Here is a 288,358-nt window from a genome sequence, read left to right as displayed (position 1 = left end):
ACACAACATAAGTGGTTATTTTAGTCAGCTCACCTGTGGATTTGGAAAGATGGAAATTATTCAATTTCGTTATGACACCTGGGGAACGTGCATGTGGCATTTATAGAGCACAGACACACCCACCACCGCCTTATTCCCTCATGCCACACACATGGAACATGGGCCTAAACACACACACACACACACACACACACACACACACACACACACACACACACACACACACACACGTTTGTTTTACAATTGATTCCCATTCAAAATCCTATTTTTCCTTACCTTAACCCTTAACCTAACCATAACGGTAACCCAAAATCCCTAACTCTAATAGCAACCCTATCCCTAATTGTAAACCTAACCCCTTAACCAAAAACAGTAATTTTACTTGTGCTGTCTGGTTTGCTTAATATAAGGAATTTTGAAAGATTTATACTTTTATATTTTAACAATTAAATGCACTTTTAAAACTTAAGTATATTTAAAACCAAATACTTTTAGAATTTTACTCAAGTAGTATTTTACTGGGTGACTTTCACTTTTACTTGAGTCATTTTCTATTAAGTTATCTTTACTTTTACTCAAGTTTTTCCACCGCTGGTATATGCACCCATGAACTGTTCCAGTAAAAGTGCAGTGAGCAACGAATTGAAAAAAATATATATTTAAAGAAGTTGATACAACAGCGTCACTTACTGGGGGAAAAAGAGACACAGCACCTCTAAAAGGGTTGTATTTCAGACAAAGAAAAACATTGTAGTCAAAAACGTTTTGCCTGCTGGTATTTAAAAAATAGTGAGAGAAAGGCTTTGAACCTAAAGCAAGGCATTAAGGAACACAGACACACTAAAAATAATTAAGAACACACATTTATTTATTACATACACATGTCGACATTCATTGATTGATTGTGACCTTTCAGTCCAATGAACCAGTGGTAGAGCTGAATATGCCAGTCTAAATGTGAATGACACAACCTTATGCATTTCAATACATGGTTTATGGTGATACAAACGTACACATAAACAAACATACAAAAAAGGCAAAACCAATGGCGTATCTGCCTTAGGAGAGACCATTATAGGGTATCATAGGTTTGTCTGAAAAAACAAACTGTAAAAAAACTGTCACCAACAGTAAAAACCGTCACCAAAATGAGTACCATGTGCAAGACGATGGATTTAATGATCTGTCCATACCCGATCCACACATTCAGATATGGATGCTTTTAGTTGTCATTGTGACCCTTGGAATTATGTTTTTGGTATTGGTCTCGATGGAACTTAATATTAAGTAACTGGTGTCACAGCTTTTTTTTGTTTATAAAATGTTTCGGTCAAAGTGTTACCTGAAATTAACATTTTTAGTTGGCACAAACTTAGCTCCAAAAATTAATCAATTTAAGATTGTGTTGCTCAAATTGTCTCATATGTTAATTCAACTAGAAATTATTATTTGAGTATCTTAACTAAAAAAGGCGGTGGAACTAATTGCAACAACTTAGATATTTGACACACATGATTACATTGTGCATGTATACATTCATTCATATTCAACATGTGGGATTTGAACAAGCTCTTGGTTCACAGCATGCCAATCTTCCTGCTATGCCACCATGCCTGTCAATGACTGTTTCACCTGTATTGGAACACTTTGCACTTCAGTAAGTAAATATCAGATCTGTTAAAAGTACATTAGAGAACAAATATTTTATTTATCATAGTGATTAAGGAGTAACTTGCTCCCGAGTGGCGCAGCGGTCTTAGGCACTGCATCTCAGTGCTAGAGGCGTCACTACAGACACCCGGGTTTGAATTCAGGCTGTATCACAACCAGCCGTGATTGAGAGCCCCATAGGGCGGAGCACAATTGGCCCAGCGTCGTCCAGGTTTGGCCAGTGTCTGTTGCCATTGTAAATAAGAATTTGTTCTTAACTGACTTGCCGAGTTAAATAAAGGTTAAATAAATAAAAACATCAGACAACTATACAGAAAAACATCAAATTGCTGAAATAACTAAGTTAAATCAATGGTGAGAGAGAAGCCAGATTAACTGATAATTGACACCAACATGGTGGCATAGCAGGAAGATAGGAATGCCATGAACCAAGAGGTTGTGAGTGCAAAGCCCAGGAGATGACATGTTGAATAATAATGACTGTATAAATGAACAATGTAATGATGTATGTCAACGTGTAAGATATGTAAGTTGAAAACATTGTATGTTAAAACCACTGTGTGTAACCAGTTGCACACCTGTATTAGTTAAGATTCACAAATCATTTATAGTTGAATGAACATATGAGACAAGTTTTCTAGAGTTGGAGCTAAGTTTGGACCAACTATTTTTTTTGTTTCTCGAGGTAACACTTGGACTGAAAAGTTCAGTAAACTAAAAAAGACTATGTAACTAGTTACTTAATAATAATTTGTTGAAACAAGTAGATTTTTGTATTACAGTGCACAAATCATGGTGAAATGGCAGGCTGGAAAGTTGTTTGATTGACAGCAGTGTCAGCATGATCATTTCCGCAAAGAGGGTGTTAGAACTCTCTTCTACCATTTATCAAAGTCATTTTCTGGAAAACCACTCTGAGCACCTCTTTAGACAGACTTTTGAAGTAATCTTCAAAAGAAATCTACATCTGGGAAAGAGGGAGCAAAAAGTAAATATAGTGAATAGGTTGACGTTTTCTACACTCAGTAAAATACTCAACACACTTTTTACAGACCTGAGTTAATTTCAGGTATTTGATCGACAGACATACTTTTTCATACAAATGATCATCATGATAATATACAATGCTATGACTACAATTAAGAAAATATCAACAGCCAACTTTTTAAACTCACCTTCATTATTAGTTCTGAAACCAATCAATGACATAGGAACAGATGCCTTGGAGTGACCGCCAACAATACTCTTGTGCCAGCTGTTTGGCATTGCTCTTGACAGTGGGCTTGGTTGGTTTCAGAGCGGTTGGTTTGGGGGTCAGAAGCTTTTTTAGAACAGCTGTCTTGTTCACTGCTGGCTTGACTGGTTTTGAGCCTGCTGGTTTTGAGCCTGCTGGTTTTGAAGCTGCTGGTTTTGCTGCTGCTGGTTTTGCTGCTGCTGGTTTTGCGGCTGCTGGTTTTGCCTGCTCAGGTCTGGATTGCAGTGACTTTGTAGGTGCTGGTCTTGCTTCTGTTCGGGCTTTTTCAGGTTTTGTAGGTGCTGGTCTTGCTTCTGGTTTTGCTGGCTCTGGCCTGGCTTTCTCTGGTTTAGTTTGCTCCGGCCTTGCCTGCTCTGGTCTTGCTGATTTAGCTTCAGGCTTGGTTGCGGCTGGCTTAGCCTGCTTGGTGAATGGTACCTTGGGGGTCTCTGGTTTTGCCTGGTTTGGCTCTTGGGCTTTCTCTGGCTTTTCAGGGATTGCTGCTGGTGCGGCCTCGGGCGTGGAGGAAGCAGAGAACACCATCTGTGCGTCTTCCGGTGCCCTCTTGCACATTTGAGGCTTGATAGCTTTGGGTGCCTGGCAGGCGTTTTGTAGTTTCCTCAGGTCCCACATGATCTGGGTGAAATAGTGGTGAGGGTTGTTGTTGTAGGGACGGCACATCTGGGGCTTACCCGTGTACTCGCACCAGTATGTTCTCTCGGCACCCTGGCACAATATCCTCAGCCTGGTGACATTTCCCTGGCCGGTGACACTCATGGTGCAGAAGTCCTTTGCCTTGTTGTTGAACTGGATGGGGTCCTCCCAGACACTCTTCCTGTTCTCTGCAGCAGCAGTAGCAGCACCACCATTGCCTGCCCTCGTGTTGCCATTCTCATTCTGTCCCTCCACTGCCCAGAGACAGCAGGCGAGGAGCAGCAGTGCACCGGCCCGAGTCCACATGGTTATACCAGATGCTTGAGTGCGAGAGAGGGAGTGAGATTGGGACTGTAGAAGCTGAGGGTCCCTCTTGCTATTTATGGGCTTTGCACACAAAGAGGGCATTCAGGTGAAAAAAAGTCTGGGCTACAAGAGCCCTCCTGAAGAGGGGAGGAGAGTAGTGCCCCCCTCTGCAATGTGACTATAATTTATGCTTGTCTAGCGACTGTCAATGAAAGCCAGGGCCACATGCAAAACCAATTGGGATGAAGCAAAATAGGCTGGGAACATTGATGCCCACACGTTTAACCAGGTTTTATGTAATCGACCATATTATAAGCAATTTAGAAATACAAATGTTTAATTGAGAAATATGTCAAGCAAGACTTTGTGGACTTTATCGTTTGAGAACAATTCCCCAGACTGTCATTAATTTTGAGAAGCTTGGCGCACTGATGCCAACATAATATTTATCTAATCGTCCACCACGCCACTTTAATCATTCACCACGCCAATTTTTTCCCCTCAGTTTTAGATACTGTTCAACTCAATACTACAACGTGTTTTAAAATGCTATCCTGCAAGGACATGTTGAATTGTTCAAGGTTCATTGCTGTTTTAAAGGTAGTTGAGGTTTACAACCATACAGCACAGCCTATAATTTCCTTCCAAAAATAAACACAATAAAATCTGAAACTGGAGACTGGGGAGAAACTTGAGGGAAAAAATCCAAGAAGTTCCAAACAAATATGCATGTGGGTGGCGGTAGGTCAATCTAGCGTGTCACACAGGAAGTAATTACTGTGCCAGTTAAGAAAGAACAAGAATAACCCATAATAGAGTTGCTGACGCGAGACAACAGTATGTATGTAACATGGCTGTTCAGCGAGTGTGTGTGTCTGTGACATAGCAAGGGGGTAGCAGCACATGCCTCTTGCAGCTTTATTTTCCTAACGGGGAAGAAAGGGCTCCTTGTGAGTGACGCGGAATCTGTCATGTAAACATCCGGTGCAGGTTCGCTTCACTTTGTGGAATCAAAGGGCCAGGCATTTATCCATCCCACTCTCTCCCTCAGCATGTTAATAGCTACAGCTGGGGCGGCAGGTAGCCTCGTGGTTAGAATGTTGGACTAATAACCGGAAGGTTGCAAGGTTGAATCCCTGAGCTGACAAGGTAAAAATCTGTCGTTCTGCCCCTGAACAAGGCAGTTAACCCACTGTTCCTAGGCTGTTATTGAAAATAAGAATTTGTTCTTAACTGACTTGCCTAGTTAAAATCAAATAAATTAAAATATGCTTTGCAGAGTGGAAAGAATTGCAAAGGTGGTGAACCAAAATCACTGCAGACAGCCTGAGGAATGATGAACTACAGTTAGGGTTGCAAAGGGAGGGTATATTACTGGGAACTGTTGAAGTTGACCAGTAAACCACCAGAATTTTGGTATCTTTCAAAGATTTTATGTAATCTATCACAATACATCTAGTAGCCCTTTTGGGTACTTCAGATTATAACAGGTGTTTGTCATTATCTCTGGCCCTGTGTGGCCTTATCACATCTAAAATATATGAAATAAGATGATTTAAAAAAAATTATTACGACAAAGCTGTGAAACATTATCCTAAATATAAACCATAAACTAAGGGAATACCATTGCAGTTTAATATGAGGGTTTCAGCATTAAATATCCTTTACTTAATTTTTTACACTTTTATTTATTTTACTATTTGTATTTGTTGTCAATGTTTTGTTGTCAAACTGGTGGCAGTTGTGAAGAAAAGTGGCTACTGTAGTTGAAAGAGTTGCAGAGTTAATTGAAAATTGTGCCATTGTTGATTAGATGCTTTTTAATTTATTAGGCTATTTTCTTCTGCTATGCTTTATCTTGGCCAGGTCGCAGTTGCAAATGAGAACTTGTTCTCAACTAGCCTACCTGGTTAAATAAAGGTGTTCTCAACTAGCCTACCTGGTTAAATAAAGGTGTTCTCAACTAGCCTACCTGGTTAAATAAAGGTGTTCTCAACTAGCCTACCTGGTTAAATAAAGGTGTTCTCAACTGGCCTACCTGGTTAAATAAAGGTGTTCTCAACTAGCCTACCTGGTTAAATAAAGGTGTTCTCAACTAGCCTACCTGGTTAAATAAAGGTGAAATAAATAAATACAATTAAATAAAAGGCTATTTTCTTTTGAACAATATGGTCTCTCTACTAGAAACTCATGGACAATATAGACACAGATATAAAAAATGAATACTATATATGATTTAAAAAAGTTATTCAAGTATAAATTACCATTGTTACCATAGATTTTCTGTTAATAACAAAATTATAGATGATTCCAGTAACTTTCGTAAATTACCAGTAGCTTTGCAACCCTAGCTATGGTTAATAATCAAAATACAATTCCCTAAGATTTTAAATAGAACCAGCTTGAATGTATCCAATGACTCCCTCTAAAGTATAAAGGCATTACCCAATCTTCTTTAACCAGTTGCACATTTAGGGTGAGGGAGAAGTGGTCATGTGGTATGTGCGGACTAGATGCCAAATGACTGTGAAAAACGCCAAGTCCTCCTAGCCCATTGGAAAAGATGATAATCTCCTTTTCAAAATAGCGGGTACGTAATGGAGTACACCATGTTCTATATCCGACAGTGGAAATATAAGACTGGTCTTTTTTTTTTTTTTTTGGTAATATCTCAAATATGCCAGTCCACTGTCTCATGTCAAATGTTCCTGATCATATGTAGATAATGCTTTACACAAGACAAAGGACATGGTGTCCAAAATAGGAGACCCCTTGCCCTTAACCTGTGTTTTTTCAATTCGAGAATGTTTGGTTTCTCCAGCAGTCACTTGGTGAGACACATGAAATAAAAAAAAAATTTGTATACAAGAATGAAATTGAATGTTTTATTCACAATTTATACACTTTCAGATCACCATCATGGGCACTCATTTCCAATGGGCACCAGCAGTGCCAACATTACAGTTTTACCCTTAAAACAACCAGTAAACATTGCACCCACTATCTAACCAGATGGTGCATACAAAATGTCTGTCTTAAGCACTCAGTAAAATAGCGTGTGATGTAATAAGCATACACAGGTAAGCAGTCTGCAGGCATGTACTTAAGTAATAGTTATTGGGAAGTGAAGCTTCTGTCCGAGACGCAATGGGCAAGATCAGTTCAAACCATTAAGAAGTCCTCACTCCTCTCATCAACAAACCTCTACTGGCTTAATGCCATTTGATTGACAGCACATGGTAGTTAAGTAGGCTAATGACCCCCATCTTTAAGAAGCAGACAGTGGTGGAGAAGGAACATAACCTGTAAACAAGTGAGAACAGATGGGTCATATTATCGGGGTGGCATGTACAGCACGTTAATGTTTTTCAGCATAATCCATCCGGGTGTCATCATTCACTTTAAGCAATACATCTCTTATATACAATCAACTCTTCAATACATTTACCCTTCTGTAGTTCCATAGGTACCAATAGCTATTGTGGGATAAAACATTATAATATTGAAACAATATACTATGTATAACTGTTAAACAACTAAAGACCTGAGACCTACAGTAAGAATAGCATTTGGCTTCAAATAGCAGTTCTCCACTTTAAGGTTTGACCACTACAATAGCCAAAAATATATCTTGATTAACATGCCGTGTTAGTTTACTCAACATGATACTTTGCATTATTGTTAATAAATTAACGAACTAAGGAATGTTATAGTCTCCTGACATTTCTGTTCAGGTTCATGTGATATTCCACCTGTTATGCACTGATATGAGACATTTCCTCATATCTTACAAATATGGTGGTCATCAGTCAAAATTCTATTTTTAAACAGGTCTAACAGTCATCTGTCAGTATGCCTCAGCAAGGATAACAACCTCTGTCTGTCTTCTAATGTTGCAAACATACAAAAGTCATGCTATTTTGTAATTGTCCTTATATTATTCAAGCACAAACATATAGGCCTACGATCCACGACCTTCAAGTCTTTTTCCACACCGAGGTTGTGTTTCAAACATCTCTCCCAATCAGTTAGTAAAACATCATTCAACTAGGACAAGAAATGGAAATGTTCTTGTAACAGCTCTACATGACCTTCAAAATACCTTTTCAGTTGCTTTTTACAAAACACAGAAGAGGTACAAAAGGTTTGAGAGTACACAGCCCTCTGAATTGTTGTTGTGTCTGCAGTTTGAACTCAGCCTCGGCTCAGACTAATGTAAACACAGGCACAACAGACATCTGTGTGTGGTGAAGGATGAAGGTCAACCGACACTGTCTCAGATGTACACCTTCCTTATTGTTCCCCAGGGAAAATCAAAGGAAGAGTTGATGACAACACCTTGTGTAGTGTCTGAGGGGTCCTATTGGACACTGGATATCCAGAAGAGGTTGTGACTGGGCAGGAGGATGTTGTCAGTAAATAGATCCATGGAGATAGAGGAAGAGAGGGCCAGGTGAACACATACAAAAGACATCAGCTTCTTGTTAGGGGCTTCTTCTGCCAGTAAGGACATATTTTCTGAGCTTTGTCTTGTTCAAGGGGTGGGAAGTGGATGGGGTCCTAAAAATAGATTAAATATAATTCAACACTGAGTAATAATGCACTGATGTAAAATTATTTACACGGATAGCCAATAACGTGGTATGTTTCTACACGGATAGCCAATAACGTGGTATGTTTCTACACGGATAGCCAATAACGTGGTATGTTTCTATACGGATAGCCAACAACGTGGTATGTTTCTACACGGATAGCCAATAACGTGGTATGTTTCTACACGGATAGCCAATAATGTGGTATATTTCTACACGGATAGCCAATAACGTGGTATGTTTCTACACGGATAGCCAATAACGTGGTATATTTCTACACGGATATCCAATAACGTGGTATATTTCTACACGGATATCCAATAACGTGATATATTTCTACACGGATAGCCAATAACGTGGTATGTTTCTACACGGATAGCCAATAACGTGGTATGTTTCTATACGGATAGCCAATAACGTGGTATGTTTCTACAGGGATAGCCAATAACGTGGTATATTTCTACACGGATAGCCAATAACGTGGTATATTTCTACACGGATAGCCAATAACGTGATATATTTCTACACGGATAGCCAATAACGTGGTATGTTTCTACACGGATAGCCAATAACGTGGTATATTTCTACACGGATAGCCAATAACGTGGTACATTTCTACACGGATAGCCAATAACGTGGTACGTTTCTACACGGATAGCCAATAACGTGGTATGTTTCTACACGGATAGCCAATAACGTGGTATGTTTCTACACGGATAGCCAATAACGTGGTATATTTCTACACGGATAGCCAATAACGTTGGTATGTTTCTACACGGATAGCCAATAACGTGGTATGTTTCTACACGGATAGCCAATAACGTGGTATGTTTCTACATGGATAGCCAATAACGTGGAATATTTCTATGCTAAAAGTGATCGTAGAAAATACTAACAGTATATAAATCATATAGTGGAAACGTACAATCTAGTGTTTCAGTTCCAGTTTCCGATGGCCCTGTAGAAGAGAAGATACTGTATCAGAAAATATTTACATTTATATGCATCAGATTTAATTGGATAATTCAGAAGCTTATTGCTTTTGCCATTGCGAGACTCGAGGGAGAAATGAAAGCAATGAAATGTGAGTTTTGAAATGAGAGAAGTGAGACTTTAGTTTTAAACTGTATAAGTCAATAGGAATAGCAAACACACACACAGCGGGTCTGGTCTACAGTAAGTTTACAAGTGGTTAGACACAAATACCATCAAACCATATGCAGTTTAAGGTTTATAAGTGATTCCAAAAACAGCAATCCTCACCGTGAAGACTTTCTGAAAAGTCAGTGAAGCAGACATAAAAGCGCTAAAACAAGCTGTGAAGAGGGGGTAGCATAAGAAAAATAAAGACAATTATAGTGTCAAGCAAAGGATGAGACAAGAGAGAAGAGACTGTGGAAGCTCTGGAAGTTTTTCGGAGTGGCAATGCTATGCAGACAACCAGCAGATTATGGCATGAAGAGAGAACAAGGCAGGGAGGATAATGCTGAGGAGGTGGATGGAGAGACGTCGTCCCAGTGATCAGTGGTTCTCAGTACCTTTCTGGAGCCGGTCAAAAAGCCCGGCCTTCTCTCACCAGTCGATATGCCTAGGGGGAGCTGAGGCCCTTGGGAACCTAGTCATAGTGTCATAGGCAGGGATGCTAGAGGCACAGGGGTACAGAGATGGGGGACAACATCAATGGCAGGAACAGGGAACATTCGAGGGTCGACCATTTTGTAAGACCATGCCTCTCGCTTCCAGGTCCTTCACTTGACGAGAGCAACGGGGCAGGCATTTCCCAAGACACAGAAAGCAGAACCACTCCATTGACACTTGCTGAGGGCTTGAGGCAAACCAGGGATGGCATGATGCATGCAGTCACCATACACATGCTACATATGCACTGAACTGGAGGAATAATAACCACTCTATCCAAAATTATTTTCTATTGACTTTGAGACAAGACAACCATGGTGAATTGGTGATTATTGAGTTGGTTGTAATAAGACAAGCCAACCATGGTGAACTGCTGATTATTGGGTTGGTTGTAATATGACAAACCAACCATGGTGAACTGCTGATTATTGGGTTGGTTGAAATATGACAAGCAAACCATGGTGAACTGCTGATTATTGGGTTGGTTGTAATATGACAAGTGGTGGCAGGTTGGTTATTGTTCTTTTCCCTTTTCAGTCATTCTGTGGAGATGCTCTCTGTGTCTGGACACTGTTATAGTTTAAACATGTTGGCTGTCCAGAGATGTCTTTTGTACATTTCAATGAAAACCATGCCGTTAGAGGTTGTTAGAAGAAGTTAGTCACATGAGCAGTTGTCTCAGTACCACACCAAAGCAGACATGCTTGCCTCTCTTTTAGCCTCTCTTTGAGCAAAAGGATCACGTGTACATTCACAGCAGTTTACCCAATTCTAAAGAAGACAAGACATGCAGGGAATTTTATGTCACTTGATCAAGTGCACAGAGCATGCAGTGGGTAAGTTAGTAATGCTCCAAAGGTCATGCCGAACCCAAAACACACAAGCCGTAAACAGTGGCCTAGCTACCTTGCTCACAAGCTCCCAATGCTGGAGCCGCAACAAAGCAGAGAGTCCAGCTGACCTCCAGATGTGTCTGAGGGGCTAGCCAAACCCCTAGGGCATGCAGTGTCCCATCCACCTTATTTAACCATCTCACTGAGTAACTGACTGCCCCCAGGCCAACATGCCGCCCCTGCCCCCATCCCTCCCTGAAACATGCCATGCAAATTGATTATTTCCGTAGGCCTGCTTTATATTTAGTTTACCTTGTCATTACAGGGTTTTGGATACCTTGTAAACACTCATTATGATAACCATTATTACCAATTTCCATACTGAAACAAAACATTGCATAAAAACAACATGAGGTAAGAGACATGGCATGCCATCAACCCTCGGCAATAAAAGGCTTTTCTCTAAATAGGAATAGGATTCTAGACGTAAATGTTTCCATATAGAAAGTTGTGAACGTATAAACCACAGCATTTTATCTTACATCTTAACTTACAAAAACAGAGGTGGAATTTTTGCTTTTGTAAGATAATGGTTGTAAGAGCCCTTAATGATCAACGAGGGTAATTTCTTCAAGATAGCACACAAAGGAAATCCAAAATGATCCACCAAGAGATGCATTTCATAGCTAAAAATGTAAAGCCAGCACCATGAGATCTATGTACAAAATCCACAGAAAAGCACAGATGTACCAATGAGATATACTGGAAGGAGAAAGGAGAGGTAAAATGGGTAAAATGAATCTTACGTTTTCATGGGAATTGTCTCAATGCTACAAAGATACAAAAAAGCAAAAATGTTAATGAAATGCACTAGAAGGTTTTGGGCACAATAGTACTGATCAGGTGACATCGATACACGTCATTGATCAAGACACTTGGTGACTTGTCTATGGCATTAATTCACTACTGTAAGTGCCTGGGCGAGGCGAGGGCGACTGAAGGATGCATAAAACAACATGAATAGCATTCCACAACTCTTAATACGCTGTTTGTTTTCTTACAGTGCAAAGTGCTTGACAGAGAGAAATTAAATGAAAAATAAGGATGAAGAATATGGAAATAGTAGGAATGGTTATCACAAAGTAAAATGCCAAGTTCCAGAAACAGATGAACTGCAAGGGAAAAGAGAGCAAGACAAAGAGAGAGAATGAAGCAGTAGAAAGTGTTAGGTTACTGTAACTTGCTACTCCTATTAATACTACTTACTACTAAGTTACTACTATGTGCTACTAAGTTACTACTATGTACAACTACTTTAAAGCTATAGAAATAAGAGGGGTAAAAGATAGTAAACAAGAAAGAAAGGAGTAGCTAGCACCACAGCACAGAAGCAACTCTATAACCTCGTATTTAACTTGTCGGTTGTGGGACTGAATCAAATTGTGTTAATTACCACTTTGTAATCCTGACTCCGCCCCATTTCAGTCTCTTTAATGCGTATAAGGGTCTAAAAAGTCAGTGTTTGCCCTAGATTCTTTTCGAGGCGGGGCGCAAAGGCCTCAAATCAACTGTATGGTCTCTTTAACCAAATAGGCAGGGGGAAAGTGCTAGGTGTTGTGGGCCATTGGCAGGGAAGAAGGCTGTAATAAGGATCCCCATACATCAAACTAATCACTGGGTTGCACTACAAATTAACAGCAGGGAACTTCCAAACCTCAGCTATAGTTGAATTAAGAGGATGATCCAATGGTTCTTTCCAGATATGACAAACTGTTTGTGACAGCATAATATTAACGGTGGAGTAGAGATACTCACTCATCGTAAACATCCTCTGTGTCCATTCTACGGTAAAACTTTGCCAGTTTTACTGACAGGATGATGCTAGGAAGGAGGAACAGGGCACAGCAGCCTAGGCCAAACCAGAATGTGTTCTGAGAAACAGAGAAAACAGAGATAGTGCCGTGTCAGTGGATCCGATGTCCAGGCATAAAGCAGCCCTGTGTTCGTGTTCTCTTTAGATTTACCACCACCAAAACGTTGAGTAAATGATCAAGACATATGGTATACTGGTTTATGAAATAAAGTATAGCAATGGTTAGTTAGAACAAAATGTTAAACATATGAATCATTTATTATTTCATTACTGGGTGACTTTTCAACACTGGAGCTTTAGGTGTGAAGTATAACACCATACACTGTCTACACTTCTCAGCCCTGTAGATTCATAAAGGACTTTCCATCATTTTGGACATCAATGTCTGCAGAGTGTGTATCTGTTTGTGTCTGTGCATGTTTGTGTAGAGGGGGCAGTTTAGCCAGCTCTAAATGAGAAAACCACTGAGTCATAAAGTCATCATAGCTATGACATAACAGTGCGTAACAGCCTCATAGTCTGTTTTAGAGAATGAACACTCTCATGATACATTTGGCTCCCCTCCAATCCCACTGATAGTCAAAGCGTCACAGCTTTGCTCTGTTTCCATGTTAGGTAACCAGCTCCATTCCTCCATCCTTACCAGATACACTGTGCTGTTGTCTCTTCTCTACTCTATAGACTCAGTGTGGAAACTATTGTGGTGTGTAGCTATTGTGGAATGACTAGAAGCACTAACTCTTTCCTGTGTTCCTGTACCTTTGTTCCGGGACACTAGTAAAATTACCCATTGAGCTTTAACAAGCGCTTTGGTCGGTGCTGAGTGTCCAGAAACATCCTGTTCCCAGTCCAAGTCAATTAGCTGGCGCTGGAACCTATGGAGTCCCTAAGTGGCTATTTGTTCCACTTCATTAGGGGAGGCAGAGATGCTTCCTGCCATTGGGAGTGTGTTAGTAACAAGGCCCCATGCCGACAGGACAGATGTCGGGATTATGTAAGGCTGGTTTTATTTCCTTCTCCTCTCTTTCTCTGGCTCTGTCTCTCGCTCCCCATCTCTGCAGCACTCTGTAGGGTGCCCCACTGCGCGCTGCCAAGTAGCTCTCACTGATCATGTGCTGGATTTCGGGGCCTGTACGTTCTAAATCAGGCGAGGTTGGGGGCAATGGTGTGTAGGTGTGATTTGAAGGGGTGAGGTGCGTAGGTGTGTGTGATTGGAGGGGGGTGACTAGCCAAAGTACTGTAGCCATCTTTTTCCTTAAAGTAGCCATCTTTTGCCAGCTTTGCACACTCTTGGCATTCTCTCAACCAGCTTCATGAGGTAATTACCTGGAATGCATTTAAATTAACAGGTGTGCCTTGTTAAAATTAAATTTGTGGAATTTCTTTCCTTCTTAATGAGTTTGTGCCAAACAGTTGTGTTGTGACTAGGTAGGGGTGGTATACAGAAGATAGCCCTATTTGGTAAAAGACCAATCCATTGTGACTACTTTGAAGAATCTAAAGTCCATTTTGATTTAACACTTTTTTGGTTACTACATGATTCCATATGTGTTATTTCATAGTTCTGATGCCTTCACTACTATTCTACAAAAAAACTTATTCCGGTATAGTAACATGTGATCCTTCTCCGGAGACCAACCTCCCCCCGTATACCAACCACCCAACTGACGTTTCAGGCATGTTTTCAAAGGACCCCTTATATTGCTTTTTTAGTTACCAACGAGTCGACCAAGAAGCTGCAGGCTACGATCTCCACTGTGTCCACAATGTTGCTGAAGGGTTTGCAGGCTGCTACCTCCATGGTCAGCTGGGTAAACCATGCAGACAAAGGGCATCTGTTACAGTTATACTATTGGCGAACAATTATGAAAGATGTCGGTTGGAATTTCTGGAAAATGAATGGATGTTATAGCTTTACACATGGACGATTGATGACTAAGTTGATTGCAAACAAGTCAGCAGAGCTGTTACTTTTGGCACAATTCAATAAAGTTGTGAGAAGCAGTCTTTTCAAACAGTACAACAGTAATTTACCAGCACTCAGTACTGCTCAGTACTACTTCATCTAATTTCCTCCTTATGCTACAGGGTTCAAGGCTCAACAGGGGAAAACAAGGTTCAAGGCTCACAGGGGAAAACAAGGTTCAAGGGTCACAGGGGAAAACAAGGTTCAAGGGTCACAGGGGAAAACAAGGTTTAAGGGTCACAGGGGATACTAGGTTTAAGGCTCACAGGGGAAACAAGGTTCACAGGGAAAACAAGGTTCAAGGCCCAGAGGGGAAAAAACAAGGTTCAAAGCTCACAGAGGAAATTCCAAAGTTGGTTTCCATTTGTGTTCTTTCTATTTTTAGACCCCAAAGTCTTAACATTCTCTGGGAATGAGCAGTTGATAAGCTGTATGTCAACATAGTTTGGGAGCTAACACTAGTTTATCTTCTACGTCATAATTCTAATATAAGAACTGTAATAGGCATTCAAAAACTGTTGGGACACAAATACTTACAGAGGTCCTGACCCACTCTATGTATTGCCTGAAGTAACCAACAATGGTTTGCTTGTACTTTTCTGTTTCCTAATGGAGAAAGGGATAATATGTTACCTACTGTGTTTTATCCTAGCACTGAAATGTAAACAATGACTGGGAAGCCATCTTAGTCACCTGGATGGCGACATGTGTTGCATTCTGGGAGATGAGATACTGGGCCGCTTCGATGGTCTTCAGCACATCAGTGATTTTGTTCTGGACAGGACACAGCATTAGAATGCTCAAGATGCTTTCATAACAGTCTATGGAGCTGTTACGTAGTCTTTATTCAGTGTTTATGGATGCATTACGAATGCTTAATGTTGATTGAGACAGTGTGAACTGTTAGGGTAGATGATTTGTAGGAGGCCCACTTACCGGCAGATCTGAGGCAGTCCTTTCGAGTAGTCTGATGCTCTGATTCAGCGTACTCTTATAAGGGGAAATGCACAACACAAGTTAACACCCCAGAGATACAAGGTCAGGGATTAGAGACAGTAATAACTCCTAAAACACACAACAGGAGACAAGACAGGCACAAGCATCACCATGATGCTTGAAGACACGGTTCTAGTTTTATCACACAATGGGAAAGAAGAGCAGCATGGTTCCCACTGGGAGGAAAATGCTTCATATGAAACTACAACAACAGCAACAATGGCTATTTCATGTGGATTTTGGTCATGAGGAATGTGTTGCAAAATACAGTACTAGATCAAAAGTATGTGGACACCTGCTCGTCGATCATCTCATTCCAAAATCATGGGCATTCATGTGGAGTTGCTGCTATAAATGTCTCCACTCTTCTGGGAAGGCTTTCCAATAGATGTTGGAACATTTCTGGGGGGGACTTGCTTCCATTCAGCCACAAGAGCATTAGTGAGGTGGGGCACTGATGTTGGGCGATTAGGTCTGGCTCGCAGTCAGCGTTCCAATTCATCCCAAAGGTGTTAGATGTTGTTGAGGTCAGGACTCTGAGCAGGCCAGTCAAGTTCTTCCACACCGATCTCGATAAACCATTTCTGTATAGACCTTCCCCAAACCGTTGCCACAAAGTTGGAAGCACAGAATCGTCTAGAATGTAATTGTATGCTGTAGCATTAAGATTTCCCTTCACTGGAACTAAGGGGCCTGAACCATGAAAAACAGCCCCAGAACATTATTCCTCCTCCACCAAACTTGACAGTTGGCACTATGTATTCGGGCAGGTAGTGTCATCCTGGCATCCGCCAAACCCGGATTCGTCTGTCGGACTGCCAGATGGTGAAGCGTGTTTCATCACTCCAGAGAAGGCTTTTCCACTGCTCCAATGGCGGCGAGCTTTACACCCCTCCAGCTGATGTTTGGTATTGCGCATGGTGATCTTAGTCTTGTGTGGCTGCTCGACCATGGAAAGCCATTTCATGAAGCTCCCGACAAACAGTTGTTGTGCTGATGTTGCTTCCAGAGGCAGTTTGAAACTCGGTAGTGAGTGTTCCAATCGAGGACAGGCTATTTTTACACGCTACGCGCTTCAGCTCTCGGCGGTCCTGTTCTGTGAGCTTGTGTGGCCTACCACTTCGCGGCTGAGCCATTGTTGCTCCTAGACATTTCAACTTCACAATAACAGCACTTACAGTTGACTGAGGCAGCTCTAGCAGGGCAGAAATTTGACGAACTGACTTGTTGGAAGGGGTGTCCACATACTTTTCCCCATATATTGTATGTAGAAACCACAAATAAATGTTTTCAATATTTGAACAAGTGTAGACAAGTGATAACCGATATGTGGAAAACATGACAAAGGATTAAATCCATGCTGGTATACGTACATGGTAATTAGTCAGCACATGCACCAGATTTGAAGTATAATTGCAGGATTAACAAAATACACACAGACTAATCTACAAATCCTAAAGACTGATTTATTTTTATATAGCCTGTAAAGGACCTAATCTTGCACTTTTTACAATCATGTCATTCGGGTCTGACTCAGCGTGGTGTACTAACAAATGTCATTCATGAATCTCTACCATGGTCTGAAAGAGAATCGAAGTTCATGGTAATGGTCAGGGCATGCCAGGGAAGCCCCTTGGATTCGAGGTACAAGGAACATGTATAACTAATTGTGGGCACCAATACTGTAATTTGATATGATATCGATATTGTTTGATATCGATATTAGCAAAGCATAGGCTTTCATTTGTTTGAAAATAAAAAGTCAATATGAGCTTTAAATGATGGGAGAATGAAGCAGAGCCCTCGACAGTACAGACGGACAAAGATACACTTTGGAGACACATGCTTACCCTCGCTCTAACATATTTCTTGGCAGCCATTAATTGAAGTAGGAAGAGTTAAAGGAGAAATATAGAAAGAAAAGATAAGACAGATCTCTAAAACGCATTTCTACATGATATGAATGCAGTACTAGGAATGACTTATGGGGATATTATGGTATTTTGGGAGAAACATATGTGCGCTACTGTGATCATGTACTGTATATATACTGTATGTACAGTCGTGGCCAAAAGTTTTGAGAATGACACAAATATACATTTTCACAAAGTCTGCTGCCTCAGTTTATATGATGGCAATTTGCATATACTCCATAATGTTATGAAGAGTGATCAGATGAATTGCAATTAATTGCAAAGTCCCTCTTTGCCATGCAAATGAACTGAATCCCCCAAAAACATTTCCACTGCATTTCAGCCCTGCCACAAAAGGACCAGCTGACATCATGTCAGTGATTCTCTCATTAACACATGTGTGTTAATGAGATCACTCTGTTATGCTGATTGAGTTCAAATAACAGACTGGAAGCTTAAAAAGGAGGGTGGTGCTTGGAATCATTGTTCTTCCTCATTCCATGGTTGCCTGCAAGGAAACACGTGCCGCCATCATTGCTTTGCACAAAAAGGGCTTCACAGGCAAGGATATTGCTGCCAGTAAGATTGCACCTAAATCAACCATTTATCGGATCATCAATAACTTCAAGGAGAGCAGTTCAATTGTTGTGAAGAAGGCTTCAAGGCGCCCAAGAAAGTCCAGCAAGCGCCAGGACCGTCTCCTAAAGTTGATTCAGCTGTGGGATCGGGGCACCACCAGTACAGAGCTTGGAATGACAGCAGGCTCAGGAATGACAGCAGGCAAGTGTGAGTGCATCTGCACGCACAGTGAGGCGAAGACTTTTGCAGGATGGCCTGGTGTCAAGAAGGGCAGCAAAGAAGCCACTTCTCTCAAGGAAAAACAACAGGGACAGACTGATATTCTGCAAAAGGTACAGGGATTGGACTGCTGAGGACTGGGGTAAAGTCATTTTCTCTGATGAATCCCCTTTCCGATTGTTTGGGGCATCCCGAAAAAATCTTGTCCAGAGAAGACAAGGTGAGCACTACCATCAGTCCTGTGTCATGCCAACAGTAAAGTATCCTGAGATCATTCATGTGTGGGGTTTCTTCTCAGCCAAGGGAGTGGGCTCACTGACAATTTTGCCTAAGAACACAGCCATGAATAAAGAATGGTACCAACACATCCTCCGAGAGCAACTTCTCCCAACCATCCAGGAACAATTTGGTGACGAACAATGCCTTTTCCAGCATGATGGAGCACCTTGCCATAAGGCAAAAGTGCTAACTAAGTGGCTCGGGGAACAAAACATCGATATTTTGTGTCCATGGCCAGGAAACTCCCCAGACTTTAATCCCATTGAGAACTTGTGGTCAATCCTTAAGAGGCGGGTGGACAAACAAAAACCCACAAATTCTGACAAACTCCAAGCATTGATTATGCAACAATAGGCTGCCATCAGTCAGGATGTGGCCCAGAAGTTAATTGACAGCATGCCAGGGCAGATTGCAGAGGTCTTGAAAAAGAAGGGTCAACACTGAAAAAATGGACTCATGTAATTTTCAATGAAAGCCTTTGACACTTATGAAATGCTTGTAATTATACTTAAGTATTCCATAGTAACATCTGACAAAAATATCTAAAGACACTGAAGCAGCAAACTTTGTGAAAATGTATATTTGTGTCATTCTCAAAACTTTTGGCCACGACTGTACACTACCGGTCAAAAGTTTAAGAACTCCTACTCATTCAAGGGGTTTTCTTTATTTTTACTACAATCATGTAGAAACCAAAAAAGTGTTAAATCAAAATATATTCAAATAGTCACCCTTTGCCTTGATGGCAGCTTTGCACACTCTTGGCCATTCTCTCAACCAGCTTCATGACGAATGCTTTTCCAACAGTCTTGATGTCACAATCGTCGTAATCACATTCGGACCAAGGCGCAGCGTGAAATCAGTTCGACATATTTTATTTGAAGTGAACTGCACAAAAAAACAATTAAGAGCAAACAATACTATGGAGCTATGGAGTGCTCACAGGCAACTACACATAAACAAGATCCCACAAAACACAGTGGGGAAATGGCTGCCTAAATATGATCCCCAATCAGAGACAACAATAAACAGCTGCCTCTGATTGGGAACCATACCAGGCCAACATAGAAATAAAACAACCTAGATTATCCACCATAGTCACACCCCGACCTAACCAAAATAGAGAATAAAAAGGCTCTCTGTGGTCAGGGCGTGACACTTGAAGGAGTTTCCACATATGCTTGTTGGCTGCTTTTCCTTCACTCTGCGGTCCGACTCATCCCAAACCATCTAAATTGTGTTGAGGTCGGGGGATTGTGGAGGTCAGGTCATCTGATGCAGCACTCCATCACTCTCCTTCTTGGTCAAATAGCCCTTACACTGCCTGGAGGTGTGTTGGGTCATTGTCCTATCAAAAAACAAATGATACCCCACTAAGCCCAAACCAGATGGGATGGCATATCGTTGCAGAATGCTGTGCTAGCCATGCTGGTTAAATGTGCCCTGAATTCTAAATAAATCACAGACAGTGTAAGCATCCCCACACCATCACACCTCCTCCTCCATGCTTTACGGTGGGAAATACACATGCGGAGACCATCCGTTCACCTACTTTTCGTCTCACAAAGAAAGACACGGGGCTCGACCAAAATTCTCCAATTTGGACTCTAGACCTAAGACCAAAGACAAATTTCCACCGGTCTAATATCCATTGCTCGTGTTTCTTGGCCCAAGCAAGTCTCTTCTTATTATCAGTGTCCTTTAGTAGTGGTTTCTTTGCAGCAAATCAACCATGAAGACCTCATTTCACACAGTCTCCTCTGAACAGTTGATGTTGAGATCTGTTACTTCTGTTACTTGAACTCTGTGAAGCATTGATTTGGGTTGCAATTTCTGAGGCTGGGAATTCTAATTAACTTATTCTCTGCAGCAGAGGTAACTCTGGGTCTTCCATTCCTGTGTCGGTCCTCACGACAGCCAGTTTCACCATAGCACTTGATGTTTTTGCGATTGCACTTGAAGAAACTTTCAAATATCTTGAAATGTTCCATATTGACTGACCTTCATGTCTTAATGTAATGATGTACTGTTGTTTTTCTTTGTTTATTTGAGCTGTTCTTGACATTATATGGACTTGGTCTTTAAATAGGGCTATCTTCTGTATACTCCCCCTACCTTGTCACAACACAACTGATTGGCTCAAATGCATTAAGAAGAAAATAAATTCCACAAATTAACTTTTAACAAGGCACACCTGTTAATTGAAATGCATTACACCTTATGAAGCTGGTTGAGAGAATGCCAAGAGTGTGCAAAGCTGTCATCAAGGCAAAGGATGGATATTTCAAGAAACTCAAATATAAAATATATTTTGATTTGTTGAACACTTTTTTGGTTACTACATGATTCCATGTGTCATTTCATAGTTTTGAAAAACCCTTGAATGAGTAGGTGTTCTAAAACTTTTGACCGGTAGTGTATGTATACAGTATGTCTTTTAAGGAGCCAAATATAGGTGTGAGGTATAGCTAAAGATATGATTGATTTGTCCTGGTGAATGTATACATATGCATAGTGCCTTCGGGAAGTATTGAGACACCATGACTTTTTCAACATTTTGTTAAGTTACAGCCTTGTTCTAAAATGTATTAAATAAAAAGCTACAAACAATTCCCCTATATAATGACAAAGTGAAAATAGGTTTTTAGAAATGTTTGCAAATGTATTAAAAATGTAAAACAGAAATAGCTTATTTACTTAAGTATTCAGACCCTTTGCTATGAGAGTCGAAATTGAGCTCAGGTGCATTTCCATTGATCATCCTTGAGTTGTTTCTACAACTTAATTGGAGTCCACCTGTGGTAAATTAAATTGATTGGACATGATACACACACTTGTCTATATAAGGTCCCACAGTTGACAGTACATGTGAGAGAAAAAAAACCAAGGCATGAGGTCGAAGGAATTGTCAGTAGAGCGCCGAGACAGTATTGTGTCGAGGCACAGATCTGGGAAGGGTACCAAAAAATGTCTGCAGCATTGAAGGTCTCCAAGAACACTGGCCTCCATCATTCTTAATTGGAAAAAGTTTGGAACCACCAAGACTCTTTGTTGAGCTGGCCACCCTGCCAAACTGAGAGCAATCGAGGGAGAAGGGCCTTGGTCAGGGAGGTGACCAAGAACTCAATGGTCACTCTGACAGGGCACTAGAGTTCCGCTGTGGAGATGGGAGAACCTTCCAGAAGGACAACCATCTTTACAGCACTCCATCAATCAGGCATTTATGGTAGAGTGGCCAGACGGAAGCCACTCCTCTGTAAAAGGCACATGACCGCCCACTTGGAGTTTGCCAAAAGGCCCCTAAAGGACTCTCAGACCATGAGAAATAAGATTCTCTCGTCTGATGAAACCAAGATTGAACTCTTTGTCCTGAATGCCAAGCGTCACATCCGGAGGAAACCTGGCACCATGTCTACTACGGTGAAGCATGATGGTTTCAGCATCATGCTGTGGGGATGTTTTTCAGAGTCAGGATCCAGGGAAAGATGAAAGGAGCAAAGTACAGTGAGATCCTTGATTGAAACCTGCTCCAGAGCACTCAGGACCTCACACTGGGGGAGAAGGTTCACCTTTCAACAAGACAACGACCCTAAGCACACAGTCAAGACAACGCAGGACTGGCTTCAGGACAAGTCTCTGAATGTCCTTGTGTGGCCCAGCCAGAGCCCAACTTGAACCCAACCGAACATCTCTGGGAAAGACCTGAAAATAGCTGTGCACCGACGCTCCCCATCCAACTTGACAGAGCTTGAGAGGATCTACAGAGAATGGGAGAAACTCCCCAAATATAGGTGCCAAGCTTGTAGCGTCATACTGAGTACTGAGTAAATGGTCTGAATAGTTACGTAAATTTGATATTAAAGTTTGTGCAAACATTTCTAAAAACCTGTTTTTGCTTTGTCATTATGTGGCATTGTGTTTAGATTGATGAGATGTTTTATTTTTTTAAGCCATTTTAGAATAAGGCTGTAACATAACAAAATGTGGAAAAAATCAAGAGGTCTGAATATTTTCTGAATGCACTGTATGTCAGATATGCTGCACTTGGTTTGGTTTGCAAGGCACAATGCAACCAATGGAGTTAACCTACAGGAGAGTATCTCTCCAGGAACGTGGTTGGAGTTAGAACCTACAGGAGAGTATCTCTCCAGGAATAAGGTTGGAGAGCCCTGGTCTAGCTCTGTATTCTAGAGGCTTTGAGTGAGAGATGAAAGCTTCACTGAGGTTGCATCGATGTCTGGCAATGACGTGTTCCTCTCGCATGTAAAGTTCAGAGAACATACACACACACAAGCATGTATGTACACATTTGTACACACACACACACACACACACACACACACACACACACACACACACACACACACACACACACACACACACACACACACACACACACACACACACACACACACGTTATCTTATGAGGTCAGCTGAAGAGCCCTTTTAGGTTCTAGATATAGCACCTTTTCTTCTAAGAGGGTAGCGCATGGCCGTGGCCATTTCTGCCAGTCAGGTGAAGCTGAACACTGATGGGCCCAGGCATGGATGTTAACCTAAAAAATAATGATTGAAGATAGTTGATTACCATGGCCTGCTCCATAGGGATGACCAGCTGACTGTGGATCTGACGGAGACTGTTGGCGTGGCCCTTCAGAGAGGTCTGGAGGGGCCCTTTGGGCTAAGGACACACACATAGACAGAGGTTCAGACACACATACAAAGAGGTAATAATCATTATTAATTTGGGGGGTGCTAATATTTGTCCTGTTACACACTTGTGGGTGTTCCTTGTACAAATGTGTCACAGAAATGTGTTTATTGCATATCCAAACTGCCCCTGAGACACCTGCAGAGAGTGGGGTCACTACCAGGGTCACCATTGTCCAGAGTCCCTAGACATACATTCATGTACAGAATGTATACATTTACAAATATTTAGAGCAATGTGCAATCTGTGTAAAACTCTATAGTACACAGGCCTACACACAGCAAACCACTTAGTATAAGAGACTGCCTTAATCAATGAATGTAATTCAGCATAAAAACTACATATTGAACCCATAGAATTACATGTAGAATCAAGTCATTTAAATTATCTATATACGGGTGAACCATTCTCAGTGTCCACCGTGTGTGTGCTCTCAATGCCAACAGAACATGGGGCACCAGGACAGATGGGCACCAGATGAATACTAGGGGGGGACAGGGAGGGGCACATATCACCCCACAGAAGACCACTTTAAACTGGCTCCACTGCCTCCGAGCCCATGGCAAGTGGTGGAGGACCCAGAGTTGGCCCAACATTTTGGGCCATGAATGGGGAGCTTGTGTGAGCTTCCAACCCTTAAAGGCAAGGCAGAACATTAAAAAGTGATTTCAGAGACTGCTTAAGTGTGTGTGTGTGTGTGTGTGTGTGTGTGTCGATAGCAAACCGCCGCAAGGTTATGCAGTTGATGAAGACACGCGGAGCTTTCACATAGTTTTAGATCTGAACTCCCATTCCATTGTCTCCCTGTCTTGGATCGTGGTGTAAATAAAGCCTCAATCTACTAGTACACTGAGAAAACATTGTGTGGTTGGTTGGAGCCGTGTTGTTTTTTCAGTATGAGGTTTTTATTGGACGGTTGGTCATATGTTGTTCTCACCATAAGGTCCGTCTGTGCCTCAAGCTCATTGGCGTATGACAATAAGTCCACCAGAGTCACCCCTTTGTTGACCTGCAAATGAACATAAATAGGATTATAATGTATTATGATGGTGCTATAATGCATTATAAGACTTGTCATAAGACTTGTCATCTTATAATAACAGTTGTGCAACTGTGCACATAGAGACATAACAACAGTAACCTTTATAAGCCTTATAATATCACACTATAAAGTCTCATAGAGGCTTATAACAAGTCATAAAACATTATAGTTGTCGGTTTTAAGTAAAGAGTTATACAAGCTGCAATAAGAGGCCATAAGACGATCATGTTCCATAGAAAACTTCATGTTCTCCCACATTCAACAGATTCTGATAGAGAAGACGTACAGTTGAAGTCAGAAGTTTACATACACTTAGGTTGGAGTCATTCAAACTCGTTTTTCAACCAATCCACAAATTTCTTGTTAACAAACTATAGTTTTGGCAAGTCGGTTAGGACATCTACTTTGTTCATGACACAAGTAATTTTTCCAACAATTGTTTACAGACAGATTATTTCACTTATAATTCACTGTATTACAATTCCAGTGGGTCAAAAGTTTACATACACTGAGTTGACTGTGCCTTTAAACAGCTTGGAAAATGCCAGAAAATTATGTCATGGCTTTAGAAGCTTCTGATAGGCTAATTTACATCATTTGAGTCAATTGGAGGTGTACCTGTGGATGTATTTCAAGGACTACCTTTAAACTCAGTGCCTCTTTGCTTGACATCATGGGAAAATCAAAAGAAATCAACAAAGACCTCTGGAAAAAAAATTGTAGACCTCCACAAGTCTGGTTCATCCTTGGGAGCAATTTCCAAACGCCTGAAGGTACCACGTTCATCTGTACAAACAATAGTACGCAAGTATAAACACCATGGGATCACTCAGCCGTCATACTACTCAGGAAGGAGAAGCGTTCTGTCTCCTAGAGATGAAGTACTTTGGTGTGAAAAGTGCAAATCAATCCCAGAACAAAAGCAAAGGACCTTGTGAAGATGCTGGAGGAAACAGGTACAAAAGTATCTATATCCACAGTAAAACGAGTCCTATATCGACATAACCTGAAAGGCCGCTCAGCAAGGAAGAAGCCACTGCTCCAAAACCGCCATAAAAAAAGCCAGACCAAGGTTTGCAACTGCACATGGGGACAAAGATCGTACGTTTTGGAGAAATGTCCTCTGGTCTGATGAAACAAAAATAGAACTGTTTGTCCATAATGACCATCGTTATTTTTGGAGGAAAAAAGGGGGAGGCTTGCAAGCCGAAGAACACCATCCCAACCGTGAAGCACGGGGGTGTCAGCATCATGTTGTGGGGGTGCTTTGTTGCAGGAGGGACTGGTGCACTTCACAAAATAGATGGCATCAGGAGGATGGAAAATTATGTGGATTATATTGAAGCAATATCTCAAGACATCAGTCAGGAAGTTGGGTCCTCCATATGGACAATGACCCCAAGCATACTTCCAAAGTTGTGACAAAATGGCTTAAGGACAACAAAGTCAAGGTATTGGAGTGGCCATCACAAAGCCCTGGCCTCAAACTTATAGAAATTTGAGGCAGAACTGAAAAAGCGTATGCGAGCAAGGAGGGCTACAAACCTGACTCAGTTACACCAGCTCTGTCAGGAGGAATGGGCCAAAATTCACCCAACTTATTGTGTGAAGATTATGGAAGGCTACCCAAAACGTTTGAGCCAAAGTCAAACAATTTAAAGGCAATGCTACCAAATACTAATTGAGTGTAGGTACACTTCTGAGCCACTGGGAATGTGATGAAAGAAATCTTCCGTATTGACTGACCTTTTCATTTCAAAGTAATGATTGACTGTCTTTTCTCTTGGGTGATTTGAGATGTTCTTGCCATAATATGGTCTTGGGCTTTTACCAAATAGGGCTATCTTCTGTATACCCACTACCTTGTCACAAGACAACTGATTGGCTCAAACGCATTAAGAATAAAATAATTTCCACAAATTAACTTTTAACAAGGCACACCTGTTTAATTGAAATGCATTCCAAGTGACTACCTATTGAAGTGGGTTGAGAGAATGCCAAGAGTGTGCAAATCTGTTATCAAGGCAAAAGGTGGCTATTTGAAGAATCTCAAATATATTTTGATTTGTTTAACACTTTTCTGGTTACTATATGATTCCATATGTGTTATTTCATATATTATTCTAAAATAATAATAAAATAGTAAAAATAAAGAAAAACCCTTGAATGAGTAGGTGTTCCAAAACTTTTGACCGGTAGTGTATACCCTAGGAAAACCCTTGGAAGACTTCATAAAGACCTCAGGAAGACCCCAGGAAGACCCCGGGAAGACCTCGGTAGGACCCCGGAAAGAAATCAGGAAAACCCCAGGAAGTACTCAGGAAGACTCTGGTTAGCCATAACAGAAGCATATCCTAAATCCATCGTGGTATCTCATCTTTGAAATTAAACTATCTTTAGTGATGTGTCATACAAGTATACTAGTGTGTCTTTTGAAGGTATATCTGAAAAGTCTACAGTGGCTTGAGATGAGGGAGAGGAAGCCAAAGTAGGCTATTAAGACGAAAGAGAGAAGAGGAGAGAGACAAGGACACTTTGGACTATTGAGATAAGGAGAGGAGGACACTTTAAACTATTGAGATAAGGAGAGGAGGACACTTTAAACTATTGAGATAAGGAGAGGAGTGGAGTAGAGGAAGTCACTTTAAACTATAGAAATTAACGATAGGTGACCAGGGGAGAAAGTATTTTTAGATTGAGATTTCCCCTCAATGCCAGTACTCTACCTCCGCCAGATATGCTGCATAGTTGATCTCCGCGATGCCAGTCTCAGAGAAGTCAATGAGGCTCTGTTTCCCCTCAGACTCCAGCAGGACGATACCTCTCAGGTCAATCTTCACACTGTCAAACATCTTCGCCACTTCCTTGGTGTACTGGAAACACAAGGAGAATTGTCAGCTACATCGATAAAGATAAGCAATAGCTATGAATGTGGTATATATTGGTAACAAATGTGGGTTTATGAAGCCCGTATGTCAATTTTACACATTCAAACATCCTCACCACCACCTTGTTGTACTGGAAACAGAAAGGGAGCCTAGTTACATTTCATATGTAATGGATGGGTTACGAATGTGTTATGAATTCCTTATGTAGGTACCCTTCAAGTTACAGGCGCAAATCTGTTTGTTTACACCAATCTTCATTGCACATGGTTGTTACAAGAGACAAAATGTGTGTTTGCATTTGTGCAAATGGTTTGTTTTCCAACACTATTTTAGTAGCCTCGACTTTAGTAGCCTCTACTTTAGTAGACTCGACTTTAGTAGCCTCTACTTTAGTAGCCTTGACTTTAGTAGCCTCTACTTTAGTAGCCTCTACTTTAGTAGCCTTGACTTTAGTAGCCTCTACTTTAGTAGCCTCTACTTTAGTAGCCTCGACTTTAGTAGCCTCTACTTTAGTAGCCTCGACTTTAGTAGCCTCGACTTTAGTAGCCTCTACTTTAGTAGCCTCTACTTTAGTAGTCTCGACTTTAGTAGCCTCGACTTTAGTAGCCTCGACTTTAGTAGCCTCGACTTTAGTAGACTCGACTTTAGTAGCCTTGACTTTAGTAGCCTCTACTTTAGTAGCCTCGACTTTAGTAGCCTCGACTTTAGTAGCCTCTACTTTAGTAGCCTCGACTTTAGTAGGCTCGACTTTAGTAGCCTCTACTTTAGTAGCCTTGACTTTAGTAGCCTCTACTTTAGTAGCCTCGACTTTAGTACCCTCGACTTTAGTAGCCTCTACTTTAGTAGCCTCGACTTTAGTAGCCTCGACTTTAGTAGCCTCGACTTTAGTAGCCTCGACTTTAGTAGCCTCGACTTTAGTAGCCTCTACTTTAGTAGCCTCTACTTTAGTCCTCGACTTTAGTAGCCTCGACTTTAGTAGCCTCTACTTTAGTAGCCTCTACTTTAGTAGCCTCTACTTTAGTAGCCTCTACTTTAGTAGCCTCGACTTTAGTAGCCTCTACTTTAGTACCCTCGACTTTAGTAGCCTCGACTTTAGTAGCCTCTACTTTAGTAGGCTCTACTTTAGTAGCCTCTACTTTAGTAGCCTCTACTTTAGTAGCCTCGACTTTAGTAGTCTCGACTTTAGTAGCCTCTACTTTAGTAGCCTCTACTTTAGTAGGCTCGACTTTAGTAGCCTCGACTTTAGTAGCCTCGACTTTAGTAGGCTCGACTTTAGTAGCCTCGACCTCGGTGTTGAGGTCTGGTACCGCGAGAGTCCAGAACATAGAAATAGAATTCTATGGTCAAGACTATTTTAGTAGCCTCTACTTTAGTAGCCTCTACTTTAGTAGCCTCGACCTCGGTGTTGAGGTCTGGTACCGCGAGAGTCCAGAACATAGAAATAGAATTCTATGGTCAAGACTATTTTAGAGAGCCTAGAACAAAATGGTGATCAAAACAAAGTTGTTTACTTGGTCATTCAGCGTTAAGTAAACAGATGGGTTTGTTACTTATTTCCTTAGTGGTGGTGTGGGGTGGAGCGGTACGATAGACCAGGGACAGGGTAGGCCCCTCTTAATTCAAAGAGGGTCTTCCTGCTTCCTAGGTAACCCCATTCATTGATACAAAGTACAGATTAAGATGGCCTGTTTTCTTTCCATTGTCTTCTACACACTCATATAGCTCGAGCTAAAACAACAAATCCTCACTAGCTAAGAGCCACATTGAAAAACAATAGATAAACTGTAGAACAAAATAAATAACACATGTCAATAACATAAACCTTTTTGTATTTATTCTATATAAAAAAACTCCTAATTTGTGTAACCTAGCTAAATTTATGCTAGCCAGCTCTATCCATCCCTAACCCTAACCTAGCCTAATTTATGCTAGACAGCTCTATCCATCCCTAACCCTAACCTAGCCTAATTTATGCTAGCCAGCTCTATCCATCCCTAACCTAGCCTAATTTATGCTAGCCAGCTCTATCCATCCCTAACCCTAACCTAGCCTAATTTATGCTAGCCAGCTCTATCCATCCCTAACCCTAACCTAGCCTAATTTATGCTAGCCAGCTCTATCCATCCTTTTTTACTATTCAATAAAAGAGGCGAGCTAATCTTGCCAGGAGGCTGGCTAATGCTAAAGTTCACTGGCCTGCTTTTTGTTTTGGCAAGAACGCCTTTTGTTAGCTAATGCTCATGAATCTGAGTGTGGAAATGCAGTGTTAGCTAAACACTTGATTTAACTTGACCGGTGTGAAGTATAGGCATAGTTGACACTTTTGGGACTATTCCACTGGTTACATTGTTTTAGGCAAGTAAAATCAAACACATCTCAATTACTTGAAAAAAATGGTCTGATTCGGTGTGGGTGTGATTACAGTAACTACAGCGTATTATATCCATGTGCTACCATGTGCAGGTATGCAGAACACAGTAAGTATCCTACAGTGAGTGAGTGCACACCGCACAATGCATGTGAATACTGACCAGGCTGGAGTTTAGCAAGGTTGTGACATTGAAGACTTTGTCCAGGCGCATGGCAGAGTAGAGACTTCTGTTATTTTTGCAATTACTGAGAGAGAGAGAAATGTCAATATTATCACTTCCATTCCTTTCAATTCCTTGGTTAGTTAGCTCTCTCTGCTGCCACCCAGTGAATAAAGTTGTAACTCTATTCAGCTCTGTATCGCTGCCTTCCGGTCATTTTATAAGCAGTGTTCTCTCAAATCACTTTTAGAAAGCTTATCCAACACAAAGTATTAAGTCAGCATGCATGACTCATATTTCCCATTTAGGTCCATTGTTTGTAGTTACATAACTGAACACATTCAATGGTCACGTGGGAGAGTGAAGTAAGGGTAAAGGAATGGTCATGTCTGTACACACTATGTCATGGCTAACTCCCTGACTAGGCAGTGGCTGAGGCGACAAGTGGTTATAAGGAAACACGTGGTTTTAGGAAATAAGGAAACATAACGTGATGGTCTTAGAACAAAGCTTTGCTGCCTGTTCTAATCGAGAGATGATGAAAGTTGATGAAATCTGAGGCATAAAAGATCACTAAGCAATTCACGTATCCCTCTCCCTAGTTTCAATCCTTTACATCATGTATTATAAGCAATGTCGGATGGAATGTGAGGAGGTAGAATATTGACACAGACATTAGCCTGTGACATTTATTTAAATCAAACGCTGCCACAAAACAGGAATATCTAGAGTTATGACATAGTTCTATCCATAAGTAATCAAGTTCAATTCTAAACTCAGCAAAAAAAGAAACGTTCCTTTTTCAGGACCCTGTCTTTCAAAGATAATTCATAAAAATTCAAATAACTTCACAGATCTTCATTGTAAAGGGTTAAAACACTGTTTCCCATGCTTGTTCAATGAACGATAAAACAATTATGAACATGCACCTGTGGAATGGACACTAACAGCTTAGGCAATTAAGGTCACAGTTATGGTCACAGTTCTGAAAACTTAGGACACTAAAGAGGCCTTTCTACTGACTCCGAAAAACACCAAAAGAAAGATGCCCAGGGTCCCTGCTCATCTGCGTGAATGTGCCTTAGGCATGCTGCAAGGAGGCATGAGGACTGCAGATGTGGCCAGGGCAATACATTGCAATGTCCGTACTGTGAGATGCCTAAGACAGCGCTACAGGGAGACAGGGCGGACAGCTAATTGTTATCGCAGTGGCAGACCACGTGTAACAACACCTGCACAGGATCGGTACATCCGAACATCACACCTGCGGGACAGGTACAGGATGGCAACAACAACTGCCCGAATTACACCAGGAACCACAATCCCTCGATCAGTGCTCAGACTGTCCGCAATAAGCTGAGAGAGGCTAGACTGAGGGCTTGTAGGCCTGTTGTAAGGCAGGTCCTCACCAGACATCACCGGCAACAACGGCGCTTATGGGCACAAACCCACCGTCGCTGGACCAGACAGGACTGGCAAAAAGTGCTCGTCACTGACGAGTCGCGGTTTTGTCTTACTAAGGGTGATGGTCGGATTCGCATTTATTGGAATGATCGTTACACAGAGGCCTGTACTCTGGAGCGGGATCGATTTGGAGGTGGAGGGTCTGTCATGGTCTGGGGCGGTGTGTCATAGCATCATTGGACTGAGCTTGTTGTCATTGCAGGCAATCTCAACGCTGTGTACCCTTCCAGCAGGGTCATCCTGACATCCCTCCAGCATGACAATGCCACGAGCCATGCTCGTTCATTGCTTGATTTCCTGCAAGACAGGAATGTCAGTGTTCTGTCAAGAGCCTGGATCTCAATCCCATTGAGCACGTCTAGGACCTGTTGGATCGGAGGGTGAGGGCTAGGGCCATTCCCCCCAAAATGTCCAGGAACTTGCAGGTGCCTTGGTGGAAGAGTGGGGTGACCTCTCACAGCAAGAAATTGTAAATCTGGTGCAGTCCATGAGGAGGAGATGCACTGCAGTATTTAATGCAGCTGGTGGCCACACCAGATTTACCACACCAGATCCCCCTTTGTTCAGGGACACATTATTCCATATCTGTTAGTCACATGTCTGTGGAACTTGTTCAGCTTATGTCTCAGTTGTTGAATCTTGTTATGTTCATACAAATATTTACACATGTTAAGTTTGCTGAAAATAAACGCAGTTTACAGTGAGAGGACGTTTCTTTTTTTGCTGAGTTTATATAGACGAGCCAGTCTATGTAAAACATAGGCCATCATTAAAATACACAGAAATGAATCCCCAGTAGTAAGTGCTACATCCATACAGTATTACCTGTAGAAATTCTCCACTGTTAGATCCAGGTCTGAGTCGTTGTACATATACCCTGGGATGAAGTTCCTCCACTCAGGGTTCACCAGGTGAGGAGTGTCCAAAACCTTCGACACAAATGACCAGTAAGACCATCATATAGTTCTAGACCACGATTATACAGTAAGACCATCATACAGTTCTAGACCATGATTATACAGTAAGACCATCATATAGTTCTAGACCATGATTATACAGTAAGACCATCATATAGTTCTAGACCATGATTGTACAGTAAGACCATCATATAGTTCTAGACCATGATTGTACAGTAAGACCATCATAGTGTTCTAGACCATGATTATACAGTAAGACCATCATACATTTCTAGACCATGATTATACAGTAAGACCATCATACAGTTCTAGACCATGATTATACAGTAAGGCCATCATACAGTTCTAGACCATGATTATACAGTAAGACCATCATACAGTTCTAGACCATGATTGTACAGTAAGACCATCACACAGTTCTAGACCATGATTATACAGTAAGACCATCATACAGTTCTAGACCATGATTATAGAGAAGGACCACATACAATACCTAAACATTGTCACCTTAAGAGTTATCACATCATAACTTGCCTTGAAGAGCTCCTTGGTGTGGAAGGGTTCACAGACCAGCTTCTCCACGTTGCCTCCGACCAGGAAGGTGGCGGTCACCACTCCCATCAGTATCCAAGAAAAGAGGAAGCTGAAACCCACACCGCTGTGGAGACACACATAGATAGAGCATTCAATCAATCAATCTACAGACTCACACTCTTAGTGCTCTATATACTGCAGAAAGTGTAGGCAGACAGAGAGACAGAATAGATAGATAGACAGACATAGTAGATAGATAGACAGAGACACAACCAGACAAACAGATACCCAGCCAGCCAGCCAGAGAGACAGCCGGCCAGTTGGCCAGAAATACTTACGCCATGAGAAGGGTGCCGCCGGTGTTGGAGACACAGCCCCGTGTGGTGGGGGAGGCGTGCTTGTCATATCCCATGGTGCCACACAGTATGGCCAGGAAGTTGAAGGCCAGGATGAGAACCACCATGCAGCAGAGGCCAGTACAGCAAATCCACCTGTAGAGGAACCCTGGAGTCAGTACACCAGTACACCATAACAAGTAACAACCAACCACTACGTTAGGATAAGATGCCATAACAAGCAACAACCAACCATTATGTCAGGATAAGATGCCATAACAAGTAACAACCAACCACCTCATTAGGATAAGGTGCCATAACAAGTAACAACAAATCACTACATTAGGATAAGGTGCTGTAACAAGTAGCAACCAACCAGGAGTTCTTCCGGCGCCGACAGAGATGGCCGTCTCGCTTCGCGTTCCTAGGAAACTATGCAGTACGTGTTATTTATTACATTGGTTACCCCCAGGTTATCTTAGGTTTTATTACATACAGTCGGGAGGAACTACTGGATATAAGAGCAACGTCAACTCACCATCATTACGACCAGGAATGCTAATTTCCCGAAGCGGATCCTGTGTTTTGCCCACCACTCGGGACAATGGATCGGATCTCAGCCGGCGAACCAATACAACGACACCGAAAAAGTGGCAGACGAAGCGGTCTTCTGGTCAGGCTCCGGAGACGGGCACATCGCGCACCGCTTCCGAGCATACTACTCGCCAATGTCCAGTCTCTTGACAACAAGGTTGATGAAATCCGAGCAAGGGTAGCATTCCAGAGACATCAGAGACTGTAACGTTCTTTGCTTCACGGAAACATGGCTCACTCGAGACACGCTATCGGAGTCGGTACAGCCAGCTGGTTTCTTCACGCATCGCGCCGACAGAAACAAACATCTTTCTGGTAAGAAGAGGGGCGGGGGGGTATGCCTTATGATTAACGAGACGTGGTGTGATCATAACAACATACAGGAACTCAAGTCCTTCTGTTCACCTGACGTAGAATTCCTCACTTAGATTCTAATCACAGCCGCATATATTCCCCCCCAAGCAGACACATCGATGGCCCTGAACAAACTTTATTTGACTCTATGTAAACTGGAAACCACATATCCTGAGGCTGCATAAATTGTAGCTGGGGATTTTAACAAGGCTAATCTGAAAACAAGACTCCCTAAATTCTATCAGCATATCGATTGTGCTACCAGGGCTGGAAAAACCCTGGATCATTGTTATTCTAACTTCCGCGACACATATAAGGCCCTCCCCCGCCCTCCTTTCGGAAAAGCTGACCACGACTCCATTTTGTTGCTCCCTGCCTATAGACAGAGACTAAAAAAGGAAGCTCCCGCTTTCAGGTCTGTTCAACGCTGGTCCGACCAATCTGATTCCACGCTTCAAGATTGCTTCGATCACGTGTATTGGGATATGTTCCGTATTGCGTCAAACAACAACATTGACGAATGCGCTGATTAGGTGAGTGAGTTCATTAGCAAGTGCATTGGCGATGTTGTACGCACAGCAACTATTAAAACATTCCCCAACCAGAAACCGTGGATTGATGGCAGCATTCGTGCGAAACTGAAAGCGCGAACCACTGCTTTTAACCAGGGCAAGGTGACCGGAAACATGAACATGACCGAATACAAACAGTGTAGCTATTCCCTTCGCAAGGCAATCAAACAAGCTAAACGTCAGTATAGAGACAAAGTAGAGTTGCAATTCAACGGCTCAGACACAAGAGGAATGTGGCAGGGTCTACAGTCAAGCACGGATTACAAAAAGAAAACCAGCCCCGTCGCGGACCAGGATGTCTTGCTCCCAGACAGACTAAACAACCTGCTCGCTTTGAGGACAATAGAGTGCCACTGACATGGCCCGCTACCCAAAACCTGCGGACTTTCCTTCACTGAAGCCGACGTGAGTAAAACATTTAAACGTGTTAACCCTCGCAAGGCTGCAGGCCCAGACGGTATCCCCAGCCGCGTCCTCAGAGCATGCGCTGGTGTGTTAATGGACATATTCAATCAATCCTTATCCCAGTCTGCTGTTCCCACATGCTTCAAGAGGGCCACCATTGTTCCTGTTCTCAAGAAAGCTAAGGTAACTGAGCTAAACGACTACTGCCCCGTAGCACTCACTTCCGTCATCATGAAGTGCTTTGAGAGACTAGTCAAAGACCATATCACCTCCACCCTACCTGACACCCTAGACCCACTCCAATTTGCTTACCGCCCCAATAGGTCCACAGACGACGCAATCGCAACCACACTGCCCTAACCCATCTGGACAAGAGGAATACCTATGTGAGAATGCTGTTCATCGACTACAGCTCAGCATTTAACACCATAGTACCCTCCAAACTCGTCATCAAGCTCGAGACCCTGGGACTGGACCCCGCCCTGTGCAACTGGGTACTGGACTTCCTGACGGGCCGCCTCCAGGTGGTGAGGGTAGGAAACAACATCTCCACCTCGCTGATCCCCACAAGGGTGCGTTCTGAGCCCTCTCATGTACTCCCTGTTCACCCACGACTGCGTGGCCATGCACGCCTCCAAGTTTGCAGACAACACTAGTCGTAGGCTTGATTACCAAAAACGACGAGACGGCCTACAGGGAGGAGGTGAGGGCCCTCGGAGTGTGGTGTCAGGAGAATAACCTCACACTTAACTTCAACAAAACGAAGGAGATGATCGTGGACTTCAGGAAACAGCAGAGGGTGCACCCCCCTATCCACATCGACAGGACAATAGTGGAGAGGGTAGAAAGTTTTAAGTTCCTCGGCGTACACATCACGGACAAACTGAATTGGTCCACTCACACAGACAGCGTGGTGAAGAAGGCGCAGCAGCGCATCTTCAACCTTAGGAGGCTGAAGAAATTCGGCTTGTCACCAAAAGCACTCACAAACTATTACAGATGCACAATCGAGAGCATCCTGTTGGACTGTATCACCGCCTGGTACGGCAACTGCTCCACCCACAACCGTAAGGCTCTCCAGAGGGTAGTGAGGTCTGCACAACGCATCACCTGGGGCAAACTACCTGCCCTCCAGGACACCTACACCAGACGATGTCACAGGAAGGCCATAAAGATCATCAAGGACAACAACCACCCGAGCCACTGCCTGTTCACCCCACTATCATTCAGAAGGCGAGGTCAGTACAGGTGCATCAAAGCAGGGACCGAGAGACTGAAAAACAGCTTCTATCTCAAGGCCATCAGACTGTTAAACAGCCACCACTAACATTGAGTGGCTGCTGCCATACATGTAAAAAATGTATCACTAGCCACTTTAAACAATGACACTTAATATAATGTTTACATACCCTACATGACTCATCTCATATGTACTGTATGTACTGTACTCGATACCATCTACTGCATCTTGCCTATGCCGTTCTGTACCATCACTCATCCATATATCTTTATGTACATATTCTTCATCCCTTTACACTTGTGTGTATAAGGTAGCTGTTGTGAAATTGTTAGGTTAGATTACTCGTTGGTTATTACTAGAGGTCGACCGATTAATCGGAATGGCCGATTAATTAGGACCGATTTCAAGTTTTCATAACAATAGGAAATCGGTGTTTTTGGGTGCCGATTTGCCGATTTAAAAAAATAATTTAACTAGGCAAGTCAGTTAAGAACACATTCTTATTTTCAATGACTGCCTTGGAACGGTGGGTTAACTGCCTTGTTCAGGGGCAAAATGGCAGATGTTCACCATGTCAGCTCAGGGGATCCAAACTTGCAACCTTACAGTTAACTAGTCCAACGCAATCACGACCTGCCTCTCTCTCGTTGCACTCCACAAGGAGTTACGCAAATGCAGTAAACCAAAGTAAGTTGCTAGCTAGCATTAAACTTATCTTATAAAAAACAATCAATCATAATCACAAGTTAACTACACATGGTTGATGATATTACTAGATATTATCTAGCGTGTCCTGAGTTGCATATAAATTTGAATGAGCATACAAGCATACAAGTATCTGACTGAGCGGTGGTAGGCAGAAGCAGGCGTGTAAACATTAATTCAAACAGCACTTTTGTGCGTTTTGCCAGCAGCTCTTCGTTGTGCATCAAGATTGCGCTGTTTATGACTTCAAGCCTATCAACTCCCGAGATGAGGCTGGTGTAACCGAAGTGAAATGGCTAACTAGTTAGCGCGCGCTAATAGCGTTTCAAACGTCACTCGCTCTGAGCCTTCTAGTAGTTGTTCCCCTTGCTCTGCATGGGTAACGTTGCTTCGATGGTGGCTGTTGTTGATGTGTTCCTGGTTCGAGCCCAGGGAGGAGCGAGGAGAGGGACGGAAGCTATACTGTTACACCTGGCAATACTAAAGTGCCTATAAGAACATTCAATAGTCAAAGGTTAATGAAATACAAATGGTATAGAGGGAAATAGTCCTATAATTCCTATAACAACGACAACCTAAAACTTCTTACCTGGGAATATTGAAGACTCATGTTAAAAGGAACCACCAGCTTTCATAGGTTCTCATGTTCTGAGCAAGGAACTGAAATGTTAGCTTTCTTACATAGCACATATTGCACTTTTACTTTCTTCTCCAACACTTTGTTTTTGCATTATTTAAACCAAATTGAACATGTTTCATTATTTACTTGAGGCTAAATTGATTTTATTGATGTATTATATTAAGTTAAAATAAGTGTTCATTCAGTATTGTTGTAATTGTCATTATCACAAATATATGTTTTTTTTTAAATCGGCCGATTAATCGGTATCGGGGTTTTTGGGCCTCCAATAATCGGTATCGGCATTGAAAAATCATAATCGGTCGACCTCCAGTTGTTAAGGCATTGTCGGAACTAGAAGCACAAGCATTTCGCTACACTCGCATTAACATCTGCTAACCATGTGTATGGGACAAATCAAATTGGATTTGATAACAAGTAACAACCAACCACTACATTTGGATAAGACGCCATAACAAGTAACAACCAACCACTACATTAGGATAAGATGCCATAACAACTAACAACAAACACTACATTAGGATAAGATGCCATAACAACTAACAACCAACACTACATTTGGATAAGACACCATAACAACCAACCACTACATTAGGATAAGATGCCATAACAAGTAACAACCAAACACTACATTAGGATAAGATGCCATGACAAGTAACAACCAAACACTACATTAGGATAAGATGCCATGACAAGTAACAACCAAACACTACATTAGGGTAAGATGCCATGACAAGTAACAACCAACCACTACATTAGGATAAGGTATACTGTATACTGTACACTTCTGGCCCCTCTTTGCACACTGTGTTAACTAACCTCCAGATGAGCTTCAATGCCATACAACTCTCCTTCCGTGGCCTCCAACTGCTCTTAAACGCAGGTAAAACTAAATGCATGCTATTCAACCGATCCCTTCCCGCACCTGCTCGCCCGTCCAGCATCACTACTCTGGACGGAATACGTGGACAACTACAAATACCTAGGTGTCTGGTTAGACTGTAAACTCGCCTTCCAGACTCACATTAAGCATCTCCAATCCAAAATTAAATCTAGAATTGGCTTCCTATATCGCAACTAAGCATCCTTCAAACATGCTGCCAAACATACCCTCGTAAAACTGACCATCCTACCGATCCTCGACTTCGGTGATGTCATCTATAAAATAGCCTCCAACACTCTACTCAACAAACTGGATGCAGTCTATCACAGTGCCATCCTTTTTGTCACCAAAGCACCATACACTACCCTCCATTGCGACCTGTACGCTCTCGTTGGTTGGCCCTCGCTTCATACTCGTCGCCAAACCCACTGGCTACAGGTTATCTACAAGTCTCTGCTAGGTAAAGCCCCGCCTTATCTCAGCTCACTGGTCACCATAGCAGCACCCACTGGTAGCACGCGCTCCAGCAGGTATATCTCACTGGTCACCCCCAAAGCCAATTCCTCCTTTAGTCATCTTTCCTTACCGTTCTCTGCTGCCAATGACTGGAACAAACTGCAAAAATCTCTGAAGCTGGAGACTCATATCTCCCTCACTAGCTTTAAGCACCAGCTGTCAGAGCAGCTCACAGATCACTGCACCTGTACATAGCCCATCTGTAAACAGCCCATCTATCTACCTATCTCATCCCCACACAGTATTTATTTATTTATCTTGCTCCTTTGCACCCCAGTATCTCTACTTGCATTCATCTTCTGCACATCTACCATTCCAGTGTGTAATTGCTTTATTGTAATTACTTCGCCATCATGGCCTATTTATTGCCTTAACTCCCATATCTTACCTCATTTGCACTCACTGTACATAGATTTTTTGTTTTCTTTTGTTCTACTGTATTATTGACTGTATGTTTTGTTTATTCCATGTGTAACTCTTTGTTGTTGTATGTGTCGAATTGCTATGCTTTATCTTGGCCAGGTCGCAGTTGCAAATGAGAACTTGTTCTCAACTAGTCTACCTGGTTAAATAATGGTGAAATAAAAAAATAAAATAAAAGGTGCTATAACAAGTAACAACCAACCACTACATTAGGCTAAAACGCCATAATGATGGAGACTAGAGCAGGTCTGTCTCAGGGCTCAATCAAATGTACTGTGTAATAATCACAGCTGGAGGGCAATACAGGGGGCCATGTATGCAGGGTCAGGTCCAGGGTACACCTAAAGGCTTACTGACTGAATATACTCTTTATTATTTATTACATTATGTCACAGTGACCTGTGCTGATGAAATAACTCCAGATGATATTCATTAACAGATTGTACTATTTACGTCAATCTACCACAGACCAGGCAGGTGAAGACATTTATTTATTCTAAACCCTGAGCACATCATGGGCCTTGGTCAAAAGTAGTACACTATATAGGGAATAGGGTGCCATTTAATACACACAGTTTGTGAATAGGGCCCCAGTTCCTGATTGTACCTGTAGAAGTCTATCTGATCGATCTCAGGGTAAGAGTCTTCTATCTTGGACTGTGTGTGAATGATGAAGTTGGTGAAGTTGGCCAGAGAGCTGTGTACAGGGAACACCTTGGAGAAGCTGCTGATGTTGGTGCTGATGACGTCCAACATGCCCCGGGCTCCTGGGAGGGAGAGAGTGGATATATTCAAGGGCATTAGTGAAATAATGGAGTAATACAACGTTATATTTTGGGGTACAACAGTTCAGGTGTAGGTCAATATTTGGAATATGGCCATTGATCTTATTTGGGTGTATAAGACATTACCTTCAATGAGTATTCATACCATATTGAACATGACTGACTTGGCAATGCAAAGTTGAACACTCAAAATTATATAACCCTTCATTTAGTGTCTTTTGAAACTTTTTGGGGAGCATTAAGTGAGGTTAAAGAGATGCCACTCACCCTCGACTACGTCCCTCATCTGGTCACTCACCATGCCTGGAGTGTCATTGAATGAGGAGAAGCCCTGTTTGGAGAAGGAAATACAAAGGCAACATTGATGATACAGTATCACAAATAACAAAGAAAACCTCACAACTTATACAGTACATCAAGTTTATACAACATTTCTAGACTCACCTTTTGAATGATATCGCTGAGGTCCGTTTTCAGCACCTGATTCACACTTTCCAGCTGATTGTTCACATCAGGTAACTGCAACACATCACATACAACATATACTTATATTGTGCTATATAAATCTAATTATTACAGTATGACTATTATTATCATCTTTAATGAAGTGTGACAGCATACCCGGGTGAAGTTGGCGCTGACGTGGAGCTGTGCCAGGGAGCTGTGGATGGAGCGGCAGAGCTGGGTGGTGGTGGCATCCGAGTCCTCGCCGCTGCAACCCGGATCATTGAGGGTTCTGTTCAGGCTAGAGCGCACCAGGCTCAGGTTGAAGTGGAGCTTCCCTGTCGCCTCCTGGAGTACCTCCAGAGACACACTCACGTTCTCCAGGGCCTCCTTGGTCTCCCGCATGGCTGGGGATGGGGACGGGGTAGGATGGACAGGTGGTGAGTATTTGGTATTTTATTAGGATCCCCATTAGCTGTTGTGAAAAAAGCAGCTACTCTTCCTGGGGTCCACACAGCGCAAGGACAGAACTACATACATTTACAGTGTGTATGAGAGTGCACATAGTAAAGACACACATGTATGCACACGGTAGATTCACAAAAACACTCAATGTTTGCACACACAAACCAAATACACACACATGCAAATCCATACCCTGGCATTGATTACACACAAAATAACACACACATATTCACATGGGGGAAGCTTTTAGAATTGAACAGGTGAACAATAGTTGCAGGTTCAATCCACTGTGGGAGCAAGGTTGGAACTTGGGAGGCCATATACTTAATATATCCATATCGATTCATAATTAAGATGGCACACAAGGTAGGTTTGGACAGTTCCAAATAGAGGCAGGTACTGTATTGTACACACACAGGGATGTCTAGCGATTTAGCCTGGTCCCAGAACTGTTTTTGCTGCCTTGCCATCTCCTATAGTCATTGTCACGCCAATGGCACAAACAAATCTTGGACCAGGCTCCATACAATTGGCTCAAGAGCCAGGAGAACCACAAGAGGACCAATCACAAGAGTGACACGAGGGTGAAGTCTCAAGGTCAAGGGGTCACCGGTCAAGGTTAATTTACTGTTACCTTTAATGGCCCTCTGAACTTTGACTTTATGACAACAAGTAAAAAGGAAAGAGAAGGATGTCTACTTCAGCCATTAAAGTACACCTTGTTATGAGCTAATTAACAAGATATTTCTGTAAGAACTACAATGCTACTGTACTATATACAGTATATTCTTAAAATATCCTTATAACTTGTGTCCAATTTGAGGACAGTATTGTCAGTGTGGAAGAGAGTAAAAACAATTAAAGCATCTGCCTGAAAGAGGAAATGACATCATAAGGACTGGACTTACCTCCAGCCATACGGAGCACCCCGTCCAGTGCAGGATGCACCTCTGTGCCCAATTCCACATGAATATTCCCTCCAAGCAGAGGACCCACATCTGAGGATGGGGACATTGCATTATTATGTATCAGGGTTGGGGTCAATTACATTTAAATTCAGTTAATTCAGGAAGTAAACAGATGTTCAAATTCAAATTCCTCTCATAGAAAAGCAATAGAGAAAAATTTGAATTTCAGTTGACTTCCTCAATTAATTGAATTGAACTGAAATTGACTCCAACTCTGTTATGTACAGTGCCTTGCGAAAGTATTCGGCCCCCTTGAACTTTGCGACCTTTTGCCACATTTCAGGCTTCAAACATAAAGATATAAAACTGTAACACAATCATGAAGTGGAACGACATTTATTGGATATTTCAAACTTTTTTAACAAATCAAAAACTGAAAAATTGGGCGTGCAAAATTATTCAGCCCCCTTAAGTTAATACTTTGTAGCGCCACCTTTTGCTGCGATTACAGCTGTAAGTCGCTTGGGGTATGTCTCTATCAGTTTTGCACATTGAGAGACTGAAATGTTTTCCCATTCCTCCTTGCAAAACAGCTCGAGCTCAGTGAGGTTGGATGGAGAGCATTTGTGAACAGCAGTTTTCAGTTCTTTCCACAGATTCTCGATTGGATTCAGGTCTGGACTTTGACTTGGCCATTCTAACACCTGGATATGTTTATTTTTGAACCATTCCATTGTAGATTTTGCTTTATGTTTTGGATCATTGTCTTGTTGGAAGACAAATCTCCGTCCCAGTCTCAGGTCTTTTGCAGACTCCATCAGGTTTTCTGTATTTGGCTCCATCCATCTTCCCATCAATTTTAACCATCTTCCCTGTCCCTGCTGAAGAAAAGCAGGCCCAAACCATGATGCTGCCACCACCATGTTTGACAGTGGGGATGGTGTGTTCAGCTGTGTTGCTTTTACGCCAAACATAACGTTTTGCATTGTTGCCAAAAAGTTCAATTTTGGTTTCATCTGACCAGAGCACCTTCTTCAACATGTTTGGTGTGTCTCCCAGGTGGCTTGTGGCAAACTTTAAACAACACTTTTTATGGATATCTTTAAGAAATGGCTTTCTTCTTGCCACTCTTCCATAAAGGCCAGATTTGTGCAATATACGACTGATTGTTGTCCTATGGACAGAGTCTCCCACCTCAGCTGTAGATCTCTGCAGTTCATCCAGAGTGATCATGGGCCTCTTGGCTGCATCTCTGATCAGTCTTCTCCTTGTATGAGCTGAAAGTTTAGAGGGACGGCCAGGTCTTGGTAGATTTGCAGTGGTCTGATTTCAATATTATCGCTTGCACAGTGCTCCTTGGGATGTTTAAAGCTTGGGAAATCTTTTTGTATCCAAATCCGGCTTTAAACTTCTTCACAGTATCTCGGACCTGCCTGGTGTGTTCCTTGTTCTTCATGATGCACTCTGCGCTTTTAACGGACCTCTGAGACTATCACATTGCAGGTGCATTTATACGGAGACTTGATTACACACAGGTGGATTGTATTTATCATCATTAGTCATTTAGGTCAACATTGGATCATTCAGAGATCCTCACTGAACTTCTGGAGAGAGTTTGCTGCACTGAAAGTAAAGGGGCTGAATAATTTTGCACGCCCAATTTTTCAGTTTTTGATTTGTTAAAAAAGTTTGAAATATCCAATAAATGTCGTTCCACTTCATGATTGTGTCCCACTTGTTGTTGATTCTTCACAAAAAAATACAGTTTTATATCTTTATGTTTGAAGCCTGAAATGTGGCAAAAGGTCGCAAAGTTCAAGGGGGCCGAATACTTTCGCAAGGCACTGTATCTAGGGGACCTGATATGGCCATAGATTCATAGTTTTCTGCAACAGACAATAGACTGAACAGAGACAATATGGACTTACTATCTAGGTCAGAAATGACTGTGTACTTGGCAGTGGCGTATTGTGCTATTAGGTAATCAATTTGCTGTGAAAAGAAGAGCAGAATAAAGTTACAGAAACGCAGGACTCTTTTTTAGTCAGAGATTGTGTTACCCTGTCAGCCTCTATCTCTCGCGCACACACACACACACACACACACACAAACACACACACACACACACACACACACACACACACACACACACACACACACACACACACACACAAGGACGTTTAATCTATCCATCTATTACATTCTCTACTTAGCCTTGTGTGCACACCTACAGTTAACTGTCATTGAAGCTACCGTAAAAAGGCTGTACCGTTGGCGTCTCATTGGCAAAGGTCTGCAGGTCCTTCAGGTTGCTGCTAACCAGTCTTTTCATGCCTTCCAGCTGGGAGCTCAGGTTCTGGTTAGCTGCATACGCACACAGTACACCAGCCCTGCAGACAGACAACAAACACAACCACACAGAACATTAAAAGAGTTATAGGCTATAGACACACTAAGCTAAGAGCGTTTTAAATATTCTAATCCAGATATTTGAAGCTTTATGGCTACATTTATACAAATCAAATTGTATTGGTCACATACACATATTTAGCAGATGTTATTGCAGGTGTAGCGAAATGCTTGTGGCAGACCAATTCTGATATTTTTCCACTAATTGGTCTTTGGAACAATCAGATCAGCTCTTTTGCCAATGATTGGGCAAAATATCAGAATTGGGCTGCCTGTGTAAACACATCCTTATGATTTTATTGAAAGAGAATTCATGTCAATTCACATCTTCTGTCAGTTGTGAATACTACACAGACCTCTAATCAGTTTACAAATACCACAAATAATCACTGGCGTTCAGTTATTATTGGGTGGCAGGGTAGCCTAGTGGTTAGAGCATTGGACTAGTAAACAAAAGGTTGCAAGTTCAAATCCCTGAGCTGACAAGGTACAAAATCTGTTGTTCTGCCCCTGAACAGGCAGTTAACCCACTGTTCCTAGGCCGTCATTGAAAATAAGAATTTGTTCTTATTTGGTTGGAACACCCTAGTTAAATAAAGGTAAAATAATAATACTTTGTCCATTTAGCCAGCCAATGACTGTGGCATTCCACTCAAGACCCACACAGCTTCAGAAACACTGTGAGTGCTGCTTTTTCTTGTCCTGTCATCTCATCGCCTTAATTGCTTGCAATATTTGTATTATTTGTATGTGTTTCATTGTGTTGTTTGGATTTCAATGTCCATCTCTCCTTGGCCACATAGCCAGAAGTCTGGTTCGCCAAACCAATCTTTGTTTGCCATAGAAACCATCAATTACATTGTAAAACCCACAACATTCTAGAAACAGAATCAACATTCCCCCCACAAACACCTTAACCTTCTGAGAAGACAGGTAGTATTAAGACACTCAATGCATCTGTATGACAATGGCTACTAGTCTGACTCCAACTATCAGTCTGACAAGGAAGGGTCTGATCCTGACTTGGGCTACGACTCAGGCTTTGAGTCTGACTTTGACTTGGATTCAGATGACTAGTTAGAACAGTCCAGAGAGGTGAAGTCCCAATGGTCAGGACTGATGCCCTGAGGGTTGAGGAGGACCAGGCAGTGGCTACGACCCCTGTGGAACTAAAGAGCATGGTGGGCGAGCACCAGGGCTGGAGCACTCAAAGCTCCAGCCCTGAGAACACCAGAGGGCCTGTCTATGTCCTCCTTGCCCCTCAGGTGGTTCCATCATGGGTCACCTGATTGAGAAGCAGGGAGGCAGAACCAGAAGGACTCACCCAGCCAGTTCCCCGAGTGATGTTGAGCATCAAATTCCAAGTTTATCAACAAAATATCATCCCATACAATATTTGTGAAGACATATGGTGTCTTTTAGTGAGTCTGGTTGTGTGTATTCTCTTTCATTCTGTAGGTTAGAGAGGTTTGTATGTGAAGTGTTTAGAGTCTCCCATAAGAGAGGAACAGATGGTTCTACCCTCCAAGAGAAAGGGAGGACCATGGGTCACCTGTAAGAGGACCAGGGTGTCCAGCCCTTCTAGTAGCCCAGGCTGTTCCAACCAGAGGTATCATCCTGGAAGAAACGGAAGAGTTAGTCTATTTAAAAAAAATCTCTTTTCAATCTTGTGTTGTTTTTTTAATCTTGTGTTTTACATTTTTGTGTCCTAGGGTGACTTGAAAGGCTCTTAAAATCAAATGTATTGTTATGATTATTAGGTCCATTGAGGACAGTGACAGTGCCATCGTCCCAAGGCTCAACTGTAAGAGGACATGGGAATCAGACCTTTGCCCAGGAAGTTCTGAGTCCGAGGGAACTAATTGGAAGAAACAGAGGGTCTGAATAGGGCACTAACTTAACCGATGTGCACCAATCTCAACTGAACTTTCAAGTCAAAGGTCATGTCAGAGGTCAATATCAATAATCTGAGGGCCCATGCCAAACTTCTCAACCTCCTGATGGGGAAGAGGTACTGTCGCTCCTTCTTCACGAACGGTCGCGCGTGTGGAACATTTTAAGTACTTGTAAGATTAGGACACTCTCATCCCGCTCCACTGCAGCACCATCGACTTGTTCCGAAATGGACCTGAGGACTAGACCCATTCTGTATAAACCTGGTCAGATCCATACCCGGTTCGATCTGAGTGAGGGAAGCATCAGATTTCCTTTATTAACCAGAGCTGATAAAGTGCAAGAGGGAGAGAGAGGTTCAGGTGCCACTCTAGGAGGCGGGGGAGGGGCCGTAGCCTACTGGGAGTAGTGACATGGGGAGCAGGGAGGGAGAGACGAGGGACAGCAACTAACCAAGCGGACTTGCGCTGTAGTAGACTAATAGCTGCCATAGCTAGATTATTTATCATCAAATATGATTACGTAGTACCTGTCTTGACTGCAGCAAACCAGGAGACGCTAGCTATGATAGCTAACATTAGCTAGCTAGGCTAATTGAGGCTCCAGTGCATTCTCATCCAACGTTTATAAATAACAACAACTCCATCCAGAATATTTATTAGCAACCTACCTGTTGACTCTTGTTCGTTGTAGCCTATCCTTCTCCTTTAACTTTTAATTCAGTCAGTTTAATTTCATCTTCCATTGATTAGATATCTCCTAACTTTTGCCACACAAGGAGGCTCTATGACTGAAGGGGATTACTAATAACACAGTACAGCAGAAATGTCCAGTATTTGCAACACCCTTTTGATTCCATTTGTCACTAATGAACTCTACCTCAACTCTGCCTATTTCTACAGATGGAGAGGACTGTAGTTGCTTTTGCTAGAAGCCAGCCTCGTCGTTTGATGGGGAGACCATGAATGGTTAGGATTGACCTGTTCTGGCCTGTTCAAACTCTGTTTTTTTGTGAGATATTATCTATCCTAACTGCAATTGGTAATAGAACAGTGACTGTGTGTGTATGTGTATGTGTTCACAGAAACATGTATGGAGCCAGCACATAGAGAATTGCAAGATGATGTGACGAAGTCCAGACTGACAGACGGGCTTGATACTGATGTCTCTAAATGGAGGGAGACCTGGCACTCAGCATTAACATTTTACTAGACACAACTTTTACTTGTATTGTATTTTTAAATTATTGAATTGAATGGTATTAGTCAATATGTGGAGGGATAAACCCTGTCTATTCTGCAACAGGATCAGGGAACTCCTGTTGTATACGGGACACCACTCAGGAAGGTATGACCACTCTGACATGATTGCCAATGTAGCCCCATTACGACCAGACAAAATGCAGATAGGCACAGTATCTGTATCAGCTGGGAATGACAATGGAAGGTGAACATTGTTATATTAGCAGAACACTGCTTCTATGGTATTATGTAAAAGGTTATGTAAAAAAAGGTACATGGACCTGTTACTACGTTTGAAATATATCAAAATGCTTAGTTTAGAATATCTACATAAATTCAGCAATTGCATTCTTTTCGTATTCCTCTGCAGCCTACTGACCTATTCAAAGCTTCCTCCGGCATCTCACCAAACATCTGCCTGTACTTATTGAACTCAACCCGCAGGAGGTTTGCTTGTTGTGATTGAGTTTGGGGAAACCGCTGCAGGCAAGGTTCTGGCAGATGGGTGTGTCTTGGTGGTGGCAAGGACACACCCAAGAAACGCCCACCACACCCCCAAGCCAACTCACGTTTGGCTTCTGTCATGGCCGCCAGCATTTCTTGAGGAGCAAGCCAAAAAATTAGGCCAAATCAGTGGGGTGCAGTTCCCCTTTAATGGAAGCCTTGTATGATAGCATATAGCATGAATACCAGCAGGTGGCAGTACAAGTGTTCCACAAGCATCATAGGAATAGCGTATAGGGCCTTCAACTGAATACAGTCTAACTGACCAACAGAGCCTGCTTATGTTCCCCCTTTCTCTGGGAAAGTTAACTAACTTAATATGAAAAATGACGACTGAAATGGTTGAATGTGATATGCTGTGGCTCACAACTTGTATATCATATATATATGATATATCGAATATCATAGTCAGAGTTGCTGAATACTAACACTAGTTTCTAAAATAGTCAGAGTTGCTGAATACTAACAGTAGTTTCTAAAATAGTCAGAGTTGTTGAATACTAACACTAGTTTCTAAAATAGTCAGAGTTGTTGAATACTAACAGTAGTTTCTAAAATAGTCAGAGTTGTTGAATACTAACACTAGTTTCTAAAATAGTCAGAGTTGTTGAATACTAACAGTAGTTTCTAAAATAGTCAGAGTTGTTGAATACTAACAGTCGTTTCTAAAATAGTCAGAGTTGTTGAATACTAACACTAGTTTCTAAAATAGTCAGAGTTGCTGAATACTAACACTAGTTTCTAAAATAGTCAGAGTTGTTGAATACTAACACTAGTTTCTAAAATAGTCAGAGTTGTTGAATACTAACAGTAGTTTCTAAAATAGTCAGAGTTGTTGAATACTAACACTAGTTTCTAAAATAGTCAGAGTTGTTGAATACTAACAGTAGTTTCTAAAATAGTCAGAGTTGTTGAATACTAACAGTCGTTTCTAAAATAGTCAGAGTTGTTGAATACTAACAGTAGTTTCTAAAATAGTCAGAGTTGTTGAATACTAACAGTAGTTTCTAAAATAGTCAGAGTTGTTGAATACTAACACTAGTTTCTAAAATAGTCAGAGTTGTTGAATACTAACACTAGTTTCTAAAATAGTCAGAGTTGTTGAATACTAACAGTAGTTTCTAAAATAGTCAGAGTTGTTGAATACTAACACTAGTTTCTAAAATAGTCAGAGTTGTTGAATACTAACACTAGTTTCTAAAATAGTCAGAGTTGTTGAATACTAACACTAGTTTCTAAAATAGTCAGAGTTGTTGAATACTAACACTAGTTTCTAAAATAGTCAGAGTTGTTGAATACTAACACTAGTTTCTAAAATAGTCAGAGTTGTTGAATACTAACACTAGTTTCTAAAATAGTCAGAGTTGTTGAATACTAACACTAGTTTCTAAAATAGTCAGAGTTGTTGAATACTAACACTAGTTTCTAAAATAGTCAGAGTTGCTGAATACTAACAATAGTTTCTAAAATAGTCAGAGTTGTTGAATACTAACACTAGTTTCTAAAATAAATCAGAGTTGCTGAATACTAACACTAGTTTCTAAAATAAATCAGAGTTGCTAGGTACTGTAGTGAGAGGGGGGCTAATAAGTAAAGGACTTGAGAAAAGATAATGGAAGTCTCTCTCTATGCAGGGTGCTTTTGCTTTTTCTTCTTCCAAAAGGCATTCTATTCCCTATATAGCCTAGTGCAAAGTAGAGCATATGGTGCCATTGCGGATGCATGATCAAAGTGCATTACACAAACAATATTGTACTGTATCTCATCTGTAGAAATTGCAAAATGTTTTCTAATAAATAGCAAACAGTTAAATAAACAGACATTCTGACACATTTCTATGTGAGTCTGTTTTCCTATGGGTTTTGAATGTTTGATCTATTGAGAAGAATCAGTGCATATTGTAAAATTTGGAGTGTGAGCTTCATGTCTGTGTTAGGACATTGAGATATTTTGAGTCACTCATAGGTGTGTACTGTATAGTGTGTTTGTGTGTGAGTGTTTTGTGTGTGTGTGTGTGTGTGTGTGTGTGTGTGTGTGTGTGTGTGTGAACATTGTGCACTGAACAAAAATATAAACGCAACATGTAAAGTGTTGGTCCCATGTTTCATGAGCTGAAATAAAAGATCCCACACATTTTCCATGTGCACAAAAAGCGTATTTCTCTCAAATGTTGTGCACATCCCTGTTAGTGAGCATTTCTCCTTTGCCAAAATAATCCATCCAACAGGAGTGGTATATCAGAAAGCTGATTAAACAGCATGATCATTACACAGGTGCACCTTGTGCTGGGGACAATAAAAGGCCAGTTTTGTCACAAAACACAATTCCACAGATGTCTCAAGTTTTGAGGGAGCGCGCAACTGGCATGCTGACTGCAGGGATGTCCACCAGAGCTGTTGAAAGAGAATTGATTGTTAATTTCTCTACCATAAGCCGCCTCCAAAGTCATTTTATAGAATTTGGCAGCACGTCCAAGTGACTATTGGCTAACGTAAGTTGTATGGACATTATGCTAATGTACTAGGGCAAGGCAGTAGGCATGCGGATCAACAGAGAATCAAAATGGCTACCAGATGACAAAAGCCTCTTGTGCAACTCTCTCTCGTTCCTTCCCTCATTCTCTCACTGTAATTTCCCCTCTCACGTTATTTTCTCTCTCTTTCCGTCTGTCTCCCCAATTCATTCTAACTCTCTCGCTCTCTTTCTCTCTCCAGCTCTCTGTCAGCGTTGTCCAGTAAGGTCAGCGGAATCTCTACCGATGAACAAAGGGGCTTTGAAGATGGCAGCAAGTGAATTCCCAACTCCTTGTGAGTGAGTGTGGAAGAGAATGGACCCTGATCTAGTGCCTAGATTATACTCTGAAACTGTAGCTCTCACCAGAGCAGGGAAACTGACAATAGACTACAGAGTGTGCTACCCCATTCAACGAGTAAACAAAACAAATATTTCAGTCGGAATGAGAAAAACGGAAACTCATCTTGAGATAGTTAGCTATATGCTAACTAAAAATATGCTGTGTGAAATGAATGCCTACAAGAGGAACAAAGTCAATGAGACATAAAAATATGACCACAGGAAACAAGTTATGATAACTGTGAAAACAAACAGTGTTAGCCTATAGAAATTAATATAGGCCAGTACTCTGAGCAGTGTAGCATTACACGGTCTAGTGGCTCCATGGCTTTGCATGGCCTAACAATGGCCTGTATTCAGCTGTGTTGTGCTAGGACAGGACAGTGCTTTCTCAGTCCTCTCTTTATCTCTCTCCAGTCTCTAGAGACCCCATTCCCTATTCTCTGTGAATGACAGGAGTGGTCAAAACTAAGGATATGAAGCCCTATCCTCCAGTTAATTGATCCAAACAAGATACTGACGAATAGCTGATCAACTGAATCAGGTGTAATAAAATGCAGCACGGAGTAAGATCTAGCACGGAGTAAGATCTAGCACGGAGTAAGATCTAGCACGGAGTAAGAAGCAGCACGGAGTAAGATGTAGCACGGAGTAAGCTGTAGCACGGAGTAAGATGTAGCACGGAGTAAGAAGCAGCATGCAGTAAGATGTAGCACGGAGTAAGATGCAGCACGGAGTAAGATGTAGCACGGAGTAAGATGTAGCACAGAGTAAGAAGCAGCACGGAGTAAGATGTAGCACGGAGTAAGATGCAGCACGGAGTAAGAAGCAGCATGCAGTAAGATGTAGCACGGCGTAAGATGCAGCACGGAGTAAGATGTAGCACGGAGTAAGATGTAGCACAGAGTAAGAAGCAGCACGGAGTAAGATGTATGCACGGAGTAAGATGTAGCACGAGTAAGATGCAGCACGGAGTAAGATGTAGCACAGAGTAAGATGTAGCACAGAGTAAGATGTAGCACGGCGTAAGATGCAGCACGGAGTAAGATGTAGCACGGAGTAAGATGTAGCACAGAGTAAGATGTAGCACAGAGTAAGATGTAGCACGGAGTAAGCTGCAGCACGGAGTAAGATGTAGCACGGAGTAAGAAGCAGCATGCAGTAAGATGTAGCACGGAGTAAGATGCAGCACGGAGTAAGATGTAGCACGGAGTAAGATGTAGCACAGAGTAAGAAGCAGCACGGAGTAAGATGTATGCACGGAGTAAGATGTAGCACGGAGTAAGATGCAGCACGGAGTAAGGTGTAGCACGGAGTAAGATGTAGCACGGAGTAAGAAGCAGCACGGAGTAAGATGTAGCACGGAGTAAGATGTAGCACGGAGTAAGATGCAGCACGGAGTAAGATGTAGCACAGAGTAAGATGTAGCACGGAGTAAGATGTAGCACAGAGTAAGAAGCAGCACGGAGTAAGATGTAGCACGGAGTAAGATGTAGCACGGAGTAAGATGTAGCACAGAGTAAGAAGCAGCACGGAGTAAGATGTATGCACGGAGTAAGATGTAGCACGGAGTAAGATGCAGCACGGAGTAAGATGCAGCACGGAATAAAATGTAGCACGGAGTAAGAAGCAGCACGGAGTAAGATGTAGCACGGAGTAAGATGCAGCACGGAATAAGTTGCAGCACGGAGTAAGATGCAGCATGGAGTAAGATGCAGCACGGAGTAAGATGTAGCACGGAGTAAGATGCAGCACGGAGTAAGATGTAGCACGGAGTAAGATGCAGCACGGAGTAAGATGTAGCACGGAGTAAGATGCAGCACGGAGTAAGATGCAGCACGGAGTAAGATGCAGCACGGAGTAAGATGCAGCACGGAATAAGATGCAGCACGGAGTAAGATGCAGCACGGAGTAAGATGTAGCACGGAGTAAGATGTAGCACAGAGTAAGAAGCAGCACGGAGTAAGATGTATGCACGGAGTAAGATGTAGCACGGAGTAAGATGCAGCACGGAGTAAGATGTAGCACGGAGTAAGATGCAGCATGGAGTAAGATGTAGCACGGCGTAAGATGCAGCACGGAGTAAGATGCAGCACGGAGTAAGATGCAGCACGGAGTAAGATGCAGCACGGAATAAGATGCAGCACGGAGTAAGATGTAGCACAGAGTAAGATGCAGCACGGAGTAAGAAGCAGCACGGAGTAAGAAGCAGCACGGAGTAAGAAGCAGCACGGAGTAAGATGTAGCACGGAGTAAGATGTAGCACGGAGTAAGATGTAGCACGGAGTAAGATGTAGCACGGAGTAAGATGTAGCACGGAGTAAGATGCAGCACGAAGTAAGATGTAGCACGGAGTAAGATGTAGAACGGAGTAAGGTGTAGCACGGAGTAAGGTGTAGCACGGAGTAAGATGCAGCACGGAGTAAGATGTAGCACGAAGTAAGATGTAGCACGGAGTAAGATGTAGCACAGAGTAAGATGTAGCCTTTTCATATTGTGCTCACAGGTTAGAGTACCCACTAATTATAGGCCATAAAATAACAGCTGTGTAACGCAATTACAAGTTAGATTGAAATCAATAGGTCTTGGTTTTGTTGCGGATGTGATGTCTGGTATTTTGAAGCCGGATCAGATGTATAATAAATAGCCAATAAAGTATTCTTCTTCTTTAATGTCACATTTACTGATATGACCTTTAGTCGAAAGGGTCAAACAAACAGCAAAACAGTGTAGCACCATGCTTTGTGTGAATACTGAACAATTCCATGAGTGTTTGGTCTAAAATGATGTGTAATATGAATGGATACTACTGGTTTAGAGAGACACACAGCCTGCCCTACATACCACAGAACTGGGCTGAGCACTTAGGCTAAGGAAAGGAAGTGACTGCTATCATCTTTCAAAATGATTTAATCTTTAATATCATTATCCATTTTGTTTTCATTAAAATACACTTTACTGTATGAAGGACCTGTATAAAGCGGTGCTATACTTCATGAGCTAGTAAACTATCTACTAGGCAAGAGGTTTTATGATTAATGGAGATGAATAAAATTACATCGTGAATGGCACAGTATGTCATTATTATCACTACAGACAGCTATATATAAAGGCAACAAGCACACCAACACTACAAATTATATCAGGGGCCGGCAACAGGCGGCCCGCGGACTATAACAGTCCCGCATGTTTTTAGCAACAAAAAAAAAACTATTTTGATCACCAGGAATTCAGTTAAAAATGTGTTAATTCAGGAAATCTGTTCCCAAGTATTTCCACAAATGAAAAAAAGAGATATGTGATCATGTCTCAATGTAATTGTAACAGTACAAATTTAGACCGTCCCCTCGCCCATACCCGGGCGCGAACTAGGGACCTTCTGCACACATCAACAGTCACCCTCGAAGCATCGTTACCCATCGCTCCACAAAAGCCGCGGCCCTTGCAGAGCAAGGGGAACTACTACTTCAAGGTCTCAGAGCAAGTGACGTCACTGATTGAAACGCTATTTAGCGCCCACGCTAACTAAGCTAGCCGTTTCACATCCGTTACATAATCAAGGTGTGAAATGATGGTTATTTTCAAATACATTCTCTTTTTGGGCTTAATTGTGGTCAATTTGTAGTGTACACCCACCCGTACATGTTACGGCTCTCGGCGAAAGGAGTGGACCAAAGTGTTCATGATTTTTATTTTTTATTTTTTTTTAAACACTCAAACAAAATAACCAAAGTGAAAACGAAAGCGCACAGTTCTGTCAGGTACAGACACTAAACAGAAAACAAGATCCCACAAAACCCAATCAGAGACAGATAGACAGCTGCCTCTGATTGGGAACCACACACACACACACACACACGGCCAAAAAACAAAGAAATAGAAAACAGACTTTCCCACCCGAGTCACACCCTGACTTAACCACACATAGAGAATAATGAGGATCTCTAAGGTCCGGTGCGTGACAGAACATCCGTTACGATATAAATCGGTCCGTAGCTGTATCTAGTTGCCTACCCCTGAATTATATCAACTATTTTCATTTACAAAACATTTATTCTTTACTTTTGAGCACATTACTTTGGAATTCCATTTTCGAAAATAACAAAAGGTCACACTCAAAACCTGAGCGCAGCTCAGCAACATCTCCTATAAAGAATTAATCAGCTAGTGAATACATAATTCAGTGTTATGGTAGCTAAAAAGCTTTCACACTGCAACATGCAATTTAGCCTCCTAGTGTCGTGTCATGTAAGGACACATTGTCAGTTCAGAGCACCTAACATAAAGTAAAGTACACAGTAACATAGGTGTGTGTGTGTGTGTGTGTGCAGTGCATCTACAGGAGGCATCACATTCCTTACCCTACAAGGACCCTGGGTAGTCATACTGTATAATGGAAGACAATGGGTGTTTCAGGCCTTGATATATAGTCTTAGACTGCAAGACTGACAGCAATGTTAGCATCCATGACTCCATACCAAGTATCCTTGGTGGTTGGTTGCTCAAGGTTGTATAAGAGTTGAATCAACTCCTGTCCTAATTACAAATCCACTATTGCATATTGGTACCATCATAATGCATTACTTACCAGACTTGTCATAAGCACCTATGGTTCCCTAATAGTGTCTTACTATCATAGTGAAAAGGGGCTTTAGTGTGGACATGGGGTGACCAGACTATTTACTTAGTCCTTATTAGGTTATTATCCCCAGCTTAACAAAGCTAATTTTGTGCAGACATACAATAGCAGCTGCTGGTTTAGCTTGGTCATGTGTCTTCTCTATCGGTAAGTCTAATGGACAGCACACAAGCAAAAGTAATGTAAAGACTTCTTGAAACAATGGTGTTAACACCGCCGACACCACATATTACAATAGGGTTAACACTACCAATACCACATGTTACAATGGGGCTACTTAACACAACCGAAACCACACGTTACAATAAGGTTAACACTGCTGACACCACATGTTACAATAGGGTTAACATACATGTTACAATGGTGTTACTTAACACTACCAACAGCACATGTTAAATTAGGGTTGCACATCTATCACTCCAGTGTTAATGCTAAATTGTAATTATTTCGTCCCCATGGCCTATTTATTTCCTGCCTCCCCACTCTTCTACATTTGCACACACTGTACATAGATTTTTCTATTGTGTTATTGACCGTGAGGTTTGTTTATGTGTAACTCAGTGTTGTTGTTTTTTTTAACTCTACCTACACCACATGTTACAATGGGATTAACACTACTGACACCGCATGGTATAATGGGGTTAACACTGCCGACACCACATCTTTACAATGACGTTAACACGAATGACACCACGTTACAATGGTGTTAACACTACTGACACCACATGTTACAATGGGGTTACATAATACTACTGACAACATACCTTACAATAAGGTTAACACTACTGACACCACATGCTACAATGGGAGTAACACTACTGACACCACATGTTACAATGGGGTTATTCAACACCACACGTTACAATAAGGTTAACATTACTAACACAACATGTTACAATGGGGTTAACACTAGAGGTCTACCGATTAATCGGAATGGCCGATTAATTAAGGCCGATTTCAAGTTTTCATAGCAATCGGAAATCTGTATTTTTGAGCGCCAATTTTTTTAATTTTTTTACACCATTATTTAGCTAGGCAAGTCAGTTAAGAACACATACTTATTTTCAATGACGGCCTAGGAACGTTCTGCCTTCAGGGGCAGAACGACAGTTTAACCTTGTCAGCTCGGGGGATTCAATCTTGCAACCTTACAGTTAACTAGTCCAACGCTCTAACCACCTGATTACATTGCACTCCATGAGGAGCCTGTCTGTTACGCGAATGCAGTAAGCCAAGGTAAGTTGCTAGCTAGCATTAAACTTATCTTATAAAAAACAATCAATCAACGACTGTCGTTGCTCCAATGTGTACTTAACCATAAACATCAATGCCTTTCTTAAAATCAATACACAAGTATATAATTTTAAACCTGCATATTTAGCTAAAAGAAATCCAGGTTAGCAGGCAATATTAACCAGGTGAAATTGTGTCACTTCTCTTGCGTTCATTGCACACAGAGTCAGGGTATATGCAACAGTTTGGGCCGCCTAATTTGCCAGAATTTTACGTAATTATGACATAACATTGAAGGTTGTATGTAACAGGAATATTTAGACTAATGGATGACACCCGTTAGATAAAATACGGAACGGTTCCCTATTTCACTGAAAGAATAAACATCTTGTTTTCGAGATTACAGTTTCCGGATTCGGCCACATTAATGACCTAAGGCTCATATTTCTGTGTGTTATTTATGTTATAACTAAGTCTATGATTTGATAGAGCAGTCTGACTGAGCGATGGTAGGCACCAGCAGGCTCATAAAAATTCATTCAAACAGCACTTTTGTGCGTTTTGCCAAGAGCTCTGCTGTTTATGACTTCAAGCCTATCAACTCCCGAGATTAGGCTGGTGTAACGATGTGATGTGAAATGGCTAGCTAGTTAGCGGGGTGCGCGCTAATAGCGTTTCAAACGTCACTCGCTCTGAGACTTGGAGTAGTTGTTCCCCTTGCTCTGCATGGGTAACGCTGCTTCGAGGGTGGCTGTTGTCGTTGTGTTCCTGGTTCGAGCCCAGGTAGGAGCGAGGAGAGGTACGGAAGCTATACTGTTACACTGGCAATACTAAAGTGCCTATAAGAACATCCAATAGTCAAAGGTATATGAAATACAAATGGTATAGAGATAAATAGTCCTTACCTGGGAATATTGAACACTATATTGAACAGACGCTTCACAAGTACTCAACTGGCAGCTTCATAAAATAGTACCTGCAAAACACCAGTCTCAACGTCAACAGTGAAGAGGCGACTCCGGGATGCTGGCCTTCTAGGCAGAGTTGCAAATAAAAAGCCATATCTCAGACTGGCCAATAAAAATAAAAGATTAAGATGTGCAAAAGAACACAGACAGTGGACAGAGGAACTCTGTCTAGAAGGCCAGCATCCCGTGGTCACCTCTTCACTGTTGACGTTCAATTTAATGAAGCTGCCAGTTGAGGACATCTGAGACGTCTGTGTCTCAAACTAGACACTCTAATGTACTTGTCCTCTTGCTCACTTGTGCACCTGGACCTCCCACTCCTCTTTATATTCTGGTTAGAGCCAGTTTGCGTTGTTCGGTGAAGGGAGAAGTATACAGCGTTGTACGAGATCTTCAGTTTCTTGGCAATTTCTCTGACAAGTTTCAGAAGAAAGGTCTTCATTTCTGGCCCTTTTGAGCCTGTAATCGAACCCACAAATGCTGATGCTCCAGATACTCAACTAGTCTAAAGGACAGTTTTATTGCTTCTATAATCAGAACAGTTTTCAGAACATTTTTCAGCTGTGCTAATATAATTGCAAAAGGGTGTTCTAATGATCAACTAGCCTTTTAAAATGATAAACTTAGATTAGCTAACACAACATGTCATTGGAACACAGGAGTGATGGTTGCTAATAATGGGCTTCTGTACGTCTATGTAGATAATCCATAAAAAATCTGCTGTTTCCAGCTGCAATAGTCGTTTACAACATTAACAATGTCTACACTGTATTTCTGATCAATTTGATGTTATTTTAATGGACAAAACATTTCTTTCAAAAACAAGAACATTTCTAAGTGACCCCAAACTTTTGAACGGTAGTGTATGTTTGTGTGAATATGTATGCATGCACATGTGTGGATTCACATGTGTGAGTATAGTATAGGTGCGTAATAACTTCACATCAGGACATTTCTCCCACATATGTGTTTGCATGCATACATAAGTGTGCATTCACATGTGTGAGTGTGTGTGCGTCTGTGTGTCTGTGACATAGCTTTCGATCCCCTAAACACATAGATAAGGCCATTCACCCTGGGAACATAAAGGGTATGTTCCAAACTGTAACATGTGGGGATCAGAAGCAGAGCTGCAATCGGACCACAAAGACAAAAAGTTACACAAAGGAATGAAAGACTTCTTTTATCAACTATACAAATGCTGCTCTTTCAAGACCACAAGTGCAACTACCCATCCACCAAGAGCTACTGTCACAGTCTTGGGTGCAAAACACAGGAAACAAATCATATCTGTATTTTCTTAATAACATGACAAAATCTCTATCATCCATAATGTTCATGCATTTTTCTCCATTCCCTCAACTTGAAAGTGTAAACAAGGGAACTTTAAGCAACAATGCTTTTAAAACCAGAATAACTTGTCAGGGCATGACTGCCTCGTTATTTTTTTTATTTCACCTTTATTTAACCAGGTAGGCCAGTTGAGAAAAGGTTCTCATTTACAACTGCGACCTGGCCAAGATAGAGCAACGCAGTGCGACACAAACAACACAGTTACACATGGGATAAACAAACATACAGTCAATAACACAATAGAAAAGTCTATACAGTGTGCGCAAATGTAGTAAGATTAGGGAGGTAAGGAAATAAATAGGCCACAGTGGTGAATTAATTACAATTTAGCAATTAAACACTGACGTGATAGATGTGCAGAAGATGAATGTGCAAGTAGAGATACTGGGGTGCAAAGAAGCAAATAATAAATAACAATATGGGGATGAGGTAGTTGGGTGGGCTATTTACAGATGGGCTATGTACAGGTGCAATTATCGGTAAGCTGCTCTGACAGCTGATGTGAAAGCTGTGTGAAAGTTCAATAGTTCAAAAGCTAGTGATGTTATAATAATCATTATCATACCATAATACACTATCATTTAATAGCAGTAACAATATCTCTCCTCAGTCTCCTGTGATGACCTGTCTGGGGCTTATCATTTTGGGCCCTGATATTATTAGCTTGGGTTTTGAAGACAATTTGCACTAAGATGTAAATATTAGGTCCAATGTTTATTTTTAGGCTTTACTGGATCTGAAGTTACTTTAAATATGGTTCTTATTTTGTTAAATTAATTCAGGGACGTCTCCACTCCATACATCGGTCTCATTGTGTAAATGTTGTTTCAATAGTCTGAGCACTTTCCCAGGTTCATTTCAGGTCTGTAGAGCAGTGTCCCAAAGATGGCAGGTCACAGCCAACTCTCAGTTCAAGATAAGCCTGATATCAGGCAGATATATTCTGTGCTTCAATATTTGTCTGGTCTCAGTTTTGTTCTTGATTGGGATAAGGCTAGAATGAGCCTCTCTAACTCCTCTCCTGGAGAGCTGCTGGGTGAGTACAGGCTTTTGTTCCAGTCCAGTGGTAACACATCGGTATTCCAACACATACAGTGGTCCTGTTCAACCCTTTATGTGACCAGGGTGTTAGCCTTATTAGCTTGGGCTTTAATGACAATCTGCGCTAAGATGTAAGTTGGGCCCTCTCCTGTCTGTCTGTCTGTCTCCCGTCGGTCTTGTCTGTCTGTGTGCCTGCTTGCCTGTCTGTACTGTCTGTCCCGTCTGTCTGTATCTTGTTAAAGCAGGTGCTTGGCTTTTAGCGCTACAGTACAGTGGTGCCACTCTTTCATATCACTCCCCCATGACAACAAGGCCTAACGGCAGGAGTTTAGTGCCTTGGCAACGGCTTCTGGGGAGCTCTGTTGCCGAGGTGCGGTGTAGTAGAATCTCCATGTTGGCTGAGAGAGGTGGCTGTGGAGGAAAATAACCATCTGACAAAAAAGCAGGCAGAGGTAGTGTGTGTCACAGCCATACTGTTCTCTGTACATATCATGTGAACGATCCATATGTTATATTTCATAAGTGAAACTCTATCAAATATGTGAATGGGCGCACATAATGATTCAAATATGTGTGTACTTGCGCGCATCTATGTGTGAGTGTGCGTGTCTGTCTGCCTGCGTCTGTGTGTTCAGCTCACCATGGCGTGCACTGACAGTGTTCTGTGCACCCGGAGAAAGCAGGGCAGTGATGGTAAGTTGTTTCCACATATTAATTGGGCCACTACGTCAATGATTCATCATCAGCACACACAAGGTAGAACGAGGCACCCCATACTGTACAAAGCAGATAACATCAGTCTATGTTAATACTTCTAGACAGGGAGAGATGGATACTTGGGTCAAATACATGATCAAATACTAGAGGCTTTTGGGACTATTCTATTGTTCCCATAGTACGGGGGAAAAGGTCTATTAATAGATTAGTGGATCGCATCATTGGTCCATTATGAGACAGGGTATCTCTCTTACTGCAGTACGGATAATCATCTTTACACTGAAAGGTTACTAAAACCATAGTTTGTAGTAATACTTTTCTTTTGTAGTCCTAACTTTAATCTGTAATCTACATCTGTTGCTTTCTGAACAATAGATTAATTTAAAATATAAGGCAAAAGGCTTGCTGTTGTGTTCTACACAGTAGCCTATGAACTGTCATATGGCATGACTTCCAACGACATAACAGAACTCATTTGAAAGTTGTGGAGGTTGGAACTGATATTGGAAACGACATAATTCAAACATTTACAAAGTTATTAAGAACGTATGGTGAAGGCTTGGCAGTGCTGCTCTATTTCAAGCCTGAGATAAATATGGAATGAATAGGACAGTACACAGAGGACAGTACACAGAGGACAATACACAGATGATAATACATAGATGATAATACACAGAGGACAGTACAGAGAGAATAATACACAGAGAACAAGCTTTCTTATCCTCTTCATCCTCTAGCATCTTTCCCTCGAATGCAGTCAGTGCACCTGTCTGTCTGGTCAGATGTGTGGCTTTAGATGAGACATTGAGCTCACTGTCCCTTCAAATCTTTTATATCTGAACCAGTCAAACCTCATAATAGTGACACAACTAAAGACAAATAGGAGTATTGTACCAAAAACATTCACTACATGACCAAAAATCATGGGTATTAAAATGGAGTTGGTCCCACCTTTACTGCTATAACAGCCTCCACTCTTCTGGGAAGGCTTTCCACTAGATGTTGGAACATTGCTGCAGGGACTTGGTTCTATTCAGCAAAATTATTATTTGTGAGGTCAGGCACTGATGTTGGGTGATTAGGACTGGCTCGCAGTCGGCGTTCCAATTCATCCCAAAGGTGTTTGATGGAAGTTCTTCCACACTAATCTCGACAAACCATTTCTGTATGGACCTCGCTTTGTTCACGGGGGCATTGTCATTTGTCATGCTGAAACAGGAAAGGGCCTTCCCCAAACTTTTTCCACAAAGTTGGAAGCACAGAATCGTCTAGAATGTTATTGCATGCTGTAAGATTTCCCTTCACTGGAATTAAGGGGCCTAGCCCAAACCATGAAAAACAGCCTCAGACCATTAGTCTTCCTCCACCAAAGTTTAGTTCGCGCTAGGCATCCGTTCTCCTGGTATCCGAGATTCGTCCATCGGACTGCCAGATGGTGAAGCGTGACTCATCACTCCAGAAAACGTGTTTCTACTTCTCCAGAGTCCAATGGCGGCGAAGTTTACACCACTCCAGCCGACACTTGGCATTGCACATGGTGATTTTAGGCTTGTATGCGGCTGCTCGGCCGTGGAAATCCATTTCATGAAGCTCCCGACAAACAGTGGAATTCAAATCAAATGTTATTTGTCACATGCGCCGAATACAACAGTCCTTAACCAAGAATGCAGTTTTAAGAAAAAAGTGTTAAGAAAGTATTTACTAAAATAAACAGAAGTATATATATTTTTTAAAAATAAATAAATAAATAAAATAAAAGAGCAACAATAAAATAACAGTAGCTGACGTTGCTTCCAGAGGAAGTTTGGAACTCGGTAGTGAGTATTGCCGAGGACAGACGATTTTTACGCGCTACACTCGGCAGTCCCGTTCCGTGAGCTTCTGAGCCGCTGAGCCGTTGTTGCTCCTAGACGTTTCCACAATAACAGCACTTACAGTTAACTGGGGCAGCTCTATCAGGGCAGACATTTTACAAACTCACTTGTCGGAAAGGTCGCATCCTATGACGGTGCCATGTTGAAAGTCACTGAGCTCTTCAGTAAGGCCATTCTACTGCCAATGTTTGGATATGGAGATTGCATGGCTGTGTGCTCGATTTTATACACCTGTCAGCAACGGGTGAGGCTGAAATATCCCTTATATACTCATTTGAAGGGGTGTCCACATAGGTTTGTATATAGAGTGTACCTTACAAACCACAATGTGATGCTACACCTAAGTTTCGAAGACATCTTTGGCATACCAACCTATAATCCATTCCAGAAAGCTTTATAGGCCTACACCTTAAAAATACACTTTCACATTCAATCAAACAGAAATAGTGTAATACACCACCCATGTCAATTTTATGTCTCACCCTCTCTCTTCCTCTCTAATAATGTGCCTGCAAGCCTTACATATTCAAATTAAAAAGTTTCTGGGATACCACCCCCTGTCCTCGCTGTAAAACGTCTCATCCTCGCCCCATAGCTGTCAGCGATTGCGCTCTTTTGGTAATACCCTGTGTGTGTGTGTTTGTGTGTGTGAGTACTATGTGTATGCGCTGTACGCGTGCATGTGCCCTATGGGTAACACACTCCCTGTCCCTCAGCTCGAGAGGTGGTCTCCTCACCCCTGTGCCCAGTGTAATTGCTTCATTAGAATCGTTGTGGCGTCTTCGCCTGGTGGCCGGGGAGATTTAATAAGAGCTCTGGGTTGTTTCTCTCTCTCAGACACTTGTCTCCGTGGAGCTAGGATTCCCCTCTGGAATTTGTAATAATGCAGCACTCTCCAATAAAGCCGTAAAAGACAGGAACATCAAACAAAGAACAGAAGCTTGGTGAATCCTCTCTCCTCCACCGTAGAGCCAAAGGCACAGACACGGTCTATATTGTGTCTGTATATGGCTATTTCTACTGCCTAGCCAATAATGTGCTGTAAGTACATTTGACCATTTGTTTCTCACAATCACCACTGGATATCTAAAGTGATGCAAGTCAGTAGGTGATGTACTGTGTTCGGAAAAGATGCTGAGGGAGAACACTGAAGCAGGAACAGCATTAATTGAGTCAAAAGACTATTGAATAGAGACACTATAAAAACGCATATTATGTAAAGTATTAATACCCCTTGACTTATTCCCCATTTTGTTGTGTTACAGCCTGAATTCAAAATGTATGAAATATATCTCACCCAACTACACACAATACTCCATAACAACAAAGTGAAAACATGTTTTTAGAAATTTTTCCAAATTTATTGAAAATTAAATACAGAAATATATCCACACCCTTGAGTCAACACATTAGAATCAACTTTGGCAGCTATTACAGCTGTGAGTCTTTCTGGGTAAGTATTTAAGAGCTTTGCACACCTGGGCCCAGACTCACAAAACCTTCTTAAGAATAAATGTATTCTTAACTACCATTTTCCCCTTAACTATAGACTTAAGAAGAAAGTTAAGCAAAGTTGCCATTACTCAAAAAGGTTATTGAACATTTTTTTGTGTAATTTCTTATGTTTCTCCTTAAGCAAAAAGTTAAGATGAAATTAGATTATTGAAAATAATTCTTAATTCCAAGATAGATAAACTATTGTCTTAAACTCAGGGCAGTGAGAGAAAAAGTTCATAAAAGAAATTGACCATGTTTAATTCACTCACAAACTTCATCTGAAAGTTTCAGTATTGATTATTTTAAACCCAAGAACATGTTTTAGAACATTGAAATATGCTAACACGATTGCCATTGCTAGTTAAACGGTTGCCTAGCAACACACCTCTTAAGAAGATTTGTAAGAAGATATTTGAGAAGTTCGTAAGAAAATCATTATATCTTAAGATATTGTTGAGGAATTGCACTTACGAACTATCTTATGAACTTCTTTTTTTTCTTAAGAAGCTTGTTACGTTTTTGCGTAAGAAGTGTTTTGTGAATCTGGGCCCTGGATTGTACAATATTTGCACATTATTATTTTTACAATTCTTCATGCTCTGTTAAGTTGGTTGATGATCATTGTTGGACAGCCAATTTCAAGTCTTGCCATAGCTTTTCAAGATGATTTAAGTCAAAATCGTAACTAGGCCACTCAGGAACATTCAATGTCGTCTTGGTAAGCAACGCCAGTGCAGCCTTTTGTTTTAGGTTATTGTCCTACTGAAAGGTGAATTTGTCTCCCCGTGTCTTTTGGAAAGCAGACTAAACCAGATTTTCCTCTAGGATTTTGCCTGTGCTTAGCTCTATATCCTAAAAAACTACCTAGTCCTTGCCGATGGCAAGCATACCCATAACATGATGCAGCCACCACCATGCTTGAAAATGTGAAGAGTGGAACATTTTCCACATGTATTCAGGACATAAAGTTAATTCCTTAGCCACATTTTTGGCAGTTTTACTTCAGTGCCTTTTGGCAAACCGGAAGCATGTCTTGTAATATATTTTTTTCTGTACTGGCTTCCTTCTCATGCAAAGTGTAATTAATAACTTCACAATGGTCAAAGGGATATTAAGCACTATTATTGCACACAGAGTGAGTCCATTAAACTTTCTATGACTTGTTAAGCACATTTTTTATCCTGAACTTATTTAGACTTTCCAATAACAAAGGTGTTACTTATTGACTCAAGACATTACAGTCTTTTAGTTTTAATTAATTCATAAAAATCTCTAAATTCAGTATTCCACTTCAAAATTATGGGGTATTGTGTGTAGGCCGGTGACACAAAATGTCAATTTAATACATTTTAAATTCAGACTGTAGCACAACAAACTGTGGAAAAAGTACAGGGGTGTGAATACTTTCTGAAGGCACTGTGTCTATGTAAAATGTCCATTCCACATTGTTTATAAATTATCATTAAAAACATAGTAGTTGGCCTTTTGAAGAAGATTCCAGGGGGGTCTCTTGATATAAGCTGTGATTAATGTGTGGTTGTATTGTGTTACATTTATAGTAGGAGGACTGAGGTAGCCAAGGCGGGCTCAAATCTTCTAGTGTAGCCTTAATATTTACCCAGTGTTTTCCCTAGATTATAATCCGGACGGAGCACAAAGACACCCTAAAATGACATCCAAGGCCTGTTTGAACAACATTTTAAATTGAAAACCTTTTAGGTCCAATGCTTTTAGGCAGAAGGGGACCAGAACTAAGTGAACTCTTCCTGCAGATTTAGTTGACTTCCACCACTGAGTATGGTTACATCCAAACATTAAAAGGATTCTTGTGAATAGTCAGATTAATATAATAGCTTGAATTAAATGTTTACATGCTTTGCAAAAATAACAATTTCCCTAATAATCTTGTTTACATTGACACATCTGAAACCAGGCTACCTGATGATTGGACACAGATACACGCAGAAAATCGCAAATCAAAATAAACTTTTTACCACATGTTATTTTTGGGAAGCCTATTTGATTCTGAGTTCGGACAATTTGTATGTGAAAACAATTTCTAAGATACATACTTTCCAAACTCACTTCACTCGCGCTAAAGATGGAGGCTTGTGCTGCTGGTGAGGGTAGATGCAGATCAAATACACAGCTGAAACTCTGATTGAGCTGTTTACATGTAGAAAGATTGGTCAGAAAACCAGGTGTTTTAAACGGCGTATGCTTACTTCGATTATGACCTTACACTGATTAAAATAAGCAGAGTTAGGTGTTTTCGTGACTATTGCAATACCCGCCTACTTCCATTATCAGTTTAATATCAAATTATTAGTGTGCATGTAACCGTACCAAGTGATACATGAAAGTAAGATATTACTGGATGTGGACTCACGTGATGATGAGCGAGGTGGCGAAGAGCAGTGTGGTGAGCAGGCCCCGCTGGCAGTCAGCGTTCTTCCGCTGGCGCTGGTGCATCTCGCCACCACAGTTTTCGCAGCAGCGGCACAGGCAGAAGAAGAGGCCAACCAGGGGCAGTAGGACAATGAAGAGCAGGCCGAGCACGGCACACACCATGAAGCCTGTCTCATAGTAGATGGCCTGGAGAGAAGAGGAGTAGATGGGAGGAGGGAGACGGTGAAGAAGAGAGAGGGAGTGAGGAGAGGGGGAGAAGTAGAGAGGGAGGAGTAGACGATTCCAGAATGATGATGAGAGCCCACAGTTGGCATTGACACTTTCCTTAAATGTAATTTCATACAGTACATAGTAGGCTACTCCATGGCCATGTTTGATAGCTTTTGCAATTTGGCAATTTTTTCCCCCCACCTTTATTTAACCAGGTAGGCCAGTTGATAACAAGTTCTCATTTACAACCTGGCATTGATGGCTGTGGAGATATTATCCTCAAAATCAATGCCAAATGTGTGACACTTTAAGCCTAGGCATGGCACAGTGATACCGTTTGACATCATTTCTGAATCAGTGTGATTTTGATACTATTTGCATACTTTGCTGCAAAAATGCAAACGATAACAGGAATAACACCATAAAACAGGGTTTCCCAACCGACGGCCGACGGGTGGTTTTATTTCACCCGCAAGTTTTCTGAGCAAAATAAAATAAAAACAAATACATTTTCATTGTTGGACATAAAAGACTGTAAAAACACCTGGAAATCAGCTCCAAATTACTTAAATTGTTTAAATCTCGTCCCAAGTATTCTCAAGCATTACAGAGACACATGTATACAAATGAAAGCAAGGTTCGAAATGATTATGTTTTAGTCAAATATTATATCTGTTTTGGAATCTTGTGGTCAATTTGCAGTATACAAATTATTTGTAATTGTGTTCTGGCCCCCCGACATTCAGCCCCAGAAAAATATTGGTTGAATCTATACTACCGTTCAAAAGTTTGGGTCACTTTTTCCTTGTCACAATTTCCTTGTTTTTGAAAGAAAAGCACTTTTTTTTGGTCCATTAAAATAAAATAAATAAAATAGATCAGAAATACAGTGTAGACATTGTTAATACTGTAAATGACTATTGTAGCTGGAAACGGGTGATTTTTTTTATGGAATATCTACATAGGCGTACAGAGGCCCATTATCAGCAACCATCACTCCTGTGTTCCAATGGCACGTTCACGTTGTGTTAGCTAATCCAAGTTAATCATTTTAAAAGTACCCGCAAAACACCAGTCCCAATGTCAACAGTGAAGAGGCGACTCCGGGATGCTGGCCTTTTAGGCAGAGCAGCAAAGAAAAAAACACATCTCAGACTGGCCAAAAAAAAGAAAAGAACACAGACACTGGACAGAGGAACTCTGCCTAGAGTCGCCTCTTCACTGTTGACGTTGAGACTGGTGTTTTGCGGGTACTATTTAATGAAGCTGCCAGTTGAGGACTTGTGAGGCGTCTGCTCTCAAACTAGACACTCTAATGTACTTGTCCTCTCGCTCAGTTGTGCACCGGGGCCTCCCACTCCTCTTTCTATTCAGGTTAGGGCCAGTTTGCGCTGTTCTGTGAAGGGAGTAGTACACAGCGTTGTACGAGATCTTCAGTTTCTTGGCAATATCTCGCATGGATTAGCCTTCATTTCTCAGAACAAGAATAGACTGAAGAGTTTCAGAAGAAATATCTTTGTTTCTGGCCATTTTGAGCCTGTAATTGAACCCATTGAATCTGATGCTCCAGATACTCAACTAGTCTAATGAAGGCCAGTTTTATTGCTTCTTTAAACAGAACAACAGTTTTCAGCTGTGCTAACATAATTGCAAAAGGGTTTTCTAATGATCAATTAGCCTTTTAAAATTATAAACTCTGATTAGCTAACAAAACGTGTCATTGGAACACAGGTGGTTGCTGATAATGGGCCTCTTTACGCCTACTTAGATATTCCGTAAAAAAAATCTGCCGTTTCCAGCTACAATAGTAATTTACAACATTAACTATGTCTACACTGTATTTCTGATCAATTTGATGTTATTTTAAATGGACAAAACAATTGATTTTCTTTCAAAAACAAAGACATTTCTAAGTGACCTCAAACTTTTGAACGGTAGTGTATATAGTTTATGATCCCTGCCATTAACAATGTCAAATCAATAGAAACATACATTGCATGACATTTTGCATCAACAATTGCTTTAAATGTGGGAACATCAACACAAAGGACATGCATGCAATCAACAACAACAAAAAACAAGACAAATGTTTAATTCAATAGGTGCAATTAGTTTAACGAATGAGACTAATTCTAGTGAAGGGTAAAGAAAGATTTAGTGCTTTAGTGTTGCTTCAGAAATAGCAATGCTACTTCAGTTAGCTATACTCTTAGAAAAAAGGGTTTTGGTTTGATTTGATTTATTAGGATCCCCATTAGCCGACGCCAATGGCGACAGCCAGTCTTACTGTGGTCCGACACATAACGAAAAATACATTACAGACAAAAAAACGTACTTTACAATTTACAAAAGGGTTCTTCGGCTGTCCCCATTGGAGAACCCTATTTGGTTCCCAGGTAGAACCCTATTTGGTTTCAGGTAGAACCCTTTTGGGTTCCATGTAGAACCCTCTGCAGAAACGGTTCTACATGAAACCAGAAATAGTTATTCAAAGGGTTCTCCTATGGGGACAGCCAAATAACTGTTTTAGGTTCCAGATAGCCCCTTTTTTCTAACAGTGTAAGCTACAGTGGGGGTAGCTAGGTGAGATGGAGTAGAGGTCATGACCATAGAGGATTAAGTACATGGGCCAAACTTTAGAGCACTCAATAGGCTGAACTTTAGAGCGCTCAATGGACCAAACTTTAGAGCACTCAATGGACCTAACGTTGGAGCATTCAATGGACCAAACTTGAGAGCACTCAATGGGGCCTAACGTTAGAGCACTCAGTGGACCAAACTTGAGAGCACCCAATGGACCAAACTTTCAAGCACTCAATGGACCAAACTTTCGAGCACTCAATGGACCTAACGTTAGAGCACTCAATGGACCAAACTTGAGAGCACCCAATGGACAAAACTTTCGAACACTCAATGGACCAAACTTTAGAGCACTCAAGTTATCATGTCAGTTATCATGAACACTGTCTCCCACCTCCCCTTATTATATAAGGTCCCTGTCCCGCTTATCTCCTCCTATCTCAACTGAACTAAGCGAGGGTGTTAAAAATGTAGACATTTTATAGGAATCAGTAATTCCCGCTCTGTATGTAACTTGTCACAATGACATTATGCTGCTTCATAATATGAAAAGGGTGAAAGGGGCAGCTATCAAAACGTCTGAATGACTCCTCTCATGGCTGCCCCTACTGATTCACAGTAATCTTAATCTTCATAACCCAGCGACCTTCCTGCACTAGAGATCTGCTGCCTTGCCATTTAGCACTCTCCAGGACCCTCTTGAAAAAGAGATTTCAAATCTCAAAGAGCCCTTCCTGGTTAAATAAAAGTTTAATAAACATTTTTAAAAACCTCGGACTCAAATCTATTCTGAACCTAACTTTTTTTCCACCTCTTCTCCTTTTCTCTTCTGCTCGTTTTGAAAACTTCGGGCAAAGTTTCTAAATCTCTGGCGGCTCAGTTAATCCAACTTCTAAAGCCACTCTTTGGCTGAGTAAGGCTCACTGGGTGTCAGTCAGGTAGTTCCTGGAGGATATGGATAAAGAGAAATCCTGTCTTAGCTAAAGCCCCCTCGCCCTGGCTTCATTCTCTCCACATTATCAGAGGTGGTAAATCTCAGAGCCGGAGGGAATGTGTGACTTTTACTATAATGAACAAAGCATCCATCCATGTCTGACCAGCTCTTTGATGGTTTGGCCTTGTCTTTTGCCTTTACACGGTTCTGTTTGTCTTTGTTAAGAGTTCTGCACATCCACCACAATTGCTGTTAGATAAATGTTTCCATCAAAAGCTGTTTGGCAACTTGCAAGGGCACTTTGTGTACCTCAATGCTACGTGATCAGATTCATTCTCAAGGTTAAGATTCCAGGTGGGCTGTGCGCTACTCACTTTCTACTGGCATTTGTCCAATTAGGAGTGAAAACACACACACAGCCATTCTCTCAGTGCATAACAAGGATAGAAAAAGTGACTTTTCTCTCCAGAATGAATAACTGTCAGATTGCGAGAGGTTGTATGATGGGATGGTATTGGTAGCAGCAAACTATCATCTCTGTCCAATCGTTACCACCAGGCATATAATCCCTTTACATGGTTAAAACATCCTTCTAAAGACTGTCCTTGCCCGCTCCTATTTCACTCCAGTAGCACTCACTTCACGAGGTCAGGGCATGCCCAGTCCAGCATGCATTTGTAGTCTACTTGTGTGCTACTATAGCCCCTTGCTTTAGCTACAGTCATGGAGTTCACTAAATATTTCCATTAAGAAACTGATAGAACACACAGGTGCTAAAACAAGGTGACTTACAAAGATAGGGACCAAGAGCAAGAGTGGGAGTGTGTTGAAGTAGTGTCCACATCTAAAGAATCATTGTGAAATCTGAAAAAAAACTTATCCCAAAAACATGATTGTGTACTTACTACGTGCACATGCTAAAAGTAAGGAACGAGGTAGGTAGAAACTAAGTGTGTCATTGTAGCAAAGTATTTATGCAAAAAAAACAGATTTCTTAAACATTTTGTTCATGTTTGTTTTATTATCTATACAATAGGCCATCATTAATTTTGGCCCAATAGGCCTGGCATATTCCCACGTTCAAGGACCTTTCCATTTTGAATGGGTTATTTTGCCTAAAAAAATCCTTCAGGCCAACCTAAAGAAAATGTTTAAAAACAACTCTGCATCTCTGCCCAGCCTGGCACGAGTGACCTTATTCTAAAATGGATTAAACAGTTTCCCCCCCTCATCAATCAACGCACAATAGCCCATAATGACAAAGCAAAAACAGTTTACAAATAAAACACTTTAATATCACAGTTACATAAGTATACAGACCCTTTACTCAGGACTGTTGAAGCACCTTTGGCAGCGATTATAGCCTCAAGTCTTCTTGGGTATGACGCTACAAGTTTGCACACTTGTATTTAGGGAGTTTCTCCCATTCCTCTCAGCAGATCCTCTCAAGTCCTGTCAGGTTGGATGGGGAGCATCGCTAAACAGCTATTTTCAGGTCTCTCCAGAGATGTTTGATCGGGTTCAAGTCTGGGCTCTGGCTGGGCCACTCAAGGACATTCAGAGACTTCTCCCAAAGTCACTCCTTCATTGTCTTGGCAGTGTGCTTAGGGTCGTTGTCCTGTTGGAAGGTGAACCTTCGCCCCAGTCTGAGGTCCTGAGTGCTCTGGAGCAGGTTTTCATCAAGGATCTCTCTGTACTTTACTCTGTTCATTTTTCCCTCAAGCCTGACTAGTCTCCCAGTCCCTGACGCTGAAGAATACCTCCACAGCATAATGCTGCCACCACCATGCTTCACCATAGGGATACTGCCAGGTTTCCTCCAGACGTGACGCTTTCCACTCAGGCCAAATAGTTCAATCTTGGTTTCATCTGACCAGAGAATCTTGTTTCTCATGTGCTAAGAGTACTTCACGTGCCTTCAGGAAAACTCCAAGCGGGCTATTAGGTGCCTTTTACTGAGGAGTGGCTTCCATCAGGCCACCTTCTGGAAGGTTCTCCCATCTCCACAGAGGAACTCTGGAGCTCTGTCAGAGTGACCATCGGGTTCTTGGTCATCTCCCTGACCAAGGCCCTTCTCCCACGATTGCTCAGTTTGGCCAGGCGGCCAGCTCTAGGAAGAGTCTTGGTGGTTCCAAACCTCTTCCAGAAGCCACTGTGGTTTTGGGGACCTTCAACGCTGCAGAAATGTTTTGGTACCCTTCCCCAGATCTGTGCCTCGACACAATCCTGTCTCGGAGCTCTACCGACAATTCCTTCGAACTCATGGCTTGGTTTTTGCTCTAACATGCACTGTCAACTGTGGGACCTTATATAGACAGGTGCGTGCCTTTCCAAATCATGTCCAATCAATTTAATTTGCCACAGGTGCACTCCAATCAAGTTTAAAAAAACATTTCAAGGATGATCAATGGAAATAGGATGCACCTGAGTTAAATTTTTCGAGTTCCATAGCAAAGGGTCTGAATGTTATATTTTTAATACATTTTCAAAATGTTCAATAAATATATTTTCGCTTTGTCATTATGGGTTAGTAATAATTTAATCAATTTTAGAATAAGGCTGTTGTAACGGTTTTCTTCGTGAGAAGGAGAGTCGGACCAAAATGCAGCGTGTGGTTTACGATCCATGTTTTAATGAACAAACGTAAAACACGAATCAATGCAAACACTACAAAACTAAAGAACGTGATGAACGTAACGAAAACCTAAAACAGCCTATCTAGTGAAAAACACATAGACAGGAACAATCACCCACAAACACACAGTGAAACCCAGGCTACCTAAATATGGTTCCCAATCAGAGACAATGACAAACACCTGCCTCTGATTGAGAACCATATCAGGCCGAACATAGAACTAGACAAACTAGACATGTAACATAGAATGCCCACTCAGATCACACCCTGACCAAATCAAAACATAGAAAATACAAAGTAAACTATGGTCAGGGCGTGACAGTACCCCCCCCCCAAGGTGCGGACTCCGGCCGCAAAACCTGAACCTATAGGGGAGGGTCTGGGTGGGCATCTGTCCGCGGTGGCGGCTCTGGCGCTGGACGTGGACCCCACTCCATGACAGTTTTAATCCCCCTCCTAAACGTCCCTAAATAGGTTACCCACCACAATGATAACATGGGACAGAGGGACAGCTCGGGACAGAGGTAACTCGGGACAGATGGGTAGCTCAGCCCTGAGAGGAAGCTCAGCACTGAGAAGAAGCTCAGCACTGAGAGGAAGCTCAGGCAGGTGGTTGGATCCGGCAGATCCTGGCTGGCTGGCGGTTCTGGAAGATCCTGGCTGACTGGCGGATCCAGGAGAATCTGGCCGACTGGCAGATCTGGAAGAGTCTGGTCGACTGGCAGATCTGGAAGAGTCTGGTCGACTGGCAGATCTGGAAGAGTCTGGTCGACTGGCAGATCTGGAAGAGTCTGGTCGACTGGCAGATCTGGAAGAGTCTGGTCGACTGGCAGATCTGGAAGAGTCTGGTCGACTGGCAGATCTGGAAGAGTCTGGACGACTGGCAGATCTGGAAGAGTCTGGACGACTGGCAGATCTGGAAGAGACTGGTCGACACAGACTGGCTGCTCTGGCTGCTCCATGCTGACTGACAGCTCTGGCTGCTCCATGCTGGCAGACTGCTCTGGCTGCTCCATGATGACTGGTAGCTCTGGCTGCTCCATGCTGACTGGCTGCTCCATGCTGACTGGCAACTCTGGCTGCTCCATGCTGACTGGCTGCTCCATGCTGACTGGCAGCTCTGGCTGCTCCATGCTGACTGGCTGCTCTGGCTGCTCCATGCTGACTGGCTGCTCCATGCTGACTGGCTGCTCCATGCTGACTGGCGGCCCTGGCTGCTCCATGCTGACTGGCGGCCCTGGCTGCTCCATGCTGACTGGCGGCCCTGGCTGCTCCATGCTGACTGGCGGCCCTGGCTGCTCCATGCTAACTGGCAGCTCTGGCGGCTCCTTGCAGACTGGCAGCTCTGGCGGCTCCTTGCAGACTGGCAGCTTTGGCGGCATCCTGCAGACTGGCAGCTCTGGCGGCTCCTTGCAGACTGGCAGCTCCATGCAGACTGGCAGCTCTATGCAGACTGGCAGCTCCTTGCAGACTGGCAGCTCCTTGCAGACTGGCAGCTCTAAGCTAACTGGCAGCTCTATGCTAACTGGCAGCTCTATGCTAACTGGCAGCTCTATGCTAACTGGCAGCTCTATGCTAACTGGCAGTTCTGAACAGGCGGGAGACTCCGACAGCGCTGAAGAGAAGGGAGGCTCTGACAGCGCTGGACAGGCGAGGCGCACTGTAGGCCTGATGCGTGGTGCTGGCACTGGTGGTACTGGGCCGAGGACACGCACAGGAAGCCTGGTGCGGGGAGCTGCTACCGGAGGGCTGGGGTGTGGAGGTGGTACTGGAAAAACCGGACCGTGCAGGCGCACTGGAGCTCTTGAGCACCGAGCCTGCCCAACCTTACCTGGTTGAATGCTCACGGTCACCCTGCCAGTGCGGCGAGGTGGAATAGCCCGCACTGGACTATGCAGGCGAACCGGAGACACCGAGCGCAAGGCTGGTGCCATGTAAACCGGCCCAAGGAGACGCACTGGGGACCAGCTGCGTAGAGCCGGCTTCATGGCATTAGGCTCGACGCTCAATCTAGCCCGGCAGACACGCGGAGCTGGAATATACCGCACCGGGCTATGCACCCGCACTGGAGACACCGTGCGCACCACTGCATAACACGGTGCCTGTCCGGTCTCTCTAGCCCCCCGGTAAGCACAGGGAGTCTGCCCAGGTCTCCTACCTGGCATAGCCATACTCCCTGTTAGCCCCCCCCCAAGAAATTTTTGGGGCTGCCTCTCAGGCTTCCATCCGCTACGTCGTGCTGCCTCCTCATATCTGCGCCTCTCAGCTTTCGCCGCCTCCAGTTCCTCCTTGGGGCGGCGATATTCTCCAGGCTGAGCCCAGGGTCCTTTACCGTCCAGTTCTTCCTCCCATGTCCATTTCTCCAGGTGGTGCAGCCTCTCCCACTGCAGCTGCTCCTGCTTCTCCTGCTGCACCTTTGGGCGGTTACACTCCCCTGGTTTAGCCCAGGGTCCTCTCCCGTCGAGGATTTCCTCCCATGTCCAGAAGTCCTTATTGCGCGTCTCCTCGCGCTGCTCCTGCCTGTTGACACGCTGCTTGGTCCGTTGGTGGTGGGTGATTCTGTAACGGTTTTCTTCGTGAGAAGGAGAGTCGGACCAAAATGCAGCGTGTGGTTTACGATCCATGTTTTAATGAACAAACGTAAAACACGAATCAATGCAAACACTACAAAAATAAAGAACGTGATGAACGTAACGAAAACCTAAAACAGCCTATCTAGTGAAAAACACATAGACAGGAACAATCACCCACAAACACACAGTGAAACCCAGGCTACCTAAATATGGTTCCCAATCAGAGACAATGACAAACACCTGCCTCTGATTGAGAACCATATCAGGCCGAACATAGAACTAGACAAACTAGACATGTAACATAGAATGCCCACTCAGATCACACCCTGACCAAATCAAAACATAGAAAATACAAAGTAAACTATGGTCAGGGCGTGACAGCTGTAAAGTAACAAAATGTGGAAAAGGGGAAGGGGTCTGACTACCCTCCGAATGCACTGTATGAAAATCAGTATGACACAATCTCTCCAGTCATATGGGAATGTGATATATGAGGTTCTTTATGGACTATGACTGTACTGAATATATCAGTCTTGGGATTTAACTGGAGTTCTGGCCTCAGCAGCACAGCTAGGGCTCAAGTGAGGCTCAGCATGGCAATGGTTTGACTGGCTGGCTGGGAGAGAAGAGGAAAATCACACTGCTCAGCCTGACTGAATGGTTGCCATGGAAATCCCTGGTCCTAAACACATTTGACCCTTTAAGAAATTGCTCATACACAGATATGAACTGTGCCTATCATTGTATGACTGGTATGATCACATCAGAGGAGGCTGGTGCAAGGAGCTATAGGAGGACCGGCTCATTGAAAAGTCTGGAATGGAATCATTGGAATGGTACCAAACACATCAATCACATGGAATCAATGAAAATCTATTCCATTCCCGCCATTACGTTGAGACCGTCCTCCTATAGCTCCCTCCACCAGCCTCCTCTGGATAATTTAATACATTACAGTAAAAGCCCATATAAACCCATTGGTTATATCCTGACTGTCATAGAACTTTGAATCGAATTCCAATTATGACCATTTATCTTAAGTAGTTTCTAGGACCCTCACCCCAGCGGACAACATTTGTCATGGGAATAGACAGTCAAGTTATGAAGTCTGGTTTTCTGGTTGAAGAGATGTCAGATAACCATATTAGAAGCAGATAAAGAGGTATTTTTTATAGTTGCTAAAAAGACATGTAAACAAAATGTCCTTTTGCCATGAGTGTACAACCTCATGTTGTCATTGCAACATCTGATCTCATTGCAACGAGTTTTGCCCGCTGGGTCACTTCAATAAATGTGATGGCAGAGTGAGCTAAAGATATGCTAGATGGGTGAGGGGTAGTTGGGGAAGGACTGGGACCATACAGGTGGATGAAGGTATAGGAGGCTAGGTAGTGTGCAAACTTTACCTGGAGCGTCAGCACAATGTTCTCTGGCTGAGGATTGCCCAGTCAGATGAAGAAGGCATGCAGAAGACAAAGGCAACGCAGAGTCAAAGAAATAATGTGGATGAAGCAGAAAATCAAACTTAAAATTCACATGCATAATCAGACAGTTGCACATACAGACAAAGAGCATCTATAGGCTCTAATGTATAGTACATTCCATCTTTGATGTCGTTTTAATGTTTTGACCTGCAATTGACTGGAGGCTTCAAAACAGTTAAATAAATGCTGTCTGGAATAAATAAATGCTGTCTGGAAACATTCAACACTTTTCTTCTGAAGATTCAGGAGAAGCCTAGATCTTCAAAGAAAAAATTAGTTGTTAATTAAAGGTGTTTATTAGACAAAAACACGACTGATTTCTCCCTCTGTTTGCTGTCGTACACATTGCCAGAGGCAATAACTGTTCTTCCAGCGTACTAACACATAAGAAGGTCTCGCCTTGGATTACAAAAGTCATTAACACATTGCTTTAGAATAGATAGGGAAGTGCACAACATCTCAAATATGAGTCATTTCCGTATCATAAATAACTGCGTGACACTAGTGAGAAAGTCAGATCATAAAAATCTATGAACAAGCACAGATAAACATAAAGTGTGTACACAAACAGACTCACCTTCTGATACTCCGACTGAATGGCTCCAAATTTATCCTTGGCGACTTTGACGACGAGATCTGAAACGACATGGAGGAAACAGACACAGTGTGAGGTCCGCTTGTCGCAGTTCAGCGGCTGTCACAGTTTGTTACGCAACATCATGTTCCCCCATAAGTACAGTACAGAAACATTAACAACACCACCCCCTGAGGACCACCTTTCAGCTCTAAACTGTACAGTAGTAAATGACTTACAGTACTGTGATGCTATAGTACACAGAGAACCAGCTACAGAATATGAAGGCTAATAATTTGTTATTTACAGTATATCATATCCACGGGGGTTCAGCCAGAGATACATGATAGTGTTCTATTTAATTGTGTGTGTCCAGAAAAGCTACCCACTGATCTAGAAACCGGCTATTGCATCTCCAGTAGTGGTGGATGATACCGTATAGTATAAATGTAGAACTCTAGACATCTAGTGGGCAGTAATATTTGATATGTGTATATACAGTATACTATATACTGTATACACATCACATGCAACTCGTAATAAGACTAAGCCATTAGCCTACTTAAATGGTTATCTGACTCCATAAAGATAGATTGGACTATGGTTGAGTTACAGTAATAGGCAATGAAGAAATGTCTGGGAATGGAATCCTAAGTACAAGTGTATTTAATTACTTTGTAAAATGAATGGATTCACATACAAGGCATGAAGCTTAAGTTACAAAGCATTAACAAGCATTGCAAGGCATTATTCTAAGCATGGTCAGAGACAGAGAGAGACAAAGAAACCATGGCTTGTGCCATGGCCCATAGCTCATGGGAGAAGGAGAGAAACAGGGTAGGTATCTCACCACAGCAAATCAAATCAAATCCAAGTGTATTTGTCACGTGCGCCGAATACAACAGGTGTAGCAGACCTTACAGTGAAATGCTTACTTACAGGCTCTAACCAATGGTGCGGAAAAAAAGGTATGCGTGTGTGTGTGTAGGTAAGTAAAGAAATAAAACAACAGTAAAAAGACATTTGAAAAAAGAGTAGCAAGGCTATATACAGACACCTGTTAGTCAGGCTTATTGAGGTAGTATGTACATGAATGTATAGTTAAAGTGACTATGCATATAAGATAAACAGAGAGTAGCAGCTGTGTAAAAGAGGGGTTGGGAGGGGGCACAAAATGCAAATAGTCTGGGTAACCATTTGGTTAGATGTTCAGGAGTCTTATGGCTTGGGGGTAAAAACTGTTGAGAAGCCTTTTTGTCTTAGACTTGGCACACCGGTACCGCTTGCCATGCGGTAGTACAGAGAACAGTCTATGACTGGGGTGGCTGGGGTCTTTGACAATTTTTAGGGCCTTCCTCTGACATCGCCTGGTCAGGAACATAAGAGAAAGAACAATGAATATTTTCTAAACATCTCAGTTGTTTGGATTCAAAATCTGAGTTGTTGACAAATACTACTACTGTAAAGTTAACCTCCAATCAGATATCAGACCTACAGTGGGGCAAAAAAGTATTTAGTCAGCCACCAATTGTGCAAGTTCTCTGACTTAAAAAGATGAGAGAGGCCTAATTTTCATCATAGGTACACTTCAACTAGGACAGACAAAATGAGGGAAAAAAATCCAGAAAATCACATTGTAGGATTTTTTATGAATTGATTTGCAAATTATGGTGGAAAATAAGTATTTGGTCACTTACAAACAAGCAAGATTTCTGGCTCTCACAGACCTGTAACTTCTTCTTTAAGAGGCTCCTCTGTCCTCCACTCGTTACCTGTATTAATGGCACCTGTTTGAACTTGTTATCAGTATAAAAGACACCTGTCCACAACCTCAAACAGTCACACTCCAAACTCCACTATGGCCAGGACCAAAGAGCTGTCAAAGGACACCAGAAACAACATTGTAGACCTGCACCAGGCTGGGAAGACTGAATCTGCAATAGGTAAGCAGCTTGGTTTGAAGAAATCAACTGTGGGAGCAATTATTAGGAAATGGAAGACATACAAGACCACTGATAATCTCCCTCGATCTGGGGCTCCACGCAAGATCTCACCCCGTGGGGTCAAAATGATCACAAGAACGGTGAGCAAAAATCCCAGAATGACCTGCAGAGAGCTGGGACCAAAGTAACAAAGCCTACCATCAGTAACACACTACGCCGCCGGGGACTCAAATCCTGCAGTGCCAGACGTGTCCCCCTGCTTAAGCCTGTACATGTCCAGGCCCGTCTGAAGTTTGCTAGAGAGCATTTGGATGATCCAGAAGAAGATTGGGAGAATGTCATATGGTCAGATGAAACCAAAATATAACTTTTTGGTAAAAACTCAACTCGTCGTGTTTGGAAGACAAAGAATGCTGAGTTGCATCCAAAGAACACCATACCTACTGTGAAGCATGGGGGTGACTGATCCGTGTAAAGGAAAGAATGAATGGGGCCATGTATCGTGAGATTTTGAGTGAAAACCACCTTCTATCAGCAAGGGCATTGAAGATGAAACGTTGCTGGGTCTTTCAGTATGACAATGATCCCAAACACACCGCCCGGGCAATGAAGGAGTGGCTTCGTAAGAAGCATTTCAAGGTCCTGGAGTGGCCTAGCCAGTCTCCAGATCTCAACCCCATAGAAAATCTTTGGAGGGAGTTGAAAGTCCGTGTTGCCCAGCAGCAGCCCCAAAAAATCACTGCTCTAGAGGAGATCTGCATGGAGGAATGGGCCAAAATACCAGCAACAGTGTGTGAAAACCTTGTGAAGACTTACAGAAAACGTTTGACCTCTGTCATTGCCAACAAAGGGTATATAACAAAGTATTGAGATAAACTTTTGTTATTGACCAAATACTTATTTTCCACCATAATTTGCAAATAAATTCATTAAAAATCCTACAATGTGATTTTCTGGATTTTTTTTTCTCATTTTGGCTGTCATATTTGAAGTGTACCTATGATGAACATTACAGGCCTCTCCCATCTTTTTAAATGGGAGAACTTGCACAATTGGTGGCTGACTAAATACTTTTTTTGCCCCACTGTACATGATGTAAACTCTCAGAGGTGTGACAATGGGAGTTGGCAAGATCAACAAAGAGAATGCTGAATTCTTAAGACAACACAGAGGAAATGATTGCATACAGTTCATAAAACAAGACACTTTGGGGGCTGGGTTGCCCTACATGGACATGTTGAAGTAAACATGTTCTGTGCAGGTCAAATATGAACACATATACAGGGCCTAGTTGTTCATATTGGAAAGCTAAAAACAAAGCCACTGATTATATTTTGTCAGACTGACACGAGGTAAAAGCAAAGTCATGAGGTGAAAGGGTCAAGCACAAAGCTTTCATGAGGTGAAAGGGTCAAGCACAAAGCTTTCATGAGGTGAAAGGGTCAAACACCAAGATTTCTTGAGGTGAAAGGGTCAAGCACTAAGCTTCCATGCGGTGAAAGGGTCAAGCACCAAGCTTCCATGAGGTGAAAGGATAAAGCTTTGATAATACGTCATATTACTGAGATACTACTGCAGAATGAAAATACTGCGACAGTATTGCCACTTCTCAAACCCTCTTGACACTCTCTCTGTGTGGCATATTGGGAATGTGGTGGAACATGGCATGTAGCACTCTTCTCATCAGTTGTGTTAATTTCTCACAAATGATGATGACAGTGGCGTAAAGCTGCCTGGAATGAAAAAAAAGAGACAAGGGGCCTGCTCTTGCTGCAATGCAGTTTTTTTTCACAGGCAGGAATAGCCAAACATTTTAATAAAGACACCCTAAGGAGGGAGGTAATCGTTGACAGGCACTTTTGTAGTGAAGATGGACCATCTATTACTCAAAATATGGACTGTGATTGAAGAGAGGAGGTTGCCTCAGGCTTCTCATTCACCCAATTATTCTTGCTTTTATGAAGATCATTGCGGCTAACTAACACATGTTCCATGGAAAACCAACTTCAATATCTTTGTCTTGACATTAAATTGTGTTGAAAGGAGGAAGTGCTTGCATATGGATGGGACGTACATGCCAGTCCTCACCAGAAAAGAGTCCTTAGTAAAAATGATTTTGACATATAATACAAATAGCAGAAATTGCTCACACCTTTCACTGTCAGTACAAATTACCACTGCCATTATCTGACACATGGGTTTCTACTTGGCTAGTTAGCTACCTAGATATGGTTTGACTGAAAATCGGAGTCAAGTGTTACTATTATCTCTGTGTTTCACTGAACCTAATGCTGTGGGAAGAAGAGGAGGCATGCAATTAAAAAAGGTGAAGTGACCAATATTACTATTATAATGTTCAGCCAATTAATTCCAAGTAACATGTATAAACCCATGTCAGCTGCTGTGCTGCTAGCTGACTTGCTAATGGTATTAGATCCAGGGGACTCTTTAACACTAATGAAGAGGAACTGGCCTGCCACCTTTACCTCACTGACGGTGTTGAAAAGCGTATGAGACACACATGACCATTAACAAAGTAATAGTTCCTCATGTATGTCCTGTTCCACCTTGTGCAATGGAAAATCGTCAGTTATTGGAGGGCCATGTCTGAGAGTCTCTCGTCTTCATTTTGACCTAACAACATTGTACTGGTCTGCTCTGTATACTGACTTGGAGTTTTATTTTAGGATGTAAACGCTTGTGTATGAACCAAAAACAATAGGTGTTTTTAGGTCAGTCAAAGATGGCGGGTGGGTGCAGGAGACTTCACCTTGAAGCTTGAAAGCCTCATGGCAAAGACAGTACAGCAGGGTTTGTCAACTATGTTTTGCCTCCTGCCAAATGTTTTCTGAGCTAATAGTTGGTGGGCCAGAGCATAATTACTTTATAGTATTAGCACAATACATTTTCCTACACTACAAATGTAACAACATTTTTAACAAATCTGATTAGTACATAACAAATTCAGTGACAATAACATAATCATTTCAATCTGATTACACTTAAAATCACCATGTCTCTATTCAATTATTATTTTTGCCTATTTCTTTGTGCATTGATTGGTGGGGAAAAACAGGTTTACGTAGCCTACAGTAGGCTACACTACTTTTTCTTACATCAACATTCATTCAACACAATTAGCTTGATAGCAAGAGAAAATGTCGCTCTCAAAAAGTATTTAAAAAAAGGTGGATAATGAAAATCAAAGTTTCAGGGAAGAATGTACAGAGAGATATGTGTTCATCTTACCATCTTTTTCCAATGCCAAGCCAGTATGTCTTATTTGCAATGAAAATGTCGCTGTTTGCAAATAATTAAATCTCAGACGTCATTATGAATCTAAGCATGGAACTTTCAAAGTGGCCTTCCCACCCCAGATTCCAGACGCAGAAATATTTTTGTTAACTGCAAGCTACACACAGCTTTTTTGGCTGACATATTCTGTCACTTAAATGGGTTAAATTTCCAGTTACAAGGAAGATGGAAAACGGTCGTGGACATGGTGGAAAAATATAAGGCCTTTACTAGGAAGCTTGAGTTGTTCGATTTGGACTTGACATCTGGAAGGCTTCTGCACATCAGCACACTGAACAAACGACAGGCCACAGCATGGGAGATTTCATCAAGCAGCTGAGGGACAACTTCTCCACCAGATTTGAAGACTACAGAATGCCCAAGGATATCATTGTGTTTGTACGTGATCCTCTCACAGGCTGCCCAGGTGGATAATTCTCCTTCCTTGCTAAGAAAACGATACCATCGCTGGATGAGGCCGCAATTCAAACTAAGCTGGCTGAATTTGAGACATCGAGACAAATCGGGGATGCGCACAGGAGTGCCGAGTCCTTGTTTGTATTTTGGGTGGCATGCTCAGAGGAATACAGCCAATAAAGAAACGTGCATTTTATGTGCTAACAATGTTAGGATTGACTTACACCTGTGAGTCCTCATTTCCTCCAAGAACGCAATATAGACTCACGACAGTAACCGGCTTTCACATAAATCAATGGAGGATTGCCTGCGCATCAAAATCACAACTCTCTCACGCGACATCCACAAGATCGTGTCCGAGGGGGATGAAACTTTTCTCATTGAGTAAGCAACGTAGTGTCCTATATGACTGTATTTAGTAAATACTAACATTATTGTGAGTGCTTATCCAGGGATATTTAGGTCTCAAGCTGACAGTTTGTTCTGTCGTTACAGGAGCATTTTATTCCGATACAGACATTCAGACACAGGTTTCTACATTTTTGGCCAGGTGCAATTGTAAGTAGGCCTAATAAATAAATAAAAATCCCACTTCTATTAGGCCATATATTTTTTGATTGTGAAAGATGCTGTTTAGCCTTATAGCCTAACCCAGCCAGTTGTTATTTTATATATGCCTAGGCTCAGAAGAAATAAACTCAATTTAAGCTCTCTTGTTGTTTGTAAAGTCAAATTAAAATGATTATTTATGAAATGAATTACTCGACTTGTGTAGGTTCAACTCCTATTGATTGCGCTGTGGTTGCAGCTTTACGTTTCAGCGCCACAAAATGGTCTGCTGCAGGCTTTATTAGTTGACTGTGTCCTGCATTCTCTCTCATGAATGAAGTTAATGAAAATGTAACTTTGCATTATGTAGGTAGTGTAACTTCCTTCTTGGGACATTGCATTTGGGAGTTTTTGCATCTCGGGTCTGATCATTTTTCATTATTATGTTATTTTTTTAAATGAAAAAAATATTCATAATTCATTTGGGGGGCCACATAATATTGTTGGCGGGACAGATTTGGCCCACGGGCCGCAGTACAGTATGAAGATAGGCAGAAACTGCTTCTCCAATAGAAATACCGATCACGCTTGAGGGTGATGTCATGGAGACGTTGGCTAGCTAAACTCAAGCGCAGATACACGTCATCGGGTCTAAAGGCCGTCTCTCGTGAACTGCGTATGTGCATGCCGCCAAATCAAATGCACACCTTCACTATAACGTAGTTATTGACAAAAATGTAAACGTGTCAGATTGTCACTTTCACGAGGTTGGAGTAATAACAGGTTCAATTACTTAAGACATTGGCTAGAATCTAGGTTGTGCCATTTGATTTTGTGAAAATTAACAACTAAGGAATACATTTTTCACTTCTCTCATTGACTTCTCAAAACCCAGCCTGGTGTCCTCGGTCTGCTTCGCAAGCCTTCCCGGAAGTCTCGTGTTGTTGCGCCTCTGGGTTTTGAAACTCTGTGCTCCTGGCATGGGTAACACAATCTGCAGCTGGTGTTGACAGTTGTAGAGACACGGCCTCAAACTGACCACGCAGAAGTAATACAGTCTGCCTTGACCTCCCATTGAACCCAAAAAGAGCTATACAGTTACTAAACACAAAAATGTAAACTCACAAAACATACTGTAGTTGCAGAACTGTTTGAAAAGCTTACATCTACACTGAAATTGTTATGTCTGGTTAAATATCCCAAAGCAACATTGTTTTTATCTTTGGTAAACAGTGATTAGGCATAATAAGGTTTTATTTTATTCATGCTTATAATAAACCAAAGAGAAAATTATAGTTGAAATATAGGACATGTTCAGCATATGTGTCAGTTTTCCAAAGTTAGATAACTTGCTACTTAAACACTATAATGTCATGAAGCATTACAATAGGCATGCATAGATACACTGATGAGGATGCAGTAGCTTGTGAACAGTATAAGCATACTCTTGTGGGTTTGTCTTCAAGCTAGTTTACTGACCTAAAATGCTGCTCATGTTTCAGTATCTGTTCTCATCATAATCATATAGAGTCATGACGACATCAGTTGTGCCTGACTTATTGTGACTATTATAAAAACTGAAAGGTAGATGAAACGCAGATGTCATAATATCAGGGTAAAGGATTGGCAGGAGGGGGAAGAGATCCAATGTGTGTTGGGGCTAGGAGGACATAGTGATACTAGGGCTATAGAAACAGGTCAGGGGGATATAGTGATACCAGGGCTATAGAAACAGGTCAGGAGGACATAGTGATACTAGGGCTATAGAAACAGGTCAGGGGGATATAGTGATGCTAGGGCTATAGAAACAGGTCAGGGGGATATAGTGATACTAGGGCTATAGAAACAGGGAAGGAGGAAATAATGATACTAGGGCTAAAGAAACAGGTCAGGAGGACAGTGATACTAGGGTTATAGAAACAGGTCAGGAGGACATAGTGATACTAGGGTTATAGAAACAGGTCAGGAGGATATAGTGATGCTACGGCTATAGAAACAGGTCAGGAGGATATAGTGATGCTAGGGCTATAGAAACAGGTCAGGGGGATATAGTGATGCTAGGGCTATAGAAACAGGTCAGGAGGATATAGTGATACTAGGGCTATAGAAACAGGTCAGGGGGATATAGTGATACTAGGGCTATAGAAACAGGTCAGGAGGATATAGTGATACTAGGGCTATAGAAACAGGTCAGGAGGATATAGTGATACTAGGGCTATAGAAACAGGTCAGGGGGATATAGTGATGCTAGGGCTATAGAAACAGGTCAGGAGGATATAGTGATACTAGGGCTATAGAAACAGGTCAGGGGGATATAGTGATGCTAGGGCTATAGAAACAGGTCAGGGGGATATAGTGATGCTAGGGCTATAGAAACAGGTCAGGAGGATATAGTGATACCAGGGCTATAGAAACAGGTCAGGAGGATATAGTGATGCTAGGGCTATAGAAACAGGTATGGGTGATATAGTGATGCTAGGGCTATAGAAACAGGTCAGGAGGATGTTCCAAACCCAGCTAACCAGGATTGAATAGTGTGGCTGAATTCCCATTCCTCAAGTGGATGTAAACAGTCCCTTAGGCCCAGCGGTAAACAAGAGAGCTGTGTCTCTCACTGAGGCTAGGGTTCTATTACACAGTAAGATAGGTAGGACTCAATGTCAGTAGGGGTACATTGGAAGGCATATATTAAATCAGTGATGGGAAAACACAGCAATGCAGGTCTCTTCTGAGAGCAATATGATACATACAGTGCCTTCGGAAAGTATTCAGAAACCTTGACTTTATTCAAATTTTCTTACGTTACAGCATTATTCTAAAATGGATTAAATAAATACAAAATCTCAGCAATTTACATACAATACCCAATAATGACAAATTAGTATTCAGACCCTTTGCTGTGAGACTTGAAAATGGGCTCCGGTGCATGCTGTTTACATTGATCACCATTGAGATGTTTCTACAACTTGATTGGAGTCCACCTGGGGTAAATTCAATTGATAGGACATGATTTGGAAAAGGCACACACTGTCTATATAAGGTCCCACAGTTGACAGTGCATGTCAGAGCAAAAACCAAGCCATGAGGTCGAAGGAATTGTCCGTAGAGCACCGAGACAGGATTGTGTTGAGGCACAGATCTGGAAAGGGTACCAAAAAATGTCTGCAGCATTGAAGATCCCCAAGAACACAGTGGCCTCCATCCTTCTTAAATGGAAGAAGTTTGTAACCACCAAGACTCTTCGTCGAGTTCGCCGCCCGGCCGAACTGAGCAATCGGGGGAGAAGGGCCTTGGTCAGGGAGGTGATATTATAGAAATTATAGGACTATTTCTCTCTATACCATTTGAATTTCATCAACCTTGATTGGATCCTCTTATAGGCACTATAGTATTGCCATCCTAATCTCGGGAGTTAATAGGCTTGAAGTCATAAACAGTGCAATGCTTGGAGCACAGTGAAGAGCTGCTGACAAATGCAGGATAGTGCTGTTTGAATGAATGCTTACGAGCCTGCTGCTGCCTACCACCGCTTAGTCAGACTGCTCTATCAAATATCAAATCATAGACTTAATTATAATATAATAACAGACAGAAATATGAGCCTTAGATAATTAATATGGTCAAATCCGGAAACTATCATTTCGAAAATAAAAAGTTTATTCTTTCAGTGAAATACGGAAACATTCCGTATTTTATCGAACGGGTGGCATCCCTAAGTCTAAATATTGCTGTTACATTGCACAACCTTCAATGGTATGTCATAATTATGTACAATTCTGGCAAATTAATTACGGTCTTTGTTAGGAAGAAATGGTCTTCACACAGTTCGCAACGAGCCAGGCAGCCCAAACTGCTGCATTATACCCTGACACTTCTTGCACAGAACGCAAGAGAAGGGACACAATTTCCCTAGTTAAAATAAATTCATGTTAGCAGGCAATATTAACTAAATATACAGGTTTAAAAATATACACTTGTGTATTGATTTTAAGAAAGACATTGATGTTTATGGTTAGGTACACACAGTGCTTTTTTCGCGAATGCGCTTGTTAAATCATCACCCATTTGGCAAAGTAGGCTGTGATTCGCTAATAAATTAACAGGCACCGCATCGATTATATGCAACGCAGGACAAGCTAGATAAACTAGTAATATTATCAACCATGTGTAGCTAACTACTGATTATGTTAAGATTGATTGTTTTTTATAAGATAAGTTAACAACAAAATCCAACTCAAACGTGTACACCGCTTCGGACAGAGAGGGCAGAGGTATGAACGCCCAATTGTTGCCAAATTTGCTTTCTTGATTAATTAAAGGTAATTTTGATCCAAATGTGCAAATTGTCCAAATAGATCATGAAGGTAGATGGATTATTTAAAATATGTTATTGGACAATAAACAGATAAGGCTTATTAACCAATATGCTCCAAATAATGATGATCCAAGCTTCTTTGAAAATATAAATAAGAATTGATCAACTCTACAACCAACACTAGACTCTATTATTATGGTAGGAGATTTTAATACGTTTTCAAATACCTCTATGGACCGTAAAGGAAATCACACTACAAACTATCACCTTCAGGCACTTAAGGAAATCATGAATGTCATGGATATACTGGAATTCGTGGATATAGGGAGGCTTAAATACCCTGACTGTCACACCCTGACCGTAGATTGCTTTGTATGTTTCTATTTTTTGTTTGGTCAGGGTGTGATGTGGGTGGGCATTCTATGTTTGTATGTCTAGGTTTTGTATTTCTATGTTTTAACTTAAAAAGGAGAACATTGTTCTGAGAGTAGCCTTACATGACATACAGACTAGATTCATGAGAGAGAATCTGCTACTTACAGGTATCCAAGAGAAAGAACAAGTTGTTCCTGAATCTGTAGTTAGAGAGTTCCTCCTTACAGCTCTTCAGATCCCACCCGAAGCTAACAACAAAATCCAACTCAAACGTGTACACCGCTTCGGACAGAGAGGGCAGAGGTATGAACGCCCAATTGTAGCCAAATTTGCTTTCTTTAAAGACAAAATAATGGTTAAAAGCCTGGGTATAGGACTTGCTGGCACGGAAATAGGCATGAATGACCAGTTCCCGAAGGTAATTGCAGAACGTCGTACGGTTCTGTATCCAATTTTCAAGGAAACAGATTGAAATGGAAACGCGTAGCTCTCGTGGTTGATTAAACTGTATATTGATAACCAGTTGTTCAGAGACACAAAGAGACTCCATGGCTATTTTAAAAATGACAAAGTTCTCATAGAGGCAAATAATGAAACACACAATTCTAGCCCTGTTATGGATTGTAATAATACAACAAAAAAATATAGCTTTTCTATTTATCTTCAAATGTAACTAATTGGAACACAAAAGCACTAATTCAACATGGTGGAGGTAAAAACATAGTAAACAGAAGGCACAGTGTGTGTGGATGGATGGTGTGGTGTGCTTTTTTGGTGTTTGGGAAAGTGTGGCGTTGAGAGAGAAAGGAAATGGTTGCATATCCCAGAACCAATGTATTTCTGTGAGCAGGTGTTGTGAGAGAGCTTTCAATGTTGTGCGGATGAGGGATATACATTTTATAATGAATTATACATCTTATTTATTTATCTGTTGTCCAATCATGGTGGAACAGCGTTTTTAAAATAAATTATACATCTCATTTATTTATTGTCCTATCATGGGGAACTACATTTCTCAAATAAATTATACATCTAATATATTTATTTATGGTCCTATATTGATGGAACGGTCCACAACCCTATACCCTAGACACCCACCTGAACGACCCAGATACTAAGGAGAAGTCCCTATCTGTTTTATAGGCCTGCTGTAAGCAGCCTGTATACAGCCAAAATGAGACCTTCTAGAGCAGCACCGCCGCCTCAAGATTCTGAGCCTGCTTGGCAGGGTTGGTCCTGCAAAGCCAAAGCCCCCTGATGGGAGAGCATAATATACAAGGAAATGTTCAAAGCTGCTAATGAGAACCTTGACGACCTTGTACCGAGCCGGTGGAGATTCCGGTAGTGTGCCCCCACCCAGGCAGTGGTAGTGCTGGCAACACTAGCTGCAGTAACCCAAGGGGAGGGGGTCAAACTTGGACTTTCAGAGAGGGGGCATATTATTGTGGCCCTGGTGGCACACTAATAGGACGTGACAATGGTTAGGACGTGACAATAGGACGTGACAATCATCTTGGACGTGACAATGGTTAATCAAATTTCCCCATTTCTTCCCATTTATTTGCGCAGTTTTGCAGGCCTTCTCATACAGCTGCAAACTGTATATGCATTCGTAAATCAAGACCTTCCTTGAGTTGGGCTCCGGGATGGTGCAACTGTTGAGAATCTGAGTCTATGGTTGTTGTGGGGGAAAGGGGTTGAGTGTGTGTTGTGTGTGTATCCCACAACTGTTGCGAGGGAGTAAAAGATGTGTGGGACAATATAGGATGATTCACAATAATTGTTTGGTAATATAATAATTGCTTGCCATAATGTAATTTTGGTAATGGCGAGACTGGTGAGAGGTAAAATTACTTTGCATAAATTGACAACATTACTACAAATAATAGCTATTTATGGAAAATAAGAAACAGGACTTTTAAGAGGGGTCGGGGGTGGTCTGCCAGGCATTGGGATGACAACCCAACTTGGGATGAGGAGGGCTTTTAGCAGGTGGAATAGTGGGGACCAATTGGAGGTTTACTTAGTAGCAATGCAAATATCATGGTACAGCTATATAGACACTCAATCAAGTTACTTTTTAATGGTACGTTTACAAACATATATTTTGATAAATAGAATTGAAACATGTGTCTCATTATGTTAAGTGGTGAAGTAAGTATAGCCAGTTATAATTGTAATGGCTTAGCAGATAATAAGAAAAGACCATCAGTATTTACCTGGCTAAAAGAGAAGGAATATAATATCTATTGTTTACAGGAAACTCATTCAACAATTTTAGATTAAGTTTTGTGGAAAAAGGACGGGGGGGGGGGGGGGGTGAAATATATTTCTCCCATGGGCAAAGAAAATTCAAACGGGGGTGATGATATTAATTAAAGGTAATTTTGATCCAAATGTGCAAATTGTCCAAATAGATCATGAAGGTAGATGGATTATTTAAAATATGTTATTGGACAATAAACAGATAAGGCTTATTAACCAATATGCGCCAAATAATGATGATCCAAGCTTCTTTGAAAATATAAATAAGAATTGATCAACTCTACAACCAACACTAGACTCTATTATTATGGTAGGAGATTTTAATACGTTTTCAAATACCTCTATGGACCGTAAAGGAAATCACACTACAAACTATCACCCTCAGGCACTTAAGGAAATCATGAATGTCATGGATATACTGGAATTCGTGGATATAGGGAGGCTTAAATACCCTGACTGTCACACCCTGACCGTAGATTGCTTTGTATGTTTCTATTTTTTGTTTGGGCAGGGTGTGATGTGGGTGGGCATTCTATGTTTGTATGTCTAGGTTTTGTATTTCTATGTTTTGGTATGGTTCTCAATCAGGGACAGCTGTCTTTCGTTGTCTCTGATTGAGAACCATACTTAGGTAGCCTGTTTTCCCACTGTTAGTTGTGGGTGGTTATTTTCTGTTTAGTGTTGGTTGCACCTTGCAGAACTGTTTCGGCTATTCTTTTGTTATATTGTGTTCAGTGTTCAGTCAGTTAAGCTAATAAAGCTGAACACGTACCCCGCTGCATTTTGGTCCAATGACTCCTCTTCTTTTTCCGACGAAGGCCGTGACACTGACCTAGTGAGATATACAGTGTCCTCCAAACACTACGAGTTGAGTTTTTACCAAAAAGTTATATTTTGGTTTCATCTGATCAAATGACATTCTCCCAATCTTCTTCTGGATCATGCAAATGCTCTCTAGCAAACTTCAGACGGGCCTGGACATGTACTGGCTTAAGCAGGGGGACACTTCTGGCACTGCAGGAGTTGAGTCCCTGGCGGCGTAGTGTGTTACTGATGGTAGGCTTTGTTACTTTGGTCCCAGCTCTCTGCAGGTCATTCACTAGGTCCCCCCGTGTGGTTCTGGGATTTTTGCTCACCGTTCTTGTGATCATTTTGACCCCACGGGGTGAGATCTTGCGTGGAGCCCCAGATCGAGGGAGATTATCAGTGGTCTTGTATGTCTTCCATTTCCTAATACTTGCTCCCACAGTTGATTTCTTCAAACCAAGCTGCTTACCTATTGCAGATTCAGTCTTCCCAGCCTGGTGCAGGTCTACAATGTTGTTTCTGGTGTCCTTTGACAGCTCTTTGGTCCTGGCCATAGTGGAGTTTGGAGTGTGACTGTTTGAGGTTGTGGACAGGTGTCTTTTATACTGATAACAAGTTCAAACAGGTGCCAGTAATACAGGTAACGAGTGGAGGACAGAGGAGCCTCTTAAAGAAGAAGTTACAGGTCTGTGAAAGCCAGAAATCTTGCTTGTTTGTAGGTGACCAAATACTTATTTTCCACCATTAATTTGCAAATAAATTCATTAAAAATCTTTTCTGGATTTTTTTTCTCATTTTGTCTGTCATAGTTGAAGTGTACCTATGATGAAAATTACAGGCCTCTCTCATCTTTTTAAGTGGGAGAACTTGCACAATTGGTGGCTGACTAAATACTTTTTTGCCCCACTGTATAAATTACTAGAATATTTCAATTTTGGAGAATATTTTATAAAATGGATTAAAGTTTTGTATAGTAACACTAGGTGTAAAATAGTAAATAATGGCTCCATCTCAAAGTTTTAAACTGTCAAGAGGAGTAAAACAAGGTTGTCCACTATCGGCATATCTATTTATTATTGCCATCAAAATGTTAGCTGTTAAAATTAGATCCAACAATAATATTAAGTTATTATAAATCCGTGGTTTAAAAACAAGTGTCATTGTACCCGGATGATTCATGTTTTCCTTTAAAACCACAATTAGAATCCCTCCACAGCCTCATAGAGGATCTAGATACTTTTGCTAACCTCTCCGGATTAAAACCAAATTATGACAAATGCACTATATTACATATTGGATCACAAAAAAGTTTACCAACCAATAAAATGGTCTGACGGGGGGATGTAGACATAGTCAGGACACAAATCCTGAAAGAAATGATCTCACTCCAATATATTTTTATTGAAAGTTAGCAAAAATAGATAACATCTTACTACCCTGGACAGGACAATACCTGTCTATTTGTGGAAAAATCACCCTGATTAACTCTTTAGTCATATCACAGTTCCCCTATTTGCTTATGGTTTTGCCTGCACCTAGTGACCTGCTTTTTAAATTATATGAACAAAAAATATTCAATTTTATTTGGAATGGCAAGCCAGACGAAATGAAAAGGGCCTATTTATACACTGCTCAAAAAAATTAAGGGAACACTTAAACAACACAATGTAACTCCAAGTCAATCACACTTCTGTGAAATCAAACTGTCCACTTAGGAAGCAACACTGATTGACAATAAATTGTTGTGCAAATGGAATAGACAATAGGTGGACATTATAGGCAATTAGCAAGACACCCCCAATAAAGGAGTGGTTCTGCAGGTGGTGACCACAGACCACTTCTCAGTTCCTATGCTTCCTGGCTGATGTTTTGGTCACTTTTGAATGCTGGTGGTGCTTTCACTCTAGTGGTAGCATGAGACGGAGTCTACAACCCACACAAGTGGCTCAGGTAGTGCAGCTCATCCAGGATGGCACATCAATGCGAGCTGTGGCAAGAAGGTTTGCTGTGTCTGTCAGCGTAGTGTCCAGAGCATGGAGGCGCTACCAGGAGACAGGCCAGTACATCAGGAGACGTGGAGGAGGACGTAGGAGGGCAACAACCCAGCAGCAGGACCGCTACCTCCGCCTTTGTGCAAGGAGGAGCAGGGGGAGCACTGCCAGAGCCCTGCAAAATTACCTCCAGCAGGCCACAAAAGTGCATGTGTCTGCTCAAACGGTCAGAAACAGACTCTATGAGGGTGGTATGAGGGCCCGACGTCCACAGGTGGGGCTTGTGCTCACAGCCCAACACTGTGCAGGACGTTTGGCATTTGCCAGAGAACACCAAGATTGGCAAATTCGCCACTGGCGCCCTGTGCTCTTCACAGATGAAAGCAGGTTCACACTGAGCACATGTGACAGACGTGACAGTCTGGAGACGCCGTGGAGAACGTTCTGCTGCCTGCAACATCCTCCAGCATGACCGGTTTGGCGGTGGGTCAGTCATGGTGTGGGGTGGCATTTCTTTGGGGGGCCGCACAGCCCTCCATGTGCTTGTCAGAGGTAGCCTGACTGCCATTAAGTACCGAGATGAGATCCTCCTTATGCTGGTGCGGTTGGCCCTGGGTTCCTCCTAATGCAAGACAATGCTAGACCTCATGTGGCTGGAGTGTGTCAGCAGTACCTGCAAGAGGAAGGCATTGATGCATTGGACTGGCCCGCCCGTTCCCCAGACCTGAATCCAATTGAGCACATCTGGGACATCATGTCTCGCTCCATCCACCACACTGTCCAGGAGTTGGCGGATGCTTTAGTCCAGGTCTGGGAGGAGATCCCTCAGGAGACCATCCGCCACCTCATCAGGAGCATGCCCAGGCATTGTAGTGAAGTCATACAGGCACGTGGAGGCCACACACACTACTGAGACTAATTTGACTTGTTTTAAGGACATTACATCAAACTTTTTTTTGGATACATTTTTAAAAAAGGTATAATTTTTGAAAATTATATCATAAATAGGACTGGTGGAGTTATGTCACACATGCAGCAAATGGAAATGTCTGCTCTGCTGTACCGATTCCATGGCACATCGTTTATTTAATTGACACGCAAAACAACGGCGGATTCAAAACTTCGAATTTTTCAATTTAAATTATTATACAAAATTCTTGCAACCAATAAATAGAATGTTATACATATGGGGGATACAATCTTCCCAGCTCTGCAGATTTTGCTGCGAGGAGGCAGAGTCCTTAGATCATTTATTTTGGTACTGTCCATACATTATGTAGCTCGGTTTTGGGCACAGGTCCAGGAATGTCTGAAGAATTGCAACATTGAGCTAGAACTAACGCTGCAGATAGCAATACTGGGTGATCTGAAAAGTCATAGTCAATCAATCAATAATATCTCTAAAATAAAATATAAAACTTTGATAATAATAATTATTTTAGCAAAATTGTTTATCTTTCATTTACAATCTGTAGAAGCTATGAGAATAGAAATGTTCTGTACTTTTGAGAAGCATCACAGCACAGTTGGAAAATATATGGCAAATAGAAATCCAAAATGGATGGTTAAGAGAGATGGGAGGGGTTGAATGGAGCTGAAGGGGGCGACTAATAACATCAAGATAACCAATGTAAATCATACGGGGTCTGTAAAATGTATATATGTTCAGAAATGTTGTGAAATAGCACAGTTACAAATATAAATCAAACTGGATGGACTGGATAGAAATAGAGGAAGGACTAAAAACAAACAAAATAGAACTATTGTAAAATAGATTGTGTCTGTAAAATGTGTATAATATGTATAAACTGAAGGTAGAAGCCTAAGTGTTATTGTTTATTAGTTTACTCCAATTGGGGGAGGGGTGGTAGGGTATGCGGAGAATAATACAGGTACAGTATATTCTAAAGAAAATGTGTATATACTGTATGTATGTATGTATGTATGTATGTATGTATGTTTTTATACATATATAAGGGTATGTGTGTATGTATGTGGATATATATATTTACCCCAAAAATATATGGGGGATTGGAAATTATGCAGACAATTACATTGATGGCAGCAACAATCTATCCGCAATATTAAAGCTGATCCACCCCTTAAAAAAAATAACAAAAAAATGTAGGCGTGATAATAATATCTATTATCATATGTATCCTGTAGTATAACAATTTGAAAAATATTTGTTTCATTTGGTTTTGGATTCAGTTAGTACAGTATGTAATGTATTCATTCATATGATCTCATGTTAGAAGTGATGTTCTCTACCCTGACAGTTGTTTTAACCATGTCTGGTGGAATGACCAAGTTCTCACCAAAGTGTTTGAAAATCACAATTCACAATTGCAATATCTGGCCAAAATATCGCAATTAAATATTTTGTCCAAATCGTGAAACCCTACGGAGGAGATATTTGGACAAGCTGTTGTGTAGTTGAGATGGATAGGATCCCCTATGGGCATCGACCTCTCCATTTTCAGAGGTGAAGGAAAACGTTTTATGGAGGCATAGATCAGAAACACTTTATACAAAGGAAAACATGCCAGTGAATCACTCACCTGATGACTAACCTTCAACTCGAGGACTAGCAAATGCCTGTGCCTTAGCTAAGTGGTATTCCAGACGTTTAGGAGAGGCTTATGGATGTGTGGGCCCGATATGTGAATGTATGTGAGTGAGTGAGTGAGTGAGTGAGTGAGTGAGTGAGTGAATGATGAGCAGCTCTGGAGGGGTGAAAGAATAGAGTGAGAGAGAGAGATAAAGGGAATGTAATTGTGGAAGGGATCCAAGCCCGGGCCCAGTGAATAGAGACATCTAATCCTCCTCCATCAATGGTCGCACAGCAGCTCACATTTACCTCTGATTATGTTTCCCACCCACGCCACGTCTCTCTGTCTTCGTTAACTCTATCTGCGCTAAGCGTGTGGAAGCCAGCTACCATCTCACCGCCTCCGAGCCTGAGTAAGTGAGAGACAGATTTGACCGCAGCAAATCCCATTCTCAGATGATATTAGCCTTGGAGATGAAGAAGAAAACTATGGCACTGCGTCTCAGTGCAAGAGGCGTCACTATAGTCCCTGGTTCGAATACAGGCTGTATCACATCGGGCCGTGATTGGGAGTCCCATAGGGCGGCGCACAATTGGCCCAGCATTGTCCGGGTTTGGCTGAGGTAGGCCGTCATTGTAAATATGACGTATGTATATATATATACAGTTGAAGTCGAAAGTTTACATACACTTAGGTTGGAGTCATTAAAACTCATTTTTTCAACAACTCCACAAATTTCTTGTTAACAAACTATAGTTTTGGCAAGTCGATTAGGACATCTACTTTGTGCACGACACAAGTAATTTTCCCAACAATTGTTTACAGACAGATTATTTATTAACTGTATCACAATTCCAGTAGGTCAGAAGTTTACATACACTAAGTTGACTGTGCCTTTAAACAGCTTGGAAAATTCCAGAAAATTATGTCATGGCTTTAGATGTTTCTGATAGGCTAATTGACATAATTTGAGTGAATTGGAGGTGTACCTGTGGATGTATTTCAAGGCCTACCTTCAAACTCAGTGCCTCTTTGCTCGACATCATGGGAAAATCAAAAGAAATCAGCCAAGACCTCAGAAATAAAATTGTAGACCTACACAAGTGTGGTTCATCCTTGGGAGCAATTTCAAATGCCTGAAGGTACCACGTTAATCTGTACAAACAATAGTACGCAAGTATAAACACAATGGGACACCGCAGCCGTCATACCGCTCAGGAAGGAGATGCGTTCTGTCTCCTAGAGATCAACGTAATTTGGTGCGAAAAGTGCAAATCAATCCCAGAACAACAGCAAATGACCTTGTGAATATGCTGGAGGAAACAGGTACAAAATTATCTATATCCACAGTAAAACGAGTCCTAAATCGACATAACCTGAAAGGCCGCTCAGCAAGGAAGAAGCCACTACTCCAAAACCACCATAAAAAAGCCAGACTACGGTTTGCAACTGCACATGGGGACAAAGCTCGTACGTTTTCGAGAAATGTTCTCTGGTCTAATGAAACAAAAATAGAACTGTTTGGGCATAATGACCATCGTTATGTTTGGAGGAAAAAGGGGGAGGCTTGCAAGCCGAAGAACACCATCCCAACCGTGAAGCACGGGGTTGGCAGCATCATGTTGTGGGGGTGCTTTGCTGCAGGAGTGACTGGTGTACTTCACAAAATAGATGGCAACATGAGGAAGGAAAAATATGGATATATTGAAGCAACATCTCAAGATATCAGTCAGGAAGTTAAAGCTTGGTCACAAATGGGTTTTCCAAATGGACAATGACCCCAAGCATACTTCCAAAGTTGTGACAAAACGGCTTCAGGACAACAAAGTCAAGGTATTGGAGTGGCCATCACAAAGCCCTGACCTCAATCCCATAGAAAATGTGTGGGCAGAGCAGAACTGAAAAAGCATGTGCGAGCAAGGAGACCTACAAACCTGACTCAGTTACACCAGCTCTGTACACTTCTGACCCACTGGGAATGTGATGAAAGAAATAAGAAATTCTCTCTACTATTATTCTGACATTTCTCATTCTTAAAATAAAGTGGTGATCCTAACTGACCTAAAACAGGGAATTTTTACTAGGATTAAATGTCAGCAATTGTGAAAAACTGAGTTTAAATGTATTTGGCTAAGTTGTATGTAAACTTCCGACTTCAACTGTATATATATATATATATATATATATATATATATATATATATATATATATATATATATATATATATATGCTACTGTATTCATGAGGTGGGTTAAACAGGGTATGCTGCCTGCAACAGACCCTGCAAGAATGTAGTAGCCAGTGGGCATCCTCAGAGGCTGGCTGGGTTGCCTGGGCTAATTCAAGTTCAAGTCTGTTCCCTTTCCTAAGAGGAAAAGACGTATGAGTGGGATTATGATACACTGTCCATCATTGCCAGACTTCACCAAATGGCGTCTCCACAGAGCTACAAAGTTTCAGTGGCATCACATAAGAACTCATCTTATACTGTACTGCACCACTAGACCACCCTTTAAGGCCTACAGGGTCTATGAAGCCTTTATTAGGCCTAGGTTTACCTTAAAACGTGTTGGTTGTTCAAAGTGGTACTGTCTAATTGATGCCAATAGAGAATGACTACACCATCTAAACTATGATCACATCTCTCCAAACACCCCCAATGTGAAGCTAATCCTCAGCCTCAGCCCCCTGGGTGTCCATGTAAAACAGAGCGATTAGCGCAGCTCTTTAATTTATTTGAGTGAACGTCGAAGCCCACGCACTGGGGCAGACAATACAACATGTACCCAATTCAGCAGCGCATGAATCATCTGGAAAGATAATCTGAAGGGAGCCTGGGTTGGTGATACACACAGAATGACGTAAACAAACACACATTTAAAATCAGTCTTTCTCATTTGAATGAACTGTAATAACCACGGGGAGTGTTCTGGCACAAAATGGATACTGAATATCACCCAACTGTGTAGATAAGATGAGTGAACCGTGTACTGATGCGCTGTGGGATCTTGGGATGCAAGGCACCACATAGACATTATATATATAATACATAGACAGTATTATATTCATCATTATGACGACTGCTGTAGGATCTTGTGTGACACTGTCTCTGAAATACCTGCACTCAAGGGAAATTAGAATGGCCAATTTCACAAAAATACATATACATTTATGTGTTAAAAATGTCCTCCCACTCCACAAGGGGCTTTATTTTGAGGGCATTTCCCTACAGTGAATTTATAATGATGAGAATGGCAAAAACGAAAATGAAACACATTCTGTGGTAGTTTTTGTAGTGCAAATGTTTATATGTAAGTGATTCCTATTCAACCGAGTATTAGTGCTGCAGAATGAAAACAAATTCAAGACAAATATGCCAGACCCCTGTGTTGGCCACCGACATAAGGGGAATATCCCAAACCTGCTATTCTCTAGCTGGTCCACCGTTGGACATAAGCATTAAACTTATTTTTCAGAATCAGATGAACATCATTGAGGAGGCAGGAAACACACACAGATGGGAAAAATGTACTTTGTTTCATCAATGTCTCAGAGAAGCGTAAAGAGGGATAGTATATGTGTGTGAGAAAGGGAAAGAGAGGGAGAGAGAGGGACATATTGTGTGTCTGTCAGAGAGAGAGAGAAAAGAAAAGAAAAGAAAAATAAAGAAAGAGCACATATGAGACAGGGAGAGAGACAGTCTGTCAAGTCAAGTCCCATCACTCGTATTTACCCATGAAGGCACTGTAACTGATGGGACCTTGGGTTACAATAAAAAAAAACGAATCAACGGCCTACAAAAGCCATCCGCACCGACAATATTCTAATATTACTCCAGCTTAAACCTTCTTACCCCGTAAGAAGGGGGGGGGGGGGCATCCATATAACAGGCTTACCGGTGGAAATGGTATACTGCATATCTGTGATGTAGGCCTACATTTCCAAGGCACTCTTCAATTCGCTCAACTCCTCCCTGCTTGTATGGTAGAGTAGAACGCAATGTGATTTTCTGGGACAGAGATGGCTTTAACAAACTTCTGCGTTCTCCCAAACAAGGCTATTTGTGAGCAAGCAGAGCCTAGTTCAGTGACGTAAGCACAACCCAATGTGTGGAGTGCAATAGAGATTGCACTCCACACTGCCCTTTCCCACCTGGACAAAAGGAACACCTACGTGAGAATGATGTTCCTAGATACAGTTCAGCGTTTAACACCATAGAGCCCTACAAACTCATCAATAAACTAAGGACGGGATTGGGGATTAAACACCTCCTTCTGCAAATGGATCCTGGACTTTCTGACGGGCCTCCCCCAGGTGGTGAGGGTAGGCAACAACACATCCGCCACGCTGACCCTTAATACGGGGCCTACTGTACTCCCTGTTCACCCACGACTGCTTGGCCGCGCGCGACTCCAACACCATCATTAAGTTTGCAGACGTCACGACGGTGGAAGGCCTGATCACCAACGACAATGAGACAGCCTACAGGGAGGAGGTCAGAGGTCAACAACCTCTCCCTCAACATCAGCAAGACAAAGGAGCTGATCGTGGACTACAGGAAACGGAGGGCTGAGCACGCCCCCATCCACAGGGATGTAGTGGAGCAGGTTGAGAGTTTCAAGTACCTCGGTGTCCACATCACTAAGGAATTATTATGGTCCACACCACCACCACAGTTGTGAAGAGGGCACGACAACGCCTTGGCAACTGCTTGGCATCCGACCGCAAGGCGCTACAGAGGGTAATGTGTACGGCCCAGTAGATGACTGGGGCCAAGCTCCCTGCCGTCCAGGACCTCTATACCAGGCAATGTCAGAGGAATGCCCTAAAAATTGTCAAAGACCCAGCCACCCATGTCATAGACTGTTCTCTCTGCTACCGCACGGCAAGCGGTCTGGAACCAACATGACCCTAAACAGCTTCTACCCCCAAGACTGCTAAATAGATAACCAATATCTACCCGGACTAACTATTTAACTATCTGCATTGACCCTTTTTGCACTAACTCTTTTGACTCACCACATATGCTCCTGCTACTGTTTATAATCTATCATGTTGCCCAGTCACTTTATCCCTACCTACAGTTGAAGTCGGAAGTTTACATCTACTTAGGTTGGAGTCATTAAAACTCGTTTTTCAACCACTTCACACATTTCTTGTTAACAAACTACAGTTTTGGCAAGTCGGTTAGGACATCTACTTTGTGCATGACACAAGCAATTTTTTCAACAATTGTTTACAGACAGATTATTTCACTTATAATTCACTATATCACAATTCCAGTGGGTCAGAAGTTTACATAAACTAAGTTGACATAAACTAAGTTGACTGCCTTTAAACAGCTTGGAAAATTCCAGAAAATGATCTCACGGTTTTAGAAGCTTCTGATAGGCTTGGCCATAATGACCATCGTTATGTTTGGAGGGAAAAGGGGGAGGCTTGTAAGCCAAACGTACACCATCCCAACCTGTGAAGCACGGGGGTGGCAGCATCATGTTGTGGGTGTGCTTTGCTGCAGGAGGGACTGGTGTACTTCACAAAATAGATGGCAACATGAGGAAACAAAATTATGTGGATATATTGAAGCAACATCTTAAGACATCCGTTACGAAGTTAAAGCTTGATCGCAAATGGGTCTTCCAAATGGACAATGACCCCAAGCATACTTCCAAAGTTGTGGCAAAATGGCTTAAGGATAACAAAGTCGGAGTGGCCATCACAAAGCCCTGACCTCAATCCTATAGAAAATTTGTGGGCAGAACTGAAAAGGCGTGTGCGAGCAAGGAGGCCTACAAACTTGACTCAGTTACACCAGCTCTGTCAGGAGGAATGAGCCAAAATTCACCCAATTTATTGTGGGAAGCTTGTGGAAGGCTACCCAAAATATTTGACCCCAGTTAAGCAATTTAAAGGCAATGCTACCAAATACTAATTGAGTGTATGTAAACTTCTGACCCACTGGCAATGTGATGAAAGAAATAAAAGCTTAAATAAATCATTCTCTCTATAAAAGCTGTCATCAAGGCAAAGGGTGACTACTGTGAAGAATCTCAACACACAGTATTACTCAGGTAATCAAATATACAAACAAACACGTACAATATGTATGGTACAGTATGCATGTTACAGTATGGTACAATGTGTTACAGTATGTATGGTACAGTATTTGTTACAGTATGTACAGTATGCATGTTACAGTATGTACAGTGTGGTACAGTATGTATGGTGCATTATGTGCTACATTATGTACAGTAAGGTACAGTATGTATGTTACAGTATGCATGTTACAGTACGTATGGTACAGTATGCATTGTACAGTATACATAAACACATCAGAATAATGACCGTGTGCAGTTTGAAAGAACATTGGAGAGACTACACACAGAAATAGGACACATGTACGAGTTGAGAAAAACACACAGTGACAGACAGACAGGCAAGATTGAAGTCAGGCACATTCTGTTTTCACCATGCAGACGCATTCTTGCATACAATAACTAAAGTATTTTCTCTCTCCTTCCCTCCCTCCCCCTCTCTTCCTTTGTCCCTTTTCCCCCAAGCTTACTGAAGGAAACAGTAAACCAAGCTGGGTCTTTTGCATTTCTTTCTCCTAAGGACACATTTCATCCACATAGCTCATCAAATGGCATCTTGCTGGGGCTTTGGTGATCAAGGAACTGTTTTCCTTCATATTTTCTCCACTCCATTGATTTTAGTGTTCCCCCAGAGGCAGTGTCATAGACAACATTTTCATTATTACTCCTTCTTTATATCCTTATTAAGAATAATCATTATGATCAACTGTGGTGGGCGGAAGGAAGGGTAACAGGCCACAGAGAACAGAGCTTGATGGTAGAGTTCATTTTAGGAAGAAAAGAGGAATGGTTTCAGTCTATTTTTTTTTGTGTGGGGATATGACCTCCTGCTTGGTTTGCTACATGATTCACTCAAAGCACTTACGTAAAATCAAAAGGAAGTCTGGGATATTAAGATTGCCATGTAATTGGAATTGTTCTTTCAACTACAGCATTGTTATGGCATTATAACATAATTCTGTAATATGCAACTAAAAGGCAGAGCAATCGAGTTAAATCGAGTTTACACATGGCAATGTGGAACGCTTTCATTTAATGGATCCAGACATAAGATGTGATACAGAACTGGGTGAAAGACCATCAAATTTGTCAAACTAACATGAAAGCTCTTTGTTACACTACACGACCACACATGGTTCTGTCGGGATTGGACCCACAGTACAGTACAGTCAAAGGATTAGGCCTGGGCCTACTGCAAGATTTGGAGCGTCACACATTCCAAGTTTAGCCTAGTTTTTAGGATTTCCATTAGGGCTGGGCGATATTGCCTAAAAATGTTCTGTCGAAATAATCTTTGTTGTACAATTAAAGGTCAAGTACACTGCATTTCAAACAGTCAGCAATAATCAAATGATTTCAGGGTTTACGAAATTATACACTGCTCAAAAAAATAAAGGGAACACTAAAATAACACATCCTAGATCTGAATTAATGAAATATTCTTATTAAATACTTTTTTCTTTACATAGTTGAATGTGCTGACAACAAAATCACACAAAAATGATCAATGGAAATCAAATGTATCAACCCATGGAGGTCTGGATTTGGAGTCACACTCAAAATTAAAGTGGAAAACCACACTACAGGCTGATCCAACTTTGATGTAATGTCCTTAAAACAAGTTAAAATGAGGCTCAGTAGTGTGTATGGCCTCCACGTGCCTGTATGACCTCCCTACAATGCCTGGGCATGCTCCTGATGAGGTGGCGGATGGTCTCCTGAGGGATCTCCTCCCAGACCTGGACTAAAGCATCCGCCAACTCCTGGACAGTCTGTGGTGCAACGTGACGTTGGTGGATGGAGCGAGACATGATGTCCCAAATGTGCTCAAGAGGAAAGCATCAATGCCTTCCTCTTGCAGGAACTGTTGACACACTCCAGCCACATGAGGTCTAGCATTGTCTTGCATTAGGAGGAACCCAGGGCCAACCGCACCAGCATATGGTCTCACAAGGGGTCTGAGGATCTCATCTCGGTACCTAATGGCAGTCAGGCTACCTCTGGTGAGCACATGGAGGGCTGTGCGGTCCCCCAAAGAAATGCCACCCCACACCATGACTGACCCACCGCCAAACTGGTCATGCTGGAGGATGTTGCAGGCAGCAGAACGTTCTCCACGGCATCTCCAGACTCTGTCACGTCTGTCACGTGTGCTCAGTGTGAACCTGCTTTCATCTGTGAAGAGCACAGGGCGCCAGTGGCGAATTTGCCAATCTTGGTGTTCTCTGGCAAATGCCAAACGTCCTGCACGGTGTTGGGCTGTAAGCACAACCCCCACCTGTGGACGTCGGGCCCTCATACCACCCTCATGGAGTCTGTTTCTGACCATTTGAGCAGACACATGCACTTTTGTGGCCTGCTGGAGGTCATTTTGCAGGGCTCTGGCGGTGCTCCTCCTTGCACAAAGGCGGAGGAAGCGGTCCTGCTGCTGGGTTATTGCCCTCCTACGGCCTCCTCCACGTCTCCTAATGTACTGGCCTGTCTCCTGGTAGCGCCTCCATGCTCTGGACACTACGCCGACAGACACAGCAAACCTTCTTGCCACAGCTCGCATTGATGTGCCATCCTGGATGAGCTGCACTACCTGAGCCACTTGTGTGGGTTGTAGACTCCGTCTCATGCTACCACTAGAGTGAAAGAACCGCCAGCATTCAAAAGTGACCAAAACATCAGCCAGGAAGCATAGGAACTGAGAAGTGGTCTGTGGTCACCACCTGCAGAACCACTCCTTTATTGGGGGTGTCTTGCTAATTGCTTATAATGTCCACCTGTTGTCTATTCCATTTGCACAACAACATGTGACATTTATTGTCAATCAGTGTTGCTTCCTAAGTGGACAGTTTGATTTCACAGAAGTGTGATTGACTTGGAGTTACATTGTGTTGTTTAAGTGTTCCCTTTATTTTTTTGAGCAGTGTACTTAGGCTAAATAAGCCTTCCACAACCATAAGACCCACTAATAATTTAATGATTTGATAAAAACCTGTTTTTTTTGCATTAGAGTTAACTGATCTGGCTTTCAAGTCTGTCTATTAAAATGACATTTTTGTTACAAATTTAACCTGAACCATGCATAATGCACATTCACTAATAATGACTAACTTCTTCTAGCAGGCATTATAGAAAATGAACACGTCTCATAAACAAACTGTCAACACAATCCCACGTGCTAGTGAGTATCCAGCTAATCTTTAGAGGATCTATTTGCTAGCTGACAGTTGAATTGTTATGAACACACCATTTTGTCTATCTCTAACCGTTTGAATAGCATGCTAGCCTGTCCACTTTGTTCAGGTGTTGAAATCAAGTGGCCTACCTTATTTCTCTGAATGAGTTGCCAGTTCTTATATAATTGTGTTTCATGCTCATTGCACATTTATCAACACAGACTAGACAGCTAGTATAACAGTCTTTGGATAAAATGCTGCTAGCAATATGTGCTACCGCAATGCTGCGCACCACAAACTGAGCAATACTTTTTCAGGAGCTAACACCAGTGTCATGGCGACAATGACGAACAGTCAACTCTAACTACAGAGGGTGGGGGCCTATTGATCAGAGGAGGCAAGCTAAATCTACCCCACTCTGCCAATAAGACAGACAGAGCTGTGTCATCATGTGTTGCTTGCTGTCAGGAGCACAGGTCTTAAACATGCGGCACAGGGGCAATTTTATCTGATTTAAAGTGTACCTTACTTGTGGTGCCATCAATAGGCTAACCTTCTAGATTATTTGACATTTCATGTCAGGAAAAAAAATGTTAAAAATGCAGAGAAATACTGCACTCAGTGTCCGTGTGAAAAACTCCTTGATGAGCTAAGGATAGTTAGGCTGGGCCCTTAACCAATCAGCATTAAGATTGGTTTTCGAAAGACATATCCCTGACATCAACCAATCCCTGTCCTCAAGAGCTAAATGACCTGCTCTTAACCTCACCCCTGCATTGTGACATGCCCTTAACCTTGTCCCTGCATTGTGACATGCTCTTAACCTTGTCCCTGCATTGTGACATGCTCTTAACCTTGTCCCTGCATTGTGACATGCTCTTAACCTTGTCCCTGCATTGTGACATGCTCTTAACCTTTCCCCTTGCACTGTGACATGCTCTTAACCTCGTCCCTGAATTGTGACATGCTCTTAACCTTGTCCCTGCACTGTGACATGCTCTTAACCTCGTCCCTGCTCTTAACCTCGTCCCTGCATTGTGACATGCTCTTAACCTTGTCCCTGCACTGTGACATGCTCTTAACCTTGTCCCTGCACTGTGACATGCTCTTAACCTCGCCCCTGCACTGTGACATGCTCTTAACCTTGTCCCTGCATTGTGACATGCTCTTAACCTTGTCCCTGCATTGTGACATGCTCTTAACCTCGCCCCTGCACTGTGACATGCTCTTAACCTTGTCCCTGCATTGTGACATGCTCTTAACCTTGTCCCTGCACTGTGACATGCTCTTAACCTTGTCGCTGCACTATGACATGCTCTTAACCTTGTCCCTGCATTGTGACATGCTCTTAACCTCGTCTCTGCATTGTGACATGCTCTTAACCTTGTCCCTGCATTGTGACATGCTCTTAACCTTGCCCCTGTACTGTGACATGCTCTTAACCTTATCCCTGCACTGTGACATGAACTTAACCTCACCCCTGCACTGTGAAACAGTCCGTCTGTGATCAATTTAACTTTGCTCTCTCTCAAATGTAGTAAGGCTAAAAGCATAGTCTAAAACAGCATGAGTGGCACTGAAGCTGTTGCCACGCAGAGTGGGTAGTCCGAGTAGTCATCTCTGGCTTTGGCAGGCTGACCCTTAATGTAGCACATCTGCAATTACAACTCACCATGTCCCCAGTGCCAGCTCCCAGTAGGCACGGTTGCGCCCACCCATGAAGCAGAACTAAACGACGGAGAGGATACATGGCATGCCATCCATTCACCAGAAGAGCGGCAAGCTCGCCTGCTCAGCTTCCAAGGCCTGATCCATATGACGTGCCCGAGCAAGACATAGCCCCAACAGTCTCTTCATGATGTGTCAGCTCTCTCTATTTCTCTCTCCAACACGCTATCTATTTCATTCTTTGTCACTCTTCTTCTTTCGCTGCTTCTCTTCATCTTTAAATTTCTCTTCCTCTTTTATCTCTATGCACAGTTAGGTCCATAAATATTGGGACATTGACCAAGTTATTATTATTTTAGCTGTATATCACAGCATATTGAAATTAAATAATGAATATGAGCTCAAAGTGCAGACTTTCAGCTTTAATTTGAGGGTATTTACATCTAAATCATAAGAACGGGGTAGGAATTACAACATGTTTTATATGTGGTCCCCCCCTTTGAACAATTGGCTGCTCAGCTGTTCCATGGCCAGGTGTGTGTTATTCCCTCATTCATTAATTTACAAGTAAGCAGATAAAAGGTCTAGAGTTGATTTCAAGTGTGGCATTTTCATTTGGAATCTGTTGCTGTTAACCCTCAATATGAAGTCTGAAGAGCTGTCACTGCCAGTGATGCAAGCCATCATTAGGCTGAAAAATCAAAACAAACCCATCAGAGAGATAACAAAAACATTATGTGTGGCCAAATCAACTATTTGGTACATTCTTAAAAAGAAAGAACACACTGGTGAGCTCAGGAACACCAAAAGGCCTGGATGACCACAGAAAACCACTGTGGTGCATGACAGAATAATTTTTTCCCTGGTGAAGAAAAACCCCTTCACAACAGTTGGCCAGATCAAGAACACCCTCCAGGAGGTAGGCGTATCTGTGTCCGAGTCAAGAATCAAGAGAAGACTTCACCAGAGTAAATGTAGAGAATTTACCACAAGATGTAAACCATTGGTAAGACTCAAAAACAGGAAGACCAGATTAGAGTTAGCCAAAAAACATCTAAAAAAGCCTGTACAGTTCTGGAACAACATTTGATGGACAGATGAGACAACTTGTACAAGAATGATGGGAAGAGAAGAGTATGGGAAAGGGAAGAAACTGCTCATGTTCCAAAGCATATCACCTAATCTGTAAAGCATGGTAGAGGTAGTGTTATGGAGTGGGTATCTATGTATTTAATGTATGATTATATTAGTTTGACCAATCACTTTTGAGTCCCTAAAATTGAGGGGCTATATAAAAAAAAATGTAATTCCTACAATTCCTATACAATACTATTGACAAATCCCTTAAATTAAAGATCAAAGTCTACATTTAAAGCATATCTTGATTGTTTCCTTTCAAATCCATTGTGGTGGTGTACAGAGCCAAAATGATGCAAATTGTGTCACTGTCCAAATACTTATGGACCTGACTGCATGTCAGTGTTTTCCATTAGTGCCAGCTGGTTATAGCTGGTTACAGATTTTCAACCGGATACTTTTCCCACTTCATATTAACTAGGCTACCTTTAATTTAAAAGTTTCAATTCGCTAGTCCGTCGAGCCCTCTCCTGCTAGAATGAACAATATGCATCTTCTAGTGATCTATTGATAGGACAGGCGCCGGTCAGTCACAAAACCAGCGATGACGGGGAAACGCAGTTCGCTGTCTGTCCCGCCTCCCAGCACAATATTTGTGCACTGTGGTTGGTTGCAGTCGCATTTCTCTACACATGACGCTTGTGAATTTGCATGTCCCATGTAATGGAAGAGGTAACAATGAATCAAAATCCACTTAGCCTAATTATTTTTTTGCACGTTTCACATAGTCACCCATGCAGAGTTGTGGCCCATAGGCTATTTACTGTGCTTTGATTGACAACTAAAGAGCAAGCGTTGACTAGTTTATAAAAGGTGTCGAACTTACTGAATAAAGTCGATCTCCTATATCTCTTTTCCATTCATAAATCATGCCACATAGTTATATGTTCATGGTATCACATTGGGACAAGTAAACCAAAGGATTTCCCAGGTTTCCTTTCCTAGAATGTCAGGGCTTGCCAGACTCTGGGTAGACACTAGTTACCACAGCAACAAAGTCAGAAACCCCACCCATTTCTACAATTTCTTAAGATGCGATTTTAAACCTAACCTTAACCACACAGCTAACCTTATGCCTAAACTTAACCTTCAATTAAGACCAAAAAGCACGTTTGCGTTTCCATGGATTTGTTTCGGTATAGTCAATTTCAACTTTGTGGCTGTGCTATCTGGTGGAAACCGAAACAGTCACGCTAAAGTGAGTGACTCTGGTCTCATCAGTCAGTGTAGCCTACCGAATCACATTGTGAGAGAGTCCCTAAACGTGGTCTCCTGATGAGGTTTAAGCACTGTTGTGGACTTAGATTTAGAGCATCCCAATTTTGTATTTTTTTTTTTTATCAAAAAGTGTGATTTTGAGACTGAAAACCTAAAAAAAAAAAAAAAAAAAGGACACCTGGAAAAGCTCAACGGAGAAAATTGAATTTGGGGGGGAAAAACTAACAAATCAGGCAAAAATAATGACCCAACGAAAGATATTTTATTAATAATTTATCAAATCTGAAATTTTTTTTTGTCAAATCTGAACGATATAATACTTAAGACTGATATAGCCCTTGTATTAGTGAACCTTTAAATGTATTTTTTCAAGATAATGTGGGCTATTTACTTCATTTGGTCTGTTTTTATCAAATACATAATTTGAAGAACAAACATCATTGTGGCAATTCATATCTTGCAGTGAAACTGCAAATAAGACTAATATCAAGAGAAGATGGTTTAAATGTTCTCTTAGTCTGGTCACATAGGCCTAGATGATATCCAGAACAACTAACAATACACTGATTTCATACATTTTCAGTCATTTAAATTGGAAAGTCATGTTTTTCCAATCTGGGTAAACGCAATAAAGTATTCAATAATTTTGCTATGTATTCCAGATGAAATCAAGGCATTAGAACGTACCAGAGGCCGCCAAAATAGAGCTCCTTCAGCAAAACATTTTGAATCCTCCAGGGGCACCTGGCTGGGTACTTTTTCTATTTGGCTGGCTACTCTATGAGAAAACCACTGCTATGTTTATTTTCCTGTCTGGTTCTTTGACTGTTTCACTTCTTATTATTATGTGGATTTCCTGCCTTTTTACTGTGTTTTTTTTATGTGTGGTTCTCTCTCGGTCTTTCCATCACACTCCATTTCTAAACTCTTTGGCAGATTGAATTTATGCAGATTGAAGCGCTGGTGTCATTAGAGCATTACCTGAAAGCCTCAAAGTCCCAGGACATCGTAATGCCATATCTCTTATCATCTGTTCCATTCTCATGTTGCTATTATGCCAACCTGGCATTTGGTATGGCAAGATTCAATTAATGAGATACAGCTTGCCTCTTGGATCAGAATTTCAGGAAATATCTTTTTTTATGTACTTGAATCAATTTGTGCCACTCCTGTTGAAGAGCATCCCCTTACATGCAGATTTTCTGGCAAATTCAATGGTCATTCACTTTACAGAGAAAAAGGTTTTACGTAACACATATTGTGGGGGCAATTAGGAGTCTTTCAGCACTGTGCACTCTCCGAGTTCAGCTCTTTGTCTTGCAGCTTGGACCAAATCCCATCCAAGGCTGTGTGAAAGAAAGTAGCTCCACTAAAAATAAGCATTTCATTCAGTACTAGCATTTTGGCTGCCTTCCCCTTGGGGGAATCGAGTACCTGCAGGGGTTCCGTCTTATATTCTTTAATACCACACTGATGTGGAACACTATGCAAAGCTTTTTTTTCTGGATGGTTCAAATACAACCGTCACAAGGGGAGGGACATGAGCCTGTACCTCAGACTTAATCTTGGATTCTCCAGCGTTGACTTAAAGTCGAGGAGAAATTCATGTGTAGGCCTAGTTAGGTATAAACTGCATTGAAGAGAAGTGTTCTGCCTTCAAACTGCTTTGAAAAGTGGAGAACCGTGCCAATGAATTGTGTCTGCAAAAAGGAGTGAATTTTGATTCCAGTGTTATTTCTGAAAGTGAGGAGGTGGTTTACTCAACCTCCATCTGATCTTTGAGTGCCATTGCATTTGAATGGGAGGAGTGAGAGTTGATTTCAGGCAATATTGTAAATCATCCATATCAGATGTTGGCAGACTGAGCTTCTGAATATATGCTATATTTTTGCGGGCCTCAAGACATAGTTAAAAAGCCTGTCAGAATAGCATCGCTCTTTCCTTTAGTGCCACTATGGGGTGGCAGGTAGCCTAGTGGTTAGAGCGTTGGACTAGCAACTGAAAAGTTGCAAGATCAAATCCCCGCGCTGACAAGGTAAAAAACTGTTGTTCTGCCTCTGAACAAGGCAGTGTTCCTAGGCTGTCATTGAAAATAAGAATTTGTTCTTAACTGACTTGCCTAGTTAAATAAATAGCTACCAAGGGACTGGTTTGTGTTGTAGGCTATCCTATAAGCATTAGGATAGCTTATAGGATAGCCTACAACACAAACCAGTCCCTTGGTAGCTATTTATTTAACTAGGCAAGTCAGTTAAGAACAAATTCTTATTTTCAATGACAGCCTAGGAACACTGCCTTGTTCAGAGGCAGAACAACAGTTTTTTACCTTGTCAGCGCGGGGATTTGATCTTGCAACTTTTCAGTTGCTAGTCCAACGCTCTAACCACTAGGCTACCTGCCACCCCATAGTGGCACTAAAGGAAAGAGCGATGGTGGGGGTTTTGGCATTTGTGACCCGATTCAGGAAACTAGGCACATGTCGCAAGTCACGACTTCACAGGAGAGCAGTTTGAACATAAAAAAATATGTTTTATCAAAATCCATTTTTGTCCAGAAATGACTTCTTGAACATGTGAACTTTCATGTACATTAATAACAAACATGCATTCCATCTGTAAATACAAATAAAATTGTTAAATTATAAGCCTTGTTGGTTAAGCCGCCACATAAAAAAGACAGCAACCTTCCCACTAGCCATGATTGTCTGAGACGAGTGGGCTGGACATGCCGAGAGATGAGTTTGGATTGGTCTACCATTTAGAAGGCTTTTGTCTATTTGAGCTGGTCAGTCTGTGTTGGTAATCAAGGTGAACGCGGCGTTTTTTTAATGTAGCTGCTTAAGTGTTCTCTCCGCTCTCTGGAGGATCAAGTTTTGAAATCAGTGGAATTAGAGTATGATAGCTAAAGAGATGGGAAAACACCTGTGTCTGGATTACGTCTTCAAACTAAGGGCATTTGTGGCATGGATCCGTGACAGGGAGACGCGTCCACCATGCATGATGATGTATACGGGCAAAATAGTCTAGCTAGTTACATTTTCAGATATTTCACGTTTCTAATTTTGACAGAAAGTGGTTTCATTTCAAGCTAAAGTGTACTGTCAGCTGGCTGGCTCCCTAGCTAACGCTAGGTGGCGTGACGTGATGTGTGTGATCTTACATGTTGTTTACCTAGCTAGGTTAATTGTTTACCTAGGTAACTAGCTACATGTCTTAAGCTTAAGTGTACAACACCTGTTGAATATGGCCGGTCAAGTGTGCGCTCTGAACGCAAGATGGGGGGGGGGGCTAAAGCTTAAGAGAGTGTGAATGAAGCTGAATGGGTGTAGACAAACAGGAGCTCTCTCACCGAAACACTAAAATGTAATTTTCTCAAAAGTGAGTTTACAAGTTTGTAAACATTCAAAGCAGAATTGCTTTCCCATTGTTCCTCAAAGACAGTGCATGATATCCAATTTTGTAGCTCTGAGTCTCTACTTTTATCCAATGTAAAAAACAGAAATTCAAATTTTGCTACATAAGACCGAATCCAGGTGGTGAGTCCCATTTGCTTTGTACAGTAGGAAGAAAATAACTCCTGCTTGGCTATTAGTGATGGTCTGCGACTCCATGTCCTCATTTCAATCCATTTATGTTCGATACTCCATTACAAATAAATGCCCTCTCTGCTGTACACACATAAAGCAAGAAGCTCATAAAAACAAAACACTAACAGCTCAAAAGAAGTAGACTCAATGTAATGGGTCACCATTTATAATAGGTGTTCCAGTTGTGTCCCATCCAGAGCACCTTTAGTTGAGTTGACTTTAAATACCGCGTGGGAAGACAAGCCAAAGTAGTCACAAATCAACATGACCAGATTTAGGCCTAAATCATCCGAAAGGAAAGTAATAACTCCAAGCACCTGTCCCAGCCTTTGTTGGTGTGTGAATGACTAGTTTCCTCACACTATCCGATTCTATGATTATCTATCATTGTCTTCTTGAAGTTATTTAGTCAATTGGTTTGGCAGTATATCAGGACCACAGTGAAAACTATTGTGTTATTTTGATATCAACAATGTAGTCATACCTGCTCCTACACAATGGAGTGGCAATAGCTAGACTGAAACACTAACTGCACATAATGATAGGCTCTGAATGACAGACAATGTCAGAATAATGGAGATCTATTTGTGCTCATATTACATAATATGTACAGTTTGAGCCCAATGGACAGAATGTCCACGTTAGTCACTTTGTCAGCCTGTTTCAAGACGTGGCCTTATAGACTACTTCAGATGGCATAAAAGTACATTAAGTCTATAAACAAAGCATCATGTAAATCATAAAATATATACATGAAATGACTCAATAGGGTGCAGGAGAATACATAGGCCTACTAAGCTATGTGACAGAGTGGCACATTGCCACAGGCGTTCAGCTGGCATTATGTTAGGCTATGCCCATGGCTGTCTTGGAGCATTACCACACCACGGGCACCACAGTCACCACAGTGACATGACTGTTTGTGACAGGCATAGATACACACCAGACAAACAGCTCCATACATCCAGCCCACTCACATCTTGACTTCCTGTTACAGTAACAGTAAGCAGAGCTATAGATACAGATATTCCTACATGTAATGGGGTGATATGCAAGTGACAGATGTTTTGAATGCAACCCACTCACAAAGGAGCGTTATCTGAATGTGAAGAGCAACAGACTGACATGGACAGGATGTACCATAGTAGGACTTTGATGTACAGTACTCAGGAAGTAGGCTATAATCGCCATTTCATACCCACAATGCAATGCAACTGGGAAAAGGGGGCATGTTGTTTTCAGTCAGTAAATAAAGAGAAAATAGTGACGGACAAAGATGCACGCTCCAGCTCCATATGGATGGATGAGTCATAGGCTCATATTTGTAGCTTCCTGCATAGGCTACGTCTCACTCAACAGTGTCTTATAGAATACTGTTAGTACACTTAGTAAACAGTACGTACTGTAGCAGGGCCATTCAGACACAACCATGATGTCCTGAGAGGATCCGGCAGAGCCAAGGGAGGGGATCTTTGTGAGGAGAAAACCACAGATGATGCCCATTTACAACGCCATCTGTGACCAATCTCTGGCCCTCTAAATTCCCCATCATCCCACAGCTGCCGTTCACATTCACAAAAACATAACTGCCATTTCAGACACAGTACACTGCAGAAGCATGACATACTGTTTGTAGTGTAGCGTATCATGTGTGAAGTAGGATTAGGCCCTGCTATCACCTAGGCCTATACCAAGAGAGCTAAAGAGGATATTAGTGTTTAAACCCATTATCTGTTATGGTTTAAAAACCAGGCTCCTCTTCCCTAGTACGCCATAAGGCCAGGGGCTACTGATATGTAACACTTTCTCCTTCCATGGGTTAAACCAAAAATCCATCATGTCAACGGAAACAATGTATAGAGACACTCAATACTGGGATTGAAAGGTGCTGCTTCTCTCAGCGAAGCACCTCCAGCACAGTGGAAATATGGTTTGCTAAAACCGCTAAAATGCAGTAATTGCCTCCAAACTCTGTCTCAGTTCACACTTCATATGCAGGGCAAAAAGAAGGAAATCAAAAATACATTGGCTACCATGCCTGGCAGTGTGTGTGTTTCCCTGGCAACTGTTCCCTAGCCTTAACTAATGCCTGTTTCTCGCCAAAGCACTGTGTCCATGGAGTCAATATTACACCTGTCATAGCTACTTCGGGGAGAGGGTATTGCAAGCAGGCGTGGCGAATTGAGCCGTTGATGAGAAAACTTTCTATTTGTCACAGAGCACTTTTCAACTGGAATTTGCATGGCTGTAGTTATTATAATCCCTCTAGCCTCACACCAACAGATTCGGGGTGACAGCAGGAACTGCATAAAAAAATCTTGTCTCAAGTGTAGGGTGACTTATGTTACATAACAGTACTATTACCATAAGTCAAATGGTTTGAAATGACAGCAAATGGAGGGACAACAAAAATTTGTCATTTGCTTTACTGGTTCTATTGCTGTGTGACTATGTGTGGGTGATGTGCATGTGTTTGGCCATGTGTCAGATAGCCTAGCGCTTGGTTGCATGAGTGGGTGGGAGTGATAGACAACTTGACAACTGTTGCTATATTGCTAATAACAGCTCTTACAGGTTGGCGGGCAGTAAAGAAAAGCTGTCATTAACAACTGAATGATAACATCTTGCAGTTTAGCAGTGTGATGTAGGCAATTCCATAAATCCTAACAAAATGATGGATGTTTTGGAAATTCCACCTTATCGTCTCTTGCAGTTGTCACAGCACCAGTTGGCGATGGGGGAAAAAAATACTTCGTTTTTTTTATTGTCACATACTGTACACCGGATAAGTGCAGTGAATTGTTTTGTTTTACAGGGTCAGCCACAGCAGTACGGCACCCCTGGAGCAAATTTGGGCTAAGTGCCTTGCTCAAGGGCACAGTTTTTCACTTTGTCGGCTCGGGTATTCAAACCAGAAACCTTTCAGTTACTGGCCCAACACTCTAACCGCTAGACTACCTGCCGTACTGTGTAACTGTCATACCCTGATCTGTTTCACCTGTCTTTGTGCTTGTCTCCACCCCACTCCAGGTGTTGCCCATATTCCCCATTATCCTCTGTGTATTTATACATGTGTTCTCTGTTGGTCTGTTGCCAGTTCATTTTGTTCGGGAAACATACCAGTGTTTTGTTCCCCTGCTCCTGCCTGTTTCTTGCCCCTGTTTTCTAGTCCTACCCGGTTTTGACCTTTCTGCCTTCCCTGAATCTGCCTGCAGTTCTGTACCTTACTGGATTATTGACCCCTGCCTGGCCTGACCCTGAGACTGCCTGCCGTTTTGGACCACTTGCACCCTCTCTGGATTATTGACCCCTGCCTGGCCTGACCCTGAGACTGCCTGCCGTTATGGACCCCTTGCACCCTCTCTGGATTATTGACCCCTGCCTGGCCTGACCCTGAGACTGCCTGCCGTTTTGGACCCCTTGCACCCTCTCTGGATTATTGACCCCTGCCTGGCCTGACTGAGACTGCCTGCCATTTTGGACCCCTTGCACCCTCTCTGGATTATTGACCCCTGCCTGGCCTGACCCTGAGACTGCCTGCTGTTTTGGACCCCTTGCACCCTCTCTGGATTATTGACCCCTGCCTGGCCTGACCCTGAGACTGCCTGCCATTTTGGACCCCTTGCACCCTCTCTGGATTATTGACCCCTGCCGGCCTTTGACCTGTCGTTTGCCTGCCCGTTTTAGATATAAATGTTTGTTTCTTCGACACTGTCTGCATCTGGGTCTTACCTAAAAACGTGATAGTAACCAAGAGAAGACTGTCACAGATATTAGGGTTTACTCTAATGTGCTAGGGAGGAGGACACCCCCTAACCACACCTTTGCCAGTGCAAGAAAATGTTTCCCTTACCATTACTAAGACTTGGTGGGCTCCCCTACCAGTAGTTTCTGTTGGCTCCCACCTGAACTATTTGGCCTTCAAATGGGATATTTGGCCTTCGAATGGGATATTTTGGAAGTTTTACAGCCCTGATTGTTGATTTCGGAGCCCTGGCGCACCACCAAGAAATTAATAGAGGAAAACAGGGGTACAATAGATTTTATATGGCATTAACAAATCAGTTTTGGTCCAATACATTTCTCTCTGAAAATTGCACAATGCCACACTAAGTTTGATATTTTATGGAAGTCAAAACAGTGTTACAGGGAAGCATAGGGTCTGGTACACTGTGTAGCCCTGAAAGTTCCACAGGGTTTTTCCATAACAGCCTGTCCCCTCTAATCAAAATAGGCCTGACAAGATTGCTGGATTATCATGCTAAATCTCCATGCGTGCATTATATTGTCCCAATTAAATTGACGAACACGTGGCTATACAGTCGAGGCTATTCGGTTTCCCAGAATTAAAAAAAAGTTAAACATAAGATGAATTTGAAAAAATTATGGAACCCCCTATAGTAATATGTCTGGATGTCTAAAATGTATTTAGTTAATTGGTCACGCACACAGTCTAATTCATGGTCATATAATTAATTTGGGTGTTCAATTTAACATTCATAGAACCTTTTTAATGCACTGTCCAGAAGAAGCCAGATTTTACATTGCAAACCTCATTATCTCTAACATGGGATTTCAACTTTCCTTAAAGATTTCTAGGTATTACTGCACTGTTGGAGCTAGAAACAAGAATTTCACTGCACCTGCAAATCTGTGTAAACGACTAATACACTCATTTGAGATGTGTAATAGAACCCAACAGTTCAATTATATCCAATGAACACATTGAACATCTATTCTATTGAGTAAGTGAGTTTGAGCTATATCAATTAGTGACTGACAATCCTGTAAACTAAAAGCACAGCAACATATGGCATTCCAGATTATGGGATTACCTAATTAAATCTGTGATACAGGGAGCCACTCCTAACCTCCAGATTTACCAATTGATTATGAACACAGATATGGGGTAGTCTTGTCTACTAACCACCCAATACTCACTTTAAAGACATCTTATTTGAGTATATGGAAAGTTAGTCCTAATGCATTCAAATTTCATTGGACAAATGGACCACCTCCCAACCTAATTTACTGCGTTTTCTGGTGCATTGGGTGCTCAAACTATTTAATGACCAGTGACCACATGATGCACACAGTCACCAAGAGGTCAGTAACATTTTAATTATGTTGACACAGGCTCTGGGCAGTACACTATAGACAATATACTGCCTTCAAGTAGACTGTCTGTTGTGGACGCATACTGTACATGCATGAATGAATGTAAGGCACAAGATAAATATTATGCAAATAAAGAGTTTTCAGGATTTGATGGGCATGTTTTGCATAAACCAGTGACATTCACAGCAGCCAAATACATCAAGTGTTTCGTGGCATGATTTGAAAATCTCATCCAGAATAGTTTATTTTGCCATTGCCAAACATTACAAACGACACATGACAGTGTTGACGCTAAACGAGGAAACGCTATTACGAAATCTTAAGGGACAGCTCAATGGGCATCAAAACAACATTGCACTATCGATGCCTTACCTCCAGGGAAAGGGTTGGGCTGCACGACGTATAGAAAAGCGTGCACCATGTGGAACAGTATCCCTATTACTCCAGGTTCGTAATAGGCGAGGGTTTTGTAAACTCCCTGGGGCACATAGCCAAAATCCAACTTTCCCGACGGTGGTTGATTTCGGGGCTCCGGCTCCGTTGCTTCTTGCTGGAGTTCACTGGATGTTAATAGTCCCCAAAAGAGGAGAAGGAGCCCGGTTTTCCACATCGTGTCAAGACACTCTAACCTTAATGTACGGGGTTAAAACAGATCAAAGGGAGAGATAGTCTACAATGGAGATGGTGCAGAAATTTCGCTAACGTTAGGTCCGTATCTCTAGAGGTGGAAATAAAATGGGATGGGGAGGGCAGTGGGACTGCAGGTTAAGTCCTTCTGTCCGGGGAAGATTTCGTGATTATCATCGTTTCCACCGTCAGTGGTTCCTCATACCGCTCGGATCGAACCGCTCCGTTCCCCTCCGAAATGAGACCAACTGACAAGTTGGCTCGCGCATCTGTGCGGGAGAGCTGCTGGAACGGTTGGCTGCCTGCTGCTATCTGGGATCCTTTGGACGTCCTTACCCAAACCATACCCCTAACCTAACCCTAACCATTGTCTTAACCATCTTAAATGTCAACTTCAATCAGTTAAGGGACGTCCCAAGGATGCCATATAGCACATATAGCGTGTAAGCGCGCGCATTCGGTCTACTGACTGTGGGAGCCCCGGGAAACAGTTGGTCCAATGGGAAGCGCTCCGCCTGTCGGGGGAAGGAGGACTGGAAGATTCTCGTTGAAAAGATGGAACATGACCTTTCATTTGTTTTGAGATGTAGCCTAGTATGATGTAGGCTCTCTTTAATTCCTTTAGCTGGTTACCCTAATACTCTTAAAGAATACATTTTTAGAACAGTTTAATTGCACCAAATGAATGCATAATCTCCAACAACCATGGAATATGTATTAAGATTTAAAAAATATGAATAGACTATTTTTGACTGTATAGCCTACCAATGTAGCCTACCCATGGACCAATGTCCTAACCTACACCCAAAGGGTCCACTTTCAGATAAACAGATGCCAAACTGTCTTGAACCCCCCCCCCACCACCACCTCTCTGCCCCCACATCACAGGTGTTCAATGACTTCCCAAACTCTGACCCTGCCCCCACCTCTCCACCCCTAGAGGGTAGACACAAGATACTTTGACACCACAGCCCACAGATCTAGAAGCACTGTGATTGGTGGAGCAGAACCCAGGTAGGCTCACACCCAGCGTCCCCATGCACAATGTGGTCCTTGTTGATGTCCCAGAACGCGGCAGGGCCCCTCTGGATAGGCTCCATGTGGGCAGGGCTTTGATCAGGGCTACAGGACTCCATACTTCAGTGCATTCACAACACTCATTAGATCCGCACTGAGAGAAGCAAACCAGATCAGGTGAATGAAAAAAGCCTTTGAATAGGGGTATGTGTTCTATTTCAAATGTGGTCCCTGAATAGGCAAATACAGGGGGTCAATGTTGTGTAACTACAGTAAATGTTTTTTCTTCACATCAGGTAAATGTGGAGATGTTGTCAGTGCTCTGCTGCATATGATATGTAGATTAACCTAATTTAGAAAATGCCCAAAATGCCATGTTCATAAAGTGGGATTGGTTATGTACAGTAGCCGGTATTCAAGTTGTTTGAGGGAATTCCTGACAGAAGACTCCCACTGGTCCACTGGAATGAGAAACAGTGCAGTCTTTGGCAGATAAATGTACACTCATGCTTTCATGTTGTTTATACAATATTCTACACTGAACAAAAATATAAATGCAACATGCAACAATTTCAAAGATTTTGCTGAGTTACAGTTCAGATAAGGAAATCAATCAATTTAAATAAAGTCATTAAGCCCCAATCTATGGATTTCCCATGACTGGAATAAAGTTAAGCATCTGTTGGTCAGATTCCTTAAAAACAAGCTAGGGGCCTAGATCATAAAACCAGTCAGTATCTGGTGTGACCACCATTTGCCTCATGTAGCGTGACACATCTCCTTTGCATATAGTTGATCAGGCTGTTTGTGGCCTGTGGAATGTTGTCCCACTCCTTTTCGATGGCTGTGCAAAGTTGCTGGATATTGGCGTGAACTGGAATATGCTGTCATACTCGCTGTCATACTCGTCGATCCAGAGCATCCCAAATGTGCTCAATGGGTGATCTATCTGGTGAGTATACAGGTCATGGAATTTTATTCAGCTTCCAGGAACTGTGTACAGATCCTTGCAACATGGGGCCGTGCATTATCATGCTGAAACATGAGGGGATGGTGGCGGGTGAATGGCACAATAGGCCTCAGGATCTCATCACAAGATCTCTGTGCATTCAAATTGCCATCGATAAAATGCAATTGTGTTAGTTGTCCGTAGCTTTTGCCTGCCCATATCATAACCCCACTGCCACCATCGAGCACTGCTCAAAGTTGACATCAGCAAACCGCCCGCCCACACGACGCCATACAGTCTGCCATTTTCCAGGTACAGTTGAAACCGGGATTCATCCGTGAAGAGCACACTTCTCCAGTGTGCCAGTGGCCATCAAAGGTGAGCATTTACCCACTGAAGTCGGTTATGACCCCCGAACTGCAGTCAGGTCAAGAACCTGCTGAGGATGGCAGGCAAGCAGATGAGCTTCCCTGAGACGGTTTCTGACATTTTGTGCAGAAATTATTCAGTTGTCCAAACCCACAGTTTCATCAGCTGTCTGGATGGCTGGTCTCAAACGATCCCACAGGTGAAGAAGCCGGATGTGGAGGTCCTGGGCTGACATGGTTACACATGGTCTGCGGCTGTAATTTTGAGAGAAATAAGCTTTTTGTGTGTATAGACAATTTCTCTCAAAAGTTTGGACACACCTACTCATTCAAGGGTTTTACTACAATGTTCTACATTGTAGACATAAAAACTATGAAATAACACAAAGAACCATGTACTAACCAAAAAAAGAAATAAATATAAATATATTTTAGATTATTCAAAGTAGCCACCGTTTGCCTTTAAGACAGCTTTGCACACTCTTGGCATTCTCTCAACCGGCTTCATGAGGTAATCACCTGGAATGCATTTCACTTAACAGGTGTGCCTTGTTAAAAGTAAATTTGAGGAATTTCTATCCTTCTTAACGTGTTTGAGCCAATCAGTTGTGTTGTGACAAGGTAGGGGTGGTATAAGATGGTCCTATTTGTTAAAAGACCAAGTCCATTTATGGCAAGAACAGCTTAAATAAGCAAAGAGAAACAACAGTCCATCATTACGTTAAGACATGAAGGTCAGTCAATATGGAACAATTCAATAACTTTGAAAGTTTCTTCAAGTGCAGTAGAAAAAACTATCAAGCACTATGATGAAACTGGCTCTTACGAGGACCGCCACAGGAAAGGAAGATCCAGAGTTACCTCTGCTGCAGAGGATAAGTTCATTAGCGTTACCAGCCTCAGAAAATGCAGCCCAAATAAATGCTTCAGAGTTCAAGTAGCAAACACATCTCAACATCAACTGTTCAGAGGAGACGGAGTGAATCAGGCTATCATGGTCGAATTGCTGCAAAGAAACTACTACTTAAGAACACCAATAAAAAGAAGAGACTTGCTTGGGCCAAGAAACACGAGCAATCACCCAATTGAGATGGTTTGGGATGAGTTGGACCACAGAGTGAATGAAAAGCAGCCAACAAGTGCTCAGCATATGTGGGTACTCCTTTAAGACTGTTGGAAAATCATTCCTCATGAAGCTGGTTGAGAGAATGCCAAGAGTGTGCTAAGCTGTCATCAAGGCAAAGGGGGGGTTACTCTGAAGAATCTCAAATATAAAATATTTTTCATTTTTGGTTACTACATGATTCCATGTGTTACTTCATAATTTTGATGTCTTCACGATTATTCTAAAATTAAGAAAAACCCTTGAATGAGTAGGTGTGTCCAAAAGTTTGACTGGTACTGTATATACTGTATTAAATCTCCACCACCACTAATATGTTTCCAGCAAATGTTGCCTTCTATTAATTAAGTCAACACAAATCGCAACAGTTCATTGTCAAAAAGAATACAGGAAATCCCCAAATAGCCAGAATAAGTATGACAGACATGGTTGCGGAAAATAAATGAGCCTTATTTCAATGTCGTACTAAAGTCCTGCTAAACCAGTGGCCTTCAGGGACCATTACAATACAAACTATAAACTAGAGGACTGCTTCTTGGGACACTAAAGACATATGTCAAAATATATCAATACTTGTTTGGCAAGGCGACAGAGTTGAGGTGATGTGCTGTGTTTACCCGATGAGCTATTCTGTACATTCTTCACAAAATAAAACCAACACACTGCATGTGGCTTATGCAGTTTGAGTCAACATCTTGAGGATCAACACCGCATCTTTATCAGGACTAAAATAGATTGCATACAACGATTACAGATGACAGTTGTTTTCATATGAACATTAGCCTAACCTCAGCTGAGTCCACTAGTCTTGTACATTTACACTCTAGGACAGACAGGTTTCCAACTAGCAGCTATTTGGCCCCCCAAATTCTGAGGCCCCCCCACAAAAAACTGTAGATTTGTTTTATTGTTGAAAACAAAAGGACTGTAAAAACATCAGAAAATCAGCTGCAAGTGTTTTGAATTTTGGAAATGTGTTCCAAAGTATTACCATGCATAATAGAGATGTGATCGTATACAAATGGAAGTAAGGTTTGAAATGATCGTTTTAGTCAAATAGATCTGTTTGGTCTTCTTGCGGTCTACAAATGATTTGTAATTAAGTTCTGGCCCCTGACCATCCACTCAAGAACAAACATTGTCCTGTGGCTAAATCTAGTTGATGACGCCTGGTCTAGAACTAGGATTGCTCTAGCGTGAGATTATACATATACCTTGTCATCACTGGTCCTGCTCCAGCCAGACCACTACCAGAGGACTGCTTACCTCAAGCCTGAAAGAGAGGGCATATGCCGGCTCAGCCTCCAAGGTAAGACGCTAAGCCCTCTCAGACATGCTTGGCTGGGGGTAGATTTATACTACCTGTCTGAGTCAGCGCCCTCTTCTTCTTTAGGAGGTAAGGTCATTATTGATGTGAGCGTGACAGTCAGCTTACCTCAACTGTAAACCTCTACAGGGGCTTGCTGGTAACGGAAGAAAAGGAAGGGAGTATGGATGAGCAGGAATGAGTGGAGGGGCTCAACTCAGGCTTGGGGTCATCTGATGAGATGAGAGAGGACGAGAGACAGTGAGAGAGAGAGCGAGAATCACCCCTCAAACTGTAGATGTTAGACAATGACAACAGAAGTACAAAATAACTTTTATTCATCATCACCCCAAAAAGAGGGCCATTTCATATCACGGTGAAGTTCTTATGAACCAAACAGATGAGATTAAGTGAACAGGTTTTCATCATTGCATCAGAACAGTACAAAACCCCTGGAGATGGTTCTGTGGAAGTTCTACGCGCAAAATACTATCAAATATTATAAAGTCTACACCTGTTGTATTCAGCACGTGACAAATACAATCGGGTTTGATTTGACCTGGCAGCTCCAAAAATAGAACAATCTTCCTTATAACAATGGTAATGAACATTAAAAACAGCTTTTCTGAAAACAAAGTATGATCAATGCTGATATGCGTGAGTATTTCACACTTTACATATTTTCATAATAGCGAGAAAAAAATGGCATCCCTTTACATTACATAGGGCTTATACCAGAGTACCTACCATAACAGAAGAAACATAGCTGTCATTAATATCCTGTAAAAGTTGTGCAATACTTACCAGGGTTGGGGTCAATTCTGTTTTCAATTCAGTCAATCCAAAACAAACTGAATTGAAAATGGAATTTACCCTAACCCTGGTACGTACCATTTACAGTAAGCACTCACTGGTTTCTTTACTTGGAATACAGACAGCAGTGGTACCTGCTTGTGATAAAATACTGTACACCATGTAAAGTGTTGCCTAAAGAACCTAAACAGCAAGACCAATGAAGTGCTATGTCACTTTGCATCATTGATTGATTTCTACGCTGTTCTACTCAAATGGAGGTTCAGTGGCTTCCATTTCCCAACACATATAAGCACAGCAGCTGTAACATTATGGCCAGGTGTTTAAATATAGTATAAAATGATACAATATTATAACTAAATAATACATTATGTTTCACTTATCAGATTCTAATAAGATTGGCACCAAATCAGAATCAGGCCAGTCTAATATACATTTTGGCCACTGGTATAGAAAAAATACCAGTGAGTTTATAGTTAACTGTAGCAATGAAATACAAAGGGCCAAATCAAAGCAAAACAACTTCCCTCAAGGCATGGTGAAATTACTGAATTAAAAAAGCATGTTTTGGATAAATTGCTTCTGAAATGCTCAGGAAGTAAACATTAAAACATTGCATGAAAAATAGCTAGAAAACCTGTCATATGTATCATATTTAAGACAATACGGTACATCAGTGCAACATTCATAACAAAAATCCCCAAAGGTTTGACAACCCAGAATACACCAAAATAGGGATTATTGTCATCATAAAATCATATTATGAACTTTCCACAATTGTTATTTATTTATTCTTTATTTAACTAGGCAAGTCACTTAAGAACAAATTCTTATTTTTCAATGACGGCCTAGGAACAGTGGGTTAACTGCCTGTTCAGGGGCAGAACGACAGATTTTGTACCTTCTCAGCTCGGGCATTCGATCTTGCAACCTTTCGGTTACTAGTCCAGCGCTCTAACCACTAGGCTACTCTGCTGCCACAAAGGAAATATGTGCAATAATTGTGGTAATGGCGAACATAAAACCATCAAATGAAGGGTACCCGTGGCTCTTTTAAATCAAACTGAAGGATATTACAATATCTGTAAAAGAAAGCTCCCTACATAGTCACATGTATAGATGTTCTTCACACTACCAAATGGAACTCGTACCAAATGTGATATTTCATAACACTAAATTCCATTTATTCGGGTCAAGATTTTTGATGAGCAAATAGTTTTTAATTTCAGTCATTTCGATCTAATACAGTGCCTTGCGAAAGTATTCAGCCCCCTTGAACTTTGCGACCTTTTGCCACATTTCAGGCTTCAAACATAAAGATATAAAACTGTATTTTTTTGTGAAGAATCAACAACAAGTGGGACACAATCATGAAGTGGAACGACATTTATTGGATATTTCAAACTTTTTTAACAATTCAAAAACTGAAAAATTGGGCGTGCAAAATTATTCAGCCCCTTTACTTTCAGTGCAGCAAACTCTCTCCAGAAGTTCAGTGAGGATCTCTGAATGATCCAATGTCGACCTAAATGACTAATGATGATAAATACAATCCACCTGTGTGTAATCAAGTCTCCGTATAAATGCACCTGCACTGTGATAGTCTCAGAGGTCCGTTAAAAGCGCAGAGAGCATCATGAAGAACAAGGAACACACCAGGCAGGTCCGAGATACTGTTGTGAAGAAGTTTAAAGCCGGATTTGGATACAAAAAGATTTCCCAAGCTTTAAACATCCCAAGGAGCACTGTGCAAGCGATAATATTGAAACGGAAGGAGTATCAGACCACTGCAAATCTTCCAAGACCTGGCCGTCCCTCTAAACTTTCAGCTCATACAAGGAGAAGACTGATCAGAGATGCAGCCAAGAGGCCCATGATCACTCTGGATGAACTGCAGAGATCTACAGCTGAGGTGGGAGACTCTGTCCATAGGACAACAATCAGTCGTATATTGCACAAATCTGGCCTTTATGGAAGAGTGGCAAGAAGAAAGACATTTCTTAAAAGATATCCATAAAAAGTGTTGGTTAAAGTTTGCCACAAGACACCTGGGAGACACACCAACCATGTGGAAGAAGGTGCTCTGGTCAGATGAAACCAAAATGGAACTTTTTGGCAACAATGCAAAACGTTATGTTTGGCGTAAAAGCAACACAGCTGAACACACCATCCCCACTGTCAAACATGGTGGTGGCAGCATCATGGTTTGGGCCTGCTTTTCTTCAGCAGGGACAGGGAAGATGGTTAAAATTGATGGGAAGATGGATGGAGCCAAATACAGGACCATTTTGGAAGAAAACCTGATGGAGTCTGCAAAAGACCTGAGACTGGGACGGAGATTTGTCTTCCAACAAGACAATGATCCAAAACATAAAGCAAAATCTACAATGGAATGGTTCAAAAATAAACATATCCAGGTGTTAGAATGGCCAAGTCAAAGTCCAGACCTGAATCCAATCGAGAATCTGTGGAAAGAACTGAAAACTGCTGTTCACAAATGCTCTCCATCCAACCTCACTGAGCTCGAGCTGTTTTGCAAGGAGGAATGGGAAAAAATGTAAGTCTCTCGATGTGCAAAACTGATAGAGACATACCCCAAGCGACTTACAGCTGTAATCGCAGCAAAAGGTGGCGCTACAAAGTATTAACTTAAGGGGGCTGAATAATTTTGCACGCCCAATATTTCAGTTTTTGATTTGTTAAAAAAGTTTGAAATATCCAATAAATGTCGTTCCACTTCATGATTGTGTCCCACTTGTTGTTGATTCTTCACAAAAAAATACAGTTTTATATCTTTATGTTTGAAGCCTGAAATGTGGCAAAAGGTCGCAAAGTTCAAGGGGGCCGAATACTTTCGCAAGGCACTGTATGTCCATATTAAACTGTATAACATTGACAGATAACTAATTTAACATGGTATTGTTTTCCTGTAAACCATAATGATCCAGAAACCTCATTTGCAGTTTGATTTTAGTTTGTTCATCTCTTGCTGGATGTTTATCTGAGAAGAGGCCCCATTTCTCATGATTCACATTTGTGTCCGTGCACGCACACACGCGCACACGACTGGGTTGTCATGGAAACAACAATACCGTTCACATTCTTCCGTTGCCCAACCAACTTAGTTCTCTTGTCGGGCCCCAAAAAAAACAACAGGTCGACTTAAATTAAACAGCCAGTCCCAGAGTCCACAATAGCTTACTGTATGGCAATAACTTACTGTCTGTCTAGCTCAATAAATACATGTTGCTTCCGCTGGCTTTGGCTAAGAGAGCCGAAATGCTGGCGTGCGTCCAGCTCACCGCCTCTCCTGAGTGATTATCACTTTTTTGGGGAGGGGTCAATAGAAGGGGTCAATCGATGCGGTTCCCACATATAGTGAAGCGGTCAACATCCAGCAGATCCTTTTTAGGGGTCCTATGCTTCAGCTCTGTGCCTTCCATCCCTTCCTCCTCTTTCTGCTCAGGAGTGGCAGAGGGCGAGGGGGTGAGGGTGTCAGGGTCCGGCTCTGGGATGGGAGGGCTGGCTGGAGTTGTGGAAGTAGTGGGGGGAGGGGGTACGGTCTCTGGCCGCAGGGTGGGGCTGGCAGTGGGGGTAGGCTGGGCGGTGAAGGTGCAGGAAGGACTGGATGGGGACCGCTCGGACCACGGATCACCTGACGGGACAGAGAGAGAGATTTAACACAAACATGAACAATACTTGGTAATTTGAGGATTGGAGATAAGTTAGTAACACTCACACTTACAGACAATAAGCAAGTAAACAAGAACATCGCAAAATTAGTTTTTGATTAGATTTGACTGTAGAGATACAAAATAACAGAAAAACCAACTAAATGAATTTATAAGAATAAAAACTCCTACTATATATGGTTGGGTCAAAGAGACACGGCTACATTAATACCAGTAGATTTCTCAAGCTCCACTAATCCTGGCCTTAAATACCAGTATTCAGTGTAAAACACAAGTTTGGTCGGCCAAACAGAATAATTCATGACCTCTGATATATTCAAATAAAGTTGAGTGAAGCAGCAGCATATCAGCACATGGGTTACTACTCTACGAAGACAGCCATTTGCCCAGGGCGCTGGCATGCCTCACTTGCATATAAAAGAGTGGGTTGCAAATTAGACTTTACCAGGCGAGCAGCAATCAAGTGTATATGTGTGTATTCGCCAGACTGCATGAAATACATGTGGGCTCCTTTACAGGCAACAACACAAGGGGATACAGCAGGCCTACTTTAGAAAATGCATTGTGGTACTGAATCAGTAGTATAACCAACACACATTTGTGGTCTTTATCCATTATTTCCTCAACTAGCCATATGCTTTCACCAGAAGCTTCCATGACACAGCCTGAGGGAGACCACAGTTGCTCATCAGTTTATTCTCTTCCTCAGACATACGGCACCTCCAATTAGATCTTCATCCAAATGGTTATGAAGAACGAGAGACAAACCAGTCTGTTAGTATGGTAAGGCATCCATTGGAACCTGTGGGCTAAAATTAACCCATTTCTCCAAGGTGTTCATTAGGCACCAAATGGAATGAAATAGGGGGGGACTAGTGTTGTCACAATACCAACATCTTATTAATGATACGATACCAAGCCAGGAAAATTCAGAGCGACCTAGCATCCTGTTCACCCCTGTGCCCCGGATGCTTGTTTCCGTTTTCTAAATGTTATTCACATGTGCTACGCAAAAAACCTGTCACTGATATTCCCAACAGACTTTTTCTCCCCAATTTCGTGGTATCCAATTGTTAGTAATTAATATCTTGTCTCATCGTTACAACTCCCGTACGGGCTCGGGAGAGACGAAGGTCGAAAGCCATGCGTCCTCCGAAACACAACCCAACCGCACTGCTTCTTAACACAGCGCACCTCCAACCAGGAAGCCAGATGCACCAATGTGTCGGAGGAAACACCGTGCACCTGGCTACCTTGGTTAGCGCACACTGGGCCTGGCCCGCCACAGGAGTCGCTGGTGCGTGATGAGACAAGGATATCCCTACCGGCCAAACCGAGGACTACCTGAACTCGTCCAATAAGAGATGCTTGTTTTCCAACCCAAAACATTTTGCCCTTATGAATGCAGCCCAGAAGAGACAGCCGGGTTGAGTACAGTAGTTACAGATGGGCTAATTAAGAATAGCAGCGGAAGCATTCAGGCTTCAGAGACCTTCTGATCCCACATGATATGGTGTTAATGGAATGTTTAAATGAATGATTAGAATATTCCACCCTGAAACCATATAATTGTATGAAATTGATTAGGATCATAAAATTATTATTAATGATGTGTGTAGTTTTAGTCAGAATTAGGGTAAAACAATATAATTGTACAATATGTCCCTATAGTATCTTAAACACAGACTGTCTGAGCAAAATTCGGTGCCGACCTTGGCTAGGGGCCACAGAGATTTGGGAGAGGGCAGGGAGTACTTCTCACGGCCTCCCCAATCTTGGGGGAGAACAGGGAGTGCTTCTCACGGTCTCCATAATCTTGGGGGAGAACAGGGAGTGCTTCTCACGGTCTCCATAATCTATGTCGGCTGGGTAGGGAGACAGTATGTCCGTAGGATACCTTCTGTTTGTGTGTGAGAGTATGTGCGTAAGGAGCCAGTATAAAATGAATGGTGTTGTACAACGAACTAGCGCTCTCGTGAATAAACATTTTGGCTATCATAGCTTGGCCTCCGTCTGTTTCATTCAACCAGTATCTTACAAATCCTGGGTTGCAGACTGAGTAGTTTAATTACATTGGGTTATGAACATTGAGAGCATAATTCTAGTAACATATGGTTTGGTGCTTTAACATGTCACATACTGTACTACTGAATCTTTTCTCTGAAAATGGCGGTTCTGTATAAACACAGTAGTGAGGAAGATCTCGGAAGTGACGACGTGGCGCTGCTTGTTGCTCTAATGCTCTCAGCTTAGCGCAGCAGGCTCGTCTGCCAAGCTGAAGATCCATGCGCACTGAGAAACACACAACTAACAATTTCTCTGTCACGTGCATCGAATTTCAATAGCAGTTTCGATGTGGATGACAGAGATTGTGTGTGTGTGTGTGTGTGTGTGTGTGTGGGGCACTGCGGGTGTTCAATTACCCGAGTCGGAATACGCATCTGCTCGCTTGAGGCTGGGTTTGGCATGCTGGGATTGCTAAGAAGAATGAGTAATTTAATGTAACCAAGTGTCTTATTGAAGCTGGGTAGGCTGTATGTGACTGACTGGGTTCGAATCTGGGTCTGCTGCATGCCATAATATTGTGTTAGCACACTGAGCAAAACCCTAGGCATTAGCTCAGGAAGTGTTCATGGTCTTATGCAAGGTTTGTACCTGTTCCCAGGTGATTATTGTAAATGAGAAGCTGTTCCCTCCCTGGTAAAATAAAGATAAATACTAGGGTATCGTCTGTCGCTGGGTAATACTAGGGTATCGTCTGTCGCTGGGTAATACCAGGGTATCGTCAGTCGCTGGGTACCTGAGGGGGCAGTACATCTGGATGTTTTCCTGGTTCTACTAGGCGTCTTCCCGGGGGCGGCTGTGGAGGGCCTCTCAAACAGTTTGTCCTCCATGTTGGCTCTCTTCACATACACACACGACTTCCCCAGTAGCACAATACTGTTCAGCACCTTCAGGGTCACCATCCTACACAGGGAAAAGAGGATCAGTAATGATATTCACCAACCTACACAGGGAAAAGAGGATCAGTAATGATATTCACCATCCTGCACAAGAAAAAGAGGATCAGTAATGATATTCACCATCCTACACAGGGAAAAGAGGATCAGTAATGATATTCACCATCCTACACAGGGAAAAGAGGATCAGTAATGATATTCACCATCCTACACAGGGAAAAGAGGATCAGTAATGATATTCACCATCCTACACAGGGAAAAGAGGATCAGTAATGATATTCACCATCCTACACAGGGAAAAGAGGATCAGTAATGATATTTACCATCCTACACAGGGAAAAGAGGATCAGTAATGATATTCACCATCCTACACAGGGAAAAGAGGATCAGTAATGATATTCACCATCCTACACAGGGAAAAGAGGATCAGTAATGATATTCACCATCCTACACAGGGAAAAGAGGATCAGTAATGATATTCACCATCCTACACAGGGAAAAGAGGATCAGTAATGATATTCACCATCATACACAGGGAAAAAGAGGATCAGTAATGATATTCACCATAATACACAGGGAAAAAGAGGATCAGTAATGATATTCACCATCCTACACAGGGAAAAGAGGATCAGTAATGATATTCACCATAATACACAGGGAAAAAGAGGATCAGTAATGATATTCACCATCCTACACAGGGAAAAGAGGATCAGTAATGATATTCACCATAATACACAGGGAAAAAGAGGATCAGTAATGATATTCACCATTCTACAAAGGGAAAAGAGGGTTAGTAATGATATTCACCATCCTACACAGGGAAAAGAGGATCAGTAATGATATTCACCATCCTACACAGGGAAAAGAGGATCAGTAATGATATTCACCATAATACACAGGGAAAAAGAGGATCAGTAATGATATTCACAATCCTACACAGGGAAAAGAGGATCAGTAATGATATTCACCATCCTACACAGGGAAAAGAGGATCAGTAATGATATTCACCATCCTACACAGGGAAAAGAGGATCAGTAATGATATTCACCATTCTACACAGGGAAAAGAGGATCAGTAATGATATTCACCATAATACACAGGGAAAAAGAGGATCAGTAATGATATTCACCATCCTACACAGGGAAAAGAGGATCAGTAATGATATTCACCATCCTACACAGGGAAAAGAGGCTCAGTAATGATATTCACCATCCTACACAGGGAAAAGAGGATCAGTAATGATATTCACCATTCTACAAAGGGAAAAGAGGGTTAGTAATGATATTCACCATCCTACACAGGGAAAAGAGGATCAGTAATGATATTCACCATCCTACACAGGGAAAAGAGGATCAGTAATGATATTCACCATCCTACACAGGGAAAAGAGGATCAGTAATGATATTCACCATCCTACACAGGGAAAAGAGGATCAGTAATGATATTCACCATTCTACAAAGGGAAAAGAGGGTTAGTAATGATATTCACCATCCTACACAGGGAAAAGAGGATCAGTAATGATATTCACCATCCTACACAGGGAAAAGAGGATCAGTAATGATATTCACCATAATACACAGGGAAAAGAGGATCAGTAATGATATTCACCATCCTACACAGGGAAAAGAGGATCAGTAATGATATTCACCATCCTACACAGGGAAAAGAGGATCAGTAATGATATTCACCATCCTACACAGGGAAAAGAGGATCAGTAATGATATTCACCATTCTACACAGGGAAAAGAGGGTTAGTAATGATATTCACCATTCTATAGAGGGAAAAGACGATTAGTAATGCTATCCAAGGTGAAGGGGACTATTTGTAATTTGCTCACAAGAGCAAAATACTGTAATCATTGAGTGTTTTCATTGTGGACAGGTCTAGATTTGATTGTATACTTAAATACAGATAAGGTATACTGGTATGGCCTTTTTGGCACATATTTGGTATTCAATTAAAAATTGCCAATTCAAAAGGTTAGCTCAAAATCTCACCGTATTAGGGAATAGCAACATTACCCACAAAGTATCCATACTACCCACACGGAGTATGAAGGGCTTTTACTGTGGAAAATTAAAGTTAGGCACCCCAAAAATAAACGAACACAAAGTAATTGGCTTTATAACGCTCAGTACATGGACAAAAAAGGTCATCATTAACCAACAGCTTTAGGACACACTAGGCTTCTGCATATCTGAAGCCTATGATGCATTTGAAATCCGATGGAGAGAGACAGCCACATCTATGTCTGTGGACCAAACGCCCTCAGAGGGTTTTTGCTGGGCTCGTGCTAGCCGTACTGTGGTCTTTGCACAGACACCAGCGTCCGTTGGGGACACAGCTATTTTTAAAACGGACGTGAGGGGGTGGGTGGGCACTGGCGATGACAATGTTGTATTCCACCTCAGGATAACTGTTCAGTGGTCTATACCCCAGGGATGCAAACTGTTGAGTGACACTTTCTCTCTCTGAAACATGCAAAAAAAAATCCCTGCTAGGGGTTAATGTAGGTTTTAACTAATTAAACAACAAAAGAATATGATCTACATAATCAGTCTCTGTGTGTAAAATAAAAAGTGGGTAATGTGAAACTAACTCACAGCTAAAAAATGTAAGGAAAGCAATCCAATGTTATTTGTTACCTAGACTTTACTTTAAATGACACTCCAGTAGAGAAAAAAACAATACACTAATATTGCAGTTTGCCATGACAGCCTTTATAATAGAACGCTTGTGACCACACACACACACACACACACACACATCTAAATATTGCACTTGGGAAAAAAACATCTCAAGTAGAAATAGAATGAAACAAACAGGCATTCTATTTTCGCTCTATTATAGTGGTCACTATAGTAGACATGGATCTAGTGCACAAGGCTACATGTGTGCAAAAATAACATGAACTGAGTAAAACATTTAATAATCCCCCCTCACTCACACAAAAGTGTTACTGTCAAGTTCAACACAACAAAAGTGTTACTATCAAGTTCAACACAACAAAAGTGTTACTATCAAGTTCAACACAACAAAAGTGTTACTGTCAAGTTCAACACAACAAAAGTGTTACTATCAAGTTCAACACAACAAAAGTGTTACTGTCAAGTTCAACACAACAAAAGTGTTACTGTCAAGTTCAACACAACAAAAGTGTTACTATCAAGTTCAACACAACAAAAGTGTTACTATCAAGTTCAACACAACAAAAGGGTTACTGTCAAGTTCAACACAACAAAAGTGTTACTATCAAGTTCAACACAACAAAAGTGTTACTATCAAGTTCAACACAACAAAAGTGTTACTGTCAAGTTCAACACAACAAAAGGGTTACTGTCAAGTTCAACACAACAAAAGTGTTACTGTCAAGTTCAACACAACAAAAGTGTTACTGTCAAGTTCAACACAACAAAAGTGTTACTGTCAAGTTCAACACAACAAAAGTGTTACTGTCAAGTTCAACACAACAAAAGTGTTACTGTCAAGTTCAACACAACAAAAGGGTTACTGTCAAGTTCAACACAACAAAAGTGTTACTGTCAAGTTCAACACAACAAAAGGGTTACTGTCAAGTTCAACACAACAAAAGTGTTACTGTCAAGTTCAACACAACAAAAGGGTTACTGTCAAGTTCAACACAACAAAAGTGTTACTGTCAAGTTCAACACAACAAAAGTGTTACTGTCAAGTTCAACACAACAAAAGTGTTACTGTCAAGTTCAACACAACAAAAGTGTTACTGTCAAGTTCAACACAACAAAAGTGTTACTGTCAAGTTCAACACAACAAAAGTGTTACTGTCAAGTTCAACACAACAAAAGTGTTACTGTCAAGTTCAACACAACAAAAGTGTTACTGTCAAGTTCAACACAACAAAAGTGTTACTATCAAGTTCAACACAACAAAAGTGTTACTGTCAAGTTCAACACAACAAAAGTGTTACTGTCAAGTTCAACACAACAAAAGTGTTACTGTCAAGTTCAACACAACAAAAGTGTTACTGTCAAGTTCAACACAACAAAAGTGTTACTGTCAAGTTCAACACAACAAAAGTGTTACTGTCAAGTTCAACACAACAAAAGTGTTACTGTCAAGTTCAACACAACAAAAGGGTTACTGTCAAGTTCAACACAACAAAAGTGTTACTATCAAGTTCAACACAACAAAAGTGTTACTATCAAGTTCAACACAACAAAAGTGTTACTATCAAGTTCAACACAACAAAAGCAATATATTTGGGCTACATTGTTCACTTTCTGCCTGTGGACATCGGTTCTACAATGTGCCAGCAGAGCATGATACCCTTTGTTGGCATAATTGATCTCTTTCAGGCAGAGAGTACACCTGTCATACCCCTTTTTAATTCCCTGTATTGAAAGAGGGAAAGCGTGTGGCCTGTTTCCGTCACCTCTATTGGCCTACAGCATAAGTCAGGCCCAGCTCCAGCTACACTTGATCCCTGAATCCACTTGTTTAACAAGGAACGCCTCATTTTCACCTAATTCTCTCATTCTGAAAATTGACCACATACTGTACAGGAAAAACATTAGTTCACATATATAGTTGGTTCCTTAGCTAGTTCACATTTCACACAGATTGCCAGGGTCCATTAAACAACTAACGCGTTAAAACTTGAGAAACGGCAAGAATCGTATACCAGTTAATACTATAGCGAATTGGTTCGGTTACAAACGTTAGCTCATCTGATGTTGTAACGTTCGCAAGCTAGCTGTCTGACTTCATTAGCCAGCTAATTTTCACACAATAAACTCAATAATTTGATCGGCTAAATTGGCTAATGTTGCTCAACATTTATCTGGCTAGCTAATGGAGAATTAGATCCAGCTACTATAGCGAGATACTTAACGCTAACAACACTTTCTCCCTCACCTCAAACTTTACAAACCCCCGTTCCTGGTCAGGCTTCTTTCTCATCTACCTCTTCCGTTATCATTCAGGGACGAGCTGCTGTAACTAACAAACTGCCTTTGCACCCTACTGCTGTCTTTCCAGAGACCTCGCTGAATCTGTAACTAACAAACTGCCGTTGCACCCTACTGCTGTCTTTCCAGAGCCCTCGCTGAATCTGTAACTAGCAAACTGCCTTTGCACTCTACTGCTGTCTTTCCAGAGCCCTCGCTGAATCTGTAACTAACAAACTGCCTTTGCACCCTACTGCTGTCTTTCCAGAGCCCTCGCTGAATCTGTAACTAGCAAATCTCTCCAATCGCGTGCTGCATTCTATTATGTGAACGATTGGCTGAGCCTTGGTCACAGTCGGTATTGCTCCGAACGCGCATCACTGTTCGCTTACAGCCAGTAATGATCTAAAGCCACCACCTCCCAAACCTTTCTCAACGGATCTACACGATTCACCTAGGTCACCTATTTTGGATTCAAAACGGCCAATTTCGCCGAAAGGTGACTAGTTTACATCCCCGATACCCACATGGTGAGAAAAAGAAAAGCCCTATCAAAGCCAAGCAGAAGGCTCATGCTAACGTAACTCAATAGGATCAGACTGGCACGAACATCCACATAGAAAATACACTGCATAAAGTGTGACTCCCATGCTAACAATTAATGATACCTGTATTGCATGACTGACACGGCAAGTTAGTCTAGGAAACGTGTAAAGTGAGTACATTTACGTGGTGGAAGAGGTGCTATGTAAATGAAAATCATAATATATGACAAAGAATAAGAACTTGATTTGAGTCTTACCCCAAGTAGAAGAGCAACAGACAGGAGTAGGACAGGGCTCCCTGTACATTCACTGAACTCATCACCACACGGATTAGCTGTCAATTACAATAGAAATAAAATCTTCAGTAGAAACATTGTTGCATGTGACAGTGGTAAGGAAGTAGTCAATTTGATACAATAAAATTGAGTTCTAAATCAACTACACTGTCCTGAAATGAATAAACAATTTCATACAATAAGGAACTGTACTTTGATTCATAGCAATAAAACAAAGCATATAATTAGTGCCGAGCTGCACACTGTCCATCAACATACCCCTAAGTATTGTAACACTGCACTGGACTGTTGTACAAAGCTGATCTTACCAGGACTGCAAGAGGAAGAGGAATGAAGCCCATTCTTCTGGCTACAGAGTCGCTGTAGTCTGTGCAGGCCTGCCCATTGACAAAAAAAAAGACTCAATTACACCAGTGAACAAAACCCATTGATTAAAACAGCAGGGATAATGTAACTGGATGCCTAATCACTGTGTTCAAGAGATGCTACTACGTACATTTTTCTGCCGACTGCTGACGAGATCAAAGGCCAGGCTGGCTCTGTATTCACTGTATACCTGTGGAAGAAAACAGCCACGTCATTAACACATAAACTATAACTATAAGGGTGCGTCTATTATTATACTGTATCGCTCTGGTTATGTTGTTTGATATGAAACCTGTACCCATCTGCTATGGCTGAGAAACAAATTGATAACACTAGACTACAAGTGACCGACTGGATTTGAAGACAGTGTTAGCTTGCAGAAATTAAGCCTAGGTCATTTTCAGGTCTCAGGGAAGGTTCCTTATCACGTGAGCATGGTTCCCAAGAACCACCGCCATTACACTCCTCCCCCCTATGACCAACTCCTCGCAGAGTAACGGGACCAATGCATCCGACTGGATTCGAACCCAGGTCTCCTGATCACCACAGGACTGTGTTAGCCCTTCGAGCTTCAGGTCTTAGGCAAAGTTTCTCACCACACAAGAGCTGGGAATGGGTCACGATTGACGGTGGGATATGGAGCAGCTATAATCCAGTTGATGAGGCTGAGGATGCGGCTGGCGTTTGGTGTGCTAGCTCTGTAGGCCTACTGGGGCATAATGTGACGTGTTGTGATTTAGAAAGAGGGCAGAGGAGGGGAGAAGACCACGGCACGCCAAAGAGGTTGAGGCACACAGCAGAGAGTGAGGACGACTGGCTAAACAGTGCCACGCTATTTTTGCTGCCTAAGCCACCGTGAAATCCAAAAAAAGGGCCAACCAACTAATCCTTCAGACTTGAACAGAGCAGACCCTCTCCAGTGAACATCCGTACAATTCACAGTCACACACCCATGTGTGTTTTCCACAGGGTTGAGGTCAATTATGTTGAAATGTAATCAATTTATTCAGTAGATTAATTCAATTCCCATTTAAGATTTTTTTTTTAAGCGCCATTTATTCCTAATGGAGATTGTTGTTGTGAATGGGGAGTTTCAATCCACTTCCTAGATTGACCTCAAAATACACTGTTCCCTCTTGGTGTGCAACCGCAAACTGTATTCATTGTTTTCAGTTCATTGAACTCCCACTCATCAAATCATTAATGATCATCTCTGTGATCCGTCCTTACATCTGCCGTGATCTCGTTGAACTTGGTGATGAAGGCGTGTTTGATGATGTCCACTGCGATCTCTGAGGCGATCACCATGAAGACGTCAGGTAACAACACCCAGAGATGATCTGGAAACACACAGAGACAAGACAACTGACTTGTGAAGTGAAACTAAATCTCTGGGTGGATAAGAACATTGAGCTGAATTCTAAATGTACACTATTCTTTCATGACCTTACTGAATGTCTGGTCTTTCTTTTTAACTGACTCAATTGTACATTTCATGATTTCTTGGTTCAGTCATGCATCTTGTTTTAGGCTTAGTACAAATACGTTCCATCACAGGAAGAAAAAGTATTTGACTTTGACTTGAACACAAGACACAGTACAATCTTCATCACACTCACATCTGGGTCTGCAAGTCTGCCCAAATGGTCTTGGATGAGGTCTAGGTCATACCATAAGGTCAGACCCTGTCAGTGTACGACATTAGCATCATGACCACTGCTGACATTGGGAGGCTCTGGTTGTCGAGGGGGAATGACAGGGCCAGCTGACTGGATTAAGAGAGCGGTCATAAAGTGCAGCCTTACTCTCATCATCATCACAATGACTTATCCACTAGGGAGTGGATGAAACGCTTTTAAAAAGGGTACCAGGATTCAGGGTGATTGATGGTAGCAGTAACCTAGTGTTACAGAAATAATTTCTTAGTTCAATACAGACTGTAGCCTACATGCTACAACATTGATGAAAAATGCACCTGTTCCTGTAAACATAATAAAATGTATCCAAGCATTATTGTTGTATGTTTATCTGGTTTTGAGTGGATGGGATACAGCTTTTTGTCAGACTTGACTTTTCATAGCAGGTTAAGAGAGTTTACACATAATTAACATAACAGGTTAAGAGAATTAGGTTAAGGTTAGGAAAAGGGTTAGGGTTAGCTAAAATGTAAAAAATATATAAAAATACATTTTAATTTGACAAAAGCTGTATTCCTTCTAGACATGAGCTGTAATGTGTGTGAAATGGTTACCTGGGTTCCATGAGAACTGCTCCATGTTCCTGAGGCAGACGATGAGCAGGAGCACATAGTTGGTGAACCGTTCCTTGATATCTAAAATTATTATTTTTTTAATTATAAAAAAAAAGGCATATTGGTTACTACTTATTACTTAGAATCATGTACCAACATAACAACAGTGAATATGGACTATCAACAAATAAGGTATCCATTTTCAAATGTACTTTCAAAGTTACATATCATTTGGCATAAATATCATATATTAAATCGGAAATCATGTGTGGTCTGGAACCAAGTGTAACTTGCTAAATTGACAGATCTTTAAAGGTGTGAGCAAATTGCAAGAGGGGGAAATGATTCAAGCTTATTTTCGGGTCCTTTCATTCGTGCAGAATGACAGCGACAAAGATGAAAACATGCAGCCAGCAGCCAGCAGGCACATAGAGACAGAGTTCAAAAAGCATTAAATCCATAGCGCATCTCTTCTGGGTTATCAAAGCTGAATGAACAGCTCTGATTGCTGCTTCAAAATGTTAAAAGAGAGGAGGAAGAACGGTGAGGAGGAGGTTTAACCCTTCGCTTGCCACTGAGTTTTACCCTACAGCATAGAAAGGCTCAGAGCACCGTAACAGACTCAGAGCACTGTAAAAGTTGGGTGTTTTGAACCAGAGAACTAGCTAAGTGTTAAAGATACTGTCCATAGCACACTTAAATGTTTAGTATAATGCATATGACATGTGTTACAGTAACTCACCACTGTTGGACATCTGAAAGAGGTTGTTCTTCTCAAACTTCTTGAACACACTTCCTTTGATCTCTACAAACTGTTCATGCAGGAAATAGAGGAAAAGGTATTTTAGTGCCCTCTACATGTTAGCATTACATTTTGTGTGTGTGTACATGAGTGTGTGTGTACTCACGTTGTTGGACATCATGATGGTCAGCAGGGACTTATTGTGAGAGTTGAAAGCCACGTTGAGTGTTGACGCCTGGACCATGATGAGGATGGCATGCAGGACTGAGACAGAGGCTCAGGAAAACACTGAACATGGTGGCAAGAGCATCAGCTGCAGTAAGGGGCGTGTGTGTGTGCTCACATTGTTAAAGAAAAGGAGAGCCGCACACTCTAGGGGCTCAGATTGTTGACATATCATTGATAGTGGACACCTTTTCCAATGACAAAATAACACTAACTGAAAAGTGATACATGCGTGAGGGTAGAAGTTGAGAGATCACACATTCCTACAGCAGAGTACTTCCTGTGTATACTTCCTAGTTCTCCATTAAGGATACAGACGTAGAACACAGCCATGATGAAATGGGGGATGACCCCTATGCTGTCTCTCTTCCTCTCTTTGGGCTCCGTGGCCGTCCAGTAGAGAGCATCAAGGATGTCTTGGCCAAATGATGAGAACAGCCTGTCGGCAACCTAAAGAGGGTAGGTAAGTAGTTAAGTCAAGTTCAGCATGGGTTAATGAACTGACATTATTGGTGGTAGACTATGACAGATTACAGCCATGACACTTCTCTAGGCCTTAGTACGGTTCATATCAGCCGAACAACTCAAACTAGAACCATGTTTAATAAGAAGACATCACCTGCTCCATTTCAGACTAATTAGGGTATCCGAGGCCCAAATCAAATACTTCGGCCAATACGCATCCCTTAAACTACTCTCTGGCCATACATGACTGGATCAGTGAGAGCTATAGAGTGGAAGCATATTAGATCAGATTAGTGCAACAGCTCTAAATCCAACCCATTGTACCTCCAGCATGTTATAGATGATGTAGAGTTTGATGACGGACTGTCCCCGGATCAGGTGGTACATCATGCTGTAGTCCACGTAGTGCATCATGGAGTAGCACAGCACCATTATCAGTCCCTTCAAGATGTCACACACCTGGGCCGGCTGCAGCAGGAGCGAGCCACTGGCAGAACACACACATTACACATAAAGCCAAATCATACACACACACACACATTACACATAGAGCCTAGTCATATATATATGTATGCATGCTAATGTATACACACACACATCTAATTTATCGTAAGCTTACTGTTAGTGGTCACACCGGTGTGCGATATGACATGGGGGGGAATCTCAATTGCATGCTCTTCTCAAAATCCATTGGAGTAGAAGGTCAGATGGGAAAGACCTTTGGCTTTCTCATCCAATGGGTTTTGAGGAGTTGAGGAGAGAATACGTGAGGAGTATGTAATTGAGATTCTCCCACAGTGAACCTTGGGATGTTGGTTGACCGACAGCTTCATGCACTATTAGGCTATAGAAAGTCAGTGTGTCATGTGTGAGTCAAAGTGGTTTAATAACCCCAGAAGAATGACTGTCCAGTTATTTTGAACATCAATTACCATTTGTATTAAGCAGCATTAACAATATGACTATGAAACTTGTGTGCACTCCGGTTGATCAAGGTAGGATCAAACATTCAACACATAAGTAGACGGTTGGGGCGGGCGGGGGGGTGAAGAATGAGCTCACCAAATCTGTCACATGAACACATGCACATTTTAATATTATTCATATAGCCTGCCTTTTTAATGTATGTTACACCCATAATGAGTAGGCTAAATGAAAGGTAATGGCAGGCAGAATGAGGGCATGTTAGGGGCTTGAGTCTCTGTTAGGAAGTAGATCAAGACGTAGCTGGTGAAAGGCTACTAAATAGACTGATCTACTGTATGTCTAAGCTAATAACTACAGTGTACTACTAGTACCCACCACTCATTATCCAAACTAAGGGCAGTATTCAAAACGATTGCAGGTGGTGGATTTCTGAAGGGTTTCCAAAAGTGTGTTTGTTTTGTACAGCAGCCTGTCCCTAATGGAAGGAGCTGACAATGTGATATGCAGAAATCCACTACCGGCGATAGACTGAATAATGGCATAAGACCCCACGAATGAGACTATCCATCACCACCCTCACCTTAGGGAACTTAAAGAAGTTCCCAAAAAAAAGCATCATTTCAAGAAGAAGAAAAAAAAATGCACCTTTTAAGATTCATCAATACTTGTGTTAAGACTTGGAATAACTTAATGAAACTGCTATAGAATGGCTAAAGCATCACAAGGAGACGGTAGGGGAGGTGCAAAACAGCTCAATATCTCAGGCTGTCTGTCTGTCAGGAGGTTATTTTGGGAGGGTGGCAGTGACGCTGGGACGAGACAGAGGAGCTCGAGTTTAGGAAGTGCAAATTAGAATCCTTAATCAAGTGTCTCTTCCACTTCCCAAATAGTGCGCAGTGAGGTATGAAAGGAAGCAAACAGAGTTTATCATCATAAAGATTATGGCAAGATGGACTTAAGATCATTGTTGATAAATATTGGGGGCCAGGAAGATTTGCTCTCACTTAATCATCTAGACCAGGGTTTCCCTAACTCTGTCCTGGGGCCCCTGCTGGGTGCACATTTTGGGTTTTGCCCTAGCACTACATAGCTGATTCAAATAAGCAATTCATCATCAAGGTTTGATTCTTTGAATCAGGAATCAGCTGTGTAGTTCTAGGGCGAAAAACAAAACATGCACCGGGGTGCCCCAGGACCGAATGCGGGAAACCCTGCTATAGATGACTGAATAAGTGAAAGCAAATCTAATAGAGATCAGCCTCAAGGAGAGATAGAATATATTATATGACAACTCATACAGGGGTATGAACAAGATGAATTCACTGCTTGTGCTCTAGCACCATCTACTGGCGGGACTCAGACATAGACCTCAACCACATTCTATTGGATCTTTTCTGAGGAGTGGCCAGTGAGTGACCCATAACATCACAATGCTGAAGCTGTTCAAGTAAAATGTGTACTCTCTGTCCTGCAAGTGTATGCCAGGATATGCCAGGCCCTGTGCCACCCCGCCCCCACCAGCCAGCACCATGAATCTGATAGCCCGAGCTGACTGACTGCAGCTCAGGCCAACAACCGGTGTGTGTGTGTGTGTGTGTGTAAAGGTCAGTCATGCTTTGCTGCCATGCAGACAGACACAAAGGGCATGCAGCATCATCAAACGGATCCCACAAAGGCTACAGCCATCAGCGGTGAGCTGTACTGTGTGAGAGGAGCAGAATTCTGGACAAAGTCCTGGTATACTGTTATTGGCATACAAAATGTGGTTGTTCTCAGAGGTGTGAAAACAAAAACCAAAATAACTTCTCTTGGGGCATCACAAATTTGAAAGATTCAGTGTGTCGACACAGTTGTTCCTCAGTTACGGCAATATTATCTTTGGACTACTACTGAAATTACAATACATTACCTTTGGCCTACTACAACTTACAAAGAAATGACAGGGAAACGGCCAAGCCACCAAAAAACGACACTCAAAGATCCATAGGAGTGGACTTGGCAAACAACCTATGCATTTCATAGGCATTTTCTGTATGGAGTGAATCAGGTTAATTTGTTCCGATGTTTTCAAGCTAAGGCTTTATAAACCATGAAGGAGTTCAACAACATCCGATCCTCAACTCTGGAAGCTTATTTGAGATGTGGTCAATAATTATCACACGTTTTCCAAGAAAATACTTCAATAAAGCTAGCAGTCAGTCACAGTGCCTGATTACGACCTCTGTGTTCATGTGGGGATGGAGAAAGTGAGGGTGCTGTAACAAGGTTGTAGAGAGCTCAAGCCATTTGTCGATGCAATGTCTAACTGAGCATCTGCAGTACACAGCTATCACCCATCCAGTACCCCCCCCCCCCCCCCCCCCCCCCCCCCCCCATTCTCAAATCAGCCCTTCAGTTAGGCCTACATAATATTCTACGTACCGTACATACTCTGGATATAAATCTTTCACACAGGAGTCCTCAACCAAACAAGGAGAACTTCACATTGTTGGTGTGTTGTAATTTGATGTTGAGCATTTCAACAAGGCAGGAGCTTTGTTAGGCCTATACCCTGGAAATCAGTTTGATGGGCCAATCTTGTTGAAGAAACTATGTCCACTATGTACAGGGCCTATAGACAGTCTACATTCCCTTAAACTTTTTTCACATTTTGTTGCGTTACAAAGTGGGATTGAAATATATTGAATTGCCATTTTTTGTCATCGATCTACACACAAAACTCCATAATGTGAAAGGAAAGTCCTACACATTTTTACAAATTAATACAAATTCAATAACTAAAACATAGTCGTTGCATAAGTATTCCCTCCTTTGTTTAAACAAGCCTAAATGAGTTCACAAGTCAAATGTGGCTTAACAAATCAAAGTTAATACAAAGTTATTTGGACTCTGTTTGAAATAATTGGGGTTGACATGATTTTTGAATGACTAACTCTTCCTCTGTCCCCCATTCATACAACGTCTGTAAGGTCCCTCAGTCAAGTACTGAATTTCAAGCACAGATTCAACTACAAAAGACAAGGGAGCTTTTTGAAAGCGTCATAAAGAATGGCAATGATTGGTGGATGGGTAACAATAGCAAATCAGACATTGAATATAAAAGGTATCTTTAAACATGGTCAAGATAATATTTATGCTGTGGATGATGTATTAAACCAACTAGACACATCAAAGATGCAGTCGTCCTTCTGAACTGAGCTGCAAGGCAGAAAGGAAACCGCTCAGGGATGTTACCAAGAGGTCATTGATGATTTTTGAAACATCTGTGGACGGATCGAAGGACTCCACAATAACGACCTTAATGAGAGTGAAATGAATAATACAAATATACAAAATATTCCAATATGCAACAAGGCACTAAATTAATACTGTAAAAAAACATGTCAAAGGAATACACTTTTTGGCCTAATTGCAAAGCCTTATGTTTGGGGCAAATCCAACACATCACTGAGTAATGTCTCCTTATTTTCATGAATGGTGGTGGATGTATCATGGTATGAGTATGCTTGACATTGCAAAGACTGAGGAGTTTTTCAGGATGAAAAGAAACAGAAAAGAGCTAAGCACAGGCAAAATACTACAGGAAAACCTGCTTCAGTCTGCTTTACACCAGACACTGGGAGAGGAATTCCCCTTTCAGCGGGACAATAACCTACAACACAAAGCCAAATCTACACTGGAGTTGCTTACCAAGAAGACAATGAATGTTCCTGAGTGGCCAAGTTACAGTTGACTTAAATCTGCATGGCAAGACTTAAATTACTCTCTAGCCATGATCCCCAACACTTTGACAGAGCTTGAAGAATTTTGAAAATAATTCAAATGGGCAAACATAGCTCTTAAGAGACTTACCCAGAAAGACTCACTGCTGTAAATCGCTGCCAAAGATGTTTCTAACACGTATTGACTCAGGGAGGTGAATACTTATCGAATCAAGGTATATTAGCGGTTTATTTTTCATTAGTAAAATAAATTACAAATAAATACATTCTTCCACTCTGAAATTACAGTAGTTTGTGTAGATCTTTGACAAAAAATGACAATTAAATACATTTCAATCCCACTTTGTAACACTATAAAATGTGAAGAAAACCCAAGGGAAGGGGGGTGTAGACTTTCTATAGGCCCTGTATCTGGGCCCTTGCAGGGAAATCGTACAATTTAGTATACGTGTTGCCGTATATAGCACAGCCCTGTTTGTGAACACTACTAATAGTGGCTTTTGCATGGAGCATGAAGAATACAGCACAAAGCTGCATATCAGGACAAACAAGATGGAGGTGGTGAAATCATAAAGTGATGAAGCTGTGGCAGGCGTGAGACGAGCATACCTGCTCCGATTGCAGTAGGGGCATACGTTTGCCCTGCAGGGAAAGAAGGCAAGGGAAGAGAGTGATCTTTGTACAGACCAGTCACAGGCAAACTGAGTGAGAACAATACTTACTGTGGATTATAAACCTAGATAACGTACGGATCAGTCTCCAGAAAAGCCGAATCCTAACTAGAGATATGAGCAAATTCTGTTTTTCATGCAAATCTCATTAATATCAAGGTGTGATCTCTGTGAACTTTTGAGTTAAACACTCAAAGTTAGGATTATGCCCCACTTGGGGAACTAGGCCTATTTTGGGGGGAAACTGGGTGAAATAGTCCTACACATATTGTCCTAGTAACCCCTTCTGTTGTAACAATGAATCATTTATGTTATAGATAGATATGGTAGTGGTCACGTAGCACCCTTAATTCAAATGTATTCATGCAGTGTTTTTTCGTCAGTGTCAGGGCACACATTTACGAAACGTTCAGATAGAAATACATTTGGTAGACTAGACATGTATTTCAGATCTATTCACGGCATTTCTATCGCGACCCAGAGAGTGAGTGTGTGGAGGGGGGGCTCACCGGAGGCCGCAGCAGGGCAGGGTGAAGAGGTGTAGCAGGGCCAGCAGCACCCGGAGGGGCAGCAGAGTGAACACGTAGAGGAAGGCATCCAGACACAAGAAGAAGCCGAAGATCATCAGCTGGAGGGTAGAATACAACACACGCACAGGTAAAACACGGCTGCTCAATCACACCTACAAATAGAGCAACTGAGTGTGTGTGTGTGTGTGTGTGGGCCATGTGTGAGTTTAAAAAGCGTCAGTGTTTGTTGGTCGCACTATATAGAATGGCACGTTTTCATTTTCACAGTGCAAGCCCTATAGTAGATTTTGAAATAGCATTTTCATGTTTACTGAACTAACTACTACAAATACTATAGTATGCAGACACACACACCGGTTAAACATGGCCACTGTGTGTGTGTCTACAGTAAGCTTGGCATATTTTCATTTTCACAGGTTATCGGCATGTTCAAAGATGACTTGGGTTGTGCTACTTTGAATGTAGTGTAGAATTTCCTGGTATGAGACAGCAAGATTGAGGTAGGCTACAGGCTAAAACACACACACTTTAGGCTAAGTATTAAGCCATTTGTTTGGCTGCATATTATTCTATGATAATCAAAAATGTAATGATGTAATGTAATGACTAGCTTTTACCTTGAAAGGAATTGTCAAAGTCTACACATCACACTCAATACAACGTTTGAAGAGAAATGAAAATATACACCTAAGATGCAACTTTTGAGTTGAAAGGGCAAAAAGCCTGCAAACATGAACCCCACACATACCTTCTCAAATAGCAAATACCATCTGATACCAGTCATCTCATGATGAGGGAGGTTATTAAGCACATGCCAGCTTCAGTAAGTCCTGCGTTAGCCTCACAAACAGCAGTAGTGATGGTGTTGCAACACTTCCCGTTTCCCACCAGGAAGTGAGTAGTGGGGGTTGGGTTGGTTAAAGAGAGTCACAAGTCACTCTTTCATTGGTCGGTCCCGGGCTTCTCTCTTCAGGTATTGTAGCATACTTCAGGCAGAGCTTCTAGACCTAGATCTGTTTACACACATTCCTCAGATCTCCAGGGCATGGAATGCTATGGCTAGCCAGTGAGGGTTGGAGTGGGGATGTAGATTACGCTAGGTGATGACTGATCTACACTGATGTTCAGTCTCAGTGTGAAGGTCTGAGGGCGCACTGTTGCCTAAGGGCAAATTCCAAATGAAAAATAGCAATGATGTGAAGGTTGTGGTCCACTTGATTTTTACAGTACCTTCAGAAAGTATTCATACCCCTTGACTTTTAGTTTTTACCCCTCTCTAGTGAATTTCAAACCCACATTCAACCACAAAGACCAGGAAGGTTTTCCAATGCCTCACAAAGAAGGGCAGCTATTGGTAGATGGGTTAAAAAAAAAAAAACATGAAAAGCAGACTTTGAATATTCCTTTGAGCATGGGGAAGTTATTATACTTTGTATGGTGTATCAATACGGCCAGTAACTACAAAGATACAGGCATCCTTCATTACCGCCGGAGAGGAAGGAAACAGCTCGGGATTTCACCAGGAGGCCAATGGTGACTTTAAAACAGATACAAAGTTTAATGCCTGTGATAGGAAAAAACTAAGGATGGATCAACAACATTGTAGCTACTCCACAATACTAACCTAAATGATAAGAGTGAAAAGGAGGAAGCCTGTACAAAATAAAAAAAATAAAAAAACATGCATTCTGTTTGCAAGGCACTAAAGCAATTCTCTTTTTGTCCTGAATACAAAGGGTTATGTTTAGGGCAAATCAAATACATGCACCTGTTAAGAAATTAACTGTGAAAACTGTTAGAGTCCTCTGGATTTATGATTCATTTAACAATTGTATAGTTCAATTTTGAACAACAATTCCATTTAGTGACTATCCCTGCAGGCATGTTCCCCATTCAACACACCTCAGGTTGAGCTTACTTCACTGAACTAGTCTCTGCTTGTCCACAGATAGCAATGTTTGAGAAAACGCAGAAGTTTGGCAAAGACATCACTGTCCCAGAAAATCACATTGCATTCTACTAGGGCTGTGGCAGTCATGACATTTTGTCAGCTGGTTAAAATAGTATGAATAGTTATGTGAATAAGGTATCTGTTTGTTATTTGTAATAAATTAGCAAAAATGTCTTAAAACCTGTTTTCGCTTTGTCCTTATGGGGTATTGTGTTGAGATAGCAGTTTTTTAAAAATGTAATCCATTTTAGAATAAGGCTGTAGAATAACAAAATGTTGAAAAAGTAAAGGGGTCTGAATACTTTCCCGAAGGTACTGTATGCATAAGCTCTAATATACATATGGATGTTTTGAATTAATCGTCACCTTAGAAAAAGCACTGTCCATTTCCTTGTGTATCTTTGAAACATCCACAACAACCATTTTTTCCACTAAGTTTCAACTGGTTGTTGAACTTCTTTCTTTAAATTGACCTATGAGGTGAGTTTAAAAGCATGATACTGTTACAGCCCTAGGTTCAAAAATTGCTGAACAGTGAACCATCATATTTCTGTATAAAAGATCGAATAATTAAGGAGAAGGATTGCTGTTTTGAATTTGGTCAAGTTAGTGTGGTAGAGGAGGGAAAAATATTGTTATCCATCAATGATAAGCCACCAGGTACAGACAACCTTGATGGGAAACTGTTGAGAATGCCACCCCTATTTGCTATATCTTTAACCAAAGCCTAAAGGAGTGTGTGTGTCCACAGGCGTGGAAGGAAGCTAAAGTAATTCCACTGCCTAAAAATAGTAAAGCACCCTTTGCTGGTTCTAACAGCTGCCCAATCAATTTGCTGCCTATTCATAGTAAACTGATGGAGAGAATTTTGTTTGACCAAACATAAAGCTGTTTTTCAGAGAACAATTTAACTACTGACTTTCAGCATGCATATAGAGAAAGGCACTCAAATTGTACTGCACTGACTCAGATGACTGATGATTGGTTAAAATATGATAGTTGGAGCTGTATTGTTAAATTTTAGTGCAGCCTTTGATGTTATTGATCATAAATTGTTATTAAAGAAACTCACTTGCTATGGCTTTACATCACCTGCCATAACACGGTTGGAGAGTTATTTATCCAATAGAACCCAGAGAGTGTTCTTCAATGGAAGCTTCTCTAACATCAGATACAGTTTATTAAAAGTAGTCCCAGAAGAGTAGCTATCTCAGAACACACACACACACACCTTCCCAATAGTTGGGGGTTTTGAGGAGAGAAATAAAGGCATGGGTAAATTTACCTATTTCTGGTATCAGAATTTAGTGCAGAGGTTTATTATTCCCAGGTGAGTTTACAGAGGTGAATTTATGGGAATCTTTGTAACATACTCCATTGAAAATGTAACCAACACCACCATCTACTGGTTCTATAGAGACGCTGCATCATGTTATCAATGTAACATGTTACAACACCACCATCTAGTGGTTGTATAGAGACACTACACCATACTTATTTTTCTTTAAATCAAAAACAATTTTGTCACATACGTGTTTTGCAGATATTATGGGTGTAGCAAAATGCTTGTGCTTCTAGCTCCGACAGTGCAGTAATATCTAACAATGGCTGTGTTCGAATACCCATACTACATACTTAATGAGTATATACTACATACTATTAGTTAATTTTATTATACTGTAAAAGAACGGTATGGTTTCAGTTGAGTGGAAGCTTTGGCCTGAGGAGTAGGGTTAATCTGAGCACTCAACGGCAGTCAAGTACCCAAGCTAACTGGCTAACATTGGCTAGCTACATCCAGAAACAAACGAGAGAACACCTCACTCTGACCAATTTACACACCATAGCAGAGCTGGTTAGGCTGTTTTCATGTTACCTAGGGCTTTGGTGACTAACTGTGCTACAGGAAACAATTTATTAAGGTTTTTTTTGCAGACGTTTACGAACACCTGCTATATTCAACGTTGTGCGAGAGTTCTCTGAAATCGGAATAGGTCGCCAGAATTAACAATGTCCATTGAAACGCACAACGACTATACCACTTCGCTAAGAATGTGAATAATCAACTCAATAAACGTTGGTTAGTTAGTTAATATACTGCCTGGCAAGTTCGATGTATTAGTATCCAACTAACGTTAGGTAACTAGTTATCATACCGGTAACTTACTGCTGGAACGCTAAGGATAGCGTAGCTAACAAATTGTTAGCCAACATAACGTGTAACGCAACTTACTTGAAAAGTCATTACTTTATTACATTGCTCAACATTTTCTTGACATTTGTCATTAATTAGTTCAATGAATTTGTATTCGCTCGTCGGACTTTGGCTGCATATTTTCTGCCATTATCTTCAAATCTGAAGCCACGCCCATTTTCTGAAAAATTGCATTATGGGCCCTAAAAGTATGAAAATAGTGTCCTGTGTGTGTATATTTCATATTTTGGAAAATTTAGTACGACATATGGGAACTTTTGGCATACTACTAATATCCATACCATGACCAGTAAGCATACTATATACTCAATTCACGTCACAAATAGTATGGTGAGTGCGGTTAGTATGAGTATTCGAACACAACTCATGTCTATGACAGCATACCGAAAAACATTCTGGGCTGCAATAATAGGCAATAGCAATAAATGACAGAGAAAGAACCATATAGGCCTACACACTATTCTCTGTATATCAATTTGTGTCAACTCTATAAAAAATGCGATATGAATATTAATACAAAATTAGAATATTCATTTCACTGGAAATACCAGATGCTCCAAAACATTACCAAGGGCAATGCGAAACAAACACTGTTGAATTGTCCTTTTTGTGTGGTTATCTGTGTGTGTGGTTCCCAGGGGGCCTCAACTGTACCTACCTTTTCCAGTTCTCTGGGAATGCGCATGCATGTGTACACTCTCTCTCTGCGCTCCGTGTATTTTGCTTCGTTGTGCTCCAGGAAGTAGCCCCGGGTCAGCTCAGCACACAGGAAGCGTGCCAGCGACGGATCTGGAAAAACATTATGACAACACTTAGCGTTCTGTTACCACATGGCTATTGTCCCTCCACAGTCACTGTTCACGCTCCTGGTGATCATCACAATGGCCAAAATACATGGCAGTGTTCTAACTGTGGGAAGCTCTGACACAGAAAACAAAATATAGCATGAATGAAAATTTGAGGGAAAGGAAATTTCTCTTTTGAAAGTGAAAGAATGACACACCAATCATTGCCTAAATAAAACAAAGTAGCCTACCCATTCACATAGGACTGGTGGCGACCCATCATTCAGGGCAGAGCCCCACCTGTTTTGAGCCCAACATTTTTGGCAAAAAATAATTAAATACAAAACAGGGGCTTGCCTGTTTTGCATGTTTTTTTGGCATTAATATGTGTCACATATCAGTTTGCAAAAAATTTAGAAAGATGTATATATATATTACACTAACGATCAAAAGTTTGGAGTCACTTAGAAATGTTTTTGAAAGAGAAGCAACTTTTTTGTCCATTAAAATAATATCAAATTGATCAGAAATACAGTGTTAATATATTGTTAATGCTGTAAATGACTATTGTAGTTGGAAATGGCTGATTTTTAATGGAATATCTATGAAGGCTATTCCATGCGAGAAATTGCCAAGAAACTGAACATGTTGTACAATGCTGTGTACTACTCCCTTCACAGAAAAGTGCAAACTGTCTCTAACCAGAATAGAAAGAGTAGGAGGCCCCAGTGCACAACTGAGCAAAAGAACAAGTACATTAGAGTGTCTAGTTTGAGAAACAGACGCCTCACAAGTCCTCAACTGGCAGTCTCATTAAATAGTACCCGCAAAACACCAGTCTCAATGTCAACAATGAAGAGGTGACCCCAAGATGCTGGCCTTCTAGGCAGAGAAGCCTTTTAAAATTATAAACTTGGATTAGCTAACACAACGTGCCATTGGAACACAGGATTGATGGTTGCTGATAATGGACCTCTGTACACCTATGTAGATTAAAAAAATAATAATAATAAATTACGTTTTTAAAAATCAGCCATTTCAAGCTACAACAGTAATTTTTTACAACATTAACAATGTCTACACTGTATTTCTGATCAATTTGATATTATTTTATTTGAATTGCTTTTCTTTCAAAAACAAGGATATTTCTAAGTGACCTCTAACTTTTTAATGGTAGTGTATATCATTGAGTTAATAAAATCGCATACAAACATGGTCTCTTTTTTGTTTTCTTGAGTAAGGCAGCTCCAAAACGCAGGTGTTTCAGCCTAGCTCAGCGCTTTCTGTGGTGGTGGGGTAAGCCAGCAGAAAATACAGAGCGTTGCACCGTGATTGGCTCAGTGTTCTGTCACTCATGGGGACACTACGTCACCGCCAAGTCTAAGGGTAGAGCTAGAAAATTGGGTGCTGCCATAGTTACATTGGAAGTGCCCATCCAAGAAGGCTCAAGGTCATTGGCCACAGACAAAATTACATCAAATCACAATATATCTACAATAACTTTGATTGGACTGATCATGTCAACATCATACTTTCAACTCTTAGCTAGCAGTCATCATCATGATTCAAGTCAACAATCTACTGGCAAATCCTTTTTAATCCTTGTCTTATGAAGAGAAGTTATAGATAAAATGTATCAGTGCTCATCGGCCATTGGACATAAACATTACACGCAAATTCAACAATGAGTGGTTTGGAAGAAATCAGTGACAGTGGCTAACTGCAAGCATTGCAAAGCAAACACTAGCCTGCTATTCAGTGGAGTGGCTGAGAGGTCCCAAATCTGGGATTAAGGGGCTCTTTTCCAAGTTTAAAATGATAAACATTCAACATTGGCCTTGCTGTGCATGAAGCATGATTTGTGCCGCGCTCAAAACAACTTAACTCGGAATTGCAAAAACTTGACTTCAGTAAGTTCAAGACAACTGGGAAGCTGGGAATAAACGAGCTCCGACTGGGAAAATATGTTTTGAACGGTCATCCAACTCGGAATTGTAAATCCGGCCTCTTTCTAGAGCTACGACCTGAAGATCAACGACGTCGTCATGATTCGACCTTGTTTTTGTTTATTTTTTGGGGGGGCTCTCAAGAGTTCCCAGTTGTTTTGAAAGCACCATAAATTCAGAAAATGCCAGACTGATGACAACATTTTCCCACGAAGGACCGCCACGCCACCTTCCTGTTCAAGTCAGCACAGCACAACAAGTGGCGTCCAAAAATGTATTGTATGCTGCTGCATAAATTATGTAATATGACTGGCAGATATGTATACTGTAGCTAAGAAAGTAATACTTAAGTGTATGTTGTGTAGTAAGATGTTAGTAGACCATGTGCCTCACCCTAATAATTTGGTCTATTTACCCTTCTTAATTTCGCCGACTGTTCTGACTTGGTGGTGCACATGTAGCCTATAACTTGTTTTGGAGAGTATTGATTGAATATTGTAAGAGGTTTCATTGTCTGCTTTATATGCCCCTTTATTTATCCTACAGTTCTGACTTGGTGTACAGGGAGAACACTGTAAGAACAGCCCATGTTTTGAATTCTGTTGCAATACATTTAAAATGTGCTAAACAAATAGTTATATTGACTACGTCCATCCTAGCTCGCTCATTAATATCTTAATCAAAATTACGGATTGCCTCTTATCCACTTGTCCTCTTATGCCATAGTTTGTACATCTCAATTGTCATCAGAAACCACATTTGTTTGAGCAAGTCAGCCATATCAGCTATGTTTTTTTAAAGGCAGTAAATGAGGCTGCTTGAACTGTTTCGCTGGAAGAGGCTCCGCTGATGTGTAGGTGTAGCAGTGGTAAGATGTTGGGACAGCTTTATGTAGGCCGTATGTGGGCACTGTTTGTCACCGTTATAGTGCAATTAATGTATTGTTTTGTGTTGTGTGGTGGCTTTGCTGGCATGCATCCCACTTTTTTTTTGCTCCACCAAGATTGACATGCTATAATTTCCACTGTATAGGCCATCATTGTAAAACTGACTTGCCTAGTTAATAAAGGTTAAATTAAAAAATAAAATAAACATAGGACAGGAACCAACTGAATTGGTCATGTCTAGAATGGATGCAGCTTTTCTCAAATTGACATTAAAAGTATAATTCTTTACAAATATTTTAGCTAACCCTAACCTATTTCTCCTAACCTGCTGTGTAATTTCTCCTATGAAAAGTAAATCTTGACAATAGCTGTATTCCTTCTAGACAAAACCAACTGAATTTGAAGGCCAATTTAACCCTAATGGATTATCTAATACACTTGCTAGATATGACTTTTGGTATGAGGAAAACTTTGAGCTACAATGGCAACATCCCACTTATGAAGTTTTGGAGTATAGGAACTACGAGTATGCTGTGCTGTTAAATATACATAACAGTAGAATTTAAAACAGTCTCACGTGAGTGAGCAGAGACTGTTCTCGTTTGTTGATGTGAAGCAAAGGCCTCCCGACCCCCTTTTTACATTGACTTGAGGGCGTTACCCGAAATGACCCCCTTACAGTATTGAAATATTTTCCAGTCGGTTGGAAATAGTGAGAACGTGTCAAACATGATATATTGAAAGCAAAGATGATTTCCAACAGAAATATTGTCTACATTGACCGGATTCCACAACGTTTTGTAGTAACTCGGCGCCTTACAGTTACAGTATACATTGATGCACGCAAAAAGAAAAGGCAGCAAGCTAACGTTAGCCCAAACATTGACTTTATAGGTAACGTTAGCTAGAGAAACATTAACCTGTGGTAAGCAAAGAACGTAGCTACCTAATGCTAGATACTGTAGTTCACTATCTTGCTAGCTAGTAGGGTCTATGCCGACTTCAGTGACTGTTGCCCCCTCCGCGTATGCTAGCCCAATAATGTACTAAAGGTATTTAGCGTCTATGAATGGGGTACGTTAACGTAGACGTCTCGTGCCTTGGCGCGGTTCGTGACATGCAAGCAAATTACCAGGAATTAAAACGTCGTAAGTATTTAGTCGCTAAATGACAAATATTTGTAACGATCAGTTAGCATAAATATGTTTGTCACGGGCTACTAAACCTCTATTGACAAACAATCTTGCGAATCAGCTTGTTAGATGACAACAACACCGTTTGACAGCGAGACAATCCAATGGCGTGCTTTGATTGGTTGTGCATTCTGTCGGGACAGCCCAACGATAACAGAAAATTGTTGTTACACTATAACATGTATTTTACAATGCTTTAATGTGATCGTCAGCTTCCAATGCATTATTAATATACATATTAAAGAGGTCAGATAAAATGATAGCTAAACGATACCGCTTTGATCTGCGCAAGAGATCCAGGGAAACCCACCTGAGTTTTCGCGTTCACGTTGCTCCCGTCTGACAGCGTTCATATCGTAAAAGCCCAATGTTTCCGCCAAATCTGGAGTTCTAACGACTTTCTCCGACTTTGGTATGTCATCCCATGGCCGTTTCCCCTCCTTCTTGTCCTCATTTTCGGTTTCTTTTTCATCTGACGGCCCGGTCCCCAACAAGTCCGCCATCTTCACTATGCCGCCGCGCTGGTAGCAACATTCAGAGACCAACGCAACGTCATCACTTTCTCACGCAGGGATTGATTCATAAAATATACAAACATATAAATATTTATCAAACAAACATTATCCACACCGATTATAGACCCACAAAATTCACCACATATATGTACAACGGGTATGTGATTTGTAATATTTTGCTTTATCCAAAATAAGTATCACATAATCATAGGCTTTTGCAAAAAAAATAAGGTGACAATTTCAATTAAATCTCAATTAATTTAACCGCAATATTCAATCAATGGGAATAATAACATTTTGATGTGACTGTCAAACCAAATAGGAATATTCTATTTGGATAATCAATGTTCTTTCAAAACCACAAGATGGCAACAAAGACCCATCCAAATAGTTCACACTTGGGGTGCGTTCGTAAATTCCCTCTGGAGTGGCAGCTCGTGCTCAGAGTGTGCGCTGGGCGTTTGTAAATTCAGAACATTGTCAGATTGTCCATTTGTAAATTCAGAGAATTTCGCTTTTGGAGCGTTCAGAGCGCACGCAGGACGCTCTGGCAGAGGAGTAGGGTTGATCCGAGCATTCTGACCTCACAACGGTAGTCAAGCACCCAAGCTAACTGGCTAAAGTTAGCCAGCTTGTTAGCTACTTCCAAACATAAATGAAAGAACACCTCACTCTGACCATTTTACTCACCCTAGCAGAGTACTGGTTAGGCTGTTCTTACGTTATCCAGAGCATTGGTGACTGTAACTGTGCAGCTGGAATAATTGAATTCATATTTTTTGCCGATGTCTACTGTCACCGGTCATATTCAATGGGTGTCGAGCGTTAGTAAATTCATCAGTTATTTAAAGCTCTGGCACACAGACGAGAGTGTTCTGAAATCAGAGTAGACAGCCATAGTGAATTTACGAACGCACCCTTGATGTCCTGCTGCTTCGCTGCCTTTAGTAACTGATGCCTGAATGATTGATTTCTGTCTTGATTCCTGTTCAAAGATAAACAAATTGATTGATGAACCAGTTGACCCCATGACCCTAAATAACTCATTATATTGATCAAGGATCTAAGAAGGGGTGGCTGACATTAGCCACATTAGAAATTGGTCTTAAAATAGGTTATTGTCCATCAATCTGTCACATTGGAAATACGTAAGGATACAGCACAGTTACGCTGTAGTACCATCATATCGTATTGGCTACCTATTGATACGAGAACAGACAGACTAGAATAAAGGTATATGAAAACATATTAATGGAGAAACAGACATGCATGAACACAGAATGCACAGTAATCCATACAATTTATAGACTACTTTCTAGAAACCCAATCGGAACAATCTTTAAGCATGGTTTATTGGCACACATAATGGCAAAGCATACATACCAGACATCAGATATGACACAAAACATCTCTGCGATATAATGTACAAATTGTGCAGAGTTCTAATAATACCAGGTTCACACCTATTCAGAAATGTGTTAGCTTCCTTACAAATGCACAAATAAATACACAAAAGACCCAAACGTTGTCTTCTTGCCTTTAAGAAACAAAATCCAACAGAAGAGTAGACTAGAGGAGATGAGGGGGGAATCAAGTCAAAGAACAACTGGTAACACTAAAGGAGGGGTTTTAAAACTGCATTTCTGTAGGGCCTTGAGTATGCTGGTTTTTGCTCAATAATTTGCAAATTATGTATACTGAACGAAAACATGTATGCAACATGCAACCATTTCAACGATTTTACTAAGTTACAGTTCATATAAGTAAATCAGTATTTTTGAAATAAATGAATTAGACCCTAATCTATAGATTTCACATGACTGGGCAGGGGCGCAGCCATGCGTGGGCCTGGGAGGCTTAGGCCGACCCACTGGGGAGCCAGGCCCAGCCAATCCGAATGAGTTTTCCTCACGAAAGGGCTTTATTACAAGACATAAATACTCCTCAGTTTCATCAACTGTCTGGGTGGTTGGTCTCAGATGATCCCGCAGGTGAAGAAGCCGGATGTGGAGGTCCTGGGCTGGCATGGTTACATGTAGTCTGCGGTTGTGAGGACGTTTGGACGTTCTGCCAAATTCTCTAAAACTACATTGGAGGTGGCTTATGGTAGAGAAATTAACATTCAATTCTTTGGCAACAGCTCTGGTGGACATTCCTGCAGTCAGCATGCCAATTGCAAGCTCCCTCAAAACTTGAGACATCTGTGGCATTGGGTTGTGTGACAAATTTTTGTGGCCTTTATTTTCTCCAACACAAGGTGCACCTGTGTAATGATCATGCTGTTTAATCAGCTTCTTCTAATGCCACACCTGTCAGGTGGATGGATTATCTTGGCAAAGGAGAAATGCTTACTAATAGGGATGTAAACAAATTTGTGCACAAAATTGGAGAGAAATACGCTTTTTGTGTGTATGGAAAATATCTGGAATCTTTTGTTTCAGCTCATGAAACATGGGACCAACACTTCACATGTTGTTATATTTTTGTTCAGTATATCTTTAATATGCCTCCATTGAGACTAAAATGTTGTTTAAGATATGACTTCTGCATTAAATAAATGACTGGATATAAACAAAACAATAAATGTGCTGCTAATAGCAGCAGAAATCGGTCAGACAAACAACCAGAATCCAAAATGCCCTATAGAAATGTGAAACTCATACAAATCAAAAAGCTTGTTGAAACAGCTGCCATGTACAGTACAAAATGGATTCAGAATGGTGGCTAATCTTAAATGGATAAAATTGTAGTTCACACCTCTATTTACAGAGCACAGAGCTAGTTAGAGGACTCATCCTTATATCTGTGCCATTTTAGAATCTGTGACAGCATGAGCAACCCATTGAGGCTACAACCCATAGAAATCCCTACCTAGTTGACTACTTTAAAATGAAGGAAGCTGGAAGGCCTCAATGGCGCTGCTCCTGGTAAAACGGTCTCTATCATTCTCTATGTTACAGAGTTAGAAACCTTGTAACAGTGTTCCCAAACTGATGAATAAAATGGCGGTGTCACAAAAAGGTACATAATATACTGTATTTATTTATTTATCCTTTATTTAACTAGGCAAGTCAGTTAAGAACAAATTCTTATTTACAATGACGGCCTACCAGGGAACAGTGGGTTAACTGCCTTGTTCAGGGGCAGAACGACAGATTTTTACCTTGTCAGCTCGAGGATTCGATCCAGCAACCTTTCGGTTACTGGCCCAACGCTCTAACCACTAGGCTACCTGCCTCCCTGTACTGTACAGTACAGTACCAGTCAAAAGTTTGGACACACCTACTCATTCAAGGATTTTTATCTTTATTTTTACTATTTTCTACATTGTAGAATAATAGCGAAGACATCAAAACTATTAAATAACACATATGGAATCATATAGTAATGAAAAAAGTGTTAAATCAAATATTTTAGATTCTTCAAATAGACACCCTTTGCACACTCTTGGTATTCTCTCAACCAGCTTCACCTGGAATGCTTTTCCAACAGTCTTGAAGGAGTTCCCACATATGCTGGGCACTTGTTGTCTGCTTTGGGTTGAGGTGGGGTGATTGTGGAGGCCAGGTCATCTGATGCAGCTCTCCATCACTTTCCTTCTTGGTCAAATATCCATCCATTCTAATCTGCGTCTCACAAAGGCACAGCGGTTGGAAACTAAAATCCCAAATTTGGACCAAAGACCAAAGGACAGATTTTGACTGGTCCAATGTCCATTACTCGTGTTTCTTAGCCCAAGCAAGTCTCTTCTTCTTATTGGTGTCCTTTAGTAGTGGGTTCTTTGCAGCAATTCGTCCATGAAGGTCTGATTCACGCAGCCTCCTATGAACAGTTGATGTTGAGATGTGTCTGTTACTTGAGCTCTGTGAAGCATTTATTTGGCCTGCAATTTCTGAGGCTGGTAACGCTAATGAACTTATCCTCTGCAGCAGAGGTAACTCTGGGTCTCATGAGAGCGGTCCACATGAGAGCCAGTTTCATCATAGAGCTTGATGGTTTTTGCGACTGCACATGAAGAAACTTTCAAAGTTCTTAAAGTTTTCCGTATTGACTGACCTTCATGTCTTAAAGCGATGATGGACTGGCATTTCTCTTTGCTTATTTGAGCTGTTCATCCCATAATATATATTTGGTCTTTTACCAAGTATGGCTATCTTCTGTCTACCACCCTTACCTTGTCACAACACAACGGATTGGCTCAAACGCATTAGGGAGGAAATAACTTTTTTTTAAGTACTTTTAACAAGGCATACCTGTTAATTGAAATGCATTCCAGGTGACTACCTCATGAAGCTGGTTGAGAGAATGCCAAGACTGTGCAAAGCTGTCATCAAGGCAAAGGGTGTCTACTTTGAAGAATCTCAAATATATTTTGATTTGTTTAACACTTTGTTGGTTACTACGTGATTCCATATGTGTTATTTCATAGTTTTGATATCTTCATTATTATTCTACAATGTAGAAATAGTAAAAAATAAATAAATACCCTTGAATGAGAAGGTGTGTCCAAACGTTTGACTGGTACTGTATATCAAACAAACAAAACTAAATCATGCAGGAAAAAACTTTAAACATCAGTTTGGGAGTAGGTCATTTAAAGGGAAAGAACAAATTCCAAATGTGAAAGGCCTACTGATTGGCAAAGTACAAACATGATTGTAAAGTATTTTGGGGAGAAGCAAAAGAACACCAATAGACTACAAACACAATCAAACAGGTTTGCATGAAATAACAATTGGCGCTGATGCAGTAATTCTGGAAAAGTAATCATGAAACACGTGTCTCCCCACTTGAAGCTGTCCTTAAAGGTGAAACAGAGTCACTTTCCTTTTCATTGAAAATCCAACAAAAAACAACTGTAAACAAACCAACAGCCAAATTAATTTTCAATAAAAAGGCAAAAGCTCAAGACGGCGACGTCTCGGCCATCGCGGATGCAGTTTGGTAGCTCTATATGGGCTGAGTATAAACCTTGCCGGTTAGTTCTGATTGAGGCTGATGCCCTTAAAGGAGCCATTTTGTTTTTGATGTTTTGTTTTGACTTCCCCTTGTCAACTGTCCCAGAGGTGTTGCAACGTGCAAATCAAAGGTCAAAAGGGCAACAACCACAGAATCGCACTACAGTTAAAGCTCAAGGACTGAGAAGGTGTCCAAGAGGGACAATTCATATGAACACCTGCATTGTCATTCCCAGAGCTATCCCAACTCTCCTAACACTGTGAATTCCCACCAAATCCAAACAGAGGAATTCTAGGAAAAATTGAAAAAGAAAACCCAGTATTGTTTACGTCATCATTGCAATGCATACAACCTGTATGTATTTAGGTGAAAAAGCAGTGTTATTCATATGGATATTGCTGTGCAATGTTATTCAGTTCTCTGTCTCGCTCCTCGATGTTACAGTGAAGTCGGAGAACAATTGTTCTGATATTTGGTGGAGATGATCGATCATGATGAGTGACAGTGACACCGTTGACCACGACGTGAAAAAAATTGCCAACAGGGTTCAATTCAGTACAATGTGAGGTTTTAGAGGGCGCCGCCCTACTGTGCCAAAAAGGTACAGTTTTTTAATAATTATTTTCCCTCTTTGTTTTACTGTGAGGGCAACATGGTCTCATTAGAATATGTCCAAAATAGTAACATTCAACCATTGAAGTTAAATGTCAGCTAAGCTGACATATGAAGGTGGGGGCACTGACTGTGCTCTCGGTGGCCTTGGTCTCTGTGTGTTCTACTGTGACGACTGAGGCGCTGTGCTCTCGGCCTTGCTGTCCTGGTTGTTGAGCGGCTTGCTGCCCCACGGGCTGTTGTTGCCGAGCGATGGCGAGCCGTTGAAGTCATCCTCGTCGTCCAATCCGTTGGTGGCGTCGTACTGCGTGTTCTCCAGACGTGTGATCAGACGCTCGTCCTCGTCCCCGAACTCCCCGCCCATCAGGGTGGGCTCACCAACCACCATCACGTCCTGAAAGGAGAGAGGTTAAGGGCCAGACATTAAGGTCAGGTTAAAGGTAAGACATTTTGAATGACACATTGCTGCATGTGTGAGAAATGCATGACATTCTGAAATATATTATATGTAGAATTGATAATATATTGATTGTACGACAGTACCAGTCAAACATTTGGAAGCACAAACTCATTCAAGGGGTTTTCTTTATTTTTACTATTTTCTACATTGTATAATAATAGTGAAGACATCAAAACTATGAAATGACACATATGGAATCATGTAGTAACCAAAAAAGTGTTAAACAAAACAAAATAGATTTTAGATTCTTCAAAGTAGCCACCCTTTGCCTTGATGACAGCTTTGCACACTCTTGGCATTCTCTCAACCAGCTTCATGAGGAATGCTTTTCCAACAGTCTTGAAGGAGTTCCCACATATGCTCAGCACTTGTTGGCTACTTTTCCTTCTCTCTGCGGTCCAACTCATCCCAAACCATCTCAATTGGGTTGAGGTCGGGTGATTGTGGAGGCCAGGTCATCTGATGCAGCACTCCATCACTCCCCTTGGTCAAATAGCCCTTACACATCCTGGAGCTGTGCTTTGGGTCATTGTCCTGTTGAAAAACAAATGATAGTCCCGCTAAGCACAAACCAGATGGGATGGCGTATCGCTGCAGAGTGCTGTGATAGCCATACTGGTTAAGTGTGCCTTGAATTCTAAATAAATCACAGACAGTGTTACAGAGCAAAGCACCCCCACACCATCACACCTCCTCTTCTATGCTTCACGGTGGTAACCACACATGCGGCGATCATCCGTTGACCTACTCTGCGTCTCACAAAGACACGGCGGTTGGAACCAAAAATCTCAAATTTGGACTCATCAGACCAAAGGACAGATTTCCACGGTCTAATGTCCATTGCTTGTGTTTCTTGGCCCAAGCAAGTCTCTTCTTCTTATTGCTGTCCTTTAGTAGTGGTTTCTTTGAAGCAATTCGACCATGAAGGCCTGATTCACGCAGCCTCCTCTGAACAGTTGATGTTGCGATGTGTCTGTTACTTGAACACTCTGAAGCATTTATTTGGGCTGCAATCTGAGGTGCAGTTCACTCTAATGACCGTATCCTCTGTAGCAGGGGTAACTCTGGGTCTTCCTGTGGCAGTCCTCATGAGAGCCAGTTTCATCATAGCTCTTGATGGTTTTTGCAACTGCACTTGAAGAAACTATCAAAGTTCTTGAAATGTTCCGTACTGACTGACCTTCATGTCTTAAAGCAATGATGGACTGCCATTTCTCTTTGCTTATTTGAGCTGTTCTTCCCATAATATGGATTTGGTCTTTTACCAAGTTGGGCTATCTGTATACCACCCTTACCTTGTCACAACACAACTGATTGGCTCAAACACATTAAGAAGGAAAGAAATTCCACAAATGAACTTTTAACAAGGCACACCTGTTAATTGGATTGCATTCCAGGTGACTACCTCATGAAGCTGGTTGACACTTTTTTGGTTACTACATGATTCCACGTGTTATTTCATAGTTTTGATGTCTTCACTATTATTCTACAATGTAGAAAATAGTAAAAATCAAGAAAAACTGAATGAGTTTTTTAAACTTTTGACTGGTACTGTGTATTGATCATATATGTTTTATGGTGTGATATGCAGGTTATACTAACTCTTAGTCTATGGAAATATTCATTCAGCGCAGTTCATGTCAAAGCATAAGTCAAAGCCTTTAGACGTTCATATAACTGTCGATGACTATACATGCAAAGTGTATTGGTCATACTGAAATTAAGTTTAGAACTGTCTTTGTTCCTGCTTATTGCTGTACTATGGCCACTGACAAGTGTCCACTCTAATCTGTATGGATGATAGTTCCTACCACTGCAATGAAGGGCCAAAAGCAAAAACACTAGAGGATATTGGGTCTCATCAAGACCAGTAGCCTACACAAGTAGCCTTCCCCTGAGCTTCTAATCCTGAATGGAGGCGTGGGTTTAGATCCTACTTCTGACACCATATGTTGGTAAGGAGATGGGACACCATTCTGTTATAGCTACAAAAACATATTTACTAAGGCCGGGATTCAATTCATAGCGCAGCGCACTAGACAGTTGACAATGCAGATTTTAAAGGCATTTTCCCCAACGTTCGTGGAGATCGTATTTCCGGTTAACGCTGCAGATGTCGGTTCAATCTGAAATTACCAATAAATGTCAAGTGAGCTATAACACAGATCTAATGCTGATCGGATTGAATCCCAACCTAGGATAAAACCTGATATGTTATACAGATCATTATCGGTACTGTAGTACATAATGCTACAACCCATAAACTGCCCATGCTATCACAGTCTTTTGCCGCAAGTGAGTCCTCTATCCATCTCTATGACAACTACTCATGGGCTTCAAACCCCATCTAACCCAGCTAACCCATCTAATCCTTCTAACCTTCTAACCCATTTTACCCTTCTAACCATCTAACCCATCTAATCCATTTAACCCTTCTAACCATTTAACCCTTCTAACCATTTTACCCTTCTAAGTATTTTACCCTTCTAAGCATCTAATCCATCTAACCCATCTAATCCATCTAACCATTCTAACCCACTTAACCCGTCTAATCCATCTAACCCTTCTAATCCATCTGACCCTTCTAACCATTTTACCTTTCTAACCATTTTACCCTTCTAACCCATCTAATCCATTTCACCCTTCTAACCATCTAACCCTTCTAACCATCTAACCCATTTTACCCTTCTAACTCATCTAATCCATTTTACCATTCTAACCATTTTACCCTTCTAACCATCTTACCCATCTAACCATTTTACCCTGCTAACCATCTTACCCTTCGAACCATCTTTCCCTTCTAACCATTTTACCCTTCTAATCCATTTTACCCTTCTAACCCATTAAATCCATTTTACCCATCTAATCCATTTTGCCATCCTAAAATGTTTACCCATCTAACCCATCTAATCAATTTTACCCTTCTAACCATCTTACCTTTCTAACCATTTTACCCTTCTAGGTAGTAGTTTTGGAATTGTTAGCTAGATTACTTGTTGGTTATTACTGCATTGTCGGAACTAGAAGCACAAGCATTTTGCTACACTCGCATTAACATCTGCTAACCATGTGTATGTGACAAATACAATTTGATTTGATTTGATTTGATTTATAATCCATTTTACCCTTCTAACCATCTTACCCTTCTAACCATCTAACCCATTTGACCCTTCTAACTCATCTAATCCATTTGACCATTCTAACCATTTTACCCTTCTAACCATTTTACCCTTCTAACCATCTTACCCTTCTAACCATTTTACACTTCTAACCATTTTACCCTTCTAACCATTTTACCCTTCTAATCCATTTTACCCTTCTAACCCTCCTAACCATCTAACTCATCTAATCCAATTTACCCTTCTAACCCATTTTACCATTCTAACCATTTTAACCATCTTACCCTTCTATCCATCTAACCCATCTTACCCTTCTAACCATTTTACCATTCTAACCATTTTACCCTTCTAACCATCTTACCCTTCTAACCATTTTACCCTTCTAACCATTTTACCCTTCTAACCATTTTACCCTTCTAACCATCTTACCCTTCTAACCCTCCTAACCATCTAACCCCTCTAATCCATCTAACCCATCTAACCCTGCTAACCATCTTACCCTTCAAACCATCTTACCCATCTAACCCATTTTACCATTCTAACCATTTTACACTTCTGACCATCTAACCCATCTTACCATTCAAACCATTTTACCCTTCTAACCATTTTACCCTTCTAACCCATCTAATCCATTTTTACCCTTCTAACCATCTTACCCTTCTAACCCTCCTAACCATCTAACCCCTCTAATCCATCTAACCCATCTAACCCTGCTAACCATCAGACCCTTCTAACCATCTTACCCATCTAACCCTTCTAACCATCGGACCCTTCTAACCCATCTAATCCATTTTTACCCTTCTAACCATCTTACCCTTCTAACCCTCCTAACCATCTAACCCCTCTAATCCATCTAACCCATCTAACCCTGCTAACCATCTTACCCTTCAAACCATCTTACCCATCTAATCCATTTTACCCATCTAATCCATTTTTACCCTTCTAACCATCTGACCCTTCTAACCATTTTACCCATCTGACCCTTCTAACCATCTTACCCATCTAACCATCTTACCCATCTAATCCATTTTTACCATTCTAACCATCTGACCCTTCAAACCATCTTACCCATCTAATCCATTTTTACCCTTCTAACCATCTGACCCTTCAAACCATCTTACCCATCTAATTAATTTTTACCCTTCTAACCATCTTACCCATCTGACCCTTCTAACCATCTTACCCATCTAACCCTTCTAACCATCGGACCCTTCTAACCATCTTACCCATCTGACCCTTCTAACCATCTTACCCATCTAACCCTTCTAACCATCTTACCCTTCAAACCATTTTACCCATCTAATCCATTTTACCCATCTAATCCATTTACCCTTCTAATCCATTTGACCCATCTAATCCATTTTTACCCTTCAAACCATCTTACCCATCTAATCCATTTTACCCATCTAATCCATTTTTACCCATCTGACCCTTCTAACCATCGGACCCTTCTAACCATCTTACCCATCTGACCCTTCTAACCATCTTACCCATCTAACCATCTGACCCTTCAAACCATCTTACCCATCTAATCCATTTTTACCCTTCTAACCATCTTACCCATCTGACCCTTCTAACCATCTTACCCATCTGACCCTTCTAACCATCGGACCCTTCTAACCATCTTACCCATCTGACCCTTCTAACCATCTTACCCATCTAACCCTTCTAACCATCGGACCCTTCTAACCATCTTACCCGTCAAACCATTTTACCCATCTAATCCATTTTACCCATCTAATCCATTTACCCTTCTAACCATCTTACCCTTCTAACCATCTAACCCATCTAATCCATTTTATCCTTCTAACCATTTTACCCTTCTAACCCATCTGATCCATTTTACCCTTCTAACCATCTTACCCTTCTAACCATCTTACCCACCTTACACTTCTAACCCTTCTAATCCATCTAAACCTTCTAACCCATCTGACCATTCTAACCCTTCTAATCCACCATTTTACCATTCTAACCATTTTAACCATCTTACCCTTCTATCCATCTAACCCATTTGACCCTTCTAACTCATCTAATCCATTTTACCATTCTAACCATTTTACCCTTCTAACCATCTTACCCTTCTAACCATTTTACCATTCTAACCATTTTACCCTTCTAACCATCTTACCCTTCTAACCATTTTACCCTTCTAACCATTTTACCCTTCTAACCATTTTACCCTTCTAACCATCTTACCCTTCTAACCCTCCTAACCAGCTAACCCATCTAATCCAATTTACCTTTCTAACCCTTCTAATCCATCTAAACCTTCTAACCCATCTGACCATTCTAACCCTTCTAATCCACCATTTTACCATTCTAACCATTTTAACCATCTTACCCTTCTATCCATCTAACCCATTTGACCCTTCTAACTCATCTAATCCATTTTACCATTCTAACCATTTTACCCTTCTAACCATCTTACCCTTCTAACCATTTTACCATTCTAACCATTTTACCCTTCTAACCATCTTACCCTTCTAACCATTTTACCCTTCTAACCATTTTACCCTTCTAACCATTTTACCCTTCTAACCATCTTACCCTTCTAACCCTCCTAACCAGCTAACCCATCTAATCCAATTTACCTTTCTAACCCATTTTACCATTCTAACCATTTTACACTTCTGACCATCTAACCCATCTTACCATTCAAACCATTTTACCCTTCTAACCATTTTACCCTTCTAACCCATCTAATCCATTTTTACCCTTCTAACCATCTTACCCTTCTAACCCTCCTAACCATCTAACCCCTCTAATCCATCTAACCCATCTAACCCTGCTAACCATCAGACCCTTCTAACCATCTTACCCATCTAACCCTTCTAACCATCGGACCCTTCTAACCATCTTACCCTTCAAACCATCTTACCCATCTAATCCATTTTACCCATCTAATCCATTTTTACCCTTCTAACCATCTGACCCTTCTAACCATTTTACCCATCTGACCCTTCTAACCATCTTACCCATCTAATCCATTTTTACCATTCTAACCATCTGACCCTTCAAACCATCTTACCCATCTAATCCATTTTTACCCTTCTAACCATCTGACCCTTCAAACCATCTTACCCATCTAATCCATTTTTACCCTTCTAACCATCTTACCCATCTGACTCTTCTAACCATCTTACCCATCTAACCCTTCTAACCATCGGACCCTTCTAACCATCTTACCCATCTGACCCTTCTAACCATCTTACCCATCTAACCCTTCTAACCATCTTACCCTTCAAACCATTTTACCCATCTAATCCATTTTACCCATCTAATCCATTTACCCTTCTAATCCATTTGACCCATCTAATCCATTTTTACCCTTCTAACCATCTGACCCTTCAAACCATCTTACCCATCTAATCCATTTTACCCATCTAATCCATTTTTACCCATCTGACCCTTCTAACCATCGGACCCTTCTAACCATCTTACCCATCTGACCCTTCTAACCATCTTACCCATCTAACCATCTTACCCATCTAATCCATTTTTACCATTCTAACCATCTGACCCTTCAAACCATCTTACCCATCTAATCCATTTTTACCCTTCTAACCATCTGACCCTTCAAACCATCTTACCCATCTAATCCATTTTTACCCTTCTAACCATCTGACCCTTCAAACCATCTTACCCATCTAATCCATTTTTACCCTTCTAACCATCTTACCCATCTGACCCTTCTAACCATCTTACCCATCTGACCCTTCTAACCATCGGACCCTTCTAACCATCTTACCCATCTGACCCTTCTAACCATCTTACCCATCTAACCCTTCTCACCATCGGACCCTTCTAACCATCTTACCCTTCAAACCATTTTACCCATCTAATCCATTTTACCCATCTAATCCATTTACCCTTCTAACCATCTTACCCTTCTAACCATCTAACCCATCTAATCCATTTTATCCTTCTAACCATTTTACCCTTCTAACCCATCTGATCCATTTTACCCTTCTAACCATCTTACCCTTCTAACCATCTTACCCACCTTACACTTCTAACCCTTCTAATCCATCTAAACCTTCTAACCCATCTGACCATTCTAACCCTTCTAATCCACCATTTTACCATTCTAACCATTTTAACCATCTTACCCTTCTATCCATCTAACCCATTTGACCCTTCTAACTAATCTAATCCATTTTACCATTCTAACCATTTTACCCTTCTAACCATCTTACCCTTCTAACCATTTTACCATTCTAACCATTTTACCCTTCTAACCATCTTACCCTTCTAACCATTTTACCCTTCTAACCATTTTACCCTTCTAACCATTTTACCCTTCTAACCATCTTACCCTTCTAACCCTCCTAACCAGCTAACCCATCTAATCCAATTTACATTTCTAACCCATTTTACCATTCTAACCATTTTACACTTCTGACCATCTAACCCATCTTACCATTCAAACCATTTTACCCTTCTAACCATTTTACCCTTCTAACCCATCTAATCCATTTTTACCCTTCTAACCATCTTACCCTTCTAACCCTCCTAACCATCTAATCCATCTAACCCATCTAACCCTGCTAACCATCAGACCCTTCTAATCATCTTACCCATCTAACCCTTCTAACCATCGGACCCTTCTAACCATCTTACCCATCTGACCCTTCTAACCATCTTACCCATCTAACCATCTTACCCATCTAATCCATTTTTACCATTCTAACCATCTGACCCTTCAAACCATCTTACCCATCTAATCCATTTTTACCCTTCTAACCATCTGACCCTTCAAACCATCTTACCCATCTAATCCATTTTTACCCTTCTAACCATCTGACCCTTCAAACCATCTTACCCATCTAATCCATTTTTACCCTTCTAACCATCTTACCCATCTGACCCTTCTAACCATCTTACCCATCTGACCCTTCTAACCATCGGACCCTTCTAACCATCTTACCCATCTGACCCTTCTAACCATCTTACCCATCTAACCCTTCTCACCATCGGACCCTTCTAACCATCTTACCCTTCAAACCATTTTACCCATCTAATCCATTTTACCCATCTAATCCATTTACCCTTCTAACCATCTTACCCTTCTAACCATCTAACCCATCTAATCCATTTTATCCTTCTAACCATTTTACCCTTCTAACCCATCTGATCCATTTTACCCTTCTAACCATCTTACCCTTCTAACCATCTTACCCACCTTACACTTCTAACCCTTCTAATCCATCTAAACCTTCTAACCCATCTGACCATTCTAACCCTTCTAATCCACCATTTTACCATTCTAACCATTTTAACCATCTTACCCTTCTATCCATCTAACCCATTTGACCCTTCTAACTCATCTAATCCATTTTACCATTCTAACCATTTTACCCTTCTAACCATCTTACCCTTCTAACCATTTTACCATTCTAACCATTTTACCCTTCTAACCATCTTACCCTTCTAACCATTTTACCCTTCTAACCATTTTACCCTTCTAACCATTTTACCCTTCTAACCATCTTACCCTTCTAACCCTCCTAACCAGCTAACCCATCTAATCCAATTTACATTTCTAACCCATTTTACCATTCTAACCATTTTACACTTCTGACCATCTAACCCATCTTACCATTCAAACCATTTTACCCTTCTAACCATTTTACCCTTCTAACCCATCTAATCCATTTTTACCCTTCTAACCATCTTACCCTTCTAACCCTCCTAACCATCTAATCCATCTAACCCATCTAACCCTGCTAACCATCAGACCCTTCTAATCATCTTACCCATCTAACCCTTCTAACCATCGGACCCTTCTAACCATCTTACCCTTCAAACCATCTTACCCATCTAATCCATTTTACCCATCTAATCCATTTTTACCCTTCTAACCATCTGACCCTTCTAACCATTTTAACCATCTGACCCTTCTAACCATCTTACCCATCTAACCATCTTACCCATCTAATCCATTTTTACCATTCTAACCATCTGACCCTTCAAACCATCTTACCCATCTAATCCATTTTTACCCTTCTAACCATCTGACCCTTCAAACCATCTTACCCATATAATCAATTTTTACCCTTCTAGCCATCTTACCCATCTGACCCTTCTAACCATCTTACCCATCTAACCCTTCTAACCATCGGACCCTTCTAACCATCTTACCCATCTGACCCTTCTAACCATCTTACCCATCTAACCCTTCTAACCATCTTACTCTTCAAACCATTTTACCCATCTAATCCATTTTACCCATCTAATCCATTTACCCTTCTAATCCATTTGACCCATCTAATCCATTTTTACCCTTCTAACCATCTGACCCTTCAAACCATCTTACCCATCTAATCCATTTTACCCATCTAATCCATTTTTACCCATCTGACCCTTCTAACCATCGGACCCTTCTAACCATCTTACCCATCTGACCCTTCTAACCATCTTACCCATCTAACCATCTTACCCATCTAATCAATTTTTACCATTCTAACCATCTGACCCTTCAAACCATCTTACCCATCTAATCCATTTTTACCCTTCTAACCATCTGACCCTTCAAACCATCTTACCCATCTAATCCATTTTTACCCTTCTAACCATCTGACCCTTCAAACCATCTTACCCATCTAATCCATTTTTACCCTTCTAACCATCTTACCCATCTGACCCTTCTAACCATCTTACCCATCTGACCCTTCTAACCATCGGACCCATCTGACCCTTCTAACCATCTTACCCATCTGACCCTTCTAACCATCTTACCCATCTAACCCTTCTAACCATCGGACCCTTCTAACCATCTTACCCTTCAAACCATTTTACCCATCTAATCCATTTTACCCATCTAATCCATTTACCCTTCTAACCATCTTACCCTTCTAACCATCTAACCCATCTAATCCATTTTATCCTTCTAACCATTTTACCCTTCTAACCCATCTGATCCATGTTACCCTTCTAACCATCTTACCCTTCTAACCATCTTACCCACCTTACACTTCTAACCCTTCTAATCCATCTAAACCTTCTAACCCATCTGACCATTCTAACCCTTCTAATCCACCTAACCCATTTTACCCTTCTAACCCATCTAATCCTTCTAACCCATTTTACCCTTCTGACAATTTTACCCTTCTGACCATCTAATCCATTTTACCCATCTAACCATTTTACCCTTCTAACCATCTTACCCTTCTAATCCATCTAACCCTTTTAACCCATTTTACCTTTCTAATCACTTTAGCCTTCTAACCAATTTACCCTTCTAACCCATCTAATCCATTTTACCATTCTAACCATTTTACCCTTCTGACCATCTAACCCATCTAACCCTTCTAACCATCTTACCCTTCAAACCATCTTACCCATCTAATCCATTTGACCCATCTAATCCATTTTTACCCTTCTGACCCTTCAAACCATCTTACCCATCTAATCCATTTTACCCATCTAATCCATTTTTACCCTTCTAACCATCTGACCCTTCTAACCATCTTACCCATCTGACCCTTCTAACCATCGGACCCATCTAACCATCTTACCCATCTAACCATTCTAACCATCGGACCCTTCTAACCATCTTACCCATCTAATCCATTTTACCCATCTAATCCATTTTTACCCTTCTAACCATCTGACCCTTCAAACCATCTTACCCATCTAATCCATTTTTACCCTTCTAACCATCTGACCCTTCAAACCATCTTACCCATCTAATCCATTTTTACCCTTCTAACCATCTTACCCATCTGACCCTTCTAACCATCTTACCCATCTAACCCTTCTAACCATCGGACCCTTCTAACCATCTTACCCTTCAAACCATTTTAGCCATCTAATCCATTTTACCCATCTAATCCATTTACCCTTCTAACCATCTTACCATTCTAACCATCTAACCCATCTAATCCATTTTATCCTTCTAACCATTTTACCATTTTACCCATCTAATCCATTTTTACCCTTCTAACCATCTGACCCTTCTAACCATCTTATCCATCTGACCCTTCTAACCATCGGACCCTTCTAACCATCTTACCCATCGGACCCTTCTAACCATCTTACCCTTCAAACCATCTTACCCATCTAATCCATTTTACCCATCTAATCCATTTTTACCCTTCTAACCATCTGACCCTTCAAACCATCTTACCCATCTAACCATCTAACCCATCTAATCCATTTTATCCTTCTAACCATTTTACCATTTTACCCATCTAATCCATTTTTACCCTTCTAACCATCTGACCCTTCTAACCATCTTACCCATCTAACCCTTCTAACCATCGGACCCTTCTAACCATCTTACCCATCTGACCCTTCTAACCATCTTACCCATCTAACCCTTCTAACCATCGGACCCTTCTAACCATCTTACCCTTCAAACCATTTTACCCATCTAATCCATTTTACCCATCTAATCCATTTACCCTTCTAACCATCTTACCCTTCTAACCATCTAACCCATCTAATCCATTTTATCCTTCTAACCATTTTACCCTTCTAACCCATGTAATCCATTTTACCCTTCAATCCATTTTACCCTTCTAACCATCTTACCCTTCTAACCATCTTACCCATCTTACACTTCTAACCCTTCTAATCCATCTAAACCTTTTAACCCATCTGACCATTCTAACCCTTCTAATCCATCTAACCCATTTTACCCTTCTAACCCATCTAATCCTTCTAACCCATTTTACCCTTCTGACAATTTTACCCTTCTGACCATCTAATCCATTTTACCCTTCTAACCATTTTACCCTTCTAACCATCTGACCCTTCAAACCATCTTACCCATCTAATCCATTTTACCCATCTAATCCATTTACCCTTCTAACCATCTTACCCTTCTAACCCATCTAATCCATTTTATCATTCTAACCATTTTACCCTTCTAACCCATCTAATCCATTTTACCCTTCTAACCATCTGACCCTTCAAACCATCTTACCCATCTAATCCATTTTACCCATCTAATCCATTTACCCTTCTAACCATCTTACCCTTCTAACCCATCTAATCCATTTTATCCTTCTAACCATTTTACCCTTCTAACCCATCTAATCCATTTTACCCTTCTAACCATCTTACCCTTCTAACCATCTTACCCACCTTACACTTCTAACCCTTCTAATCCATCTAAACCTTCTAACCCATCTGACCATTCTAACCCTTCTAATCCATCTAACCCATTTTACCCTTCTAACCCATCTAATCCTTCTAACCCATTTTACCCTTCTGACAATTTTACCCTTCTGACCATCTAATCCATTTTACCCTTCTAACCATTTTACCCTTCTAACCATCTTACCCTTCTAATCCATCTAACCCTTTTAACCCATTTTACCTTTCTAATCACTTTAGCCTTCTAACCAATTTACCCTTCTAACCCATCTAATCCATTTTACCATTCTAACCATTTTACCCTTCTGACCATCTAACCCATCTAACCCTTCTAACCATCTTACCCTTCAAACCATCTTACCCATCTAATCCATTTGACCCATCTAATCCATTTTCACCCTTCTGACCCTACAAACCATCTTACCCATCTAATCCATTTTACCCATCTAATCCATTTTTACCCTTCTAATCATCTGACCCTTCTAACCATCTTACCCATCTGACCCTTCTAACCATCTTACCCATCTAACCATCTTACCCATCTAACCATTCTAACCATCGGACCCTTCTAACCATCTTACCCTTCAAACCATCTTACCCATCTAATCCATTTTACCCATCTAATCCATTTTTACCCTTCTAACCATCTGACCCTTCAAACCATCTTACCCATCTAATCCATTTTTACCCTTCTAACCATCTGACCCTTCAAACCATCTTACCCATCTAATCCATTTTTACCCTTCTAACCATCTTACCCATCTGACCCTTCTAACCATCTTACCCATCTAACCCTTCTAACCATCGGACCCTTCTAACCATCTAATCCATTTTTACCCTTCTAACCATCTGACCCTTCTAACCATCTTACCCATATGACCCTTCTAACCATCTTACCCATCTAACCATCTTACCCATCTAACCATTCTAACCATCGGACCCTTCTAACCATCTTACCCTTCAAACCATCTTACCCATCTAATCCATTTTACCCATCTAATCCATTTTTACCCTTCTAACCATCTGACCCTTCAAACCATCTTACCCATCTAATCCATTTTTACCCTTCTAACCATCTGACCCTTCAAACCATCTTACCCATCTAATCCATTTTTACCCTTCTAACCATCTTACCCATCTGACCCTTCTAACCATCTTACCCATCTAACCCTTCTAACCATCGGACCCTTCTAACCATCTAATCCATTTTTACCCTTCTAACCATCTGAGCCTTCTAACCATCTTACCCATCGGACCCTTCTAACCATCTTACCCATCTAACCATCTTACCCATCTAACCATTCTAACCATCGGACCCTTCTAACCATCTTACCCTTCAAACCATCTTACCCATCTAATCCATTTTACCCATCTAATCCATTTTTACCCTTCTAACCATCTGACCCTTCAAACCATCTGACCCATCTAATCCATTTTTACCCTTCTAACCATCTGACCCTTCAAACCATCTTACCCATCTAATCCATTTTTACCCTTCTAACCATCTTACCCATCTGACCCTTCTAACCATCTTACCCATCTAACCCTTCTAACCATCGGACCCTTCTAACCATCTTACCCATCTGACCCTTCTAACCATCTTACCCATCTAACCCTTCTAACCATCGGACCCTTCTAACCATCTTACCCTTCAAACCATTTAACCCATCTAATCCATTTTACCCATCTAATCCATTTACCCTTCTAACCATCTTACCCATCTAACCACCTAACCCATCTAATCCATTTTATCCTTCTAACCATTTTACCCTTCTAACCCATCTAATCCATTTTACTCTTCTAACCATCTTACCCTTCTAACCATCTTACCCACCTTACACTTCTAACCCTTCTAATCCATCTAAACCTTCTAACCCATCTGACCATTTTACCCTTCTAACCCATCTAATCCTTCTAACCCATTTTACCCTTCTGACAATTTTACCCTTCTGACCATCTAATCCATTTTACCCATCTAACCATTTTACCCTTCTAACCATCTTACCCTTCTAATCCATCTAACCCTTTTAACCCATTTTACCTTTCTAATCACTTTAGCCTTCTAACCAATTTACCCTTCTAACCCATCTAATCCATTTTACCATTCTAACCATTTTACCCTTCTGACCATCTAATCCTTCTAACCCATCTGACCCTTCTAATCCATCTAACCCGTATAACCCTTATAATCCATCTAACCCCCATCTAACCCTTATAATCATTCTAACCCTCCTTATCCTTCTAACCCTTCTAATCCATCTAACCCTTCTAATCATTATAATCCATCTGACCCTTCTAACCCATCTAATCTATCTAACCCATCTAACCCTTCTAATCCATCTAACCCATCTAACCCTTCTAACCCTTCTAACTCATCTGACCCATCTAACCCTTCTAACCCTTCTAACCCATCTAACCCATCTGACCCTTCTAATCCATATAACCCTTCTAACCCATATAACCCTTCTAACCCATATAACCCTTCTAATCCATAAACTGGTGTGATTCAAATGTTGATGATGTGTGTTTGTTGTTTCACCAAAGGGGTAAAGCCCAGGGCATTACTCTTGGCCGTGTGTTTACCTTGTTTCGAAACAACCCCCTGCTGCTCCTGCAATAACAGTTGGTGCATGGTGGGATTTTAAGGAGTGTGTGTATGGCTGGTGTGTATGGCGAAGCACCGTGAAGGCGGTGAACCCGTATGTACACGGTCAACCTCATTCAGTGCACTTTGAGCTAATGAAACCCCATCCCACTGATGAAGTGGACTGTCCTCCCTGCCCCTCGCAGACCAATCAATTTGGGAGGCAGGTAGCCTAGCGGTTAGAGCTTTGGGACAGTAAGGTTACTTGCTTGAAACCCGAACTGGCAAGGTGGAAAAATCTGCAGTTTTGCCCTTGAGCAAGGTAGTTAACCCCCACAACAACTGCTCCCTGGGCGGCGATAACGTGGACTTCGATTAAGGCAGCCCCCGCACCTATCTGATTCAGAGGGATTGGGTTAAATTCGGAAGACACTGTATTTCGTTTGAATGCATTCAGTTGTGCAATTTACTCGGTATCCCCGTTCCCTTTCCCAATAGTGATTATGTCGGACATATTTCTATGATATGACCCCTAGCGTTGAGGTCACAGATGAGAACATAGTGAGTTTTATTCTGTGGTTGATTCTTTATTCGCAATGTGAGGGAATTGAATTGGGTGATGCTAAATCTCTATTTTGATAGGTACAGATATAAAACTAACAATGACTATCTAGGAGATGCAATTGAATAATTTATGCAATGTTAGATGATTGATTACCAGTAGTTATGTGATCAAATCGACTATGTTAGGATTGGTTGTTCTAGGCAGGTTAAGTTGTATATCTCATCTCCCCTGGTCTGCTAAACCCTCTCTCTCCTCAGCAGCCCACAACCTCCCACTGCATCTCGGGAGGAAGTCACACAGTTAAATGAAACACATGCATCACTGCCCATGTGTGTCGATGTGGCGTGGCATGGTAGTTCTCGCTACTCTCTTCTGATATGCAGATGTGTGCACATGTATGAACACACACACACGCAGACACACACACACACAGACACACACACACACACACACACACACACACACACACACACACGCACACAAAAACACACACACCAACCAAAGAGGATCAGGATTGGGGGGGGGGCAACGTCTCTCAAACCCCCAAGCTACCGCCTCTACACCCTACTATGCCTTAATCACACTAATTAATTTAGGTGAGCTTTTTGACTAAATGACAATATCCACACTGATTTGTCAATTTGCATAGCTAATTAAGTCATTAGCTCAAAACGTGCTGATTGCCAACAAGCCTTGAATTCGCCATCTGTTCCTGCGGGGGTGGTTGTCAATCTACCTCTGGCCAGTTTGGGTGGTCAGACTTGGATTGGGGGAATGTTAATTGTGATCTAATTAATAATGTTTGATCTACTCATCTCATTATCTTTAGCATTAGCTAGCCAGTTATCCTTGAATGGGCCAATGGGCTGTTAAAACAGCTAAAAATGTTCATTTTCTGATCATATGTTAGTGTATTAGCATCCCTTTTGAGATATTAGACAACCCGCTACTTCTTCTGTGTTTGCAGATCTGAAGGAACTGGACAGGTGTAAGCAATATGGTAGATGCTCCTCTATGCCCATTGAAAGGCTGGGCTGAGCTTTCAGCATAGACCTATCTAGTCTCTTAAGATTTGCAAATCAGAATGTGTAGGTAAGGACCTATGAGGTGAAATGTTCAGAGGGATACAGATAGAAGCGTAACAAATAGAGCTAACAACACATGTTGATTCACACATGTTCACACATTTTCTACCTGACAGACAACCATATCTGTTCTACACAATCCATTTCTATCTGAATGTTCCCAATGAATCCTCCAGCAAACATATAGGAGTACTCTGCATTCTTTCATAGTAGCACTCTCCGTGGTTTTCAATGTAATTTCAGCCCAGCAACCAGTAGAGGTCCCTGTTGAACAACACAACAACCCACTCCCCCTCCTTTCTCTATGCCCCCCATTCACCCACTCCCTCCCTTTCCTCCTTGTCCTCTCCTTATTGTCATTGGGCTCACGTAGGGCCTGTGCTCAGCCAACGAACGAACAACTTCTCAGACAAAGCTAGCAGGCGTGCAACATATGTAACCAGCATGTTACCGCCACTGCTCTTAAAGACGCATGTCAACATTAGCCATAGGAAGTGTGTGTTCTTAAAGAAAGGATGGGGGATGAGGAGGGAGAGGAGGTTGTGTGTGGGAAGGAAAGGAGAGGAGAAGGGGGGTGTATACAGATATACTGATAATGAGTGATGGCACAGAGCCAAACAGCCTCCCACTGAGAAAACAATTTGTGTGTGTGTGTGTGTGTGTGTGTGTGTGCGTCCGAATGATTGAGTAAGAGATAGAAGAGAGTGAGAGGTAGCTAGAGTTGGCGAGGGTGTGTGTCTATTTGTGTGTGAGAAAGGGAGATTGAGGGAGAGAGATCGAGAAAGAGCAAGAGAGAGGGGGGAGCTTGAGTTGGAGAGGGTGTGTGTCTATGTGGGTGAGAGAGAGAGGCATAAAAAATATATACATAGAGAAAAAAGAGAGACGCCCTGAGAATTAAAAAGCATGACCTGCGGCACCGTGAGGAACAACGTAACCCAAAACAAAGAGGGTTCACAGTTCCCCAGTCCCCAGTCCCCAGTCCCCAGTCCCCCCCCCCCCCCCCCCCCCATCCAAAGGGACTACAGTACTAAGCCGTCAGTATGACTCCTAACAGTCCATACAGCAAACCCAGGGTGTGATAGTGAGAAAGTACTATAGCCTGTCCAAACAATTGAGGCGCAATAGCACTTTATCCCCCGGGGTGATGTGAAGAGCGAGGTCTAACACTCAGTGGTTTAAGTAGGTGTTTAACCTCGAACTGTGTCAAGTGGCCCCATTGTATTGACATGTCAAGGAAGAAAATATGCTATGCATGGGATAGACAAGAGCCATGGGATAGACTAGAGCCATGGGATAGACTAGAGCCATGGGATAGACTGGAGCCATTGGATAGACTAGAGCCATGGGATAGACTAGAGCCATGGAGTGCCAGATGATAAAGCACTCACCAGAGCAGAGGGTATGATGCAACAGGAGAGGATAATTCTAGATGAATACTTGAATAAACATATTATGATAGTAGATTGATAGTCCTATAAATTAATTGTTGTGTTTCATTACATGCCTTCCTGCCTGCGTGTCTATAGTAGCTGTGTAGAAGGGGTGTAAGAAGGTGTATAGTGGTGTAAGAGGGTGTATAGTGGTGTATCGGGGTGTAAGAAGGTGAAAGACGGTGTATAGTGGTGTAAGAGTATGTATAGTGGTGTAAGAGTGGGCCAAACCCAGTAGATCTGATGCTTACAGGTACCTGACTGGAAAGGCTGAAGTTGCTGGCAGGGCTTCTCTTCTTACTGTTGGCATTGCCCACGCTGCTGTTGGCACTGCTGGCAGAGTTCTTCCTTTTCCTCCTCTTCGTCGTCGTCTGTCTTGTTGGCTCAGCTTTGGCACGACCAGCAAATGAAACAAGAGCCATGGGGGACAACATAATGCATACACCAAGGTGGGGGTAACTCATTAAAAGATATGTGTATATTGACATGCACACACACGCACCCATGCAAAAATGCACAGACAGACAGACATACATACACACGCACAATACGTACAACACGCAACAACTAAAAAACCATCCATGCTTTGTTAATATCAGAGGTGAAATCAAAACGCGTTATCATCTCCCAAGTCATGCACTAGTTGGAAAGATCCCATGTTTCATTTGTATAAATGCTCAACAATAGAACGTGCTGCTTGACTTAATGTGAATGCCTTAAGGACCTTGGTGTTGTACGGTTCTCAAAAGCCTGCCCAACTTAAAACTACACTACTGTGAGAGATAACACCATCTTTTATAAAAATTACTCTACTGTGATAGATACCATCTTTTATAAAACTGCTCTACTGTGATAGATAACACCACCTTGTCACGCCTACTCCCGTTCCCTCTCTCCAGCGCTCAACGTCGCCACTAACCACCAGTCCTGGCAACCCACATTACGCATATCTGGCAACCATCATTACGCACACCTGCTCCCCATCGCTATGCACACCTGGACTTCATAATTTACTTGATTACTTCCCCTTTATTTAGCCCTCAGTAGCCTCTGTCTTCAGGCAGTATTGGTTTTGTTTTCTCTCACGTTCTGGATGCTTCTCATGTTTGTTAATCTGTATCGTTTCTCTATTAAACTCAATTTCTAGACCTGCTTCCTGACTCCCAGCATATATGTTACACACCTTTTATAAAACTATTCTACAGTGAGAGAACCCCCCCTTTTATCTTACTGTATCTATATTTCTAATGTATTATTATTTATTTGTATTGCTGTGGTTTGTCTTTACGAGTCAGATTGTTTGTTTGTTTGCGTCACCATATGAAGCGGTGATGGACAGTGTGGTGTCTTAGCAAACATTTTAGGTCAATGATTTAGAATTTCATAGTGACTTAGCATAAAATACTGAATGTGACATGCAGTCATCTAATTTCGTCTTTAGGCGGTTGTTGAGCATTCATGACAAAAAGTACACAACAATGTATTTCATGACATTCTGTTCAGAGAGAGAATAAAATACAATCTCCAAGACTACTTCTCTCTCTATTGAAAACTACAGGAAGACAGAAAAGGTACCTTTTTTGTGATTTGTGGGGAATATTTCCGTTTTGAAATTCTGTGGGTGTCCAGCTGAAACCAGAATCAAAATGGGTTTTGTTTATTGTAGTGATGAATTATTTTAAGTAATTAAATATCAGAGAGAGAGAGAGAGAGAGAGAGAGAGAGACCAGAAATTACAACAGAGAGAATATAAGAGAAAAGATAGCTAGCTGTACATTCACTGCAATGTACAGACAAATATATTGTCTAAATATTATTACTGTTGAGTAATATTTCGAAAAACATTATTACTAAGGGGTACAATTATGAAAAGTATTTTTGTCTAATTATGAGCCACACATTTCATTAATTCATAAATAAAATATTAAATAAAAAAAGGGTATATCCTTGATCATTATTCTTGTGTAAAGTAATAAGATAGGTTCAGTAGAGATCTTAGCAGTACTTATATCTGTTTCTGATGTACATAAATGATGTGTTTAGCTATTTTCACCAAGTGTTTGTAAGAGAATGTTATTCCTCTGAATGTCAGTGTGGGAAAAACAACATTTCTGTGATCTTCAAAAAGATGTCTGAAAATGAAATACATTTCTTATACTAATCACACCAAGGGAGATGCTTTATTATTCAAAGGCAACCAGCGACGTCTAATTTATCTGAAAAGATAACATAACTGAGGAACATACAGTGCATTCGGAAAGTATTCAGACCTCTTGACTTTTCCCACATGTTACGTTACAGCCTTATTCTAAAATTGATTAAAAAAAAATAAAATCTTCATCAATCTACACACAATACACCATAATGACAAAGCAAAAACAGGTTAAAAAAAATGTATTAAAATGTATTAAAAATACAAAACAGAAATACCTTATTTACGTAAGTATTCAGACCCTTTGCTATGAGACTCAAAATTGAGCTACATCCTGTTTCCATTGATCATCCTTGAGATTTTGCTACAACTTGATTGGGGTCCACCTGTGGTAAATTCAAATGATTGGACATGATTTGGAAAGGCACACACTGTCTATATAAGGTCCCACAGTTGACAGTGTATGTCAGAGCAAAAACCAAGCCATGAGGTAGAAGGAATTGTCCGTAGAGCTCCGAGACAGGATTGTGTCAAAGCACAGATCTGGGGAAGGGTACCAAAACATTTCTGCAGCATTGAAGGTCCCCAAGAACACAGTGGCCTCCATCATTCTTCAATGGAAGAAGTTTGGAACCAACAAGACTCTTCTTAGAGCTGGCCGCTCAGCCAAACTGAGAAGTCAGGGGAGAAGGGCCTTTGTCAGGGAGGTGACCAAGAACCCAATGGTCACTCTGACAGAGCTCCAGAGTTCAGCTGTGGAGATGGAAAAACCTTCCAAAAGAACAACCATCTCTGTAGCACTTAACCAATCAGGGCTTTATGGTAGAGTGGCCAGACGGGAGCCACTCCTCAGTAAAAGGCACACGACAACCCGCTTGGAGTTTGCCAAAAGGCACCTAAAGACTCTCAGACCACTAGAAACAAGATTCTCTGGTCTGATGAAACCAAGATTGAACACTTTGGCCTGAATGCCAAGCGTCACATCTGGAGGAAACCTGGCACCATCCCTACGGTGAAGCATGGTGGTGGCAGCATCATGCTGTGGGGTGTTTTTAAGTGGCAAGGACTGGGAGACTAGTGAGGAGCAAAGTACAGAGATCCTTGATGAAAACCTGCTCCAGAGCTCTCAGGTCCTCAGCCTGGGGGGAAAGTTCACCTTCCAACAGGACAATGACCCTAAGCACACAGCCAAGACAACGCAGGAATGGCTTCGGGACAAGTCTCTGAATGTCCTTGAGTAACCCAGTCAGAGCCTGAACCCAATCGAACATCTCTGGAGAGACCTGACAGTTCTTGAGAGGATCTGCAGAGAAGAATGGGAGAAACTCCCCAAATGCAGGTGTGCAAAGCTTGTGCCATTGAAGACTTGAAGCTGTAATCACTGCCAAAGGTGCTTCAACAAAATGCTCAGTCAAGGGTCTGACTACTTATGTAAATGTGATATCAGGTTTTTAAAATACATTTGCAAAAATTTATAAAAATCCGTTTTGGTTTGTCACTATTGGGTATTGTGTGTTGATTGATGAGGGAAAAAAACGTTTTAATCCATTTTAGAATAAGGCTGTAATGTAACAAAATGTTGAAAAAGTCAAGGGGTCTGAATATTTTCCGAATGCACTGTACACCTTTTTTTTTAAATCAGAACTGTAATCTCTTCACCCAGAACCAAATAAACATCTCTATTGCTAGTCAATTGTAATGTTTAAGGTTGTCACGAGAAACTATCAAAACGGTGACAAGTCTATTACCAATTCCCATCTACTACTTTGACAACCCCAGGAACAGGAACATGATGTCCATTGTCAGAAACAACCGTCTCTGGCATCACAACTGTTTACGTCAATGTCGAACAAATGACGCACTAAAACTTGTTCATTTCCATTAAAAAAACTTATCAGTGCATAAATGCATCCGTGCTTCCTTCCTCGCTAAAACAGAACCATTTTCCAGGTCTGAGAAGAATTGGAGGAAAGATGAAAAACTTGACTAATAAGGAAACCACAATTACACAATTATTAGACCAGCTTAGTTCAGTTTGCTTTCCTTTAAAAACACAGGCAGACAGACGAACTGTAGTGGCGCACGAAAGATTTATGACCAGCAAAACTGATCCTAGATCTGTGTCAAATGATAAAAGCTACCATTCTAATAATCTGGCTATACACCCAATACAATGTTAAGAATAAAGTCCACTAGTGAAACAGGTATTGAGTAAAGGCAATATGTAAAGACATATACAGAGGGTTCTGGATCCCAAAGCTGCTGTCAGTTCCTATACAGCTGATACGTTTGGCACCTTACATTTTCTTTTACTGAACCCTGATACTATACAACATGAAATTGATCAAAGGTTTATCTCCTTGTGCACAATTACACATTGACTGTTCAACTTCTCCTTTTTCAAAGCGTCTGTTCCAGATGATTCTACGCTCATTGACAGTGAGAATTCAAACCTCTTGGGAGCTATCAGCAAGGGAGTTGGATCTTGTAGTTTGATTACACCAGGCACCCTTAATTAAAGTTCAGAAGCCTTGCACATTACACAGGTCCGAGTCAAAGGGTTTCTACGGGTGTTGCTTTTTTAAGACGTCTTGTCAAGCCCTGGCGAACATTGCAGTAATTTGCAGGCCTTGAATATGTCAAAAACTCCAGCTTTAATATTGCACAGACAGTTTAAGCCAACTATTTTTTAAGAACCACCCTTCGAACATCAACCATAAAACCCTGAAATGGCCGGTTACAGTCTGTTCAAATAAAAATTCCAGAGGAAGTCCTGATCAATTTCCTGATTCCTGACAGGGAGAATAAATGTGAGGTATTATGCAATATAATACATATTTAGAAATACAAATAATGTAATAAAAATGGATTACTATTATTTTTTCAACATGGTCTCCAGAAATTAGACAATCTAACTATTGTCATTATATCACCTCAGCTCTCCTATTACTATAGTCACTATAATAACATTGGTTGTGTCCCATAGGGCACTGGTGAAAAGTATTGCACTATACCGGGAATATGGTGCCATTTGGAACACAGTATTAATAGTTGCAGAACAGTGTGTTTGGTTAGTAAAGCCGTATAAACGTTACCTGGCGGGGCCACCATTCTCTGCCACTTCTGGAACAGGCATGTCTTCAGACAGTCCCTAGGGCTGAGGTTGTAGGTCTTGTGCCTGGACATGAGCTCCTGCATGGGCTCCAGGATGACACACAGCTGCAGATGATGGAAAAAACGAACACACACACATGCAAATGTTGAATTTCGTAGTATAAAAACGCAAATGCATATATAGTACATATACACGTTGTTTTCCATGTTGGTGAAGATGGATCTGTAATTGTTGTGTGAGCTTCGCTCTAAAGGGTATCATTTCTACATACTGTATCTGAAATTCTGTATTACAGCAAGGAGAATCCTCAAGTGATCTATGAAGTCATCACAAAGAGGACATGGGGGCCAGTTTGTCAGTTTAAATAGGTAAGACACTCACAGCTGTGTAACTTTCAAATGTGGCAAACAGCCTCCCTCAACAGTTATCTTAGGCAGCAACAAACATCAAAATGCTCGTCCCTGCTGTCACACCAAAGCATTGTCATGCGGGTACACAGACCCTTCAAATTAGTGGATTCGGCTATTTCAGCCATATCCTTTGATGACAGGTGTATAAAAATGAGCACACCGCCATGCAATCTCCACAGGCAAAACATTGGCAGTAGAGTGGCCTTACTAAGGAACTCAGTGACTTTCAACGTGGCATCATAATAGAATGCCACCTTTCCAACAAGTCAGTTCGTCAAATTTCTGCCCTGCTAGAGCTATCCCAGTCAAATCTAAGTGATCTTATTGTGAAGTGGAAACGTCTAGGAGCAACAACGGTTCAGCCGTGAAGTGGTAGGCCAAACAAGCTCACAGAAAGGGACCAAAGCGCAAAGCGTGTAAAAAATAGTCTGTCCTCGGTTGCAACGCTCACTACAGAGTTCCAAACTGCACCGGCTCGAGTGGTGTAAAGCTCTCCTCCATTGGACTCTGGAGCAGTGAAAACAAGTTCACTGGAGTGATGAATCACACTTCACCATCTGGCAGTCCGATGGACGAATCTGGGTTTGGCGAATGCCAGGAGAACTCTACCTGCCCCAATGCATAGTGCCAACTGCAAAGTTTGGTTGAGGAGGAATAATGTTCTGGCGCTGTTTTTCATGGTTTGGAAAGGGAAATCTTAAAGCTATAGCATACAATGACATTCTAGACAATTTATGTTCTTCCAACTATATGGCAACAGTTTGGGGAAGGCCCTTTCTTGTTTCAGCATGATAATCCAAAAAAAAATCAAATTTATTTATATAGCCCTTCGTACATCAGCTGATATCTCAAAGTGCTGTACAGAAACCCAGCCTAAAACCCCAAACAGCAAGCAATGCAGGTGTAGAAGCACGGTGGCTAGGAAAAACTGCCTAGAAAGGCCAAAACCTAGGAAGAAACCTAGAGAGGAACCAGGCTATGTGGGGTATAATGCCCCGTACACAAAGCGAGGTCCACACAGAAATGGTTTGTACTCATACAGATCTTAATTGGATCACAACTGTTGAAGGAGAACCTTCCAGCAAAGCAGGAAATGCAACATTTGTAGTGTATTTGAGGTTTAAAAGGCTTCTTGAGTTAGTAGTTTCCCCTTTTGCCTTACTAAAAAATGTATAAACCCATACAAAAATGTCCAATAATTATAATCCACATAATAATTCACATTTCCTGTTGCTGCAGGATTTGTTATCCTGATGTAGCAAACTGGCTCAAATTAAGATCCTACATATCTAGGCCTATCAAAACAGACCTGGGTGTGTAAATAGGATCAGTTTAGCCTTTTAGATCATAAGGAATAGGATTCGCTACTACTACAGATCTATTTCCTAATGCCATTGGACGGTATGCAGGCGAAGAGAACATGCATGTAACACATGTAGCACACTAAGCCCATGTTGTTTCTCTGTTGCTGTCCTCTTGACACGGCTATATCCCCCCTAGCTCAGGGAACAATCCCTGGATTTGACCTTGAAAACAAGTGCTATTTTCAGGTTGAATGGTAGGAAGTCTGCTGCACGGCTCTAACACATGGAAAGGCTTAAATACAGTGACCAAAAAAAGCTTGTTTTGACCCTTGGCCAGGAAACCATCAGTCTCTTTGGGAAGAACTGATAAACGGTAGGAAATGCATGGGCGCCTTTTGAAAGACAATAAAGACTCCATTTATGTGAGGAAAGGGCGTATTTTATTTGAACAGTGACACTCTAAGATAGCAAGAGAGAAATCATTGCGGCTCACAGTGACGTGAGGCAGACCGATGATATTTACTCAAAGTACAGTATGAAATTGACCCAAACTCCAAAAGTCAGCCAATTCCTAATTTGCCTCAGAGCCAAGACTAGGATTTGTTGGTGAAAAATTACAAGGGGTATTTTGTTTGGGATAAATTAGGTAGGTTGTGGGGTGTCATAAAAACTGAAAGGAATAGCTTAGTAGCATTACACTAACGGCCATTAGCGAAATCTCCTATAGGTAATGGATGACATATTGTCATTAACTGGAAAGCAAGTCTGTCTGTGTAATTTGAGTTCAGCAAAATAACTAAATAATATACTGTAGGTGTGTTATGGCGCACACCACTCCAAAACTACACTCAATATATTCCATATGATCATTCCATATGCTTTCCATAATTATTTTAATGGTATGCTGCAAGGAATCTTAAAAAAAACATTAATCCAACAAAATGTTAAGAACGGTCATTCAAAAATCTACCCAAAAGCCCTCTGTCTCTGTCTCTCGCTCTCTCTCCCCTCTCTCTCCCTCCACTCTCTCTACACATTCTTCATAATAAACAGTGGCTAAGCTCTTCGCCGTCTCTCCGTGCTGCATTTCACAATTCTGAGTCAACAGGGAGCATTCATTAATGTTATGCTAATTTTCTCAATCCAATTAATTCACTCCCTCTCTCTTTTCTCCCTCACTCTTCTTCTCTTGTTCTCCCATTTGGAAATCGGAGCTGTCACTCAATCTTGGAATGAAAAGCACAAACAAAAGACATCTGAAATACTGACTAATGTATTCTGGTGCAGACAGCTGAGAAGTCCACTAAGTTCATGTTTTAAATACACTGAGGACTGGAACCAAAAAGTAAAGAAGAACATATAGGTGGATATTCACTGATGCATTTATGTATTCAGAATAAAATAACATATTGTAATAGCTGTCAGTACTGTTTTATGTATTCAGATTAAAATAACATATTGTGATAGATGTCAGTACTGTTTTATGTATTCAGATTAAAATAACATATGGTGATAGATGTCAGTACTGTTTTATGTATTCAGATTAAAATAACATATTGTGATAGATGTCAATACTGTTTTATGTATTCACATTAAAATAACATATTGTGATAGATGTCAGTACTGTTTTATGTATTCAGATTAAAATAACATATTGTGATAGATGTCAGTACTGTTTTATGTATTCAGATTAAAATAACATATTGTGATAGATGTCAGTACTGTTTTATGTATTCAGATTAAAATAACATATTGTGATAGCTGTCAGTACTGTTTTATGTATTCAGATTAAAATAACATATTGTGATAGATGTCAGTACTGTTTTATGTATTCAGATTAAAATAACATATTGTGATAGCTGTCAGTACTGTTTTATGTATTCAGATTAAAATAACATATTGTAATAGCTGTCAGTACTGTTTTATGTATTCAGATTAAAATAACATATTGTAATAGCTGTCAGTACTGTTTTATGTATTCAGATTAAAATAACATATTGTAATAGCTGTCAGTACTGTTTTATGCATTCAGATTAAAATAAGATATTGTAATAGCTGTCAGTACTGTTTTATGTATTCAGATTAAAATAACATATTGTGATAGATGTCAATACTGTTTTATGTATTCAGATTAAAATAAGATATTGTAATAGCTGTCAGTACTGTTTTATGTATTCAGATTAAAATAACATATTGTGATAGATGTCAGTACTGTTTTATGTATTCAGATTAAAATAACATATTGTGATAGATGTCAGTACTGTTTTATGTATTCAGATTAAAATAACATATGGTGATAGATGTCAGTACTGTTTTATGTATTCAGATTAAAATAAGATATTGTAATAGCTGTCAGTACTGTTTTATGTATTCAGATTAAAATAACATATTGTGATAGATGTCAGTACTGTTTTATGTATTCAGATTAAAATAACATATTGTAATAGCTGTCAGTACTGTTTTATGTATTCACATTAAAATAACATATTGTGATAGATGTCAGTACTGTTTTATGTATTCACATTAAAATAACATATTGTAATAGCTGTCAGTACTGTTTTATGCATTCAGATTAAAATAACATATTGTAATAGCTGTCAGTACTGTTTTATGTATTCAGATTAAAATAACATATTGTGATAGATGTCAGTACTGTTTTATGTATTCAGATTAAAATAACATATTGTGATAGATGTCAGTACTGTTTTATGTATTCAGATTAAAATAACATATTGTGATAGATGTCAGTACTGTTTTATGTATTCACATTAAAATAACATATTGTGATAGATGTCAGTACTGTTTTATGTATTCACATTAAAATAACATATTGTGATAGATGTCAGTACTGTTTTATGTATTCAGATTAAAATAACATATTGTGATAGATGTCAGTACTGTTTTATGTATTCAGATTAAAATAACATATTGTGATAGATGTCAGTACTGTTTTATGTATTCAGATTAAAATAACATATTGTAATAGCTGTCAGTACTGTTTTATGTATTCACATTAAAATAACATATTGTGATAGATGTCAGTACTGTTTTATGTATTCACATTAAAATAACATATTGTAATAGCTGTCAGTACTGTTTTATGCATTCAGATTAAAATAACATATTGTAATAGCTGTCAGTACTGTTTTATGTATTCAGATTAAAATAACATATTGTGATAGATGTCAGTACTGTTTTATGTATTCAGATTAAAATAACATATTGTGATAGATGTCAGTACTGTTTTATGTATTCAGATTAAAATAACATATTGTGATAGATGTCAGTACTGTTTTATGTATTCACATTAAAATAACATATTGTGATAGATGTCAGTACTGTTTTATGTATTCACATTAAAATAACATATTGTGATAGATGTCAGTACTGTTTTATGTATTCAGATTAAAATAACATATGGTGATAGATGTCAGTACTGTTTTATGTATTCAGATTAAAATAACATATTGTGATAGATGTCAATACTGTTTTATGTATTCAGATTAAAATAACATATGGTGATAGATGTCAGTACTGTTTTATGTATTCAGATTAAAATAACATATGGTGATAGATGTCAATACTGTTTTATGTATTCAGATTAAAATAACATATTGTAATAGATGTCAGTACTGTTTTATGTATTCAGATTAAAATAACATATGGTGACAGCTATCAGTACTGTCTGTGAATGGAATTATATTGTACATTCCATCTTGACATTTTATAAATATTCATTTTCAGGTACCTAACAATTAGAAATTGTGGAGGGTATGCTATGGTAGCTATATCAAGGTGATTGTTGAACTGAATAGTGCAACAGAAAGATCCACACAGACACAGCCGGAGAGAGACAGAGACAGACACAGACAGACACACAGACACAGCCGGAGAGAGACAGAGACAGACACAGACAGACACACAGACACAGCCGGAGAGAGACAGAGACAGACACAGACAGACACACAGACACAGCCGGAGAGAGACAGAGACAGACACAGACAGACATACAGAGACAGAGAGAGACAGAGACAGACACAGACAGAGAGAGACAGAGACAGACACAGACAGACACACAGACACAGAGAGAGACAGAGACAGACACAGACAGACACACAGGCACAGAGAGAGACAGAGACAGACACAGACAGACACACAGACACAGACAGAGAGAGACAGAGACAGAAACAGAAGGACACAGACAGAGACAGACAGAGAGAGACAGAGAGACAGACACAAACAGACACACAGACACAGACAGAGAGACAGAGACAGAAACAGAAGGACACAGACAGAGACCGCGAGAGACAGAGGGAGACAGAGACAGAGAGACAGACACAGAGAGAGAGACAGAGACAGAAACAGAAGGACACAAACAGAGACAGACAGAGAGAGACAGAGAGACAGACACAAACAGACACACAGACACAGACAGAGAGAGACAGAGACAGAAACAGAAGGACACAGACAGAGACCGCGAGAGACAGAGGGAGACAGAGACAGAGAGACAGACACAGAGAGAGAGACAGAAACAGAAACAGAAGGACACAGACAGAGACAGACAGAGAGAGACAGAGAGACAGACACAAACAGACACACAGACACAGACAGAGAGAGACAGAGACAGAAACAGAAGGACACAGACAGAGACCGCGTGAGACAGAGGGAGACAGAGACAGAGAGACAGACACAGAGAGAGAGACAGAAACAGAAACAGAAGGACACAGACAGAGACAGCGAGAGACAGAGGGAGACAGAGACAGAGGGAGACAGACACAGAGAGAGAGACAGATACAGAAAGACAAACATGAGACAGAGAGCTCTTACCCTGAGGTAGTTGAGGGTGAAGTTGGTCAGCCCCATGCGGGTGATGTTTTTGGAGAGCTGTTCCAGAACCTGGGGGTCTTGTGCCTAAGGGTTGGGGGGGGGCAACATACAGTTTGCATTAATATTAACTACTAATATTAATTTGTTAGAACTCTTTTATATAATAGAAGTCTTCAGTCTGAAAATGCTGTGTATTGACAAAACAAAAGACAGATGAGAAGCCTAGCCCGGCTCTGCGTCCATTCAAAATCAAAAACACACTAATTCCCAGTTGAATCTTGGTGTAGAGAAAGTCAGGAAAGATGGACGATGGTAAAAAAAAAAAAAAAATCGGTATATATCAATATCAAGAAGCCACCTGACTACAGCTTAGTGTTGTGAGAACCCGTGACTCCAAGAGATGTCAAATACTTTCTCATCTACGGTCATCAACAACTACACTGAATACCCATTCAAAAATTCAGTGTCAGAATACACTAGCCTTAAAATACCCACAAAACTGTCCCACTGGGCAGACGTCAGCTCAACGTCTAGTTTTGATTTACATTTGGTTGAGTTGTCAACTAACGTGAATTGAATGTGAAATCAAAAAATAATTTCATAATTTCATTGAATTTAGGTTAAAAGTTGGGTGAAAAAAATATGAAATGGGCCTCCTGAGTGGCGCAGAAATCTAAGGCACTGCATCGCTGTGCTAGAGGCATCACAATAGACCCGGGTTACATCCCAGGCTGTATCACAACCAGCCGTGATCGGGAGTACCATAGGGAGGCGCTCAATTGGCCCAGCGTCGTTCGGGTTAGGGGAGGGTTTGGCCGGGGGGGCTTAACTTGGCTCTAGCGACTCCTTGTGGCAGGCCGGGAGCCTGCAGGCTGACCTCGGTCATCAGGTGAACGGTGTTTCCTCTGATAAATTGGTGTGGCTGGCTTTCGGGATTAAGTGGGCGGTTGTTAAGAAGCGTGGTTTGGCGGGTCATGTTTCGGAGGACACATGACTTGACCTTCGCCTCCTGAGCCGGCTGAGAGGTTGCAACGATGAGACAAGATCAAAATTGGGGAGAAAAAGGAGATAAAATACAAATCTGTTTTCAATTCCACATTGATTCGACACCATCACATTTTATATTTTGTATGAAATGATGTGAAAACAACACTGATTCAACCAGCTTTTGCCCAGTGGGGTGAAACTATGAAATACCCACAACACATATTTTTCCAATCCAAAATGTGTGCTTTTACAAGAAATGAATGTTTGAAAAAAAAAATGTATGTTTAGAATTTTATAACAAAGCCTGCAAAATGTGCGTGTGTGTTTGTGTGTATATGTGTTTGTGTCTATGTCTGTGTCTGTGTGTGAATGTCTGGGGGCAATGTGCATGCACACATGAACTAGCACAATTGTGTCTGTCTAAATTCAGTCTTCTCACTTCCAGTCCGGACTCTCTCTACACTTTTCATTAGTCGAGGCCATGATCAAAAGAGCTAACTCACTTTTACACATCACTCGTATGCCTGTGAAATATCCATCCAAGGCCCACAATACCCTACTCTCCTGAAATTAGTGGGAATACCCACAGGGGCCAATTTAATCGTGTGTGAATTTTATATAAAGATTTGGCAAAAAGAAGGAGGCTGGCTATTCAGGGAAAACTACTTCTTAAATACACCTTTAGGCCCACAGGGCTGAAGAAAAAGTTTCAGTGTTGCACACTTCGAGGTAGGTGTGTTTAGGTTATGATAGGTGACATGCAGACAGGGAATGTATTTGATGGAAACATATTCATGATATTAGAGTATGACTAGAGTATGACTGTGCACTAGTGAATATAATATACTATGTATAACGTATGGAACTATGACAACCTATAAGTTGCTCACTTCACTGCCATTCCCTCCGTGTGACTATTATGTTCATTACACTGGAATTAAACAGATTATTCAAGTGACCTTGTTATTTATTTTTTGCTCAGGCAAGGGTCCTCTTTCATCCAAGCCTTCCTTTGATGTCTGCAAATAAATTGGTTTTTAAAATCCCTCCAAATTGGGACACTTTCCAAACTGCTTTGTATAGCTTTTAAATTCATATGCTTATGAATAGCGTCTAAGTGTCTTGGTGGAGTTGGGCCACTTAAGAGCCCGAGGAAGAGGACTCTCATTAACATTCGAGAATAGGATACACCTGGATGGAAAATAGGTGGGTGGTGGTTGGCGCATGTTGATGATATCAAACCATAGAGTTGGATAGAGGGTATATGTTTGCATCTTGCCATAATGGCTTCTGTGACAGCATGGGCATCACCCTCTATCCAGCATGGGCATCACCCTCTATCCAGCATAGGCATCACCCTCTATCCAGCATAGGCATCACCCTCTATCCAGCATAGGCATCACCACCTATCCAACTCTATGTGGTAAATTTGTGTCGCCGTGCAGTCGGCCCATTTTGATGATGTCACACCACTCACGTGCATGGCCAGGATGCTGCGGGGGATGAGTTCTCGGTATTGCCGGATGGTGAAGTGCCAGGTCTTGATCCTCATGAGGTCATCAAAGGCAAATTCAAGAATCAGTCTGCCCTCTGTGCATACCTGTCCAACAACAAAGATGGGGAACACTTTATCTGAAGGGGGTATACATAAGGCATTCATAACACCTGCATGAGAACAGGCATGACACCTTTATGAATTTTGTAGTATCATTTATAACAACCTTTGTAACAAATGTAGGCCTATAGTATTCAGCTTCATTCAAGAGCGCTTTTCAAAATAAAAGGCCCTTAGGATACAGTATACTACGGTTTACATCACCTTCAAAATAATTCCCCATATTGATGTATTTCTTTTACGATCAGTCATTTTTAGCTAGCTGGCACGCGGGCGTCTGTTTATTTGGGTAATCATTACAGGGATCGATTCTTAATACTCAGCAGGATGTCATTCACTTTGGAATACGTTGAAGTTGTATGGAATTGGGCAGGCTATTATTTACTCTGTCCTTATTCAGCTGGTCTGTCCTTGTTCCTCTCATTCCTCACACTCTCTTGAAGATGATGTTGAGAGGAGTGTGTTTACGGCAGAGACACAAGAACTTTGGGTCAGAGAGAGTTGCCAATTAAGAGAGAGAGAGAGAGAGAGAGGGAGAGAGAGAGAGAGAGAGAGAGAGAGAGAGAGAGGGAGAGTGTGCAAGAGAGCGAGAGAGAAAAAGACAGAGGAGTGTGCGAGAGCGAGAGAGAGAAAAATGTAGTGTGCAAGAGAGAGAGAGAGAGGGAGAGAGAGAGAGAGAGAGAGAGAGAGTGTATGTGTGTGGACGAGTATGAGAGAGCCAGAAAAAACACACACACATTCGCCCCTTTAGCCGAATTCAGTGTTGTCAGGGCTCTTGCAGTTCCCAATGTTTCGTTGCTGTGGCAACCAGAGGGAGGGATAGAGCGAGCAGCAAAAAAAATCAGCTGATTAGTTGGCATGGCAACAGAAAAGATGTAATCCCACCAGACACTCTAATCAATGCCCCCAGCACAGATGGTCTCCCGAGGATCAACAAGAAAGAGGCTGGCGGGCATACAGGCCTGGTCACGTGGTATCACTCCGCCACAATGGAAAAAAAGAAAAAGTAGAGAAAAGGGGAATATTTTTTCCTCTACTAGCTCCTACCATTGAATATATGATTTAGGGCATTCTGGGGATGTAGTAAAGTCTATGCTACTTGGCTAAAATGTGACGATGTTTCTGTGTGCCTTGATAGTGTATTCATGAGTTATTCTTACTATTGGGATTAAGAGTCGGAACTACTTTTTGATAGTTATCGAGCTTAACGGTTAGTCGTTGGAGGGATGCTGTTCAGGACGATAATGCGTATGTTTTTAGATAGATTCATGCGGATTAGACAGAAGCAATGTTTTTTTTAATTATCAGAATTGTTTAATTGACAATGGAAAGGGCTTTCATTCTTGTTTGAAAATCATTCCAGCTGCTTCTCATACTACTGACCTCCAGCCACAGTGCAAAAGTATGAGTTTAACAATACTGGCTACAGAGCTAAGTGAAATTCTGTATCGCTTCCATTGGTATTAACACAAAGACCTACACGTGCTAAAATATGTTTTTAAACATCATGAAACCTTTTCATGGGAGTTAAATAGATGATACGGGTTGTTTGCCTCTGGGGGTACACTTGAGACAAAAGGGGTCCCCTAAATGGACAGAAATATTGTCCAGAAGAAATGTATGAATATTATATCATATGTGTACATAAACTGTACAGCAAACATTCAAGCCAAAATGTGATGGAAACAATTAAAAACGACTCCTCTATGATATCGGTTGGCTAAAGTGGCTTGTTAACAAAACCTTTAGTCTTACAACACGACACTTCACAGGACCGTACGAAAAGTATGGGCAACGGATGAAAATCCTGGTCAATAAAAACACTGTCCATAAATAGGTAAGGCCCCTTGGAGGGTCCCCATTGATTTAAGATGCCTGTAATAAATATTGTGCACATTCGCTTAGCTAAGGGATCTCAACCACATATTCTGAGAGTAACACAGCATCCCATCATTCTCTACTGTATGAGATGCAACTGTAGGCCTTATTCATAATGGATTAGGTTTATATATCAATATTACTGAAAGATGATTCATTATGAATAAGGGCATAATAGAGCATTAATAACACATCTGTTACATGTACTTACATTATAAAACATCATACATTCATCATGTATTAGGCTGTAATACAGTTAATAACAGGAAATACATTCTATAGTCAAGTGTTCATTGTATTAGGCTGTAATATACCGTCATTACACTGATATTATGTACCAATTCATCAACCATATCAATTCAATTTGCCTTTTGCTTAAACAGTTTACACAATAAACAAATAAAAATTAACAGGAGAGAGATAGAATCAGTGCCTGATAAACTAGGCTGGCTTTTTTCTTCTGTCCCCACAGGTAGCGATGGTCCACTGGGCTACAGTAACAAGGACCTTAGCCCAGATGCTACGATGCTACATCCACAGAGCACCCACCTGGTTCTTCTGTCCCCAGAGGTAGCGAGTGCCCACTGGGCTACAGTAACAAGGACCTTAGCCCAGATGCTACGATGCTACATCCACAGACCACCCACCTGGTTCTTCTGTCCCCACAGGTAGCGAATGCCCACTGGGCTACAGTAACAAGGACCTTGGCCCCGATACTACGATGCTATATCCACATAGCCCAGGTTTTTAATAACCTGCCCAGGGACTGTGGTTGAAAATTAGCCGGCTGGCTAAAACCGGCAGTTTTACTGAAAAGTTTATTAATGTGCACTGTCCCTGTAAAAATAAAATAAACTCAAACAAACTATAGTAGGACCCGCTGGGTGTTGAATAGAGGTGCTGGGACACCATAGGGGTACAGCAGGGGGTACCATCATCCAAAAACCAACACTCCTGCCTCAAACGCACACACACACAAACATGCACACATACTTCGGGTTTACACATCCAGATTACTCCCAGTGGGATTGCGGGGGCTTTTCCCTCTGGGATAGGGAAGCAGCCCGGGGATGAGGAATGGGGGGATGGAGGGAGGGGAGTGGAGGAGAGAAAAGAGGGAGGAGGGAGGAGGGTGGAGGAGAGGGAAGAGGGAGTGAGGTAGAGAGCTCATTGAGATTCAGCGCTCCAGAGCCAGAAGCTTGGATGGAAGCTCCCGGAACGTGCTCTGTTAGTGGAATTTATTTTAATTAACAAAATTTCCCCTTCCTGATTTTGTTAAAGCTTGAATGGGGTGGTTGGTTGAGAAAATGTCACTGCAATGAAAAAAGGGTTCCAAAAGGGTTCTTCGGCTGTCCCCATAGGAGAAAGGGTTTTTACATGGAACCCAAAAGTTTTCTACCTGGAACCAAAAGGGTTCTACCTGGAACAAAATTGGTTCCCCTATGGGGACAGCCGAAGAACCCTTTTGGAACCCTTTTTTCTAAGAGTGTATGGTATACACCTAACATGGTGGCCAGGTTTTATGATAACACTGTATTGTGGGTAAAATTGGACCAGCCTTAAAATCATGGTGTGTGCTTCAATGCAGTGAAGCACACACCAGGGCACAAGGAATTTCTGTAGCTATTCTCGCTAGCATGAGCCTCACTTTAAATTCAAAAGACAGTCTGCAGAACCAGATTCCAATGCAGTTTACCATCTGAATCAGGTAATGCTAGATACTCCTGTTAAGAGACACGCCCAACATGCACTATATTTTCTTCAGCTTTGTGATTATTTTTTTTTAACGTTTAAAAAAATTACTCTTATGGCTTGGATACGAACTTGAAATAAATATATCAATTTGATAGTGAACTTCATAAAATCACATACGATCTTGGTGTTTTGGTCACAATGACAGCCTTGCATTGTATACAGCCTTGCATTGTATACAGCCTTGCATTGTATACAGCCTTGCATTGTATACAGCCTTGCATAAGTCATAATGACAGCCATACAGATACAGGAAAAAGTAGTCATGGCAGGGGCTGAACAGGGTATATATAACATTACGTTTGCCAACTTGGTCTCATAGACTAGATGTAACATAGTAAACAAAAATCGGGGACGCTAAAATTAGTATGATATGTTACGTTTGGTATGGTTACATAAGACAGAAGGATACTTAAAGGAGAATTTACATATTTGTGAAATAATCTCCATTCTTTATGTAAATGGTTTGTTTTAGAAGGGTCCAGACACTTTTGGTTTGTTTTTGAGAAACTTATCCCAGCTGCGATTCACTTCCTCAGTGCTCGTTGTGCAGTATCAGGGATCAACCTACATCCCTATACTGAGAGCGTGTCCATTTCTAAAAGGACATATTTCTGTGTTTTTGGAGCTTGTCTTTTGCGTGCCCTGATACTGTACAACGTGCAATGAGGCTGGGGAAAGGTTCTCAAAAACAAGCCAAATCACAAAAAAGGATGTGCGTCTAGCAACCCAAAAGTTGCGAGTTCAAATCTAATCAACTTTAGCATTTTAGGTATTACCAACTTCACAACTACTTACTACTTTGCAAATACGTAGCATGCTAGCTAACCCTTCCCCTTTTTTTATTTTTAAAACCTTTATTTAACTAGGCAAGTCAGTTAAGAACAAATTCTTTTTTTCAATGACGGCCTAGGAACAGTGGGTTAACTGCCTGTTCAGGGGCAGAATGACAGATTTGTACCTTGTCAGCTTGGGGGTTTGAACTTGCAACCTTCCGGTTACTAGTCCAACACTAGGCTACCCTGCCGCCCCTAACCTTAATCCTTTAACCTCCCTCCTAACCTTAACCCTAACCCCTAACCCCTAACCTTAATCCTTTAACCTCCCTCCTAACCTTAACCCTAACCCCTAGCCTAGCTAACGTTAGTTACAACAAATTGGAATTTGTAACATACCATACGTATTGCAATTTCATAACATAGTTACACATTGAATTTCGGAACATATCATACAAACTGCAATTCGTAACTTATCATATGAATTGTAATTCATAACATATCATGCCAAATGGATGATGGACATCCACATAAACATACCATTCTAAATGGAGTGTCCACAGATTTACATACAGAATAATACGAAATCCTATGAGATCAGTTTGCCGCCTGCAGCAGCAAGCGCTCAAAAGAAAAGGAAATGCTTTTAAACTATGTGATTAAATGAGTCTGTTATCAACAAATTGACTGTTTTAGACTATTGTATTTTAATCAAGCAAGATAAATAAATGTGAAATCACTACTGAGTGAATGAACAAAATCATTTTAGAACAAACGCTTCCAGACATTTAAATTCTCTGTCAAAATCAACGTGTTAAAAAGACAATTCATGACGTTATGGTTAAAGTTACCACTAAAGTTAAAGTTATCAGAATATTGGGCGTTCGCCTCCCGGAGATATTTTGCCCTCATCCTATGGCAAAGTTTTCCAAACTCAGTCTTGGGGGCCCCCCCTGGGTGCACATTGTGGTTTTTGTCCTAACACGACACAGCTGATTCAAATAACCTATTCATCATCAAGCTTTGATTATTTGAATCAGCTGTGTGTGCTAGTGCAAAAACCAAAACGTGCACCCAGGGTGGGCCCCAGGGCCAAGTTTGGGAAACCTTGCCCTACAGTACTGAAATGCAAACACCAGCTAGTTGACATAGCGCCATCTCTATGCACTTGTTGATGTCCTCCTCCCACTGGAACATCCAACTCCTCCACTGTCATGTCAGAGTAGACCACCGTTGTCACAGAGAACATTCGGATGGACTACCTCCAAATCAACTCTCATCTGACATGCCAGGGCTGTCCCCTCTGGGTGTCCCAAGTCGTTTCCACTGAGGTGGATGAATATGATATATTCACGAACACACCACGCCTTGGCGAGAGAGAATATTTCAAAACCCTTTCACTGAGAACAGCTCATCCATATTTCACACTCCTGTAGTCATCTAGCCAGCTGCATTGTTTAATCGCATAGTAAATATTTGCTTCAGTCTTTGTTTCCTTGCTCTCATCAATTTGCTTTGAGCAATGATCAGTAGAATTATGAGCTGGGGTCTTATCACTAAATAAAACCAATAAAACCCACAACATTGGGAGGGTTCACAAGGAGAGCACGTGTTAAACTGTATAATAATGATACATAATCACCTTCCATGGAAATTAAAATATATATATTTTTAAATCACATTAAAAAGAAAAACAATTATGTTATAGGTGAGAATAGGCATTGGTCTAAAGCTGAAAAAGTAAGGAAATTCACATGAGCACCACAACGCCTATTCCACCCATGCTCTACCAAGATATTCCAGCACACAGCTTTGACCTACTACAGTATGTTGGTATTGTACTTCAAACTATGAGTAGGCAGGTTGCTTTGGATTCAAACCTTCTCAAACATCCTAATTCATACTCAGAGGGATAATGGACTTTACAGTGTCCTGCTTTTACAATTATGTACACTGATATATATATATATATATATATATATACAGTATATATAGGGCAAGGAAACCCCACACCCTTACTCAGAGGGAGAATGGACTTTACAGTGTCCTGCTTTTACAATTATGTACACTGATATATATATATATATATACAGTATATATAGGGCAAGGAAACCCCACACCCTTACTCAGAGGGATAATGGACTTTACAGTGTCCTGCTTTTACAATTATGTACACTGATATATATATATACAGTATATATATGATGTTGCTCTTGCTGCGGGCGATTCCCTGATCCACCTCTACGCAGACGACACCATTCTATATACTTTCGGCCCGTCATTGGACACTGTGCTATCTAACCTCCAAACAAGCTTCAATGCCATACAACACTCCTTCCGTGGCCTCCGACTGCTCTTAAACGCTAGTAAAACCAAATGCATGCTTTTCAACCGATCGCTGCCTGCACCCGCATCCCCGCCTAGCATCACCACCCTGGATGGTTCCGACCTAGAATATGTGGACATCTATAAGTACCTAGGTGTCTGGCTAGACTGCAAACTCTCCTTCCAGACTCATATCAAACATCTCCAATCGAAAATCAAATCAAGAGTCGGCTTTCTATTCCGCAACAAAGCCTCCTTCACTCACGCCGCCAAGCTTACCCTAGTAAAACTGACTATCCTACCGATCCTCGACTTCGGCGATGTCATCTACAAAATGGCTTCCAACACTCTACTCAGCAAACTGGATGCAGTCTATCACAGTGCCATCCGTTTTGTCACTAAAGCACCTTATACCACCCACCACTGCGACTTGTATGCTCTAGTCGGCTGGCCCTCGCTACATATTCGTCGCCAGACCCACTGGCTCCAGGTCATCTACAAGTCCATGCTAGGTAAAGCTCTGCCTTATCTCAGCTCACTGGTCACGATGGCAACACCCATCCGTAGCACGCGCTCCAGCAGGTGTATCTCACTGATCATCCCTAAAGCCAACACCTCATTTGGCCGCCTTTCGTTCCAGTACTCTGCTGCCTGTGACTGGAACGAATTGCAAAAATCGCTGAAGTTGGAGACTTTTATCTCCCTCACCAACTTCAAACATCAGCTATCTGAGCAGCTAACCGATCGCTGCAGCTGTACATAGTCTATTGGTAAATAGCCCACCCATTTTCACCTACCTCATCCCCATACTGTTTTTATTTATTTATTTTTCTGCTCTTTTGCACACCAATATCTCTACCTGTACACGACCATCTGATCATTTATCACTCCAGTGTTAATCTGCAAAATTGTAATTATTCGCCTACCTCATGCCTTTTGCACACATTGTATATAGACTCCCCCTTTGTTTTCTACTGTGTTATTGACTTGTTAATTGTTTACTCCATGTGTAACTCTGTGTTGTCTGCTCATACTGCTATGCTTTATCTTGGCCAGGTCGCAGTTGCAAATGAGAACTTGTTCTCAACTAGCCTACCTGGTTAAATAAAGGTGAAATAAAAAAAAAAAAAAAAAAAATATAGGGCAAGGAAACCCCACACCCTTACTCAGAGGGATAATGGACTTTACAGTGTCCTGCTTTTACAATTATGTACACTGATATATATATATATACACTGCTCAAAAAAATAAAGGGAACACTTAAACAACAGAATGTAACTCCAAGTCAATCACACTTCTGTGAAATCAAACTGTCCACTTAGGAAGCAACACTGATTGACAATACATTTCACATGCTGTTGTGCAAATGGAATAGACAACAGGTGGAAATTATAGGCAATTAGCAAGACACCCCAAATAAAGGAGTGGTTCTGCAGGTGGTGACCTAAGACCACTTCTCAGTTCCTATGCTTCCTGGCTGACGTTTTGGTCACTTTTGAATGCTGGCGGTGCTTTCACTCTAGTGGTAGCATGAGACGGAGTCTACAACCCACACAAGTGGCTCAGGTAGTGCAGCTCATCCAGGATGGAACATCAATGCGAGCTGTGGCAAGAAGGTTTGCTGTGTCTGTCAGCGTAGTGTCCAGAGCATGGAGGCGCTACCAGGAGACAGGCCAGTACATCAGGAGACGTGGAGGAGGCCGTAGGAGGGCAACAACCCAGCAGCAGGACCGCTACCTCCGCATTTGAGCAAGTAGGAGCAGGAGGAGCACTGCCAGAGCCCTGCAAAAGGACCTCCAGCAGGCCAAAAATGTGCATGTGTCTGCTCAAATGGTCAGAAACAGACTCCATGAGGGTGGTATGAGGGCCCGACGTCCACAGGTGGGACGTCCTCAGGAGACCATCCGCCACCTCATCAGGAGCATGCCCAGGCGTTGTAGGGAGGTCATACAGGCACGTGGAGGCCACACACACTACTGAGCCTCATTTTGACTTGTTTTAAGGACATTACATCAAAGTTGGATCAGCCTGTAGTGTGGTTTTCCACTTTAATTTTGAGTGTGACTCCAAATCCAGACCTCCATGGGTTGATAAATTTGATTTCCATTGATCATTTTTGTGTGATTTTGTTGTCGGCACATTCAACTATGTAAAGAAAAAAGTATATAATAAGAATATTTCATTCATTCAGATCTAGGATGTGTTATTTTAGTGTTCCCTTAATTTTTTTGAGCAGTGTATATAGTAGCAGGTTCAAGGGTGTGGGGTTTCCATGTCACCAAGTTCAATAACCAAACACGCACAAGGAGCACAACTAGAATGCAAATGGGGAGTTTATTGGGGAGTTTTATACACTGGGGAATTCGCCAACCATTTCACAGTCCACAATCCGTTCTCGTTGTCCGTTCTGTTCTCCAGAGGTAATCCTAAAACTCGGGTCCTCAGCCAAATCGGTTCGGTACACAGTGGGTGTTACGGTGAGTGAATGAGGACCCAAAAGCGAATTAACTTAAACAGAGCTTCTTTAATAACCAAACATAGGTAGGCTCAGATAGACTGGCAGATTCCGACAGGACAGGACAAGGTTACAGCAAACATGACCATAGTCTGGTTCAGGCATGAAACACAACAAACAAGAATCCGACAAAGACAGGAACAAAAACAGAGAGAGATATAGGGACCTAATCAGAGGGAAAAAGGGAACAGGTGGGAAACGGGGTGAATGGGTAGTTAGGAGGAGACAAGGAACAGCTGGGGGAAAGCGGGGGAGAAAAGGTAACCAAATACGACCAGCAGAGGGAGACAGGGTGAAAGGAAAGGACAGAAAGACACAACATGACAATACATGACAGTACCCCCCCACTCACCGAGCGCCTCCTGGCGCACTCGAGGAGGAAACCTGGCGGCAACGGAGGAAATCCTCGATCAGCGCACGGTCCAGCACGTCCCGAGAGGGAACCCAACTCCTCTCCTCAGGACCGTACCCCTCCCAATCTACGAGGTACTGGTGACCACGGCCCCGAGGACGCATGTCCAAAATCCTGCGGACCCTGTAGATGGGTGCGCCCTCGACAAGGATGGGGGGGGGGGGGGGAAGACGAGCGGGGGCGCGAAGAACGGGCTTGATACAGGAGACATGGAAGACCGGGTGGACGCGACGAAGGTATCGCGGAAGAAGAAGTCGAACTGCGACAGGATTAATGACCCGAGAAATACGGAACGGACCAATGAACCGCGGGGTCAACTTGCGAGAAGCCGTCTTAAGGGGAAGGTTCTGAGTGGAGAGCCAAACTCTCTGACCGCGACAATATCTAGGACTCTTAGTTCTACGCTTATTAGCAGCCCTCACAGTCTGCGTCCTATAACGGCAAAGTGCAGACCTGACCCTCTTCCAGGTGCGCTCGCAACGTTGGACAAAAGCCTGAGCGGAGGGGACGCTGGACTCGGCGAACTGAGATGAGAACAGCGGAGGCTGGTACCCGAGGCTACTCTGAAAAGGAGATAGCCCGGTCGCAGACGAAGGAAGCGAGTTGTGGGCGTATTCTGCCCAGGGGAGCTGTTCTGACCAAGACGCAGGGTTGCGAAAAGAAAGACTGCGTAAGATGCGACCAATAGTCTGATTGGCCCGTTCTGCTTGACCGTTAGACTGGGGGTGAAAGCCGGAAGAGAGACTGACGGAAGCCCCAATCAAACGGCAAAACTCCCTCCAAAATTGAGACGTGAATTGCGGACCTCTGTCCGAAACGACGTCTGACGGAAGGCCATGAATTCTGAAAACATTCTCGATGATGATTTGTGCCGTCTCTTTAGCAGAAGGAAGCTTAGCAAGGGGAATGAAATGAGCCGCCTTAGAGAACCTATCGACAACCGTAAGAATAACAGTCTTCCCCGCTGACGAAGGCAGTCCGGTGACAAAATCTAAGGCGATGTGAGACCACGGTCGAGAGGGAATGGGAAGCGGCCTGAGACGGCCGGCAGGAGGAGAGTTACCGGACTTAGTCTGCGCGCAGACCGAACAAGCAGCCACGAAACGACGCGTGTCATGCTCCCGGGTGGGCCACCAAAAACGCTGGCGAATGGAAGCAAGCGTACCCCGAACGCCAGGGTGGCCGGCTAACTTGGCAGAGTGAGCCCACTGAAGAACGGCCAGACGAGTAGGAACGGGAACGAAAAGAAGGTTCCTAGGACAAGCGCGCGGCGACGGAGTGTGAGTGAGCGCTTGCTTTACCTGCCTCTCAATTCCCCAGACAGTCGAACCCGACAACACGCCCCTCAGGGAGAATCCCCTCGGGGTCAGTGGAGGCTACTGAAGAACTGAAGAGACGAGATAAAGCATCAGGCTTGGTGTTCTTAGAGCCCGGACGATAAGAAATCACAAACTCGAAACGAGCGAAAAACAGCGCCCAACGCGCCTGACGCGCATTAAGTCGTTTGGCAGAACGGATGTACTCAAGGTTCCTATGGTCAGTCCAAACGACAAAAGGAACGGTCGCCCCCTCCAACCACTGTCGCCATTCGCCTAGGGCTAACCGGATGGCGAGCAGTTCGCGGTTTCCCACATCATAGTTACGTTCCGACGGCGACAGGCGATGAGAAAAATACGCGCATGGGTGGACCTTGTCGTCAGAGAGGGAGCGCTGAGAAAGAATGGCTCCCACGCCCACCTCTGACGCGTCAACCTCGACAACGAACTGTCTAGAGACGTCAGGTGTAACAAGGAGAGGAGCGGATGTAAAACGATTCTTGAGGAGATCAAAAGCTCCCTGGGCGGAAACGGACCACTTAAAGCACGTCTTGACAGAAGTAAGGGCTGTGAGAGGAGCTGCCACCTGACCGAAATTACGGATGAAACGACGATAGAAGTTCGCGAAGCCGAGAAAGCGCTGCAGCTCGATGCGTGACTTAGGGGCGGGCCAATCAATGACAGCTTGGACCTTAGCGGGATCCATCTTAATGCCTTCAGCGGAAATAACAGAACCGAGAAATGTGACGGAGGAGGCATGAAAAGTGCACTTCTCAGCCTTCACAAAAAGACAATTCTCTAAAAGGCGCTGGAGGACACGTCGAACGTGCTGAACATGAATCTGGAGTGACGGTGAAAAAATCAGGATATCGTCAAGGTAAACGAAAACAAAGATGTTCAGCATGTCTCTCAGGACATCATTGACTAATGCCTGAAAGACAGCTGGAGCGTTAGCGAGGCCGAAAGGAAGAACCCGGTATTCAAAGTGCCCTAACGGAGTGTTAAACGCCGTCTTCCACTCGTCCCCCTCCCTGATGCGCACGAGATGGTAAGCGTTACGAAGGTCCAACTTAGTGAAAAACCTGGCTCCCTGCAGGATCTCGAAGGCTGAAGACATAAGAGGAAGCGGATAACGATTCTTCACTGTTATGTCATTCAGCCCTCGATAATCTATGCAGGGGCGCAGAGACCTGTCCTTCTTCTTGACAAAAAAAACCCCCGCTCCGGCGGGAGAGGAGGAGGGGACTATGGCACCGGCGTCAAGAGCTACAGACAAATAATCCTCGAGAGCCTTACGTTCGGGAGCCGACAGAGAGTATAGTCTACCCCGGGGGGGAGTGGTTCCCGGAAGGAGATCAATACTACAATCATACGACCGGTGTGGAGGAAGAGAGGTGGCCCTGGACCGACTGAACACCGTGCGCAGATCGTGATATTCCTCCGGCACCCCTGTCAAATCACCAGGCTCCTCCTGTGAAGAAGAGACAGAGGAAACAGGAGGGATAGCAGACATTAAACATTTCACATGACAAGAGACGTTCCAGGAGAGGATAGAATTACTAGACCAATTAATGGAAGGATTATGACAAACTAGCCAGGGATGGCCCAAAACAACAGGTGTAAAAGGTGAACGAAAAATTAAAAAAGAAATGGTTTCGCTATGATTACCAGAAACAGTGAGGGTTAAAGGTAGCGTCTCACGCTGAATCCTGGGGAGAGGACTACCATCCAGGGCGAACAAGGCCGTGGACTCCCTTAACTGTCTGAGAGGAATGTCATGTTCCCGAGCCCAGGTCTCGTCCATAAAACAGCCCTCCGCCCCAGAGTCTATTAAGGCACTGCAGGAAGCTGACGAACCGGTCCAGCGTAGATGGACCGACAAGGTAGTGCAGGATCTTGAAGGAGAGACAGGAGTAGTAGCGCTCACCAGTAGCCCTCCGCTTACTGATGAGCTCTGGCTTTTACTGGACATGAAGTGACAAAATGACCAGCAGAACCGCAATAGAGACAGAGGCGGTTGGTGATTCTCCGTTCCCTCTCCTTAGTCGAGATGCGGATACCTCCCAGCTGCATAGGCTCAGCTCCCGAGCCGGCAGAGGAAGATGGTAGTGATGCGGAGAGGGGGGCAACGGAGAGCGCGAGCTCCTTTCCACGAGCTCGGTGACGAAGATCAACCCGTCGCTCAATGCGAATAGCGAGTTCAATCAAGGAATCCACGCTGGAAGGAACCTCCCGGGAGAGAATCTCATCCTTTACCTCTGCGCGGAGACCCTCCAGAAGACGAGCGAGCAAGGCCGGCTCGTTCCAGCCACTGGAGGCAGCAAGAGTGCGAAACTCAATAGAGTAGTCTGTTATGGATCGATTGCCTTGACATAGGGAAGACAGGGCCCTGGAAGCCTCCTCCCCAAAAACAGATCGATCAAAAACCCGTATCATCTCCTCCTTAAAGTCCTGATACTGGTTAGTACACTCAGCCCTTGCCTCCCAGATTGCCGTGCCCCACTCACGAGCCCGTCCAGTAAGGAGAGATATGACGTAGGCGACACGAGCAGTGCTCCTGGCGTAAGTGTTGGGCTGGAGAGAAAACACAATATCACACTGGGTGAGGAACGAGCGGCATTCAGTGGGCTCCCCAGAGTAACACGGCGGGTTATTGATTCTGGGCTCCGGAGATTCGAAAGCCCTGGAAGTGGCCGGTGGATCGAGGCGGAGATGGTGAACCTGTTCTGTGAGGTTGGAGACTTGGGTGGCCAGGGTCTCAACGGCATGTCGAGCAGCAGACAATTCCTGCTCGTGTCTGCCTAGCATCGCTCCCTGGATCCCGACGGCTGAGTGGAGAGGATCCGAAGTCGCTGGGTCCATTCTTGGTCGGATTCTTCTGTTACGGTGAGTGAATGAGGACCCAAAAGCGAATTAACTTAAACAGAGCTTCTTTAATAACCAAACATAGGTAGGCTCAGATAGACTGGCAGATTCCGACAGGACAGGACAAGGTTACAGCAAACATGACCATAGTCTGGTTCAGGCATGAAACACAACAAACAAGAATCCGACAAAGACAGGAACAAAAACAGAGAGAGATATAGGGACCTAATCAGAGGGAAAAAGGGAACAGGTGGGAAACGGGGTGAATGGGTAGTTAGGAGGAGACAAGGAACAGCTGGGGGAAAGCGGGGGAGAAAAGGTAACCAAATACGACCAGCAGAGGGAGACAGGGTGAAAGGAAAGGACAGAAAGACACAACATGACAATACATGACAGTACCCCCCCACTCACCGAGCGCCTCCTGGCGCACTCGAGGAGGAAACCTGGCGGCAACGGAGGAAATCCTCGATCAGCGCACGGTCCAGCACGTCCCGAGAGGGAACCCAACTCCTCTCCTCAGGACCGTACCCCTCCCAATCTACGAGGTACTGGTGACCACGGCCCCGAGGACGCATGTCCAAAATCCTGCGGACCCTGTAGATGGGTGCGCCCTCGACAAGGATGGGGGGGGGGGGGGGAAGACGAGCGGGGGCGCGAAGAACGGGCTTGATACAGGAGACATGGAAGACCGGGTGGACGCGACGAAGGTATCGCGGAAGAAGAAGTCGAACTGCGACAGGATTAATGACCCGAGAAATACGGAACGGACCAATGAACCGCGGGGTCAACTTGCGAGAAGCCGTCTTAAGGGGAAGGTTCTGAGTGGAGAGCCAAACTCTCTGACCGCGACAATATCTAGGACTCTTAGTTCTACGCTTATTAGCAGCCCTCACAGTCTGCGTCCTATAACGGCAAAGTGCAGACCTGACCCTCTTCCAGGTGCGCTCGCAACGTTGGACAAAAGCCTGAGCGGAGGGGACGCTGGACTCGGCGAACTGAGATGAGAACAGCGGAGGCTGGTACCCGAGGCTACTCTGAAAAGGAGATAGCCCGGTCGCAGACGAAGGAAGCGAGTTGTGGGCGTATTCTGCCCAGGGGAGCTGTTCTGACCAAGACGCAGGGTTGCGAAAAGAAAGACTGCGTAAGATGCGACCAATAGTCTGATTGGCCCGTTCTGCTTGACCGTTAGACTGGGGGTGAAAGCCGGAAGAGAGACTGACGGAAGCCCCAATCAAACGGCAAAACTCCCTCCAAAATTGAGACGTGAATTGCGGACCTCTGTCCGAAACGACGTCTGACGGAAGGCCATGAATTCTGAAAACATTCTCGATGATGATTTGTGCCGTCTCTTTAGCAGAAGGAAGCTTAGCAAGGGGAATGAAATGAGCCGCCTTAGAGAACCTATCGACAACCGTAAGAATAACAGTCTTCCCCGCTGACGAAGGCAGTCCGGTGACAAAATCTAAGGCGATGTGAGACCACGGTCGAGAGGGAATGGGAAGCGGCCTGAGACGGCCGGCAGGAGGAGAGTTACCGGACTTAGTCTGCGCGCAGACCGAACAAGCAGCCACGAAACGACGCGTGTCATGCTCCCGGGTGGGCCACCAAAAACGCTGGCGAATGGAAGCAAGCGTACCCCGAACGCCAGGGTGGCCGGCTAACTTGGCAGAGTGAGCCCACTGAAGAACGGCCAGACGAGTAGGAACGGGAACGAAAAGAAGGTTCCTAGGACAAGCGCGCGGCGACGGAGTGTGAGTGAGCGCTTGCTTTACCTGCCTCTCAATTCCCCAGACAGTCGAACCCGACAACACGCCCCTCAGGGAGAATCCCCTCGGGGTCAGTGGAGGCTACTGAAGAACTGAAGAGACGAGATAAAGCATCAGGCTTGGTGTTCTTAGAGCCCGGACGATAAGAAATCACAAACTCGAAACGAGCGAAAAACAGCGCCCAACGCGCCTGACGCGCATTAAGTCGTTTGGCAGAACGGATGTACTCAAGGTTCCTATGGTCAGTCCAAACGACAAAAGGAACGGTCGCCCCCTCCAACCACTGTCGCCATTCGCCTAGGGCTAACCGGATGGCGAGCAGTTCGCGGTTTCCCACATCATAGTTACGTTCCGACGGCGACAGGCGATGAGAAAAATACGCGCATGGGTGGACCTTGTCGTCAGAGAGGGAGCGCTGAGAAAGAATGGCTCCCACGCCCACCTCTGACGCGTCAACCTCGACAACGAACTGTCTAGAGACGTCAGGTGTAACAAGGAGAGGAGCGGATGTAAAACGATTCTTGAGGAGATCAAAAGCTCCCTGGGCGGAAACGGACCACTTAAAGCACGTCTTGACAGAAGTAAGGGCTGTGAGAGGAGCTGCCACCTGACCGAAATTACGGATGAAACGACGATAGAAGTTCGCGAAGCCGAGAAAGCGCTGCAGCTCGATGCGTGACTTAGGGGCGGGCCAATCAATGACAGCTTGGACCTTAGCGGGATCCATCTTAATGCCTTCAGCGGAAATAACAGAACCGAGAAATGTGACGGAGGAGGCATGAAAAGTGCACTTCTCAGCCTTCACAAAAAGACAATTCTCTAAAAGGCGCTGGAGGACACGTCGAACGTGCTGAACATGAATCTGGAGTGACGGTGAAAGAATCAGGATATCGTCAAGGTAAACGAAAACAAAGATGTTCAGCATGTCTCTCAGGACATCATTGACTAATGCCTGAAAGACAGCTGGAGCGTTAGCGAGGCCGAAAGGAAGAACCCGGTATTCAAAGTGCCCTAACGGAGTGTTAAACGCCGTCTTCCACTCGTCCCCCTCCCTGATGCGCACAAGATGGTAAGCGTTACGAAGGTCCAACTTAGTGAAAAACCTGGCTCCCTGCAGGATCTCGAAGGCTGAAGACATAAGAGGAAGCGGATAACGATTCTTCACTGTTATGTCATTCAGCCCTCGATAATCTATGCAGGGGCGCAGAGACCTGTCCTTCTTCTTGACAAAAAAAAACCCCGCTCCGGCGGGAGAGGAGGAGGGGACTATGGCACCGGCGTCAAGAGCTACAGACAAATAATCCTCGAGAGCCTTACGTTCGGGAGCCGACAGAGAGTATAGTCTACCCCGGGGGGGAGTGGTTCCCGGAAGGAGATCAATACTACAATCATACGACCGGTGTGGAGGAAGAGAGGTGGCCCTGGACCGACTGAACACCGTGCGCAGATCGTGATATTCCTCCGGCACCCCTGTCAAATCACCAGGCTCCTCCTGTGAAGAAGAGACAGAGGAAACAGGAGGGATAGCAGACATTAAACATTTCACATGACAAGAGACGTTCCAGGAGAGGATAGAATTACTAGACCAATTAATGGAAGGATTATGACAAACTAGCCAGGGATGGCCCAAAACAACAGGTGTAAAAGGTGAACGAAAAATTAAAAAAGAAATGGTTTCGCTATGATTACCAGAAACAGTGAGGGTTAAAGGTAGCGTCTCACGCTGAATCCTGGGGAGAGGACTACCATCCAGGGCGAACAAGGCCGTGGACTCCCTTAACTGTCTGAGAGGAATGTCATGTTCCCGAGCCCAGGTCTCGTCCATAAAACAGCCCTCCGCCCCAGAGTCTATTAAGGCACTGCAGGAAGCTGACGAACCGGTCCAGCGTAGATGGACCGACAAGGTAGTGCAGGATCTTGAAGGAGAGACAGGAGTAGTAGCGCTCACCAGTAGCCCTCCGCTTACTGATGAGCTCTGGCTTTTACTGGACATGAAGTGACAAAATGACCAGCAGAACCGCAATAGAGACAGAGGCGGTTGGTGATTCTCCGTTCCCTCTCCTTAGTCGAGATGCGGATACCTCCCAGCTGCATAGGCTCAGCTCCCGAGCCGGCAGAGGAAGATGGTAGTGATGCGGAGAGGGGGGCAACGGAGAGCGCGAGCTCCTTTCCACGAGCTCGGTGACGAAGATCAACCCGTCGCTCAATGCGAATAGCGAGTTCAATCAAGGAATCCACGCTGGAAGGAACCTCCCGGGAGAGAATCTCATCCTTTACCTCTGCGCGGAGACCCTCCAGAAGACGAGCGAGCAAGGCCGGCTCGTTCCAGCCACTGGAGGCAGCAAGAGTGCGAAACTCAATAGAGTAGTCTGTTATGGATCGATTGCCTTGACATAGGGAAGACAGGGCCCTGGAAGCCTCCTCCCCAAAAACAGATCGATCAAAAACCCGTATCATCTCCTCCTTAAAGTCCTGATACTGGTTAGTACACTCAGCCCTTGCCTCCCAGATTGCCGTGCCCCACTCACGAGCCCGTCCAGTAAGGAGAGATATGACGTAGGCGACACGAGCAGTGCTCCTGGCGTAAGTGTTGGGCTGGAGAGAAAACACAATATCACACTGGGTGAGGAACGAGCGGCATTCAGTGGGCTCCCCAGAGTAACACGGCGGGTTATTGATTCTGGGCTCCGGAGATTCGAAAGCCCTGGAAGTGGCCGGTGGATCGAGGCGGAGATGGTGAACCTGTTCTGTGAGGTTGGAGACTTGGGTGGCCAGGGTCTCAACGGCATGTCGAGCAGCAGACAATTCCTGCTCGTGTCTGCCTAGCATCGCTCCCTGGATCCCGACGGCTGAGTGGAGAGGATCCGAAGTCGCTGGGTCCATTCTTGGTCGGATTCTTCTGTTACGGTGAGTGAATGAGGACCCAAAAGCGAATTAACTTAAACAGAGCTTCTTTAATAACCAAACATAGGTAGGCTCAGATAGACTGGCAGATTCCGACAGGACAGGACAAGGTTACAGCAAACATGACCATAGTCTGGTTCAGGCATGAAACACAACAAACAAGAATCCGACAAAGACAGGAACAAAAACAGAGAGAGATATAGGGACCTAATCAGAGGGAAAAAGGGAACAGGTGGGAAACGGGGTGAATGGGTAGTTAGGAGGAGACAAGGAACAGCTGGGGGAAAGCGGGGGAGAAAAGGTAACCAAATACGACCAGCAGAGGGAGACAGGGTGAAAGGAAAGGACAGAAAGACACAACATGACAATACATGACAGTGGGGGTTATCAAATAGAAAACACGATCATATTGGAAACACAAGTGGTCCTGAGCTTAATTCAATATTCCACAAGTAAGCTAACAGTTACAGAAATCAGGAATGCAGACAGGCTCCATCTATCTGAGCTACTGTGTCCAACTCACCACCACCTGTTGTTATGTTGGGCACCAATTTACCAAAAAAAGAATGTTATTATCGATTACATGTTTGCTAATATAGGCATGTACCACATTACTATAATGCAAAACATCTCAATCAAGCCTGATGGTCTGGTAAGTATAAAAGCAAAGCATTTAAAAGCAAAGCACCTTTCATTTATAAAAAAAAGCATGAAATGTTAGCATAATGGGATAATGTCTTACTGTGGTGTGTGAAGAATCCAATATTTTACCTTGTATACAGTACAAATCATATTATTGTGGAAGCACCTCATCTAAGAGTATGAATTAGGCTGTTTGAGATGGTTTGAATCCTAAACAACCTGCCTACACATAGTTTGAAGTACAATACCAACATAGCAGCTCAAAGCTGTGTGCTGGAAAACCTTGGTAGAGCATGGGTGGAATAGGCATTGTGCCACTAATGTGAATTTCCTTTATTTTTTGGCTTCAGACCAATGCCTATTCTCACTTACAAAGTTGCTTTTTTTAACCAGGTAAGTCAGTTAAGAACAAACTCTTATTTTCATTGACAGCCTAGGAACAGTGGGCTAACTGCCTTGTTCATGCACAGAACAACATATTTTTACCTTGTCAGCTGGGGGATTTGATCTAGCAACCTTTCAATTTCTGGACCAACACTCTAACCACTAGGCTACCTGCCACCCCAAATTACAGGGGTTAGGACCGTGGCAGACCGCCCATTAGGGAGTTAAGGGCAGTGGCCCACCACTAGGCTACCTGCCACGCTCAAGGTATTAATCGATAAAAGACAGTACTGTGCAGCCGTCTTCATTGACCTGGCCAAGGCTTTCGACTCTGTCAATCACCATATTCTTATCGGCAGATTCAGTAGCCTCGGTTTTTCGAATGACTGCCTTGCCTGGTTCACCAACTACTTTGCAGACAGAGTTCAGTGTGTCAAATCGGAGGGCATGTTGTCCGGTCCTCTGGCAGTCTCTATGGGGGTGCCACAGGGTTCAATTCTCGGGACGTCTCTTTTCTCTGTATATATCAATGATGTTGCTTTTGCTGCGGGCGATTCCCGGATCCACCTCTACGCAGACGACACCATTCTGTATACTTCTGGCCCTTCCTTGGACACTGTGCAATCTAACCTCCAAACGAGCTTCAATGCCATACAACACTCCTTCCGTGGCCTCCAACTGCTCTTAAACGCTAGTAAAACCAAATGCATGCTTTTCAACCGTTCGCTGCCTGCACCCGCACGCCCGACTAGCATCACCACCCTGGATGGTTCCGACCTAGAATATGTGGACATCTATAAATACCTAGGTGCCTGGCTAGACTGCAAACTCTCCTTCCAGACTTTTGAAATAATTTTTGGTCAAATGAACCAGTTATCTACCTTTGACAGCTGGTATATTGCTAGCTAGTTAGCTCCCATGCCAATTTCAATTTGCTAAACTAATATCTGACTAACTCGGAAATACGAAGTTATGAAAGTTAACTGGCTAGCACACCATGCTTTGTGATACTATCCTAGCTAGCTATCTCGAGTTAAATAATGTGTTTTCACCTATTGTATCTGAATGCTTATTGCGTTCTCCCTGGTTTCCACTAGTTACCACAGCCATGAAGTCAATATCTATATTGTAAAAGGTCATGAAAACAACATTTAAGGTGAGGGTTAGGCATAAGGTTAACAGTTTGGTTAATGTCAGGGTTAAGGTTATGTTTAAAATCACATTTTAAGAAGAGAAATTGTAGAAATAGGTGGGCTTTATGACTTTGTAGCTATGGTAACAAGTGACGACTATTCTCCCTGGTGAGCTCGTTCGTTCATGAGCTGGCTGCTTGTTCTAAATAGTATAATCTAATCTGTTAAAAACAGTGTCAGCATGTGCAGCAGTGGTTGCAAAAGTGAAATAGGTGTATTTATACTGTTGTTCAAATGCACAGATCGCTTTATATATCTTCTCAAAGAAACTACCGGTAGTTCAAAAACGTGGCATCATATTTCTGTCCTGCTGCTTTGTTGACAACTCCAACCACCCCGCGCCCTGGGTATTCAGCCAATCAGCGGCAGCCCCTGGGTTAGCATTACAGACCGTACCTTTGTAAACATTGGTTTCCCATACTGGGTGACCATGGTGCACTGATCACAGTCCACAGTGATGCAGGAGTTGTGGAAAGACTCCTTGGAGTGTTTGAGGATGTAGTACAGGTCAGTGACTCCGCCCTCAAACACGGTGCTGAAGTAGCGCGGGATGAGCGTTCGTCCGATAGCTGAGAAAAAGAAAAAAGAAAATTATTATTTATAGTTGAAATATGAGAGTAAAGTAGTGAAGGGTGAGTGTCTGTCCAATTTAATAGAGGGAAAAAGAGGAAAAATACATAATTCGCTCATCAAGTAATTCATTCATTTGTAGACTTGAGTTTTTAACAAACTAGCTTTTGTAGGATAACCATGATCTATTAAAATGTGTAGGTACCTGACAAAGACCTATAGGTGAATGGACAGTGTTACACCATGTATGCTAACTGGTTTTAGTCATTACTGATCTGCTTTCCTTTGTCTAGTTGTGAAGTGTCCACACAGTAACAAAACATTTGTTTTGCAAAATACAGGTTCCTTTACTTGTTTGCCCATTTAGTGAGGGATTGGTTTCAAGCAATCAAAACCTGGACAGTCTGGTGAGAAAGCTACAGGAAAGCTGTAAATGTTTACTAGAGAATGCTAAAAGAACTCAAAGCGCAGGAACAGCGTGGATTTAGAGTTTGACAAAAACAAGAGAAAGAGAGAGAGAGAGCACAGGAGGAAGAAGTATGTCAGTGTCTTTTGCCCTCAGGCTTCCTTTCTTCTCTTCCCTCTGTTCTCTGTCAACTAGTTCTCTGTTTAAAGGAATATAATGCAGGATATGAAAGGACGATGCTTTAGGATACACTGTGACTATGCAAAACAGACAGGATATCTCTTCATCACGATATCACAAAACTATATCTCTTCATCACATTATCAGCTTGTCTGAGAAGTGAATGTGTAACAAGGAAAGGAGACAATGTATCTACAATAAAGTATACTGTATATACTTGTTTGTGTTTATGTTCGAAGCAGCCATGTTGGAAAGGAGAAAAGCAAAATATGAGTTCTTATTTGGGTTTGGGTTCCAAAGCAGCCATTTTGGAAAAGAGAAAAAAGACCAAAAAGACTAAGAAAGAGAAGAATCTGAATTTCCACTTTTGAATCAAAAAAAGCCCTGCGTGTTGGAAATCTATCATCCTACTCTCTCTCCCTCTGTGAAACAAGCTTGTGATACTCTGCATTTTCTCTCTGTCAAATCTTCACTCTGTTGTGTGGAATTATGTTACTCTGTTCCCCAGAGGGAGCAAAGCTAGGGAAATAAAACTTCATTTAGAAATGTCCCCCAAAGACAGTAGTGGCTGAGGCTCCTGAGGTTATGACACTGCAGAGAGAGAGAGAGAGACAAAGAGAGAGAGAGAGAGAGAGAGAGAGAGGGGGGGGGGGGGAGCGGGAGAGAGGGAAAGGAAGTACCCGTGACTGGCATGTTTTTTCAAATTCAATAATACCGGGCATGACTAAATAAAGATATAAAATGTTTGGCAGTGTGTGAGCCGTGGCTGGAGGATGGAGGGAGGAAGGGAGAGAGGGAAAGGAGGGAGGAAGAAGGAGCGTGAGCAGTGGCTGGAAGAGGGAGGGAGGGAGGGAGGGAGGGAGGGAGGGAGGGAGGGAGGGAGGGAGGGAGGGAGGGAGGGAGGGAGGGAGGGGAAGAGCTGCAGCCCCAAGTCGCTGTGTGTGTAAATGAGAGGTAGAGGGAGAGAGAGGCAATGGGAGAGAGAGGAACAGGTGGAGAGAGGAGATGGGAGAGAGGTAGAGGGAGAGAGAGGAGATGGGAGAGAGAGGTAGAGGGTGAGAGAGGAGGTGGGAGAGAGAGGTAGAGGGAGAGAGAGGAGGTGGGAGAGAGAGGTAGAGGGAGAGAGAGGAGATGGGAGAGAAAGGAGGTGGGAGAGAGAGGAGAAGGGATGGAGAGGGAAAGAGAGGAGATGAGAGGAGATGGGAGAAAAAGGAGGTGGAAGAGAAAGGAGGTGGGAGAGAGAGGAGACGGGAGAGCGAGGTAGAGGGAGAGAGAGGAGAAGGGAGAGAGAGGAGATGAGAGGAGATGGGAGATGTAGGAAAGAGAGATACCCAGATATGTTTCTAGCACACATTACCTACCCAGAGGCTTCAGTAGAAGGTTTGCATGAGGAGCCTCAACCAAAACATATCCCACAAAATAACACTGCACACCCCACCAAAGACACACTACTAGAGCGTGTAATGGCAGGCGTGTAATGGCAGGCGTGGTAAACAGTTTACCATTTCAAGCTCCATAGTTCAATGTTTCCCCTTCATATTTTTTTAGGCGGAGTGCAAAGAGATCCAAAGCATCTGAAGTAGAGGTCGACCGATTATGATTTTTCAACGCCGATACCAATACCGATTATTGGAGGACCAAAAAAAGGCCGATACCGATTAATCATTATTTGTAATAATGACAATTACAACAATACTGAATTAACACTTGTTTTAACTTAATATAATACATCAATAAAATCAATTTAGCCTCAAATAAATAATGAACTATGTTCAATTTGGTTTAAATAAATGCAAAAACAAAGTGTTGGAGAAGAAAGTAAAAGTGCAATATGTGCCATGTAAGAAAGCTAACGTTTAAGTTCCTTGCTCAGAACATGAGAACATATGAAAGCTGGTGGTTCCTTTTAACATGAGTCTTCAATATTCCCAGGTAAGAAGTTTTAGGTTGTAGTTATTCTAGGAATTATAGGACTATTTCTCTCTATACCATTTGTATTTCATTAACCTTTGACTATTGGATGTTCTTATAGGCACTTTAGTATTGCCAGTGTAACAGTATAGCTTCCGTCCCTCTCCTCGCTCCTACCTGAGCTCAAACTAGGAACACAACGACAACAGCCACCCTCGAAGCAGCGTTACCCATCGCTCCACAAAAGCCGCAGGGGAACAACCACTCCAAGTCTCAGAGCGAGAGACATTTGAAACGCTATTAGCGCGCACCCCGCTAACTAGCTAGCCATTTAACATCGGTTACATCAGCCTAATCTCGGGAGTTGATAGGCTTGAAGTCATAAACAGCTGCTGGCAAACGCACGAAAGTGCTGTTTGAATGAATGCTTACGAGCCTGCTGCTGCCTACCATCGCTCAGTCAGACTGCTCTATCAAATCATAGACTTGGTTATAACATAAATACGAGCCTTAGGTCATTAATATGGTCGAATCCGGAAACTGCCATCTCGAAAACAAGACGTTTATTCTTTCAGTGAAATACGGAACCGTTCCGTATTTTATCTAACAGGTGGCATCCATAAGTCTAAATATTCCTGTTACATTGCACAACCTTCAACGTTATGTCATAATTACGTAAAATTCTGGCAAATTAGGCAGCCCAAACTGCTGCATATACACTGACTCTGCGTGCAATGAACGCAAGAGTAGTGACACAATTTCACCCGGTTAATATTGCCTGCTAATCTGGATTTCTTTTAGCTAAATATGCAGGTTTAAAAATATATACTTCTGTTTATTGATTTTAAGAAAGGCATTGATGTTTATGGATAGGTACACATTGGAGCAACGATATGCACCACATCGATTATATGCAACGCAGGACACGCTAGATAAACTAGTAATATCATCAACCATGTGTAGTTAACTAGTGATTATGTTAAGATTGATTGTTTTTTATAAGATACGTTTAATGCTAGCTAGCAACTTACCTTGGCTTACTGCATTCGCGTAACAGGCAGCCTCCTCGTGGAGTGCAATGAGAGGCAGGTCGTTAGAGCGTTGGACTAGTTAACTATAAGGTTGCAAGATTGAATCCCCCGAGCTGACAAAGTAAAAATCTGTCGTTCTGCCTTTAAACCACCATTCCTAGGCCGTCATTGAAAATGAGAATGTGTTCTTAACTGACTTGCCTAGTTAAATAAAGATAAAATAAAGGTGTAAACAAAAAACAACAATTTTAATTGTCCAAAAATACCGATTTCCGATTGTTATGAAAACGTGAAATCGGCCCTAATTAATCGGCCATTCTGATTAATCGGTCGACCTCTAATCTGAAGCTAATATATTGGGGTATGGTGGAGTTGTGGATGGTAGAGCTAGAATGTGTGTGTGTGTGTGTGTGTGTGTGTGTGTGTGCGTGTGCGTGTGCGTGTGCGTGTGTGTGTGTGTGTGTGTGTGTGTGTGTGAGAGAGAGAAGGTATAGGTGTGTGCAAATGTATTTTTTGGTACGATACAAAATGAATGGATCAGGGACATGGCGAGAGTCTTTACGAGCCTCAAGGTTATTCAAATGATGACCTCTTACAATTAACACCACTACAGTGACGGAAACCTCAAGCTCACAAATAAACACTCATTGATTTTGAAACATTTCCTTCCCCTTGTGTCTCTGTGTCTCTGTCTCTCTCTCTCTCTCTCTCTCTCTCTCTCGCTCTCTCTCACTCTATCACTCATCTCTCTATTCTCATCTCTCTCTCGCTCATCTCTCATCGCTCTTGCTCTCTCGATCTCTCATCTCTCTTATTCCCATCTCTCTTTTTTATCACCAAGTTGATTGGCCCATCTTCAGAGGCGGGCACACGAGAGATAGGATTAGCTGCCGCTTGTTTGGGTGAACATGACGAGCAACATATGTCTCTCAAGTAATGTGTACCCAAACACGCAATTTACAAATAATTAACGGCATGTTAATTAGACACATTAATTCATGCCACTTTGTGGGATTGTTCCCCCCCGTGAGTTAGTCCCCAGGACCGCTGCCAGGATCCTGAGCCAACAAGACGTGAGAGAAACAGTTTGGGCTCGGAGCAGAACGAGGGTTGTCTGGAAGGGGGCCGCTGGCTGGCTTTCTACTAGAAGGGGGGGGGGGGGGGATGTGTGTGTCTCTGGGTGTATGTGTGTCTGTGGGTGCACTGTATGCTGGTGAGAGGGATGTGCTGAAAATGGTGAGAGGGATGTGATGAAAATGGTGAGAGGGATGTGCTGAAAATGGTGAGAGGGATGGTCTAAAGGTGGTGAGAGGAATGGTATTAAGGTGGTGAGAGGAATGGTCTAAAGGTGGTGAGAGGAATGGTATTAAGGTGGTGAGAGGAATGGTATTAAGGTGGTGAGAGGAATGGTCTTAAGGTGGTGAGAGGAATGGTCTGAAGGTGGTGAGAGGAATGGTCTGAAGGTGGTGAGAGGAATGGTCTGAAGGTGGTGAGAGGAATGGTCTGAAGGTGGTGAGAGGAATGGTCTTAAGGTGGTGAGCGGAATGGTCTTAAGGTGGTGAGAGGAATGGTCTTAAGGTGGTGAGAGGAATGGTCTTAAGGTGGTGAGCGGAATGGTCTTAAGGTGGTGAGCGGAATGGTCCTAAGGTGGTGAGAGGAATGGTCTTAAGGTGGTGAGCGGAATGGTCTTAAGGTGGTGAGAGGAATGGTCTGAAGGTGGTGAGAGGAATGGTCTGAAGGTGGTGAGAGGGATGGTCTTAAGGTGGTGAGAGGAATGGTCTTAAGGTGGTGAGAGGAATGGTCTGAAGGTGGTGAGAGGAATGGTCTGAAGGTGGTGAGAGGAATGGTCTGGAGGTGGTGAGAGGAATGGTCTTAAGGTGGTGAGAGGGATGGTCTTAAGGTGGTGAGATGGATGGTCTTAAGGTGGTGAGAGGGATGGTCTTAAGGTGGTGAGAGGGATGGTATTAAGGTGGTGAGAGGGATGGTCTTAAGGTGGTGAGAGGGATGGTCTTAAGGTGGTGAGCGGGATGGGAGTTGCTGGAAAGGAGAAAGGTGAAGTCCACTGTGCAACACATACTGTATATAACCCTGCACAGAGGGACTGTAGTGGGAGCATGCTATATGCTAGATTTCAGTCTCCCTTCTTTATATCATTGGGATCTCCTGGTTGAATAAAGGGCTAACAGAAAATGACCATTAACCATTAATCAACCACTAACCATAATACAGTTGACTATCTGGTCATGGAGTCCAGTTAGTCACAGCTGAATCTGATATGTAATACCTCCTATTTCCCAAAGGGTCAACCATTCAGTTGACTTGTGGAGGAGGCACAACAGCTCAATAGAGTCTGCCAATAACAATTATTAAAGATTCTAGTCCACTGTATTGTTTAACAGTTAACAGTATAGTAACTAAGCCAACATTTTGCCTTTTTCACCTAGCAAGCATTTACATAAAATACAACAAATGATCATAAACTTGACTGAACTTTAGTTTCAGTGTTGTCACCTGTGGTCATCTCATTCCTATGAGCTGCCTCAGCATTGACAGTAAGATGATGAGATATAAGTCATAGGAGGAGTCTCCCACAGAGTCAGGGAAAATTAAAAAGGGAAAAAGGTGAGAAAGTGGAGAGATACTCAAAGGGGGATTATGCATAAAATGCTGCTTTCCTCACTGCAGACAAGAACGCATTAGGGAGGAAGGGAGAAATGGTAGACACTTAACAAACTCTAGAATATACCATGTACAATTGCTATTAGAATTGTTGGAAGCATTGCTTGGGTAACTAAAATGACTTCAAGTTGAAGTGGGCGTAAAGTATAAATATCAAAAGTGCTTGAAAGGTTATCCATTGATTCAATGGAGCGCACGTTACAAACAGTATTTGATACACTGCCAATTTTGCAGGTTTTCCTACTTACAAAGCAAGTAGAGGTCTGTACTTTTTTTTATCATAGGTACACTTCAACTGTGAGAGACGGAATCTAAAACAAAACTCCAGAAAATCACATTGTATGATTTTTAAGTAATTAACTTGCATTTTATTGCATGACATAAGTATTTGATACATCAGAAAATAATAACTTAATATTTGGTACAGAAACCTTTGTTTGCAATTACAGAGATCATACGTTTCCTGTAGTTCTTGACCAGGTTTGCACACACTGCAGCAGGGATTTTGGCCCACTCCTCCATACAGACCTTCTCCAGATCCTTCAGGTTTCGGGGCTGTTGCTGGGCAATACGGACTTTCAGCTCCCTCCAAAGATTTTCTATTGGGTTCAGGTCTGGAGACTGGCTAGGCCACTCCAGGACCTTGAGATGCTTCTTACGGAGCCACTCCTTAGTTGCCCTGGCTGTGTGTTTCGGGTCGTTGTCATGCTGGAAGACCCAGCCACGACCCATGTTCAATGCTCTTACTGAGGGAAGGAGGTTGTTGGCCAAGATCATGCGATACATGGTCCCATCCATCCTCCCCTCAATACGGTGCAGTCGTCCTGTCCCCTTTGCAGAAAAGCATCCCCAAAGAATGATGTTTCCACCTCCATGCTTCACGAATGGGATGGTGTTCTTGGGGTTGTACTCATCCTTCTTCCTCCAAACACGGTGAGTGGAGTTTAGACCAAAAATCTCTATTTTTGTCTCATCAGACCACATGACCTTCTCCCATTCTTCCTCTGGATCATCCAGATGGTCATTGGCAAACTTCAGACGGGCCTGGACATGCGCTGGCTTGAGCAGGGGGACCTTGCGTGCGCTGCAGGATTTTAATCCATGACGGCGTGGTGTGTTACTAATGGTTTTCTTTGAGGCTCTCTTCGGGTCATTGACCAGGTCCTGCCGTGTAGTTCTGGGCTGATCCCTCACCTTCCTCAGGATCATTGATGCCCCACGAGGTGAGATCTTGCATGCTCCAGACCGAGTGTGATTGCCCGTCATCTTGAACTTCTTCCATTTACTAATAATTGCGCCAACAGTTGTTGCCTTCTCACCAAGCTGTTTGCCTATTGTCCTGTAGCCCATCCCAGCCTTGTGCAGGTCTACAATTTTATCCCTGATGTCCTTACACAGCTCTCTGGTCTTGGCCATTGTGGAGAGGTTGAAGTCTGTTTGATTGAGTGTGTGGACAGGTGTCTTTTATACAGGTAACGAGTTCAAACAGGTTCAGTTAATACAGGTAATGAGTGGAGAACAGGAGGGCTTCTTAAAGAAAAACTAACAGGTCTGTGAGAGCCAGAATTCTTACTGGTTGGTAGGTGATCAAATACTTATGTCATGCAATAAAATGCAAATTAATTACTTAAAAATCATACAATGTGATTTTCTGGAGTTTTGTTTTAGATTCCGTCTCTCACAGTTGAAGTGTACCTATGATAAAAATGACAGACCTCTACATGCTTTGTAGGAAAACCTGCAAAATCAGCAGTGTATCAAATACTTGTTCTCCCCACTGTATATAGGATCTTTAAAATAATCCTGCAGCAACAGGAAATGTGAATTATTATGTGAATTATAATGAATGGACATTTTTGTAAGGGAAGATCTAGTCTGAAGCCTTTTGACACCTAATACACTACAACTTTTAAATGTCCTGCACTGCAGAAAAGTTCTCCCTGTAACCGGGTGATCAAATGTAGATCCATCTGTATCTGTATAAAAGTTCAAAGTTACAGCATATCGACAAGGCCACCAAAACAACAAAAGGTATCAACACACACAAAAACATGTATTCATTGATGTATTCATATTTCCTGAGTTTGTAATCAATGATTGATGAGATCGGTGCTTGCCTACTTAACAAGACAAACAAACTGGTCTCGCTATCGACCTTTGTCTTGCCTGACTGTATCTGGCTCCAGCAGCAATAATCCTTGAGATTATGCAACGGATGTCGGAGTGTAATCGCCAATATAACCTGTCACTGCTGTCACTGCTGGGTCAAAGGTTAAGGTCCATGGAAGGAAGGAACAAACACCATGTGGCATAAAATAGACTTTGATCAATTTAATAAACATAATCAGTTCATCATTTGTATGAATGTATTATGTTTACAATACCATTTGTCACAAAGGGATTTAAAGTAACTAGACCCCTATAGAGCAAGCAGCAGCAGCACAGTAACAAGGACAACCGGTCTGGTAGAAGTTCAAAGGTTGAGATTCTCAAAGGACAGAAGATATGATATACTCTAAATGTGCCAATATTCACAATTCACAATTGTGATCTTACTGACAGAATACACTGACAAAAAAATAAACGCAACATGTAAAGGGTTGGTCCCATGTTTCACGAGCTGAAATAAAAGAACACAGAAATGTTCCATATGCAAAAAAAGCTTATTTTTCTCACATTTTGCGTACACAAATTTGTTTACATCCCTGTTAGTGAGCATTTCTTCTTTACCTGCCAAGATAATCCTTTCACCTGATAGGTATGGCAAGTCAAGAAGCTGATTAAACAGCATGATCATTACACATGTGCACCTTGTGCTGGAGACAATAAAAGGCCATTCTAAAATGTGCAGTTTTGTCACACAACACAATGCCACAGATGTTTCTAGTTTTGAGGGAGCGTGCTCTTGGCATGCTGACTGCAGGAATGTCCACCAGGGCTGTTGCCAGAGAATTGAATGTTACTTTCAACGTTGTGAACAGAGTGCCCAATGGTGGTGGTGGGGTTATGGTATGGGCAGGCATAAGCTACGGACAATGAACACAATTGCATTTTATCGATGGCAATTTAAATGCACAGAGATACCATGATGGGATCCTGACGCCATTGTCGTGCCATTCATCTGCTGCCATCACCTCATGTTTCAGCATGATAATGCACGGCCCCATGTCTGTACACAATTCCTGGAAGCTGGAAATGTCCCAGTTCTTTCATGGCCTGCATACTCACCAGACATGTCACCCATTGTGCATGTTTGGGATGCTCTGGATCAACTTGTACGACAGTGCGTCCTAGTTCCCACCAATATCCAGCAACTTTGCACAGCCATTGAAGAGGAGTGGGACAACATTCCACAGGCCACAATAAACAGCCGCATCAACTTTATGCGAAGATGTGTCACAGTGTTGGTCACACCAGATACTGACTGGTTTTCTGATATACGCCCTACTTTAAAAAAAAAAGGTATCTGTGACCAACAGAAGCACATCTGTATTCCCAGTCATGTGAAATCCATAGATTAGGGCCTAATGCATTTATTTCAATTGACTGATTTCCTTATATGAACTGTAATTCAGTAACATCTTTGAAATTGTTGCATGCTGAGTTTATATTTTTGTTCAATGTAATGGTATATAATCTTGTTAGTAATCTTGTTAAGCTCTTGTCAGTATAGATGGAGTTCAGAGAGGAATGGGTTAACGACACACAGACTATATGCGAGCAGCCATGCTCACACATACTGTATGCACCAACACACACACACACACACACACACACACACACACACACACACACACACACACACACACACACACACACACACACACACACACACACACACACACACACACACACACACACACTGCTAGAATGTGGGAATCACTTCCCAGAACATTAAAGATTCACCAGTCATAAAACTTTAATTCAATCTCTCTCTGTGCTCTACCTCTCTCTGTGCTCGTTCTCTGTGCTCTCTCTCTCTGTCTCTTTCTCTCTACTCTCACTTTCTGCTCTCACTCTCTCTCTCTTGCTCTCCATCTCCATACTCTCTCTGCTCTCTCTCTCTCTTTCTACTCTCTTTATCTCCATACTCTCTCTGCTCTCTCTCTTTCTCTATTTCTACTCTCTTTATCTCCATACTCTGCTCTCTCTCTTTCTCTCATTCTACTCTCTCTATCTCCATACTCTCTCTGCTCTCTCTCTTTCTCTCTTTCTACTCTCTTTATCTCCATACTCTCTCTGCTCTCTCTCGCTCTATCTGTCTTTCTCTCTTTCTACTCTCTTTATCTCCATACTCTCTCTGCTCTCTCTCTCTTTCTCTCTTTCTACTCTCTCTGCTCTCTCTCTCTTTCTCTTTTTCTACTCTCTCTATCTCCATACTCTCTCTGCTCTCTCTCTTTCTCTCTTTCTACTCTCTTTATCTCCATACTCTGCTCTCTCTCTCTTTCTACTCTCTTTATCTCCATACTCTCTCTGCTCTCTCTCTCTTTCTCTCTTTCTACTCTCTCTATCTCCATACTCTCTCTGCTCTCTCTCTTTCTACTCTCTTTATCTCCATACTCTCTCTGCTCTCTCTTTCTCTCTGCTCTCTCTCCCTCTATGCTCTCTCTCTCCTTTTTCATATCTCTGTATGTTTGGGGATTTGAATAGTACCACTCTAGGTCTGATTCTTTGTGTGGCAAACACTTCTCCTAAAGCCACTCAGATTATAATTAGTGAATTCATTAAGATCCTAACACAATTGTCAAAACACATTAGTGAAGGAGCATCATTAAAAAGTTTTGTACATTTTAAAGAGAGGTAACCGCAGAGCCATCTAACTGTATTCTTTAAACTTGAATATTCAGGGTTATAGTGGGTTTAAACTTGAATACTATATTCAGGGCTGAGTTATAGTGGTTTTAAACTTGAATACTATATTTAGGGCTGTGTTATAGTGGTTTTAAACTTGAATACTATATTCAGGGCTGAGTTATAGTGGGTTTAAACTTGAATACTATATTCAGGGCTGAGTTATAGTGGGTTTAAACTTGAATACTATATTCAGGGCTGAGTTATAGTGGGTTTAAACTTGAATACTATATTCAGGGCTGAGTTATAGTGGTTTTAAACTTTAATACTATATTCAGGGCTGAGTTATAGTGGGTTTAAACTTGAATACTATATTCAGGGCTTAGTTATAGGGGTTTTAAACTTGAATACTATATTCAGGACTGAGTTATAGTGGGTTTAAACTTGAATACTATATTCAGGGCTGAATTATAGTGGTTTTAAACTTGAATACTATATTCAGGACTGAGTTATAGTGGGTTTAAACTTGAATACTATATTCAGGGCTGAGTTATAGTGGTTTTAAACTTGAATACTATATTCAGGGCTGAGTTATAGTGGGTTTAAACTTGAATACTATATTCAGGGCTGAGTTATAGTGGTTTTAAACTTGAATACTATATTCAGGGCTGAGTTATAGTGGTTTTAAACTTGAATACTATATTCAGGGCTGAGTTATAGTGGTTTTAAACTTGAGGTTTAAAACTTGTGAGGTTTACTGTGGAGGCATGCCTCCTGTGAGCCAAACTAATCATTTCATTATCTAAAACGTCATTTCTTGATGGATGCAAAAATAAACTCAACAATATATTGATGAAAGATGAATTCCCACAGTCATGGAAGACCTCTCTCTTTTGACTCTCTCCATAAGCATCTGGATTCTGCTTTTGATTGAATGCAACCCTTAGTGTTGGAGAGAGCAATTATTTTACTTTCTCAGCTACAAACAGATAGAGTGGGAAGAGACAGATATATATAGAGAGAGAGATAAAGAGAGAGAGAAAGCAAGTGTGTGCAAGAGAGAGAGAGAGCAAGTGTGTGCAAGAGAGAGAGCGAGAGAGGGAGAGAGAAAATGCATTGTATTTTGTAAATACAACCCATATTTATGCTTATTTATTTTCCCTTTTGTACTTTAACCATTTGCACATTGTTACAACACTGTATATATACATAATATGACATTTGTAATGTCTTTATTCTTTTGGAACTTCTGTGAGTGTAATGTTTGCTGTTCATTTTATTGTTTATTTCACTTTTGTATATTATCTACTTCACTTGCTGTGGCAATGTTAACATAAGTTTCCCATGCCAATAAAGCCCCTTGAATTGAATTGAATCGAGAGAGAGAGAAAGCAAGAGAAAGAGAGAGAGAGAGAAAGCAAGTTTGTGCGAGAGAGAGAGAGTGAGTGTAAAAGAGAATAAAAGAGAGAGCAAAAAAGAGTGAGAGAGTGTGTAAGAGAGAGAGTGTGTAAGAGAGAGAGTGTGTAAGAGAGAGAGAGACGCAAGAAAGCGAGAGAGAAGCAGCTCCAGTCACCCTCATCCAGCAGCCTTCAGCCACGCCTGAATGCCGACGGGAGTGGGGGGAAGAAGGAGGAGGAGAAGGAAGAAGAAGAGGGGGAGGAGGAAGAGGAGGGGGGTATACATCCCCCCGTCCCCTGGAGGCCAGTCCTGTTCCCCTCTTCACCTCCTTCCATAATTCAGGAGGGGCTGCTCCAGGCCGGGCCTCTCTCTCTGCTCCCCCCAGAACAAGGCCCGTGGGGAGGCTAAAACATGCTCCGGGAGCCCCTTGGGCTACAACCACCACCTTAGTACATAGACTACCCCCAACACTAGCACAACACTCGTCTGCTCTAGCCTGGTTCAAAAACCTGGATTAAGGTTTTACATCAAAATACTTTGCTTTCAATAAAGCTGAGATTTAGATGTGAGCGAAGATATAAATGCATATGAATGCTCTTAAATAAGAGTTAATTTTGTCAATCTAACTATGACGTGCCACTATAGCTCAATAGCAGCAATGAAGGTGGAAGAATATGGTTGGAACAAGACCAGCCGAGTTGATGAAATGAGCAAAGATACCAATTTTAGTGAATGACACTAAATTCTAAAGTTCATAGAAATCATTTAAGATGATGTTATTTACTAAATATTCCATTAATCACAGCAGTCAGCTTCATTCACTTTCCTTAAAGATGCATCCTCCTCCTTTCTGCTGCTACATGATCAATTCAAACGACATTCACTGAGTCTCGGTGAACCCTTCTGAGTGAATTAACGCCACACATGCATCCTCCCCCCCCCCCCCCCCCACACCCCCTCCCCACACACACACACACACACACACACACACACGCACACGCACGCACGCACGCACGCATGCACACACACACACACGCACACGCACACACACACACACGCACGCACGCATGCACACACACACACGCGCACACACACAAATTGTGAGTATCGCTTGTACACACAAAAAGCATCTTGCCATCCCAGCTGTGTTTGTTTTAAACAACTCCACATCTCATGTGTGGTTATTCCTGTGGTGTTACTCTCAGGAAATATGCTGTGTGGTTATTTATGTGGTGTTACACTCAGGACATCTCCTATGTGGTTATTCCTGTAGTGTTAATCTCAGGACATCTCCTGGGTGGTTATTCCTGTGGTGTTATCTCTCATGACATCTCCTGTGTGGTTATTTCTGTGGTGTTACACTCAGGACATCTCCTGTGTGGTTATTCCTGTGGTGTTACTCTCAGGACATCTGCTGTGTGGTTATTGCTGTGATGTTACACTCAGGACATCTCCTATGTGGTTATTCCTGTGGTGTTACTCTCAGGACATCCGCTATGTGGTTAGTCCTGTGGTGTTACTCTCAGGACAATCTGCAGTGTGGTTATTCCTGTGGTGTTACTCTCAGGACAGTGGTGATTCACCCCAGGTAGGTGAATGAAAGCCCATGTCACACCCTGACTATAGAGAGCCCTTGGTCCTCTATGGTGTAGGAGGTCAGGGCGTGACTAGGGGGTGTTCTAGCTCAATATTTCTATGTTGGTGTTTTGTATGGTTCCCAATTAGAGGCAGCTGGTAATCGTTGCCTCTAATTGGGGATCATATTTAGGTAGCCATTTTTCCCACCTGTGTTTGTGGGATATTGTTTTGTGTTTGTGCATGTGCACCACTACTTTCACGTTTTGTTATTGGTTTATTGTTTTTGTTTAAAGTTTCACCGTAATAAAGATGTGGAACTCAACACACGCTGCACCTTGGTCCCGTCCTTATTACGAACGTGACAGCCCAGCAGGACCAGGTGAGATGCTATCAGAGCATGTTTCAGATCCAGCCTCAATTATCAGAGGCCACGCCGAGAGAACAGAGTACCGGTCATTACCATTGATTTGGCCTGCAGTCAAAGACAGACAACAGGAGTTGAATGGACCCAGTCTAAGAGAGTGTGTGTGGGTTGGGGGCGAGTGTGTTTGAGGGTAGATGGGTGGAAAGTGTGTGTGTATGTGTGTGTGAGTGAGTGTGAGTGAGTAAGATGAAAAAGTGCCACATAAACATGCAATACATTAAGTTAGGCAGGGAGCAGGGCAAAGGAGTCTAATGCAGTGCTGTTTTAGTATTGGCTGATATTTCTGCACCCACATGGATTATATATGAAGGTATGGATTTCTGTATGTGAGTGTGTGCTTGTATGTGTGTGGGTGTTGTAAGTGTGTGTTTGTGTGTGTGTGTGTGCGCGCGTGCATGCCAGTGTGTGTTTGTGTGTGTGTGTGTGTGCCCGCGTGTGTGCCAGTGTGTGTTTGTGTGTGTGTGCGCGCGTGAGTGCGTGCCAGTGTGTGTGTGCGTTCGGGTAAACATGTCCAAATGTGTGTGTGATTATTCTCTGTATGTAACCCAGGTTGAGTTCTTCTGCTTTCCCGTGTGGAGACGACAATCTGTTTCATTATTCAGAATACTGAAGACTCTCTCAAATTTGCGGCTTGTTGACGTCTCTGCAATGTTCAGAGTTTAAAAGTGCATGTCACTCTTCATTTTTTCATGAACTCACATGTTTTGTTGTTTCACTTGCAACCTGATTTCACTACACGCAAGAAAACAAACAAGATGTATAATAACGTGATTTATGAACAAGACATTACTTTTGATATACTGTATATACCGTAATTATGCAATAAAGATGTCAAACACACAGGCCTCCCGAGTGGCACAGCGGTCTAAGGCATTGCATCACTGTGCTAGCTGCGTTACTACAGATCCTGGTTCGATTAAAGCTGTGTCGCAGATTAAAGGTTGTGTCGCTGTGCCGCGACCGGGAGAGCCGTGGGGCGACACACAATTGGCCCAGCGTTATCCGGGTTAGTGGAGGGTTTGTCCAGCCGAGATGTCTTCGTCCCATCGCGCTTTAGCTACTCCTGTGGCGGGCCAGGTGGATGCATGCTGACTTGGTCGCTAGGTGTACGGTCTTTCCTCCGACACATTGGTGTGGCTGGCTTCTGAGTTAAGTGGGCATTGTGTCAAGAAGCAGCGCGACTTGGTTGGGTTGTGTTTCGGAGGACACGCGGCTCTCGACCTTCACCTCTGCCAAGTCTGTACGGGAGTTGCATCGATGGGACAAGACTGTAACTACCAATTGGATATGACAAAATTGGGGAGAAAAAGGGGGTCATTTTGTAAAAAAAATAATTAGGGATGCACGATATATTGGTAAGCATATCACAATCGGACGATATTAGCTAAAAATGCCCACATCGGCATCTACCTGATGTCTAGCTTAAAGCTGATGTGCAAAACCAATGTCAAAGCCGACGTGCATACATATATAAGGTAGGTAGATTACATAATGACGCCATGATAAATATAGCACTACACGTGCCACACAGCATTCCTAACCTAGCCCACAATGTCTGCTGTGTGGATCAATCAAGCAGTCAACAAGTCCAGCAGTCATTTGAAAGAGTAAGAACATTTCAGCGAGACAACTGAAAGGCGAAATCCAATAAAGCCAAGATAATGGAATTCATTGTCCTTGACAATCAACCATTCTCTGTCGTGGATGATGTTGGCTTTGGCGACTGGTTGAGCACCGGTACACACTACCAAGCATCGCTATTTTTCAGATGTTGCCCTACCAGAGTTACACAGCATCCATAAGCTACTTGCTATGGGCGTCACTGCTATTAGCTTCACGACTGACATTTGGACCAGCGATGTCAGCCCCATGAGCATGCTGAGTCTGACAACACAGTGGGTCGACAAGGATTCCGTACTGAGGAAAGCCGTATTGCTCAAGAATGTGCTGGTTCTCACACCGCTGCTGCCATTTCAATGGCATTTGAGAACATGTTTTGAAACTTGTAAACATGAACACTCCTAATTACATTCGAACAACTGACTGGAGAATTAAGCTCAAACTGGGGCTCTCTCATGCCGTCCCTGGAGGGGGTGCGTCACCTGAGTGGGTTGATTCATTGATGTGGTCATCCTGTCTGGGTTGCCCCCCCCCCCCCCCCCCCCCCCCCCCCTTGGGTTGTGCCGTGGCGGAGGTCTTTGTGGGCTATACTCAGCCTTGTCTCAGGATGGTAAGTTGGTGGTTGAAGATATCCCTCTAGTGGTGTGGGGGCTGTGCTTTGGCAAAGTGGGTGGGGTTATATCCTTCCTGTTTGGCCCTGTCCGGGGGTGTCCTCGGATGGGGTCACAGTGTGTCCTGACCCCTCCTGTCTCAGCCTCCAGTATTTATGCTGCAGTAGTTTGTGTCGGGGGGCTAGGGTCAGTTTGTTATATCTGGAGTACTTCTCCTGTTCTATTCGGTGTCCTGTGTGAATCTAAGTCTGCGTTCTCTAATTCTCTCCTTCTCTCTTTCTCTCTCTCGGAGGACCTGAGCCCTAGGACCATGCCCCAGGACTACCTGCCATGATGACTCCTTGCTGTCCCCAGTCCACCTGGCCGTGCTGCTGCTCCAGTTTCAACTGTTCTGCCTTATTATTATTCGACCATGCTGGTCATTTATGAACATTTGAACATCTTGACCATGTTCTGTTATAATCTCCACCCGGCACAGCCAGAAGAGGACTGGCCACCCCACATAGCCTGGTTCCTCTCTAGGTTTCTTCCTAGGTTTTGGCCTTTCTAGGGAGTTTTTCCTAGCCACCGTGCTTCTACACCTGCATTGCTTGCTGTTTGGGGTTTTAGGCTGGGTTTCTGTACAGCACTTTGAGATATCAGCTGATGTACGAAGGGCTATATAAATACATTTGATTTGATTTGATTTGAAACTGTCTGCAGCAGACGTGATGCCCTCTGTCATGGCAGTGAAACACCTGCTCAACAAAAATGCCAAGACAGACCGTCGGGTTAACTTGGAAAAGTGCTCTACTAGAGACTGTAAACAAGCGATTCGGTGGCGTTCTCTCTGAGCCTTTACTGTGTCGCCACCATGCTCGATCCTAGGTACAAGGACCGCCACTTCGATGCAGACAAGAAACAGGGTTTACGTGAAATGTTACAGACACAGCTGGACAAGATGGAAACGGACACAGTGACAGTGTGCACCGAGGAAGGGAGGCCACAGACAGAAAGAGCTAAAACTTCACTGCTTGACAAGTATGATGAAATCCTGGTTGAGACTGAATAAATGAACAACGAAACAGCACAGCAAGTAAGTGAAAGAAAAAGGTTCTAATTATGTTTTACTAGTAATGGAGACATACGTAAATGCCAACAAAATAACTTTTTGGTCAGTGTGTGTGTGTTAACTATTTAACTGTACTAGAATGCTTAAAAAGCTGCAAAAAAATTTAATATCGTTTATCGGTATTGGGATTTTTTGGGCAAAGAAAATATCGGATATCGGTATCAGTCAAAAATGTTATATCGGTGCATCCCTAAAAATAATAATGATAAAAATGTGTCATACACGTAATGTTTCAAATAAACTATGATGTGAGGGTATGAAGGCACTGTCTTTACCATGACAATGATGTTGACATAGCATTGCATTTGAGTTACTATCCAATACAAATCTAATAATGTGTATTCAATTTAGAATATTCAATATATCAAACCATTGACTATTGCCATCATTCTAACATTTGTGAGCAAGCAAGCGCACACACACACACACAAACACACACACACACACACCACTTCCCTACCACCACACACACACACACACACACACACACACACACACACACACACACACACACACACACACACACACACACACCACTTCCCTACCACCACACACACACACACACTCACACACACACACACACCACTTCCCTACCACCACACACAGATGCAACCAAGCCTAAGGAGTAAGCTCAGAAAGCGGCAAACAAAAAAGGAGAGGGAAGGGCCTGCTGTTGCTTAGCAGGCAGTGTGAAAGACAAGGAGAGGGAGGGGCCTGCTGTTGCTTTGAGAGGCAGTGCGAACAACAAGGAAAGGGAGGGGCCTGCTGTTTGCAAATGCTATTGTTTTCCAACTGGGAAGGGAAGCGGGTTTGTTAGGGTTGTTTTTGTATGGGGGAAAGTGATGAGAAAGCAGGATGATAAGAGACTTGCCCATCCTATATGACAGCTGGTGTCCTCGGATAGGTCTCCCCCTTTTCCTGTTGCCCTGTGTTCAATGGTTCCCACCCTGATCTGATCATGACTACCTGTCTGAAAAGGACCACTCCCCAAGCTCAGTCTACTGCTATGCGTTGAGGGGTGTGTGCATCATTGTCTGAGTTCTGCGTTGAAGTGAAATATGTCTATTGTATGTATAAGCAGTACACACATTTTGACCCCTAACCACAGATCTAGGATCAGTTTACCAAACCCAGATCTTAACCATTACAGGGATACAAATGAGCCTGAACCAGTTTGGAGTATGAACTTCTACTGTCTACTCCTCATTTGTTTAACAGACATCTTCTCTTACTCACCAATACAAATGGTGAGGCATGATACACTGCCATACCACCACACATCTCTCTCAATTTAATTCAAATCAATTCAAATATGTTTCATTGGCATGGCTGTTCAGGGTGGAATATTGCTGCCAAAGCAGTTGATAGTGGTTTTCTCCCTCTCTCTTTCTCTCTCTCTCTCTGTCTTTCTCTCTCCCTTTCTCACTCCCTATTTCTCTCTCTCTCTCTCTCTCTCTCTCTGTCTCTCTCTCTCTTTCTCTCTCTACTCTCCTTTGCCTTACTCCTACTGAAACTATTAATTTCTCTCTCTCATGCACAGACAGACACACAAGCACAAGTCCCCTCCACACACACACACAAACACACCTCTCCACCACACACACACACATCTCCCCATCACACACACATCTCCCCATCACACACACACAACTCCCGAACACACACACACCTCCCCACCGCACACACACACTCACACCTCCCCACCCACACACCTCCCCACCACACACATCTCCCCACCACACACACACACCTCCCAACTACACAACTCCCCACCACACACACACACACACACACACACACACACACCTCCCCACCACACACACACCTCCTCACCACACACAACTTCATTCTCTTTCACCCGCTATCATTTTCTCACTCTCTTCCTCGCTTTGCCTCTGTAGCCAATCCGTCGTCGCCGTGGTTCCCAGGCCTGCACGGCTGTCAATCAAACGGAGTAGGCACCTCCAAGCTGCAGCTGAGCCAAGGCCACATCGGCCCACCTGTCAATCACTCTCTGCCCAACGTCCCTCCTCCCCTCCCTCACCAATCCCCCTGTCCATCTCTCACTCAGATACCCCCTAACATCAGCAGACACCCATGCAGACCCCCCCCCCCATATCAACATCAACAGCCCCAACCCCCTCGCCGCACCCCCAAACCCCTGTTCATTTCTCAACACCCCCATGATCAACATCACCCCCCCATTCTGTCAACCCCCCACAACACCAGCCCTACACACGTTTAATAATACAATCCCTCCCCCTTCGCTGGGGCATCAGAGGATTCTATACCTCTCTCTCTCTCGCTCATCACTCTTTTATTCAATACAATACAGAGAGAGTCTGATCACAAGACTAAACTTATCAGACCATATCATTCCCCATTCATGATGATGTCATTATGATGCATTATAACAGTTATATGTAGGCCTTATTCTCGCTGTCTGCAAAGTGTCTGTAAAAGCATGGCTAGGACTTTTTATGACATGGTAATGTCGGGCAGGTAGCCTAGCGGGTGGCAAGTAGCCAAGTGGTTAGAGCGTGGGCCAGTAACTGAAAGGTTGCAAGATCGAATCCCCGCGCTGACAAGGTAAACATCTGTTGTTCTGCCCCTGAACAATGCAGTTAACCCACTGTTTCTAAGCCGTCATTATAAATAAGAATTTGTTCTTAACTGACTTGCCTAGCTAAATAAAATTGTTTTACAAATGACATGTTATGATGACAATATGATGAGGGCTGGGAATTGCCAGGGACCTCACAATACAATATTATCACAATACTTAGGTGCCAATACGATACTGTATGTGTTGCGATTCTCATGATTCTCACGATTCTATGTGTATTGCAATACTGTGATTTTATTGCTCACCATAGGTCTGCTGCAGAGGGACAAGAGAAAACATGTCTTGATCAGTCATGGAAATAAAAGTTCTGAAAATATATTGGCTCCCTATTTAAAAATAAGATGGAGAACAAGCTATGAAGGACAAATCCTGGAGTTTTGGTACAGCCAACTAGTGCAAAAATAATATTGCGAAATTGTCAAAATTATACAACACGATATATCGTGAAAAATAATATCTCGATATGTGACTGTATAGATTTTTCCCCCCATCACTAATTATGACCCATTATAACAGCTAAATGAAGGTTATTCTAGTTTTGCTAATAATGTGTGATCCTATGCATAGTATGATGATATTTTATTCATTTCTCATTATTTTTTCACACATTTTCCTTCTTTGAACTGCTTATGCTAAGGTCTCACTGAGATCCACTGTGAAATATTTTTTTCAAGTGTAGCGATTGCAGTGAGATTACATCATGTTGTGGAACTTTCATAACATTTCTTATATATTGCAAGAGTCTAAGAGAAATTGGGGGATATTTAGGTCATGGGAAGGGAGCACCAATTCTGGAAGCATTGTTGCCTAATGAAAATACTTTAAGGCATTGGCAACAAATGGAAAACAGCAAGACATCTACTAAACTACTAAAAGGGATATTGTGTTAAACACACAAAAGCCCTTAATGTCTACGATACTGTCGATCCAAGCAAATTGCATACTGTAGGATCCTTATTAACATGTTATGACTACTGCATTTACCTGTAATTAATGTCCACTATCACAAGTGTGACAATCTATGCAAACAACACGAAGCAAAACAATATAAACCAGTTCATCAGAGATACAGTGACCAGGCATGAAAAAAGTATATTCTTTCAGGATGGATGCTGGAATGAGAATGAGAGAGGGTGAGGAGAGGGGAGAGAAAAAAACAAATGTGTGGGGGATGGGCAGAGAAAGCGAGAGGAGAAGAGAGAGAGGCATTTTGGAGATAGAAGGTGAAAGAGAAACAGTGCAAAGCACCCTTATTTTAAACAGTACAGGCTAAAGACGTCAAACTCAAATCTGGACCTCAAAGCCAGTTGCACTGCTTATTTTCATTGTTCCCCACTAATCAGGGACTGATTTAGACCTGGGACACCAGGTGTGTGCACTTAATTATCAGGTAGAACAGTAAACCACCAGTAGTCCGGACAATTTCTGTGTTTTGAGAGAGTGCTTGAGGCTGAGATTGGATATTTTATTTTATTTTACCAGGCAAGTCAGTTAAGAACAAATTCTTATTTTCAATGACGGCCTAGGAACAGTGGGTTAACTGCCTGTTCAGGGGCAGAACGACAGATTTGTACCTTGTCAGCTCGGGGATTTGAACTTGCAACCTTCCGGTTACTAGCCCAATGCTCTAACCACTAGGCTACCCTGCCGCCCCTAGAGTTGGAAGTAGGTGCCGATTATACAGTACAGTTCAGATAATCATGGGCATTGTAGTCCAACATGGGAACAATAGACAGCCATCAACCCTCGGAGCTACTTGTTGAACTACATATCAATTACACCTTACCAACACATTTATAAAGCATATATTATGCATTAGTAAGACTTGACAAGTGCTTAATGTGTATAGCAGTCTTGCATGTCACGCCCTGACCTTAGTTATCTATGTTTTATGTATTATTTTGGTCAGGTCAGGGTGTGACGAGGGTGGGTATGTTGGGTTTTTGTATATCTATGGGGGTTTTGTATGTCTAGGTAATGTAGGTCTATGGTGGCCTGAATTGGTTCCCAATCAGAAGCATCTGTTTATCGTTGTCTCTGATTGGGGCTCCTATTTAGGTTGCCATTTTCCATTTTGGTTTTGTGGGTTATTGTGTATGTGTAGTTGCCTGTCAGCACTCGTGTTATATAGCTTCACGTTTGTTTTGTTTTGTTTGTTTTGTGTTTTTCCTTCATTAAAAGAATGCATGCTTATCACGCTGCGCCTTGGTCTCCTCAATATGACGAGCGTGACATTACATGAATGATGGTTCAGCCAGTGTGTCATGAAACACACCAAGTATTTAAGTGTAATGCTGTTAAACTGTCCCAATTCCAATACATGATTTTACAGAAGACACGCCACAGATCTACAGGCACTGGTTTAGTGGACACTTTCACTATAGTCCCAAGCCATTGAATACTGTATATCAGGGGTGGACTAGAAAAGAAAAGACAGCGTCATTATTTTCAAGCCATAGTTTTTGACTGACAGCTACTTTTTAATACATCTCATGTCATATCTGTTTATAGCTTGTGAGACAGCTTTTCCTGCATTCGTATCAATGTAACTTTGTTCCATATGTGTGTGTGTCAGTCTGAACTTGAAATGAGAATGTTTCTGACTGGCGGTGAGTCATCGTCATGGCGTTAAGCTGTCCGTTCCCGGGGGAACCAGGTTACCGTCTCAACACCGTGGGGGCTTTCAATATTTACATTTGAAAAGAAAAAGGCAGAGCGCATGCACGCACGCACACACACACACACACCTACTCGCCTCCATCTCTCGGCTAAGTCACACACACTCTGTACATGTTTTTTTGTACACACTGTACACACACCGCAATGTATTTCAAAACAACAGCAAACATACATATCAATATCTATGCCCGTCTGATATTCAAAGAGCTGTCGATATCAAAAGGCAGCCTATCTAGCCTAGGCAGATGAGCAGAAACACCAATAGTGCCAAGCCCACTAGCAACTACCCATGCCATAGGACATGGTGTGATCTAAATGCAACAGATCTGTGAATTTGTGTGTCGTTGAAAACTGTCTTTAAATAATGAGTCTCAACATGAAATGTTTAAAAAATCTAAATTGAACCAGTCTTGATAAAAGTCATGTGACACTTTTGTGTCAAAAGCAAGTTGTTACTCAAACACATTTCTGAAGCAAGTACAAGTTAAACGTTTTAAGACCTTTTACAACTGGTTGAATGAATCTAGTATATTTGGACTTTTTGTATGTATTGGATATTCTATTTATTTAAATGTGAACACTTGTGTTGGTGTAATGTCATGTGTTGGTGTAATATAATGTAGTCTGTTGGTGTAATGTAAAGTACTGTGATGGTGTAATGTCAAGTATTCTGTTGGTGTAATGTCAAGTACTGTGATGGTGTAATGTCAAGTACTGTGATGGTGTAATATCAAGTACTGTGATGGTGTAATGTCAAGTATTGTGTTGATGTAATGTCAAGTATTGTGTTGGTGTAATGTCAAGTATTGTGATGGTGTAATGTCAAGTACTGTGATGGTGTAATGTCAAGTACTGTGATGGTGTAATGTCAAGTACTGTGATGGTGTAATATCAAGTACTGTGATGGTGTAATGTCAAGTATTGTGTTGATGTAATGTCAAGTATTGTGTTGGTGTAATGTCAAGTATTGTGATGGTGTAATGTCAAGTATTGTGTTGGTGTAATGTCAAGGACTGTGATGGTGTAATGTCAAGTATTGTGTTGGTGTAACGTCAAGTACTGTGATGGTGTAATGTCAAGTATTCTGTTGGTGTAACGTCAAGTACTGTGATGGTGTAATGTCAAGTATTGTGTTGGTGTAACGTCAAGTACTGTGATGGTGTACTGTCAAGTATTGTGTTGGTGTAATGTCAAGTATTGTGTTGGTGTAACGTCAAGTACTGTGTTGGTGTAACGTCAAGTACTGTGATGGTGTAATGTCAAGTACTGTGTTGGTGTAACGTCAAGTACTGTGTTGGTGTAATGTCAAGTATTGTGTTGGTGTAATGTCAAGTACTGTGATGGTGTAATGTCAAGTATTGTGTTGGTGTAATGTCATGTACTGTGATGGTGTAATGTCAAGTATTGTGTTGGTGTAATGTCAAGTACTGTGATGGTGTAATGTCAAGTACTGTGATGGTGTAATATCAAGTACTGTGATGGTGTAATGTCAAGTATTGTGTTGGTGTAATGTCAAGTACTGTGTTGGTGTAATGTCAAGTACTGTGATGGTGTAACGTCAAGTATTGTGTTGGTGTAACGTCAAGTATTGTGTTGACTTAAGGATAATTTATTAATCTTACCCAAGTCAATCATTTCTAGGCCATGGTTCAGTGTCTAACTTCTTAGCTCCCGAAACCAACTAAGCCTTCATTCCCCTGTTATGTACCCATTCAGTGTCACTTATATCTTCTCTCTGCAAGGTCTCAGCAGTGGGGGGAGGGCTTCTCCGTCTACCCTTCCTTCTATCTGTCTGTCGCTCTTTCTCATAAGTCAGTACAAAATATGGGTTGTTTCCAAATATTGACTAAGTGTCTCACTGTCTCCCTTTCTGAACTCATGGATTTTAGAAATGGTGGCAATCTCTAAGGTTATTACATAACCTTACATAACCTTAATCAAACTATCTCAATGCTCTCAATGATCCTGAATCACCACAGATGTCATATATCCCTGTCCTGTTGGCTTGGATCAGGTTCTAAATACGTAACATCAGTCTACCATTAATCCAATGCTATGCCATTTCTTTCTTCTCATTGGTTCAACTTACAAATATGTCAAAGACCTATAAACTGGTTCATAATTATCAATTACCTTAAAAATCAGTATCACAGATGACCTTAAATCCATTATCCAAATTACCCTAACCCTAACCCTCCCATGAGGCTGATCAGACCATAAAGGAAAGCCTGTAACGGCCATTGTTGGTGGAAGGTGAGGACCAAGGTGCAGCGTGGTAAGTGTCTTCATCATTTTAATCGAAAACTGAACACTATCAAACAAGCAACAAAAGAACAACCAAAACAGTCAGGTGCAAAACACACTAAACAGAAAATAACTACCCACAAAACCCATGTGGGCAAGAGCTACCTAAGTATGATTCTCAATCAGAGACAACGATAGACAGCTATCCCTGATTGAGAACCATACCTGGCCAAAAACAAAGAAATACAAAAACATAGAAAAAGAACATAGAACGCCTACCCTTGTCACACCCTGGCCCAACCAAAATAGATAATAAAAAAGCCTCTATGGCCAGGGCGTGACATTACCCCCCCACCAAAGGTGCGGACTCCGGCCGCAAAACCTGACTCTAAAGGGGAGGGTCCGGGTGGGCCCTCTTACGGCAGCAGCTCGCCTCTGGAGCGGGGACCCTCGCAGCGGGCCCCGGACTGAAGACCCTCATAGAGGGCGCCACTGGACTGAGGGGCGCCTCTGGACTGAGGGGCTGCAGCTCTGGCAGCACCGGAGTGAAGGGCGACTCTGGCAGCGCCGGAGTGAACGCCGGCTCTGGCAAGCGCCGGACAGGCAGGAGGCTCTGGCAGCGCCGGGCTGGAGGGAGGCTCTGGCAGCGCCGGGCTGGAGGGAGGCTCTGGCAGCGCCGGGCTGGAGGGAGGCTCTGGCAGCGCCGGGCTGGAGGGAGGCTCTGGCAGCGCCGGGCTGGAGGGAGGCTCTGGCAGCGCCGGGCTGGAGGGAGACTCTGGCAGCGCCGGGCTGGAGGGAGACTCTGGCAGCTCCGGGCTGGAGGGAGACTCTGGAGGAAGGAGACGGAGAGACAGCCTGGTCAATGGAGGAGGCACAGGATAGATCGGCCGTGGAGGCACACTGGAGGTCTCGAACTAAGGGCCTGCACAACCCGTCCTGGCTGGATGGTGATTTTCGCCCAGCACGTGCGGGGCGCAGGTACAGGACGCACTGGGCTGTGCAGACACACGGGAGACACAGTGCGCAGCACCAACGCAGGATATCCTGGCCAAAGGAGAAGCACTGGAAGTCTGGAGATCAGGGCTGAAACCATCCGTCCTGGCTGGATCCTCACCCTGGCCCGGAAGATGCGGGGAGCTGGGATGTAGCGCACCGGGCTAAGAACACGTACTGGAGACACCGTGCGCTCCACCGCATAACACGGTGCCTGACCAGTACGATGCCCTCCATGGTAAGCACGTCTTGGAGAGCTGTAGCGCCGAGCTGGCACAGGATGTGCAGGGCTAGGGAGGCGCACAGGAGGCCTGGGGCGTGGGGCTGGCACAGTCTTCACCAGACGGCTAGCACGCACCTCACGACGAGTATGGAGAGCTGACTCAGGTGACATCAAATCCCAGACACACTCCGTCGGGCGGATGTCGTGCCTCATGCACCGACACAGCAACTCCCGCATTACTCTCTCCTCCAATCTCCCCATTAACTCATTCACTGTCTTCGCTTCTGTCGCTCACCTCCAATTTCGCCCTGACCGGCTCTGGTTCCATCCTTGGCTCCTTACGATAAGCACGGGGAGTTGGCTCAGGTCTGACACCTGACTCTGCCCCACTCCCCGTGTGCCCCCCCCAATACATTTTTGGGGCTGCCTCTCGGGCTTCCTTGCCAGCCGTGCCAACTCCTCGTAGTGTTTCCGCTCAGCCTTAGCTGCCTCCAGTTCCTCCTGTGGACGGCGATACTCCCCAGTCTATGCCAAGGGTTCCTTGCCTTCCAGTATCTCCTCCCATGTCCATTTCTCCAGATAGCTCTGCTGCTCCTCACCACGCTGCTTGGTCCTTTGGTGGTAGGTAGTTCTGTAACGGCCGTTGTTGGTGGAAGGTGAGGACCGAGGTGCAGCGTGATAAGTGTTCATAATTTTAATGGAAAACTGAACACTATCAAACAAGCAACAAAAGAACAACCAAAACAGCTCCGTCAGGTGCAAAACACACCCACAAAACCCATGTGGGCAAGAGCTACCTAAGTATGATTCTCAATTAGAGATAACGACAGACAGCTGTCCCTGATTGAGAACCATACCCGGCCAAAAACAAAGAAATACAAAAACATAGAAAAAAGAACATAGAACGCCCACCCTAGTCACACCCTGGCCCAACCAAAATAGAGAATAAAAAGCCTCTATGGCCAGGGCCTGACAAAGCCATGATAGAGGTCAAAGGTCATACCACCCTTTTACAGTCGTGTTTCATACTATATTATACAAATTAAAGAAAAACCATGAAACATTTTCCACATGTTGTACCCAGGTTCCCAGAACATTCCCTTTATCTAAAGAATTCACGTGTTTAATTAAAACTCAGAAAATAAAACGTATAATATTCCATATGTGAGTGTACCCCTTTAAGATATCGTGTCTCTCCTCAAACCCAAACCCAAACGTTTACTACAAACACAACCTAATGATAATTCCATTATACTCCCTCCAATCATTTGTTTTAAATTTCCTCAATGGTTAATTATGCTTGATTGAACGTACGCTCCAAGCTTGCTTTGCAACATTAAATCCCATTCAGTCTGTCTGCAAACAGTCCCTGAAATTGCTTAATAGGAATACCCTGCCATTAGACACACAACTATGATTAATGTGCACTGTCCCTTTAAAATAAAATTAACCCAACCTGCAATCCACTTTGCGGACCTGTCATGGTTCCACGTAATGGAAACAGATTATAATGTTAGAATACCTTAACTTCCTGTTCAATTTCACTGGTGTTACCTAAACAGCCAAACCAAGAATCAATAACCAAGAATCAATAACCAGAAACTATCACAAAACCTTTACGATTCAACTATTCAGACCTGAATCCATTACAGCCAAATATAGCCCAGTGAACGCACAACCAACCAGTGGTGATGCCCACCTAGCAATTTTGTTGCTAGATTTAGCAACTTTTCAGACTACCCTGACAAATTCAGCTACTTTTACAAATGTATTTGGAACTTTTAGCAACTTTTGAAAAGTGACTCAAAGCTATAATGCACGCATTTTCCCTCTAAATGACACAAACCATTTTCTCTGTCACACCCTCAGTCACAACACCATTGCTTGGCAAAAGTGCATTGTGAGTGACGTCAGCAGCAGGCGCTCAGCCCGTGCCCAGGCAGCAGTAGTACGGGTTCGACAAGCCAAACCCAATGAATATAGTTGGTCACAAATGTTTGATCTTGAACAGAACTTACAACATCAATCAACATCTCTCAATCGAAATTGTACTCCCAGAAGTACAGAAAAGAGTTGGAGTCTGTACCCGAACAACTATCAAATCAATTTGATTAACATTATTGTGTATTCTACGCAATGACGCAGTTTTACGTTATCACGCAATAATATCCCAATGTCACTTAGCAACAAATCAACCTTTCTCTAGCAACTTACCCTGAAAATTAGTTGGCAACACTGCAACCAACTCTCCTATTCCTACCTCTAGGCAAAAAATATAACCCCTACTCAAACTGAGTTCTGCTTTAATTCTATCATAAGAGTAAAACCAAACATTCCAACGTTCTCTTCTCCCAAATTTAAAAGTACCATGTACTTCGCTAAATTTATAACCTAAATCAGTCAATCCATAAGAATAAAAAACACAATTCGATGGGCACAACTCTATCGCAATTATCTCTCCTCTATGATTTAGAATTCATTAGACTTGGGTAACTGTCTCTTCTATGATTCAGTCATTTAAATACGACTCCCTTCTCAATACGTTATTCCAGCAGATCATTCAGGCAAGACAACGTGTTACATCGAAGTCGCCTCGCCATTATTTAGAATGAATTAGTCTTTCAATTGAACCTAAACAAGCTATTAAAACGTTCAGTTTATATCTTAAACACTAACAACCGTATCTCTCCAGGCAAAACCTATCAATAGTTGAATTACAATCAGAATTCATTTTCGTCTATTGGTGCCCAGGCTGAGATGCAAACCAGTCTCCCGCGTTGTAGGCAAGAGTTCTACCCCTCAACCACCAACGCTATTGAAATGATTGAGACACAAATAACCCTATTATTATAATTGTCTGTAGTCGTAGACTCCAGCACGTGCTACCGAGACAATTCCCAGAAGATAGCCCTAATTGAAGGTCCAAGCTTTTCCCCAGCGAGGATTCTCCTTTCTTTTTCTCTCTCTCGTTTTCTCTATGTCCTCTTATCTTGTAACTTTCTCTCACCCTCTCTCTACGCTTGCCTTCTTACCTTCTTTTCCGGAATTCAGACAGCCTGGTATTTAACCCTCGACCTGCTGTTTCCCTTGACTATCTACACCTTTCTTTTGACTGTCTCTATCCACTTTTCTCGACTTTCTCCCTTTCTCTACCTCTATCCACTTTCTCAATAAGTTTGCTAAATCCTGTCCTAGTTCGGTTAAATCTTTCCTGACTTTCCCTAGGGCAGCTAGCCCTATCATTTCCTACCTGCTCTACCCCTCCCTTGACTCCAGGAGGTTCCCCATATGGGGGTGGTGGTGGTGGGACGGGAAGCACTGGCTGCCGTTGTCTCACCACCGTTTCATCATTGGGATTCTCTCTCCACGCCTGGTCTATCAGGGTTGGGTACAATTTAGGCTTATGAGAGACCTCCAGAGGAGCCGTGGGAGTTATTGTTCCTAGTTTCTTGCTACTTACATCTTCCTTCTTTTTTTACTTCCTTTTTCTTTTCTCTCTCTGCTCTCTTCCTCGCGTCGGCTACCCTCGCTGTGTCTAGCCCCTCTGCTCGTTGTTTATCTGCCTTGTCTCCACATGCCTTATGTATCTGTCTTATCATTGATCCCAGTTTTTCTATATTTAAACGTCTGTCAAATTCGTACTTCCCCTCCATTTCGGGCCAAAATAGGTGTTCCTCTTATCTTTTCCCTGCATGTATTTCTCATCTCCTGTTAATTCCGGGACCTCTGTTGAGGATTTATTACCCATTGCTAGTAAAACCTGGTAGTCACTATGCTTATTCTCACAATCTATGTGTAGGTATTTCTATGAACTAGGTGTGTGCTTTTAACAGCTATCCAATCACTATAGTTGTTATCACAATCTATGTGTGTGACTCTTTATTTCTGATTTAAATTACTCCTATGTGTGTCTCACTATTGGTGTGTGTCGCTACTCCCTGTGTGCTCACACTGTGTATTTTGCTATCTCTTAACCTATGTGTGCTTTTCCTTTCTTGAAACTATCTATAGTAGTGTCGATCGGACATTAGGTCTCACCGTTTACAACCTATAAGCTTTTTTCCAGGGGTCGTAAATTCCTAGTCAGCAGCCTATTTTTCTGTTGTTCCTTGTTCTTTTGACGTTAATATCTCGTATCTCCCTCCGCTATATTAGGCTCCCTTCTTTCTTCTTTCTGTTAGTTTATATAGGTAGTGTCCACTGATACCTCGCGTCATTTACGGACCTTCTAATATATTCTTGATCAGATCTCAGTTAGATCTCAATATTCGGTACCTGGTGTCATTACTTCGCTGCCTTTAAAACTTTCCTCTACACAAAATTCTAAATATAGGTCACAGGGTCAGAATGCCCTATGGGAATTTTAAAATCAACACCTAAACTACACAAAAACAATCAAATATATTTCTGAATGTAGCCTGAGCGTCAATTCCTCAGAAATCGTGAATAAAGATTTACTGACCTTCTCGTAGACTGGGAAAAGCAATGTAGGTTAGACCTCTGTCGTGTACCAGTTCACCACTGGCCTGAAATAAACCCTCAATTCAGAGGTCAGGTCTTTGTCTTACGGATCCTGGATCCGCCCGTGCACGGTTTTCAGCAGTTCCTTGGGACGACAGAGGCAGGTATTGAAATCCGACTCAAAGGACCAAATTGTTAGGAGAATTATGTTCTCAAGGTTCATAACCCAATTCAATTATACTACTCAGTTTGCGACCTAGAATTTGTAAGATACTGGTCGAATGAAACAGACGGAGGCCCAGCTAAAATAGTCAAAGGTTTATTCACAAGAGCGCTGGTCTGTTGTACAAGACAATTCATTTTATACTGGCTTCTCACGCACACACATTCACACAAACATACGCACCCACATTCACACTAACATACGCACATACAGTCACATTGTGTTGGTGTAATGTCACGCATTGTGTTGGTGTAATGTCACGCATTGTGTTGGTGTAATGTCAAGTATTGTGGTGGTGTAATATCAAGTACTGTGTTGGTGTAATGTCAAGTATTGTGTTGGCGTAATGTCATGTATTGTGTTGGTGTAATGTCACGCATTGTGTTGGTGTAATGTATTGTGTTGGTGACGTCAACAACTATGTTGGTGTAATGTCAAGTATTGTGTTGATGTAATGTGATGTGTTGGTGTAATGTCACGTATTGTGTAGTGTTGGTGTAATGCAATGCATTGTGCTGGTGTAATGTCATGTATTGTGTTGGTGTAATGTCATGTATTGTGTTGGTGTAATGTAATGTATTCTGTTGGTGTAATGTATTGTGTTGGTGTAATGTCATGTGCTGTGTTGGTGTAATATCATGTCATGTGTTGGTGTAATGTCATGCATTGTGTTGGTGTAATGTCATGCATTGTGTTGGTGTAATGTCATGTGTTGGTGTAACGTCATGCATTGTGTTGGTGTAATGTCATGCGTTGTGTTGGTGTAACGTCATGTATTGTGTAGTGTTGGTGTAATGTCACATATTGTGTAGTGTTGGTGTAATGTCACATATTGTGTAGTGTTGGTGTAATGTAATTAATTGTGTTGGTGTAATGTCATATATTGTGTAGTGTTGGTGTAATGCATTGTGTTGGTGTAATGTCATGCACTGTGTTGGTGTAATGCATTGTGTTGGTGTAATGCAATGTACTGTGTTGGTGTAATGCATTGTGTTGGTGTAATGTCATGCACTGTGTTGGTGTAATGCATTGTGTTGGTGTAATGCAATGTACTGTGTTGGTGTAATGCATTGTGTTGGTGTAATGTCATGCACTGTGTTGGTGTAATGCATTGTGTTGGTGTAATGTCAAGCACTGTGTTGGTGTAATGCATTGTGTTGGTGTAATGCATTGTGTTGGTGTAATGCATTGTGTTGGTGTAATGCATTGTGTTGGTGTAATGTATTGTGTTGGTGAAACGTCACGCACTGTGTTGGTGTAATGCATTGTGTTGGTGTAATGTCATGCACTGTGTTGGTGTAATGCATTCTGTTGGTGTAATGCAATGTACTGTGTTGGTGTAATGCATTGTGTTGGTGTAATGCAATGTGTTGGTGTAATGCATTGTGTTGGTGTAATGCATTCTGTTGATGCATCGTACTGTGTTGGTGTAATGCAATGTGTTGGAGTAATGCATTCTGTTGGTGTAATGTCATGCACTGTGTTGGTGTAATGCATTCTGTTGGTGTAATGCAATGTGTTGGAGTAATGCATTCTGTTGGTGTAATGTCATGCACTGTGTTGGTGTAATGCATTGTGTTGGTGTAATGTCATGCACTGTGTTGGTGTAATGTCATGCACTGTGTTGGTGTAATGCATTCTGTTGGTGTAATGCAATGTACTGTGTTGGTGTAATGTCATGTACTGTGTTGGTGTAATGCATTGTGTTGGTGTAATGTCATGCACTGTGTTGGTGTAATGTCATGCACTGTGTTGGTGTAATGCATTCTGTTGGTGTAATGCAATGTACTGTGTTGGTGTAATGCATTGTGTTGGTGTAATGCAATGTGTTGGTGTAATGCATTGTGTTGGTGTAATGCATTCTGTTGATGCATCGTACTGTGTTGGTGTAATGCATTGTGTTGGTGTAATGCAATGTGTTGGAGTAATGCATTCTGTTGGTGTAATGTCATGCACTGTGTTGGTGTAATGCATTGTGTTGGTGTAATGTCATGCACTGTGTTGGTGTAATGCATTCTGTTGGTGTAATGCAATGTACTGTGTTGGTGTAATGCAATCTGTTGGTGTAATGTCACGCACTGTGTTGGTGTAATGCATTCTGTTGGTGCAATGCAATGTACTGTGTTGGTGTAATGCAATGTATTGTGTTGGTGTAATGGCATGTACTGTGTTGGTGTAATGTCATTTATTGTGTTGGTGTAATGTAATTAATTGTGTTGGTGTAATGTCATATATTGTGTAGTGTTGGTGTAATGCATTGTGTTGGTGAAACGTCAATAACTGTGTTGGTGTAATGCAATATACTGTGTTGGTGTAATGCAATGTACTGCGTTGGTGTAATGGCATATACTGTGTTGGTGTAATGTCATGTACTGTGTTGGTGTAATGTCATTTAGTGTGTTGGTGTAAATGTCACGTATTGTGTAGTGTTGGTGGAATGCATTGTGTTGGTCTCATTTGTTGTGTTGGTGTAATGTCATGTATTCTGTTGGTGTGATGTAATGTATTGTGTTGGTGTAATGCCAAGTACTGTGTTGGTATAATGTGAAGTACTGTGTTGGTGTAATGTATTGTACTGGTGTAATGTCAAGTAATGTGTTGGTGTAATGTAAGGTATTCTGTTGGTGTAATGTCAAGTACTGTGTTGGTGTAATGTCAAGTACTGTGTTGGTGTAATATAATGTAAGGTATTCTGTTGGTGTAATGTCAAGTACTGTGTTGGTGTAATATAATGTAAGGTATTCTGTTGGTGTAATGTCAAGTACTGTGTTGGTGTAATGTCAAGTACTGTGTTGGTGTAATATAATGTAAGGTATTCTGTTGGTGTAATGTCAAGTACTGTGTTGGTGTAATGTCAAGTACTGTGTTGGTGTAATGCACTGTGTTGGTGTAATGTCACGCACTGTGTTGGTGTAATGTCACGCACTGTGTTGGTGTAATGTCATGCACTGTGTTGGTGTAATGTCATGCACTGTGTTGGTGTAATGTCATGCACTGTGTTGGTGTAATGTCACGCACTGTGTTGGTGTAATGCATTGTGTTGGTGTAATGTATTGTGTTGGTGTAATGCATTGTGTTGGTGTAATGTATTTTGTTGGTGAAACGTCAAGAACTGTGTTGGTGTAATGTCACGCACTGTGTTGGTGTAATGCATTCTGTTGGTGCAATGCAATGTACTGTGTTGGTGTAATGCAATGTATTGTGTTGGTGTAATGGCATGTACTGTGTTGGTGTAATGTCATTTATTGTGTTGGTGTAATGTAATTAATTGTGTTGGTGTAATGTCATATATTGTGTAGTGTTGGTGTAATGCATTGTGTTGGTGAAACGTCAATAACTGTGTTGGTGTAATGCAATGTACTGTGTTGGTGTAATGCAATGTACTGCGTTGGTGTAATGGCATATACTGTGTTGGTGTAATGTCATGTACTGTGTTGGTGTAATGTCATTTAGTGTGTTGGTGTAATGGCACGTATTGTGTAGTGTTGGTGGAATGCATTGTGTTGGTCTCATTTGTTGTGTTGGTGTAATGTCATGTATTCTGTTGGTGTGATGTAATGTATTGTGTTGGTGTAATGCCAAGTACTGTGTTGGTATAATGTGAAGTACTGTGTTGGTGTAATGTATTGTACTGGTGTAATGTCAAGTAATGTGTTGGTGTAATGTAAGGTATTCTGTTGGTGTAATGTCAAGTACTGTGTTGGTGTAATGTCAAGTACTGTGTTGGTGTAATATAATGTAAGGTATTCTGTTGGTGTAATGTCAAGTACTGTGTTGGTGTAATGTCAAGTACTGTGTTGGTGTAATGTCAAGTACTGTGTTGGTGTAATGTCAAGTACTGTGTTAGTGTAATGTCATGTATTGTGTTTGTGTAATGTCATGTGTTGTGTTGGTGTAACGTCAAGTACTGTGTTGGTGTAATGTCAAGTACTGTGTTGGTGTAATGTCAAGTACTGTGTTGGTGTAATGTCAAGTACTGTGTTGGTGTAATGTCATGTATTGTGTTTGTGTAATGTCATGTGTTGTGTTGGTGTAATGTAATCTATTGTGTTGGTGCAATGTCAAGTACTTTTTTATGTAATGTGTTGGTGTAATGTAATGTAAGGTATTCTGTTGGTGTAATGTCAAGTACTGTGTTGGTGTAATGTCAAGTACTGTGTTGGTGTAATGTCATGTACTGTGTTGGTGTCATGCATTCTGTTGGTGTAATGCAATGTACTGTGTTGGTGTAATGTCAAGTACTGTGTTGGTGTAATGTCATGTGTTCTGTCGGTGTAATGTATTGTGCTGGTGTAATGTCATGTATTGTGTTGTGTTGATGTAATGTATTATGTTCGTGTAATGTCAAGTACTGTGTTGGAGTAATGTCATGTATTGTGTTGGTGTAATGTCATGTATTATGTTGGTGTAATGTATTGTGCTGGTGTAATGTCATGTATTGTGTTGGTGTAAGGTAATGTATTGTGTTGGTGTAATGTCAAGTACTGTGTTGGTGTAATGTCAAGTACTGTGTTGGTGTAATGTCAAGTACTGTGTTGGTGTAATGTATTGTGCTGGTGTAATGTCATGTATTGTGTTGGTGTAAGGTAATGTAATGCATTCTGTTAGTGTAATGTATTGTGTTGGTGTAATGTCAAGTACGGTTTTGGTGTAATGTCATGTATTGTGTTGGTGTTATGTCATGTATTGTGTTGGTGTAATGTAATGTAATCTATTATGTTGGTGCAATTTCAAGTACTGTGTTGGTGTAATGTCAAGTACTGTGTTGGTGTAATGTTATGTATTGTGTTGGTGTAATGTTATGTATTGTGTTGGTGTAATGTCATGTATTGTGTTGGTGTAATGTTATGTATTGTGCTGGTGTAATGTCTAGTACTGTCTTGGCGTAATGTCATGTATTGTGTAGTGTTGGTGTAATGTCACGTATTGTGTAGTGTTGGTGTAATGTCACGTATTGTGTTGGCATATATTGTGTTGGTGTAATTTCATGTATTGTGCAGTGTTGGTGTAATGTAATGCATTTTTTGGTGTAATGTCACGCATTGTGTTGGTGTAATGGATTGTGTTGGTGTAATGTAATGTAAAGTATTGTGTTGGTGTAATGTCATGTCTTGTGTAGTGTTGGTGTAATGCATTTTGTTGTGGTACTGTCATATATTGTGTTGGTGTCATGCATTGTGTTGGTGTAATGTCATATAATGTGTTGGTGTAATGTCATGTCTTGTGTAGTGTTGGTGTAATGCATTGTGTTGTGGTACTGTCATATATTGTGTTGATGTCATGCATTGTGTTGGTGTAATGTCATATAATGTGTTGGTGTAATGTCATGTATTGTGTAGTGTTGGTGTAATGTAATGCATTGTGTTGGTGTAATGTCATGTATTGTGTTTATGTAATGTCATGTATTGTGTAGTGGTGGTGTAATGCATTGTGTTGGTGTAATGTCATATATTGTTTTGGTGTAATGTCATGGATTGTTTTGTTGTAATATAATGTAATGTATTGTGTTGGTGTAATGTTGTGTATTGTGTAATGTCATGTGTTGGTGTAATATAATGTAATGCATTCTGTTGGTGTACTGTCATGTATTGTGTTGGTGTAATGTCATGCATTGTGTAGTGTTGGTGTAATGTAATTCATTGTGTTGCTGTTATGTCATGGATTGTGTTGGTGTAATGTATTGTGTAGTTTTTTTTATAATGTAATGTATTTTGTTGGTGTAATGTCATGTGTTGTAGTGTTTATGTAAAAACAAGATTAGCTCTGAATTAAACTAAAGTTATTTACACTATGTAACCCACAAGGTTACTCTGTAGTTCAGTTAGTAGAGCATAGTTCTCTGTAGTTCAGTTGGTAGAGCATGGTGCTCTTCATTTCAGTTAGTAGAGCATGGTTCTCTGTAGTTCAGTTAGTAGAGCACGGTCCTCTGTAGTTCAGTTAGTAGAGCATGGTCCTCTGTAGTTCAGTCAGTAGGGCATGGTCCTCTGTAGTTCAGTTCGTAGAGCATGGTCCTCTGTCATTCAGTTAGTAGAGAAAAGTGATTATTCTCGGGATGGAACATTTGTAAAATACCGGGAAAATATTATTCCCCAGTCTGTAGCTTATTCTTTAGATGTTTGGGGCTGCTGGTGAACCATGATGTGCAGGCATAATCAGTGACACTGGACTAGTGCACTTGCCAGAGTCTTAATGGTGTCTATAGATTTCCATCCAATTTGCAACAGATTTTCATGTTAATATTCTAAAATCTGCATAGAAACAACATACACATTTCAGGGTTTCCTTTAGGAAAATGTGACTGGGAAGATTTTAATGGACCAGATATTTGAGAAATTTAGTGGACATCTATATGCATTCAGATCAGACTTGGCGCAGCCAGAGCCATCAATAAACAAGGGGTGTTGGCCTTAAAAACAGCTTAATGTCACACCCTGATCTGTTTCACCTTTCTTCGTGCTTGTCTCCACACCCCCTCCAGGTGTCGCCCATCTTCCCCATTATACCCTGTGTATTTATACCTGTGTTCTCTGTTTGTCTGTTGACAGTTCGCTTTGTTTCGTGAAACCTACCAGCGTTTTGTTCCCCTGGTCCTGTCTGTTCTTGCTCCTGTTTTCTAGTCCCTCCCGGTTTTGACCGTTCTGCCTGCCCCAACCCTGAGCCTGCCTGCCGTTCTATACCTTGCCCCACCTCACTGGGTTATTGACCCCTGCCTACTCTGACCCGGTGACTGCCTGCCATTCTGGACCTTTTCCACCCTCTCTGGATTACTGACCTCTGCCTGCCTTTGTCATTTGCCTGCCCCTGTACTAGAAATAAACTTTTGTTTCTTCGACACTGTCTGCATCTGGGTCATACCTGAAATCTTATACCTATAACAAATTGCAAAAACACTATTCCTTGTGTTTCGATGTAGCATATGCCAAACTTTATAGCTTATTAATGTTTTTAGGGAACTTTCCCATAACAATAATTGTCCACCTCATGATTCAACTGTCAGATTTGAGCACTAAATGCATCAGGGCATTGCATGGATAGACCTATAGGCTTAGGTGTCCACTGTATGATATTAATATTTAAACTAATACTATATGAAGGAAGAGAAGCTTAAGGCTAGCCCCAGAGAGATAGAGATATGCCGGCAGCATGCTACGACACCAACATGCATTTCTTTGTCAGATGGCTAATGCGTCTGCTATACAGACATATACGTACAGAAGGAGGGTAATTAGTTCATTTTCAATCCAAATAATTATATTAGATTATAGGATCAACTCTGGAAGGCCTGAAACATTATTAATCACCTTATGTTTAACTGAGTCAGTTTGAGCACCGGTGCACACTGCCTTCATATCATAGGCTTGCAGTAGCTAAAGCTTAATAATAGCCACTTTTTAAACTTGTGACCTGTTTCAGAAAGCTAGGCGTATGTCGCAAGTCACTACTTCACAGGCGAGGCTTTTAAATGTATTTGTTTTTATCAAAATGTGTTTTGGGGGCAGAAATGCCTTCTAGAACGTGGTAACTCTTATGTGCCTTAATAACAAACGTGTATTTCATCTGTAAATACAAATAACACATTTTTATTATGAGCCTAGTTGGTTTAGCCAAGGAAAAAGACAAGGACCCTTCCCCCTTGCCATGATTGTCTAAGATAATGGATGGGCTGGACATGCAGAGAGAAGTTCGGATTGGTCTGCCATGTAGCATGCTTCAGTCTATAACGTGAGCTGCTCGGTATGTGTAGATCATTTCTACCACGGATGTAGAAATGAAATATGATAAAATATATAACATTAGCCATCAAGAACTACAGAAGTTTTGCTACTTTCCTCAACATTGATGCCCTGATTTTAGCAGGTGTTATCGACAGATCAGTTGGAAAAAGTTGCGATGGGCTACTTTCTGCACACCCCACGGTCAGTGTGAACCGGAGTGACTTGACACAACACTGGCCAAACAAGATATAGCTACAAACAAAACAGAGTTAAATGGTATAGGTATACGGGTAAGAGTCTAGCTACCTTTTCAGTTATGTGTATGATCTTTGTAGTAATATTCTTCAAAGTCAGATTTTGATATAGGCCGAGGACTGGATGAAGTGAATTTTTAGCTTATTGTAGGCAACTACTTTCACCCCTTTTAGTCTTGAAATCTTTGGTTGTTTACTACACTGCCAACTCTGTTTAGCACATGCCCTCACATGTGAATCTTTAAAGAGATGGGTGGGACTAAAGCTTAAGAGGGTGTGAATGATGTTGAATGGATGTAGACAAAGAAGAGCTCTCCAGTAGGTGTACCAATTATTCAAGGGCCATTTTCTCAGAAGTGAGGTTACAAGTTTATCAACGTTCAAAGCATAATTACTTTCCCATTGTTTCTCAACAGTAGCGTATGATATGACAATTTCTATCTCTGAGTCTCTGCTTTTATCCAATGTAAAAAAAACACAATTTGGTTACATATTACTGAATCCAGGTGGTGGGTCACATATCAAAAGTAAGTCAAGCAATTGTTTATTGGGAGAACATGAGCAGGCTATTATATTGCTGCAAACATAACATTACAGTGGCTTGTGAAAGTATTCACCCCTTTGGCATTTTTCCTATTTTGTTGCCTTACAACCTGGAATTAAAATGGATTTTTGGGTGGTTTGTATCACTTTACTGTAATTTAACTAGGCAAGTCAGTTAAGAACAAATTCTTATTTTCAATGATAGCTTAGGAACAGTATGTTAACTACCTTGTTCAGGGGTAGAACAACAGATTTTTACCTTGTCAGCTCAGGGATTTGATCTTGCAACCTTCCAATTACTAGTCCAACACTCTAACCACTAAGCTAGCTGTCACCCCACACATATGCATGCACCACTTTTCCGTTTTTTATTTTTTTGATTTCTTTGAAACAAGTTATTTTTTTCATTTCACTTCAATTTGGACTATTTTGTGTATGTCTATTACATGAAATCCAAATAAAAATCCATTTCAATTACAGGTTGTAATGCAACAAAATAGCAAAAACGCCAAGGGGGGTGAATACTTTTGCAAGGCACTGTACAGTTGGAACTTTATTTTGGTGGTTTAAACCTTCACAAAAGTTTAGAACAGGATATGTTGCAGCAATTACCAGCAAATTCAAGTGCCTACTATAACCAACAAATGACAGAAATATGCTAATTATACTTATTTTACAACAGACTTACTTATAACCTATCTTAAACTACATTTGGAGCACACAATTAAAAATGACAGATCGAATTTAATTTAGTCAATGAAAATGTCTCAATAGAATTAAACAAAACAGGTTTTGTTATTTAAAGATTAATAAATTAATAAATATGATGCCTAATAATAACAATGCTATACAAAAAATATTATAAATAAATGTAAATTCCAAAATGTCATTCTACCTGATTAGTGAGTTGCACAGTAGACTGCATTCTTATCTTAGTCTACTACAATATTAAAACTTATATTAAATTCCCCTTGTAGGCTTTTCACTATAGGCATGCTCTTTTTCCTCTAACTTTCAATTTATTTAAATGAAAAAGGCCTACATTTTCACAATCAACAGTAGCCTAAGCCAAGGCTCCTCTCTCGGTCTCTCTCTCTTTAGTAGCAGGCGCATATGCGCCCAAAGCCTGAGAGAATGGTACTGATGCGCAAATTTAGGGTGTAGGCTATGATAGACAATCTCTCCTGGACAATTTGGCCTGCCACAATTTTATTTATTGGCTTTTATTTTTTTTATTGATCAAAAGCTGCAATAAGGGAAACCCTGGTATTTACTTGTTGCAGATAAAAGTCTGTGTATAAATACGTAGTGTACATAAAAATACTTTTTGAGGTAAAATTCCCATGTACCGAATAAAAAATACAAGTTAAATGGATTTCCATCACATTTTCAACTCTTGGCGTACTGATGGTTTTGTCACAAAAACTGTTGCGTAAGTATAGTGAATGTGCCAACTCTGGTATTGGCACGCACTCTAGCCAACAGCTTGCAGACACAGTGCAGTTATAGCCTACTACATGATGAGATTATTATTGACAAAAGTGCAAGATAATATGTATTTGTCAAATGGCATCCAAGCATTGATCATCACATCACCAGAACAAAACCCTAGATAGGAGCGTGTGTATGCTTACAGGAGACTTTTGAAGTAGCCTAATCAGATTAAAACATTGTGACTGGTTGTGTTAATACCACATATAAAAGTTCATATTAAAAAGTTATATTTAGACTATATTGAAGCGTTCTAGGTGCATGAGGAATAGCCGCTAGGATTGGAGAGGAGGCAGAGCGTGAGTTAAGCTTTCCTGAATAACTGGGCCTGCTGGGAGCATATGTGGCCACATTATAGGACGACTTGGGAGAATGATAATGCGCAACAGACAGCGTGTCTCAGAATTAGAAGTAAAACTACAGCCAGACTGGCCTGCTACTGTGCCTTTCTAGACCTAACACATTGTCCAGAGTAGACCCACAACTGATCCAAGTCAAATGAAATATTCAAATTGCGCCGTTACTCAAATGACATTTTCACTGCACACTAGAGTAGGCTAGAATGTTGTACTCACTTGAATACAATAATGAAATTATTCATTGCATTATTGTGTTGTAGGCTAGTCTAGGTAGGATGATTGTATTGTCCCTAAACAAGATTGTTTTTTAGCTTTGTCTCATGCCTTCACTGTTCTTTCATGCGCAATGATGCGCCTGGTATCTCCGCTGTCTATCAGCTATTCCTATTTGTTCTTGTCGATTCATTAAAAAAATGTGTGCAGCTTGTAATATTTTTTTTATGTGTGGTATTATTGCAAGTTAGCCTACTGCAGATCTGGACAACGATCCACCTACCACTATTGTCACTCTGAATGGTGGATGGAGGCCAGGATAGATAGTTAAACTGGTAGACTATACTAACCTGTGGAATAGTAAAAGTTAGTACAGGGAAAAGTGTAGTGCATAAGGGAAGTACCAAAACACCTTGACAAAGGAAAAGGTGCATGCAAGCAGATTAGGAAATTTGGCGAGGATGGAAGAAATATATAGTAAAAATCTGCAAAAAAAAACACAACCTTCTTCAAAACAAAACACCCTCACCTATTTTGGAACACACCTCCCCCCACTAAATTGCTATCTGTCCCTTACGCTAGAGAAAGGCATGACAGTAGGTAGGAAGTGAGCTACTGAACAGAACAGAGGACAGTTGGTAAAGCAGGTGGGCAGTGTAGTCTTACTGTATCTCTTTGGTCCATCCTCCAGGCAGAAGGAGAGGGTCAGGGTGGCGTCCTCCTCAAAGAACTCCGTGGCAAACGCATCCCACCACAGACTGTCACTCTCCTGAAAGAGAGAGAAGAAAATTGATCAATAATTCAAATAGTTCTAATATTATCATATAATTTGCTTTGTTGCACAGAGCATATTTTATGGAAACAACAGATTCTATACCATCTACGTATTCCCCCAAAATCTATTTTCTCCATGATAAGTACATAACGCATCAACCCAGGACATCCACCACTGTACACAACATCATGATATTGAAATCACTTTGCTATCACTAACAGGCAAAACGTTGTACCCTTCCACATGCCACTCCGGGGAACATGACACCACCATTTACCAGATAATGTACCGTAACCGCGGACGACCCCATGTGACGCGTGATGTTGATTTCACCCGACATGTTAGGACAGATCGAGAGGCTTTCAATCGTTGCTCCACTGAGGGATCGCTAGGTCCTTCCAGATTTTTACAATTATCCATGTCGATGTCGCCTAGCGTCAAGTCCAATATGTGCTGACCCCAAGGACCTCCATGAACAACTCAATGTGCTTCATATCTGCAGGTCTATCTTGAGGTGTGTGTGTGTGTGTGTGTGTGTGTGTGTGTGTGAGTGTGTGTGTGTGTGTGTGTGTGTGTGTGTGTGTGTGTGTGTGTGTGTGTGTGTGTGTGTGTGTGTGTGTGCGAGAGAGGGAGGGGATGGAGGGAGAGGGGGAGGGGATAGAACTTCTGCAGTTCATTTTGAAGGTGAATCAATACGTGATTATGACCTGGGAATAGAGTGTCCGCTGGTGAAGTAGCATCAACATCCCTGGGTCATAGATTGGTGATAAACCTAGGGATAGGCCTATGATACCTTAACGTCTGAGATTCAATCAATTACAGATTGAGATAAACTGCACTGCTGTATCGGAGGTGTTAACAATGTTGTAACCAACACACGCTAATCTGATTCTCAGTGGATATTGGATATAAGTGCGGGTTCCTCCTATGAAAAATTATACACTCTCATCTGTCTATTTCTGCACAGTCACATATTTGTTATCTTTGCTGCATCACCACTACCCAAATTTAGAGCAAGCAAACTATGATTCTTAATTCTGACCCAGATACGCCCACTGCTGCACCATCATTGCATTCTACTAGCACACTGGGAGTAGTGATGATTGACTCAACAGGAGTCCCTGAATGGTGTGTGTGATTGGGCTAGTGCCAGGCGACTGTCAGCGGATTGAGTCCCACAGGGGACAGGAGGACAGGGTGGTATGGTGGTGGGATAGGGAGCATGGATGCCTAGCACAGCAGGATTCCACTAGAGTAGAGGTTACCAATCTTTTTATAGTCCCGTACCCCTTCCAACATTCAACCTCCAGCTGCGTACTCCCTCTAGCACCAGGGTCAGCGCACTCTCAAATGTAGTTTTTTGCCATCATTGTAAGCCTGCCACACACACACTATACGATACATTTATTAAACATAAGAATGCGTGTGAGTTTTTGTCACAACCTGGCTCGTGGGAAGTGACAAAGAGCTCTTATAGGACCAGGGTACAAATAATAATATGAGAATAATCAATAATGCTCTTTATTTAGCCATCTTACATATAAAACTTTATTTGTTCATCAAAAATTCTGAATAACTCACAACAGGTTAATGAGAAGGGTGTGCTTGAAAAGATGCACATAACTCTGCAATGTTGATTTGTATTGGAGAGTGTCTCAGTCTTAAATCCTTTTTCACACACAGTCTGTGCCTGTATTTAATTTTCCTGCTAGTGAGGGCTGAGAATCCACTCTCACATAGGTACGTGGTTGCAAAGTGCATCAGTGTCTTAACAGCACGATTTGCCAAGGCAGGATACTCTGAACGCAGCCCAATCCAGAAATCTGGTCATGGTTTCTGATTAAATCAAATTTATCACATAACCGCTTGTTGCAATTTCGATGAGGCTCTCTTGTTCATATATCAGTAAGTGGACTGGAGGCAGGGCATGAAAGGAATAACGAATCCAGTTGTTTGTGCCATTGGTTCTTGAAAGTACCTGCGTAATTTCGCACCCAACTCACTCAGGTGCTTCGCTATATTGTCACGTGGGCATTCTAGTTTCTTTATTTCTATGTTGGTGTGGTTCCCAATCAGAGGCAGCTGTCTATCGTTGTCTCTGATTGGGGATCATATATGTTGTCCTTTTTCGTTAGGGTTTTGTGGGTAGTGTTTTCTGTTTAGTGTCTGCAGCTGACAGAACTGTTTCGTTTTGTTCAACTTTGTTATTTTGTTGCGGTGTTCAGTTTGATTAAAAATCATGAACCCCTACCACGCTGCACCTTGGTCCCCTTCTTCATCTGACGACAGCTGTTACATATATCACATTTGACATTGTCTGTAAGCTTGAGTTCATTTGCACACTAAAAAATCATACAATGACGGAAAGACCTGTGTGTTGTCCATGTTAATACAGACACAGAAGAGCTCCAACTTCTTAATCATAGCCTCAATTGTGTCCCGCACATTGAATATAGTTGTGGAGAGTCCCTGCAATCCTAGATTCTGATTGTTCAGGCGAGACAAAAATCACCCAGATTGGCCAGTCGTGTGAGAAACTCATCATCAGGCAAGCGGTCAGACAAGTGAAAATGATGGTCAGTAAAGAAAACTTAAAGCTCGTCTCTGATTTTTTTTTTTAAACGTGTCAATCCTGTCAATCCTCTCCTGTTGTCCTGGTTTCCAGTGATTTGCAAAAGGGGGTGTCTTCCTTAATTGACCCCTCATAAATGTAACAGACATATACCAGGAGCCGTGTCAGGCCCGCCACGTCTGTTGACTCATCCAGCTGTAACGCGTAGAATTCACTGGCTTGTATGCGAAGCAGTAATTGTTTCAAAATCTCCTGCCATGTCATTGATGCATCGTGAAACAGTGTTGTTTGATGACGCAATTATCTGTATAGTATTTTTGGCCTTTTCCCCCAGCATTGTCCCAGCCATATCCGTGGCAGCAGGAAGAATTAAGTACTCCACAATAGTATTGGGCTTGCCTGTTCTAGCCACTTGGTAGCTCACCATATAAGACGCTTTTAGCCCCTTCTAATTAATGGTATATGTTGGTCCTATACATGTCGTACTACTCAAAAGTTGTCTTAATTCTCGCTCAAAAAACTCCCATGGCTTATTTTTGAAATTGGAATGTTCTTTCTAAATCTCTGCGCAAGACTGAAGGTTTCATCGAGTTGTGAGATAATACTTTCGCACATGTAACACACTGTGGCTGAGGAAAGGCACTACTCCCAATATAAGTGAACCGCAAATCAACGTAGTTCTCATCATATTTGCGCCTCTTCGACGGTCCAACATCCCTGTCAGTTGTTCGGTGAGGGGGCAGTAGTTATTCAGCTGCGTCAGATTCACAACTGTCAGTGTCCATGCTAGCTGGGCTAACAACAAATGTAGAATTACTGATGCTAGCATTGGATGTGCTCGTGGAAGCAGAGAGATTTGTGTCGTCGACATGTATTGGGTATTGGAGGCTATTTTGTAAAGGACATCGCCGAAGTCGAGGATTGGTAGGATGGTCAGTTTTACAAGGGTATGGTTTGGCAGCATGAGTGAAGGATGCTTTGTTGCGAAATAGGAAGCCAATTCTAGATTTAACTTTGGATTGGAGATGTTTGATGTGGGTCTGGAAGGAGAGTTTACAGTCTAACCAGACACCTAGGTATTTGTAGTTGTCCACGTATTCTAAGTCAGAGCCGTCCAGAGTAGTGATGTTGGACAGGCAGGCAGGTGCAGGCAGCGATCGGTTGAAGAGCATGCATTTAGTTTTACTTGTATTTAAGAGCAATTGGAGGCCACGGAAGGAGAGTTGTATGGCATTGAAGCTTGCCTGGAGGGTTGTTAACACAGTGTCCAAAGAAGGGCCAGAAGTATACAGAATGGTGTCGTCTGCGTAGAGGTGGATCAGAGACTCACCAGCAGCAAGAGCGACATCATTGATGTATACAGAGAAGAGAGTCGGTCCAAGAATTGAACCCTGTGGCACCCTCATAGAGACGGCCAGAGGTTCGGACAGCAGACCCTCTGATTTGACACACTGAATTCTATCAGAGAAGTAGTTGGTGAACCAGGCAAGGCAATCATTTAAGAAACCAAGGCTGTCGAGTCTGCCGATGAGGATGTGGTGATTTGACAGAGTCGAAAGCCTTGGCCAGATCAATGAATACGGCTGCACAGTAATGTTTCTTATCGATGGCGGTTAAGATATCGTTTAGGACCTTTAGCGTGGCTGAGGTGCACCCATGACCAGCTCTGAAACCAGATTGCATAGCAGAGAAGGTATGGTGAGATTCGAAATGGTCGGTAATCTGTTTGTTGACTTGGCTTTCGAAGACCTTAGAAAGGCAGGGTAGGATAGATATAGGTCTGTAGCAGTTTGGGTCAAGAGTGTCCCCGGTGTCTAGCCCGGCTGATTTGTAGGGGTCCAGATTTTACAGCTCTTGCATGTGTCTCTATGGCCTTACTTTTTTTAAGCATTCATCAATTTTCGAGCAAACGGAATGAGCAGCAGCTACATTTGGAATTTATTTGACATTGTGTTGTTATTTTGCTGAGCACTAGATGGTTTAATTATATTTTTGGCAGTGAAACAAGGCTACTCAGGCAAGAAAAAACCCCAAATGTATAGCCCCGTTGGGAAAAAAAAATTTTATAAGAAAAGTTTTTTTTCTCATTTAAAAAAAATGTGAATCACATTTTATTTGGCATACCCCAGACGGCATTGCGCGTACCCCAGTTTGGGAATACCTGCACTAACAACAATGGTCACACACGTGACTGACTGGGACAGCACTGGATGAGCTGGTTGAGAAATGTGTATGAGAGAGAGAGAGAGAGAGAGAGAGAGAGAGAGAGAGAGAGAGAGAGAGAGAGAGAGAGAGAGAGAGAGAGAGAGAGAGAGAGAGAGAGAGAGAGGGGGGAGTTGACTGAGGGAGAGGGAGAGAGAGACAGACAGACAGAGTGAAAGGGATGGGTAAGAGGGAGAGAGAGACAGAGTGAGAGATCGAGATAAAGGGGGGAGAGAGGGAGGGAGAGAGAGGGGGGAGAGAATGAGAGAGAGAGAGAGAGAGACAGGGACAGTGAGCATAGCCTTGCTATTGAGGAAGGCCACAGTAGGCAGATCTGGCTCTCAAGAGAAGACAGGCAATGTGCACACTGCCCACAAAATTAGGTGGAAACTGAGCTACACTTCCTAACCTCCTGCTAAATGTATGACCATATTAAAGACACATATTTCCCTCAGATTACACAGACCCACAAAGAATTCGAAGAACAAACACCATTGTAAACACAACCCATGTTTATTATCCCTTTTGCACATAATAGTTATATTTTTGGCAGTGAAACAAGGCTACTAAGGCGAGAAAAAAAAAATGTATAGCCCCATTGGAAAATATAAATGGAAAAATGTGAAGAAATTATATATATATATATATATATATATATATATGAAAAGTCTGAAATGTCTTTATTTTTTGGAACTTTTGTGAGTGTAATGTTTACTGTTAATTTTTTTATTGTTTATTATCTATTTCACTTAAACATATAATTTTTTATTTAACCAGGTAAGTCAGTTAAGAACAAATTCTTATTTACAATGACAGCCTACCAGGGAACAGTGGGTTAACTGCCTTGTTCTGGGGCAGAACAACAGATTTTTCCCTTGTCAGCTCAGGGATTCGATTCAGCAACCTTTCAGTTATTGGCCCAACACTTTAACCACTAGGCTACCTACCTAGTGGCAGGTAGGCACCAGGCCAATAAAGCCCTTCAATTGAGTTGAGTTGAATTGAATTGAGAGAGAAAGAGAGAAATTGCATGGCTGTCTAAAGCTTTGTGCATTTCTTTTCGGTGTGTGTGTGTGTGTGAGTACTTGCACGCGTGTGTGTGAGACCGATTCTGATTAGTCACACTCAGCAGGCTGAATGACCTCAGCAGATAATCCTGTCCTGTGAGGGGCCTTCAGGGAGTGAGAGTAGAACCAGGGTCAACAAGGCACTATCTCCCCCCCTCTCTTTCTATCACACACACTCTCTCTATTTTTCTCTCATTCACACTCTCACCCATGGGGTGGCAGGGTAGCCTAGTGGTTAGCGCATTGGACTAGTAACCAGAACATTGCAAGTTCAAACCCCCGAGCTGACAAGGTTCAAATCTGTCATTCTGCCCCTGAACCGGCAGTTGACCCACTGTTCCTAGGCCATCATTGAAAATAAGAATTTGTTCTTATAACTGACTTGCCTAGTTAAATAAAGGTAAAATAAAAATGTGTTAACATTGCCAAAGCAAGTGAAGTAGATCATAAACAAAAGCAAAATAAACAATCAAACTTAACAGTAAACATTACACTCACAGAAGTTCCAAAATAATAATTTCTATATACAGTATTGTAACGATGTACAAAAGGGAAAATAAATCAACATAAATATGGGTTGTATTTACTATGGTGTTTGTTCTTCACTGGTTGTCCTTTTCTTATGGTAACAGGTCACAAATCTTGCTGGCTATGCTCACTGAGTCGGTACATGGTCAAAGCATTCCTTAAGTTTGAATCAGTCACAGTGGTCAGGTATTCTGCCACTGTGTACTCTCTGTTTAGGGCCAAATAGCATTCTAGAAGCTCTGCTTCTTTGTTAAATCTTTCCAATGTGTCAAGTAACCATCCTTTTGTTTTCTCATGTTTTGGATTGGTCTAATTGTGTTGCTGTCCTGGGGCTCTGTGGGGTCTGTTTGTGTTTGTGAAAAGAGCCACAGGACCAGCTTGCTTAGGGGACTCTTCTCCAGGTTCATCTCTCTGTAGGTGATGGCTTTCTTATGGAAGGTTTGGGAATCGCTTCCTTTTAGGTGGTTGCAGAATTTAACGGCTCCTTTCTGGATTTTGATAATTAGCGGGTTTAGACGAATTCTGCTCTGCATGCATAATTTGATGTTTTACGTTGATCAAGGAGGATATTTTTGCAGAATTCTACATGCAGTCTCAATTTGGTGTTTGTCCCATTTGATGAATTCTTGGTTGGTGAGTTCAGAATTGGTTGGTGAGCGGATATGGGCTAGCTAAAGCATTAGTGATAATAGATATTTGGGCGAGATAAAGGATTAGTTGGACACTAAAGTGATGATAGCCCAATGGGCTAGCTAAATGATAAGTGGGACACTAGAGTGAGAATAGATCTATGGGCTGGCTACAGGATCGTGTGGACAGATCTATGAGCTAGGTAAAGGATTAGTGGGACACCAGAGTGAGGATAGATCTATGGGCTAGCTAAAGGATTAGTGGGATACCATAGTGAGGATATATCTATGGGTTAGCTAGAGGATTAGTGGGACACCATAATGAGGATAGATTTAAGGGATGGCATAAGGATAGTGAGGATAGATCTATGGGCTGACAAAAGGATTAGTGGGACACCATAGTGATGATAGATCTAAGGGATAGCTAAAGGATGACAGAAACACAATTGTGAGGATAGATCTATGGGCTAGCCAAATGATTAGTGGGACACCATAGTGAAGATAGATCTATGGGCTAGCTAAATGATTAGTTGGACACTATGGTGATGATAGATCTATGGGCTATCTAAAGGATTAGTGGGATACCATAGTGAGGATAGATCTATGGGCTAGCTAAAGAATTAGAGGGACACCATTGTGGGGATAGATCTATGGGCTAGCCAAAGGATTAGTGGGACACCATAGTGAGGATAGATCTATGGGACAACTAAAGGATAGTGAGAATAGATCTGGACACCATAGTGAGGATAGATCTATGGACTAGCTAAAGAGTTAGTGGGACACTTATGGTGATGATAGATCTATGGGCTAGCTAAAGGATTAGTGGGACACCATAGTGAGGATAGATCTATGGGCTAGCTAAAGCATTAGTGGGACACCATGGTGAGGATAGCTCTATGGGCTAGCTAAAGGATTAGTGTGATACCATATTGAGGATAGATCTATGGGCTAGCTAAAGGATTAGTGGGACACCAGAGTGAGGATAGATCTATGGGCTAGCTAAAGCATTAGTGGGATACCATAGTGAGAATAGATATTTGGGCTCGCTAAAGGATTAGTTGGACACCATAGTAAAATCAAATCAAATCAATTTATTAGTCACATACACATGGTTAGCAGATGTTAATGCGAGTGTAGCGAAATGCTTGTGCTTCTAGTTCCGACCATGCAGTAATATCTTACAAGTAATCTAACAATTTCACAACAACTACCTTTTACACACAAGTGTAAATGAATGAATAAGAATATGTATATATAAATATATGGATTAGTGAAGGCCGAACGGCATAGGCAAGATGCAGTAGATGGTATAGAGTACAGTATATACATACGAGATGAGTAATGTAGGGTATGTAAACATTATATAAAGTGGCATTGTTTAATGTGACTAGCGATATATTTATTATATCCAATTCTTCATGATTAAAGTGGCTAGAGGTTTGAGTTAGTATGTTGGCAGCAGCCACTCAATGTTAGTGATGGCTGTTTAACAGTCTGATGGCCTTGACATAGAAGCTGTTTTTCAGTCTCTCGGTCCCAGCTTTGATGCACCTGTACTGACCTCGCCTTCTGGATGATAGCAGGGTGAACAGGCAGTGGCTCAGGTGGTTGTTGTCCTTTATGATCTTTTTGGCCTTCCTATGACATCGGGTGGTGTAGGTGTCCTGGAGGGCAGATAGTTTGCCCCCGGTGATACGTTTTGCAGACCTCACTACCTTCTGGAAGGCCTTACAGTTGTGGGCGGAGTAGTTGCCATACCAGGCGGTGATACAGCCCGACAGGATGCTCTCAATTGTGCATCTGTAAAAGTTTGTGTGTTTTTGGTGACAAGACAAATTTCTGCAGCCTCCTGAGGTTGAAGAGGCGCTGTTGCGCCTTCTTCACCACGCTGTCTGTGTGGATGGGCCATTTCAGTTTGTTCGTAATGTGTACGCCGAGGAATTTAACTTTCCACTTTCTCCACTACTGTCCCGTCGATGTGGATAGGGGGGTGCTCCCTCTGCTGTTTCCTGAGGTCCACGATCATCTCTTTTGTTTTGTTGACGTTGAGTGTGAGGTTATTTTCCTGACACCACACTCCGAAGGCCCTCACCTCTTCCCTATAGGCCGTCTCGTCGTTGTTGGTAATCAAGCCTACCACTGTAGTGTTGTCTGCAAACTTGATGATTGAGTTGGAGGCGTGCATGGCCACGCAGTCATGGGTGAACAGGGAGTACAGGGCTGAGAACGCACCCTTGTGAGGTCCCAGTGTTGAGGATCAGCGGGGTGGAGATGTTGTTTCCTACCCTCACCACCTGGGGGCATCCTGTCAGAAAGTCCAGGACCCAGCTGCACAGGGTGGGGTCGAGACCCAGGGTCTATCCAGGGTCTAGGTGATATGTCCTTGACTAGTCTCTCAAAGCACTTCATGATGACGGAAGTGAGTGCTACGGGGCGATAGTTGTTTAGCACAGTTACCTTGGCTTTCTTCTTGAACAGGAACAATGGTGGATTCTTAAAGCATGTGGGAACAGCAGACTGGGATAGGGATTGATTGAATATGGCCGTAAACACACCAGCCAACTGGTCTGCGCATACTCTGAGGACGCGGCTAGGGATGCCGTTTGGGCCTGCAGCCTTGCGAGGATTAACACGTTTAAATGTTTTACTCCCATTGGCTGCGGTGAAGGAGAGCCCAACGGAATTGGTAGCGGGCTGTGTCGGTGGCACTGTATTGTCCTCAAAGTGAGCAAAGAAGTTGTTTAGTTTGTCTGGGAGCAAGACATCTAGTGATGTTAGATATATCGGCTAGCTAAAGGATTCGTGGGACACCATAGTGGGGATTGATCTATGGGCTAGCTAAAGGATTAGTGGGACACGATAGTGAGGTTAGATATATGGGCTAGCTAACGAATTAGTGGGACACCATTGTGAGGATTGTCACTAAATAATAACAGACCTTGGGGCTTTTATTAACACACACATATAAATGGATGGCACGCACACGCACATGCACACACACACACACACACACACACACACACACACACACACACACACACACACACACACACACACACACACACACACACACACACACACACACACACACACACACACCCTTACTGCTTTTGTCAAACACTCCATGAAGTGAAGCACAATATTCCCAGCATGCTTTAGTTAAAGGGTATTTTCTCCTTTTACTGTTGTATGAGAGAGTGGCCACCATAGTGAGTTGTTATGCCTGGGGTCTAACCTTGGATAATTAACCTCTGAAATCCCATTCAAATAGTGAATGGATCAGACTATGCCTGTTTCTCTATGAGAATTATTCTTTAGAAAGCTCTGGGGATACGAAGCATAATTGCTTAAAGTGCAAAACCACCACTTGTTAACCTCATTTTCATGAGTGCATTTCTATGTTTTGTAGAAAACTGTATAAAGTTCTACCGGATGACATCATAAAAAGTTAAGATATTAAAAAAACTGTGATTTTCAAATACTATGAAATTTGCAATGACATGGGGGGTAAGAAAATACCCTCCCTCTGGCTAGAAAATCGTTGCAGGTTTTGAAAATCACTGTTTTTCTTACTTTTAATCTTACCCTTCTCTGTGTCAGAAGTATTTTTAGGAGCTGTCTTATCTTTCTAACCACAGTCCATAGAAACGCGCTGTTTTCACATATGTAGACACTGATTTGGTGCTGGAGATGATGGAGTTTGAAAAGTGGCGGAATTTCCCTTTAAATGTGTGAAAAACATGGTGGTGATGCATAGAGACATTTTCAAGGTTGTGTACATTTCTAAAGTCTATGCAGTATGATAAGTGAAAAGATACTTTCATTATCCAAACTATACTAAGAATGGTGCATTATAATGTACTTGAATTCCGCATGCCTGTACAGTTAGCAATGCTGATATATTTTTCTAAAGCTGTTTACCGTGGTACAAAGCAGTAATAAACAGGAATTGCATGTGCATTCGGGATACTATCCTTACATTATGCAAATTCTAGAGAAATGCTGTGTCCTTGAAAAGCCACTGTGCTTTCAGATGGTCACTACCCACAATGCATCAGTGAGTCCTTCACTAATTGAACCAATAAACACGCAGCTGGTTGCCTCATCAAACTCAACGCCACTTTTGCTCATTTCGCTTTGTGAGTATTGTGGTAACATTGGTATAGTGTTTAGTTCATCAGCTGATCTCCTGAAATCAGTGTACATTGTTTTGAGTCAGTGAAGAAGAGCCTAGTGATAATGCCAATACATTTAACTCCAGCTGTAAGCTGTCTTCATGTGTTTTTCTTATGTTTCTGGAGGGAATAGTCAGCAGTGTGGTCTTCTGACATATTGACAATTACCTCGCCTGTTATACATAACGGTCATCACCTAATCTCTAATATGTAATGGAGAATTATTTGCCTTATACAATTGTATGCTATTCGTAATGCACTAACAAGTTAAATTACATAGAAGGAATCAATTAGGGACAGCCATGTTTGTGGCCTATATGGCCTCAGCAATACAATACATGATCCACATTCATCACTATGATCATGAAGTAAAGAAATCCATCAAACTGAAAAAAATGGAACAGGAAGTGAATGGAATAGGTCCCTGTCTCTTATCTATACCCTGGTTGGGACTATGGGAACTGTAGGAAAGTGACAGGAAAAAGGTGGGACCATTGTCCAAGCTTCCTGCTAGTCGGACCAACACAGTGTTTGGGCAAAACCTTTTCTTTTGGAGTTAGACATGTAACTATTTTATGGGATCATGGATTAGCATCAGTCTTGGGGTCAAATACTATTTGAAATCATTTAAAATGCGTTATCTGTTTAATACTAAGAGATTCAGATTTTAGGATTAGATTGCTTAATTGAGCTTGCCTGTCTTAAAGGACCAATAGGATGTCAAAACTGCAAACCCTGCCCACTTCAGGAAGACTAGAGCAAACGGCCAATAGTATTGAACCCAGGTCTGATTGATTAGCACAGTTGTTGGAAACAGAGCAAATTCAAGTTTGATATGCACTTGTCTGTGACAGCCTTTCTTAAAGTATCAGTGGCAATCCAAAGTGGGTCGCAGATATGTTAATGGTGGGTCGAAACATGTCAGAGATTTTTTTAAATGTTATATATATATCTTACATATATATATATACATATACATATATATACATCTTATCACTGTTAACTGCGTTTATTTTCTCACTCTCTGATCCAACAGGTCCCAGACGTGCTCAATGGGATTGAGATCCGGGCTCTTCGCTGGCCATGGCAGGACATTCCTGTCTTGCAGGAAATCATGCACAGAACGAGCAGTATGGCTGGTGGCAATGTCATGCTGGAGGGTCATGTCAGGATGAGCCTGCAGGAAGTGTACCACATGAGGGAGGAGGATGTCTACCCTGTAACGCACATCATTGAGATTGCCTGCAATGACAACGAATGAGTGAGTGTTCATGTGCAAAGGATTAGCATTTCAATTGTTATAATTATCACTCTGTAGTGACTTCTTAGTCGACCCCCACTTCCCCTTTTGTCTAACAAGCCGCGATGCCGGTTTAGCCCACTAGGGCACATTCCCCTATCATTTCTTGTAACCACATTTACCTTGTTTGTTTGTTTATGCATTTATGTGAATTACTTAGTTAGTAATAAATAAATGATTTAAGACAATTGATGTTTGGATGACTCATAGTGAAGACTGGGTTCGTGCAGACAACCAACAATTTAAGACGTTTGGAATGAGACTAACGTGAGGTAAGTAAATAATTCATTAATCAGAAGACTATGGATCAGATATGAAAATATCTGAAAGGTTATATTAGGAAATTATAACCTTGTAATCTGAATATTTTTCCTTGGTGCCCCGACTTCCTAGTTAATTACAGTTACATGATTAATCAGTTGATCGCGTAATACTGTTTACAGAGAATCTTTTATAAAAACTATGTCTTCAATTTAATGACAGTAAAGACACGACATATGTATGTATGTATGTATGTATGTATGTACAGTATGTTTGTATGTATGTATGTATGTACTTGTTATGTCAGTCACCAGCAGTCACTCAATTAGCCATGCCAGCTACCATTTTGTAGATTTGTAAGTTAGTCTAGCCAGCTATCTAAACTTGAAGTACTCATGGCCGAATACCAACCCGGGCACGCAGGGCACTTACCCAGGGGCCTTGACCTCAAGGGGGTCCCCATTAATTTTGTTTAGTCACTCTCACTCAGATATCATAATAAAGGGAAAGGGGGATACCTAGTCAGTTGTACAACTGAATGCCTTCAACTTAAATGTGTCTTCTGCATTTAACTCAACCCCTCGCATGGCATAGGTCATCTCAAAATGGGTAGAATTGCAGGAAATTTGGTGTAAAACAGCAAAGAAATCTCTGCCCCGTGGCAAAATGAGTAGAATTTCATTAAAATTTCGTTTTTATTGCACAATTTTCTCTCCGCCTCATGGAATAATGTGTAGAATTGCAGAAAACGTGCCTTAAAACAGCTACATTTTCTTTACGCCCCTATGGCAAAATGTGTAGAATTACAGGAAATTAACTCTGAAACTTAGGGCCCCAAAAGGGGGCATGTTTTCATGCGCTTGGGTACCCAGAAAGCACAGAATTTCTAACTTGGGTGCCAAGTTGAAAAAGTTTAAGGTAGTTTAAGGTGGTATATGGCCGTTTCAGGCCAGTTAGGTACTGAAGGACTTACCTAGGATTGGATTTTGTGTCCTTTTTATGTGCTGCTCAAATCACATGTAAACAGAGCAAGTTTTCCACATATTGGGAATTCCCTTGCATGGTTGAGGATGAAGTGATCTAACTCAGAGAAAAGATGAGGACAGTGCAGTGTACAGTAGCCTAAAGCAATGTACTGACAACCATCACCTAATGCTCAGTTCCACATGGACCCCTATCCCCTACCACTGGGCACATAATGTAGATCTGAGAAGAATTAGCAATATGGTAATAACCCACACTCTGATAGACTGGGAGGGGTGACTTTTAGCATTAATGCTTATACAGTAGCCAATCCGTTCAGATCTACACAAATGACTAGGGATTGGGAACAGGGGGCAAGGGACTAGTGGCTGATTTTGGAACAGGCCACCTGATTACATAACAAATAGACAGTCAGTCAATCAGCAGTCAGTCAACAGAAAAGTAAATTATTTGATTTCACTAAACCCAATTTACCTCAATCCACCTCAGGTGTGCTAAGGTTTAGGCACAGTGGCTAAATCCAGGTGAACACAGTAGATCATTCTGGCCGATATTATTCTAGCACCCTCCATTCACGTAGCCTTGTATGAACCATCCTGATCTCTCGATCTTACATTCTGTTTTGCTACAAACATTCTGTTAAGCTACACACAGAATGTAAGCTCTCGAGATCAGGATGGTTCAAACGAGGCTACCACTAAAGTGCTTTTGTTTTCTTCTCTCTCTCTCGCTCTATCTCTCTCTCTCTGTCTCTCTTTCTCTCTCTCTCTCTTTCCCTCTCTCTTTCCCTCTCTCTTTCCCTCTCTCTCTCTCTCTCTCTCTCTCTCTCTCTCTCTCTCTCTCTCTCTCTTTCCCTCTCTCTTTCTCTCTCTCTCTCTCTCTCTCTCTCTCTCTCTCTCTCTGTCTCTCTTTCTCTCTTTCTCTCTCTCTCTCTTTCTCTCTCTCTCTCTCTCTCTCTCTTTCCCTCTCTCTTTCTCTCTCTCTCTCTCTCTTTCCATCTCTCTGTCTCTCTTTCTCTCTCTCTCTTTCTCTCTCTCTCCCTCTCTCTCTCTCTCTCTCTCTCTTTCCCTCTCTCTTTCCCTCTCTCTCTCTCTCTCTCGCTCTCTCTCACTCTCTTTCCCTCTCTCTCTCACCTATAGTTTCTCACTCGTAGCGTTACGCTTCATCCCTCACTCTCCCGCTGAATATTAATGACTTCTACGCTAATGTGCTTACAGCGGCTGAGGTCGAGCAGACCCCTCCTCTGAATGGTAATCCGACTCCTCATTTGCATATCCGCTTAAGTGTCAGATTCCCCCACAACCCCTAAATCACGGCAGTGTGTGAGTGTGTGGAGAGGCTTCATATGGAGGCCAGTGGCCCCTGAGCAACGGTCCATAATCAACGCGGTCGAACCGTACGTTCCGTGCGTATACGGTCACACAACAATCAAAGGCTGTTTTGATTGGGAAAGGGAAAGGGGAATACCTAGACAGTTGAATACTGAATGTATTCTGAATGCATTTAACCCAACCCATCTGGTAGGTCAGAAAAGGTTTGCTGTGTAAAATGAAAGGTAATAGGACAATGGCAAGCCGTGTGTTGAAGAACAAGTGATGGGGTTTAGTCGTTAGTAAACGTTCAGTCGTCTATCATAGTGGATTCCTAATACAGTTTACAGTATGACCTACAGTTGTTCATTCAAAAAGAATCATGATGAAAAAGAAAAACAGAGATTATGAATGTAAGACGATACAATAGAAACTGTAAGCTTATTATGACTTATTGATGTTTATTCAAATCCATTTATGTTTTATATGACTGAACCTGATGGGATTATATCAGGGATGAAAAACACCAATATGATAACAGCGATAAACAGCATTTAACAGTTGGGCTGAATCTATTAAGAGTCATAAATGTTGTACAATAAGATGTACTGAGGATTGTCATCTAACAGGTTCATTTTGAATAGGCTGACTTCTCAGCAACATGCTTGAGAAACTGAATTTAATTTGATATCACTTCAGGTGACTAATAGTTTATATTAACTTCATCATATAGCAATACCGCAATGTTTACTGCATCAACAACCTTAAAGTATGCATACATAAGTAACATATGAGATCTTCATCCAGCAAAATAGCATAGTTTACCGAAAAAACAACACAACTATTACTTGTCTAAAACAGCTCCATAATGTCAAACAGATGCTACTGAGGTTCAAAGACACTACGATTCAACATTGCTGCCGAGACTCAAAGTAATGCTGCAGCAAATGCTGTTCTCTGGGCCAAATAATTCTCATCAGCTGGGCAGTGCATGGACATTAGTGACTCATATTAGTTGCCCGCCAACAACAACTTAATGTAAAAACTGAATCCCAGCAGACATGTGTCTGGGGTTGGTAACTCAACAACAAACATCAATACAGACCAATCAACAAATCTATAGGCACACCCATCATAATGGTTTCTGTCTGGTAGAGAACATATTCAAAATGGTTGGCATCACTGTATATCTATTTACCTTTTCTAAATACAAAAGGTGGTAGGTAAAAAGGCTGATGAATTGTAGGCTACCTGACATGTTCCTATACAAGCCATATAGTCCTTCTACTGAATAGTGTTTGGCATGATTCAACAGCCATATCCTCACTAATATTTCTGACAGGACAATGACATAACTGTTCTGAAAAGACAACCAAAAAAACCTATACCCATCCAATTGAGCAATTCTTGATGTTTTTTTATTTTAATTATCAACTAGGACATCATCAGCTAGACAGGAAATGCTTCCACAACAGCTGGCAGGATGTGATGTCGGCTGAAATATTAAAGAACAAGTCTAAGACACATATTCAGGGTCGAGTCCCAAATGGCACCATATTCCCTGTATAGTGCACTACTATGAAGGGAATAGGGTGTCATTTGGGACGCAAACACAAGTCCTATTCAGCTATTTTCATTTAATGGCCCATTTTATAAAACGTGACAATCAAGGCTAAAAAATAATAACCAACTGAGATGAATCTCACGAATAAAGTCCTTTAGTTTTCATAAACAATCTCTATTGTTTCTGCCTCTTTTATTGGTGGTGGTTGAGAGATTCAAAATGTAAAGTTCCCCAAAATATTATTATCTGGGCCATTTTTGATCTCCATGCATGTAGAACACTTTGTCATTACCCTGATTTTCCCCATTAAATCCATCATAGAAATTAAGGAAATTAATGCAAAAAAATATATATTTAATGCCTTTATGGCTGAAATGATGGCTATGATGACAGTAATATATTGGTTGTGTATATATATATTGGTGGTGTGTAGGGTATGTTCCTGGGAGTTGTTGCAGGCTTGGTATCTGAGGTAGGCTACAGGAGTGGAAGTCCACTGGGGCTTGGACCACTCCTGTTGAATAATTCATGAATGGTGTGCCATTGCATCTCTGCAACATTGCCTTGGTCTTCTTAAAGTTGCAACACCCCTATACACAGGAAAGTCTACATCTACACTGTAAAGCATAACCATTGAACTCACTGAGTGAATTGAGTAAAATTCATTTCAATTGTAATAGTCAAATTGATTGTTTTACGTTGTACTTACACAATTATTACTTGCTCCATTACTTTCAACCATTGTCACAGATATAACCAATATCTATCACCATTTTATAGATTTAACCGATATCTATCACAATCTTTAATGTGGTTCAACCATTCTTACAGAGATAACCAATTTCTATCACCATTCTTACAGACATAACCAATATCTATCCATCACAATCTTTACTGTGGTTCCGATTCAAATTCCCAGTGGTCGAGTTAAATGCAGTTGGACAAAACAATGGTGATATTTAAAATAAACTGTGAAACTGGTGTTCAAGTTTAAAATATGAAGACAAGTCAGTAGATTCTTGGTTCTCTCTTCAATTCCCCAAATGGCCGAACAGACTTAAAGCCAACCACTTTCAAATCCTTGCAACTTGACGTCTTCTCAGAACTTCTTATTCTTGATCATTTAGCATAATGCTAATTCAGTGTAACCCAGTATTTTGAACCGTAACATACGGGCAGCAATGCCAGTCATGACATCCATACCCATAACAAGTAGACATGGGGACTGTTCAGCTTCAATTGTATTCTAAAACAGCATGGTTTTACTGTGATTGTTCATTATAATTGGCAAACATACCCATGTATGACTTTTTAAACAAATGTATCAAAGCAACTACTTCTAAATCCATGTCTTTAACCATCAGTCTGTCATGTTCAATATTTGATACTTCAGTTGAAGTGACCCAAATCCAAGGTGGCACAAACCTGATTGATGGCCAAGTACATAATTCTTACATGTTTTGAAAAAATATACATTTTCCTAATTGAACTTTAATTGAACTGATAAAGACAACTGATAAAGACAACCTGACAACTAAAATGACAAACATACATTTTGTTGTTACTAATGATCTATTTAGTAAGTGTTTCTGTTCTAGCCTACTGTTTAAAAAATTGTAGGAATCTTCCAATATCAGTGAAATATGAAACCAAAACTCACTGAACTGAACATATTTCCTTGCTCAGTCATTTTACATGATAGCCCTATCCCCCCCCAAAAATGTTCTCCTTGAAAATGTTATGTCAAATGATCTGTCCTTCATGTAATTTAGGGTACTAAAAAGCTACACCTAACATGGATATGACATACTTGGAAGGTTGGACACATCTGCCACATTAACACATCTGTATTTACAAATATAACCACTTTCCAGGTTAAACTACTGAGCCGACCCGAACAGCACGAGAACCTGTGCCGCAACACTTCAATTTCTACTCCCAAAACAAACATCCCAACACCTTTAATTAACAGGACAACCCCGTTCATAGCATACACTGAGCAGAACTCACCTCTGTACGAGATTGTAGTCGTTTGTTCATCTCGTAGATCCTATACTCGGGTTGGACCATGTAGGGCGAGTGCCTTCTGTAGAAGGGTCCGAATGGGGAGGAATAGAACGGGTCGTTGGGAGGGTTCGACATGTTGAGTTCTTGCCGCGGTAACAAGCTGCACAGCGCAATTTCAACATCCACGCAACGCACATGGAGTGCGATGCTCTTGAAAGCGCTGTGGTACCAGCCGCTATACAAGGCTGAGCTACTCTGCACGTTGGGCTGACTAGTTCGCTGCTATAGCGGGGAGGTGAGGATGGGGAGGGGGAGGAAGGGACGGGGGACTGGAAGGCAGGGTAGGAGAGAGGGAGGGGGAGCGCATGGTCATTGGACGGGTTTGAGGGCTGCATGGTTCCAGTCTAAGGGTAGTTTCCTGGTTCTATCCTTGTATTGGAGTCGACTCCAGTTCTGATCAGGCAGTTTTTGCTTTGGGGACTTTTTTTGTTATCACACAGTAAATTTACTGAGTAAATTTTACTCAGATTGAATACAATTATACTCTACAAAAGATAACATTTGGTCCCGGTCTAAAAATAGTAAAAATTACTCTTGTTGCAGAGGTCAATTTTCAGAGTTATTTCTACTCTATTCAGTGTTTATATTTAACTCTACAAACTGTAATATACTCTATTTAGAGTAACATGGAAATAACTCTACTGCCAATTCACTCAATACACTGAGCAAGGCTGCCGGCCCAGACGGCATCCCCAGCCGCGTCCTCAGAGCCTGCGCAGACCAGCTGGCTGGTGTGTTTACGGACATATTCAATCAATCCTTATCACAGTCTGCTGTTCCCACATGCTTCAAGAAGGCCACCATTGTTCCAGTTCCCAAGAAAGTCAAAGTAACTGAGCTAAATGACCATCATGAAGTGCTTTGAGAGACTCGTCAAGGACCATATCACCTCCAGCCTACCTGACACCCTAGACCCACTCCAATTTGCTTACCGCCCCAATAGGTCCACAGACGACGCAATCACAATCATACTGCACACTGCCATAACCCATCTGGACAAGAGGAATACCTATGTAAGAATGCTGTTCATCGACTACAGCTCAGCATTTAACACCATAGTACCCTCCAAACTCTTCATTAAGCTCGAGACCCTGGGTCTCGACCCCGCCCTGTGCAACTGGGTCCTGGACTTCCTGACGGGCCGCCCCCAGGTGGTGAGGGTAGGAAACAACATATCTACCCACCTGATCTTCAACACTGGGGCCCCACAAGGGTGCGTTCTAAGCCCTCTCCTGTACTCCCTGTTTACCCATCACTGCGTGGCCATGCAAGCCTCCAACTCAATCATCAAGTTTGCAGACGACAGACACTACAGTGGTAGGCTTGACTACCGACAATGACGAGACGGCCTACAGGGAGGAGGTGAGGGCCCTCGGAGTGTGGTGTCAGGAAAATAACCTCACACTCAATGTCAACAAATCAAAGAAGATGATCGTGGACTTCAGGAAACAGCAGAAGGAGCACCCCCTTATCCACATCGACGGGACAGTAGTGGAGAAGGTGGAAAGTTTTAAGTTCCTCGGCGTACACATCTTGGACAAACTGAAATGGTCCACCCACACAGACAGCGTGGTGAACCTCAGGAGGCCGAAGAAATTTGACTTGTCACCAAAAACACTCACAAACTTTTACAGATGCACAATCGAGAGCATCCTGTCGGGCTGTATCACCGCCTGGTACGGCAACTGCTACACCCCCACAACCTCACAAGGCTCTCCAGAGGGTAGTGAGGTCTCACAACGCATCACCAGGGGCAAACTACCTGCCTTCCAGGACACCTACACCACCCGATATCACAGGAAGGCCAAAAAGATAATCAAGGACAACAACAGCTTCTATCTCAAGGCCATCAGACTGTTAAACAGCCATCACTAACATTGAGTGGCTGCTGCCAACATACTGACTCATCTCTAGCCACTTTAATAATGAAAAATTGATGAAATAAATGTATCACTAGCCACTTTAAACAATGCCACTTTATATAATGTTTACATACCCTACATTACTCATCTCATATGTATATACTGTACTCTATACCATCTACTGCATCTTGCCTATGCCGTTCGGCCATCGCTCATTCATATATTTTTATGTACATATTCTTATTCATTCCTTTACACTTGTGTGTACAGTATAAGGTAGCTGTTGTGAAATTGTTAGGTTAGATTACTTGTTAGATATTACTGCATGGTCGGAACTAGAAACACAAGCATTTTGCTACACTCGCATTAACATCTGCTAACCATGTGTATGTGACAAATAAAATTTGATTTGAATATAGAATTGAGTATTATCTGTGCAGTATTTCAAGCCCTTATAGCCATGTCTGATTTAGAGCAGTTAAGTCAATAATTGCAACACTGACACAACCAACAAATTCACACAATTGACAATGTAACCTCAAGAGATGTTAAACCTAAACTGCAAATACATGTCTTGACATAGTAAACAAATAGGATCACTGAGTAACCCGCAATAGATTGAATATGTGAAAAAGAAAACGGCACATGTAATGTCACTGTGGATGACACCAACTACATAGCCTACAAATACAACAGCAATCCAACAGACAAAATAGGTAACTTCTTCTGTGTCTAAGATTAGATTGCTATCAGATCAATAATACACAACCTGCACAGAATTTCAACAAGCCCATATGTATTTCAACAAGCCCATATGTATTTCAACAAGCCCATATGTATTTCAACAAGCCCATATGTATTTCAACAAGCCCATATCTGAATGGCCTATTGTGACTTACCAGTCAAGTTGACCAAAATGTCAACATCCTATATAATGATTCCTCATCCAGACTATGAAGTTTATGGCCCCCTTGAATACTCAGTATAATCAAGTATACACCGTTCACTGCACTGAATACTTTCAGATTACTTGCTTCCCCTCTGCTTCCCAGAGATGCATTGAAAAGCCAGAGATTTTACTTCCTCAATTGACTCCAGCTATATCAACAACATACCAAATACAGAGACAGACAGAGAAATAGACAAACAAGCAGGCCGGCACTCCAGGCAGACAGACCTACTATCATCCACCATAACAACTGAATATAACATTAATTGCCCGAGATGGATTCATTAATGTACTGATGCTCCAAAGGTCTTGTGTAATTTTAGCCAGTAGTTTTGAAAGTTGTGCTCACAAGCCAAAACGGGTCCCTGAAAATTGTGCACAATTGTGTTCTGCATCCTCCATTTCGAATGATATGTAAAATATATACAGTACCAGTCAAAAGTTTGGAGACACCTACTCATTCAAGGGTTTTTCTTTATTTGTACTATTTTCTACATTGTAGAATAATAGTGAAGACATCAGAACTATGAAATAACACGTATTGAATCATGTAGTAAGCAAAAAAAAGTGTTAAACAAATCAAAATATATTTTATACTTGAGATTCTTCAAAGTAGCCCCCTTTTGCCTTGACAGCTTTGCGCGCTCTTGGCATTCTCTCAACCAGCTTCATGAGGAATGCTTTTCCAAAAGTCTTGAAGGAGTTCCCATATATGCCGAGCACTTGTTGGCTGCTTTTCCTTCACTCTGCGGTCCAACTCATCCCAAACCATCTCAATTGGGTTGAGGTGGGGTGAATGTGGAGGCCAGGTCCTCTGATGCAGCACTCCATCACTCTCCTTCTTGGTCAAATAGTCCTTAAACAGGCTGGAGGTGTGTTTTGGGCCATTGTCCTTTTGAAAAACAAATGATGGGATGAGATATCACTGCAGAATGCTGTGGTAGCCATGCTGGTTAAGTGTACCTTGAAAAAAATATATATTGTATGAGCAGGTGTGTCCAAACTTTTGTATATATACAGTATAGACTGAACACAAATATAAACGCAACATATAAAGTGTTGGTCCCATGTTTTATCAACTGAAATAAAATATAACAGACATTTTCCATACGCACAAAAATCTTATTTCTGTCAAATTTGGTTCACAAATGTAGTTACATCCCTGTTAGTGAGCATTTCTAATTTGCCAAGATAATCCATCCACCTAACAGATGTGGCATATCAATAAGCTGATTAAACAGCATGATCATTACACAGGTGCACCTTGTGCTGGGAACAATAAAACGCTGCTCTAAAATGTGCAGTTTTGTTACAGAAAACAATGCCACAGATGTCTCAAATGTTGAGAGAGTGTGCAATTGGCATGCTGGCTGCAGGAATGTCCACAAGAGCTGTTGCAAGAGAATGTAATGTTAATTTCTCTACCAATGTAATTTTAGAGAATTTGGCAGTACGTCCAACCAGCCTCACAATTGCACGTGTAACCACACCAGCCCGGGACCAGCCCACATCTGCCTTCTTCACCTGCGGGATTGCCTGTGACCAGCCACCCAGACAGCCAACTGTGGGTTTCCACAACCAAATAATTTCTAACCTTCTCAAGGAATAATAACCTTCTCAAGGAAGCTCATCTGCATGCTCGTCATCCTCACCAGGGTCTTGACCTGACGGCAGTTTGGCGTTATAACCGACTTTAGTGGGCAAACGCTCACCCTCGATGGCCCCTGGCATGCTAGATAAGTGTGCTCTTTAAGGATGAATCAAAAATCAAAGTGTATTTGTCACATGTGCCAAATACAACAGGTGTATGTATACCTTACAGAAACGCGTACTTACAAGTCCTTAACCAACAATGCAGTTTTAAGAAAATACCAACATAAAAAAACAAGAGAGAAGAATAACAAATAATTAAAGAGCAACAGTAAAGAACAATAGCGGGGCAATATACAGTGATGTCGAGGTAATTGAGGTAATATGTATATGCAGGTAGAGTTATTAAAGTGACTAGTCATAGATAATAACAGAGTGTAGCAGCAGCGTAGAAGGGGGGGTGGGGGTAATGCAAATGTAAGCCATTTGATTAGCTGTTCAAGTGTCTTATGGCTTTGGGGACAGAAGCTGTTAGAATCCTCTTGGACCTGGACTTGGCTCTCCGGTACCGCTTGTCATGGGGTAGCAGACAGAACAGTCTCTGACTAGGGTGGCTGGAGTCTTTGACAATTTTTAAGGTCTTCCTCTGACACCGCCTGGTATAGAGGTCCTGGATGGCAGGAGGCCGAGCAGTTGCCATACCAGGCAGTGATGCAACCCGTCAAGATGCTCTCGATGGTGCACCTGTAAAACCTTTTGAGGATCTGAGGACACATGCCAAATCTTTTTTCAGTCTCCTAAGGGGGAATAGGTTTTGTTGTGCCCTCTTCACAACTGTCTTGGTGTGCTTGGACCATGTTAGTTTGTTGGTGATGTGGAAGCTCTCAACCTGCTCCACTACAGCCCCGTCAATGGGAATGGAGGAATGCCCGGTCCTCCTTTTCCTGTATTTCTAAATATTTTCCTGTAGTCCACAATCAACTGTACCGTGCAAATGGCAGACAGCATGGCGTCGTTTGGGTTCGAGGTTTGCTGATGTCAACTTTGTGAACAGAGTGCCTCAAGATGGCAGTGCGATTATGGTATGGGTAGGCATATACAGACAATGAAAACAATTGCATTTTATTGATGGCAATTTGAATGCACAGAGATACCGTGACAAAATCCTGAGGCCCACTGTCGTGCCATTCATCCACCACCATCACCTCATGTTTCAACATGGTAATGCACGGCCACATGTCACAAAGATCTGTACACAATTCCTGGAAGCTAAAAACATCCCAGTTCTTCCATGGCCTTCATACTCACCAGACATGTCATCCATTTAGCATGTTTGGGATGCTCTGGGTCGACGTGTATGACAGCATGTTCCAGTTCTCTCCAATATACAGCAACTTCGCCATTGAAGAAGAGTGGGAGAACATTCCACAGTTCACAATCAATAGTCTGATCAACTCTATGTGATGGAGATGTGTTGCATTGCATGAGGCAAATTCTGGTCACACCAGATACTGACTGGTTTTCTGATCCACACCCCTACTTTAAAAAAAAATGAATCTGTAACCAACAGATGCATATCTGTATTCCCAGTCATATGAAATCCATAGATTAGGGCCTAATAAATTCATTTCAATTGACTGATTTCCTTGTATGAACTGTAACTCAGCAAAATCTTTGAATTTTTTTTATGTTGCATTTATATTTGTGTTCAGTTTATATTATTGTTATTTATATTTTTTTTGCAATTTGTGATCATGTTACAAATTCCAATTTGTACAATATGTTACACATTTGTACAAGTGCTTAGATCCCGGACTGTATCAGACATTTTAATTCAAGATGGCCTTCTGAGTCGGAGCAGTCTGAATCCATCGAGATAAAAGTTGTAATCCAAATGCCTCAGGCATTGAGTTGGGTAATTAAAAAAACTTTAGAAAAATCTATTAATACACCCTTAATTAAAAACTACATTTTTTATATCTCAAGACCTTTTCAATTGACGTTTCTAACAGCATTTGGTATCGCCTAAAGCGCTTACCATTGAAGTGTGGTTGCAGTATATTGAATTGAGCAACTAACAGATTCCAGCATTTACTGTGTTCTTACAGATTGTGATAAATGTACATGTGGGGTGACTAGGAGAGAGAATCTGCATGGTTGTAAGCCTCTTCTAAATGTGAATGGTGGAGGAGACGAAGAAAAGAAGAGAGTAGACGAGAGACGTGGCTTAGTTGGAAAATGCCAAGGTGAGCGAGACAAAACACAAAACACTTCTGGATGAAAATCGAAATGGGTCAGGACACATATAGATAGACACACTCCTTTGCTGGGTTCCCTTCTTGGTGTTACTATGGTAACATACCCTACTGCACAAAGTATAGCAAAAGCCGACTCACCACAGGTTTGCACCTGAACACCACTGCTGTTCTGTTCCTGTTGAGAAGAACGAACGCTTTCGCAGAACCATCTACTAACTCATTTACTATCATACAACAGAGGATGATGGAATACAGGAACATCTTTAATTCAGATGTGTGTTTGGCTAGTTTGTCAGCAAGTTTGTCTTTTGCATCATGTAAAGTGCTGTTTCCTGTTTGAATTTCATAAGCAGTTGTGTTTTGTATTGCATAAGATAGTACATTGATTAAGTTTGTTACATGTGCAACAGAAGTTGGTATGCAATTCACCATTTTACTGATTAACTGTTACATTTGGGTGACTGTAAATATGGTAGCCTGGTCTCTAACATTTGAGAAAAAGGGAATAATGAGCCAATCTTTCAGATCTACCTGGTTTGGTATGAGGTGCTAGGTATTAAGGGTTAGGTATTAGGGGAAGGTATTTCAGGCTAGGTATTAGGGGAAGGTATTAGGGGCTATGTATAAAGGGAAGACATTAGGGGCTAGGTATTAGGGGAAGGTATTAGGGGAGGTATTAGGGCCTAGGTATTAGGGGCTAGGTATTAGGGGAAGATATTAAGGGCTAGGTATTAGTAGAAGGAATTAGGGGCTAGGTATTAGGGGAATGTATTAGGGGAAGGTATTAGAGGAAGGTCTTAGAGGAAGGTATTAAGGGCTAGGTATTAGAGCTTAGGTATTAGGGGGAGGTATTAGGGGCTAGGTATTAGGGGAAGGTATTAGTGGAAGGTATTAGGGGCTATGTATTTGGGGAAAATATTAGGGGAAAGTATTAGGTGCTAGGTATTAGAGGCTAGGTATTAGGGGCAATGTATTAGGGGAAGGTATTAGGGCTTAGGTATTAGGGGCTCGGTGGTTTCCAATATGGCTTAGCAGTGCAGATGTTGTTTGTCGGTCTCCCTTGTCAATTTATTTAGTTTTCGTCTTTTTTTTGGTATGTATTTCTATCTCTTTTTCCATTTTTTTATTAAATATTCCTTCCGGCAACCTGCCTCACCCAATGTGATACGGATCTGCTATTTTTAGATAACCTCCATCAGAAGCTAACCAGCTAATTAGCTACTAGCTATTTTGTCATTTTTAGCCACTGCTAGCGGCCTTTACCTTTAGCACAGACACCAGACGCTTTTAGCCTGGATAATACTTGCCAGCCTGCCAGTCTGCACAGCGCGTTATCAACCCTGAGCATATCCAACTGTTTTTCTCCACTACAACACCGAATTCCTGCCGTAAGCCCTGGACCATTACTCCTGATCATTGCAGCTAGCTAGCTGCCACCTAGTGTCCCCACCTAGCCTTGGGCCAGGCCCATCTCCCGGCCTGCTCAGTGGACCCTATGATCACTCGGCTACACAGCTGATGCCTCCCGGACTCTTCACTAACACGACTAGAATCCACTACACCAATGGATTCTTGCCGTAAGCTCTGGACCTTTGCATCGGATCATCGCTAGCTGCTACCGAGTGGCTATAGTGGCTAACGCCCTTGTCCCGAAGCTAGCACCAGTTAGCCGCGAGCCAGGCGCATTTCCCGGGTAGCAAACAAAATTACTCCGGCTACAATACCTCTTTTGCCAACTGGCCTGGACCCATTGTCGACACGGAGCCCCACCATTCCATCACAACTGGTCTGCTGACGTAATTCCATCTGTCGTGCCTTCAACCGGCCTTTGCCAGACGTCGGAGCAGACGCTTCTACTAGCCCCAGCCTGCTATCATTTTTTAAAACTCTGTGTCTCCCGCTTGCTAGCGTAGTAACGACTACCTAGCGGCTTCCCTGTTGCTGTTCACTGGACCCTATGATCACTTGGCTACATAGCTGATGCCTGCTGGAATGTTCATTAATCACGGTACTCCATTGTTTATTTTGTTTATCTGTCGGCCCCAGCCTCGAACTCAGGCCCTGTGTGTAGTTAGCTGACCCGCTCTGCCCATTCATCACCATTTTACCTGTTGTTGTTGTTGTCTTTGCTGATTAGCTGTTGTTTTCCTACCCATTGTGGTCTTAGCTATCTCTCCCAATCAACACCTATGATTGCTTTATGCCTCGCTTTATGTCTCTCTCTAATGTCAAAATGCCACGTGTACTGTTGTTTAGGATAATTATCATTGTTTTCGTTCACTGCGGAGCCCCTATTCCCACTCAACATGCCTCAGATACCTCTTTTGTCCCACCTCCCACACATGCTGTGACCTCAACCAGCACACCTAGTGCGTCCTGAGATGCAACCTCTCTTATCGTCACTCAATGCCTAGGTTTACCTCCACTGTACCCGCACCCTACCATACCCTTGTCTGTACATTATGCCCTGAATCTATCCCATCACGCCCAGAAATCTGCTCCTTTTATTCTCTGTCCCCAATGCACTAGACAACCAGTTTTGATAGTCTTTAGCCGTACCCTCATCCTACTCCTCCTCTTTTCCTTGGGTGATGTGGAGGTTAACCCAGGCCCTGTGTCCCCCCAGGTGCTCTCATTTGTTGACTTCTGTAACCATAAAAGCCTTTGTTTCATGCATGTTAACATCAGAAGCCTTCTCCCTAAGTTTGTTTTAGTCACTGCTTTAGCACACTCCGTCAACCCTGATGTCCTTGCCGTGTCTGAATCCTGGCTTAGGAAGGCCACTAAAAATTCGGAGATTTCCATCCCCAACTACAACATTTTCCGTCAAGATAGAACTGCCAAAGGGGGAGGAGTTGCAATCTACTGCAGAGATAGCCTGCAAAGTTCTGTCATACTTTCCAGGTCTATGCCCAAACAGTTCGGGACTTCTAATTTTAAATATTTAATCTGTTTAGAAATAAGTCTCTCACTGTTGCCGCCTGTTATAGACCCCCCTCAGCTCCCAACTGTGCCCTGGACACCATATGTGAATTGATTGCCCCCCATCTATCTTCAGAGTTCGTTCTGTTAGGTGACATAAACTGGGATATGCCTAACACCCCGGCAGTCCTACAATCTAAGCTAGATGCCCTCAATCTCACACAAATTATCAAGGAACCCACCAGGTACAACCCTAAATCTGTAAACATGGGCACCCTCATAGATAATATCCTGACCAAATTCTCCTCCAAATACACCTCTGCTGTTTTCAATTAGGATCAGGCAATGAGGCGATCAATGCCTCATTGCCTGGATCCGCTACGGGTCCGCGGTCAAACGACCACCCCTCATCACTGTCAAACGCTCCCTAAAACACTTCTGCGAGCAGGCCTTTCTAATTGATCTGGCCCGGGTATCCTGGAAGGATATTGACCTCATCCCGTCAGTAGAGTATGCCTGCTCGTTCTTTAAAAGTAATTTCCTCACCATCTTAAATAAGCATGCCCCTTTCAAAAAATGTAGAACTAGGAACAGATATAGCACTTGGATCACTCCAGACCTGACAGCCCTCGACCAGCACATAAACATCCTGTGGCGGACTGCACTAGCATCGAATAGTCCCTGCGATATGCAACTTTTCAGGCAAGTCAGGAATCAATAAACGCAGTCAGTTAGGAAGCAAAGGCTAGCTTTTTCAAACAGAAATTTGCATCCTGTTGTCACGTTCTGACCTTTATTTGTTTTGTTTTGTTTTGATTTAGTATGGTCAGGGCGTGAGTTGGGGTGGGCAGTCTATGTGTGTTTTTCTATGTTGGGGTTTTGAGTTGAGCCTAGTATGGTTCTCAATCAGAGGCAGGTGTCGTTAGTTGTTTCTGATTGAGAATCATACTTAGGTAGCCTGGATTTCACTTTTGAGTTGTCTGTGTTTGTTTTCCGTGTGTGTTTGTTGCCACACGGTACTGTTTCGGTTACGTTCGTTTCACGTTTATTGTTTTGTAGTGTTCAGTTTATGTCTTTAAATAAACATTATGGACACTTACCATGCTGCACATTGGTCCTCCGATCCTTCTCGCTACTCCTCCTCAGAAGAGGAGGAAGAATGCCGTTACACCTGTAGCTCTAACTCCAAAACGTTGTGGTACACTGTAAAGTCCATGGAGAATAAGAGCACCTCCTCCCAGCTGTCCATTGCACTGAGGCTAGGAAACAATGTTACCACCGATAAAACCATGATAATCGAGAATTTCAATAAGCATTTCTCTACGGCTGGCCATGCTTTCCTCCTTGCTACCCCAACCCCGGCCAACAGCTCCACACCCCCCGCAGCTACTTGCCCAAGCCTCGCCAGCTTCTCCTTCACCCAAATCCAGATAGCAGATGTTCTGAAAGAGCAGAAAAACCTGGACCAGTACAAATCAGCTGGGCTAGACAATCTGGACCCTCTCTTTCTAAAAATGATCCGCCGCCATTGTTGCAACCCCCACCAGTCTGTTCAACCTCTCTTTTGTATCGTCCAAAATCCCTAAAGATTGGAAAGCTGCCACAGTCATCCCCCTCTTCAAAGGGGGTGAAACTCTAGACCCAAACTGTTACAGACCTATATCCATTCTGCCCTGCCTTTCTAAAGTCTTTGAATGCCAAGTTAACAAACAGA

General features: G+C 42.0%; 5 protein-coding genes and 1 long non-coding RNA gene across 23 annotated transcripts in view; all 6 read right to left on the bottom strand.

The window, feature by feature from the left end:
• Nucleotides 1-154, bottom strand: part of fgfbp1a (fibroblast growth factor binding protein 1a) — a 1,746-nt gene extending 1,592 nt beyond the window's left edge. Inside the window, exon 1 of the mRNA XM_021561437.2 lies at nucleotides 34-154. The gene's annotated coding sequence lies outside the window, so the exon portion shown is untranslated. The remainder of the gene's footprint in view (nucleotides 1-33) is intronic.
• A 691-nt stretch (nucleotides 155-845) lies between these two features.
• Nucleotides 846-3,928, bottom strand: LOC110488946 (fibroblast growth factor-binding protein 2). 2 transcript variants are annotated; one of them, XM_036943104.1, is made up of 3 exons: nucleotides 3,100-3,928; nucleotides 2,847-3,069; nucleotides 846-2,638 (listed from the first exon to the last, which is right to left on the bottom strand). In XM_036943104.1, exons 1-2 carry the CDS (start codon nucleotides 3,863-3,865, stop codon nucleotides 2,855-2,857), a joined length of 981 nt encoding a protein of 326 aa, XP_036798999.1. In that variant the 5' UTR covers nucleotides 3,866-3,928; the 3' UTR covers nucleotides 846-2,638; nucleotides 2,847-2,854. The 2 variants fall into 2 exon arrangements, with proteins under 2 accessions (XP_036798999.1, XP_021417110.1); XM_021561435.2 differs by having other exon boundaries at nucleotides 2,847-3,928.
• A 2,808-nt stretch (nucleotides 3,929-6,736) lies between these two features.
• LOC110488945 (prominin-1-A) lies at nucleotides 6,737-119,567 on the bottom strand. 11 transcript variants are annotated; one of them, XM_036943092.1, is made up of 30 exons: nucleotides 118,600-119,566; nucleotides 77,734-77,792; nucleotides 77,079-77,105; nucleotides 66,721-66,926; nucleotides 44,379-44,499; nucleotides 44,038-44,101; nucleotides 42,110-42,199; nucleotides 41,836-41,859; nucleotides 40,914-41,143; nucleotides 40,737-40,811; nucleotides 40,560-40,623; nucleotides 40,115-40,274; nucleotides 33,179-33,331; nucleotides 32,841-32,964; nucleotides 32,215-32,318; nucleotides 29,926-30,010; nucleotides 27,233-27,379; nucleotides 24,402-24,473; nucleotides 23,342-23,434; nucleotides 17,614-17,631; nucleotides 15,704-15,757; nucleotides 15,461-15,541; nucleotides 15,305-15,373; nucleotides 14,519-14,608; nucleotides 12,744-12,859; nucleotides 11,735-11,758; nucleotides 11,241-11,309; nucleotides 9,996-10,099; nucleotides 9,383-9,415; nucleotides 6,737-8,425 (listed from the first exon to the last, which is right to left on the bottom strand). In XM_036943092.1, exons 1-28 carry the CDS (start codon nucleotides 118,835-118,837, stop codon nucleotides 10,030-10,032), a joined length of 2,727 nt encoding a protein of 908 aa, XP_036798987.1. In that variant the 5' UTR covers nucleotides 118,838-119,566; the 3' UTR covers nucleotides 6,737-8,425; nucleotides 9,383-9,415; nucleotides 9,996-10,029. The 11 variants fall into 11 exon arrangements, with proteins under 11 accessions (XP_036798987.1, XP_036798990.1, XP_036798993.1 ...); XM_036943095.1 differs by lacking the exon at nucleotides 77,079-77,105 and having other exon boundaries at nucleotides 118,600-119,564; XM_036943098.1 differs by lacking the exon at nucleotides 11,241-11,309 and having other exon boundaries at nucleotides 118,600-119,560.
• Nucleotides 119,568-127,200: 7,633 nt separating this feature from the next.
• On the bottom strand, nucleotides 127,201-156,271 carry LOC110488944 (transmembrane anterior posterior transformation protein 1 homolog). 4 transcript variants are annotated; one of them, XM_036943087.1, is made up of 15 exons: nucleotides 156,037-156,271; nucleotides 151,574-151,704; nucleotides 146,729-146,847; nucleotides 146,158-146,190; nucleotides 141,224-141,386; nucleotides 140,749-140,884; nucleotides 140,376-140,473; nucleotides 140,210-140,279; nucleotides 139,468-139,548; nucleotides 138,447-138,556; nucleotides 137,347-137,406; nucleotides 137,159-137,227; nucleotides 136,812-136,888; nucleotides 130,923-131,089; nucleotides 127,201-128,085 (listed from the first exon to the last, which is right to left on the bottom strand). In XM_036943087.1, exons 1-15 carry the CDS (start codon nucleotides 156,227-156,229, stop codon nucleotides 127,784-127,786), a joined length of 1,809 nt encoding a protein of 602 aa, XP_036798982.1. In that variant the 5' UTR covers nucleotides 156,230-156,271; the 3' UTR covers nucleotides 127,201-127,783. The 4 variants fall into 4 exon arrangements, with proteins under 4 accessions (XP_036798982.1, XP_036798983.1, XP_036798984.1 ...); XM_036943088.1 differs by lacking the exon at nucleotides 146,158-146,190 and having other exon boundaries at nucleotides 127,202-128,085; XM_036943089.1 differs by lacking the exons at nucleotides 151,574-151,704; nucleotides 156,037-156,271 and adding an exon at nucleotides 147,498-148,165 and having other exon boundaries at nucleotides 127,202-128,085.
• Nucleotides 156,272-160,744: 4,473 nt separating this feature from the next.
• Nucleotides 160,745-277,281, bottom strand: LOC110487746 (LIM domain-binding protein 2). 4 transcript variants are annotated; one of them, XM_036943083.1, is made up of 9 exons: nucleotides 277,007-277,281; nucleotides 258,296-258,398; nucleotides 215,692-215,864; nucleotides 194,430-194,552; nucleotides 191,966-192,049; nucleotides 185,405-185,528; nucleotides 181,733-181,786; nucleotides 180,409-180,557; nucleotides 160,745-162,206 (listed from the first exon to the last, which is right to left on the bottom strand). In XM_036943083.1, exons 1-9 carry the CDS (start codon nucleotides 277,136-277,138, stop codon nucleotides 161,976-161,978), a joined length of 1,173 nt encoding a protein of 390 aa, XP_036798978.1. In that variant the 5' UTR covers nucleotides 277,139-277,281; the 3' UTR covers nucleotides 160,745-161,975. The 4 variants fall into 4 exon arrangements, with proteins under 4 accessions (XP_036798978.1, XP_036798979.1, XP_036798980.1 ...); XM_036943084.1 differs by having other exon boundaries at nucleotides 180,415-180,557; XM_036943085.1 differs by having other exon boundaries at nucleotides 180,409-180,545.
• On the bottom strand, nucleotides 168,734-176,106 carry LOC118938701. Its single transcript, XR_005035948.1, has 2 exons — nucleotides 175,943-176,106; nucleotides 168,734-175,827 (listed from the first exon to the last, which is right to left on the bottom strand). It is a non-coding gene; the product is annotated as an uncharacterized LOC118938701 (long non-coding RNA).
• Nucleotides 277,282-288,358: the final 11,077 nt, after the last annotated feature.

The sequence above is a fragment of the Oncorhynchus mykiss genome, chromosome 14, assembly GCF_013265735.2.
Source record: "Oncorhynchus mykiss isolate Arlee chromosome 14, USDA_OmykA_1.1, whole genome shotgun sequence".
Classification (NCBI taxonomy): Eukaryota; Metazoa; Chordata; class Actinopteri; order Salmoniformes; family Salmonidae; genus Oncorhynchus; species Oncorhynchus mykiss.
Note: the sequence above shows the minus strand (reverse complement) of the source record. Positions and strands in the feature narration are given on the sequence as shown.

Coding starts and splice junctions, on each gene's coding strand:
- LOC110488946 (XM_021561435.2), bottom strand. CDS start 3,865: ATGTGGACTCGGGCCGGTGCACTGCTGCTCCTCGCCTGCTGTCTCTGG.
- LOC110488945 (XM_036943092.1), bottom strand. CDS start 118,837: ATGTGGAAAACCGGGCTCCTTCTCCTCTTTTGGGGACTATTAACATCC. Junction 77,793..118,599: donor GCCCAACCCTTTCCCTGGAG/GTAAGGCATCGA, acceptor ATGTCGTTTCAG/ATCTCGTCGTCAAAGTCGCC. Junction 40,624..40,736: donor TCAGCGATATCATTCAAAAG/GTGAGTCTAGAA, acceptor TTCTCCAAACAG/GGCTTCTCCTCATTCAATGA.
- LOC110487746 (XM_036943083.1), bottom strand. CDS start 277,138: ATGTCGAACCCTCCCAACGACCCGTTCTATTCCTCCCCATTCGGACCC. Junction 180,558..181,732: donor CCCCACAAATCACAAAAAAG/GTACCTTTTCTG, acceptor TTTCATTTGCTG/GTCGTGCCAAAGCTGAGCCA. Junction 162,207..180,408: donor GCCTTTCCAGTCAGGTACCT/GTAAGCATCAGA, acceptor CTCTCCTTTCAG/GACGTGATGGTGGTTGGTGA.
- LOC110488944 (XM_036943087.1), bottom strand. CDS start 156,229: ATGGCGGACTTGTTGGGGACCGGGCCGTCAGATGAAAAAGAAACCGAA. Junction 146,848..151,573: donor TTCCCAGAGAACTGGAAAAG/GTAGGTACAGTT, acceptor TCTACCCTCCAG/CTGATGATCTTCGGCTTCTT. Junction 140,474..140,748: donor CATGGCTGTGTTCTACGTCT/GTATCCTTAATG, acceptor CCTCTGTCTCAG/TCCTGCATGCCATCCTCATC.